The sequence below is a fragment of the Salvelinus fontinalis genome, chromosome 36, assembly GCF_029448725.1.
Source record: "Salvelinus fontinalis isolate EN_2023a chromosome 36, ASM2944872v1, whole genome shotgun sequence".
Classification (NCBI taxonomy): Eukaryota; Metazoa; Chordata; class Actinopteri; order Salmoniformes; family Salmonidae; genus Salvelinus; species Salvelinus fontinalis.
Window position 1 is genome coordinate 7,159,424 of NC_074700.1, and position 288,358 is coordinate 7,447,781.

General features: G+C 43.5%; 10 protein-coding genes across 18 annotated transcripts in view; 3 read left to right on the forward strand and 7 right to left on the reverse strand.

Annotated features, from left to right (window-relative positions):
* The first annotated feature begins 15,070 nt into the window (after positions 1-15,070).
* slc1a1 (solute carrier family 1 member 1) lies at positions 15,071-29,873 on the forward strand. The gene is made up of 12 exons (XM_055900512.1): positions 15,071-15,479; positions 19,701-19,841; positions 20,163-20,255; positions 20,459-20,573; positions 20,728-20,770; positions 20,997-21,107; positions 22,129-22,313; positions 22,746-22,853; positions 23,407-23,529; positions 25,251-25,445; positions 25,786-25,920; positions 26,299-29,873. The coding sequence occupies exons 1-12, from the start codon at positions 15,380-15,382 to the stop codon at positions 26,537-26,539; spliced, it is 1,590 nt and encodes a 529-aa protein (XP_055756487.1). The 5' UTR covers positions 15,071-15,379; the 3' UTR covers positions 26,540-29,873.
* Positions 29,874-33,530: 3,657 nt separating this feature from the next.
* spata6l (spermatogenesis associated 6-like) lies at positions 33,531-38,236 on the reverse strand. Its single transcript, XM_055901569.1, is given in 11 exon segments — positions 33,531-33,897; positions 34,057-34,319; positions 35,046-35,147; positions 35,149-35,265; positions 35,569-35,624; positions 35,627-35,663; positions 35,916-36,040; positions 36,253-36,279; positions 36,386-36,510; positions 36,512-36,600; positions 38,189-38,236. Coding segments are annotated over 11 exon segments (1,176 nt in total). The 3' UTR covers positions 33,531-33,710.
* A 329-nt stretch (positions 38,237-38,565) lies between these two features.
* Positions 38,566-42,450, reverse strand: LOC129835120 (tRNA methyltransferase 10 homolog A-like). 2 transcript variants are annotated; one of them, XM_055900514.1, is made up of 7 exons: positions 41,991-42,450; positions 41,058-41,160; positions 40,692-40,763; positions 40,479-40,553; positions 39,626-39,775; positions 39,306-39,411; positions 38,566-39,127 (listed from the first exon to the last, which is right to left on the reverse strand). In XM_055900514.1, the coding sequence occupies exons 1-7, from the start codon at positions 42,158-42,160 to the stop codon at positions 38,868-38,870; spliced, it is 936 nt and encodes a 311-aa protein (XP_055756489.1). In that variant the 5' UTR covers positions 42,161-42,450; the 3' UTR covers positions 38,566-38,867. The 2 variants fall into 2 exon arrangements, with proteins under 2 accessions (XP_055756489.1, XP_055756488.1); XM_055900513.1 differs by having other exon boundaries at positions 40,992-41,160.
* A 17,939-nt stretch (positions 42,451-60,389) lies between these two features.
* On the reverse strand, positions 60,390-70,043 carry c36h4orf54 (chromosome 36 C4orf54 homolog). Its single transcript, XM_055900515.1, has 2 exons — positions 64,997-70,043; positions 60,390-61,742 (listed from the first exon to the last, which is right to left on the reverse strand). Exon 1 carries the CDS (start codon positions 69,878-69,880, stop codon positions 65,021-65,023), a length of 4,860 nt encoding a protein of 1,619 aa, XP_055756490.1. The 5' UTR covers positions 69,881-70,043; the 3' UTR covers positions 60,390-61,742; positions 64,997-65,020.
* A 27,502-nt stretch (positions 70,044-97,545) lies between these two features.
* On the forward strand, positions 97,546-107,371 carry hacd4 (3-hydroxyacyl-CoA dehydratase 4). 3 transcript variants are annotated; one of them, XM_055900520.1, is made up of 8 exons: positions 97,553-97,795; positions 97,977-98,147; positions 98,710-98,816; positions 99,586-99,713; positions 100,048-100,160; positions 102,672-102,778; positions 103,843-103,974; positions 107,101-107,371. In XM_055900520.1, the coding sequence occupies exons 2-8, from the start codon at positions 98,044-98,046 to the stop codon at positions 107,181-107,183; spliced, it is 774 nt and encodes a 257-aa protein (XP_055756495.1). In that variant the 5' UTR covers positions 97,553-97,795; positions 97,977-98,043; the 3' UTR covers positions 107,184-107,371. The 3 variants fall into 3 exon arrangements, with proteins under 3 accessions (XP_055756496.1, XP_055756495.1, XP_055756494.1); XM_055900519.1 differs by having other exon boundaries at positions 97,553-98,147; XM_055900521.1 differs by lacking the exons at positions 103,843-103,974; positions 107,101-107,371 and adding an exon at positions 103,545-103,836 and having other exon boundaries at positions 97,546-98,147.
* A 928-nt stretch (positions 107,372-108,299) lies between these two features.
* On the reverse strand, positions 108,300-181,249 carry focad (focadhesin). Of its 2 annotated transcripts, none has more exons than XM_055900517.1 (43): positions 181,190-181,249; positions 178,545-178,616; positions 178,354-178,428; positions 177,956-178,110; positions 173,387-173,485; positions 159,910-160,011; positions 159,367-159,610; positions 158,993-159,193; positions 158,311-158,398; positions 157,781-157,974; positions 157,252-157,509; positions 151,732-151,836; positions 151,295-151,396; positions 146,326-146,456; positions 145,742-145,868; positions 139,433-139,567; positions 139,240-139,290; positions 139,070-139,153; positions 138,471-138,615; positions 137,419-137,607; positions 136,940-137,061; positions 130,567-130,659; positions 130,279-130,367; positions 126,697-126,738; positions 126,211-126,319; positions 125,425-125,541; positions 124,978-125,216; positions 124,666-124,755; positions 121,430-121,580; positions 121,086-121,205; positions 119,446-119,568; positions 119,213-119,290; positions 118,394-118,465; positions 118,162-118,264; positions 113,409-113,618; positions 113,100-113,215; positions 112,613-112,873; positions 112,365-112,454; positions 112,043-112,220; positions 111,595-111,692; positions 108,848-109,099; positions 108,585-108,660; positions 108,300-108,388 (listed from the first exon to the last, which is right to left on the reverse strand). In XM_055900517.1, the coding sequence occupies exons 2-43, from the start codon at positions 178,599-178,601 to the stop codon at positions 108,315-108,317; spliced, it is 5,445 nt and encodes a 1,814-aa protein (XP_055756492.1). In that variant the 5' UTR covers positions 178,602-178,616; positions 181,190-181,249; the 3' UTR covers positions 108,300-108,314. The 2 variants fall into 2 exon arrangements, with proteins under 2 accessions (XP_055756492.1, XP_055756491.1); XM_055900516.1 differs by having other exon boundaries at positions 157,252-157,512.
* A 4,900-nt stretch (positions 181,250-186,149) lies between these two features.
* Positions 186,150-228,118, forward strand: mllt3 (MLLT3 super elongation complex subunit). Of its 2 annotated transcripts, none has more exons than XM_055900522.1 (14): positions 186,150-186,319; positions 186,911-187,091; positions 210,736-210,818; positions 211,077-211,220; positions 212,051-212,089; positions 213,174-213,302; positions 215,714-216,307; positions 224,636-224,708; positions 224,854-224,907; positions 225,022-225,166; positions 225,493-225,592; positions 225,959-226,027; positions 226,470-226,541; positions 227,977-228,118. In XM_055900522.1, the coding sequence occupies exons 1-14, from the start codon at positions 186,308-186,310 to the stop codon at positions 228,106-228,108; spliced, it is 1,827 nt and encodes a 608-aa protein (XP_055756497.1). In that variant the 5' UTR covers positions 186,150-186,307; the 3' UTR covers positions 228,109-228,118. The 2 variants fall into 2 exon arrangements, with proteins under 2 accessions (XP_055756497.1, XP_055756498.1); XM_055900523.1 differs by lacking the exon at positions 186,150-186,319 and adding an exon at positions 186,352-186,572.
* Positions 228,119-241,011: 12,893 nt separating this feature from the next.
* Positions 241,012-242,563, reverse strand: LOC129835126 (histone H2A.Z). The gene is made up of 5 exons (XM_055900524.1): positions 242,458-242,563; positions 242,101-242,178; positions 241,703-241,816; positions 241,447-241,576; positions 241,012-241,341 (listed from the first exon to the last, which is right to left on the reverse strand). The coding sequence occupies exons 1-5, from the start codon at positions 242,458-242,460 to the stop codon at positions 241,280-241,282; spliced, it is 387 nt and encodes a 128-aa protein (XP_055756499.1). The 5' UTR covers positions 242,461-242,563; the 3' UTR covers positions 241,012-241,279.
* Positions 242,564-258,111: 15,548 nt separating this feature from the next.
* LOC129835127 (DNA damage-inducible transcript 4-like protein) lies at positions 258,112-261,625 on the reverse strand. Its single transcript, XM_055900525.1, has 4 exons — positions 261,438-261,625; positions 260,599-260,722; positions 258,836-259,345; positions 258,112-258,511 (listed from the first exon to the last, which is right to left on the reverse strand). The coding sequence occupies exons 2-3, from the start codon at positions 260,687-260,689 to the stop codon at positions 258,855-258,857; spliced, it is 582 nt and encodes a 193-aa protein (XP_055756500.1). The 5' UTR covers positions 260,690-260,722; positions 261,438-261,625; the 3' UTR covers positions 258,112-258,511; positions 258,836-258,854.
* A 25,818-nt stretch (positions 261,626-287,443) lies between these two features.
* Positions 287,444-288,358, reverse strand: part of LOC129835128 (uncharacterized) — an 11,181-nt gene continuing 10,266 nt past the window's right edge. For all 4 annotated transcript variants that reach the window (XM_055900529.1, XM_055900527.1, XM_055900526.1 and 1 more), the window contains exon 12: positions 287,444-288,221. In XM_055900529.1, coding sequence (XP_055756504.1) covers positions 288,208-288,221 — 14 coding nt within the window. In that variant the 3' untranslated portion in view covers positions 287,444-288,207. The remainder of the gene's footprint in view (positions 288,222-288,358) is intronic.

The window sequence follows — 288,358 nt, forward strand, 5'->3', positions numbered from 1 at the left end:
ATTTGGAAGACCCATTTGCAACCAAGCGTTAACTTCCTGACTGATCTCTTGAGATATCGCTTCAATTATATCCACATAATTTTCCTGTCTCATGATGCTATCTATTTTGTGAAGTGCACCAGTCCCTCCTGCAGCAAAGCACCCCACAATATGATGCTGCCACCCCCGTGCTTCACGGTTGGGATGGTGTCTTCGGCTTGCAAGCTTCCCCCTTTTTCCTCCAAACACAATGATGGTCATTATGGCCAAACAGTTCTATTTTTGTTTCATCAGACCAGAGAACATTTCTCCAAAAAGTACAATATTTGTCCCCCATGTGCAGTTGCAAACCGAAACCGTTTTTATGGCGGTTTTGGAGCAGTGGCTTCCTCCTTGCTGAGCGGCCTTTCAGGTTATGTCAATATAGGACTCGTTTTACTGTGGATATAGATGCTTTCCTACCTGTTTCCTCCAGCATCTTCACAAGGGCCTTTTGCTGTTGTTCTGGGATTGATTTGCACTTTTCGCACTAAAGTACGTTCATCTCTAGGAGACAGAACGCGTCTCCTTCCTGAGCGGGATGATGGCTGCGTGGTCCCATGGTGTTTCTACTTGCGTACTATTGTTTGTACAGATGGTCTTACAAGGTGGTACCTTCAGGCTTTTGGAAATGGCTCCCAAGGATGAACCAGACTTTTGGGAGGTCTACAAAGAAATGTCTGAAGGTCTTGGCTGATTTCGTCTGATTTTCCCATGTCAAGCAAAGAGGCAGTGAGTTTGATGGTAGACCTTGAAATACATCCACAGGTACACCTCCAATGGACTGAAATTATGTCAATTAGCCTATCTGAAGCTTCTAAAGTCATGACATCATTTAATGGAATTTTCCAAGCTGTTTAAAGGCACAGTCAACTTAGTGTATGTAACTTCTGACCCACTGGAATTGTGATAAAGTGAATTATAAGTGAAATAATCTGTCTGTAAACAATCATTAGAAAAATTACTTGTCATGCACAAAGTAGATGTCCTAACTGACTTGCCACAACTATAGTTTGTTAACAAGACATTTGTGGAGTGGTTGGGAAAACGAGTTTAAATGACTCCAACCTAAGTGTATGTAAACTTCCGACTTCAACTTACCGGTCAAAATAACATCAAATTGATCAGAAATAGGGTAGACATTGTTAATGTTGTAAATGACTATTGTAGCTGGAAACGGCAGACTAAGGGAATATCTACATAGGCGTACAGAGGCCCATTATCAGCAACCATCACTCCTGTGTTCCAATGGCATGTTGTGTTAGCTAATCCAAGTTTATCATTTTAAAAGGCTAATTTATCATTAGAAAACCCTTTCGAAATTGTTTGCACAGCTGAAAATGGTTGTGCTGATTAAAGAAGCATAAAAACTGGCCGCCTTTAGACTAGTTGAGTATCTGGAGCATCAGCATTTGTGGGTTCGATTACAGGCTCAAAATGGCCAGAAACAAATACCTTTCTTCTGAAACTCGTCAGTCTATTCTTGTTCTGAGAAATGAAGGCTATTCCATGCGAGAAATCTCGTACAACGCTGTGTACTACTCCCTTCACAGAACAGCACAAACTGTCTCTAACCAGAATAGAAAGAGGAGTGGGAGGCCCCGGTGCACAACTGAGCAAGAGGACAAGTACATTAGAGTGTCTAGTTTGAGAAACAGATGCATCACCAGTCCTAAACTGGCAGCTTCATTAAATAGTACCCGCAAAACACCAGTCTCAACGTCAACAGTAAAGAGGCGACTCCGGGTTGCTGGCCTTCTAGGCAGAGTTGCAAAGAAAATGCCATATCTCAGACTGGCCAATAAAAAGAAAAGATTAAGATGGGTTAAAGAACACACAATGGACAGAGGAACTCTGCCTTGAAGGCCAGCATCCCGGAATCGACTCTTCACTGTTGACGTTGAGACTGGTGTTTTGCAGGTAGTATTTAATGAAGCTGCCAGAAGAATCTCAAATATAACACCTTTTGGGTTACATGATTCAATATGTGTTATTTCATAGTTTTGATGTCTTCACTATTATTCTACATTGTAGAAAATAGTCAAAATAAACAAAAACCCTTGATTGAGTAGATGCTCTAAAACCTTTGACCGGTAGTGTACATATACACATCTTTTTAGAATATACCTTCCATTATTATTCCCCGCAAACCCTACCACCCCTCCCCCAATTGGAGTAAACGAATAAACAATAACACTTAGGCTATTACTTCCAGCTTATATGTACTAAACACATTTTTACACGGTCTATTTTACAGTAGTTATATTTTGTTTGTTTTTAGTCCTTCCTCTATTTCTGATGTCCATCCAGTTCTATTTGCCACATATTTATAACTCTGCTATTTCACAAAAGTTCTGAAAAAGTACCTTATAAAGTACCTTATACATTTTCCAGATATTGATATTGTATTTTGTATGGATGTGTCCATTCCAGGCCACCAGTATAGCGGTCTCGACCACGGTACACTAAACAGTCTTGTACAGAGAGTTCATCCCGAATGGAAAATTAAGGTACCAGGTCTGGGTTGAAAAGTTCTCGTTTAGGGTAGTAAAGGCCTGATGATCAGTTCGTAGTGTAAAACGTGTACCCCACAGGAACGTTTGCCACCAGGCAAGCGCTTCCTTTTCTACTATGGAGTATTTGCGCCTGGCTGAGGAAAGGGAACGGGATGCAAAAGCCACTGTGCGTTCTGTTCCACCTGGATGGATTTGCGTAAGCACACCAAAGCCATAGTCCTGTGGTCGAATATAGCCAGTGCAGAGCTATTGACAATCAGCTGATTGACTTTCTCGAAGCTCTCCTGGACAGCATCCATCCACGAGAAAGGGTCGTCTGTCCTTAGGCAGGCGTGCATATGCTCGACCTCTGTAGTTGTAGTGGCTTCCTTTCCTCTTTACCATAGCCACTACCCAAACCTGAAGCGGGTTTGTTTCGTACGCATACAGTCCAAACTTAAGGTTTCCAAACGGCCAAACATTCAATGAGATCCAGGGATATGGTGCAACAAAAATGTTTATTCTTCTTATATGTAACAAAAAAATGATTCTCCAATCAACTTAAAGCATAGATTACTTGATATGGAAAATACATAATATGACCTGTCTGTATGTATGTCTGTATGGTCAAAAAACTATACCGCTCCCGCATCTAGCAAGGACTCCCTCCCCCGAAGGCCCAACTTCCTGCCTTTATACTAACACTTTTAGCACAGTACAATGAATGGGCAAGAGGGGGGGCCAAAAACTGAATTACACTAACAACAAATTAATATATCTCAATCAGGTTCATAAATCATAAAGGTACGTACCTAATATTTCATCATATACATTAATATTTAATATATTTACACGAATGTATATGGAGCTCAGTATGTTCAGTCTTTTATACAAATATGTCCAAATCGTCTCTAACAGTAGTTGTAGACGAATTTGGAGTACCACCCAGTTAAGCCACTGAAGGAGTAGTCCTTGTGCAGTGATGGTATGATCTAGAAGGGTGAGGCTCATTTTGTTGAAGTGGCAGTTTAATTTGTTTAGCAGCAGACCGGCGCTCTCCAAGGTGCTGAGAACGGCTTGCAAGTTGCGGTCATGTTTCTCTTACGTTTTTCCATGTATTATGTCATCCAGGTAGGCTTTTCTACCTAGTATGTTCTGCAGTAGGGAGGACATAATCTTTTGAAGACCAGCAGGGACTGAGGCCAAACCGAAGGGGGCCCGACGGAATCTGAAAAGGCCTTTGTGCGTAATGAACGCTGTCAAAACCCAGCTCTCATCGTGAAGGAGGACATGATGGTAGGCACTAGCCAAATCAATGGTTGAGAACACAAAAGTGCTTTGTAGCCCAGCGAATAGATCTTCCATGTGAGGAAGTGGATAACTGTCAATGATCACTGCATTGTTTGGCAAATCCTCACACAAGCAGATATCCCCATTTTTCATTTTGGTAACCACTATGGGTGAAACCCATGGGGAGGCATCGATTTTCTTAATGACATCAGAGGATTAGTATGCGAACCAGGTCAGCAGAGACCCTTTATTTAGTAGACAGTGGATCTGGAAAATGTGAGAGCAGTGGTGGATTGGCCAGAACCCATGTCCAGGGTGCAACAACGGTTTCTGGGGTTTGCAAATTTCTACCGCCCTTTCATTCGGGGCTACAGCACCCTGGCGGCTCCCCTCTCGGCACTCACCTCTCCCAAGGTACCGTTCACATGGTCAGCAGAGGACAGGGCTTTTGTGGATCCGAAGCAGCAATTCACTACTGCCCCCATCCTCATCCATCCGGACCCGACCCGTCAGTTTGTGGTTGAGGTTGACGCTTCCGACGTGGGAGTAGGGCCGTCCTTTCCCAGCGATCCGCCCAGGACCAAAAGCTTCATTCCGGTGCCTTCATGTCCCATCGTCTCAACTCTGCGGAAAGGAACTATGACGTTGGGAACCGGGAACTCCTGAAGGTTAAGATGGCTCTGGAGGAGTGGAGACACTGGCTGGAAGGGGCGGAACGTCCATTTTTGGTGTGGACTGACCATAAGAATTTAGAATAGCTCCGCACTAACAAGCGCCCTAACTCAAGGCAAGCCCGTTGGGCCCTGTTATTCACCAGGTTCAATTTCACCATCTTCTACCACCCAGGGTCCAAAAATGTGAAGCCGGACGCCCTCTCTCGCCTGTACAGTTCTACTGCCACACCCTCTGAATCTGAGACCATCCTCCCTGCCTAATGTCTGGTGGCTTTGGTTGTCTGGGGTATTGAGGCCCTGGTTCGCAAGGCACAATGTTGAGGGGGGGGCCGGTTATCCGGGCCTTTGTTCCTGATTCGGCCCGGCCTCAGGTCCTGGAATGGGCTCACTCCTCTAGGCTTACCTGTCATCCTGGTGCCCGTCGTACCCTGGCTTTCCTCCGACAATGCTTCTGGTGGCCCAACATGGCTCCTAATGTCTCGGCCTTCATCGCCGCATGCATGGTGTGTGCTCAAAATAAGACTTCGCGGCAAGCTCCGTCTGGCCTCCTTCAGCCACTCCCTGTTCGTCATCGCCCTTGGTCCCATATTTCCCTGGATTTTGTCACTGGGCTTCCCCCGTCAGATGGCAACACCACTATCCTGACGGTGGTGGAAAGGTTCTCCAAAGCCGCCCATTTCATACCTCTCCCCAAGTTACCGTCAGCCAAGGAAACGGCCCAGCTCATGGTGCAGCACGTCTTCCGACTCCATGTACTCCCGGTCAACATTGTCTTTGATCGGGGTTCTCAGTTCTCGTCCCGATTCTGGAAGGCGTTCTGCACCCTTATCGGGTCGTCGGCCAGCCTGTCATCCGGGTTTCATCCCCAATCCAACGGCCAGTCGGAGCAAGCCAATCAAGACATGGAAACGACACTTTGGCGTCTCGTCTCTAGTAACCCCACCACCTGGAGCCAGCAACCAGTCTGGGTGGAGTATGCTAGGAACACTACCCTGCTCGGTCAGTGGACTCTTCCCTCTTCGAGTGCTCCATTGGGTGTCAGTCCCCGCTCTTCCCGGAGCAAGAAGTAGAGGTCAACATACCCTCAGCCCAGATGTTCGTCCGCCGCTGTCGGTGTACCTGGAAAAGGGCTCGGTTGTCTCTTCTCAAGATCACCTCCAGGTACCGTCAACAAGCGGACCGCCACCGGACTCTGGCTCTCCGCTATCGTCTCGGGCAGAGGGTATGGTTGTCTACACGGGATCTGCCCCTCTGGGTGGAATCCCGCAAACTTTCTTCCCGTTTCATTGGTCCTTTCCCCATCTCGAGTCCTTAGTCCTACTGTTGTTTGCCTGCTGTTACCCCGTACCCTCCGTATACACCCTACTTTTCATGTGTCCAGGATTAAGCCCTTGTCTCACAGCCTTTTGTCTTCTGTTTCCAGGCCCGCCCCCCCCCAGCCAGCGTACAAGGTGAGATGCCTCCTGAGGGTTCGACCATGGGGCAGGGGGTTCCAGTACGTGATTGACTGGGAGGGTTATGGCCCGGAGGAGAGGTGCTGGGTTCCCGCTAAAGAAATCCTGGACCTGGCCCTCATCGCCGACTTTCACTTCCAGCACCCCGGTCAACCAGGTATGCGCCCAGGTAGGACACCAGGTGGCGCCTCTAGAGGGGGGAGGTACTGTCACGCCCTGATCTGTTTCACCTGTCTTTGTGATTGTCTCCACCCACCTCCAAGTGTCACCCGTTTTCCACATTATTCCCAGGGTATTTATTCCTGTGTTCTCCGTCTGTCTGTTGCCAGTTTGTCTTGTCAAGTCAACCAGTGTGTTTTTCCGTGCTCCTGCTTTTTCCTAGTCTCTGTTTTTCTAGTCCTCCCGGTTCTGTCCTTTGCCTTCCCTGACACTGAGCCTGCCTGCCTGACCATTCAGCCTGCCCTGACCTCGAGCCTGCCTGCCACTCTGTACCTCCTGGACTGACCTGGTTTATGATCTTTTGCCTGTGCACGACCTTTCTCTTGCCTGCCCCTTGTTTTATAATAAATATCAGAGACTCTAACCATCTGCCTCCCGTGTCTGCATCTGGGTCTCGCCCTGTATCGTTATAAGTAAAGGTTGTCTAGTTTTTTCCCCTCTGGTTGCACATGTGACATGCTGGTAGAAATTAGGTTAAACGGATTTAAGTTTTCCTGCATTAATGTCCCCAGCCACTTGGAGCGCCGCTTCTGGATGAGCATTTTCTTATTTGCTTATGGCCTTATACAGCTCGTTGAGTGCGGCTTCGTGCCAGCATCAGTTTATGGTGGTAAATAGACGGCTATGAATAATATAGATAGTGTGGTCTACAGCTTATCATGAAGTATTCTACCTCAGGCGAGCAATACCTCGAGACTTATATTAGACATCGCGCACCAGTAGTTCTTGACAAATAGACGTAGCTGCTGTGTCCTGCCGATGCACGGAGAGTCCAGCCTGCTCTATATTATGTGTCGTCGTTTAGCCACGTCTCGGTGAAACATAAGATATTACAGCTTTTAATGTCCCATTGGTAGGATGGTCTTGATCGTTTTCCAATGATTGCACGTTGGCCAATAATACAGAGGATATTGGCGATTTACCTACTCATCGGAAAATTCTTACAAGGCACCCCACCCCCTTTTTCTCCGTCTTTTCGTTGCGTTGGACTCATTAAAGAAAAAATCTTCGTCCAGTTCGAGGTGAGTAATCGCTGTTCTAATGTCCAGCAGCTATTTTTGGTCATAAGAGACGGTAGCAGCAACATTATGTACAAAATGAGTTACAAACAATGCAAAAAATAAATAACAAATACGACAGTTGGATAGGAGCCCGTAAAACAGCAGCCATCCCCTCTGGCGCCATTATAATATTTGTGTTAGTGCAAGAAAGAAAAGTCTTTGTATATACGTCCCTATATTATCCAACATTTAGTTTTGTGGAGAAATGGAGCATACGATTAGCAGCGTGCATTCGCCATACATTTAAGGAGTCAGGTTACACTGAGATTGTGCCCTTGAATCAAATGGTGCACTTTAACGGTTGTTTCTTTACCAGCTTTTCCTGCTAATCTGGTTTAACTTCTCTGCGCTACGGAACCCTTTTACAGGATCATTTTCCTAAACAACCGCTGAATTGCAGGGCGCAAAATATTACTAAAAATATTTATAATCATGCAATCACAAGTGAAATATACCAAAACACAGCTTAGCTTGTTGTTAATCCAACTATCGTGTAAGATTTTGAAAATATGCTTTACAGAGAAAGAAATCCAAGCTTTTGTGAGTGTATCAATCAATGCTAGAACAGCTAGCCCCAAATTAGCATGGTAACGAAAGTCAGAAAAGCAATAAAATGAATCGCTTACCTTTGATAATCTTCGGATGTTTGCACTCACGAGACTCCCAGTTACACAATAAATGTTATTTTTGTTCGATAAATATTACTTTTATAACAAAAAAACGCCATTTGGTTTGCGCGTTATGTTCAGAAAACTACAGCCGGTCCTGAAAGGCAGAAGAAAATTCCCAAACATATCAGATTCAAAAATATTACTAAAAATATTTATAATCATGCAATCAAGTTTCGCGTTATGTTCAGAAAACCAAAGCCTCGTTCCGTTCGACGAAAATTCAAAAAAGTATCCGTAATGGTCGTAGAAACATGTCAAATGTGTTCCTCAATCCTCATGTTGTATTTAACAAACATAATCGATAATATTTCAACCGGACCGTAACCTATTCAATAAGAGAGAAAAAGAAAATGGAGAGCTACCCTCAAACGCGCAGGAACTAATCAGAGGACACCTGACTAGTTTTGAGAAATCTCGCTCATTTTTCAAAATAAAAGCCTGAAACTATGTCTAAAGCCTGGTCACAGCCTGAGGAAGCCATTGGAAAATGAATCTGGTTGATACCCCTTTAAATGGAAGAAAGACAGGCCAGGAAACAGATTTTTAAATAAAAAAATCACTTCCGGGTTAGATTTTCTCAGGTTTTCGCCTGCAGAATCAGTTTTGTTATACTCACAGAATATTTTGACAGTTCTGGAAACTTTGGAGTGTTTTCTATCCTCATCTGTAAATTATATGCATATTCTACGATCTGGACCTGAGAAATAGTCCGTTTACCTTGGGAACGTTATTTAAAAAATAAATTTAAAAATCTGACCCCTAGCGTCAAGAGGTTTTAAAGGGCTTGTGTCGTCATCCACTCTGTTATCCAATATCAATGCTGTTTTCTAAAGCTTCGAGAAAACATGGTGTGAATTTGAAGCTCTATCACAAGCCTTTTTGTTATGGTGTTTTTCCCCTAAAATATCTCTGCTAATATTTCCATTAACGACATTTTACAAATGTTCTGCTTTCTACTGTGTGTTTTCCTCTTGCTGGATCGTTGCAACATGACCGTCAACATCATTGGAGATCGCTTCTGTACTATCCCCACACCAATGCTGTCTAAGAAGGAACTGCAGAGGATGGATCAGTTGGCGACGAGGGAGGAATTGGAGATGATGTGACCACCGTAGCCAGAGCCCTCAAGGTGATGTAGTTCATTAGGCATGGATTCATTAGGTTCCAAACGGAAGACAACAGATAGAAATATTAATTGACTACCTGGACATAAGAAATAATATATAATTATTATTATTTTATTTTTTTTGCATGCTTTATTGAATACAAACCTGGGGTGACATTGTTTGTCCTCAAAACAGTATTTGCGTGCAAAGAGATTGACAGAGGCAATCACCACATTCTTATCGGCAGACTCAGCAGCCTTGGTTTCTCAAATGACTGCCTCGCCTGGTTCACCAACTACTTCTCAGACAGAGTTCAGTGTGTCAAATCGGAGGGCCTGTTGTCCGGACCTCTGGCAGTCTCTATGGGGGTGTCACAGGGTTAAATTCTCGGACCCGACTCTTTTCTCTGTATACATCAATGATGTCACTCTTGCTGCTGGTGATTCTCTGATCCACCTCTACGCAGACGACACGATTTTGTATACTTCTGGCCCGTCTTTGGACACTGTGTTAACTAACCTCCAGACGAGCTTCAATGCCATACAACTCTCCTTCCGTGGCCTCCAACTGCTCTTAAATGCAAGTAAAACTAAATGCATGCTCTTCAACCGATCGCTGCCCGCACCTGCCCGCCCGTCCAGCATCACTACTCTGGATGGTTCTGACTTACAATATGTGAACAACTACAAATAACTAGGTGTCTGATAAGACTGCAAACTCTCCTTCCAGACTCACATTAAGCATCTCCAATCCAAAATTAAATCTAGAATTGGCTTCCTATTTCGTAACAAAGCATCCTTCACTCATGCTGCCAAACATACCCTAGTAAAACTGACTATCCTACCGATCGTTGGCTTCTGCCATGTCATTTACAAAAAAGCCTCCAACACTCTACTCAGCAAATTGGATGCAGTCTATCACAGTGCCATCCATTTTGTCACCAAAGCCCCATATACTACTCACTACTGCGACCTGTATGCTCTCGTTGGCTGGCCCTCGCTTCACATTCGTCGCCAAACCTACTGGCTCCAGGTCATCTATAAGTCTTTGCTAGGTAAAGTCCGCCTTATCTCAGCTCACTGGTGACCATAGCAGCACCCACCCGTAGCACGCACTCCAGCAGGTATGTTTCACTGGTCACCCCAAAAGCCAATTCCTGCTTTGGCCGCCTTTCCTTACAGTTCTCTGCTGCCAATGACTGGAACGAATTGCAAAAATCACTGAAGCTGGAGACCCATATCTCCCTCAATAACTTTAAGCACCAGCTGTCAGAGCAGCTCACATATCACTGCACCTGAACATAGCCCATCTGTAAATAGCCCATCCAACTACCTCATCCCCATACTGTTATCTCTACTTGCACATTCATCTTTTGCACATCTATCACTCCAGTGTTTAATTGCTAAATTGTAATTATTTCGCCACTATGGCCTATTTATTGCCTACCTCCCTTATCTTACCTCATTTGCACACTCTGTATATAGACTTTCTCTATTGGGTTATTGACTGTATGTTTGTTTATTCCATGTGTAACTCTGTTGTTTGTGTTGCACTGCTTTGCTTTATCTTGACCAGGTCACATTTGTAAATGAGAACTTGTTCTCAACTAGCCTACCTGGTTAAATAAAGGTGAAATAAAATAAAAATAATAAAATAAAAAGTTGGAGCTAGTTATATAATCTGAGAACTAGAGATCCTAATTCTGCATATTCGGACTGTAATAATGTAATGGATATTTTCAATTACCAATAATGAGGAGAGACAAGGTCAATCACCAATCAGGATATTCACTTTATTAAAACATATTGATAATGGAGCTGGTCACACCACCCACAAAGTGAATAGAGTGAGAGCCCACTGAGTGGAGTGAGCCTCTGGGTTATATACTATATAGGTGCAACATTAGAGATGACGTACAATGGTTCCAGACACCAACCCCACACATCCTGTGCCAAATCTTGGCCCCAAATACAAAGATATTGTTTTGATCAGTACTAAGAACTTAAAAGGACATTTGTTATTACTTAGTCTCCACCTTGCTAAAAAGGGAACTAGGGAAGAGAATAATCTCCCCCAAGGTGCAAGGAGGGGGTGACTGATGCACAGACATTGTGATTGGTGATTGGTTCCCCATTACTCACGCCATCCCTTCACATGGTTTGCAATTGGTATAGACACATATTCACATATGGAAACAATGTTCCCTTCTGACCTCCTTTGCCCTATTTTTTCTTTCTGATATTTTGTACAGCAACAGGGATATGTGATAGACAAGCCTGACTTCTCCCCTCTCTGGGCCCCAGGTGACTGAGGCCATATGAGGAAGTGCAGCTGCCAACACCAGAGTCCGAAGGGAAACATTCTAATAACAAGAGTTCAATCATGTAAGCATATTCTGCAGATAAGACATCTTAATTATCTATGTTACTTAGCTAATTCTGATTCTCCTACCACAATATCTCATGATAAAAAAAGATATCTGAGTTCACCCCCAGTCGCCTAACGCCTGCTAAGAAAGTCACCGGATCCTCCCATAGCACCACAGCGAACGCAATAGACTCCACAACAGCCACACTGTCTGACACCCAGGTTTAAGCATTTTAGCAGACCCTTTTATCCAGAGTGAGAGCATACATTTTCCCCCGTGGGAATAGAACCCACAACCCTGGCATTGCAAGCCCCATGCTCTACCAACTGAGCCACAGGCTGCTAAGTAGCCCTGTTGGCACACTTCGTTGTGGGCGAGATATTAATATATGCATATGTCATGTTTTTTCAAATCTATTTTGTGTACAGATTTAACAGCTTATCACTGCCTATCCTCTTCCAGACCTATTAACTGTCATATATATATATATATATATATTGTATTTCTCTGAATTCTGTATAAACTCCGCTAGGGATGGGGTAAAATAGATAAAGTTGAGTATTGCAATATTATTTAAGACGATATATTGATTCTATGACTCCAGGTACCGATTCTTTACAATTATTCAGTTGATTATTTTACGATGATAATAAACATTCTGAATCGAACAAATATTCAGACCCCTTGACTTTTTCCACATTTTGTTACGTTACAGCCTTATTCTAAAATTGATAATATTGTTTTTTTCCCTCATCAATCTACACACAATACCCCATAATGACAAAGCAAAAATAGGTTTTTAGATTTTTTTGCAAATGTATTCATAATGAAAAATTGAAATATTACATTTACATAAGTATTCAGACCCTTTACTCAGTACTTTGTTGAAGCACCTTTGGCAGCGATTACAGCCTAGAGTCTTCTTGGGTATGACGCTACAAGCTTGGCACACCTGTAATTGGGGAGTTTTTCCCATTATTCTTTGCAGATCCTCTCATGCTATGTCAGGTTGGATGGGGGGAGCGTCGCTGCACAGCTATTTTCAGGTCTCTCAAGTGATGTTAGATCAGGTTCAAGTCCAGGCTCTGGCTGGGCCACCCAAGGACATTCAGAGACTTGCCACTCCTGTGTTGTCTTGGCTGTGTGCTTAGGGTCATTGTCCTGTTGGAAGGTGAACCTTTGCCCCAATCTGAGCTCCTGAGCGCTCTGGAGCAGGTTTTCATCAAGGATCTCTCTATACTTTGCTCCATTCATCTATCCCTCTATCCTGACTAGTCTCCCAGTCCCTGCCGCTAAAAAACGTCACCACAGCATAATGCTGCTACCACCATGCTTCACCGTAGGGATGGTGCAAGGTTTCCTCTAGACGTGACGCTTGGCATTGAGGCCAAATAGTTCAATCTTGGTTTCATCAGACCAGAGAATCTTGTTTCTCATGGTCTGAGAGTCTGTTGGTGGCTTTTGGAAAACTCCAAGCAAGCTGTCATGTGCTTTTTACTGAGGAGTGGCTTCCGCCTCGCCACTCTACCATAAAGGCCTGATTGGTGGAGTGCTGCAGAGATGGTTGTCCTTCTGGAAGGTTCTCCCACCTCCACAGAGGAACTCTGGAGCTCTGTCAGAGTGACCATCGGGTTCTTGATCACCTCCCTGACCAAGGCCCTTCTCCCCTGATTGCTCAGTTTGGCCGGTGGACAGCTCTAGGAAGAGTCTTGGTGGTTCCAAACTTCTTCCATGTAATAATGATGGAGGCCATTTTGTTCTTGGGGACCTTCAATGCTGCGGACATATTTTGGTGCCTCCACACAATCCTGTCTTGGAGCTCGACAGACAATTCCTTTGACCTCATGGCTTGATTTTTGCTCTGACATGGACTGTCAACTGTGGGACCTTATATAGACAGGTGTGTGCCTTTTTAAAATATTGTCCAATCAATGGAATGTACCACAGGTAGACTCCAAGTTGTAGAAACATCTCAAGGTTGATCAATGGATGCACATGAGCTCAATTTTGAGTCTCATAGCAAAGTGTCTGAATACTTATCTAAATAATGTTTATTTTTAATAAATGTGCAAAAATGTATAACCTGTTTTCGCTTTGTCATTATGGGGTATTGTGTGTAGATTGATAAGGAATAAGGCTGTAATGTAACAAAATGTGGAAAAAGTCAAGGGGTCTGAATACTTTCCAAATGCGCTGCATACTGAACAATGTTATGAAGAAATAAGGACAGCAGAATGTATGTTTAGAAATGAGATATCTTCTCAATGTTCAATTAGAATGCTATTTCTATCAATGGGCATTTTTAATAAAGGATCTTGTGTTATATATTCTTATACAATGCATTTTGTGTGTTAGTTAGTGTAAAGATTAGGTGCGGGTGTCTAAGGCACAGTAGGTGGTAGTATAGTTAAGGAATGGACACTGTGCGGGGCTGTTGTTGCCAGGCCAAATAGGCGATACGATAAAATCTCAGCTAAGATTTGGTGCCTCCACACAATCCTGTCTTGGAGGGCAGTTTGGAGTCCAAAACAGTTAATTACATTCATCCACAAATTTGACATTTGAACAATTTAATGCACACAAACAAAACTGAATGGAAAGGCATTCCCATGAATCATACGACTCCTATGAACATTGAGTTAATCATTTGATAGTTGTCGCGAGAATTTTCAATCCCAATGATAATAACTGACAATCAATAGCTCTGACCAATCCCCTAGATCTGTAAGACCATGGGTTTAATCATAATTAGTCAGAGACTCATCTTATGCAAAAAGATAGTACAGTTTATTCAGAGAACGTTCTAAAGTCCATTATACAAAGACATCCATTTTATAGCTGCACACATACTTCCACACAAACGGTAGATATCCTACGCATATACATACATACGAACAGTAGGTGAGTTGTATCTACTGTTTATCACTACCAAGCCAGCAGTTCCAATCCCCCGAGATTAGAGAAACCTTGAGAAGTACTCCCTATGCTATCATAAGTTCCTTAAAGGCCTAGCCAGGTCGGTCCAGACACAGTTTTAATTGTTCTTCAGTATTTTCCGAGGCACCCACATCCAAGTTCAAATCCTGAGCTACACCTTGCTCAGACAGTCTGTGTTTTTCCACTATACAGATACATTGTTTAACCTAATTCTGACTAAAACTATACACATCATCAGATTATAATTTTATGATTCTAATCAATTTCATACAGTTATAAGGTTTCAGTGGAATTATTTTATCATTATCTTTCAACATATACATTATTTTATCAATAGTACATGTCAGAAAAGACCCATAATTATCCATACATGTTTTACATGTTTCTTTATGCTTTTAATGATCCATACATGTTTTACAGTTGTGAAACCAAGGATGCCCTTTGAAAAAGGTTTTTCATAGGCCATCTGTATCATCACTGCAAAATCTTTCCAATCCCTCCCAGAAATGGTTAACTGTCTGTGCGCATATGATACAGCAGTCAGCAGCCAGCCAAACAATATTGTGCCATTTCTCCATAACATACTAACTCTGTTAGGATACTACCCATGCAAAGTAGGCTATTGCATTCAGTGACTGTCTCTGGAGAATATATTTTTAATCTCCTAGATGTAATGAAGGAGAAAGACCCCAGACTGAGCAGCTCTCGGGGGTGTGTAGGTGGGTGGGTGTGTGCGTGTAATGGTGGGGGGTTGGAGGTGACCCTATGGATAAAAACCTGGTGATGTATCTCCCCCTCTCATTCTCTCCGTCACACACACTTTCTGCCTCACACAAACACAGAGACACACACAAGAGGCGGTTCTCTCCAGTCTCTCTCCATCAGAAACAACTGACAGCCAGGCAGGCTAGCTGCATCCTCTGGTAGCTATAGCAGCAGCGCAGACAGCTACTAGCCGCCTCTACCGTCTGCTGCATCTGTCAGCTGGCCGCCCGATACGTGGAGCCTTTTGTGTCTCCGGAGAGTCCCGAATCCCATTGTGCTCTCTATTGCGGGGGCTAAAGGAAACAACCAACAGCCACACCAATGGACATGATGGGGAAGAAAGAACGCAGGGGCTGGGACTTCAAAGGCTTGCTGAAGAGGAACTGGCTGCTTATTGCGACCATTGTGTCGGTGCTGTTAGGTAAGTGAAAGCGAAGCCCCCATAATGTCTGCGCTCTGCTTAACGTGAATAAGCCTTGCTTGATGTCACACTTCCGCGAGGCTGCCCGTCGGTCTCCACTCTCCTTGCTCTGTCAGTGGTGGTGCATCCTACCCATTTCCCCTTCCCTCTGTCCTTTTTTTCAGCAATTTATTTTCTCCTGTTTTGCCACATTTGTCATTGCTTTCTCTCCTGATGTATTCCCCTGCTGCAGTCCAGGCTTGGAGTCATCCAGCAGCCTCTCTTGGTCATATAAGGATGCGTAGGGCTGAGGGCTGGTTGATTAGAATAGCAATGTGCACGCATGTGTGTGTTGTGTGCATAATGTCGGCTTTGTGCATGCTGCATACCAACCTGGTCTCAGAGCATTTCGTATGATTCTGTGCGTAAATCCGAGACACTACATTTAGTATATGTTGCGTTTTGTATGTATTAATTTGTGGATGTCCATCACCAATTTCGTATGAAAGATTCCAAATTACAATTTGTGTTATATGTTAAGAATTTACTAAACGTACAATATGTTACACATTTCCAAAACGTACAATATGTTAAAAAATGTCAAAATGTATGATATGTTTATGAGTTAGGTTAAAGGGTTAAAGGGTTAAGGTTAGGGCAAGAGTTAGATAAAAGGGTTAGGGGAAAGGTTAGCTAACATGCTAAGTAGCTGCAAAGTAGCTAAAAAGTAGTAAGTAGTTGAAAAGGTGGAAATTAGCTAAAATGCTAAAGTTGTCCATGATGAGATTCAAACTCACAACCTTTGGGTTGCTAGACGTTTGCGTTTTACGACCAATCACCCTACTTTCGTTTTTGCCTTAAGTAACCATCTGTCTTATGTAAGCAAACCAAACGTAACATACTAATTTGGGTGTTCTGGATTTACGTTTACTATGTTACATCTAGTGTATGAGACCAGGCTGCGCATGCATCTGTGTGTGTGCTTATGCTGTGAGGATGTTCGAAGATGGATGCAAACAGTGTGTGACTGTGGCTGTTCATAATGAGTGTATCTGTGTGTGTTTCTGTGTGTGACTTTTCATTATAGTGTGTGACTGTTCATAATTGTGCACGTGTGTGACTGATCATTATGCGTTCGCAGTTTCTGCTACACCATTCGTTGCCCACTCTCCGACAGAGACAGGGTTCCCTGTGCTGAGCTTTGCTGCCTCCCAGAGCCTGTCTCACAGCCCCAGTCGAACGTGACTAGACTGAAGCGGCACACTCCACTGGCTCCTTCAGTCCAGTCAGTCGGTACAGCTGTTCTGCATGCAAGGTCCTGTCAATGTGATTCGCAAATAGTGTGATTCAGGGGCCATATATGGCTCTGATATGGCCCAGCCCACCACAGCATTTCTGGCTTATGACATTTATTTAATAGATATAAAATACATAAGGGATAATCAACCAGGGGCTGTGGAGTCCTGTGGAAATAACCTACGACACAGTCTCGCCGTGGTATAAACTATAATATGCTCCTTTGTTGTCATTCACAGTGCTAAAATGCAAAGATGAGCTCACAGCAAAAGGCTAATGGTGGTGGTGGACAATTAATCAAAAAAATGCATTGTTAATTATGGAACGTATTACTTTATTATGCAGAGAAGGCTATTATTTATTTAGATTTATTCACAATCCTCCTCTGAAGCTGCCTGCGACCCCTTGTTTTTAGAAAGAATTACACACTGATTTGTATGGCCCCTGTCACCGAATTGTCCTACCCTTGAACAATTTTTGGTGCTTGCTTGGCTTCTTAATGGTTGGACATTTATCATTTTATGAACTAAATGGACTTTGGCTCAGTGGCAGTATTGTGTCTAATCCGTTTTAAAGGCTTTCGACCAATTAAATGATAAATGCTGACTTTGAAGTGTCCTCCACAAGGATTACACCATCTCTGCTTAAGCAGAGTTTTAGAATGTCAACATGAACCTGTGTTGGTCCAAATGCACATGGCAAAATAGATAATCCATTCCTATTTCTATTGATCTTTCTTACGTTCTAGGAGCTACAGTGGAGAGGAGTGGGGGTTAAAAGCCAATTGGAAGCCGGGGACATGGTATATGAGGGTGCAGTGAGATACCTGATGGGTTGGACGATACTTTTCTCATCAATCATCTTGGGAGAAAAAACATAAACTTAACTGGAAATCAACCAATCGTCCATCGTTAACACAATGGAATGGTCAAATGCTTTATTATCTGACTGTTGAAAGTGCGTGGGTGACTGAGAGAAACAAAATGGTGCAATTTGAGGCCATATGGCGGAGTGATGCGGGCGCTAGAGATGAGGGTGGGAGCAGGTGGGTCTGGGCAGGGGTGATGTTGTGGATGTTTGTGTGCATCTGTATGTTGTTTGTATCATATATGTTTTGTGTAGTTCAATAAAATCTTTCAAAAATCTAAATAAGGAAGCTGGGGACTTTTAGGTGGCCATAGTGGTGTCCCATTTGAATTCTGGCCTAGGTTTGAGTGTTCTGATTGAGCCTTCATTTTTCGTGAATTTCATCAGAGAAATGGCACCATACGCCTTTAATTAACACCCCTAATTGAGTGACATGGAATCTTGAGTGACAACAGAGAAGTCAGGACCTCGTTTGGATTACATGCTGAGATGAGCACTCTTGTCAGTCTGTAATTTGGTTGGATGCCATGGAACGCCTTAAACAGAAAAGTAGTTCTGCCATTGGATGACAAAAGTTCACTACTCCACCATGTGGCCCCTGTTGCTGACCACTACTCTTTAATAGCAAGGCAGCCCCTTTCATGCCAGTTCTGTACTTAAGTAATTACATGGGCGGTATTGTTGGCCGTCATCATGTATGTTTCATTCATAAGTAAGTAATTTAGCTTTGCCAATAACTGTCCTGTTGTGGCAGTACGAAAATGTATGCACTCACTACTTACTGTAAGTCGCTCTGGATAAGAGTGTCTGCTAAGTGTCTGCTGCAAGATTTCCATCTCCACATGGCCTGTATTCTCAGAGTAGGAGTGCTGATCTAGGATCAGGTCCCCCCTCTCCATATAATCATATTTATTAGCATCTAAAAGACAACTGATCCTAGCACACATACTCTAAGACGCTTTGTGAATTCCGACCCAGATCTCAAGAGATGTGCCGACTCATCTTTTAAATTAAACCATGAAAACTGATCAGAAAACGTCATGGAGAGTGCGATTCGTCAATTTTTGGAAGCACATTATTTTACAGAAATTACCTGATATTTACATAGAAATTGCATGGCAAAATGCAAATTATAACATAACTTATGAATCACTTGTTTGCTTCAGGAGTATTCGTCTAGGCTTGTGCAATGTCTATTTGGGCGTATTTGGTTCTCAGCATGTCAACATGACCCATCCAGAAGCCCCCACAACAGTTTCTAACCTTACCACCACCATTAACACTAAACCACTACTATACAGTGTATTCATTATGAGAGGTTTTATTTTTCATTAGGAATGATGTAACTTGTTCAGTTACGATTTGCTGTGTCATCACCTTGCACAAGGTTATTTTATGGTGGCCTGTAATGGTTGATAACACACTCAGGGTGGTGGGGCGGGGGGGGTTTGAGAAACTCACTGTATGTGGCATTTATGGGCGAAAACCCCCATAGCGATGCGCAATGAGCCTTATAAAAACGCCAAGACAGCCAGCCCGCTTGGCCAATAAACTAATGCTCTCCAAGGCCGTTGTTGCTGCGCAGGTCAGCAATAGCAATGCTACATAGCTTATGGCTAAAGGAAGTGTTTTCCTCAATGTCACAACCTTGAGCCAGCGTCATGAAACCCAGAGCAAGGCGAAACTTATGCAACACCTTGGCCCGTAAAACTAAAAACAAGAAAATCACATGGGCATAATATTGTGGTAGCTTACATGGCAGCTCTGAAATGATAATGATGTTTCCGTTTTAATTTGACGTGGCAGGCAGGTCAAACATTAATATTGTTCCTTTTTGTCATTATCTCTCCCTCTCTCTGTTCTCCCACTTTAAATTTCCACTGTGAAAATGCATCATACTCAGTGTATGGCTAGTGTGGGACACGGTCTGCAATAATACAGTGTGATGTATTGAACTAGCCACGCATTGAACTAACCTGTGTGAACCAACCTCTTGAATTGGCTGTCTTATTTATCGCTTTCTTTCTCTCGCTCGCTCGCTCTCCCTCCTTTCTCTTCCTCCTTCCTTCTCTCCCTCAGGGATAGGTCTTGGGGTGGTGGTCAGGGAATATGCCTCCCTCTCCCACCTTCATAAGCAGTATTTTGGCTTCCCGGGAGAGATCCTGATGCGGATGCTCAAGCTGGTCATCCTGCCCCTCATCATCTCCAGCATGATAACAGGTAACTTGGGATGAATTGCATTTCAGTCACTCAGCACTATGTTTAATGAAGAGGGCCATCAGAGAAGGTTAAGATATCTTACTTAAGTATTAATCCTCTTAGTTCCTAGAAGAACTTGGGCTGCTTTCTTTGTCTCAGGCCATGGCAAGCGGATCTTCTTGAGTTCTGCGTCTAGACACCTGTGACAGGTCATTGTTGCGCCAGATATCTTAGTCAAGGACAAATGAAATAGCCATTGTCATTGAGAGTACTTGTTGACAGATATGCCTCCTTTGGGTGAACAACAGGTTACTTGTCTTTCTGTCTTGTTTGTGGTCACAGGAGTCGCCGCCCTGGATTCGGAAGTTTCTGGAAAGATAGGTTTGAGGGCTGTGGTGTATTACTTCTCCACCACCATCATCGCAGTCATTCTGGGTGAGTTAACAGGATGACTGGCTTGGTCCCATTCTCTTTCAGCTGCCATCTGTTATGAAGCATGAAGCACTGAACAAAATGTGGAAGGTTTCGGTGCCTCATGCTTCAGATTAAGTGAGTGACATACTAACTATGTAACGTGTTGTTATTTACACGTCACCATTGAAAGCTGAATATTGACTGACGGTTAACATGTGTTCCAGGTATTGTATTGGTGATGACCATCAAACCTGGTGTCTCTCAGGAGGCCGAACATATCGACAGGACAGGGATCACGCCAAACGTCACCACTGTCGACACTCTACTGGATCTTGTCAGGTGACAGCTACGCTTCACACCATCATATAGAAGAATAGTTTTATAGAATTTCTACGAAAGGTCCATTCTCCATCAGTCAGAGGTGCAGTGTGTATAACATTTCCACATTTGTCTCACATTGTTGCAATCTCAACATGTCTTATTCCATCCACAGAAACATGTTTCCTGAAAACCTACTGCAGGCTTGTTTCCAACAGGTAAACGCCATTGTCTGATTTGTACATTAAACCTTTCAGTTACTAGCCTGGTACCAGGTGTGTTTGCGCTGTCTTGCCAATTCCCATAAGAGTTGACAAGACAGCACAAACAGATCTGGGGCCAGGCTATACAATCACTGCACTTTGAGGAGAAAACATGATCCTACAATAAAATGTAACCATGTCAAATGTAACTATTTCAATTCAACCTATTCGATCATTCCAGTACAAGACAAAGCGCAAAGAGCTGGAACCACCTAAAGTGAAGGGGAACACTACAATTACAATGTTCCCTCTTCTCTCTACCGCTGTCATGGCAACCATTTTCCCCCCAGAGGTAGGTGTCACTGTTTCCATGTGTTTATCCATCTGCGTGTCAAAAGCTGTGATTTGATAGGATCAAAGCTGCTAAGCCTGGTTTACTTTTAATCAGATGTGGTTTACTTTCTATACCTGATTAGAGTTAATCAGATGTGGTTTACTTTTTATACCTGATTAGAGTTAATCAGATGTGGTTTACTTTCTATACCTGATTAGAGTTAATCAGATTTGGTTTACTTTTTATACCTGATTAGAGTTAATCAGATGACTATCTGTCCAATCACAATCTTTGTCTTTGTGGGTTGAAAATGTGGGTCTTCAACTTAGCCTTTGTTAATTGACACCTGACCACCCACATCTAATGTGATGGATATGACCACAAATCAACTTACATTATCATGCCACTGTGTAGACGGGTCAATATGTTGTGATCTGAGGAAAAAGGCTCAAGATATGGATGTCAGCCCACTGTAACACAATACTTCACAAGTGGATCTTTAAAAAAAAATGTATACAATTTTTAACCCCTTTTTCTCCACAATTTCGTGATATCCAATTGGTAGTTACATTCTTGTCCAACCGCTGTAACTCCCGTACGAACTCGGGAGAGTCGAAGTTCGAGAGCCATGCGTCCTCCCAAACACGACCCTACCAAGCCGCACTGCTTCTTGACACACTACTCGCTTAACCCGGAAGCCAGCCGCACCAATGTGTTGGAGGAATCACCGTCCAACTGGCGACCGTTTCAGCATGCACTGGAGTTGCTATAGAGCGTGACTCCTGCGGACATCCCGGCCGGCCAAACCCTCCTCTAACCCGGGCAATGCTGGGCCAATTGTGCGCCGCCTCATGGGTCTCCCGGTCGCAGCTGGCTGCGACAAAGCCCTGGATCGAACCCGGATTTGTAGTGACGCCTCTAGCACTGAGATGCAGTGCCTTAGACTGCTGCACCACTTGGGACGCCCCACAAGTGGATCTTTTGACCAAAATCTATTTTGTACTTAAACTACTTTCTTCCTTATTTTTCCCCTCTGCAGAACATCACCAAGGACTATAAGATAGTCGGGTCATATTCTGATGGGATCAACGTGCTGGGCCTCATCGTGTTTTGTGTGGCTTTCGGCCTTGTCATCGGCAAGATGGGCGAAAGGGGACGCATTCTGCTGGAATTCTTTGACGCTTTAAACGAGGCCACCATGAGGCTAGTCCAGATTATCATGTGGTACGTAACAGCCTGTTAGACGACATACATCTCTCACTTACAGTACACAACAGCTGTTTAGGTGAATTCATCCGGTAGCTGTTTTCTATGCTATTATAGATGTAATGCTGCCATTTCTGTGGTGGTGATGATGATGATGATAACAATGGCATTAACACTACATTCTTAGAAAAAAATGTGGGCATCTAGAACCTAAAAGGGTCTTTGGCTGTCCCCATAGGAGAACCCTTTGAATAACCCTTTTAGATTCCAGGTAGAACCCTTTTGGTTCCAGGTAGAACCGTGTTGGGTTTCGTATAGAACCCTTTACACAGAGGGTTCTACCTGGAACCTAAAATGGTTCTACCTGGAACTAAAACGGGTTCTCCTATGGGGACAGTCAAAGAACCCTTTCAGAAACTTTTTTCTAAGAGTGTATTGTTGCAATTACAGCTACATGCCAGTGGGGATACTCTTCCTCATAGCTGCCAAGATCATCGAGGTAGAAGACTGGGAGATCTTCAGAAAGATGGGCCTGTACATGGTGACAGTGCTGAGTGGGTGAGTCTGAGCCAGCCATCTTAGTCCCTCTTTCTCTTTCTGATACTTCGCCACAACAATGCTAGATTTATAGCTGGCATTAGGGTCCAGGTTTCCTGCAAAGATACTGTAAAAGCCCAGCTCTGTCCCGGCACAGATAAGAACCAAGGACATTTAAAACTGCTCAACCTGCAGTTGCGGTAATGAGGCCTTTGGCGAACGCCTGTCCAACCCGTAAATTTACCGGACAGAATGATGCTTCTGGGTGACCAGCAAAAGGAAACTGAGTTTAGTGAGGGGGAACGCAGTCATGTGTGTCCCAAATGGCTATATAGTGCACTACTTTTGACCAGAGGCCTATGAGCCCTGGTCATAAAGTAGTAGACTATAAAGGGAATAGGATGCCATTTGGGACGCAACCCTGGTCATTGTGTTATTATAAGCCGGAGGAGGAGAGTTTTAGTCCCCAGTTAACGCCAGGGGTTAGTCAGCTATTTCTTACAACGAGTCAAAACTTGTTTGATCATCACAATTTTTTTTTCATGGCAATGTAATGTTTTATTTCTCTCCTTAGCCTAGCTATCCACTCCACCATTTGTCTGCCGCTGATCTACTTTGCCATTGTGAGGAAGAACCCGTATACCTTTACCTTAGGGATGGCCCAGGCACTGGTCACTGCTCTTATGATCTCTTCCAGGTAAGCCTCAGTCACTATTCAGGATCATATAGTCGTGGCTAAAAGTTTTGAGAATGACACAAATATTACATTTTCACAAAGTCTGCTGCCTCAGTTTGTATAATGGCAATTTGCATATACTCCAGAATGTTATGAAGAGTGATCAGATGAATTGCAATTAATTGCAAAGTCCCTCTTTTCCATACAAAGGAACTGAATCCAAAAAATACATTTCCACTGCATTTCAGTCCTACCACAAAAGGACCATCTGACATCATGTCAGTGATTCTCTCGTTAACACAGGTGTGAGTGTTGACGAGGACAAGGCTGGAGATCACTCTGTCATGCTGATTGAGTTTGAATATCAGACTGGAAGCTTCAAAAGGAGGGTGGTGCTTGGAATCATTGTTCTTCCTCTGTCAATCATGGTTACCTGCAAGGAAACACATGCCGTCATCATTGCTTTGCACAAAAGGGGCTTCACAGGCAAGGATATTGCTGCCAGTAAGATTGCACCTAAATCAACCATTTTTCCGATCATCAAGAACAAGGAGAGCGGTTCAATGGTTGTGAAGAAGGCTTCAGGGCGCCCAAGAAAGTCCAGCAAGCGCCAGGAGCGTCTCCTAAAGTTGATTCAGATGCGGGATCGGGGCACCACCAGTACAGAGCTTGCTCAAGAATGGCAGCAGGCAGGTGTGAGTGCATCTGCACACACAGTGAGGCGAACACTTTTGGAGGATGGCCTGGTGTCAAGAAGGACAGCAAAGAACCCACTTCTCTCCAGAAAAAACATCAGGGACAGACTGATATTCTGCAAAAAGTACAGGGATTGGACTGCTGAGGACTGGGGTAAAGTAATTTTCTCTGATGAATCCCCTTTCCGATTGTTTGGGGCATCCGTAAAAAAAGCTTGTCCGGAGAAGACAAGGTGAGCGCTACCATCAGTCCTGTGTCATGGCAACAGTAAAGCATCCTGAGACCATTCATGTGTGGGGTTGCTTCTCAGCCAAGGGAGTGGGCTCACTCACAATTTTGCCTAAGAACCCAGCCATGAATAAAGAATGGTACCAACACATTCTCCGAGAACAACTTCTCCCAACATCCAGGAAGAGTTTGGTGACGAACAATGCCTTTTCCAGCATGATGGAGCACCTTGCCATAAGGCAAAAGTGATAACTAAGTGGCTCGGGGAACAAAACATCGATATTTTGGGTCCATGGCCAGGAAACTCCCCAGACCTTAATCCCATTGAGAACTTGTGGTCAATCCTCAAGAGGCGGGTAGACAAACAAAAACCCACAAATTCTGACAAACTCCTAGCATTGATTATGCAAGAATGGGCTGCCATCAGTCAGGATGTGGCCCAGAAGTTAATTGACAGCATGCCAGGGCGGATTGCAGAGGTCTTGAAAAAGAAGGGTAAACACTGCAAATAGTGACTCTTTGCATCAACTTCATGTAATTGTCAATAAAAGCCTTTGACACTTATGAAATGCTTGTAATTATACTTCAGTATTCCATAGTCATTTCTAAAGACACTGACGCAGCAAACTTTGTGAAAATGTATATTTGTGTCATTCTCAACTTTTGGCCATGACTGTACAATCTGTTGTGTATTGCAAAGCATAGATGTAATGGCTGACTTATCTATGTATCCATCCATCTAATCCATCTATCTATACAATCCACCCATCCATCTATCCGTGCATCCATCCTTCATTAAACTTAAAAATGACCTCCAGCTCTGCCACCCTGCCGGTCACCTTCCGCTGTGCCGAAGAGAACCTCCGGATCGACAAGAGGATCACCCGCTTCGTGCTGCCTGTGGGTGCCACTATCAACATGGATGGCACGGCTCTCTACGAGGCGGTTGCTGCCATCTTCATTGCCCAGCTCAACGACTACTCTCTGGATGTGGGTCAGATTGTCACCATCAGGTAAATCACCAACAGCCTACGTTGAAATTAGATTTTATATTCAATGTACATAATTTGAGCAAGTTAACGTGTCTTAGTATACTTGTGATCAGAACCCATAGCCTTTGGTGCCATTGGACTTCAGCTGCTCTGAATGAGTATGCCACTCAGTGATGTAAGAACAAAACATATTTGATCTTGACAAAACTGAAAAAACTAAATTGTAATCAGGTGAAATCTGCTGTCACATCAATTTATAACATCTGTCGTGTCATTATGTTAGTATCATGTGTCAAGCATCTGACCTAATAATATGTCAGGGTAAGGGAATTGTAAAGATTTTAACTTACTCCAATTTCAGTATAACAGCAACAGTAGCCAGCATTGGAGCTGCCGGTGTGCCTAACGCTGGACTTGTCACCATGGTGATTGTGCTGACTGCCGTTGGACTACCTGCAAATGATGTCACTTTAATTGTTGCTGTGGATTGGCTACTGTGAGTAATACCTTGTTGAGCGTAATATTGTCAAGATAAATGATTTATTTTAGTGATGAATACAACAGTGCGACGTGTTAAAGGTAGACTCAGCGATATAACATCACCATACGCAGTGGTGTGACTTCTTAAGAGAAAACAACAGAATTTACATTTGTCAAGACTGCCACTACTTTCTCTTCCCGATTTGTGCCATCCCTTGAGCAATGCCCAAGAGGGCCAGTCTTGGCAGAATACATTTTGTTGTTGTTGATGTCTGTAAGCAGGGAGTTGCCCAGCAATGTATGATGATCTGATATTGCAAAGTCTACAGTATCTTTAACTAACTCATAATCAACAGACAATAGTCACTCACCATACCCCCTCCGGCTGTTTTAGAGACCGCTTCCGCACCATGATCAACGTGCTGGGGGATGCCTACGGAGCTGGCATCGTCCAGAAGCTGTCCAGGCGGGAGCTGGAGAGGATGGACGTCACCTCGGACGTGGACGTGACCAACCCCTTCGTCCTGGAGACTACGCTGGACGATGAGGAGTGTGAGAAGAAGTCTTATGTCAACGGCGGCTTCACCATCGACAAGACCGACGCCATCTCCTTCACCGAGACTTCACAGTTTTAGGAAGGAGGGCGGGGAGCAAAGAAGTGCCATTGCTGCTAGATGTTAGCCTGGTGGTCCCATCCTGTTTGTAGCCTGGTTCTAGATCTGTTTGTGCTGTCTTGCCAACTCATATGGTCATTGGCGTGACAACGACTATTGGAATTGGCGAGACAACACAAACAGACCTGGTACCAGGCTAGTCTGTTTGTGATTTAGCCAACTCCTCTCTATGTTCGTTCATTGCCATGAATACAGTGTAGTACGGCTTGACAAGGATAGAAGAGTTGGCTATAGCCAGGGGTGAAAGTCAATTTAATTTCTTCCCAGTACGGGAACGCCTATGTGTGTACGCACTTCATCATAGAATTGCATATAGAATCCCTATTCATTCATAATGATCTCTGTGGGCTTAGTCGTAAAGATTTGTAATTAAGGCCTCCCGAGTGGCGCAGCGGTCTAAGGCACTGCGGTGCTTGAGGTGTCACTACAGATCTGGGTTCAATCCCGGGCTGTGTCCCAGCCGGCTGCGACCGGGAGACCCGTGAGGCGACGCACAACTGGCCCAGCGTCGTCCAGGCTAGGGGACGGTTAGGCCGGCCGGGATGTCCTTGTCCCATCGCACTCTAGCAACTCCTGTGGTCGGGCCGGGGCGCATGCACGCTGACACGGTCGCCAGTTGGACGGTGTTTCCTCCGACACATTGGTGCGGCTGGCTTCAGGGTTAAGCGAACAGTGTGTCAAGAAGCAGTGCGGCTTGGCAGGGTCATGTTTCCGAAGAAGCACGGCTCTCGACCTTCGCCTCTCCCAAGTCTGTACGGGAGTTGCAGCGATGGGACAAGACTGTAACTACCAATTGGATATCACCAGAAAAAGGGGTATGAAGTTTTAATAAAAGGAAAAAAAAGATTTGTCTTAAACACATGGCATAAACACAACCAATCATGATGTTTAAATCTGATTGTCCAACAATCACGTCAAAAGGGCTTCTTTAGCCTATTAGTCTACTCGTGCACAATCATCCACTCAAAATATATTTCCAGCCTCCAAACAGTGGTGAATGGAAAGAGACACAAAACACCACAAAGTGTAATGACATTTTGACAATTGTCATTAGGCCAGAATTTATGCGCCCACTGCTGTTCGTTAGCGTCTTGGTGTCGGCCATTCATCTCTGCCTTGGCAAAATTTCAGTGTTCTTGTCGAACCACATCGCATTTTTGGAGCGTAGGCTATCCCACCCGTTCGAGTCCATTTGCTCATTTTTCATGCCTCTGACATGCGGTAGCCTATTGATAAATAATGGTGTAATGGTTCTTGACATTTTGTTTTAAATATTATGACAGGCTCATGTTGTTTTACCAGTACGGCGTAACCCCACTATTTATTTTGCTGGGACGCCATACTGGACCGTACCGTCTTACTTTCGTCCCTGGCTATAGCACATACAGTATACGACCAGACTTGGTAGAAATGTGAGAGGGGTTCGAAGCTATTCATAAAACCAGCGCTTGTAAATGGGAGAAAAAAACATGACATGAGACACTTTCAAGCTCGAACGTTAGCAACATTAGCCACCATGTGTTTTCTCTCAATGCTCTTCCCAGCACTGTCCCTAATGATCATCCTGCTTTTTAACCACGAGCGGAAATCCACAGCAGCCCTTAAAATGAGCTGGAAAGTGTCTGAATTGGCAGCCTATTCCCTAAATAAGCCCTGGTCAAAAGTAGTGCACTATGTAGGGAATAATGTGCCCTTTCAGACAGACCCATGCTCTCCTTTACTAAAAGCGCTTCCATCGTTATGTTGACATAATGAACACAGTCACTTTTGAACGAATCAATACTTTTGTTATTGTTTTTACATAAATGGAACTAGGATATGGGGACTACAAGAGGAGTCAGAGCTTTTGAAATGAATACCTCCAGGTATGTGTTCTGGTGGTCGTTTGTCTGTTTGTATTTGTGTCTTTGAGAAAACGTAAATAATATATCGCCGGGCTGAGCTGTGTAAATGTATTGCAAAAAAGAGCATGGAAGAAGAAATACAACTATATTCCAAACGTTCAATATACTGTGTATTGCAAAGATTCAAACAGACTTTCATGAACTACAGTGTTCCGCTTTGTTTGCCCTTCAGAAGACAACTACTCTTTACAAATGTCTTTTCATTTTTGTCAAAATTCTTGTCAATTTTGTGTGTAATGTTAATGTTATTAAGCTTCCTGTGTCCAACTGTAGATTTACAATATGTGCCAAACATCATATTCATTCATTCACTTTGTATCATTCCATGCACATTTTTTCATTGCATGAAGCAATATGGCAAAGAAATACAGTGAAACTTGTAATGAACATAGACTTGCTATACAGTATGTATTTTTCAAGTGACAAATGGCCTTTAGTAAGACAATAGAGTTGATGGCACAATAACGAGGTTCTGGAGTTACGACTTAATTGAATACTGTTAAATATTTGGAAATATTTTCATAATGAATTGCTAAAGAGTTAACGCTTAACCCTCGTTAAGGGGGGCTATATGGATGACTTAAGTATTTAAGGATGGTCTTAGCGACAAAGGCTTTCTGATAGCGAACGCTAACTATAAAAGCTTCATGATAGTTTGTCAGAGAAACAATAAAAAATGGTGGCGCCTCTGAAGCAATGTTTCAGAAGACCCGGCAGTAGAATCCAGGAATTCAATTGAATGCAGTTGGTCCAATTCCAACTTTAACCATGAAACCTTAGTTAAATGAGATTTTAGAAAAACTCAGAATGATGAGCTCCAAACAGCTCATAAAAAGGCATTATGTACGTAATCACTTTGTGTGGTCCAACAAATTAATTATTTTATGTAGCCTTACTTTAGCGATATGACCCTTTCTGAGCCTTCACGTCAGTTGCAATCAAGGTGTTTACATATTTTTTTGTTAAATAATAATCTCCATCAATTTATTTCCATTTTTCATCCCTTGAGGCATGGGATTATTGAAACTGCCACTCAATGTTACAGCTCATTGCAATCCACCCTCTGTGACTTGTTTTTGTTCTACAACAGTGGCATAAGGGCCTAATTTGAGGTAGTAGACAACTTTAATATATAAAATCTCTGAAGCTGGCAAGATTTTGGGTACTGGAAAGCAAATTGAGGGCAATTTGTAACATTTGGTTAATCAGATGTGACTAAAATAAAGCTTGTGAATCAGGTTCTTCTGTACATTTCAAAAGCACATTATGATGATATTAACAACAAATCAATAAATGGCTATAGTGTGTACCATTCACAAATCACCTCAGTATATGAATCAACATGTACTAGATGTATCTAACTGCAAGCTAATAAAGACAAATATAACTTGGGCGTTTCTCTTTTGGAGGGGTTTCAAAAATGGTTGAGAATGGAGTATTACAGAGTTGTGGACATTACTTCTTTCATTTACTTGTTTTTTTCTGTCCAGCATCTGATTATTGAATGTGCATATTTTTCATTTTTCTACTGAGAATGGTTACTGTACACTGTTTTTTTTTCAATTATCTATGAGCAGTGCTTGACTTGGGCAGGAGATCACCTCACATTTTCTACTGCTTGAGCTCCTGTTCCTCTTATAGAATATTATCTCAAAAGTATTGTGGAACTCCTGTACCCAAATATAAACAGTACCGGCACCCAACATGAGTACCGGCACCTATTTCAGTCCAAGTCAAGTACTGTCTATGAGAATGCCTTAGCACAGGGTTTCCCAAACTGTCTTGCTTCGTGACCGAACATACACAGACCAAAGAATAAGTAAAAAATATCATCTTGGCAGGAGACAGAACATTTAGCAGTTTTCAAGGTAGACGGCGAATGACGTTGGCACGAGCAGCACCACAGATATTGAGATGAGCGAGACGCAAGACTTCGCTCTCAAACAGTCACTCACACACGGTATGCGCATGTGCACGGGTTCGCTTCACGCTGTTCATAGCGTGGTAGCCAGGGGACCAAAAGTTAATTAACCAGGGGACCAAAACAGCGGAGAAGTTGAGCCTTGTGCTTGAACGCTATTAGTTGTTGCAGAAATTGACCCACTATGCTGTTTACTTTCAGCATCTACGTCATATCGCTGAGTCTACCTTTAAAGCTAATTTCCTGCAATTCTACATATTTTGCCATGGAGCTGAAAGAAATGTTTGCAGTTTTAAAGCCAATTTCCTGCAATTCTATACATTTTGCCATGGAACTGAGAGTACATTTAGCAGTTTTTAAGCTATTCTACGCATTTTGACATGGCTACTGATGTGTTCAGGGTTGGGAAAGTTACTTTCTAAATGTAATCCGTGAAAATTAATAGTTACCTGTCCAAAATTGTAATTAGTAACTTTTGGATTACCCAAACTCAGTAACATAATCTGATTACTTTCAGGTACTTTTAGATTACGTTCTCCTTAAGAGGCATTAGAAGACAAACATCCAACAAACACATTTGGTGTGTCATCAAAGTGGTCTTTGGCTTGTGTTCAGACTCGCTCTGGTGGAACAAACTTAAACTTGCACCTTTTTTCAATGCTGAATTGAATGTCATTGAGAAAACAGAAAGGTGTCATAATGGCTGTTTGGCAAACATCCTTTCTGAATTCAAAAGTAATGTAGTTTTTCAAAAGTATCTGTAATCTGATTACAATATTCTTGCTGGTAACGTAACTGACAACAGTAAACGTTTTTTTGTAATCAGTTACTCCCCAACCCAGGTTCTTATGCTCAGACATTATAGCAAAATGAACGGGAGCCTGATTATCTAGCTTTTATTTTGTTGATTGTAAATTCTCAAAGATTATAGACCAGGTTACACCTTACGATGTTATAAATGGAATGAAATGCCTTTGTTCTCTCTCTTATCCTGTATCCCGTCCATGGAGGAAGGTTGTATGATCAATCCTAGGCTTCTAGGCCTCTTGCCTAGTAGGCATTCGTATGTTCATGTCTTGTAAGTTAACCTTAGGATCTATATGCTTGGAATAATGCCTTGTAATGCTTGTTAATGCTTTGTAACTTAATCTTTATGCATTGTATGTGAATCCATTAATTTAACAAATAAATTAAATACATTTCTATTTAGAATTCCATTTCTGAGACATTTCTTGATTGCCTATTACCGTAACTCAACTATAGTGTTCTTACATATTGCTATTTATCTTAAGGAGTCAGATAATTCATTTAATGGGCTAATTGCTTAGTCTTATTCAGAGTCGCATGTGATGTAAATATAACATACAAATATCAAATAATAATACCCCACTACAAAGGTACGGTTATGGAATAGAGCTAGATCCCAATGTTCCTGAAGCAGCCAGTCAGTGTATATAATCACCTCGACGGCTATAGAGCTCGCCAGCTTGTAGTCCTAAATAACGGAAATGAGTTACCTCTGGTTCGTTCAGCCATTCCTAATCGGGAAAATGAATGCAGAAAATAAGGTCTTCGGAGATCTTATACGTTTTGTTCTATGAGATAATATCAGTCAGTTAAAATGACCTTAATGAATTATGAAGCTTTTTATGTGCTTTTTTTTTATTTTACAAAATGCTTCAACATTCACAAAAAGTGACCTTAGCTGCAGATGCGTAGGCAGAAATCAGTTGATGGCAGGGCCAGCAACAATCTACGTGTGCCATAATTTGGGCACTCAAATCATTCAATTATCATAAAAGCCTACCCTATACAGCAAATTACCCAGTGATAAATCAACACTGACAGTGTTCAATTTAACACTGGGCCAGTGTCTATACAGGTCCACCCTTTTGAGTGTTAAATTAACATTGTGCTTAGTGCTGACGCTGTTACACTTTGTAAGTGTTAGGGAATGAACACTTTCAGTGTTATGCAATAACACCTCATATAGTATTTTTAACACTAGGAAGTGTATGTAGTTTGCACCAATGGTGTTATGCAATAACACCTCATTTATTTAACCATTACACCAAGACATCCGCATCTCTTGACAAGGTAACTCGATGTTGGGTTCAGGACATTACAATAATATTTACAAGTCTTTCTTGCCACATGCACTTATGTAAGCATTTATAAAGGCTTCAGAATTGGAAGCAGAGTTCCACCCATGACTGTGTTTGTTAGTGACAGAGACATGGTTGTTGAATTTGTTCATTTTCAGTCCTGTGGACTTCACCAAGTGAGTTCCTACTGTAGGAGAATGGTATCATTAAAATTGTAATGTTTATGACAATACATTACATATATCATAAGGCATTGGTCACCAACCGGTCGATCGGCAGTGGTCACCAACACATCAGCACTGAGTTCACACCACATCACTAGCTTAATCCCATATCTGTTTGTGCTATCTTGCCAACACTTGTCATTGTCAATCTTGCCAACACCTATGTCATTGTCAATCTTGCCAACACTTCTCATTGTCAATCTTGCCAACACCTACTGTATGTCGTTGTCAATCTTGCTAACATCTTTGTCATTGTCAATCTTGCTAACACCTTTGTCATTGTCAATCTTGCTAACACCTTTGTCATTGTCAATCTTGCTAACACCTTTGTCATTGTCAATCTTGCTAACACCTTTGTCATTGTCAATCTTGCTAACACCTTTGTCATTGTCAATCTTGCTAACACCTTTGTCATTGTCAATCTTGCTAACACCTTTGTCATTGTCAATCTTTGTACAAAAACAGATCTGCTCTATGACATCACACAACAGCCAGAGAGAAAGAAGAGACAGAGACAGAGACAGATAAAGGGAAAGAGGAGAGAAAATGAAAGGGTGAGGGGTGATTTCTGTCTTTCTGCTGGAGTTCAAGATCCCCCCATGATCAATTCTGCATTTCTATCGGGTGTATCCTCCTGTCCATACCAAACTCTACGGTGGCTAATTGCTAATACTTTTAATAAAATTTGTGTGATGTGATCAGAGGATGAGGCAAGATATGACATTGTCTAAACATTGTCTTTCAAACAAAGTGTAGGGATCAGGCATGACTGCAGACTTGGGTTCAGATACTAGGCTCTATGTTTAGCGTTTGTTCTAGCCTGCCCGGCGTGCCAGATGGGCGGGGTTTGCCGGTTTACAACTATGCTATTGGTTCCATTGCGCCAGGCAAGCTCAATGAACCTGACAGGAAAAAAAGTCGCTTTTAAAGGTTTCAGCTGTTGAGAATGTAACTGGGTCAATTGAAGTTACAATCTTGTCAAGGTATATTTAGGGTCAATTGCTGTTGTGATTTACTGTTATGGATTCCTATCCACCCACTACAGATGATAGTGGTGTGTGTGTTACTCACATGGGAGAGTCTGTGCACTGCTCTTGGGGTGATAGGGAGTGCTCGGACACGGGGATGGACCTCCTCCCACGTGCCCTGGGAACATGGGCGTAACCTGTCCATAGAAATAGAAATAAGAATCAGGACAGGCCTCAACTGGGGCCTTCTGGTAAAAACTTGCCCCGAACCATGTGCCATGGAGGACCTTCGTCAATGGCATACGCTCCTGATAGGAGTCAAGGGCTTACGTCAAGTTAAGTCAAATAGGCTAGACATACCTATATGGCTCAAGCTTTCCATGTAGGCGCGCCAAAGCATGGAAGGGATAGGTGTGGGTGTAGGGGTGGGAGACCCCCCTTTGTTAGCCAGGGAACATTGCTGGCTTGGACCTGGGGGGTAGTCCAGGAGATTGTCTGTGTCAGAGGACGGGGACCGTGGGAGACAAGGAGAGGAGCTGTTGGTCAGGGTGTGTCTGGCCATGACAGGGAAGAGATGAGGTGTGGGGGAGTTGCCAGTACCGAGCCAAGGGTCCCTCTTCTAGGGACAGGAGGAGAACACAGCAAAAACACAAAGTCTAATACAATAAAGTGAGGTAACACGTCACTTGAAGGGGTATACATAAAATGACAGGCATGAACCAAATTGATTGAGTTGGGAGTCCAAAGCCTGAAATAACCCTATCATTTGCCAAACGGAATGTTGTTTTATTTGGAACTGGTGTCCAAAGGTAGACACTAGTCTTTTACATGAACTAATGATGTGCTGCTTTTGCTGTCTCCATATCCTTTGTTGTTATTGTCTAATTATTGTTGTTGTAGTATGTATTGGCTTGTGCAATCAAAATTCATCTTTAGGGGATTGATAAAGTACTATCTAATCTTACCTTATTAGTTGAGTTCAATGTCCTATTTCCTTTATCAACAATGCCATCATCTCAATATAAGGTGTTACACCCAGTACAGGATGTCATTGCTACATGACTGAGCAGGGCTGTGGATAAAAACACATCTGGAAATATTCCTCATCACTACAAATAACAGTGCTGGGTGTATATTGCCACACGCACACACAAACACATAAATGCATGTGCGCACACACACCCACAAGCACACACAAACCGAATAAAAGAACATAAACACGCATCAATATAACTATCACTTGAGCCCACTGACTTGTCGCTGGCTCTCTGGTATGACATAGCAAAAGTCATACTTTCATTTGTCACCATGACAACTCACACCACTAGAAGTTAAATATACTAACATGGCAAGGTCAAAACTCCTCATCTATATCCCAGCTTGAAGCCAAACCGAGCTGTGCCAGTCGACCCATGTTTCCATGACAACCGTCCATCTGGCTGGCTTTGTACGGGGGAGAGGGAGCACAACCTGGGCATTGCTGGTGCACATTGGGCACCGTCCCAATCTCCTCCTCAATACCCATTTTGGGACCTTTTAGTGTGTTCCTTTGGCCCCACCGTCCTCTGTGAACAAATGAACGAAGACAAGAAAAGAGCAAACTATTATGGAAGCCACATGTTTGACTCCATTCCATTTATTCCAGCCATTACAATGACCCTGTCCTCCTACAGCTCATCCCACCAGCCTCCTCTGTGCTCAGTGTTTCAATCTTGGTCCTTGGTCCGATGGGAATAAGTGGTTGAAATGATGTTCTGCACATAGGCATACAGCTCCTACCTTGGGCCAGAGACACCTCGTGCTAGGGTAGGGGACAACAAAGTCTACGGAGAGTGATAGAAGTGCTGATGATGTAGTGAAAACATTACCATTGGAAAACTGAGATGGGTGTTGTTGACCTTGGCGTTCGCAGAGCACTCGCTGATGTTGTTCTGGTGGAGAACTCTAACCTTGGGGCAATACCCTAGGGAAGATGAAAGAGTGGAGGACTTGAATGGATAGTGGCCCGCTCCACTAGTTAGAAGAGCAGCTTAATGCGTCAACATAAATTGTATCCTCTCAGTACTTGTACGCTGTCTCTGTATTTTCCTACTGTGACCTATCAATTAGTGTCCAGTGAAACATACTTATCTCACACATCTCACTGTAGCAGGACTATAGCCTACATCTCCATAGTGATGGTGTAAGCTCTGTGGTGTAAAAAGCTCCTACTTACAGGGAAGCTAATGGGCCATGTCATGAGAATATTTCTGACCAATCCAGAGAAGGAAGGAGGCCGTTTGGGTTCTGGGAATAGCAAGCTTCTGGTGTCATCCTCAAAGCAGGCCAGGGCCTTCTCCACTGCAGCAAAGCATACAGTGGTCAATCATTGTGGTCCTGTGTGGCTCAGTCGTTAGGAACGTGGCGCTCACAATGCAAGGGCCATGGGTTCAATTCTCGCTGGGGTCACACAGTGTACTAAAATGTATGCACTCACTGTAAGTTGCTTGTATATGGCATATGATCAACTTGCTTATTGTCTATAAGGCTACCACGTTTCCATCATGTTGAACACTTAGCCAATTGTTGGACCAAAGTCACTTCTTAACATTTAGAAGATAAATTACAGCAAATCAAGCCTGCTGATGAACAGCTGTTTAGTTAGTATCTACTGTGCAAGAGCTGGGCTGGAACAAAAGCATGCACACCTGATAGCTCTCCAGAAGAGTTGGTTGGCCACCCTTGGTTTAGAATAATCAGGAGGAGACGTGTCACATTGAGCCACCTTCTCTAATCTCATCTTCTCTTGAAACAGGAGTGGGAAGACGGGGGAGACACTCCAACTTGTGGTATTGGCCCATGAAGCACCCACTGAGGTAGATGTCATCCTTGGCTGGCAAATGCACACCAGGGCATGATACCTGAAATGCATCATTATATTTAATAACTGGTTATGGTGTCGTGACATCGGCTTTGCAAACAGTTAGGACGTATGTTCCCCATTGATAATGTAGCAATTGAAAAGGAAGATCCAACCAAATTGGGGCTAATACCATAACTCTCCAATGATGATGACCATCTGTGCCATAAAAGCCCTGGCCTCGTGGCAGCGGCAGTAGTGCCAGTACAGTGCACTCAAGGATACACAATTACTGCAATTCAAAATGATGAAGTCCGGTAAAAACAAACACTGTGGATGGATCCCACAAGTTTATCACCAATGTCATTATTGTTATGCATGTCCTGCATGTGTTGGAACAGAGACAGTTGAGTTTATTTTCCAGGTTGCTCAAGAGAACCCAGTAGCACCCTTAAAAATGTTTTGGATTATGTCAGTAAGATGCCAGTTATTATGTCAGTAAGTCTCTCTCCTCGTCTCAAAAACGCATGAAGTTGCATTATGACAAAAACGGCTGTTGGCCGTTCTTTTGCACCAGGGGTGTTTTAGTTTTGTTGCTCATCTCTGTCGGCACGTTTTTCTGGACCATATCTTGTGGAAATGAAACTCAGTGACACCAATTATGCGATGAAGACCCATTGATAAACCGTTTTCTCAATGTGTTTCAGGACGTTCCAAGTCGCACGTCCATCTTGGAACACGACGTGGATATGGGGAACGCTGCTCCTATACGTCAGCATCCGTACCGGGTTAATGCAAAAAAAAGGGAGGTAATGAAAAGTGGGGTGGCTTATTTATTACAGAATGACATAAGCAGTACAATTTGGCACTTCTGTAAACACAATGTTAACTAGACGCTGAAAAGTAGCAGGTGCATTACACATGCCAAAGGGCATCACAGTGTATTGTACGAAGTTATCAGGCGTAACGAAAGACGAGATGTCTGAAGCTCGAGAGGTCAGAGGCACCTGCCAATAACCTTTTAGCAAATCTAACTTACTAACGTAAGCAGCAGATCCAATTCCATCAATGCAGTAATCTAATCGAGGTAGAGGAAAATAATCAGACTTTGTAACTGCATTTACGCGACGATAGTCTGTACATAAGCGGGACGTACCGTCAGGCTTAGGAACAAGAATACATGGGGAACTCCAGGAGCTGGAGTATTCTTGTTCCTGAGCTTCAGACATCTCGGCTTTCGTTACGCCTGTTAACTTCGTACAATACACTGTGACGCCATTTGGCATGTGTAATGCACCTGCTACTTTTCAGCGTCTAGTTAACATTGTGTTTGCAGAAGTGCCAAATTGTACTGCTTATCTTGACGATGTAGTGATATATTCGTCTACTTGGTCTGATCTTCTCTCCACTTTGAAAAGTGTGTTTCAGCGGTTGGAGAATGCTTCTTTAACCCTCAATTTGGCCAAGTGTGAGTTTGGAAAGGCTACTGTGACTTAGGGAAATAAGTGCTAAATGGACGTGCTAGTTGAATGGGCTAGTTTCCAGGTAGATAACTCTAAATACAACACTGTAAACGACGCTCCTCACAAAGTAAACTACTCGGAAGCAGGTACGTTAGCTAGCTAGTTGAATTAACAAAACGTTCTTACCGCCCTGAGCTGTAATTAAACTACCACTTTCATTGCTTTTCTATTCATTTGATGTTAGCTAGCTGCTAATGTAGTTTATCAGGCCATGTATATATAGCAAACAGAAGCAGCACAGGTCAGCGTCATGTGTTTCCATGGCGTCTGAAACTTCCGGTTTCAACCAGATTATTTTAGGTGTATCATCTTTCCTTGGCCACAAGAGGGCAGTAGGTTAAAATGTATAATACTAGTGCAGTGATTCTCCTGCAGAATTACCCATTACATTTACAGTGCTCCAGTGCTTGGATGAATTACCAGGCAACTTTAATTGCATATTGATGTATGTAGGTTATTTTTCCTACAGAGACCCAATTGTATACCAGTAATATCAGTCTGTGTAAGTCAAAATGTTTTAATTGAATGAAAAGCATTAGACTTGCTACAGAGCACCAATAACAGGTCAAAAGGTATAACATAGATCTGCAAATGTGTGACTTGTTCACTTAATATATGCACTCCAAGTCAAATATCTTCCATAAAAAATGCATAAATCAACAGAAATCTGATAACAAAACAATGACTAAAAATTACTATAATTCTGCAATCAAAAATAACTCAAACTCGCAATTCACTAAATCAACCATTTTGCAACAGATAACAATTCATATTAAGACCCAGAAGAACATGGTAGCATTTGGGGCTATGATGCAGTCTGCTCTTTGGGAGCCTCTTTCAACTGCAGTGTGTCCTGTCCTCCCTGTCCTTTCTCCTGTTGGTCCTGTGTGTTCGTGGTGTTCTGTGTGACTGGCTCTGCTGTGTCTGAGTCTCTGTCAGAATCCTCCTCTTCCGTCGCTGTTCCCTCTTGGCCCAGGGGAATGGCCCCTTTCCTTAGAGGCAGGACGGTGAAGAAGGCCTCCTGCCAATCCCTCTTCTCCAAGTACACCAGCATGATCTCAAACACTGTGGCAGGGAACATGCACACACAAACACAGTTATACATTAAGAATTTAATATTAAAAATCCTTATCACATACCACTCGTTTTTATTCAAATTTCATAGGTCTGTCAATGCTACACACTACGGTAAATGGAGGTGGTTTCCTATCTTGAGGTGTAAATCATTAGGATATTTCCTCACCGTGGTTGACCGCCAGCACCTTGCGGCTGTTCATCTTGACGAAGCTGTTCAGTGGGAGCTGTGCGTGGTCGATCCCCAGCTCTTGAGCCCGCTCAAAGGTGATACCCTACAGGACAGGGTAAAAGGTCAAACACAATGCTCACCAACGACTGACATAAATGGCTCAGACCTAGGTGAAGTGTCTCGGGGCAGGGGGTCGATTTGGAATTGGTTGTCTTGACTTGCTGCTTAACATACCCAACATGTTGAGTTAAAAAAAAAAAACTTAATAGACCATAAATGAATATTCTAAATGTTCTAGGTCATTCTGTAGTCCTGACCTTGTGGTGGTTGTGATCCACCAGGCCTCCGATGACGTAGGCCTTGGTATCGTCCAGCTCCGTCAGAACGTTGGGAGAGTCAGAGGTCAGGTACACCAGCTGCTCCTTGTTCACCACCTCGTGGTACGCCTCTGCTTTCACCGTTATATCCTGCCCAGGACGGACGGACGGACACACACACACAAAAATGTACCAGGTGTTAATGTAAGTCGCCACCTCCTAACCTACATAACACCCACGGCCTAATGACATATTACTCTTCCTTCTTCACTTACAGCCGTCTTGAACCACTCAGATTGCATCCCTAAGTAGTGGGATATTTAATGGGTAATATGGTTGGCAGCTGATGGAAAGTGTTTGGGAGAGGTGTTGACTTGTGAATGTATCCATTTGAACCCAGCTCAAAAAATCTATTTTTTTATTGTATTTAACTAGGCAAGTCAGTTAAGAACAAATTCTTATTTACAATGACGGTCAAACCCTAACGACGCTGGGCCAATTGTGTGTCACCCTATGGGACTCCCAATCACGTCCGGTTGTGATACAACCTGGAATCGAACCAGGGTCTGTAGTGACGCCTCTAGCACTGAGATGCAGTAGCTTAGACTGCTGCACCACTCTTGTTGCACCAGACAAGAGTCTTGCCACCTTTCGCCAGAGCTTTAAATATGGAAACCCCCACGAGACATTACTCCCCATATGTATGCATACCCCTCAAGTCATTTCCTATCTTCTCAAACACAGTGTAAAATAAGCAGTGCGTCTCTGAAAAACACCCCCCTAACTATTTCCATTAGTAATTTCAACATGCATTGGCAGTGCGTATCCAAACTAACAGACAGGGTACACTCACCTTCCAGTTAACCCATCCTTCATCGGTCTTATCCATGTTTTGCTTCAGCTGTCCACCAAGGCTGGTTAGATAAAACTGGGAGATGAAGAGAGAGAAAATACAGCACTAAGATGAATGAGTCTTGAATCACTTGAGTTCAGTGGTGGTTGATGGATGATTCTGCAAACGATGACGATGATGATGCAGGGGGTCCTGTGGGGCAGGTAGACTCACCTGAACAGGGTGCACCGCTCGTCTGTTCACTGCATAGCATCTCTGTATTTGCTTATGGAGCTTCCTAACATCCTTCACAGGGCAAACAATACATAAAGCATGAAACACAGGATTCAATACTGTGCCATCTTCTATGTACACGGAACGTCGCAGTCAGATAGAAATGCCATGAATAGAACTGCCGTGATTCGCTACTCTACATGTCTGAGATGATGGTTTGTTCGACACAATATATTTATATCTGAACATTCCACAACGTTGTGCCCTACTGACCACAGGGGGCCCTGACAGTCTTGCTACCTTAAACATCATGAGGTTGTCGAAGCTGCAGTCTATCACCAGTCTCAGGGGGCTGCTGAGCTTCACCTCTTTCCTCAAGCGCTTCCGGCCAGCCACAAACTCCCCTCCCTCCTCCCCCTGGGTCTTCCTCTCGAGGCTCCTCTTCTGCCTCTTCTCCTTCCGCTTCTGCCTGTGAAGCACACAGTTGGTCATACAGAACTTTAAAAAGGTAAGACAATACACGACATGATCATCGTACACAAAATGGTGCTTTCTGCTTTCGGAATTCAACATTACAATTTGTCACATGGGCATTCTTCAAGGTACAACTTGCCATAAGTCAATAGTGGCAATCTTGATAGATTTGAATTATGTTGTTGTTGTTTGTAAGCAGGAAGTAGTATGATGATGTCATACTGTTGAGTTAATTATTGCCCATTATGCCCATAATCACTAAGAAGTAGCCTAAGTGAATACAGGGGGCAGTTTGAATGTAAAACATCACTTATGTGAAACACAGTATACCTAGCTAGTTAACTAGCTACTTGCCTGGAAACCCGATGTTGAATTGCATTGAATTCTAAATCGGCACAAATGAGTGTTAAGATCAATAAAGTTTCCTCTCTAAACCTCTACAAGCCAGTATGTTGAATTAAATGAAATTTAAAACATACTCTACCAGTTGTTACAACTATTGGTCCTTTTGACAGTAGGAATGTGAGACAATATATCCACAGGAAAGTATAAATAAATCACCTTATCAAAGCGCTGTTAGTGAATTCAGATTTCTATCCACTGAAGCATAAGCAGAACCATGTAAACATGTGCAGGAGCTCAGCAAGTATGCATCACTGAGGTATAAATGCGTGGCGTGAATGCATTTGTATTTTAATCTTGTGTGCATGCTTCCGGAGATAGAAATCTTTGAAAAGTTGATTTAATTGTACAAATTTCTGCCCGACATTGACTTCAATGCAATTCAACGTCGGGTTGCCAGGTAAACAAGCTAACGTTACTTACTTGCGAAGGTTCCTTTCCTCCTCCCATTTCTGGTGCCTCAAAAGCTTCTTCCTCTGGTTTTTTGAGAGAATCTCTGTTCCTCCGTTATTACCAATATGTGCATCCTTATTTTCAGTGGCAACATTGTTCTCCCGGGACGGTGTCAAATCTTTGACAGTGTCGCTGGACATTTGACGTGTATTTTTTTATTCTGTTGTAAACTGAATGCGGAGTGTCTTCGTAACTAGCTAGCTAGTGTTCAAATATACGCACGTACTACGGGAAAGTAAAGCTTACCAACCTCATGCATATAATAATTCACACACACATTAGTTAACTATTGTTTTTAATCGAAAAGTACCATCTAAGAACCTAACAAATTGGCAAAATATTCCCTGTCAGTCTGGCCATTCCACATGTAGCTTTTTCGTTGTCGCACAGTGGGTCGTCATCAGCAAACACCTTATTCTTCTTAGGTGGGGTTTAACGGAGGTTGGCATCCAATTTGTTGCATTACCGCCCCCAACTGGACTATAGTATAAAGCCATTATACTTTGTGATACAAAAGAGGAAAAGGGGAAATTAAAAAAAACACCCTTCCAACTAAGCCTACACTCTATCAAAAACACACTACCTCGTTCCACTACTTTAACAATATCTTCTCCTGCACCATGCCAACGGCCTGGGATGGGACACCACCACTCAACACAGCCAGGAACTTTTTTGAAGTCAAATCTCATACACCCAAGTACTTCTCTGCAGCTGCCACCACAACATCTATTTTCTGTGATTTAAGTTCCATTTCTGCAGTAAAGTTGATAACCATTGCTCTGAATGCTAAGAAGCCAACCTTGCTGATGCATATATCACTCATTGGCCTGTCCCTCTGTGCTGGAACAGATATCCTCCTCTACTTTCCTCACTACCTCAGCATATGACACCTTCTGCATTACTCTGACTCTGGTCACCTAACCTGCCTCTCTCGCACCAGACACTACCGATCCCCAGCAACATGGGCACCCCTACAGTTGACACACACAACTTTTTACAGCCAATCTACACAATCATAAAATTGTGATCATAGAAATTAAAGTGAAAGTTCTTCTTCAACTTATAAAACAAGTTGAACTTGTTTCAGTTGAAATGAGACAGAAGTGATATCTGACATTTCTGAAACATGAACATGCACTTCAGGTATGGTGCAGACATAGATTTAGTTTGTATTGTGGGCTTACGTACGAATACCGGCACACTTACTGTAATGTAACCTGTACTCTTATAGTGTACTCTTATGTGTCTATAGGTACACAGAATTATGGCCCAGTTTATCCTGGTCAGTTTGTGGTCAGGAACAACTTCTGGCCCTACACCGTCTGTGCAAGTGGGCCTGCAGAAGGAGCCGACCCTGCACTGTCAGTTTGCCGTTGACCACAAGGTCCCTCACCTCACAGTGGAGTGGCATCTACAGCGGCACGGTGGGTACCGAACCAATTTGTTCAGCTACTCCAGCAGCTCAGGGCAGACAGAGGGCAGCGGGGTGTCAGTAAAGGGCATTGCCAGGGGTGACGCCTCCCTGACTGTGCCCGTTACCAGTGTGAGCAGTGAGGGGACGTAGGTGTGTTCCATCCGCGTACCCCTACTCAGTGGTAGCCTGGACATTGCCCTGCTTGTCATGGGTGGGACCTCTGGGGGGGTGGGGGGGGTAGCTCACTGTGTTGGGGTCAATTCAGTTTTCAATTCAGTCAAATCAGGAAGTGATTTGAAATGATTTCATAATCATAAATCGAGCTGTACAAAAGAGTACAATACTTTACTTGCGGAAGTATACGTAAAGGTTCACAACTTCACATAATCACGCGACAGACACTATTAAATGATACCTCACTAACCTCTCCATGATATTGCCCGTCTTTCGGGTTTCACCCTCAGAGCCTCCCCGTGTATTCTTGACCAGAGCGGTTTTACCCCCGGGACATGGAGATTGATCTATTCAAGGAGACCAGTAGTGGTCATCGGCCTGAGTAGCTGGAGAATATCACTTACTACAGTCACCATAAAAACAACGATGGTACCTACTCTCTGTCAGCCTTTGTTGTGCTGCGGCCCTCCCCTGAGGAATCAGAGTGCGCATTGTATTCCTGTAGAGCGTCTCCTTGCCGGGCCTGTACATCCACAAGAGCATTATTATAACTCCTACATATGTGTGGCCTGTACCATTTTAAGCCAAAAGTTTTTAGCAGCTTCATGGTTAAGCATGTTAATGCTCTGCAATTTGCTGTTGGTGCATAGGGAAGATTGGAGCTAAATCCAACACGGGTCAATTGTAGGGTAACTTGGGGTAAAACGCAACCCTAGCTCAAAATACGTTTTTGGGAGTGATTTAAAAAATTGTGATGACATTTTTAGTTGAGCAAGAGTAGTGGCAACCAGGGAAAGTTTTGTTTCCAGAGGAAACAATGTGTGTGGTACTATGTTATTTTATAAAAATTAAATAAATGCTTTTATTTAAGAATTTCTGTACTGCTTCTGGATTGTGCATTGTTTAAACAGTTATGCTATACTTGCTTCTGTCTTTGTTAATATGGAAGACATAAATGTATAGCCTATATAGTCTGATGTAGACTATAGATTTTAGCAATAGAAGTAAAATCCATAAAGTCATATCCTTTCCAAACAGGGAGACTGAAGGAAGGGACCTCAGGAGAAGTGAAATGGCCTCTGTCAGTATGTCTGGAATGTGTTGCTGGCCAACTGGGATTAAAGGGTCTCTTCCACATCAATTTGATCCTTCCGAAGTCTGGCCACAACCCTGTCTGTGACCTTCCTCCGCCTGGGATCAGCCACGATATATAAATGCTGCTGGATCAGGTCTGTCAAGGATAAAATGAGATGACAAAAGTCCCTGCTATTAACCTACCATAAAATGGTCTAATTGAACACACTTCAAAGTCCATCTATAGCTTTCATAGACAAGTCATTACAGTGTACTATACTATCTCTGAATATGTCTGTCTTTAAATAGTAATAAAAGAGGCAGGTTTGGTATCACCTGTTTCTTTGATCTTACAATCTTACTTCCTTAGTGAAAGCTGGAATGTTCCGCTTCATAAACAGTCATTGTCGTTAGATGACAGGCATTCCATATCCAGAGTGGCTTGCATACCTTGTTTATTTATTTTCTTTATAGGGCTTATATAGTATGTGGCATTGTGTGCTGGGCTTGTGCCCACTGTTGACTGCCTTTGACCAGTGTGGACAGGTGGACTGTAAACGTTTGATGTTAAAGCTCCATCAATAAAAGGACAGTAGATAAATTACAGGAGTCAGGACCACAACAGGTGGGGCAGTATTTGTGGCCTTTTTGCCTGGATGCATGCCTGGTGAAGGCAATGCTTCAACTGTAGATACAATGCTCTTAGGAAAGCAAAGCAACTCTGGATCATTCATGCTATGGGTTTCAGAATGGAATGGATATGTGATGAAGCAGAAAAATAAATAATTGAAACATTCTATGTAAATAAAGTTAGATTTGGTTTGAATGCTGTCACACGTGTAGAGAGGAGTAGTCAGGAGGCAGTCGCAGGTATAGAACTACTGAGTTTTTAAAGCACTATATAAAAGCGGGACGAAACCAAAAGTGCAAAATAATAAAGTACTCAGGAAATAGTAGGAGAGATTCCTCTCAGGAAAACAAGCAACATTTACAATGACCGACAAAGACAAATGACAGAGGGAGTAAATATGCAGTGATAAAGTGGGTATTGGAACCAGGTGTGTGTATTGATGACGAGACAAGTCCGGGGTTGATGGGTGAAGGGCGTTTGCTTCAGCAGCGGGGTGCCGCCGACCTTGGGGACAACCCCGGAGATGCAGTGCGGGTCGGTCGGGACAACGCCTGGGGATGTCCCGACTGAGAGAACAGTCCAGGACGTCCCGCTCCGGAACCCAGCACCGCTCTTCGGGACCGTACCCCTCCCAGTCGACAAGGTACTGGAGAGACCCCCCACGACGCCGTGAGTCCAACAGGCTGTGGACGGTGTAGGCCTGGGTCCCCTCAACGTCCAAGGGAGGTGGAGGTGCATCATGGGGTCCAGCAGCTGTAATCTGTACGTCACCTCATTGACTCTCCGCAAGACTTTGAATGGCCCCACAAACCGTGAGCTCAGCTTCCGGCTGGTCCTTCGTAGAAAGCCAGACCCTGCCACTGGGGTGAAAGACAGGGGCCACACTGCGGTGACGATCAGCCTGCACCTTCTGCCGAAGGACGACACGCTGGAGACAGGTGTGCGCTGTGTTTCATACCTCCTCGGGGCGCCGGAACCAATCGTCCACCAGGGCATGGACTGGGATAGGGGGTTGTAAAGGGTATAGAGGAATGCGTAATAATAAGGCCACTGACCGGTTTAGGAAATTGCCTGTCCACTAGGGCAGGACTCAGTGGGGGGCCAGGATAGTCCAGGAAGGTGACAGGAAGAAGGACGGGCTGGGTGGACAGAGAGGAGCAAGGCACGTCCACTCCTACATGGGAAGGTACAGGAGCGCTCCTCGGGCCTGTCGCTTCCTCGCCTGGTTCTCCTACTGGGACAGGTGTTCCAGGGGTTGTCCAACTCCCAGCAGTAGGAGCAGAGACCCTGTTGACAGCTGCGTTGACGTTCCTCTGGGGGAAGGTGCATCGTGCCCACCTCCATGGAATCCGTCTTGCTGGAGGTTCCTGGGAGAGACCTGAACCCCCGGGATGGGCGATGACAGGCATGCAGGAGATTATCTAGTTGGATCAATCAATCAGATGTATTTATATAGCGCTTCTTACATCAGCTGATGTCACAAAGTGATGTACAGAAACCCAGCCTAAAACCCCAAACAGCAAGCAATGCAGGTGTAGAAGCACGGTGGCTAGGGAAAACTCCCTAGAAAGGCTGGAACCTAGGAAGAAACCTAGAGAGGAACCAGGCTATGAGGGGTGGCCAGTCCTCTTCTGGCTGTGCTGGGTGGAGATTATAACAGTACATGGCCAAGATGTTCAAATGTTCATAGATGACCAGCAGGGTCAGATAATAATAATCACAGTAGTTGTCGAGGGTGCAACAAGTCAGCATCTCAGGAGTAAATGTCAGTTGGCTTTTCATAGTCGATCATTCAGAGTATCTCTACCGCACCTGCTGTCTCTAGAGAGTTTAAAACAGCAGGTCTGGGACAAGGTAGCACGTCCAGTGAACAGGTAAGGGTTCCATAGCCGCAGGCAGAACAGTTGAAACTGGAGCAGCAGCACAACCAGGTGGACTGGGGACAGCAAGGAGTCATCAGGCCAGGTAGTCCTGAGGCATGGTCCTAGGGCTCAGGTCCTCTGAGAGAAAGAAAGAAAGAGAGAGAGAGAGAGCATACTTAAATTCACACAGGACACAGGATAAGACAGGAAAAATACTCCAGATATAACAGACTGACCCTAGCCCCCCGACACATATACTATTGCAGCATAAATACTGGAGGCTGAGACAGGAGGGGTCGGTAGACACAGTGGCCCCGTCCGACGATACCCCCGGACAGGGCTAAACAGGCAGGATATAACCCCAACCACTTTGCCAAAGCACAGCCCCCACACCACTAGAGGGATAACTTCAACCACCAACTTACTATCCTGAGACAAGGCCGAGTATAGCCCACGAATATCTCCCCGACGGCACGAACCCAAGGGGAGGCGCTAACCCGGACAGGAAGATCAAGTCAGTGACTCAACCCACTCAAGTGACGCACCCCTCCTAGGGACGGCATGGAAGAGCACCAGTAAGCCAGTGACTCAGCCCCGGAAATAGGGTTTGAGGCAGAGAATGCCAGTGGAGAGAGGGGAACCGGCCAGGCAGAGACAGCAAGGGCGGTTCGTTGCTCCAGTGCCTTTCCGTTCACCTTCACACTCCTGGGCCAGACTACACTCAGTCATAGAACTTACTGAAGAGATAAGTCTTCAATGAAGACTTAAAGGTTGAGACCGAGTCTGCGTCTCTCACATGGATAGGCAGACCATTCCATAAAAATGGAGCTCTATATGAGAAAGTCCTGCCTCCAGCTGTTTGTTTAGAAATTATAGGGACAATTAGGAGGCCTGCGTCTTGTGACCGTAGCGTACGTGTAGGTATGTATGGCAGGACCAAATCGGAAAGATAGGTAGGAGCAAGCTCATGTAATGCTTTGTAGGTTAGCAGTAAAACCTTGAAATCAGCCCTTGCCTTAACAGGAAGCCAGTGTAGAGAGGCTAGCACTGGAGTAATATGATAACATTTTTTGGTTCTAGTCAAGATTCTAGCAGCCGTGTTTACCACTAACTGAAGTTTATGTAGTGCTTTATCCGGGTAGCCAGAAAGTAGAGCATTGCAGTAGTCTAACCTAGAAGTGACAAAAGCATGGATACATTTTTCTGCATCATTTTTGGACAGAAAGTTTCTGATTTTTGCAATGTTACGTAGATGGAAAAAAGCTGTGCTTGAAACTGTTATGCTGATGAAGGAGGACCCAAAAGCGACGTAATAGAAACAGAGTCTTTATTCCATTCTTAAACAAACAATGATTCTCCTGGATCTTCTCAAAGGTAATTCCAACACAGGAAACTGAAAACCTCTTGTCAGTAGAGAGGAACGACTGGAGACGCGACCACAGACTGCAGGTCGCTTCAGGAGGACACAGACCGTAGCTGACAGACACCTGCTCACACGCAGCATCTGACAAAGGCAAAAAACACGACAGGGCGCAACAAGGACACAGAACAGCAAACCTCAAACAAGAATCCGACAAAGACAGAAGCAGAAAACAGAGGGAGAAATAGGGACTCTAATCAGAGGGCAAAATAGGGGACAGGTGTGAAAGAGTAAATGAGGTCGTTAGGAGAATGAGAAACAGCTGGGAGCAAGAACGGAACGATAGAGAGAGAGAGCGGGAGAGGGAAAGAGGGAGGAGGAGAGAGAGGAATAGAAAGAGGGAAAGAACCTAATAAGACCAGCAGAGGGAAGCACAGGGACAAGACATGATGATCAAAGACAAAACATGACAGAAACAGTCTTGATATGTTCATCAAAAGAGAGATCATGGTCCAGAGTTATGCCGAGGTCCTTCACAGTTTTATTTGAGACGACTGTACAACCATCAAGATTAATTGTCAGATTCAACAGAAGACCTCTTTGTTTCTTGGGACCTAGAACAAGCATCTCTGTTTTGTCCGAGTTTAAAAGTAGAAGGTTTGCAGCCATCCACTTCCTTATGTCTGAAACACAGGCTTCCAGGGAGGGCAATTTTGGGGCTTCACCATATTTCAATCAAAATGTACAGCTGTGTGTCATCCTCATAGGATTAAAGTTAACATTATGTTTCCAAATGACATCACTAAGAGGTAAAATATATAGTGAAAACAATAGTGGTCCAAAAACGGGGACTTGAGTAACACCGAATTTTACAGTTGATTTGTCAGAGAACAAACCATCCACAGAGACACACTAATATCTTTCCGACAGATAAGATCTAAACCAGGCCAGAACTTGTCCGTGTAGACCAATTTGGGTTTCCAATCTTTCCAGAAGAATGTGGTGATCAATGGTATCAAAAGCAGCACTAAGGTCTAGGAGCTCGAGGACAAATATAGGCCGATAGTTTTTTATATTTTCTGGATCAACGTTTGGCTTTTCAAAAGAGGCTTTATTACTGCCACTTTTAGTGAGTTTGGTACACATCCGGTGGATAGAGAGACTTTTATTATGTTCAACATAGGAGGGCCAAGCACAGGAGGCAGCTATTTCAGTAGTATATAAGAATAGGGTCCAGGTATATACTGGAATAGGGTCCAGTATGCAGCTTGAAGGTTTAGAGGCCATGATTATTTTCATCAATGTGTCAAGAGATATAGTACTAAAAAACTTGAGTGTCTCCCTTGATCCTAGGTCCTGGCAGAGTTGTGCAGACTCAGGACAACTGAGATTTGGAGGAATACACAGATTTAAAGAGGAGTCCGTAATTTGCTTTCTAATGATCATGATCTTTTCCTCAAAGAAGGTCATGAATTTATCACTGTTGAAGTGAAAGCCATCCTCTCTTGGGGAATGCTGCTTTTCAATCACCCGAACTCAACCCAATTGAGATGGTTTGGGATGAGTTGGACCGCAGAGTGAAGGAAAAGCAGTCAACAAGTGCTCAGCATATGTGGGAACTCCTTCAAGACTGTTGGAAAAGCATTGCAGGTGACTACCTCATGAAGCTGGTTGAGAGAATGCCAAGAGTGTGTAAAGCTGTCATCAAGGCAAAGGGTGGCTACTTTGAAGAATCTAAAATCTAAAATATATTTGATTTGTTTAACACTTTTTTGGTTACTACATGATTCCATGTGTGTTATTTCATAGTTTAGATTTTTTTCACTATTATTCTACAATGTAGAAAATAGTAAAAATAAAGAAAAACTTTGAATGAGTAGGTGTGTCCAAACTTTTTACTGGTACTGTAGATTGAGTAAAACCAGCAGTTTTGATTGCGCTGGTTCTACCACATCGATTGCATGATTTTCAAGGAGCAAGGAGATTTCTGAGCAGAGTGTTTGCTTTTGAGTAGGGTTACAACCTGTTTTTTTCAAGACACCCCTGAAAAGTGGGGATCGCTGACAAAATTGGAGTGTGTAGCCTTGAGTTAGAGTGCATAACACCCATTTGTTGGCCATTGACCTTTTCTAGATGGAAAGATAGTGGTCGAGAAAACGGTGTTGTGCTAGAGAGTCGGTCCCATCAGGACCGAGGAAGTGCGTGCTGTGGTGCAGAGGGGATGCGGCCTGCATATGGTGCACCTCTGCCTCTTTGGCGATGCTGCGCTCCACCTCTTCGGTAGGGCTGAGTGTGTCTGTTCCTCCACTCCTGAGCAGGTGCAGCGTGAGTCTAAACCTTGCTTCTTGGCATCTCAATTGGGGCCCTGTATGGGGTGTAATGGTTTGTTGGTTGATGCATTCTAGGCTTTGGAATGAGGCGCTGAAGTTCCATCTGTGCTTCTCTGTCCTCCTTAGACACTTGGAGGTTGGCCGCTGCTGGGCCAAATGTCTGGTCAGGTGATATGGGCACACCTAGTAGTGGAACCTTCTCTTCGTCAGGGAGGATGGACTGCGCTAACCATCAGCTAACCATGAAGGCATTGGATGAGCAGGTCTGTAACTGTAGACAGTTCTTTCATGGGCTCAGCATCATAGTTTGCAGAGAAGCATTCCTGCAGCTCCTTATGACAGAATTGCTGATTTGCTAACAAAGCCTATTGGCTGAAGCAGTGCTGTCATGTGTGCTGCATGGTCGCAGTTGTAAATGAGAACTTGGTCTCAACTGGCCTACCTGGTTAAATAAAGGTGAAATATATATATATATTTATTTTTTTATTTTAAAAAATAGGAAGCGATCAAATGCCTGCATCGTTTGTTAGGCCGCTCTTGGTCTGAACTGTGACAGAGAAGCAGGCAGAATGTCACGATCGTGTGGCGGATTGACGGACCAAAATGCAGCAGTTGGAAAATAAGCCATCTTCTTTTATTTTAAAAGATGACAAACAATAAACACGAAACACTTAAACAAAATAACAAAACGACCGTGAAGCTACAAACGTTGTGCACAAACATACAGGCTACTAACGTTCTTACATAGACAATTACTCACAACCAATGAGAGCCTATGGCTACCCTAAATAAGGCTCCCAATCAGAGACAACCGAAATCAGCTGTCTCTAATTGGGAACTCATTCAGGTAACCATAGACTCCCCTAGACAACTAAACATACATAGACAACGCTAGACATCTACACTCAACACAAACCCATATACTACACCCCATAACCCCTTTACCATATAAACACCCAAAACTAACAAAACATAAACATTCCCCATGTCACACCCTGACCTAACTAAAATAATAAAGAAAAACAAAGAATACTAAGGCCAGGGCGTGACACAGAAGCAAATGATTTGTCCATATAGGCTAAAACCATTCTCAACTGCACCGTGAACTGTAGGGGTTGGGTTTGGTACCGGCAAGGGAAACCTGGCCAGGATGTGCTCCAGGTCAGACTCAATGGTTGCCATATGACTGTCCAGTGACTTAATCTCTTTGCGCATCTCAGTGTTGAGATTTGTGCCCAGGCAATGATGAGTGATGCAGTTTATTGATCATTGATCTGTGTGATAAACTCATCTGATGAGAATCCAGAGGCTCAGCCCCCAAAGTACGCAAGTCGAGATTTCAATGCTTTTGGTTTGTGAATGCAAGAGCTGCTACCCTGTGCAGCCGCTTGAGCATGTTCAGCTCCCAAGCAAAGAACGCAAAGTGTGTGCTCATCTGAGGCTAGAAGTTGTTTTTCACACTGCTGACATGGGGGATTGATAGCAATCTCGTAATGTAAAACACATACATGTGAGCGTGAAGAAAAGACAGTATGTCACGCCACGCCGCCTTTTATATGGAAAGTGTCAAGTTGTATTTGTCAACATTTTAAGGGATGAGTAGAGGGACATAACCTACTGCAATCATTCTGATCGAACACATAAAAATATTTTATGTGACTGTGTGTGTGTGTGTGTGTGTGTGTGTGTGTGTGTGTGTGTGTGTGTGTGTGTGTGTGTGTGTGTGTGTGTGTGTGTGTGTGTGTGTGTGTGTGTGTGTGTGTGTGTGTGTGTGTGTGTGTGTGAGAGAGAGAGGGAGAGGGAGAAGGACCCCTTTGGCATTTACGGTCTGAGTTCATCCTTGGTGAGAATGTCTTTACAAATACGTCTGGTTGTCATCTATGCCAGTGTGTATCATCAGGGTATCAGGAGATAGGAAGCCCACCTGCCAACTCTGCCCCTCCAGCACTGTGACACCATATTTTCTGAATCAGTAAAGCTGTTGCTTGACTCAATATTGTCAAAGCTGCTAGCCATCGGTATAGCTACACTGCATATTGACTTTTTCCTTGCCATGGTCAACTGTAAATTGAGAGGCATATTAGCCAATAACAGTGTTTAATTAGTTCATTGATTTGTCATGTCCAGGTAACACAGTTATTCTTGTCATTAGAATCACTGGTGTTCAAGAAACATGTTACAATTTACACAAAGTGTTGAACTATGTTTCCCGGATAATGGTTTCAAACATACAATTGGCAGTACTTCACTGAAGAGCAATAATTTTTTATTGTAATTCTAATAGCAGAATACTTAATTTTTATACTAGTTTCTGGTAACAGAGTGGCACTCTAAATTTGACTGAACACAGTTTAGCAACAATGGATAATTCCATTCATAGGGCCTTGCTCTGAGCAAGAAGACAAGCACATTAGAGTGTCTCCTTTGAGAAACAGACGCCTCCCAAGTCCTCAACTGGCAGCTTCATTAAATAGTTCCCGCAAAACACCAGTCACAACGTCAACAGTGCAGATTATTGTCAGAAACTCACAGGTCTGCTGTTCAAAGTATGTTGTTTTCACAGTTTTAGAAACAGGAAGTCCTGGTTTGTTTTGTAATGTCTCTCAGGGTAATGAGAGAAGGGTCTGACTTATGTTGTTGATACTTTAAAAATATACCTTCCAGAAAATACTCTCCTTCCATTTGTCCAAAAGTATTTCTCATTCATTGTGTTCGAGCACTGCTCATTCATGTTTTAATTTTGTGTGAAGTAATGATATACAGTCGACTCCTGATAAGTGCACTTTGAATAAGTGCAAACTCTGTGGGGGGTTTTCCAGTCCCTATAATATATGCCATATAGCAGAAGTTTTGGGACTTGAGTGCATACATTTTAGTCCGGCTCTATCTGTTCGGGGGTGCCAAGCGAGGTTTTATTGGGCCCACTCAACCTCACAACTCATGCAACAAGCAGATTTTCATATGGGCCCAAAACATGACTGGCGATTACGTTAGTTCATCTCTATGCTTCATGGCTAGGTCTGTCTGTGAATCCTGTTGATGCACTACAATATTTCAAAATTTCACCTTGTGTTTTCTCAACATTGAGACTGTTTTGTTTGTTTTTCATCAGGGGCCCTATGCATAGTGTGTGGTCTGCATATAGTGCAAAGCGGCCCTTATTTTAGGGTTGCATGTGTGACCCCAGCGGGAATCAAACCCTCAACCCTGACATTGCTAGTGCCACGTTCGTACCAACTGAGCCACATAGGACCACTAGCGTGAACTTGTTAGCTTTAGTGGCCTTTTGAAATGAATCCAGAACGAGTATCATCTTTCTAAATTAACACCTAGATACACAGATTAACATGATGATGGCATAGCTCTTTCACTTAAAGTTCAAGGTCCAACTCATCAGTCACCCATTATTGGATCTTGACTCACTCTCTCGTGAATGGCTTTCCAGAACGCATAAACACATACTGAATAACAGGAACACATACCATTTACTGAGGTCGAAGTATAAAACGTCACCTTTTCCGCCTTCTCTTAAAAGTTCAAAGGGTGCATCTATGGAAGCAGCAGCTTCGTTTGTTTGGGTGATAAAGAGAATACCATTTCTTCAATTTAAAATTGTAATCAATATTCAAATTTTTCTTGAACTCACTACCACACCTGTGTTCGGTTCACTTCATATCAACGAAGAAGTGTTATATAACATACAGTATCAAACAATGTAAAGTAATTAAGTAAAAATACTTCAAAGTACTATTTAAGCTGTTTTTGTTGGGTCTGTACTTTACTTTACTATTTATATTTTTGACAACTTTTACTTTTACTTCACTACATTCTTAAAGAAAATAATGTACTTTTACCTCCATACATTTTCCTCCATTCATTTTCCCTGACAAATGGTCCAATTCACACACTTATGGAGAGAACATCCCTGGTCATCCCTACTGCCTCTCATATGGCGGACTCACTAAACACAAATGCGTAGTTTGTAAATTATGTCTTACGCTTCGAACACACCGACTGCGTCATTGCGTTTCGATACACCAGAAGTACATTAATTTCCAATGGAACGCTGCATTTGCCTTGCAGCATTGCGTTGCAGAGGCAGTTGCAGTGCGTTCTGTGTGGTGCATACTATCGAACGTATGCATCAAATTGTATGAGTGGACTTGACAGAAAGTAGCAAAATATGAATGTAGATCTTTTTTTTGCACACATTCAGTAAACATTTGGGATTACATAAAAACAGTTTGATTGCATAATTTCTTTACATTTTTTATTTATTTATTTGCCAAGTATATTATTTATTCGATGACATCCTCAAATTAATTGTGAGAGCCTATAATATAATTTCCCCCCAATATGCAGTTTTGGAGCGAAATGCAATAATAAATAGTCAAGATAGGCAGAGTAGGCTCTTTCAACAATGAGACCAACGTGGAAGGTGGTATGACTATTTCTTTCACACACACCTCATTGGCTAGGTTAGCAAGCTAGGTTAGCTAGCTAGCTAACGCTAACTAGCCACATCTAGCACAAGCTCACTACTAAACTGACCTGGCAATCCTACTATCGTGGACACTTGTCTCCAAGCAGCATTTTTTGCGTTTATGTCCCTGTAGCTGTCAGCAGTTGTGTCAAAAAGACACGGTTTTGAGGATACTGCGAAAATGATTCTCTCCTCCATGTGTCCAACCGCATGCGACCATTTGCAAAAGGTACATGCATCAGTATAGTTGCCTAGCTGCGCAAAATGTTATGCAGCAGTGATGCAATGACGCAGTCGGTGTGTTCGAAGCAGCCCTTGGTGTCGCAGACGCTCTTTGGCGCGCGCAAGCAGTGTGGGTGCAATAATTGAATAACATGGGTTTCTACATTTATTTTGCGACGCTCGCGCACGCGACGTGTAGGGTCTGGTCAGCATGTCAGCCTGTGCTGCGTGTTTTGTGCGTTGTGTATTACGGGTCTCGTCTGGTGTCATTCTAGAGCAGGGGTGTCAAACATACGGCCCGCGGGCCGGAACCGGCCCCCAAGGAGGTTCGATCAGGCCCGCAGGATAATTTGAAAGTGGAAAAAATGCATAAAAGACATGGAATTAATATTTTTAATTCGCTGCAATTCATGGATTATCCGCTAAGGGGCGCACTCTTTCCATCAGAGTAGAAGACAAGCCGCATCACTGAGACAGACTGAAAACAGCGCCATCTGCTGCTTGTTACGACGTTGTTAATACCTTGGTCTCTACCTCTCCGCTACACCCTCATTAGCCAAAATGTCGTTATCCAAACGGAGAATAGTAGATAAGGAGTGTAGAATTTTCAAAGAAAAATGGACCACGTCCTATTTATTTACAGAGATGCACGGAAAACCTTCGTGCTTGGTGTGTTTGCAACAAGTTTCGGTATTGAAGGAATATAATATTCGACGCCACTACGAGACTCATCACAGCGAAAAATATGACGGCTTGCAAGGACAACTGAGAAGAGATAAGATTAACGAATTGCTGGCGGGTCTGAGGAAACAGCAGTCAACTTTCATCCAGAGCCGAGAAGTCAGTGAAGCAGCGGTAAAAGCCAGCTACCTAATTGCTAGCGAAATAGCATTAGCATCGAAGCCGTATTCCGACGGTGACTTTGTTAAACGATGCATGATGAAGGCGGCTGAACTTCTATGTCCCGAGAAGCGACAAGCTTTTGCCAATATTAGCCTGACGAGGAATACTATAGCAGAGAGGATTTCGGAACTATCGGCAGATTTAGACAGTCAATTGAAACAGAGAGTCAAGTCATTTATTGCATTTTCCGTGGCAATTGACGAGAGCACTGACATCACAGACATGGCCCAACTGGCCATATTTATTCGAGGAGTTGATGAGACATTGACTGTTACTGAAGAGTTTCTTGAGTTGGTGCCAATGATGGACACCACAACAGCCGAGGACATTTTCGGCTCTGTCGTTGCTGCATTGGACAGAGTTGGAGTGGACTGGTCCCGCGCTGTCAGCCTGGCTACAGACGGCGCGCCATCCATGGTCGGAAAGAAAGCAGGTATTTCGACAAAGTTCAAAGACAAAGTACAAGCCCTTAATGGAGGAGATCGTTTCTGGACATTTCACTGTATTTTGCACCAGGAGGCATTGTGTTGCAAGTCGCTGAAAATGGACCACGTCATGGAGGTGGTTGTTCGCACTGTAAATTTCATCCGGTCCAGAGGTCTGAACCATCGTCAGTTTGACAAACTTCTCAGCGACAGCAACATTACCCACAGCCTGCCATACCACACTGAAGTGAGATGGTTAAGCCGAGGCGCTGTGCTGAGGCATTTCTTTGATCTACGAGAGGAAATCGGACAGTTCATGGAGAAAAAAGGAAAACCGGTGTTGGAATTACAATCTCAGGAATGGCTACGGGACCTTGCATTCTTGGTTGATATTACTGAACACTTGAACAATCTGAACAAAATGTTGCAAGGCCGCAAAAAAGTTGTCACACAGTTTTCTGACAACATACATGCATTTAAGTTGAAGCTGACTTTGTGGGAGATGCAACTGGCAAATGGCAACCCTGCTCATTTCCCCTGTCTGAGAGATGTGTGTGTGACCAGACCTGATGCGGACATGAAACGGTACAAAGACAAAATTGCAGGACTACTGCGGGAGTTTGAGAAACGTTTTCAGGTATTTGGTGAACTTGAGACAGAATTTTCAGTTTTTCGCTCACCTTTCACAGTTAAAGCTTCTGATCTGCCGGTCGAAATTCAGCTATAGATAATTGATTTGCAGTGTGATGCAGATTTGAAGGGCAAATTTGCCTCTGTAGGTCTGGACAGATTTTATCAGTATCTACTACCAGGGTACCCCAAATTAACAGCCCTGGCTGCTAAAATTTTGTGCATGTTTGGGACAACCTACCTTTGTGAACAAATTTTCTCAGTGATGAATATCAATAAAACAAAAATGCGTTCAAGGCTCACAAACAAGCACTTAAATGACATTCTGAAAGTGACAGCTAGTCAGGACATGACACCTGGTGTTGATGCACTTGTACAGACCAAAAGATGCCAAGTTTCAGGAACAAATACAAGTCCAGACTAGACTAACACCTTTAAACTGCTGCCTTAGATACTGTTTGCATTGAAAGAATACAGCTCTGTGAAGATGAATCCTTACTGTGGTGATTTAAAAAATGTGCACTTTAATGTTAGTCAGCAGCTTCAAAACAAAAGTTGTGTGATGGAATTCTACTGTTCATACAACTCCATAAATTTTCAGTATGTATTGTATGTGTATGTATGTTTCATGTATGAAGTTTACAGATTTACAGGACAGGCGAACACTTTCTTCATTACACATTTAAAATCACTCTCCTTAGTTTGTAAGGTGTACGCAGGGATTACATTTAGATTTTATATGCGTATGTGTAAGTGGTTTAAAAATTCCTTTCTTTAAAAGTCTCATTTAATCTTAAAGTGCATTACTATATTTTTCAGTACCAATTAAAGTTTTGTGCCTTTGTACAATCAGTGGGATCAGTTGCAATGCATATTTGTGAATGATAAAAGTAAATTGCACATTTGTCTAAGGAAATATGAGGTGTTTCATGAAATGTTTTGTAAAAGGATAGTTCATTAAATTTCAATATTTTCCTAATGTTCTTGTGCTTCTTTACACCAAAACAAAGGAAAGACATGATATTTTGGTTATTTATAGCAGAGTATGGTATAATTTTAATGGTCCGGCCCACTTGACATCTCCCTAGGCCGTATGTGGCCCACGATGCGAAATGAGTTTGACACCCCTGTTCTAGAGGTTTACCCTCGCTCTTTTGTTTGGGTACATCCCAGTGTTTTGTATACATGTTTGTTTTGGGTGTATTAAAAACCCAGATGATGTATTCCTGCTCCTGTCTCCAAATCCTTTATATCAGGTGACATCAATTATGAGAATTGGGTACCTTTTCCACCACTCATATCAAATAAATAAGAAAAGGAGACCAAGTTCTGGAAAAGTATTTCAAATTTATTAAACAAGTCTCAATGTACATTTGCTTGCAAAAACACATTAATTCGCAGTAGCAATATATTTTACACCATAAAGAAGTCTGTGCTTGTTACTTCAACTGCTAGTTTTCTACATTTCCTGTGGCCAGTAGAGGCATATTCAATTCCTTTGCTGTTTCACAAAAAATCTACATTTTCTTTTCCGTTAGGTCCATCCATATTGTGAGGTAAGGAGAGACCTCAATATCTAAAAGACACTCACTTTTTTTCACTCACTTTCTCTTCCTCCCTTCAACCCTTATTTTTAGACTTGCTCATACCCTCACAACATTCTTTAGTCCTTCTGTCCAATATTTAGTATACACCTTTCACAATGACGCCTCAAAGGTTAAACCTTTTTTCTGCAGCAATACTCATCAAATGTAGTGGATTACAAAAATTCCATCCCTAGCCAACCCTGAAACAATCCACTGCTGCAAATATATTTTTCCATGAAGACCTGTGTGATTTATGAAAACAGGTAAAATTATGAAAGTAAATTGTGTAAGTGTATTGTCCTGCATTAAAGTAACTGTCCAGTGTTTCCAGATTATGATGAAATATGACCAATTATTAATTACAATATGAGTGAAATAGATTTCCTTAAAAAAATGGTTACTAAGTATGTTTTTCTGTGTTGGAATGGTGTGGGCGTACCCCAACAACAGAATGGTGTGGTCATATACCGCTCATTAAAAATATTAATGCGAGTAGACCGCAGATTGGCCAGCTCATCCTCCTCGGGAAGGTGACATCATCCTCTGAGGAAATAGCAAGTATTTTTTAAACGGTCTGTTTGAGATACAAGTTTAAAGTGTTTTTTCTTCAATTGCAGCTTTGGCCACAAATACGAGTATTGGATAAGTCAACAACAAAACATAGTCATTAAATTTGATTTTCACTAGACAGTTACTTTAAAGGCCCAGCGCAGGCAAAAATGTGATTTGCCTGTGATTTTCTATATTTCCACACTAGGTTGGAATAATACTGTGAAATTGTGAAAATTATGACCGTGCTCTTTTAGTGTAAGAGATGTTTGAAAAGACCGCCTGAAATGTCAGCCGGTTTTGGTGGGATGGAGTTTTGGCCTGCCTGGTGACATCACCAAGCTGTAAATGAGTTAATAGACAAATAAAAAAGAGAGTTCCAAACCTCTCTGCCAATAACAGCTAGTTTTCAATTATCCCCTCCCCACTCAGACCACTCCCAGACAGTCCTAGCAAAATTATTTGAGAAATTGCTCTTTGCTAAGCAGCTATTATTGTTTATTTTTGGACCTTTAAAAATATCAAACAGCAATCCCAAAACATACTCATGAAGGGAAATGGATGGACTGGCCAGCAGTTCCGAAAGCATGTGGTTTGCTGTACACATCAATATAATACAGCGAAAGCCCCATCAGCTTGTCCAAAACAGACTTCAACTCATAAATGTGAGATTACTGTATCCCTGTTACTGTAAAAACATCAAGAATACTTTCCACACCGCAAATCTTCAGTTGTGTTTTTATGAAATCTTATGAAATGTCTAAACATCCACCTCTTACTCACAGTGCTTGCTACCTGCATTAAGAGCACTTAAATGTGACAGGGCAAAATTGTCAACACTTAATGACATTGCAGTAATAACAATACCCAAGATAAACAGGCAACAACATACCAATTTCAGTAGAAGTATATCAAACCAAACCACATATTGCATAATGTGTATTCAAGACAAGCGCTCATTCATTTTCAATAGTAAAATAATGACACGGTTCAGAAAGAAAATAGAATGTCCACCATAATTGTTTTTAGTGCTAATATTGTTGGCAACATATCATTTTTTTAAACAATTAAACCAATACAAGATTATACTGTACTGAACTGAACTCATCAACAGGGATAAAGCAAACAGCGGGTGGCACCGTAACAGAGAGAAGGGAGGAAGCCAAGTACAGGTTCAGATCAAGGTCAATAAAGATACAAAGAGAGATATAAGCCGTCTTCCATTCTCCTGAGGACTTAGTTCAAGTGTGCTGTTCAAGTGTGCTGTCCAAGTGTGCTGTCATGCCTCATGTACTTGCTAAAGAAATAAATGGGACAAGCTGCACCCTTCCGGAAGTTGTGCATTTTAGAACATAGACCTCTAGTGTGGAGAATGCGACAAAGAAAATGTCCACAACATATTTCCCAATCCGTTCCTAGGAACCTCTCAGTGAGCACTTATTTTTAGCCCAGCACTTGCACACCTGATTTAACTCCTCAACCCTTGATTTGTTGACACAGGTGTGTTAATGCTGGGCTATAACAAAGGGGTAATGCTGGGGGTCCCACATGAATGGATTTGGAGCCTAATCTTATTAATAACCAATGGAGGGTGGGTTTGACAATCATGCTTTTCTTATGTGAAAATACATGATTACTATTATTAATTCAATGTCCAGATGAAATTGATTATCATGACAATGCCTGCGAGAACAATTGCATGAGGTTATTTTGCATTGCATGAGTATTGCAATATGAAATCAAAATGACACAAAATCAAACATGTAAATAAAATATACAGCACATGGTAAAAAACTACATTAACTAGTGGATTATTATTATTATTTTTTTTTACAATTAAACATTTCTGCCAAACTCCCAAATGTAACACAGAGTTGTTAAGAAAATAAAGGGGGATAGAGTGGTAGCCTACTTCAGAAAGGTGAGGCAATAACAATCCTGTCGGTTGAGATGACCAAGAACCCTGATGACCATGACGACCGGCATTGATGACCATGAACCATAAAGTCCAGACGGCAGGGTTAGTGGCACTGGAGGGCCCAGAACACATCAGGACACGTCACTCCTCACACATCACTCCTGTGTTGGAAACAGAACACATCAGGGCATGTCAAAAGTCACTCCTGTGTTGGAAACAGAACACAATATAATGGGAGATTGGGATTAGGAAACTGGAAACTTGTCATGGTTCCTACATAAAACGTTAACACTTTAGTTGAAGAAAAAAAGGTACTATCTAGAACCTAAAAGGGTTCTTCAGCTGTCCCCATAGCAGAACCCTTTGAAGAACCCTTTTTGGTTCCAGGTAGAATCCTTTTGGGTTCCATGTAAAAGCCTTTCCACAGTGGGTTCTACATGGAACCCAAAAGGGTTCTACTTGAAACCAAAAAAGGTTTTACCTGGAACTAAAAAGAGTTCTCCTATCAGGACAGCCGAAGAACCCTTTTACCCTTTTTTAAGAGTGTACCTAAAGAATCATGCTTATTTACTGCTACAAATTAATGTGGCATGTATGGAAATAAATATCCTTCAAATAAAGTATTCCCCCCCAAAAAACAATAAACTGCAGGAATTACAGCATAACATTTTTCTGCAATTAACGTTAATAGTCCTTGTTTTATAACCATAACCAAGGGGTATGTGGACACATGCTCATCGAACATCTAATTCTAAAATCATGGGCATTAATATGAAGATGGTCCCCCCTTCGCTGCAATAACAGCCTCCACTCTGCTGGGAAGGCTTTCCACTAGATGTTGGAACATTGCTGTGGGGACTTGCTTCCATTCAGTTACAATAGAATTAGTGAGGTCGGGCACTGATGTTGGGCGATTAGACCTGGCTCGCAGTCGGCTTTCCAATTCATCACAAAGGTGTTTGGTGGTGTTGAGGTCATGGCTCTGTGCAGGCCAGTCAAGTTGTTCCACACCGATTTCGACAATTTCTGTATGGACCTCACCTCACTGCACGGGGGCATTTCATGCTAAAACAGGAAAGGGCCTTCCCAAAACTGTTGCCACAAAGTTGGAAGCACAGAATCACCTAGAATGTCATTGTATGCTGTAGCGTTAAAATGTCCCTTCACTGGAACTAAGGGGCCTAGCCATAACCATGAAAAACAGCCCCAGACCATTATTCCTCCTCCACAAAACTTTACATTTAGCACTATGCATTGGGACAGGTAGCGCCAAACCCAGGTAGCGCCAAACCCAGATTCGTCTGTCGGACTGCCAGATGATGAAGAGTGATTCATCACACCAGAGAACACGTTTCCACTTCTCCAGAGTCCAATGGCGGCGAGCTTTACACCACGTGTGCCGACACTTGTCATTGCGTATTGTGATCTTAGGCTTGTGTGCGGCTGCTCGGCTGCTCGGCCATGGAAACCCATTTCATGAAGCTCCCGACGAAGAGTTCTTGTGCTGACGTTGCTTCCAGAGGCAGTTTGAAACTCTGTAGTGAGTGTTGCAACCAAGGACAGAGGATTTTTACCTGCTTCAGCATTCGGCAGTCCCATTCTGTGAGCTTGTGTGGCCTACCACTTCGCGGCTGAGCCATTGTTGCTCCTAGAGGTTTCCACTTCACTCCACAAACAGCACTTACAGTTGACTGGGCCAGCTCTAGCGGGGCAGAAATGTGATGAACCGACTTGTTGGAACGGTGGCATCCTATGACGGTGCCACGTTAAAAATCACTGAGCTTTTCAGTACGGGCCATTCTACTGCCAATGTTTGTCTATGGAGATTGCATGGCTGTGTGCTCGATTTTATACACCTGTCAGCAATGGGTGTGGCTGAAATAGCCGAATCCCCTAATATGAAGGGGTGTCCACACACCTTTGGCCATGTAGTGTTCTTGGTATAAAACTTTTTAGTTGGGTAGGGGAAGTCCCAATCTAATTGTCTGCTGTGCTTGCGTCCCTGCTGGTACTGTATGTGCCCATGATTTGTTTATGTAATGGCTGAGTGCCAGAGATGCTGGTCCACTTCTCACTTTTTCCCTTCTGCGTGACTGTGTCCTATAAAAAGGTTGACGCCGTTGCAGCCCTGCGTTGCCACAGCCAAGAGCCTTGATTTCCAGCAGCAGCTGGCCTACCCCTGTATCAGCACAACAAGTGCCTTGCATCGCACTGACCTTTCCCTCCCTCCCCCGGCCCCCTAGCTATGCTGGCCTGGCCACGCCTCTTCCCCTTCCCCAGCAAACACCAACCAATGCCACTCTGGGCCAGCCGAGGTCTCCTATCCCTGATATCATCCTCGATAGCTTTAATATGACACATCATTCTGTTACTGGAAGCAACTAGTATACTTTGAGATGTGGGTAAACAGTGTTTCTTAACTCCGTCCCTTGAACATCCCACTCCCAAGGTTGCACATGTTCCAGCCAAGTTCAAGCACACCTGATTCAACATATAAAGGGCCTGGTGTTGAGTTCAGCGGTTGAATCAGGCATGCTTGAGCAGAACTAGCATACAAATGTGCAACCTAGGACTGGAGTTGAGAAACACTGCAAGAGAGGCATGTCTGCAGGTGGAATGGGCTCGCCTTAGCCGAATAGAACTGTATCCTTCATCCCAAACAGCATGTCTAAAAATAGCAGGTGGTTAATGTCACTTGTTTTAAACAGAGCTGTTTTGATACCAGGTCTGGAAAGAGGTTAAAGTTCAAAAGGTTGTGCATGCTAGAGTTGCGTTACTCAGGAGTGGGTTACCACCTATTCCTTCCCTTTACTGGAATAAATAACTGTTGCAGAATGCCAACAGGCTCATAAACAGGTCACCTGCAACACCTTCTATCCCTGTCTACACACATTAATAGCTGCAGTAATGATATGTTAATTAACTGGTTCAAGGGCTCCCACCTGGGAAAATACTGTACCTCTTGCACTGTAAAGGACGTGTTTACACTGGAACTGGTTTGTACAAGACGTCTCGGCCTAGACACATATTTTTGTAGTTAAGGCGATAGAGTATTTTTGGAGTTAAGAAGATGGAGTATTTTTGTAGTTAAGATGTTCTTCTATTCTATGATCCCGACTTATACATTTGAAACAGCATTATTATGTTTTTGTGACTGGTATGTCACCCATCAATCCTCCCTTAAAATAGCCTAAGACTTGACACCAAAAATCACCTGGAACAATATCCATAGATGTTTTACTCCATTATAGTGTAGGGAAAGATACATTGGTGTGCAAGTGATTAAGATTGTGAATCATACTGTCATAATTAGGATGTAAATTACGCTGATTAGTGAGAAGAAAGAAATATAACAAGGGATGCCTGTCTTAATGCAGCCATACTATATGATAGAGTACTCAAACAATTCACTTACGTATCATGTGACAGGTCCTGCCGTTTACCTGTGCTCCACCACAAAGCTCATGGTGGTCCCATCGAAAGAGGGCGGGGCGATGATGCGTGGTCCCTGCTGGGAGGTGATGCTGATCACTGGCTGCTTCCCGTTGGAGAAGCCCTGGACCCCCGGCCTGCCCTGCTGCTGGACTTGGCCCATACTGGAGCCTCCAGCCAAGGGAGACTTCCCAGACCCTGTGGCCATGTAGTAAGGACTCTCCATGTCCATGTAGTCTGGCTGGGAGGAACCGCCTTTGTCTCCGGAGTCTTCCTGCTCCAACGGCATGGAGAGCTGCGACTGCATTCTAGTGGGGATCAGGGTAGGCGTGCTGGGCATGGCGGGCATGAAGCCTGGGTAGATCATGTAGGTGGGGCCATAGGAGCCGGGACTCAGGGCTAAAGGCGAGATGGGCATGGGCATGGGCATGGGCGGCATTTGGGGCATGGACATGGACATGGGAGACATGGGCTGCTGGGACATGGGCACGTCCACATACTGGCCCGTCTCGGGGTCGAAGAGGCGGCGGGTGGCCTGCTGGACGGGGGTGTCCACCAGGTAGTAGTTCCCTGTGCTGGGGTCAAAGAGCATCTTTCTCTGGGTGCGCTGGTAGTGGTCAATCTGGGGGATGGCTTGTGGGGACATGGTTGGGGAAAAGCAGTACATCTGTGGTTGGGCGGACGCCATGCTCTGAGCCATGGGCATGTGGTAGATGGTGGCAGTTGGCGTGTCCTGGGCTCTCGTCTCCATGACGATGGTGGAGCGTTTCTGTGGGGAAAGTCGTGTCTCTTCCTGCCTCCTGGCGCCGCAATAACCGGGTGGGCTGGCCATCTGGGACTTGGCGCCAGTGGCGGAGAAGTTGTAAACTGCTGTCTTCTCGCATCCACCGCCAGCGGACGCAGCGGCTTGCTTGGCGCTGGTGGCATGAGACTTGACGGGCATGGTGAGGTAGTTTTCGTGCTCGGCTGAGGCTCTGCTGAACTGGAAGGGCATGTCTGCCGTCATACTGTTGGCTGTCTCCCTCTGTCTCTCCCTCTGTCTCTCTCTCTGTCTCTCCTCTGCCTTTCTGAGCTGCTGGGAGATTTTCACTGACACCGGAAGTTTAGGAGACACTTGGCTGAAGCCTTTGCAGTAAGGTGATTGTGATACAGCATGTGGCTGTGATGATGCCTTGTTATTGTTATTTGTGGGGGGGGTTCCTGAAGCCATGGAGCTGACATTAAACACATTATTGGTACCCATTGGTGTTCCACCTAGCTGAGCCAGGGATTTGGGCACATCCCGGCTGATGGGAATGTGAAAAGTCTTCGGGGGCTCTTTCTCCTCTCGTTTGGGTGGTGTCGTTTCGCAGACGGGCAAGGCGGTCGTAGCAGGCAGGGATTTGCCAGAGTTAGGGTATGAGTCCCTCCGGATGAACTTGTCCATGTTAAATGTTGGCACGGCCATGGCATTGGCCACATTCACTCCCTCCTCCTCTGGCCCATGCTCCTCTCTGGATATGAGAGAGAGCACATGACTGTCTGATAATATGGAGTGTGGCTCTGATTTCCTCTTCCACTCATTTCTATCAAAAACATACAACTGCTCCATGGTTTTGACTGCAGCCTGTAATTTCTGGAAGGCACCCAGGTTGGACATTTTACACTCAGGTTTGGTCTTGTCACCGATGTCAGGTGTTTTATCCTGTCTTCTAGAAGCTGTTCTGGTTTCAATTACAAGTCCAATGGGGCCTTCAGACGAATCACCTTTCTGTTGTTTTGCATTGCCTAATGGCTCTCTCCATGTCGGTTGGTGGATGCCGCTTTTGGTGCCCTCTTGCTGGGGTGATGACCTGTCAACTTCAAATGAATCCTCGTTGAGCCTCGGTTTAGAATACCCAATTAAATTTCCAGATAGCTTCCCATTCCCATTTGTATTGGTATTCACAGACTGACACTTTATTACTATGGGGGAAAGCGACGCAGGGTTTCGATAAGACCCCTGTTTGAAAAGCTTTTGATCTGAGTTCAGGTCGCCGGCGGTGGCGTTATTATCCAACGACACAAAGTGATAAGAACTTTTAACCAATTTACGCACGTCTCGAACTTGGTGTATAGGTGTTTGCAACTTTCCCCTGTGGTCTCGTATGTCTCTGACCGTGAAGTGTGGTACTTTTTCGGAGGACTCACCCTTCAACGCTGCGGCGAGCGCTTGACATCTGGACTCGTCGCCTGCCTTTATCAGGTTGACTGAGTTGCAGCCTATATTGGAAGGCACCAGCTTTGCAACGTTGAACGGGTCGCTTTTGTTTTCTTTTACACTCCGTAAACTGATTTTAATTTCCGGTGATTTGGATGTTACCACACTCCTCGGACCAGCGACGTATTGGGTGTTTTTTGCGCGTAATTTCATACCTCCTTCCTCTCCTTGATCCGCGGCCGCGCGGGTCGAATAATTCATAGTCGGCAGCTGTTTTGAAACTTCTCTCTCATTGGACAGTTGTTGGATACTTGGCACAAACAAATGTAACATTTTGGTTAGCTCACTGTTGCCTGAATCGGTGTACAAGTCCGTTTCCCCCTGGTTGCCGTTGGACGAAGACGGTTTCCCCTCCGGAGTTTTATCGTTTATATGTTCCTTTTGAAACTCTAGCTCACCGTCCCTCCAGGATCTGAATGCGCTATTTTGGCTGCGTAGCAGTGTGTTGTTGGCCACTTCGAATGCTCCTTTTTTAGTATCGAATCCTACTTCATTTGTCGACGCTAAATTCGTTTCTGGTGCAAGAGTTAAAATGTCTTGTCTACGACATTCGTCCTTGGCATCGCACGAGCTAGTGTCCACTAAGTCCCCTAGTTCATCGACACAAACAATAGTTAAGTCTGAACTCGCCTCTGAGTATTTCGGGCTTTGCCTTTGGAAATCCTTGGACTCTTTCGGTGTAGCCCTCTCCCTTTCCATGTGCGCAATTTCAGGCTCTTGTTGGAGAAGGCAGTGAGATGGAGCGTGATAGGACTCGCGTATCTCCCCCCTCTCCATTTTGCGCTCCTGCTCAAACTGCATTTTCTTAGAAATTACATTTTTAAGAAGGCTCGAGGCGAATATTGCTTTCTTGTGTGTGCCTTCCATGGTTTCCCCTGCATTACAGGGTTGCTTGCTGGCCTCATTCCTCTGGCCGCTTGGCAAGGTGCTGGTAACTTCATCTGTGGAACGTGATCCTGTTGCGTTTTGTGCAAATTTCGAGCGCCTTTCGCTCCCAGGCAGCCCTGATTTGACATTACAACGAATATTTAATGTTTCTGTGAGCGTGATAACTCCACCGTGTCCCGTCCCAAATTTTCCCATAAGCTCAAGTTTCTTTGCTGCAGAAGATGCGTTATAGGGACCAGAAAGAGCACTATTCAATGCAAAGAGCTTGTTCGGGGGCGGTTTAGTACTAGCCAATGCCAAACCCTTATATCCTTTATTGTCTTTATTCTTAACAATTTCAGAGGATGACGTAGAACTTTTATTAGACCCTGTATTTGGTTCGCGTCCCTGAGACATGTTCATGTTGCCATATTTAAGGTCAACAAAAGTTGACCACCTGTTCAACCCCAGCTCGGAGGCGGAGGACTCGCTGGAGGTACTGAAATTGATGGCATCAAAATATGGGTATGCTAAACTCTTGAACGCTCTGGCAGTCAAGTTGCGCACTTCCTTATCCGCATCGTCAAGTTCACTGACGGCGCTGGAAGCACCGCTGGAATAGTCGTTAACATCTTTCCCTTTTAATTTCTTGCCAAAGTGCAAGCGTCCGGGGGCGGCTATGAAACACTTAGCACTATCACAGACATTCTCCGTATTTGCATCACCAGCTCCTCTAAAAACATAGCGACTCATGTCTCCAGCGTGCTTGGCATGATAAATAATATTTTCATTTTCTTGGACGTTGCTAGGCTCATTTATAGCTCGAGAAGTCGTTTTGATTGACAGATGGATCTGTCCTATAACATTATTTTGGTTCTTTGACAGACTTTCATCTGAGATGGCGCACTTGTCCCTGTCCCCGAGATCACTTTCCAGCTTAGTGCTGACTGCCGGTCCGCTATTAGCCTGACCCTGATTGCTTTTCACCCTCTTCTCTCTTCCTGCCATCGTTCCATCGCCGTCAAAAGCAGCATATTCTACAAAAGAGTAGATCTGGTTATCATCCCACCCCTGTCCGATATCATTATCGACATCGTGATCTGAAAGCTCGGAGAGCTGGATCTCGTGCGTGGTTATGTAATGAGGCTCATCCTCCACGGTACTGCAAGGCACGCAATCTTCACAATCACCGGTCAGCACCAAGCTCACATCATCATCCGATTCACTTTGCCCGCTTAACATGTCAGTGTATTGTAAATCTTCATTGTCAATTGGCATATTTTCTACATCCTCAAATGAGTCCTTTCCCGGTGTCCACTCCGCGGTGACCTCCCTATTACCAACGTATCTAGGGGATTCGGGAGAGTCCATCATGTTTTCATTCATGTTAGAAACCTCAGAGAAGCAGACAGTTCCAAGAAACCCGGATAGATAGCCCTTGGCACACTCCTTTGTGTTAATATCCTCCTTTAATTTGTCGCCGTTGATATGATCAGTCACCTTACTCATCAGGTCTCCGTCTCCAGAAGTTTTATCTTCTGCTCTCGAGCCACCGTTGCCCTCGTCAATCGCCATTTGGCTCCCCTCACCGGTGACAGTGTTCGTGTCGTCTGTATCTATGTCAAGTAAATCATTAAATTCAACGTACTTCGATTCGTCTTGCGTCCCAGTGGTATCCTTACTATCTGGCATGCGCTTTTTTAACACGACGGTGGACTTTGGGTAAGTTCGATTTTTGTCGGACGCGTCCATTGTTTCCATTGCATTATGCACGCCTTTTATGCTGTCTATTTTACATTTGGCATAGGATAGAAAAGAAACAATAGAGGTAGAGGTCCCCAGGATTCCCTACTTCACTCCCTGATGTCCAGAGAATCAACCACAGGATCCTAGTGGAGTTATTGCTGTGCGCGGCGCCTCTGGCCAACAGTGGCACTCCGGACTGTCACTTCGGATGCCATTGGACACGCCGACACTACAGACATTCCATACTGGAAGCATAAAGCATCTAAAATGATTAGCTATTTCTGAACCGGTGCGCGCTTCCACAGGCGTGAACAAAATTAACGCATTAAGCTATAGGCCTACTGTATAATGGATATTTTAAGTTGCTCCAACTCAAAGCCTGAACTTGGGAGATGAACAGAATAGGCATTGTGTGATGGGACGGACCCGTTGCAGCTGGTCTTAACAATACACAAATATAGAAATGGTGACGAAATGTTAAAACGGCTTTTTTTAACTTCGGTTATGTGCAGCGTGTTTTGTTTCACACCGGAGACAAGGCTGTCTCACAGACATACCACCCAAGTGCAAACAACCCACTGGGCACAGACGTCAATTCAACGTCTATTCCACCTTGGTTCAACGTAATTGAAATGACGTGGAAACAACGTTGATTCAACCAGTGTGTGCCCAGTGGGAATGATTGGAAGGGATTTAGAACTTAATGTAAATGCTTGTAAACGCCTAAGTGTATTATCACACTTTTATGCAGGGCATTTTAAGCCACATGATAATTATTTTAAGACTAAAAGTGAGATGCGTGTCACTGGGTGGGAATAGGATAGTCACGTTGTAAGCGTTGCTTGTAGGCATATGCCAATAGGACAGTAATGTTTTGCTGACACGCACAGGCAATGGTGAATATGCACGGTTGCATCTCAATGAATCTACTCAATTGTTCTATTCTCAATGAATAGTTATTTGTGTTGAAAAATAATTACATTGCTTAGGCTAATGACAGTCAATACAGACCATTTATTAAATCATGAAATTAACACTCAATATCGTATTTTCCATAAAAGCACAATTCTAACTGATTTTGTACACAAATAAACAAATGTCTCTTGACATGTAATATGTATCAAATTAAGGCTAGATTTTAAGATAGTGATTTTCAGTATAACAAAAATGTTTTGCTGGTTTCTGCTCAAAAGTGACCGTTTCAGAACCATTTCTGCGCCGGACAGCTCCTTAGGACCGCCTCCGTAAATTCAATTCGCACACAAATGAGCTCGTACACTATTGGTTTAGGCTGCTAAGCATACAGTCACCTGCAAACATATTGGCACCCTTCATAAAGATGAGATGAGCAAAAAAGACTGTATAAAATAAATAATTCAAATACTGAGCTATATTGTATGCAACAAAAAAAAAGGGAAATTATTTAATTTTATACTAGCACAATTGCTCAGAGAAATGTATTTTGTTTAACAAGTAATACAAATAAATACAAAAAAGATAGGTGTCAATATTATTGGCAGCTCTGTTTTCAATACTCTAGCAGCCTCCCCTTGTGAGGATAAAGACAGCCTTTTTCTAAAATGTTTTATGAGATTGGAGAACACATTGGGAGGCATCTTAGACCATTTCTCCAAACTCCACATCCTTGATATCCTTCGTCTGCGCTTATGGACTGACCTCTTCAATTCAAACCACAGGGTTTTCAATGGGGTTCAAGTCCAGAGACTGAGATGGCCATTGCAAAATGTTGATTTTGTGGTCAATTAACCATTTCTTTGTGGATCTGGATGCATGCTTGGAGTTATCGTCTTGCTGGAAGATCCACTTGTGGTCAAGTTTCAGCCTCCTGGCAGAGGCAACCAGGTTTTTGGCAAAAAAGTCCTGGTACTTGGTAAATTTCATGATGCCGTTGACCTTAACAAGGGCCCAAGGACCAGTGGAAGCAAAATAGACAAAGAGCTCTATTTCCATGTCATCTGACTATAGCACTGCCTGGAGTTTGCTAAACAGCATTGGCACTTGGATTGGAACTGGTGCTATGATCAGATGACATGAAAATACAGTTCGCTGGCCACGCACACCAGTGGTGGGTTTGGCGTCAAAAATGGAGGAAAATGCAGAAAAGTACCACATACCTACTGTAAATTATGGTGGTGGATCTGTATATTATTGTTTTTTTTACCCTATTTTCTCCCGAACTTCGTGGTATCCAATTGGTAGTTACAGTCTTGTCTCATCGCTACAACTCACGTATGGACTCGGGAGAGGCGAAGGTCGAGAGCCGTGCGTCCTCCAAAACACAACCCAACCAAGCCACACTGCTTCTTGTCGCAATGCCCACTTAACCCGGAAGCCAGCCGCACCACTGTGTCGGAGGAAACACCGTACACCTGGCGACCATGTCAGCGTGCACTGCGCCCGCCACACCACAGGAGTCACTAGTGCGTGATGGGACAAGGACATCCCTGCCGGCCAAGCCCCCCCCCCGGTCCCGGACGACGCTGGGTCAATTGTGCGCGAGCCCAATGGGGTCTCCCGGTTGCTGCCGGCTGCGACAGAGCCTGGACTTGAACCCAGAATCACTGCGATGCAGTGCCTTAGACCACTGCGCCACTCTGTAGGCCCATGGTGGATCTTTGATGTTATGGGACTATTTTGTTCTCATATAATTTATATTATTATAATCTTTTTTTGTAGTATCATACATAATTGCTGTCACATTTTATTGCAGGCAATGGGATTTAAAAACATTACTAGTACATTGTGTTATTACATTACCTGGAAACATAAAGAGAGCATTTGGGGAATGTTCTGGGGTGGTTGTTACTGATGTTGTGCACACATTTAATTGAACGTTAGGAGAACATTCCAAGGATATTTAAAATATTTTCTAAAAAAATTAACACATTTTGTTGTCAAAAACATTCTTTGAATGTTTGGGATGTTATCATCCTTATGTTAGATAAAACCCCAACTAGAACTTATTGCGAATGTTAGCTAACGTCCTGGGAATGTTCCTGGTTCGCTGGGCAGTTTGCAAGAGTTTTTTTCAGCAAGTGAAATAAAGATAGTAGCAACTGTATTGATGACAAAGACTTTACTGTTCGAATAATGACATATAGTGCATTCGGAAAGTATTCAGTCCCCTTGACTTTTCCACATTCCACAATGAAAAAGCAAAAACAGGTTTTTAGAAATTTTACCAAATTTATTAAACAGAAAAAACATAAATTACACATTTACACAATTATTCAGACACTTTACTCAGTACTTTATTGAAGCATCTTTGGCAGTAATTACAGCCCCGAGTCTTCTTGGGTACAAACTTGACACACCTGTATTTGGGAAGTTTCTCCCATTCTTCTCTGCAGATCTTCTCAAGCTTTGTCAGGTTTTTATTTATTTATTTTATTTATTTTATTTTACCGTTATTTTACCAGGTAAGTTGACTGAGAACACGTTCTCATTTGCAGCAACGACCTGGGGAGTAGTTACAGGGGAGAGGAGGGGGATGAATGAGCCAATTGTAAACTGATGGGGAGTGTCGCTGCACAGCTATTTTCAGGTTTCTCCAGAGATGTTCAATTGGATTCAAATCTGCGCTCTGTCTGGGCCACTCAAGGGCATTCAGAGAGTTGTCCCGAAGCCACTCCTGCATTGACTTGGCTGTGTGCTTAGGGTCGTTGTCCTGTTGGAAGGTGAATCTTCACGCTAGTCTGAGGTCTTGAGCGCTCTGGAGCAGGTTTTCATCAAGGATCTCTCTGTACTTTTCTTCGTTCATCTTTCTCTCGATCCTGACTAGTCTCCCAGTCCCTGCCGCTGAAAAACATCCCCACAGCATAATGCTGCCACTGTTCTTCACAATAGAGATGGTGCCAGGTTTCCTCCAGATGTGACGCTTGGCATTCAGGCCAAAGAGTTCAGGCTTGGTTTCATCAGACCAGAAAATCTTGTTTCTCATGGTCTGAGAGTCATTAGGTGCCTTTTGGCACTCCAAGCAGGATTTTATGTGGTTTTTACTGAGCAGTAGCTTCCGTCTGGCCAATCTACCATAAAGGCCTGATTGGTGGAGTACTCATAGCACAACAGAGGAACTCTGGAGCTCTGTCAAAGTGACCATCGGGTTCTTGGTTACATCCTGACCAAGGCCCTTCTCCCCCGATTGGTCAGTTTGGTTGGGCGGCCAGCTATAGGAAGAGTCTTGGTGCTTCCAAACTACTTCAATTTAAGAATGATGGAGGCCACTGTGTTCTTGGGGACCTTCAATGCTGCAGAATATTTTTGATACCCTTCCCCAGATCTGTGCCTCGACACAATCCTGTCTCGGAGCTCTATGGATAATTCCTTCGACCTCATGGCTTGGTTTTTGCTCTGACATGTACTGTTCACTATTGGGACCTTATATGAACAGGTGTGTGCCTTTCCAAATCATGTCAAATCAATTGAATTTACCACAGGTGGACTCCAATCAAGTTGTAGAAACATCTCAAGGATAATCAATGGATACACCTGAGCTCAATTTCGAGTCCCATAGCAAAGGGTCTGAATACTTATGTAAATAAGGTATTTCTGTTTTTTTTATTTTATAAATTTGCAAAAATGTCTAAAAACCTGTTTCACTTTGACATTATGGGGTATTGTGTGTAGACTGATGAGGATGTTTTATTTATTTAATCAATTTTAGAATAAGGCTGTAACGTAACAAAATGTTGAAAAAGTCATGGCTTCTGAAAACTTTCCGAAGGCACTGTACTTTGTTATTTATGTCTGACAGTCATACGCAAGTCACCATAAGTTGACATCAGCTGTTTATGACATAGGTTATGACAGTATTATGACAGCATTCTTAAGGATTAACTCAAGTGTTATCAATGATACTTCTATATCCCTAAAGATGCCATTTCTCTGGGTGATAGTGTGATTGGTAATGGTGATATCTACAACGTGATGGTCTATAACAGGGGCGGGCAAACTTTTTGGCTCGAGGTCCACATCGGGATTTTGAAATTCAACAGAGGGACGCATTTTTTGGGGGACCAATTGTTTGTTAAAATCAACTTGTGGCGGCCTCCCGAGGGGTGCAGTGGTCTAAAGCACTGCATCGCAGTGCTTGATGCGTCACTACAGACCCGGGTTCGATCCCAGGCTGTGTCACAGCTGGCCGTGACTGGGAGACCCATGAGGCGGCACACAATTGGCCCAGTGTTGTTCGGGTTTCCTTGTCCCGTTGGGCTCTAGCGACTCCTATGGCAGGCCAGGCGCATGCACGCTGACACGGTCGCCAGGTGTACGGTGTTTCCTCCGACACATTAAGTGCGGCTGGCTTCCGGGTTAAGCAAACAGTGTGTCAAGAAGCAGTGCGGCTTGGCAGGGTCGTGTTTCGGAGGACGCACGGCTCTCGACCTTCGCCTCTCCCGAGTCCGTACGGGAGTCGCAGTGATGAGACAAGACTGTAACTTCCAATTGGATACCACGAAATTGGGGAGATAAAAGGGGTTACAAAAAAATATATATTCAATTTTTTCGTGGAACAGTTTAATTTCAATAATTACTTTTTCTGTAAAAAATGGCTAGCTGGAGCTTATCTGAGTGGTCGGCTGTGAATGCCCTCACCTGCTAGTACTTATTGCTGATTGTTAACATTCTGACTTGCTAAAGCCTGTCCGATAAGAACAAGACAGACTTGTCCATATCCAGAGTTGTATTGTCTCTTGGTCACCACCACACATTAGGACACACATACACATAGAAGAAGTGATCTTTGTGATACATAGGAGTGGACTTGTGTTTTTTTATGGATGAGGTCAATCCATAACGCAGACGAAGGACATCAAGGATCTTCTATGTGTGTGTGTCATCTGCCGACAACGATAGCAACTCTGAGATAGTTGGAGTGGCCACAGTTAAAATGTGCATTCGGGCATTCTGATTGGTGGAAACCAGGAGGCTGTGATAGACAGCTGAGAAGGGTAGAAATCCCCCTAACCGGACTGTTGGGAAAGACACATGCACAGGCATGTCCTTTTTTTAAATTTTCGTTCCTCAAAATCATTGTCACGTGGTTTATCATAAAAATCTGAAGTAAGATGATAAAATCTAAAAGTTCAAATTTAACTATGGTGAGAGCACCAGCCTCTGCCATATCGACACATTGATAGACTGTGATCCATTGGTGGCTAAAGAAATTAGAGCATATAACTCAGAGATAGCCTATAGGCCAATGCAGCAGTAGGCCAATAACTTCCATCATCAACTAAGTAAAATACATAGGCCTAAACCCGACAAAATAAAAACAGTATAAAATATCCTTATGAAAATTCTGGTCCTTTCAATAACATTCATCTCTCCACCCTGCCTGCTTGCCTCCCTCCCTTTCCATCTGTCTTGACTTGGCTATTGCTAGTATCAAATCATCACTGGGTCTGGCCAGAAGCTGACACTTGTGAATTTGCAACATTGTATCAACTAGCCTATTCCATGCCCTCAGAGTTTCCTGTGCCAGTAAGCTCGGGACAGACAGCTGTTTTTAAAAAAAAAGACTTTTCCACGGGATATATGGGATAATCAGATCATGATATTTTGCTCTATCACACTGAGGCTCTGTGATTATCGAGCCTGGGAGTGTTGGAATGATTTAACAAATACTGAGGAACTATCAATCGCAATGGGTGTTCAAAAACAGACTTCGTTGACTTGCGTGAGGTTAACAAAAAATGACTGAGAAGCTCAGCTGATGAGTGGTGTACGTGATGAATTAAGACAATCAGAAATCAGACATTGTCAAATGGGCACTTTTCTACATAGGCATGTATTCTGGAAAGAGACGCACCATCTCTTCGCCACACACGCCTCACAATCTTCTTGAAGCAACGTTTTAACTTATACTCAAGTCACACGATCTTCAAAAATGTTTGACACTTTTCACTGACAGCCGCAACTCAATCAGCTAAACCTATTGCCACGCGCACAACCCACGGGCTTCTCAAAGTATAGCATAGGCATAGCAGAGGTCTACATACTTTTGATTTGAAACAATCCCCAGCAATTTCTTTTAAATTAGCTAATGATCCTCTTTGCCTAAGTCATGCTCCCTGGTAAAATATTTAGAATTATTTCATTTAGACAGGAGTAATTATATAATTATGTCGAAAAAACTATTTACTTTAGAGCAATCCAGCATCCTAACAGTGCACTGTGCACCTGCCAACTTTCCTTTCCAATTCGCAAGAGGCTGAAACCAGATCTGTACATAATGAATAGATGCTCATGTCCCCGCCCTTAACAATGGGAGTATGTGGACACCTGCTCATCAAACATCTCATTCCAAAATCATGGGAATTAATATGGAGTTGGTCCCCCCTTTGCTGCTATAACAGCCTCCACTCTTCTGGGAAGGCTTTCCACTAGATGTTGTAACATGGCAGAGGGGACTTGCTTCCATTCAGCCACAAGAGAATTCGGGCACTAAGGTTGGGCACTGATGTTGGGCGATTAGGCCTGGCTCACAGTCAGGGTTCCAATTCATCCCAAAAGTGTTTGATGGGGTTGAGGTAAGGGCTCTATGCAGGCTAGTCAGGTTCTGCCACACTGATCTCAACAAAGGTCATTTCTGTAAGGACCTCGCTTTGTGCACAGGGGCATTGTCATGCTGAAACAGGAAAGGGCCTTCCCCAAACTGTTGCCACAAAGTTGGAAGCACAGAATCATCTAGAATGTGATTGTATGCTGTAGCATTAAGATTTCCCTTCACTATAACTAAGGGGCCCGAACCATGAAAAACAGCCCCAGACCATTATTCCTCCTCCACCAAACGTTACAGCTGGCACAATACATTCAGGCAGGTAGCGTTCTCCTCCTCCTGGCATCCGTCAAACCCAGATTCATCAGATGATGAAGCGTGATTGATCACACCAGAGAACACGTTTCCACTTCTCCAGAGGCCAATGGTGGCGAGCTTTACACCACTCCAGCCGACACTTGTCATTGCGCATGGTGATCTTAGGCTTGTGTGCAGCTGCTCGGCCATGGAAACCCATTTCATGAAGCTCCCAAGAACGGTTATTGTGCTGAAGTTGCTTTCAGAGGCAGCTTGTAACTCTGTAGCAAGTGTTGCAACCGAGGACAGACGATTTTTACCCTTTGCCCTTTACACGCTTTAGCACTCGCCGATCCCGTTCTGTGAGCTTGTGTGGCCTACCACTTCGTGGCTGAGCCATTGTTGCTCCTAGACGTTTCCACTTGACAATAACATCACTTATAGTTGACCGGGGCAGCTCTAGCAGGGCAGAAATCTGATGAATTGACTTGTTGGAAAGGTGGCATCCGATGATGGTGCCACGTTGAAAGTCACTGCGCTCTTTAGTAAGGCCATTCTACTGGCAATGTTTCTCTGTGGAGATTGCATGGCTGTGTGCTCGATTTTATACAACTGTCAGCAACGATTATGGCTGAAATAGCTGAATGCACTAATTTGAAGGGGTGTCCACATACTTTTGTATGTAGTTGAAGTCTGAAGTTTACATACACCTTGGCCAAATACATTTAAACTCAGTTTTTCACAATTCCTGACATTAATCTAAGTAAACATTCCCTGTCTTAGGTCAGTTAGGATCACCACTTTATTTTAAGAATGTGAAATGTCAGAATAATAGTAGAGAGAAAGATTTATTTCAGCTTTTAGTTCTTTCATCACATTCCCAGTGGGTCAGAAGTTTATATACACTCAATTAGTATTTGGTAGCATTGCCTTTAAATGTTTTAACTTGGGTCAAACTTTTCGGGTAGCCTTCCTCAAGCTTCCCACAATAAGTTAGGTGAATTTTGGCACATTCCTCCTGGCAGAGCTGGTGTAACTGAGTCAGGTTTGTAGGCCTCCTTGCTGGCACACGCTTTTTCAGTTCTGCCCACAAATTTTCTATAGGATTGAGGTCAGGGCTTTGTGATGGCCACTCCAATACCTTGACTTTGTTGTCCTTAAGCCATTTTGCCACAACTTTGGAAGTATGCCTGGGGTCATTGTCCATTTGGAAGACCCATTTGCGACCAAGCTTTAACTTCCTGACTGATGTCTTGAGATGTTGCTTCAATATATCCACATAATTTTCCTCCCTCATGATGCCATCTATTTTGTGAAGTGCACCAGTCCCTCCTGCAGCAAAGCACCCCCACAACATGATGCTGCCACACCCGTGCTTCACATTTGGGATGGTGTTCTTCGGCTTGCAAGCGTCCCCCTTTTTCCTCCAAACATAACGATGGTCATTATGGCCAAAAGGTTCTGTTTTTGTTTCATCAGACCAGAGGACATTTCTCCAAAAAGTATGATCTTTGTCCCCATGTTAAGTTGCAAACCATAGTCTGGCTTTTTTTGGTGGTTTTGAAGCAGTGGCCTTTCAGGTTATGTCGATATAGGACTAGTTTTACTGTGGATATGGATCACTTTTGTACCTGTTTACTTCAGCATCTTCACAAGGTCCCTTGCTGTTGTTCTGGGATTGATTTGCACTTTTTGCACCAAAGTACGTTCATGTCTAGGAGACAGAACGTGTCTCCTTCCTGAGCGGTATGACAGCTGCGTGGTCCCATGGTTTCTACTTGCGTACTATTGTTTGTACAGATGAACGTGGTACCTTCAGGCGTTTGGAAATTCTATGATGTCAAGCAAAGAGGCACTCAGTTTGAAGGTAGTCCTTGAAATACATCCACAAGTACACCTCCAATTGACTCAAATGATGTCAATTAGCCTATCAGAAGCATCTAAAGCCATGACATAATTTTCTGTAATTTTCCAAGCTGTTTAAAGGCACAGTCAACTTAGTGTATGTAAACTTCTGACCCACTGGAATTGTGATACAGTGCATTATAAGTGAAATAATCTGTCTGTAAACAATTGTTGGAAAAATGACTCGTGTCATGCACGAAGTAGATGTCCTAACCGACTTGCCAAAACTATAGTTTGTTAACAAGTCATTTGTGGTGTGGTTGAAAAACAAGTTTTAATGACTCCAACCTAAGTGTATGTAAACCTCCGACTTCAACTGTAGTATATATCACAGGAGAAAGCATCCGAGCGAGCGAAACAGCGCCCCTCTATATGTAGCCCATGTATCTGATGCTGTCTGGACAGAAATAGTATGAGATGCCATACTCTTTTGGTCCAGACACATCAGATACATGGTCTACACATACTGAGACAGAATGGCACAGTTTCGTTCGCTCAGATGCCTTACCTGAGATTGATGTGTCTTTCTGTCGGTGAGCCTCGGTCAAATAAATGATCAATATTTCAATATTTTATTTGGACTGACAAGTAGGAGCAGTGCACTATATGACTGTTGTTCCAAGATAGCAGGAAAACATAATGGTGTTGAGTTAGTGCTGCTGACTACAGAACAGTGTTCTCCAACTCCTATCCTGGAGAGCTACTGGATGTGCAGGCATTTGTTCCAGACCATCACTAACACACCTGGTTCAAATAATCAACTAATCATGATCTTCTATCGACACCATGATAGCTGGATCGGGTGTGTTACTGCAGGGCTGAACATCCAGGGGCTTTCCAGGATCAGAGTAGGAGCCCCTGCAGAGTCTGCCCGGTTACGCATGGGGGCATGGGAGATATTGTGTTCAGATGACTATCATAACTGAGAAATGATCCGAGTACGGTGTCCATGTTGCTGAAATAGAGGCTGTCCTACTATGGACACCGTATCTGAGAGCTAGGTAAAGATCTAAACCAAACATGTTCAGATGTAAGAGGTATATTTTCAAAACTCTTAAGTACAAACCTCTAAACTTATAATCGATCAATCAAATGTATTTATAAAGCCCTTTTAACATCAGCAAATGTAACAGATGCCACAAAGTGCTATACAGAAACCCAGCCTAAAACCCCAAACATAACTCTTGTAATACCCCCTATCTTATGTTCAGAACCGTTGATTGTGCATTTGTTGGGATTTCACACATCTTTCACCCATGAGTCATTCATGCAAAATCAATGTTTTCTGTGAAATATGAGCACATTTTGTTTAGTCACCAATACATCAGATAATGATAGGCTCATCATTTAGTCATTTCAACTGCCATTTAAAATACAATATATACATTTCTAAACTGTTCGTTTTGAATGCTGAATAGAAAGAACAGTAGATGGTAAATATAATTTTCCGTACAGTATTTGACTATAACTTCACATGTAATATGGCATGTTGTGAGGATGTTGAGAAATATGTCAGTTTCATTACAGTTTTTTTTATCGCTTTGGTGCAATCTTCACAAGTAGGTGGTACATTTTCACAACTCTTAGTACAAAACTCTAAACAGAATATTAAAAAAGGCAGTTGTTTCAAAACTCCAGTACAACTCACAAAATCATAGTCAATGTCACGTTCCTGACCTGTTGTCTGTTATTTTTGTATGTGTTTAGTTGGTCAGGGCGTGAGTTGGGGTGGGCATTCTATGTTTTGTGTTTCTATGTTTAGGTAATTGGAATTTAGCCTTATATGGTTCTCAATCAGGGACAGGTGTTTGACGTTTACTCTGATTGAGAACCATATAAAGGTAGGCTGTTCACACTGTTTGTTTGTGGGTGGTTGTCTTCCGTGTCTGTGTATGTTGCACCATACGGGACTGTTTCGTTGTCGTTCGTGTATGTAGTCTGTTCCCGTTCGTGAGTTCTTCGTGTATTTATGTAAGTTCCATGTTCAGGTCTGTCTACATCGTTTTGTTATTTTGTAGTTTGTTGAAGTGTTTTCGGTATTCGTCTTTACTTTAATAAACTTCGTTATGTCAAACTATCACGCTGCGCTTTGGTCCAATCCCTACTCCTTCTCTTCTTCTGAAGAGGAGGAGGACGACCGTTACAGTCAATTTATCCCCAAACTTAAATCAGTGTTTTATCGAGAAATAAATGTTTCACATGTTCATATAAAGTAATTTATTTTCACAATGTAATGCTCACATTACTTTAGATATGATTCTCTTCTCTTAAAATCCATTTTACTATACTTAATTGATGATCACTTAAACTTTTAGTAAACCTATACATTTTACATTTAGACTGGTTTGTCTACCACATATTTTGAGAACTACATAATGAAAATATACACTGAGGGCACAAAAAATTAGGAACACCTGCTCTTTCCATGACATAGACTGACCAGGTGAATCAAGGTAAAAAGCTATGATCCCTTATTGATGTCACTTGTTAAATCCACTTACATGAGTGTAGATGAAGGGGAGGAGGCAGGTTAAAGAAGGATTTTTAGGCCTTGAGACAATTGAGACATGGATTGTGTATGTGTGCCATTCATAGAGTGAATGGGCAAGACCAAATATTGAAGTGCCTTTGAACGGGGTATGGTTGTAGGTGCCAGGCGCACCGGTTTGAGTGTGTCAAGGGTTGTTTGGTTTTTCACGCTCAACAGTTTCCCTTGTGTATCAAGAATGGTCCACCACCCAAAGGGCATCCAGCCAACTTGACACAACTGTGGGAAGCATTGGAGTCAACATGGGCCAGCATCTCTGTGGAACGCTTTCGACACCTTGTAGAGTCCATGCCCCGACAAATTGAGGCTGTTCTGAGGGCAAAAGAGGGTGCAACTCAATATTAGGAAGGTGTTCCTAATGTTTTGTACACTCAATGTATGTCTGAAGTAGAAACATAAAAAGTATGATATACACTGAACAAAAATATAAACGCAACATGAAAAGTGTTGGTCCCATTTATCATGAACTGAAACAAAAGATCCCAGAAATGTTCCGTACACACAAAAAGCACATTTGTTTACATTCCTGTTAATGAGCATTTCTCCTTTGCCAAGATAATCCATCCACCTGACAGGTTTGGAATACCAAGAAGTTGATTAAACAGCATGATCATTACACAAGTGTTCCTTGTGCTGGGGACAATAAAGGACCACTCTAAAATGTGCAGTTTTGTTACACAATACAATGCCACAGATATCTCAAGTTTTGAAGGAGCATGCTATTGACATGCTGACTGCAGAAATGTCCACCAGAGCTGTTTCCAGATCATTTATGTTAATTTCTCTACCATAAGCCGCCTCCAATGTTGTTTTAGAGAATTTGGCAGTACGTCCAACTGGCCTCACAACCGCAGACCACGTGTAGCCACGCCAGCCCAGGACCACCACATCCAGCTTCTTCGCACAGCCATTGAAGAGGAGTGGGACAACATTCGAAAGGCCACAATCAACAGCCTGATCAACTCGAGGCGAAGGAGATATGTCGCATTGCATGAGGCAAATTGTGGTCACATCAGATACTGACTGGTTTTCTGATCCACTCCCCTGCCTTTTTTTTAAGGTGTCTGTGACCAACAGATGCATATCTGTATTCCCAGTCATGTGAAATCCATAGATTAGAGCCTAATGAATTTATTTTAATTGACTGATTTCCTTATATGAACTGTAACTCAGTAAAATCTTTGAAATTGTTGCATGTTGCTTTTATATTTATATTTTTGTTCAGTGTATACTTGAATGTACTACTATGATGATGATGACTATTATTTTACTTCACAGTACGTTAAAAAAAAGTCAGATATTGACAAGATCAGAGACGTACTGTATGTTACAAATCAAATTCACACTGCTTTAGTAAAATTGCATTGGCCAATGAAAGCAGACACTTTTATCCAAAGTGACAACTGTCCACACATTTTGGAATGTGACCCCAGTGGGAATCGAACCCACAACTATGGTGTTGCTAGTGCCATGCTCTTGTAAACTGAGCCACATACAGGACCACTACAATACATACTGTAAGTACTATACAATACTGTAAAATACAGTAGACGATTACAATATAGGTGGAAGATGTCTGGTTACCAGACCCATGAGCGTACCATCCTCCTTCAGGTCATGGATGAGGCATGTGATGACATCGTTCCTGACCTACAGTATGTCAGGCTTGATTTCGCCATGCCAAAATGGTTTTCCCCAGGTTCATGAACAATGACGATATTTACTGCGATTTCTATGAGCACCTAAAGTATGTCCAAAGACTCAAGACATACTTGATGCAAACTAGTGCCTGCTAATCGTTATGTTTCTTTCATTTCTTTCATTTGATTACTTTGTGAAAGATGTCTTCAATGATCACACCTTTTTTTATTTGATTTTATTTGACCTTTATTTATACAGGTTTTTCTCATTGACATCTCTTTTCCAAGAGAGACCTGGTCCAATAGCAGCAGGGGGAAACAACGTTTCAGACCAAACAACTTACATACACTAGCACAACATTAAACGGAACTATTAAAACACACATACAGTTCAACAATTACATATTACGTTAAACACACGAAAGTCTTGACTAAAAACAGCTGTCCTAAAGACAATTACACTCTTTTATGATATATACATCAATCAAGTGTTTAAACTCCACCAACAAAACTTGATCATACATGGAATAGAACTTATGGAAATTTGATGTTCAGTCAATTTGAATGGATAGTCCAAGTGTATTGCCTAACGTGAAAACACTGTAATTTACAGTAGCCTTCTGTAGCATACAACATAATGATTGAAATATATTGTTATATACAAGCCAGGTATTTCAGCAATGCAATGTACACTACTCTATAATTCAAAATAGAGTGACTCTTTCCACTTTGTCCTATTGAAGCCCACTGGCTGATGGAGAAGGGTGTAGTATTTACAGCCACATCCATATATGATTTGGTTTTACCTTCCAGCATCCACTACATATACAAAAGTATGTGGACACCCCTTCAAGTGGATTCGTCTATTTCATCCACACCCATTGCAGACAGGTGTTTAAAATCAAGCATACAGCCATGCAATCAGGTCAATGGCCTAACTGAAGAGCTCAGTGACTTTCAATGTGACACCGTCATAAGATGCCACCTTTCCAACAAGTCAGTTCGTCAAATATCTGCCCTGCTAGAGCTTCACCGGTCAACTGTAAGTGCTGTTATTGTGAAGTGGAAATGTCTAGGAGCAACAACGGCTGGACAGTGGTAGGGAACACAAGCTCACAGAACGGGGCCGCCAAGTGCTGAAGCTCGCTACAGAGTTAGAAAACTGCCTCTGGAAGCAACGTCAGCACAATAACTGTTCGTCAGGAACTTCATGAAATGGGTTTCCAAGGCCGAGCAGCCGCACACAAGCCTAAGATCACCATGCGCAACGCCAAGCGTCGGCTGGAGTGGTGTAAAGCTCGCCGCCATTGAACTCTGGAGCAGTGGAAACACGTTCTCTAGAGTGATGAATAACGTTTCACCATCTGGCAGTCCGACGGACAAATCTGGTTTTGCGGGATGCCAGGAGGACGCTAACTGCCCCAATAAATAGTGCCAACTGTAAAGTTGTTCGGGCTTGGCCCCTTAGTTCCAGTGAAGGGAAACATTAGCACTACAGTATACAATGACATTCCAGACGATTCTGTGCTTCCATCTTTGTGGCAAAAGTTGGGGATGGCCCTTTCCTGTTTCAGTATGACAATGCCCCCATGCACAAAGCTAGGTCCATACAGAAATGGTTTGTCGAGATCGTGTGGAAAAACATGACTAGCCTGCACAGAGCCCTGACCTCAACCCCATTGAACACCTTTGAATTGGAACGCCGACTGCGAGCCAGGCCTAATTGCCCAACATCAGTGCACAACGTCACTAATGCTCTTGTGGCTGAATGGATGCATGTCTCAGCAGCAATGTTCCAACATCTAGTGGAAAGGGGGGACCAACTCCATATTAATGCCCATGATTTTGGAATGAGATGTTCGACGAGCAGGTGTCCACATAATTCTGGTCATGTAGTTTATGTTGATGTCAGATTGATACATCTATGTGGTGAAAATATACATATGTACAGTGTTCAGCAGTTATCAAACTATGTATGTGTATTCGGAAAGTATTCAGACCTCTTGTATTTTTTCACATTTTCTTACGTTACAACCTTATTCTAAAATTAATTACATACATTTTTATCTTCATCAATCTACACACAATACCCCATAATGACAAAGCGAAAAAAAGTTTTGAGACATTTTAGCAAATGTATAAAAACAACAGAAATACCTTATTTACATAGGTATTCAAACCCTTTGCTTTGAGACTCGAAATTGAACTCAGGTGCATCCTGTTTCCTTTGATCAACCTTGAGATGTTTCTACAACTTGATTGGAGTCCATCTGTGGTAAATTCAATTGAATGGAAATGATTTGGAAAGGCACACACCTGTCTAGATAAGGTCCCACAGTTGACAGTGCATGTCAGGGCAAAAACCAAGCCATGAGGTCAAAGGAATTGTCCATAGAGCTCCAAGACAGGATTGTGTCGAGGCACAGATCTGGGTGAAGGGTACCAAAATATTTCTGCAGCATTGAAGGTCCCCAAGAGCACAGTGGCCTCCATCATTCTTAAATGGAAGAGGTTTGGAAGCACCAAGACTCTTCCTAGAGCTGGCCGCCCGGCCAAACTGAACAATCTAGGGAGAAGGGCCTTGGTCAAGGAGGTGACCAAGAACCCGATGGTCACTCTGACAGAGCTCCAGAAACCTGGCACCATCCTATGGTGAAACATGGTGGTGGCAGCATCATGCTGTGGGGATGTTTTTCAGCGACAGGGACTGGGAGACTAGTCAGGATCGAGGGAAAGATGAACGGAGCAAAGTACAGAGAGATCCTTGATGAAAACCTGCTCCAGAGCGGGGCGAATATTTACCTTCCAACAGGACAACGACCCTAAACACACAACTAGTGGTGCGGGGGCTGTGCTTTGGCAAAGTGGGTGGGGTTATATCCTTCCTGTTTGGCCCTGTCCGGGGGTATCATCGGATGGGGCCACAGTGTCTCCTGACCCCTCTTGTCTCAGCCTCCAGTATTTATGCTGCAGTAGTTTATGTGTCGCGGGGCTAGGGTCAGTTGGTTATATCTGGAGTACTTCTCCTGTCTTATCCGGTGTCCTGTGTGAATTTAAGTATGCTCTCTCTAATTCTCTCCTTCTCTCTTTCTTTCTTTCTTTCTCTCTCTCTCTCTCTCTCTCTCTCTCTCTCTCTCTCTCTCTCTCTCTCTCTCTCTCTCTCTCTCTCTCTCTCTCTCGGAGGACCTGAGCCCTAGGACCATGCGTCAGGACTACCGGGCATGATGACTCCTTGCTGTCCCCAGTCCACCTGGCCTTGCTGCTGTTCCAGTTTCAACTGTTCTGCCTGCGGCTATGGAACCATCCGGTGACCTGTCCACCGGACATGCTACCTGTCCCAGACCTGCTGTTTTCAACTCTCTAGAGACTGCAGGAGCGGTAGAGATACTCTTAATGATCAGCTATGAAAAGCCAACGGACATTTACTCCTGATTTATTATTTGACCATGCTGGTCATTTATGAACATTTGAACATCTTGGCCATGTTCTGTTATAATCTCCACCCGGCACAGCCAGAAGAGGACTGGCCACCCCTCATAGCCTGGTTCCTCTCTAGGTTTCTTCCTAGGTTTTGGCCTTTCATGGGAGTTTTTCCTAGCCACCGTGCTTCTACACCTGCATTGCTTGCTGTTTGGGGTTTTAGGCTGGGTTTCTGTACAGCACTTCGAGATATTAGCTGATGTACGAAGGGCTATATAAAATAAACTTGATTTGATTTGATCTAACAAAACGCAGGAGTGACTTGGGACAAGTCTCTGAATGTCCTCGAGTGGCCCAGCCAGAGCCAGACTTGAACCCGATTGAACATCTCTGGAGAGACCTGAAAATAGCTGTGCAGCAACACTCCCCATCAAACCTGAGAGAGCTTGAGAGGATCTGCAGAGAAGAATGGGAGAAACTCACCAAATACTGGTGTGCCAAGCTTGTAGCGTCATACCCAAGAAGACTCGAGGCTGTAATCGCTGCCAAAGGTGCTTCAACAAAGTACTGAGTAAAGGGTCTGAATACTTATGTAAATGTGATACTGCAGTTTTTTATTTGTAATACATTTTCAAAAATGTCTAAACCTGTTTTTACTATGTCATTATGGAATATTGTGTGTAGATTGATGAGGGGAAAAAACGATTTAATCAATTTTAGAATAAGGCTGTAACATAACAAAATGTGGATTAAGTCAAGGGGTCTGAATATTTTCCGAACGCACTACATCATTTTGGTTCAGTATCAGTTTTGAGCACTTTGATTAAAAGATAGTTAATTGTATTGTTAAAGTTAATTGTATTGTTAACAAATAACAAGACAATCATATCAAAAGTAAAGCGAATATTGCATTTTGAAAAGCAGATACTTAGATTGAATATGTATCCAAATAGAAAGATTTATTTGAAAAAATTGAAAGTTTTGAGTTTTGAAACATGAGCAATTTGGATTATCTGTTTAGATGTTTGTGCTTAGAGTTGTGAAAATGTACCATATACTTGTGAAAATTGCACCAAAGTGATTGAAAAAACCCTTATTAGACAATAAGCTAATATGATTCATATGGTTTTGAGATAATGTGCCATGTTTGTGACAGGTGACAGAATTCGTTATTTTACAGTAAAATGTATTATTATTTTCTTAAATTATGTAACTCTATAAATTGAACCAGTGGGTCAGTTTGTAGATTTGCTTCATAAATAGTTTGATCACAACACTGGTTTAAATTGAATAGTGCCGTGCGTGTGTGTCAGTGTTGACGACCAGACATAATCAACACTCCATTCCGAGATTCAACAGCTGCATACTCATATTGCGTACTCATCCCTGCCAAGAGTTACAGCACTGGTCATGTCACGGTCAGAGAGTGGCCCTACTCAGTACTACACAGATCTCATTGATCTGGTTTGTATCTCTGATATCTGGATGACAGATTTAATGCCAAATTACTGAAACGCGCACTCCTGGTTGCAAACTCCTGGTTGATCAGAGATAAGCTTAAGGTAAGTAAGGCATAGATGCAATCAGATCAAGCGGCATAACAGATGTTTTGGTGGTGTCGGAGGTGGAACTGCGTTGGAGCTCTCAAATTGTTGAGCAGCTGCTCTTGTGATCATTGTCACGAAGCCACACCCGTCCCACTCGCGTTAGAAATAGTGTAACGTTTACAGAAATAAATCAAATTGAAAATCATTAAACAAAATAATGAGGATTTAATCAGCCTGATCAAGGTGTAGATTACATCCCACAATCCAGTGTTCGAACTCGTAAATAAAGGCTGCATGGGATTTGTCTTAATGCAATGGCAATGTCCGCTTTAGGTATAATGCCAGGAGCCGCTTGTGAATTTGACAGCTCTAAAGCAGTTTCACCTCTGACACCCTCAGCTATGCAGTTGTCGGCTAATGCATATCTGATTGAATTCTAAGCCAGGAAGAAAGGAAGGAAGGAATAAATTGATAAGGCCCACGAGCGATAAGGGCAAAGCTGCCTTTGAGGAGTCAGGGTGGGTATCCAACAAAGAGGTACAGTTGTAGAATCTCCATGGCTCTGCAAGGCAATGGTGGCCAACCGTGTAATGTACACTGGGTATCTAGGTAACCAGAGAGGTACCCAGCCGCCAGGGAAGAGAAGCAAAGTGGGCGAAGCCCCAGTTATGTCAGCTCTGCATCTGAATAACTCCGGCCCCTCTTGCATAATCCAAATGATTTCTACCGTCTGTATATTTCTGTCTGTCTGCCCATCTGCCTGTCTATATATCTGTCACTTGTTTGCTTCGGCTGTCTAGTACCAAGTATATTTACCTGACCGTCTATCTATGCGGACCTCATTCCATTAAAAAACACCATTCCATGCTGTGACCAAGGCTAAACCTTCCTTCCCCCACTGAAACAGGGTAAATTTAGAGCGCTATTTTAGACAGGCGGGCTGGTCAGTGCAAGTCTTGGAGAGTAGATACAGTTACTTTTGGAGTCAGCTTGTTAAAACAGCAGGTGGTAAATCATGTTGGCCGTTAATCGTAAATGGTTCCAAGTCCTCTGCGGGTCGTTAACAAGGAACTGGTACCCTAGAATTCGCACGCACGCACGCACCCACCCACCCACCCACCCACCCACCCACCCACCCACACACACACACACACACACACACACACACACACACACACACACACACACACACACACACACACACACACACACACACGCACACCACACACACACACACACACTCACTCACTCACTCACTCACTAATACACACAGTGCAGACTTTCACTCGATCAGTGATTTGTCATGATTGATAATTTTCTCATTTTTCTCCTCACAAAACCTCTCAAAACACAATATGTCTACATACAAACACTGCTTTAGTGTATTTTAACCGTACAATGGGTCTTCACTGTGTACAGCTTCACTACATACATTTCCAAGGTGATAATTATAGCCATTGCCTAATACCTCAAGGTATTCAACACAGCGCTGTATTCACCCAGTGATTTAGTTAGAGCTCATAGGTCATACTCTGCTATGGGTCAGTACAGGCTCTAAGATGTCTTGTGAAAAGCCCTGTAAAAGCTATCAGCTATCGGGAGGCAAGGCAAGACATCTTCTTTAGCAGCCAATAACGCATCCAGACATGAGGCTTCCTAGATTGGCCATATCTCTCATCTCAATTCATAGGCAAGGCACACATACAGTATATGGGGCTGTATTCAAATCCAAAAAAGCCTGATGGTTCATGATATGCCTGTGGCATATCAGAGAGCGAGACAGACAGATAGAGAAAGTGAAACAGCTGTAAGCTAAAATACAAAAGGCCTAGAACAAAGATAACAACCCAACACACGGGGCAGCGGTCTAAGGCACAGCATCTCAGTGCTAGAGGCGCCACTACAGACCCTGGTTTGATTCCAGGCTGTATCACAACCGGCTGTGATTGGGAGTTCGATAGGGCGGCACACAATTGGCCCAGCGTTGTCCGGGGGCCCAGAGTTCTCCGGATTAGGGTTTGGCCGGGGTAGGCTGTCATTGTAAATAAGAATTTGTTGTTAACTGACTTAGTGGTTTCTATGCGTTTGATGCCGTTCCAGCCATTATTATGAGCCGTCCTACCCTCAGCAGCTTTGACTGATACTGGAGCTTTTCTCTACTGGGTCATGTTAACAGTGGCTGTGGGTTCACACTTCACACACATAGGAGAGAACATAACAGGGATAGGAGTGTTGTACAGGCATGGAGGTGTTGGGTAGCTGACGGATGGCCTCCGAACCCTGTACCTGTAACATCAGAACGGGCCGGTGGGAGCCTGACACCCTGCGAGGCTCCAGAGGAAGCCTGGTGAACAGGCATGATGAGTCCGACCGCTTTACCATCTGTCACTATGCATTTATCAGCTAGTCAGCCAATGGGGTCAAGGCTGGAGCTGGACAGGGGATTTCCAAAGGGAGGGTAGATACTAGGTGTAAAGGTAATCTGATATGGATCCTGGTATGGTTGTATGGGACCTGGTACTGGAGCCTATAATGTGTGGGTGATAAGCGTAATGTTACAAGACATTTGCATGACAATTGCTACTTGTATAGTGTTTGTATAATCATTTTTGTTTACTTGTTTTATTCAAGAAATCAAATCCAACTTTTGTTTGGTTTTTTGTTAGATTTCCCTTTGCCCACCTTACCCTCAAAAAGAACAACAGAACACTCCCCATTTCTCTAATGATAGTTACTTCAATCATCAATTTTGACATGGCACTTCTCCATTCTGGAATTGGAATTTCAATTCACTTCTACCACCAGGCCATCAGACTCCTGAACAGCTAACCCTAGCTGTCTACTTGCTCAGGTGCACACCTGAGACTATTTGCACCTTAAAGGGCAATTCCACCACTTTTCAACCTCATATTCATCATCTCCGGCGCCAAACCAGTGTCTAAATATGTGAAAACGGCGCGTTTCTATGACCTGTTGTTAAAAAAGAAATGAACGGTCCTAAAACATGCTTCCCCGTGGCATCGCAGGCTATGCTTAAAAGTAGAAAACAGTGATTTTCAAAACTTACAATGAGTTTCTATCCAGAGGGAGGGTATTTTCCTGCTCCCCACGCCACCACGAATCTCATAGTGTTTGAAAATCACTGTTTGAAAATGTTTTCACTTTTGAAGATGTCATCGGGTAAAACTTTGTAACTTTATATTTCTTTCTACAAATCTTAGAAATGCGCCGTTTTCACACATGTTTACACTGGTATTGTGCTGGAGATACTGAAAATGAGGTCGAAAAGTGGTGGGGTTGCTCTTTAAAGCTGCCACGTCCGTTTGCCATATCACAACAACAAAGAACTTACTGCAAACAACAAACAAACACACATTATTGCACGCGCGATAGAAGAGAACAATATGTACTGCAATAACAACGATGTGGGGTGGCCAGTGACGCTGTTCCCCCCTACTGCCGATTCCATCTTTAAAGACTATCTACACCTAGAGACTATTTGTACTGACTCTCCCCACATCCAAAACTTACACGCACAACTATGGCAGGTAGCCTAGGGTTAGCAGATGCTAAGCTACAGTAGTGTTTCATCTTCCGCGTAGGTCATCGATTTTATTTTCCAAAGATTGCACGTATAAGGTATGAAAGCAAGACTATTTGCATTGCGAGCGTTGGGCCAGTAACCGAAAGGTTGCTAGTTTGAATCCCTGAGCCGACAAAGTGGAACATCTGTTGATCTGCCCTTGAGCAAGGCACTTAACCATAATTGCTCCAGGGTCGCCGTCAATAATGGCTGATCTCTGGCTATGACCCCACTCTCCAAGGGTGTCTCAGGGGGAGTTGGGATATGAAAAAAAACACATTTCCACCTCTCACTTGTACATGCAGTGAAACAGGACAAATATAAGCACCCCCTATTTGACACACTGATATTCAACGCTGCTTACCTAGTATATACTGTTGATTTAACTGCACTGCCAATACACTACCCACTTTATATTTGTAAATACAGTTATACTTGACATAGCACATTCAGTATCTATTCTGTACATCCTATTATGTACATATCAGTTTATTATTTGCATACTACCTTCTTCTAATTACTTGATATTTTACTTTTTTTAAATTATCGATATTCATTATTGTAATGTAATGTTGAAGGAGATAGCATGCAAACATTTCCCTGCACCTTTTATACATGCTGTAACTGTGACGAATGTCATGAATTGCCTCGGATTGAGCCATTCCACAAAGGCCACATACCTCTAGGTCTAGGATTAAGTTGGGAAGCAATGAAAAACATTGGTAGCGGTTTGGATGGCTGACAAATCTGAGCAGACACACGGCCTCTCTTTAGTCACCTGCCCTGACAACAAGGAGCTCATTGGGTTGTATTTAACCCGGCCTCCTTGGGACACCAGGTCTGTTGAAGGGTTAGCAAACAGGCTCCTTTGGTTGTCTACAGAGAACTATATTAAGGGCTGGTGCCTTGTGGTTGTAATGGGTCCCTGAAAACAGAATATGTTTTCACAGAAACATGATTCTCGCTTGGTCCGTCTAGCAATCCATTTGGATTAGTGTTGTTTTTTTTCTAAGAATATGATGGTTGGGTGACCTTAGACTCTGGAGTCACGTTTTATGGATTTGTGACAACTGCAATACAGGCATGTGTTCATACTGTATGCTGTCTCTGTAAGCTCATAAACTAAACTGCCAGTAGAGATACAGGGTGTTTGCCTAGTATTTATTAAAATACATAATAGTATCCTACTTTGAGGAATTCTAGACAGTTGGTAGCTAAAGGTAGCGGTCCTGCTGCTGGGTTGTTGCTACTACCTAAATATTACTTATTTGAATTAATCACAAACAAACAGAATAGTAAATACTAGATATTTATTGTGTAATAACAATCTTACCTCTTTTCTCAACGTAAACATCAGGTAAATAGTAAAGTGTAAGATAATCAATCACATTGTAGGCAGTCATATTGGCATGAAGCCGTTTGGTTTGGAATTGTGTGGAGAGCGTCCTAACGCCCCCCTTCAACAAGGCATTTCTTCATCCGTGCACTGTGGTAGAGCGGGCAGAGACACAGGCATCTAAAAACTGCAAACTTGGAATGGACTTGAGTACTTCTCCGGTGTCACTTTGACCTTCCTATATGGTGGGAACCTCTACCCAGTCCCAACAGACAGTCTTACTTTCCTAAAGCCCTGTCAATGAGACATTTGTGTGATCTGAAAAACAGAAATTGTTGGGTGCTACTTTTCTGCAGTAATAGAGGGCCTGCATCTTTAAGACATTCAATGCGAGCAAAAGTGAGCTGTCATCAATACTCGTAACCATGCCCGGCATGCAGGGTTGCTCCCTACAAGCTCCATTGTTTATTTTCTACCACACACCATTAACCCGAAACCACACCATCACCACCACTACCCCATCCTGGTGTCTAATAGCTGTCTATTTACAAACCGATGCTGGCACTAAGACCACACTCAATGAGCTGCATAAGGCCATAAGTAAACAGGGAAATGCTCATTCAGAGGTGGCGCTCCTAGGGGACAGTGATTTTATTGCAGGGAAACTGAACTCCGTCTTACCTCATTTCTACCAGCATGTCACCTGTGCAACTAGAGGCGACAAAACTCTAGATGACCTTTACTCCACACACAGAAACGCATACAAAGCTCTCCCTTGCCATCCATCTGGCAAATCTGACCATAACTCTATCCTCTTGATTTCTGCTCACAAGCAAAAACTTAAACAGGAAGTACCAGTGATGCGCTTAATACGGAAGCGGTCCGATGAAGTGGATGGTAAGCTACAAGACTGTTTCGCTAGCACATCCGATGGCATTGCGGAGTTTACCACATCAGTCACCGGCTTCATTAATAAGTGCATCGACGACGCAACCCCCCCCCTCCGCGACCGTTAATACATATCCCAACCAAAAGCCATGGATTACAGGCAACATACACACTGAGCTAACGGCTAGAGCTGCCGCTTTTACAGAGTGGGACACCAGTCCGAACGTTTATAAGAAATCCTGCTATGACCTTCGATGAGCCATCAAACAGGTAAAGTATCAATACAGAACTATGATTGAATCCTACTACGTCGGTCTGATGTTCATCGGATGTGGCAGGGCAAACTATCATGAATTACAAAGAGAAACCCAGACATTAACTGCCCAGTGACACGAGCCTACCAGACGAGCTAAATGCCTTCTATGCTCACTTCGAGGCAAGCAACCCTGAACCATGCATGATAGCACCCGCTGTTCTGGATGACTGTGTGATCATGCTCTCCGTAGCGATGTGAATAAGACCTTTAAACAGGTTAACATTCACAAGGCCGCAGGGCCAGACGGATTACCAGAATGCGTAGTCAGAGCATGCGCTGACCAGCTGGCAAGTGTTTTCACTGACATTTTCAACCTCAACCTCAACCTGACCCAGTCTGTAATACCTACATGTTTCAAGCAGACCACCATAGTTCCTGTGACCAAGAACGCTAAAGTAACCCGTCTAAATGACTATCACCCCATAGCACTCACATCTGTAGCAATGAAATGCTTTGAAAGGCTGGTCATGGCTAACATCAACACCATTATCCCAGACACCCTGGACCCACCCCAATTTGCATACCTCCCCATCAGATCCACAGATGATGCAATCTCCAACCTGCCCTCTCCCACCTGGACAAGAGGAACACCTATGTGAGAATGCTGTTCAATGACTACAGCTCAGCATTCAACATCATAGTGTCCTCCAAGCTCATCACTAAGCAAAAGGACTCTGGGATTGAACACCTCCCTCTACAACTGGATCCTGGACTTCCTGACGGGCCGCCCCCCATGTGGCAACAACAAATCCGCCACGCTGACCCTCAACATGGGTGTCCTCAGGGGTGCCTGCTTAGTCCCCTCCTGTAGTCTCTGTTCACCCACGACTGCTTGACACAACTCCAACACCATCATTAAGTTTGCTGATGACTTGACGGTGGTAGGTCTGATCACTGACAACAATGAGACAGCCTATAAGGAGGTCAGAGGCTGCAAGGCACTACAGAGAGTAGTGTGTACGGCCCATTACATCACTGAGGCCGAGCTTCCTGCCATCCAGGACCTCTATACCAGGCGGTGTCAGAGGGAGGCCCAAATAATTGTCAAAGACTCCAGCCACCCAAGTCATAGACTGTTCTCTCTGCTACCGCATGGCAAGCAGAACCGATGCACCAAGTTTGGAACCAACAGGACCCTGAACAGCTTCTACCCTCAAGCCATAGGACTTTTAAAGAGTTAGTTAAATAGTTAACCAAATAGCTACCTGGACAATCTGCATAAATTTTTTTGACTCATCACATACACTGCAGCTACTGTTTATTATCTATCCTGTTACCTAGTCACTTTATCCCTAGTTATATTTACATATCTACCTAAATTACCTTGTACCCCTGCACATCGACTCGATAATGGTACCCTGTTGACAGTATATAGCCAAGTTATCGTTACTCCCCCTAAAAATTGTCAAAGACCCCAGCCACCCCAGTCATGGACTGTTCTCTCTACTACCGCATGACAAGAGGTACCGGAGTGCCAAGTCTAGGACAAAAAGGCTTCTCAACAGTTTTTACCCCCAAGCTCTAAGACTCCTGAACCGGTAACCAAATGGTTACCCGAACTATTTGCATTGTCCGCCCCCCCGCCCCCCCCCCCCCCCAACCCCTCCTTTATGCTGCTGCTACACTCTGTTTATCTTATATGCATAGTCACTTTAACTATACATTCATGTACATACTACCTCAATTGGCCCGACCAACCAGTGCTCCCGCACATTGGCTAACCGGGCTAACTGCATTGTGTCCCACCACCCGCCAACCCCTATTTTTACGCTACTGCTACTCTCTGTTCATCATATATGCGTAGTCACTTTAACCATACCTACATGTACATACAGCCTCAATAAGCCTGACTAACCGGTGTCTGTATATAGCCTTGCTACTCTTATTTCAAATGTCTTTTTATTGTTGTTTTATTTCTTTACTTACCTACACACACACACACACACACACACACACACACATAACTTTTTTCCCCGCACTATTGGTTAGAGCCTGTAAGTAAGCATTTCACTGTAAGGTCTACATCTGTTGTATTCAGCGCACGTGACAAATAAACTTAGATTTGATCATTGTGTATTTATTATTACGTTTATTATTACGTGTTATTACTTTTCTATTATTTCTCTATTTTCTTTCTCTCTGCATTGTTGGGAAGGACCTGTAAATAAGCATTTTACTGTTAGTCTACAACTGTTGTTTACTAAAGCATGTGACAAATAAAATTAGATTTGATTGGGTTGGACCCTGTGGGTGCTGTTCACACCCGAATCCTGAGGTGTCAGAGTGGCAGGCTGCAGCTATAAGCAAGACCCCGTGGCATGTCACACTGCATGGCTTCTGTTACACCGACATTGGGGAAGCACAACATGTAGGTCACATGGATTCATTCCATACACTATATTAGCCAAAAGTTGACTTTGTGGAAATGTCTGGATTACCTAGTCTTGTAAAAACAAACAAATGACCAAGGTTGTTTAACGTTTTACTTGAAGTACTTTAAATCAAGTTAGATTGGGTTGGTTTACAGGGTATGGTTTAAAAACAGATTATGGAGTAAGGTTGAAAACCAGTGATGTGAAGACCTCAAGGACTGAGTTTGAATTCCCAGTGTTCAAAATCAACCACTAGAGGGCATTAACCCCCATATCTGACAGATGGTCAGAAATCAGCGATTTAAACCACTGGGAAAAGATGCATAACAGGGGTGCCAGGTTCCCTTAGGTAGGCTAGTGCGTTCCCACACCTCAACATTCTCTCAAACCCCTTCATGGGTCTGTCTGCTCACTCTTCGGCCGTGCGGTGTCTTCCCACTTCTGACATCAATGTAGTGAACTGGGCGGTGGTCTGACTCTGCATACAATAATACCACTGTCTGACTCTGAATAGCCGGATTTATGTTTATCCATGCAGCATTGTAACAAAGCACTGCAGGTATGATTGAATTCTAGTATAATTCATATTCATACAACATTTGATCTATTGTTTGTTTTATTTATCATATTTATGGACCTTTGATTTATATAATATTTTAGGTAGAGGAATAGATAACGTAACATATGCAAGCACGCGCCACACTGCGCATACAGAATCAGCATCATCATCATTTTTTTAGGAGGAAAAGGCACCAAGCATGACTGAATATCCGACCAACCTCCTTGACGTCAGATAGTTGCACTTGCATGAGAGAGATGTCGACTTCCTCGAATTTGGGATTTCCAAAAGCACAGAAAACAACTTTAGTACATCATTTACTTTTTCGTCCGTCGTTTCCAGGTGAAATGAGGTAAGGACACAAAGCTTTGTCTAGCCCAATTTCGGAATTAAATACGAATTCGCAGTGTGTGCATTGGCCGCAGAGACCTCTACTTGCAGATACTTTAGGTTATGTTTATTTAGGGAACTTCCCCTTATCACAAAACTGCATAGAAAATCACCAAATGGTTAAAAACACTAGTCGAGTGGCATCATGTGGCTGAACCTTCCGTGACTGTTAACATTCTTTTCAGTAGCCTAAGCCTATTATGCTAATTTATTCCAACAAGCCATTAACCACAACAGGATTTGTCAAGACTTGTTGAGGAGTTTTAGGAAAACATAAGACAAAGTTAAGAATTGAGTCGCGTAGTAGGCTGTATAATGATTTGTTTTATTGCCATACAAATACATATATATGAATCTTAGAATTATTGTATTAAAATAATGATAATTAATTATAATTCATGTTATGTTGTATTGTCATGAGCTATTATTATGTTAAATACTGTAAAAGATGTCTTCCTGTGGAAGGTATGCATATCATCATTTTTTATAAATCTTGTATTAGTGTGTATTCTTTTGTTTTCTAGGCTCAGCATAAGACTTGCTTACCTTTTCCTGTATAACCTGCTTCAGTTCTGTGGGCACACATGGATATTTGCAAACATGACAGCCAGGTTTCTCACATTTGGTGGAGGTAAGTTGTCGAGAACAGAGTCAAAACAGCAGAGCTGGATAGCCTAGACCAGGGATGGGCAACTTCCACTCAACTCATAACGAGGCGCTGCAGGGGTCTGCTACGGGTGTGCTGATCTCGTTACTACTGTTATTCGTACGTTTTATCATGCTTGATACTCGTGATTGGAAAACCCGGAAGCGTGCTTTAAATGTCGGTAGAGCCTATACTTCAAGTAGGCTACGCGTTACTGCACTATTACTCAGATCACATCTTTATGGTCCTTCATTCATTACGCACATGCAGTCAGAGCCGGATTTAGCCTTTTGTCATAATTTTGTTGGTGGGCCCTCCCCCCCACCTTGAGAGCAAAACATTTTCGCAGCCCCCCTCTTGACAGCCGAGAGAAATTGTTTTCGTTTTTGCCATTTTAAAGCAAGTTTGCTGCATTTCTACACATTTTGCCGCGGAGAGAAGATTTTGCAATTTTATAACAAATTTCATGCAACTCTACACATTTTGCCAAAGGGTTCCCCTATGGGGACAAACCGAAGAACCCTATATGGTTCTACTTAGCACCTTTTTTTTTTTATAAGAGTGGAGACTAATCTAAAAATGTTTGGCTGACAGTCAGTGACTTACATAACGAGAAAAACTGCTGTGGGCTGCTAGTAGTTGCCCATCCCTTGTCTAGACTCAAGAGCCTATTCATAAATGCTTTACAAGACTGTATAATGCAGTATGAGTACAGGTAAAGTATGAACCCGAAACGAATGTTCTTGTTTTCCAGACGCGCTTGCTGACACCTTCTATGCTGTGGGGGTTGTGATGAGTCTATGCCAGCTGTTGTCCGTGCTGGAGCTCTTCCACATCGCTGATGGGATCGAGAAGGCGCGCCTTCTGCCACGGTTTGTTCAAGTGTGTGCCACTGCCAAGCTTAACACTGTGTTCTGTCTCTTTGGAGTCTGGGCCCTGTTCAAATACTACAAAGTGTACCCTTCATCCATTAATTGAGAATTTTCACTTTACCGATCAGACAAAATAGGACCTGTTAGAGCAATTCCTCTCTGATTAGTGGTCCTGTTTGGTGTGTACACGACTGTACGTGACTGTGCAAGAAACAAATGGAGATAAGTGATGCATTATGTAATTTTGGAAAGCACAGTATGTCCGCAACGACTTCTGTGGTAGTAGTTCACGCCAATATCAAAGACCTCAAAAGTAGTCTAATGCCAACGTTTCCTTGTTCCAGGTTATGACCAGAAACTTCCTACTGTTTATGGTGATAGTCAGTCAAGAGGAGATCCAGAGTAAACCAGTTGTGTGTGCACAGTTTTACCTGTGGAATATTCTAGATCTGTTAAGGTATGTATATTTTATCGGAACAAAGACATACAAAGGGTTTGGGTTGCACATTTTTGTCCTAACTCAGCACTTACATCTCATTCAACTATTCACCTAGCCCTTGATTAGTTAGGCTGGAACAGGTGTGTTGACCTGGCAGTATGGTGCCGTGGCAACAACATTTCCCTCAACCTCAGTAAAACCAAGGAGATGATCGTGGACTATAGGCACAGTCATGAAGAAGGTGCGACAGTGCCTCAGGGTCGCATGGCGCTACAGGGGGTGGTGCGGACAGCCCAGTGCATCACTGGGACCGCGCTCCCAGCCACCCAGGACCTCTATATGAGGCGGCGTAAAAGGAAGGCCTGCAAAATCGTTAACTCCAGCTACCTAAGCCATAGACTGTTCTCTCTGCTTCCGCATGGCAAGCGGTACCGGTGCATCAAGTCTGACACCAACAGGCTCCTGAACAGCTTCTATCCCCAAGCGATAAGACTTTTAAATAGCTAACAGAATGTCTACACGCTCTGTCTGAGTTGACCCTTGTATTTTATTTTTGCACTGTCTCTATGCACACTCACAAGACTCTACACATTCTCACTCAGTGACACGCGAACACACACATAACATGCACACATTAATACTGACTCTACACACACGCACGCACATATAATCATAATTTACGCTTCTGTTACTCTGTTTATCCTATATCCGTATGCCTAGTCACCGTAGCCGTATATATATACCTCAGTATTCTTCAGAAAGTTCTGAAAGTATTCACACCCCTTGACTTTTTCCACATTTTGTTGTGTGACAAAGTGGGATTCATTTTTTTGTTAACAATCTACACAAAATACTCTGTAATGTCAAAGTGGAATAAAACTTCTAACATTTGTAAAAGATTAATGAAAAATAAAACATGGATATATCTTGGTTAGATAGGTCTTTAACCCCCTAAGTCAATGTGTTAGAATCACCGTTGGTAGTGATTACAGCTGTGAGTCTTTCTGGGTAATATGTCTTTAAGAGCTTTTCACACCTCGATTGTACAACATTTCCATTACTCTTTTCAAAATTCTTCAAGCTCTGTCAAATTGGTTGTTGATCATTGCTGGACAACCATTTTCAGGTCTTGCCATAGATTTTCAAGCAGATTTATGTCAAAACTGTAACTCGGCCACTCAGGAACATTCACTGTCTTCTTGGTAAACAACTCCAGTGTAGATTTGGCCTTGTGTTTTTGGTTATTGTACTGCTGAAAGGTAAATTCATCTCCCAGTGTCTGATGGAAAGCAGACTGAACCAGGTTTTCCTCTAGGATTCTGCCTGTGCTTAGCTCCATTCAGTTTATTTTTTATCCTCAAAACTCCCCAGTCCTTAATGATTACAAGCATATCCATAACATGATGCAGCCACCACTATGCTTGAAAATATAAAGAGTGGTACTCAGTAATGTGTTGGATTGGATTTGCCCCAAACATAACACTTTGTTTTCAGGAAAAAAAGTAAATTGCTTTGCCAATTTTTTTACAGTATAACTTTAGTGCCTTGTTTCAACAAGATGCATGTTTTGGAATATTTGTATTTTGCAAGGTTTACTTCTTTACTGACTTCTTTTCATTTAGGTTAGTATTGTGGAGTAACTAAAATGTTGTTGATCTATCCTCAGTTCTCTCCTATCACAGCCATTAAACTCTAACTGTTTTAAAGTCACCATTGGCCTCATGGTGAAATCCCTGAGCGGTTTCCTTCCTCTCCGGCAACTGAGTTAGGAAGAACGCCTGTATCTTTGTAGTGTCTGGGTGTATTGATACACCATGCAATGTGTGATTAATAACTTCACCATGCTTAAAGGGATATTCAATGTCAGCTTTTTGTTACCCATCTACCAATAGGTGCCCTTCTTTGCAAAGCATTGGAAAACCTCCCTGGTCTTTGTGGTTGAATCTGTGTTTGAATTTCACTGCTCAACTGATAATTGTATGTGTGAGGTAGTCATTCAAAAATCATGTTAAACACTATTATTGCACACAGTGAGTCCATGCAACTTATGTGATTTGTTAAGCACATTTTTACTCCTGAACGTATTTAGTCTTGCTATAACAAAGGGGTTGAATACTTATTGACACAAGACATTTCAGCGTTTCGTTTGTAGTTAATTTGAAACATATAATTCCACTTTGACATTATGGGGTAATGTGTGTAGGCCAGTGACACAAACATTTAATCCATTTTACATTCAGGCTGTAACAGAATGTGGAAAATTTCAAGGGGTGTGAATACTTTCTGAAAGCACTGTAGCTTCTCACTTTCTCTTATTTCTTGTGTGTTTTTGTTCTACCTTATGTAATTTTTAGTGCTACATTGATATTGGTTACTGCATTGTTGGGTTTTGAGCTTGCATGAAAGGCATTTCACTGTTCTTGTGCACGTGACATTAAAAGTTGAAACTAGTGTTAAGATGAAACGAAAATGTGCACCACTCCAATGGTTGCTAATGGGTTGACTTTTGGTTCTGTCTGGCATTTGCAGGTACCCCCATGTTCTCCTGTGTTTGATGGGAACGGATTCCTTTGGCATGCTGTGGGCTCGATACACCCTATCCATCCCCATCTACATAATCTCAGTCATCACAGAAGGTTCATACGTTACTATTATTTTACATAAGGTGCACTCAGTAAGATTTCATTGCCACAGCTCAGGGATTATTTCAAATATTAAAATACACCCCCTGGTTTTTGAAATAGATTCTTGCAGGGATGTGAATATGGTTACAAAAAAGAAAATATCTGAATGAACCTGCTGTTTTTATACAGTGAGGGTTTGAGACCGATGTTTTGACAGTAAACATTAAGCAGTGGTTTTATAGGTTGCTTGGAATGTTATTTTTCTCTCGCAGAATTTAGTTCCTGACTAACAGATTCATTAGACTCTTTATCTACAGACTGAGGGCTCATTGCATCTTACAGAATGCCCCTTTAAAAGGCCAATCTGCAGCCCCTTTAAAAGGCCAATCGGCAGTTGAAACAATAACAAAGCTTCTACTCCATCAGGGAACAAAGCTTCTACCCCGTTTTAGTAAAGAGATGAGGGATAGAGTTAGAGAAATGTAACCACTCTCAAATGTATAGACAGAGCTATGGTTAAAAGGACTGATCATCCATGATATCAAAACCATTTTTGAGGCTATACAGTGTTTGTTTTTACATGTGTGTCGTTTACAAACATTGTAGTACAACAAGATTATATTTTGGGTTCTGATGGGCTACAACAGTTGAACTAAGCTCATGAGGCATTTCTAAGTAATTTTTTTTGAGGGGAGAGAAGATAGAGAAATGTAATAGTACACTTTCACTTGGTTTGTTTTAATCTCCTCTCACAGTGTCTCATTTTATCCTGTTACAGTTGGTGATGATGTGTCAGGCGTTGCATGTTGTGAGGAAACAATATTTCGAACAGACAGGAAGTGAGTTGGCACAGCAGGCTGACCAAGATATTAAAGTCAGGAAATGGGACACATTCCAACTTCTTTAGGCGCCTGTGTGTGTTTTTTTAGACAGTACAGAGTACATGCATTTTGCCTAAACAACTTCTGTGTTTTAACAGTAGACCATAGACATTTTTGCAATTTTGCCTTCCACTTGGTCTATTTTGTGTAACGAAGAGTGTGTGCGAAGAATCTTTCTGCTTTGCTCTTTTCCAGGCATTACCATTCACCAATCACTGCCTTACTTTGAGTCATTGGGAACATACTCATTCCAGCTCAGCCTGCCTGTGTCTGCAGACATTTACTTCCCTATCCTCCTGAAGGCATACTTACCTTTACTGGCTGTTGGTAAGTTAACAGATTTAGCTTCCTTAGCAGAGCCTAAAGGCGCAGGCTGAATGAAACTGGAAGAGCCATTTACAAAAAGGGAATGTTTCTGTAATTAATTCCTTAAATGAGTTCCACTATGTCTGACGGAAACAAAACACTGCATTCCACAGTAAGAACCTCATACCAATGTTTAAGCATGGTGGTGGTAGTGTGATGTTTTGGGTATGCTTTGCTGCCTCAGGACCTGGATGACTTGCCATCATTGAAGGAACCATGAATTCTGCTCTGTATCAGAGAATTCTAAAGGAGAATGTCAGGCCATCTGTCCGTGAGCTGAAGCTGAAGCGCAGATGGGTCATGCAGCAAGACAATCATCCAAAACACACAAGCAAGTCTACATCAGAATAGCACAAAAGCAACACATTCCAAGTTCTGGAATCGCCTAGTCCAGGGGTTCCTAAACTTTTTTGTCCCACGACTCCATTTTGATATCTGAAAATTCTCACAACCATGTGAAAAAAATTCTGTACATAACAGCCAATGTTTACTTTTTAAATTTGGGGCTATGGCGGTCAATTGAAAAACATTCTAACATTATTTCTGATTGTCTTCTCACCATCACATACTTTTAATGTGGGGCTATGTCAGTCAATTGGAAATTAGTCTGACAATGTATCTTATCTCACCACCACTAATGAGATGGGTGTGCTTAATGCATGTCGCGTCGGAGCTTCTCAAAGTCAGGGGGCGTGGTCGACACTGCACTCCTCATCTCTGCTGTCACATCCAACCTGGATCGATATTTGGTTTTAATGCAGATGATTGCGCTGAATACAGCTTCACACAGATATGAGCTGGCGAAGGGTACCATGAGTTTTATGCTGCTTTCAAGACAACTAGGATTCAAGGTCAAATCCTGACATTAGTGATCTTCAAGTTGGGAAGTCGGAGCTCTAAAAAGAGGCCAGAGTTCCCGAGTTGGAATTCCAAGTTGGATGACTGTCAAAAACGATTTTTTTCCTCTCGGAGCTCGTTTTTCCCCCCAGAGTTCCGAGTTGTCTTGAATGCAGTGAAGTCGGATAGCAGAGATTTCTGAGTTCCCAGTTGTCTTGAATGCAGTGAAGTCGGTTAGCAGAGATCTCTGAGTTCCCAGTTGTTTTGAACGGTGATGATTTCTCTATTTTGAAAGTTACAAATCTTGAAAAGTTCATTGCTTACAAGCAAAACATTTTGGAATTATGTCAACAATGAACTAATGAAACAAATACAAAAATAGATTTTGGGTGGAATTTTTCATTAATGCTCAGAGGCCTACCATAGGTCAGGGCTGGCCAACCCTGTTCCTGGAGAGCTACCCTCCTGTAGGTTTTCACTCAAACCCCAGTTGTAACCAACCTGATTCAGCTTTTCAAGCAGCTAATTATTAGAAGCAGGTGTGCTAGATGAGGGATGGAGTGAAAACCTACAGGACAGTAGCTCTCCAGGAACAGGGAGTCAGGAACCAAAACTCGTTCTTAGAGACCTGTGAATGCATTCAGTCACATGACAGCTCGATCAGCTGTTCGATTTTACTTACGGGCACGTCAACTGAGCCAGGACCACAGTGAAACTTCCAAGTGTTGGGAGGTGAGCGGTCATCACTCGCGTGATCCGAGGGAAGGGGGCATGGTTCGCTTTTGAAAGATACATTTTATTTTCATTACACAGAAAGTCGACTAAGTCTTTTTTTTTTTTTACACACATCCATTGTGAATGACAACGGTTCCTCTCAATGCGAAAATCTTTCCAACATTCCCCCTCGATAACCGCCAAGCTTTGGTATGAAATAGATCATTGTTATGCTCGGATCCCATATCGCCACGAACTGCCGTGCGCGCAGTGGATTGCGGTTTGATGTAGTTTACAATCGAAGTTACCTGCTGCAGTACACCTCCGAGTTCTGTTCTCAGGTCTTTTTCCGGCAGTTGCTCTTGGTGTACCATACAATGCGTCCATATGGCAGAATGAGACACATTCAGAACTAGAGTGCAGAGGTCTGCCCACCATGTGCAAAAGCCCACCATTCGAACCCATGGAATCTGTTTTTTTTTAATCAATAGAGGCACGTAGCAAACTAAATATCCCATGTACCCTTTCATGCTCGGGAATCATGAGACGCATCATCATCGCATCTGCCGACAACAAAAGTCAATACATGGGCATCTCGGTTTTGAGTCCAGCTTCAGTTCTCTCTTGATTGCTAGCAATATCATAAATGCTTCATTTAACAGTCTTATATAACAATGGTATGAAGCGAGTTTCTGTGCCTCTGCCTCTCCACACATTGTTTCCACCAAATCAATTGCCTAGCTATTCACCGTGGGAATGACTTATGTGCAATGGTCAAGTACTGCCTTTTCCCACTATTTAAGGTTGCTCTGGGTTCTTTTAGATTTGAATAATTTTCATTTACATTTTTAAGATTAAACACATTACAATGATTTTGAGATAAAAAATAATATAATCTTTGTAAGTATATATTTTTTCTCAGGATTTTGGAAATTCTCCCGTTACCCCATTTTCATATCAGGTGACCCCACATGGGGTTGCGACCCCTAGTTTGGGAACCACTGGCCTAGTCAAAGACCATACCTAAACCCAATTGAGATGTTGTGGCAGGACCTGAAACTAGCAGTTCATGTTCGAAAACCCACAAATATCATTGAGTTAATGCAGTTCTGCATGGAAGTGTGGGCCAAAATTCCTCAACAGGGATTTGAGAGACTGATCAACAACTACAGGAAGTGTTTGGTTGCAGACATTGCAGCTAAAAGTGGCACAACCAGTTATTGAGTGTAAGGGGGCAATTACTTTTTCACACAGGGACATTGGGTGTTGCATAACCTTGTTAATTAAATAAATGAAATAAGCATCAACATTGAGTCATTTGTTCACTCAGGTTCCCTTTATCTAATATTAGGATTTGGTTGAAGATTTGATAACATTCAGTGTCAGAAAATACACACAAAAAAAAATAGAGAACATCAGAAAGTAAGCAAATACTTTATCACAGCACTCTAGCTTCTGTACTGAATATTTTATATTCAACTACTTGCCCTGCCCATGAACAAACCTGCTAACTGTGACAACATTTTGTCTTTCTAGGGGCTTGTGTAACCGTGTGGCATTCGCTGAGTGCGAGGGAACTGCGTCTTGACAAGTGGAATAAGAAGATTAAAAGGAAATGAGGTGGATTTCTTATTGTAGGATATATCACTTCGGGAGTTACTTAAGAAGACATGATAGACATTATTACCCAACAGCAAATGAGAACATCTTCCTAAGAAGCCTTCATTGCACAACATCGCTTCGATGAGGTCACACTTTCGGAATAGTTGGCTAAGCAAAATGTTTATAAACGTGTTCAGTTGAGAAACTTGCTGGTCTTTTCTTCCAAGGCTTGATGTCTAATCTAAGCACTACTTAGTCTAAAAGGAACAAAACATCAGAAAATCAGTTTGTGTTAACATCTCAAGTGTTTTAATGAGGAACTCATGGTTGCACAACAAGTCTTTTTCTCAATGATGTTAGTAAAGCAAACAATTGCACAGTACAAGTGGCAGGAATGATAAGCTTCCACACACACACACACATATATGTACGTACGTACGTCCATACATACATACGTATGTGTATATATATATATATATATATGCTTTGTCCTGGGGAAAATAGATTGTTTCATGGCCAAACCATCCCACAGTGGAAAGCCCACCTTAAAGCCAGGGCAGGCACAGGGGTGTCTAGACTCTCTCCACAAGGCCTTTCCACAGTGCTAGATTCCTTAGTTGCTACATCCATATTTTATATATACCCATTGATTCTTGAAGACTATAACTTGCCTCGTGAGTTTTGTTCAATTGTTGTACTTCATCAGAACCCAAAATATAAGCTTGTTTTACTCCAATGTAAAAAATAAAGTAACCAAACACTGTATAGCCTCAAAACATGGTTCAAACTATAATGTTGATATAATGGATGGTCAGTCCTTGCATCCATAGCTCGGTCTATGAATTTGAGAGTGGTTACATTTCTTCAGGCCCATCCCTCAGCTTTTTACCAAAACAATCAAGGATTCTAGCTTTAAGCAGGACACCTCAGAGTGGGGGAATTCTTCTTCTCCTCCGTCTCAAATTCCATCCCTAACCCCCAAGTCACCTCTGTGGCTGCTACCCTGGGATACCGCCCACAATACACTGCTACAAGCAGACCAAGGCAGTGAGTGTTTAAAGCGTCAAAGCTGAAGAAGGTCAGGCTGGGCCGAATGGCTGTGATGTCACTTCCTGTGAGCCCAGAGGAAAGCAGGAAGTTGGCCCAGGTCACCAACCGTACGCTCGCGTCCACACCGCTTTTTTCTTGAAATCTGTGGAGGACTTCAGAGCCAGCAAGGCAGCTGTACAGAAAGTCGGAGAGAAATATCGGTGGGGTGTGAGAAACCAGTACTTAAAGTCTCGAATGGTCAGTGGTCAAAATCAAAAAGCCCTTTTGCCTTGAAATACTGCATGTACTTCCTATTTTTCCATATAAAAGTGTCTGCTAAATGACCATATTATGAATTGGACATTGAGCTTTGTGGCGCTGTGTCTTACCTTTGGCAGTGTTGATGGAAGTCTCTGACAGACCCGTTTCCGGACCTTCAGTGATGCTGAAAAGCCAATCTATGAACTAAGAACCACAGAAAAATAGTTTTCTTATTGGTAACCGTCTGCTACCAATTCACTGACATTATTCATCTCTTATGTTGTTTAGAGCCGTGCGTAGTAGTGTCTTTTTGTGATCTGTTTCCACATAGTAAACCTCATTTTGTCATCACACAAACAAAATGATCAATGTGTGGAGGTTGGGGACCTACCTTCTGTGACTGTTCCCTCCAGGGCTCTTTAGCCAATAGCTGCCTCAGGCTGTGGGGCAATCCCAACAGGCATAGCGAGACTGACTGCTCGGCCAGCACGGCATCACCGTAGAGAGCGTGAGGTAGACCGGGCGGCTCTGACCCCTGCTGCCATGGAAACCACTGGGTCCTAACGCCCAGAAGGAGGGGCATGGTGTGGTCGCCCCAGGAGATCACCGCCGCAGCGAATACCTGGAGCAGGAAGTCTGTGGCCTGTACAGGATGATAGGGTAATGGAGTCCAGGTTATTCAGCCCAAGTATATGCAACACACAAATAGACTACCTGATTAAAAGACTACACACTGTGCACTTGGCAATTAAACGACTATAAAAGCATACCAATGCTAACAAATAGAAGTCAGAAATCATACCATTCCTTGAAATACCACAGCTCCAACTTCACGAGGGTCGACATTCCAAAGTAATTCCTGAATGATAGCCATTCAACCAGAACCCACCCACTACAGACACACCCACTACAGACCACTACAGCACATACAGTGAGCTCCAAAAGTATTGGGACAGAGCCAAAACAACAAAACGTGTCAATCTACTCCAGCACTTTGGATTTGAAAATATACAATGACAATGAGGTTAACATGCAGACTGTCAGCTTTAATTTGAGGGTATTTTCATCCATATCAGTCCCTGCATTTTAGGGGACCAAAAGTATATACAGTGCATTCAGAAAGTATTCAGACCCCTTAACTTTCCCCACATTGTTACTGTACAGCCTTCTTCTAAAATTTATTAAATTGTTTGACACACAATACCCCATAATGACAAAGCAAAAACTGGTTTTTAGAAATGTTAGAAAATGTATTGAAAATAAAAGACTGAAATATCATATTTACACAAGTGGTCAGTACTTTGTTGAAGCACCTTTGGCAGTGATTACAGCCTTGAGTCTTCTTGGGTATGACTCTACAAGCTTGGCACAACTGTATTTGGGGAGTTTCTCCCATTCTTCTATGCGGATTCTCTCAAGCTCTGTCAGGTTTGATGGGGAGCATTGCTGCACAGCTATTTTCAAGGCTCTCCAGAGATATTAAACCGGGTTCAAGTCCGGGCTCTGTCATGGCCACTCAAGGACATTTGGAGACTTGTCCCGAAGCCACTCCTGCGTTGTCTTGGCTGTGTGCTTAAGGTCGTTGTCCTGTTGGAAGGTGAACCTTCGCACCAGTATGAGGTCCTGAGCACCCTGGAGCAGGTTTTCATCAAGAATCTCTCTGTAATTCGCTCCTTTCATCTTTCCCTTGATCCTGACTAGTTTCCCAGTCCCTGCTGCTGACATCCCACAGCATGATGCTGCCAATACCATGTTTCACCGTAGGGGATTGGTGCCGGATTTCCTCCAGACGTGACGCTTGGCATTCAGGCCAAAGAGTTCAATCTTGGTTTCATCAGACCAGAGAATCTTGTTTCTCATGGTCAGAGTCGATTAGGTTGCTTTTGGCAAACTCCACTGAGGAGTGGCTTCCGTAAGGCCACTACCATAAATGCCTGATTGGTGGAGTGCTGCAGAGATGGTTGTCCTTCTGGAATATTCTCCCATCGCCACAGAGGAACACAGCCTGGAGCTCTGTCAGAGTGACTAATGGGTTCTTGGTCACCTCCCTGACCAAGGCCCTTCTCCCCCGATTGCTTATTTTGGCTGGTCGGCCCGCTCTAGGAAGAGCGTTGGTGGTTCCAAACATCTTCCAATTAAGAATGTTGACGGCCACTGTGTTCTTGGGGACCTTCAATGCTGCAGAAATGTTTTGGTACCCTTCACCAGATCTGTGCCTCGACACAATCCTGTCTCGGAGCTCTACGGACAATTCCTTCAACCTCATGGCTTGGATTTTGCTCTGACATGCACTGTCAACTGTGGGACCTTATATAGACAGGTGTGTGCCTTTCCAAATCATGTCCAACCAATTGAATTTACCACAGGTGGACTCCAATAAAGTTGTAGAAACATCAAGGATGATCAATGGAAACAGGATGCACCTGAGCTCAATTTCAAGTCTCATAGCAAAGGGTCTGAATATTTATGTAAATAAGATATCAGTTTTATATTTTTAATACATTTGCCAAAATATCTAAAAACCTGTTTTCTCATTGTCATTATGGGATAGTGTGTAGATGAGGATTTAAAAAAATGTAATCCATTTTAGAATAAGGCTGTAACGTAACAAAATGTGGAAAAGGGGAAGGGGTCTGAATACTTTCCGAAGGCACCGTATATGTATTAAAGTAGTCAAACATGAAGTGTTTGGTCCCATATTCATAGCACGCAATGACTACATCAAGCTTGTGACTACAAATTTGTTGGATTCATTTGCTGTTTGTTTTGGTTGTGTTTCAGATTAATTATGCCCAATCGAAATAAACGGTAAATAGTGTATTGTGTCTTTTTGGAGTTACTTTTATTGTAAATAAGAATAGAATATATTTCTAAACACTTCTACATTAACGTGAATGCTACCATGATTACGGATAATCCTGAATGAATTGTGGATAATCCTAAATGAACCGTGAATAATGATGAGTGAGAAAGTTACTGCCCCAATACTTTGAACTCACTGTACCAATATCTCACCTGCACTCTAAACATACCAGCTATCCCATGTATCAATTCACACACATGCACACACACACACACAGAAATAACACAGCACCTGTGTATGTGTTTCTGAGAATAGTGTTAAAATACTGTACTGACCTGCTTGGTGTCTCCACACTTGACAGTGGTCACTCCGTAAGCAACATTTCTTATGAGTCCCATCAGCTCCAAAAGCCACTCCATTCGTTTGGACACACCTAGAAAGTGTACTTGTTATAAACCAGGGTTTCCCAAACTCTGGTCCTCCAGTACCCTCAACGTTACATGTTGTTATTCTAAACCTGCACAAGCACACGTGATCCAACTAATTGGAAACCACAAATAATAAAGATAATGGATTCGCCAAGTATTTCAAATCACGTGTGCTTTTGCAGCTAGAACAAAAATACTTTAGGAGTACTTCAATGACCAATAAATGATCAATGCAGTATATTACAAAAACTTTGCAAATACCCCTGACCCCCCTTGGCACTTCTATAGGTCAGATCAGTTCAAGCACAACGTTGAAATCTGCCAGCCCTGAAAGCTGATTGGTTGCTGGGCTGACCTGTGTTGGGGCTGGCGGCCAGACGGCATTGGTAGAAAGTCTGCAGGAGGAGCCAGCCCACCTTGTAGCTGGACCAACCCCGGAGCACGGCAGCGATGACATCGTTGAGGCCCAGGAGTGGCACTCGGCCCTGGGAGGTGAGGTGAGCCAGGATGAAGCTGGTCTTCTCCATCTGTGCCTGTAGAGGAGGCAAGAGAGCAACACATCACTCAAAGAAGGGATGTGATCGATATCGGACAAAATAGAAACGCAGCAGGAAGACAACATTGGTTTTGGGGAAGGTTGGTTTTAATGACGCATGGGGTGAGGCGACAATCAGTACCTCTGTGACTTGGGCGATGCGGTCGATCTCTGTGTCAGCCAACTCGGACAGACATTTGGAGACTCCCACGTACAGGTGCACCTCTTGGTCCTACAATAAACCATGGACATACATCTCAGTGCATGGTCGATATTCAATAATGCTTAGTGATCACTAGTCTTGCACACACAGCCATTTCTTGTCGTGTGATTGACTAAGAAGAAAAACTGACAGGTGTACTTGTCTAAAACAAAGAAAGATTTCCCTGCCTGTATGTGGTTGGGGAGTACGTTGAAGATCTTCTCTATAGTAGTACACAGGACGGCCCAGACGGTGTTGGGCGGGTTGGGGAGGGCCATGGCCTGTGCCAGGCCTCGGAGGAGGGACAAACAGATGGCCAGGCGCTGGGGCCGGACGTCCTGCTGGAACTGCTGCAGACCCAGGGTCTCCACGTAAACCTGAAGCTTGTCCTCTGACACGTGCTTCATCCATACAGAGAGATTGTCGTAGAGGTGACCTCGCGTCCGCATCTAGGGGGAAGACAACCGTGGAGAAAGAATGAATGGAGGGCTCACACTCTTCACTTCGTTCCCAGGGAGGGTTTATTACAAGCTGTAATGTCTGGCCAATTGACCAATTAACTTCCAGGGAGAAAATGAAACCCATAGTACTTTGACCATCCACTGACATTCAGAATTGAAAATCCCTGAATGGCATATTCATAGAGCATTACAAACTGGGTTATGGAGGACTCACACTAAGACTGTGGACCAGGGGAGGGCTCAGCCACACCCCCAGGAAGAGAGATGCACTCTGGGAAGACTGGGCTTGGTTGGATGCCAGCTCTATACATTGGTGTTGGACCACCTCACCTGTTGGGAAAATAACATGTATTTTGCTAATACATGATTGCTAGGCTTTCACTGTGTGTGTGTACATATTTTCATATTTATCCTTTCCTACTGAGATGTACATCTATTTTACAAGGAGGCCATATCATTTATCTGTGTGTTTGTGGACTGTATGACTATGTGGAACAGATAGGTGGCGAGGGTATCACAGTACCAAAGTTGAGCCTCATGAGAGGGGACAGAATGGCGCTCCAGTTGACAGGGGGGTACTGGTAACTCCCTCCCACTGTGGCCAGGGGGCCCAGGGCTGTCTTCACCAAGCTAGGGTGGGCAAACTCTGGACCTTTCTTTCCTGCCTCGGTGAGGAAGTCCACGACAGACCTGATCACACTCTTCTCTGGGAGGTAACTGAAGTCCTGGGGCACTGAGAGAGAGAGAGAGGCGCTTGACTAAGCTTTTTTCCATGCATTGGAAGGGGCAGGATTTACACGTTTAGCACGACTCCATTAGTTGTGTTACACAGGGCAAGCTAAGTCTAGCTAAAGTATTTAAAAGAAAATACTGAGTCATGCGTAGAAGTACATACAGTCGTGGCCAAAAATATTGGCTTCCTTGCACTTTTTTCAAGTAACTCACAATTTTCACAAAAAATAAGTTGAAATTGACCAAAGCGTTTGGTCTCCACAATTTATTTCATTGTTAATATTACAGAATGTTTGTTTTTCCATTCAGAACTTAATATATCTATTTAAATCAGAAAATAAACAAATGGCATTATTGATACCCTAGACTTAATATTTGGTAGCACAGCCTTTAGTCACAATTACTGCAATGAAGCACTTCCTATAGCCATCAATGAGCTTCCTGCACCTTTGTACTGGCAGTTTGGCCCACTCCTCTTCTGAGAACTGCTTCAGTTCTCCCAGATTTGAAGGCTGCCTTCTCCCAACTACTGTTTTCAGATCTCTCCACAAGTTGTCAATGGGATTTAGATCTGGACTCATTGCTGGCCACTTCAGAACAGTCCAGTGTTTTGTCTTGAACCATTCCTGGGTGCTTCTTGAAGTGTGTTTGGGGTCATTGTCCTGCTGGAAAACCCATGACCTTCGACGGAGACCCAGCTTTCTGACACTGGGTCCGACATTGTGCTCCAAAATGCCTTGGTATTCTCCTGATTTCATGATGCCATGCACACGTTCAAGGCACCCAGTGTCAGAGGCAGCAAAGCAACCCCAAAACATCACTGAACCTCCTCCATGTTTGACTGTAGGGAAGGTGTACTTTTCGTTGAAAACTTCCATTTTGTTTTCTGTAAACAGAGAGATGGTGTGCTTGCCCCAAAAAACTCTAATTTGGTCTCATCTGTCCAGAGGACATTCTCCCAGAAGGATCTTGGCATGTTCAGGTATGTTTTGGCAAATTGCAGTCTGGCTTTCTTATGTCTCTCTCGCAGCAGTGGGTTCCTCCTGGGTCTCTTACCATATAACCCCCTTTCAACCATATAACCCCCTTTCATTGAGTTGGCGACGGATGGTGTGAGTTGAAACTGTCATACCTTTGTGTCTGATGGTACGCTTGAGTCTGTGTGGCAGTTGATCGAGGTGCATTCTCCACCATTCAAACAATCCTTCGCTGCAATCTTCCATCAAGTTCTCTTGCGGCCACGTCCAGTGAAGTTGGCTACAGTGGCATGGGCCTTAAACTTCTTGGTAACATTCCGTACGGTGGAAACAGGAACATCAAGGTCTCTGGTGATGTACTTATAGCCTTGAGATTGTCAACGCTTGGCTACAATCTTGTGTCTGACCTCCTCAGCTAATTCTCTGGTTTTCGTTCTTTTCTCCATGCTCATTACGGTACACACAGTGACACATAACAGGAGAATGAGTCCTTTTCTCTATTCAAACTGGTTGAATGAGTGATTTTTATATTGCAGGCACCTGCAACTCACCACAGGTGAGTTCAATTCCAAAGTAAAGGAAAATCACCTGCTTGAAATCTAATTATTTCTAACTACTTAAGCTAACATACAGATTTGTTCAACTGCATACCAAAGACATGCATATGTGGATACCAAAATATTTTTTGATTTCAGCAGAAATTGTGCATTATTTGAAAAAAGTGCAAGGTTGCCAATATTTTTGCCCACAACTGTATAGAACAGTGGTCACCAACCGGTCGTTCGCGATCGACTTGTCAATCTCCAAGGCAGTTCTAGTCGTTCGGCAAACATTTCTGTAAAAAACCCAACGATAAAGCCTTGTGTTCCTATTTTTTTAATATATTTAAAAAAAATGTATTAGTCTCGGGCTGTTGGTGGTAGGTGCAGCCATTTCAGCTGCCCTGCGCGCAAGGTAGGCAAACTGTTGCCATTTCATGTGTCTGAAGGTACAAACTCTGCCTTCCCAGTGGGCCTGGAGAGGAAATCAAGTGCACTATGTTCCCGCTGGCCAATCAGATTGCTCAGATGACCGAGTCTGCAATAATGTAGCAGACCTAACAGAAAGCTACGCCAAAATTGATACTGTGAGATTTCAAAACGTTTAAAACCATGACTAGAGACTGTCAACGAATACAGCAAAGAGCTGCTGTTTTTATGAGTGTTCTTACTCAGCACTGTCAACACTTTGTATTCAACACTTTTATAATCCATAAAATTCCTGTTCTTCCTATTATCACTCAGCGCTACAACAAGCAGTGCAGCAGTAATGAATGAGAAGTGTATCTACAGCCATGGCCAAAAGTTTTTGAGAATGATACAAATATTAATTTCCACAGAGTTTGCTGCTTCAGTGTCTTTAGATATTTTTGTCAGATGTTACTATGGAATACTGAAGTATAATTACAAGCATTTCATAAGTGTCAAAGGCTTTTATTGACAATTACATGAAGTTGATGCAGAGTCAATATTTGCAGTGTTGACCCTTCTTTTTCAAGACCTCTGCAATCCGCCCTGGCATGCTGTCAATTAACTTCTGGGCCACATCCTGACTGATGGCAGCCCATTCTTGCATAATCAATGCTTGGAGTTTGTCAGAAATTGTGGGGTTTTGTTTGTCCACCCGCCTCTTTAGGATTGACCACAAGTTCTCAATGAGATTAAGGTCTGGGGAGTTTCCTGGCCATGGACCCAAAATATCAATGTTTTGTCCCCGAGCCACTTAGTTATCACTTTTGCCTTACGGCAAGGTGCTCCATCATGCTGGAAAAGACATTGTTCGTCACCAAACTGTTCTTGGATGGTTGGGAAAAGTTGCTCTCGGAGGATGTTGGTACCATTCTTTATTCATGGCTGGGTTCTTAGGCAAAATTGTGAGTGAGCCCACTCCCTTGGCTGAGAAGCAACCCCACACATGAATGGTCTCAGGATGCTTTACCGTTGGCATGACACAGGACTGATGGTAGCGTTCAAACTTGTCTTCTCCGGACAAGCTTTTTTCTGGATGCCCCAAACAATCGGAAAGGGGATTCATCAGAGAAAATGACTTTACCCCAGTCCTCAGCAGTCCAATCCCTGTACCTTTTGCAGAATATCAGTCTGTCCCTGATGTTTTTCCTGGAGAGAAGTGGCTTCTTTGCTGCCCTTCTTGACACCAGGCCATCTTCCAAAAGTCTTCGCCTCACTGTGCGTGCAGATGCACTCACACCTGCCTGCTGCCATTCCTGAGCAAGCTCTGTACTGGTGGTGCCCCGATTCCGCAGCTGAATCAACTTTAGGAGACGCTCCTGGCGCTTGCTGGACTTTCTTGGGCGCCCTGAAGCCTTCTTTACAACAATTGAACCGCTCTCCTTGAAGTTCTTGATAATCCGATAAATGGTTGATTTAGGTGCAATCTTACTGGGAGCAATATCCTTGCCTGTGAAGCCCTTTTTGTGCAAAGCAATGATGACGGCACGTGTTTCCTTGCAGGTAACCATGATTGACAGAGGAAGAACAATGATTCCAAGCACCACCCTCCTTTTGAAGCTTCCAGTCTGTTATTCGAACTCAATCAGCATGACAGAGTGATCTCCAGCCTTGTCCTCGTCAACACTCACACCTGTGTTAACGAGAGAATCACTGACATGATGTCAGCTGGTCCTTTTGTGGCAGGGCTGAAATTTAGTCGAAATGTTTTTTGGGGATTCAGTTCATTTGCATGGCAAAGAGGTACTTTTAAATTAATTGCAATTCATCTGATCACTCTTCATAACATTTGGGAGTATATGCAAATTGCCATTATACAAACTGAGGCAGCAGACTTTGTGAAAATGTATATTCGTGTCATTCTCAAAACTTTTGGCCACGACTGTATAGGCTTGCGTTGTTGTCATTATTAGTGACTTGGGTATTTTTTAGTGTCATGGAATATTTCACTTTCTCTGTTTATAGGTGTAACAACATGAATTTGTGCATGAGGCAGAAATAATGCGGTGTGACTCTTTTTGGTCAGTGTCAGTGGAGGAAAGGGAGAGCGGAGGGATATTGAGAGACGGACCCTCAGTCTGCTGCTCTCTCCCTTCGCTGAGACTGACCATCAGATGCAGGCACCAGCCCAGTAAAATAAAAATAGCATTATTTAAATGTAGGCTCACTCAGCTGTGCCTCACAAGTACTACACCAATGGCTCTATTACCGGTGTGATCATATAGCCTACCTCAATTTTTTTATTTATTTAAATGTCCCGAACAACAATGCATTGGCAGGTCAATTCAAGCAAAGCCAGTATGCGGTGATAATGTATTGGGCCTATAGCTTACTGCACAAACCTCATTGCTACAGTACTGTTTTTAATTGGTTAATGTTGCATAGGTTTACATTTTTTAAGTCATGTTAATAAAAAATCAGAGCGGTAGATCTCGGCATGCATTTTGACTCAGAAAAGGTTGGTGACCACTGGTATAGAACCACTGAATTATAGGATCTCTATGAAGCCACAAATCTCTAGGTATGTTAGGTCTGAGGCATGTTGTTGTGTGGTCCTTACCTGCTGTGCGGCTGTGGCTGGTGGACATGTGGGCCAGGTGGAGGTGCCCCACCAGACAGGCACTGTTAGACTGCAGCCCGATGGCCCCTGAGAATGTGATGATCTACAGGTGAAAGACAGGACCAGTGTTAGTTTGTTGCTTGTTTCTTGCTTTATGCATGTCCCTTGTGAGCTGTTAAAACAACATCCTCTTGAAGGACAGTAAACGTCATCAATCAATCAACGTTCTTACCTGTGTGATGGCCCGTATGACCTCGTTCATTCTGCTCTGCTGCTGGGAGGACTGCTCAGATTCATTCTTCAGCTAGAAGGGAGAGAACAGACACACATTGTCACTTATAACAGAGAGGAAGAGTAAGAGAAAGAGAGAGGACCAACTGGCCGTAAAATCAGTCTCCCACCAGCAGGTGACGTTTTTTCGCCAAGCAAGGAGTTTTTGTATGGAGGTCAATGAGTGTGTCGAATTTGGTCCCCAAAAAATGTATGGCTTATTTGCTACGTGAGGTTTACTGGATCTAATAGAAGTCTTGTAATGCTTAAGTTGTTACAAGTGTACTGATATAAGTAGGACACGTGACATCCTGGCAACTTTGAGAAAAAATACTTTATATCGGAGTTGTTTCGAGATGGCCATGCATATTCATGACATGGGGTTAGTAGCATAGCATCTCTCTCCATTGAATACAGGCAGTTGACTTCCAACAACTTTCATTGAATATTCAAAAAAGGATTACAATAATGAGATGTATCCACCAATCCAAAGAAAGGATAGGTGGGAGCTAGACAGCCTGCCGTGCTGCTTTGTGGACGACGACTCCCATTGTTAGGGCCGGAGAGACATCTTGTCAGTATTTCCATTCTCTTTGCTTATATTCACTTAGAACACACTCTACCATTGCACATGTAAAGCCATAAATAGCTGTTTGGCTCTATCTAGGGGGAAGTTTTTGAACTGTTCATTTGGGAGGATTACCTTTTGTATTTGTACAGTACAGCTCTGGACTTTTAAGTTCGATTCCACTAACCCCATCTCAAATGTAGGAAGACTCACCTGAAGGATGCCAGTCTCTGATCCCACCAGAGCCACCAGGCCGTTGACAGCAGCCAGCCTCTGCATGGTGGGACAGCCCTGCAACACAGGGGAGGAGAGCCCACTCAATTAATTACAGCCGGACTCACACTGTTCATTGGCATGAATCACTTGCGATGCCAGGCCCATTGTTTAAAATAGCTTGTTTGGAACATAGGTAAACGTTTGCTCTGCCCTGGTTGTCGCTCCAGTACCTCAGCCAGTAGGATCTTGATCCAGGCATCCAGAAGGCGGGGTTGGATGTCCTCTGCCTTGCCGTGGCCGAAGGACGACAGACCATGAACAACTAGGCCAAGAGCCAATGAGAAACCTGGAGTCTGGACAACACAGGAAAGACGTATAGTTGTAGATTAACTTCTCTAGGGTATGTGGGACGGGAGCGTCCCACCTAACCAACAGTCAGTGAAATTGCAGGGCGCCAAATTCAAAACAACAGAAATTTCATAATTAAAATTCCTCAAACATACAAGCATTATACACCATTTTAAAGACAAACCTCTCGTTAATCCAACCAAATTGTCTGATTTCAAAACGGATTTACGGCGAAAGCACACCTTGCGATTGTGTTAGGTCAGTACATAGCCACAGAAATACACAGCCATTTTTCCAGACAAAGAGAGAAGTAACAAAAAGCAGAAATAGAGTTAAAATTAATCACTAACCTTTGATGATCTTCATCAGATGACACTCATAGGACTTCATGTTACACAATACATGTATGTTTTGTTCGGTAAAGTTCATATTTATATCCAAAAATCTGAGTTTAGGCGGGACGCTACTGTCTCACTTGGCCATAGGCCAGAGAAAATGCAGCGCGCCAAATTCTAATTAATTACTATAAAAATCAAACTTTCATTAAATCATAACATGAAAGATACCAAATTAATGCTACACGTGTTGTGAATCCAGCCAACATGTCAGAATTCAAATAGGCTTTTCTGCGAAAGCATACGATGCTATTATCTGAGCATAGCACCATAGTAAACAAAAGAGAGAAAACATTTCAACCCTGCAGGCGCGACACAAAACGCAGAAATAAAAATATAATCCATGCCTTACCTTTGACGAGCTTCTGTTGTTGGCACTCCAATATGTCCCATAAACATCACAAATGGTCCTTTTGTTTGATTAATTCCGTCAATATATATCCAAAATGTCCATTTATTTGGCGCGTTTGATCCAGAAAAACAACTTGCGCAACGTGACGACAAAATATCTCAAAAGTTACCTGTAAACTTTGCCAAAACATTTCAAACTACTTTTGTAATACAACTTTAGGTATTTTTTAAAGTAAATAATCGATAAAATTGAAGATCTGTGTTTAATACAGGAAGAAAACAAACAAGCATGCTTTCTGGTCTTGCGCCTCTATCAAACAGTACACATGAAGTGACACTTTTTCAAGATGGCCGTACTTCTTCATTACACAAAGGAATAACCTCAACCAATTTCTAAAGACTGGTGACATCCAGTGGAAGCGGTAGGAACGGCAATAAAGTCCCTTAGAAATCTGGATTCCCAATGAAAACTCATTGAAAACAGGGTGACCTCAAAAAAAAGAACATCTGAATGGTTTGTCCTCGGGGTTTCGCCTGCTACATAAGTTCTGTTATACTCACAGATATGATTCAAACAGTTTTAGAAACTTCAGAGTGTTTTCTATCCAAATCTACTACTAATATGCATGTCTTGTCTTCTGAGGATGAGTAGCTGGCAGTTTAATTTGGGCATGCTTTTCATCCAAAATTCCGAATGCTGCCCCCTACCCTAGAGAAGTTAACAACATTACACACACACACAAACCTCGCACACTCATGAAAATGTACCATCTCACCTGCTGGCTCTCCTCTGTCATGCTACGGAGAGCGCTCATGATCTCCTCTGCTTTAAGGGCATCAACTACCCCTCCACTGAAGGCTGCCACCCCCACACCTGCTACAGAGTAGGCCAACACCTTAGGAGGGAGGAAAGGAATGAGGGAAGGAGATAGCATATGGACATTTAAATGATGATTTATAAAAGGTGAGCAGACTTTAAATATTATCTGGTAATAACCTTATAAATTATTTATTTAAGGGAAGACATCGTTATAAACCCTGCTTCAGGTGTCAAATTTGACCCTACACAGTAAAACAGCAGTAAATGAGAAATAAACTAATATGAAGATTTAGGCCATACCTCCTGCAGCATGCGACCCTGACTGCTGCTGTCCCCCTGTAGGGCCTCCAGCAGCTTGTCCAGGGTGAGGCCCACACGGACCCGGTGCTCTGTCTGTCCACTGCCACTAAGGGCCCCCAGCACCAGGCCTAGGCCCAGCACACAGCCCGCACTGGAGAAAGGAGAGGTAGTGAAAAACGGAAGATAGCTTCCCACCTCATACGCACGCATGCGCACATACAGCGCATTCGGAAAATATTCAGACCCCTTGACTTTTTCAACATTTTGTTACGTTACAGCCTTATTCTAAAATGAATTAAATTGTTATTTTTCCTCATTCATTTACACACAATACCCCATAACGACAAAACAAAAACAGGTTTTTAGAAAATTTTGCAAATGTATTACGAATAAAAAACAGAAATATCACATTTACATACAGTACCAGTCAAAAGTTTGGACACCTACTCATTCAAGGGTTTTCCTTTATTTTTACTATTTTCTACATTGTAGAATAATATTAAAGACATTAAAACTATTAAATAACATATATGGAATCATGTAGTAACCAAAAAAGTGTTAAAGAAGCCACCCTTTGATGACAGTTTTACACACTCTTGGCATTCTCTTAACCAGCTTCAACTGGAATGCTTTTCCCACATATACTGAGTACTTGTTGGCTGCTTTTCCTTCACTCTGCAGTCCAACTCATCCCAAACCATCTCAATTGGGTTGAGGTTGGGTGATTGTGGAGGCCAGGTCATCTGACGCAGCACTCCATCACTTTCCTTCTTGGTCAAATAGCTCGTACGCAGCCTGGAGGTCTGTTTTGGGTCATTGTTCTGTTGAAAAACAAACGATAGTCCCACTAAGCGCAAACCAGATGGTGTATCGCTGCAGAATGCTGTGGTAGCCATGCTGGTTAAGTGTGCCATGAATTCTAAATATATCAAGACAGTGTCACCAGCAAAGCACCTCCACAACTCCTCCATGCTTCACGGTGGGAACTACACATGTGGAGATCATCCGTTTACCTACTCTGCGTCTCACAAAGACACAGCGATGGGAACCAAAAATCTCAAATTTGGACTCATCAGAGCAAAATGACAAATGCTCGTGTTTATTGGCCCAAGCAAGTCTCTTCTTCTTATTGGTGTTCTTTAGTAGTGGTTTCTTTGCAGCAATTTGACCATGAAGGCCTGATTCACACAGTCTCCTCTGAACAGTTGATGTTGAGATATGTCTGTTACTTGAACTCTGAAGCATTTATTTGGGCTGCAATTTCTGAGGCTGGTAACTCTAATGAACTTATCCTTTGCAGCAGAGGTAACTCTGGGTCTTCCATGCCTGTGGCGGTCCTCATGAGAGCCAGTTTCATCATAGCACTTGATGGTTTTTGCGAAGGCACTTGAATAAACTTTCAATGTTCTTGACTTTTTCTGGATTGACTGAATTTAATGTCTTAAAGTAATGATGTCCGTTTCTCTTTGCTTATTTGAGCGGTTCTTGCCATAATATGGACTTGGTATTTTACCAAAAAGGGCTACCTTCTGTAAACCACCCCTACCTTATCACAACATAACTGATCGGCTTGAGGAAAGACGCATTGAAGGAAAGAAATTCTACAAATTAACTTTTAACAAAGCACACCTGTTAATTGAAATGCATTGGTTGAGAGAATGCCAAGCGTGTGCAAAGCTGTCATCAAGGCAAAGGGTGGCTATTTGAAGAATCTCAAATATATTTAGATTTGTTCAACACTTTTTTGGTTACTACATGATTCTGTGTGTGTTATTTCATAGTTGTTGTCTTCACTATTATTCTACAATGTAGAAAATAGTAAAAATAAAGAAAAACCCTGGAATGAGTAGGTGTGTCTAACCTTTTGACTGGTACAGTAAATATTCAGAATCTATGGCAGCGATTACAGGCTTGAGTCTTCTTGGGTATGACGCTACAAGCTTGGCACACCTGTATTTGGGGAGTTTCTTCCATTCGTCTCTGCAGATCCTCTCAAGCTCTGTCAGGTTGGATGGGCAACGTCGCTGCAGTTATTTTATGGTCTCTCCAGAGATGTTTGACCGGGTTCAAGTCCGGGCTCTGGCAGGGCCACTCAAGGACATTGAGATTTGTCCCGAAGCCACTCCTGTGTTGTGTGGCTTCAGTCTGAGGTCCTGAGAGCTCTGGGGCAGGTTTTCATCAAGGATCTCTCTGTAATTTGCTCCGTTCATCTTTCCCTTGATTCTGACAAGTCTCCCAGTCCCTGACGCTGAAAAACATCCCTACAGCATGATGCTGCCACCACCATGCTTCACCATAGGGATGGTGCCAGGTTTCCTCCAGACGTGACGCTTGGCATTCAGGCCAATCTTGGTTTCATCAGGTCAGAGAATCTTGTTTCTTATGGTCAGAGTCCTTCAGGTGCCAATTGGAGAACTCCAAGTGGGCTGTCATGTGCTTTTTATTGAGGAATGGCTTCCGTCTGGCCACCCTACCATAAAAGCCTGATTGGTGGAGTGCTGTAGAGATGGTTGTCCTTCTGGAAGGTTCTCCCATCTCCAGAGAGGAACTGAAGCTCTGTCAGAGTGACCATAGGTTCTTGGTTGCCCTTCTCCCCCGATTGCTCTGTTTGTCCGGATGGACAGTTTTAAGAAGAGTCTTGGTTGTTCCAAACTTCCTCCATTTAAGAATGATGGAGGCCGCTGTGTTCTTGAGGACCTTCAATGCTGCAGAAATGTTTTGGTTCCCAAGATCTGTGCCTCGACACAATCCGGTCTCGGAACTCTATGCTCTAATGTGTCAACTGTGGGACCTTTTATTGACAGCTGTGTGCCTTTCCAACTCATGTCCAATCAATTGAATACACCACAGGTGGACTCCAATCAAGTTATAGAAACATCAAGGATTATCAATGGAAACAGGATGCACCTGAGCTCAATTTTGAGTCTCATAGCAGAGTCTGAATACTTATGTAAATAAGGTATTTTTTTATATATTTTTTTATAATTAGCCAAAATTTCTAAAAAACGGTTTTCACTTTGTCATTATGGGGAATTGTTTGTAGATTGATTTTTCTATTTTTATTAATTTAATACATTTTAGAATAAGGCTGTAACGTTAACTAAACGTGGGAAAAAGTCAAGAGGTCTGAATACTTTCCAAATACACTGTATAAGATGGTAGTGCAGTGTCAATCCAGCCATTCTCATATCTTATATTTATTGAATAATTTATAGGTGCAATTCAGACACACTCACTTGTACTCCAGGTTGCTGTCAAAGCAGCAGGCTTCCAGAGTGTCTAGAGAACTCATCAACAGCTCTGTGATCGTCTGACCGGACACGTCACTGAACCAGAGAGATAGAAGGAAGGAAAAGAAAGAATGCTTTGGAAAAACACAATGACATCCAATGTCACAATACACACACACACACACACACACACACACACACACACACACACACACACACACACACACACACACACACACACACACACACACACACACACACACCTCAAGAGTCAATTCTCACACACACACCACCTCTACCCCCATGGCAAATCCCTACCTGAGCCTCTCCTGGTGCAGGCAGGACAGCAGCATGCCCAGGGCCAGGCCAGAGTGAAACTGGACGGCCTGGGAGTCGTCTGCGGTGGGCGAGCCGGGAAGCCCCGCCCTCAGGGTGGCTAGGACCTGTGGCACGCTGTCCTTGTGCCAGGCAACCAGCACGGGTACCACCAGGGACAGGGCCAGGGCAGCACAGGAGCGGGCGATGGCACTGGCCGTGTTCTCTCCCGAGTAGGACCGCTAAGTAGGATCAGTAAGTTGAAGAAAATACTAATTAAAACAATAAAAAAAGATAGGCCTACCCATACTGTTGAATGGTATTGTAGAGACATTCAACAAGTGTACAGGTATCCATTTCATTTTATGATGTAACATCAACATAGCATGATTTAGATGCCAGCATAATTCAGTGATAATTCTAGTTGTTTTGATTGGTTGGTGTACTGACGTGTAGGAACCAGGGGAAGACTTGTCCTCTGGGCTTGTAGCTGCTGCTGACGATGCTGAGGAGAGTGTCCAGGACCATGGCCAGCCAGGTGGATGTGGACAGGATCTCAGGGCCCACCTACAGCATATACCACAACGAACATGGCAGGGGAGAGTTACAGCACCACCCAAATGGGAGACGCTTTAGATGACTGTGGTCCTTTTTCAGTTCATATTTATTAGGACATTATCTGGTAAAACAATGGGATACTTTCAGAGACACTCCTTTCCTATTTTATGGTACATAAATGACCAGCTATTTACTTAAGCAATAAGCCACGAGGGGGTGTGGTAATATGGCCAATATACCCACAGCTAAGGGCTGATCTTAGGGATGACGCAACGCAAAGTGTCTGGATACAGCCCTTAGCTGTGGTATATTGGCCATATACCACAAACCCCCAAGGTGCCTTATTGCTTTTATAAACTGGTTACAAGTGTAACTAGAGCAGTAAAAATAAATGTTATGTCACACCCGTGGCTGATTTAGCATGGCTGTCAGCCAATCAGCATTCAGGGCTCGAACCACCCAGTTTATAATAAGAAATAACATGGTAAAATGGTAATTCCACAGTAACAACCTTAGCATACATTATTTGTTGTTTTCTCTTCAGATTCATTATAACAAACACTACTAGGCACCAGGGTACTAGTATCCCTTGACACCACATAATTTCCTAGTTAATACCAGGTAAGTACCAGTGCTATAAAATACAATGCTCCCATAACGTGTGGAGTCTGCTCTTACCCCAAGTCCTCCCTCCGTGTCAGCGGGCATGTTGCTCTCGTATTTGGCCAGCACCGCAGCCAGACCGCTCAGAGCCAAGATGGAGTTCCCCTGCACCACCGGACTGTCCCTATCGCCACGGAGACACAGGTGTAACACAGGGTTACCATGACAACAGTAGCAGGACTCACCGCCATCGTCAACCAAACAGTGTGGCTACAGGCCAGTGCTCCTCGATCCCGGTGTCGGGGGGCTTTAAGTGCGTACAGGATTTTGTTCCAGTCCAGTACAAACCCACCTGCTTCACGGGTTTGAATGATGGCACTGACCTAGTCTAGAATAGTCCCACTGTTTTGTTGAGACCAAAACTATCAACAGACAAACAATCGTTAAAATCCCTTACCATAATTATAAATGTAATATAATTGCGACAAGTTATATTGTTAATGCATACACTTGACACATTGGGAAATTCAATGTCAATGCAGAGGAGACAAACAGACTTACTTTGCTGCAGATTTGACAACATCAGTCAGCTGGTCCCTGACCCTGTGTAGAGGGAGAGGATAGAGGGAGAGAAGGGGAGAGGAAGACAAGGAGGATGATTTAGATTCTATCGCTGGACGGGGGGGGGGGTGAACGTTTCATCTTCTCATGTCTTGATTTACGATTACACACGCACACAGTCTCTTTTCATCTGAGAGTAGCACGTCACTCACATGGCGGATGTCTGTCCCAGTGAGAGCATGCATTGACACCGATGTTCCCTCTGGTGTGCGTGTGTGTGTGTGGAGATACAGTTGAAGTCGGAAGTTTACAAACACCTTAGCCAAATACATTTAAACTCAGTTTTTAACAATTCCTGACATTTAATCCAAGTAAAAAATTCCCCGTCTTAGGTCAGTTAGGATCACCACTTCATTTTAAGAATGTGAAATGTCAGAATAATAGTAGAGAGAATGATTTATTTCAGCTTTTATTTCTTTCATCACATTCCCAGTGGGTCAGAAGTCTACATACACTCAATTAGTATTTGGTAACATTGCCTTTAAATTGTTTAACTTGGGTGACACGTTTCGGATAGCCTTCCATAAGCTTCCCACAATAAGTTGGGTGAATTATGGCCCATTCCACCTGACAGAGCTGGTGTAACTGAGTCAGGTTTGTAGGCCTCCTTGCTCGCACACGCTTTTTCAGTTCTGCCTACAAATTTTCTATGGGATTGAGGTCAGGACTTTGTTGTCCTTAAGCCATTTTGCCACAACTTTGGAAGTATGCTTGGGGTCATTGTCCATTTGGAAGACCCATTTGCGACCAAGCAAGATGTTGCGTCAATATATCCACATCATTTTCCTTCCTCATGAAGCCATCTATATTGTGAAGTGCACCAGTCCTTGTCACGACTTCCGCCGAAGTTGGTCCCTCTCCTTGTTCGGGCGGCGTTCGGCGGTCGGCGTCACCGGCTTTCTAGTCACCACCGATCCATGTTTCATTTTCGTTTTGTTTTGTCTTTATCATACACACCTGGTTTCCATTCCATTAATTATGTTCCTTATTTAACCCTCTGACTTCCCTCTCTGTTTTGTGCGTTATTGTTGGTCATGTGGGTTCGTGTTGTTAGTGCTCTGGATTATTGTGTTTTTTCCTTGTTGGAACTTAACTTGTATTTTGAGTAAATTTTGGACTATTACTCATATTTGTGTCCTGCGCCTGACTCCTGCAGCAGAGCACCCCCACAACATGATGCTGCCACCTCCGTGCTTCACAGTTGGGATGGTGTCTTCAGCTTGCAAGCCTCCCCCTTTTCCCTCCAAACATAACAATGGTCATTTTGGCCAAACAGTTCTATTTTTGTTTCATCAGACCAGAGGACATTTCTCCAAAAAGCACGATCTTTGTCCCCATGTGCAGTTGCAAACCGTAGTCTGGCTTTTCTATGGCGGTTTTGGAGCAGTGGCTTCTTCCTTGCTGAGCGGCCTTTCAGGTTAGGTCGATATAGGACTCGCTTTACTATGGATATAGATACTTTTGGAGCTGTTTCCTCCGGTGTCTTCACAAGGTCCTTTGTTGTTGTTCTGAGATTGATTTGCACTTTTCGCACCAAAGTACGTTCATCTCTAGGAAACAGAACGCGTCTCCTTCCTGAGCGGTATGACGGCTGCGTGGTCCAATGGTGTTTATACTTGCATACTATTGTTTGTACAGATGAACGTGGTACCTTCAGGCGTTTGGAAATTGCTCCCAAGGATGAACCAGACTTGTGAAGGTCTACAATTTTTTCTCTCCGAGGTCTTGGCTGATTTCTTTTTATTTTCCCATGATGTCAAACAAAGAGGCACTGAGTTTGAAGTTAGGCCTTGAAATTCATCCACAGGTACACCTCCAACTGACTCAAATGATGTCAATTAGCCTATCAGAAGCTTCTAAAGCCATGAGATCATTTTCTGGAATTTTCCACAGTCAAAGGCACAGTCAACTTAGTGTATGTAAACTTCTGACCCACTGGAATTGTGATACAGTGAATTATAAGTGAAATAATCTGTCTGTAAACCATTGTTGGAAAAATTACTTGTGTCATGCACAAAGTTGATGTCCTAACCCACTTGGAAAAACTATAGTATGTTAACAAGAAATTTGTGGAGTTGTTAAAAAAACAATTTTTAAATGACTCCAACCTAAGTGTATGTAAATCTCTGACTTCAACTGTATTTGGCCTGCAATATCTGAGGCTGGTAAGTCTAATGAACTTATCCTCTGCAGCAAAGGTAACTCTAGGTCTTCCATTCCTGTGGCGGTCCTCATGAGAGCCAGTTTCATCATAGCGCTTGATGGTTTTTGCGACTGTGCTTGAAAAAACTTTAAAAGTTGTTGAAATGTACCATATTGATTGACCTTCATGTCTTAAAGCAATGACGGACTGTCGTTTCTCTTTGCTTATTTGAGCTCTTCTTGGCATAATATGGACTTGGTCTTTTACCAAATAGGGCCATCTTCTGTATACCACCCCTACCTTGTCACAACACAACTGATTGGCTCAAATGCATTAAGAAGGAAAGAAATTCTACAAATTAACATTTAAGAAGGCACACCTTAATGCATTCCAGGTGACTACCTCATGAAGGACTGGTATAGTTATCTCTAGGACTGGTATAGTGATCTCTGTTGAGGTAATGGATGGACCAGTTGTTTTAATCCACCTTAGTATGCCTGGAATCTTGGCTTCAGTTAACTTTTTGGAAGAATCGGCTGTGCACATTTCCCCCATATCACTGTCAGCCAATAATAGTAGAAAAATGGTCCAATTTGGCTCAGTTGGTAGAGCATGGCGCTTGAAAAGTCAGGATTGTGGGTTTTGATTCCCACTGGGGCAAACCATAGGAAATATGTATGTGTGCATGACTATTAGTCCCTATGGATAGTGTATGCTAAAGTACATATTTAAAAAAAAAACATTGATACCAGAATATTGCGACGAGGAGAGGAAGCTATTTTAGACTATTCATATGTAGCTCATATTCCTGGCAGATTAGCCTTCAAATGATCCCCTCATTTGAGAAGAGAGCTGTTTTAGGAAGTTAATACATCTAGTTAGTAGTTTCTGTCACTGAGATACACTGGAATGACATTACAAGATTGGCATCCAAATTAGATAGCTAGATTCCCGCGAAGCTATACAAAAACTATTAACACTATTGTCAATCTTGTAATGTAATTCCAATGTAACTCAGTGACAGAAACTAACTAGATTTATTCAGGAATGTTTCCTAATTCTGCGTCTTTTACCCAATGGTAAAGGGCAGAGTAATCTGTGTTAAGAGCTGAGATGTTTTTGATTATAGGGAGAGGGGTCAAAATGACAGGGCTTTATGGTGGATGCCACAGAGGACGTAATTCAGAAAATGACCATCTCCGCAAAGGTCAACTATGTCCTGTTGTTCTATAGTCTTAAATAATGTCATACTGTCGGCTACAGGGACCAATGAAATGTGCTCTGTTAGAAGATGAGCTGGATTATGGTGGAATAGAACGGCATGTTTAAAGACAGATGTGTGTGTGTGTCCGTGTCTACGTGTGGGTGTGTGTTCTCACCAGAGCCAGGCACAGTGCTGTTTGTACTGCAGCTCCTCTGGACTCTCCTTGCCTTGCTTCTGCTGCATCTCCAGCTCTGCCCGACGACCCTAATGACCACAGCAACCATGACCACACAGCAAGCACATACACACAACCACCATACCGGTACAGCAACCATGATCGCAAATCAACCGGCAACCATGACCATAAATGACCATTCATACGGCAACCATGACCATAAATTGACCAGGAAACTCAATAGAGGTAAACAGAGAGACATGCAGAATTCATACGGCACACACACACCTGTAGGACGGCATGGTAAGCTCGGCTCATGAACCCTCGCCAGGCCTGGGGTAGGAGGAGGGCACGATGCCACTCTGATGGCTGAATGTTCACCTGACCACAGAGAAGAGAAACACTGAGTATGTATGTACATTCATACATGTACACTACCGTTCAAAAGTTTAGGGTACTTAGAAATGTCCTTGTTCTTGAAAGAAAAGCCAATTAAAATAACATTAAATTGATCAGAAATACAGTGTAGACATTGTTAGTGTTGTAAATGAATATTGTAGCTGGAAACGGCAGATTTTTTAATGGAATATCTACATAGGTGTACAGAGGCCCATTATCAGCAACCATCACTCCTGTGTTCCAATGGCACGTTGGTTCAGATAATCCAAGTTTATCATTTTAAAAAGGCTAATTGATCATTAGAAAACCCTTTTGCAATTATGTTAGCACAGCTGAAAACTGTTGTCCTGATTAAAGAAGCAATAAAACTGGGCTTATTTACACTAGTTGAGTATCTGGAGCATAAACATTTGTGGGTTCGATTACAGGCTCAAAATGGCCAGAAACAAAGACCTTTCTTCTGAAACTCGTCAGTCTATTCTTGTTCTGAGAAATGAAGACTATTTCATGCGAGAAATTGCCAAGAAACTGAAGATCTCGTACAACGCTGTGTGCTACTCCCTTCACAGAACAGCGCAAACTGTCTCTAACCAGAATGGAAAGAGTGGGAGGCCCCGGTGCACAACTGAGCAAGAGGACAATTACATTAGTGTGTCTAGTTTGAGAAACAGATGCCTGACAAGTCAATCAACTGGCAGCTTCATTAAATAGTACCCGCAAAACACCAGTCTCAACCTCAACAATGAAGATGCGACGCCGGGATGCTGGCCTTCTAGGCATTTTCAGTTTCTTGGCAATTTCTCGCACGAAATAGCCTTAATTTCTCAGAACAAGAATAGACTGACGAGTTTCAGAAGAAAGGTCTTTGTTTCTGGCCATTTTGAGCCTGTAATCGAACCCACAAATGCTGATGCTCCAGGTAATCAACTAGTCTAAAGAAGGCCAGTTTTATTGCTTTTTAAATCAGGACAATCATTTCCAGCTGTGCTAACATAATTGCTAAAGAGTTTTTTAATGATCAATTAGCCTTTTAAAATGATAAACTTGGATTAGCTAACACAACGTGCCATTTCCGGAGACCTTCTCCCTTACCTCACCTCGCTCATCAACTCATCCTTGACCGCTGGCTACGTCCCTTCCGTCTTCAAGAGAGCGAGAGTTGCACCCCTTCTGAAAAAACCTACACTCGATCCCTCCGATGTCAACAACTACAGACCAGTATCCCTTCTTTCTTTTCTCTCCAAAACTCTTGAACGTGCCGTCCTTGGCCAGCTCTCCTGCTATCTCTCTCAGAATGACCTTCTTGATCCAAATCAGTCAGGTTTCAAGACTAGTCATTCAACTGAGACTGCTCTTCTCTGTATCACGGAGGCGCTCCGCACTGCTAAAGCTAACTCTCTCTCCTCTGCTCTCATCCTTCTAGACCTATCGGCTGCCTTCGATACTGTGAACCATCAGATCCTCCTCTCCACCCTCTCCGAGTTGGGCATCTCCGGCGCGGCCCACGCTTGGATTGCGTCCTACCTGACAGGTCGCTCCTACCAGGTGGCGTGGCGAGAATCTGTTTCCTCACCACGCGCTCTCACCACTGGTGTCCCCCAGGGCTCTGTTCTAGGCCCTCTCCTATTCTCGCTATACACCAAGTCACTTGGCTCTGTCATAACCTCACATGGTCTCTCCTATCATTGCTATGCAGACGACACACAATTAATCTTCTCCTTTCCCCCTTCTGATGACCAGGTGGCGAATCGCATCTCTGCATGTCTGGCAGACATATCAGTGTGGATGACGGATCACCACCTCAAGCTGAACCTCGGCAAGACGGAGCTGCTCTTCCTCCCGGGGAAGGACTGCCCGTTCCATGATCCCGCCATCACGGTTGACAACTCCATTGTGTCCTCCTCCCAGAGCGCTAAGAACCTTGGCGTGATCCTGGACAACACCCTGTCGTTCTCAACTAACATCAAGGCGGTGGCCCGTTCCTGTAGGTTCATGCTCTACAACATCCGCAGAGTACGACCCTGCCTCACACAGGAAGCGGCGCAGGTCCTAATCCAGGCACTTGTCATCTCCCGTCTGGATTACTGCAACTCGCTGTTGGCTGGGCTCCCTGACTGTGCCATTAAACCCCTACAACTCATCCAGAACGCCGCAGCCCGTCTGGTGTTCAACCTTCCCAAGTTCTCTCACGTCACCCCGCTCCTCCGCTCTCTCCACTGGCTTCCAGTTGAAGCTCGCATCCGCTACAAGACCATGGTGCTTGCCTACGGAGCTGTGAGGGGAACGGCACCTCAGTACCTTCAGGCTCTGATCAGGCCCTACACCCAAACAAGGGCACTGCGTTCATCCACCTCTGGCCTGCTCGCCTCCCTACCACTGAGGAAGTACAGTTCCCGCTCAGCCCAGTCAAAACTGTTCGCTGCTCTGGCACCCCAATGGTGGAACAAACTCCCTCAGGACAGCGGAGTCAATCACCACCTTCCGGAGACACCTGAAACCCCACCTCTTTAAGGAATACCTAGGATAGGATAAAGCAGTCCTTCTGACCCCCCCCCCCCCCCTTAAAAGATTTAGATGCACTATTGTAAAGTGGCTGTTCCACTGGATGTCATAAGGTGAATGCACCAATTTGTAAGTCGCTCTGGATAAGAGCGTCTGCTAAATGACTTAAATGTAAATGTAAATTGGAACACAGGAGTGATGGTTGCTGATAGTGGGACTCTGTACGCCTATGTAGATATTCCATAAATAAATCAGCCGTTTCCAGCTACAATAGTCATTTACAACATTAACAATGTCTACACTGTATTTCTGACCAATTTAATGTTATTGTAATGGCCAAAAAATGTGCTTTTCTTTCAAATACAAGGACATTTCTAAGTGACCCTAAACTTTTGAACGGTAGTGTATCTGTTTCAGAACAGTATGTGTACAAATAAACTGAAAAATGGTGACGTAGGTCGTCCAGCTTTAAACACGTTCATATAAAAAGTACTGTACATGTTTCCAAAGATCATCACACACCCAAACACACCTTGGTGTGGAGTTTTCATAGAAAGCATTTTGCCTGTCTAGTGGGAGTTAGCCTGTGTGTACACAAACGTATCTAGCAACTCATAAACAAAACACTTGAGAGGGAAGGTTGATGAACGGACTGCTAAAATAAACAGTTTGTGCAGTATGATGAGGACGCTTCAAACTGTTACTGTAGCGTACAACTAGGGCTGTCAGCCGGTGATTGTCAAACAAACAACTGCCGATCTCACGGTAATTGACCGTTAATTAACATAAACACATTTAGCATCTCCTGGCGTCCACACATAGCCTACAAGCCACTGATGCAGACCTTTGGAGCATCTACATTTTAAAAGGTCTAATAAATCCATGTAATATAGCCTACACCAACACAATAAATCCATTACTTATTTTAGACAGATCTAAAGAAACATGATATGAAAAAAAATGTAGTCTATTTCAGAACAGAATAGCATACTCTGAGTTGTCCTTATGTTGGGCCCTGAAATGGCTAAGCCATATGGCAGTGGGTTACACTAGTTTATTTATCAAACAAGATTTGCTTAGAATTCTGTGGCATTACTTTATATTATGAAGAATGCAATCGAACTTAGCTGAATAAAACAGAAAGGATATTTTCTCAATGCATCTTTTCTGTGTTGGGCCATACCTTTATATTTTTAATACATTCTAAGGCTGCATGATGCAACTCTAATGATGATTTGCACAGGCTGTACACACTTCATCAGTCTCTCATTCACAATTTGACAAGCACTTGATAACGCCTCGAATTTCCTGGCTGCATGCCCTTTGTGTGGCCGTAATGCCCCCTAAAAAAATCCATGCCTTTTGCGGCCAGTGGCCTTCGTGCCCTTGGGCTGAATATAACCATTCTAATTCCCTTCTCTCGGCTGTGTGCCGAAGCACCTCTCACTCACATGGTGCTCAGTCACGTGATCGGGTCTTTCTCACAAGCTGAAGACAGACACATTGGTGATGCAAATTGCGCACATACTTTTCCTATTCCAAGGCACATATTGAAGATATTGAAAGAACTGTCTACATTTACTTTTTGTCAGCCAACAAGCTGAGTAGGTCTAATGAACAGCAAAAGCACATGTCAATCTACTATCCACCATAGTACACAAGTTGACCTATTCTATTCTGTGTGAGAAATAAATATTCCAAACATAGTCTGGGACAGTTGTGGGATGTGATAGATCCCAGATTATTACAACCACTAGCGTCAAAAAACCTGTTTTAAGCAATGAGCCTGACGCAACAGATGAGAACATTTAGCTTAAAATGTTGATAAACTATTAGGCAATTTCTTCACATTATAAACGCAGAAATGCGCACACCGCTGTAAGCTTTAAGTGCAAATGTTCCATTAGCAGGAAAACACCATTCTCAAAAGTGACCACAAATGTGATTATGCATGTAATGATTTTATTATAAAGGTGCATTTGTAAGGTGAAAATGATCTTCCCAAACTTGAAACTCCCCCGCTGCATATGTAATGCCAGTTAGGCTTTACACCTGTTGTAAAGCAGATTAATGTGCTTAATTTTAAGAAGTTATTTGGCCACTTTAGTTGTGATACAAACCTTATCAAAACATATAGGCTAGGCTACATGAGGTGTGCGACTATGATTTGAAAAAGTCTCCCCAAAAAAGAATGCGCTGTTTGCCTTAAGCTGGGCATAATTCACAAGTGATAATATATCATTCACAAGTGATAGGCTAATATTGTCACCCATCACACCAATATTGATTTAATCTTGTCTTTACATATACTAAATAATACATGTGTGAAATTTGCTTTGATTTAGAATGGACCATTATCATGCACCTGTCTTGAAACAGGGGCAAACAGGGGCATACGTCATCTATGCACTTCAATAGCGAATGGAGGACGCTTTTCACACGGTTCATTTTCATGCCAGACAGGTAGGATATACTCCTCTTGTAAAGATAAACAATGTGCTTAAAATAATAAAGTTGAGAAATAAATATAGTAGGCCTAGCCTATAGAAAGCTGATAGGATCCTCCTCTTTTTAATAGAAGCCATCACTCTGTTTTCTCGTGCAATTGCATAGCCTATAGAATTGTTGCGCAACATTAGCTCATGGGCTCTCATGAAGTGTTTGATTAGATTTTCAATTACATTTGCATTGATGTCAGAGTGATTAGAGGGACAATAGAGTGCTGAGTACCTAGCAAGTTTAGTAGGCTACTAATGACCTTCAGCAGCGTCAGAGCTTGGAGAAGCCTAATTACTGTGACTAAATAGTCACGTGGAATTTGACTGCCGTCATGACTCATGACCGCCGGTGTGGGGGTAATACGGTCACCCTAACAGCCCTACGTAAAACCAGCTGTCAGTTTGAAACATGGCTGTTGGATGATACACAGTGGCCACCAGATAAAAGAGACAAAGTATAAATGTAGAAATGTTCAGGTTACTTTTCTCAAGTCAACCAGCCAGTGATGATGACGAACGGAGAGAAAGAAAGAGCGAGAGGAGACAATGACAAACAGAAAAGGTAAGGACAACAGAAAAAGAAGAGAATGTGAGTAGATAGAGAGAACATGAACGAAAGAAAGATAAAGCGACCAGAAATATGATGGGATACGGGAGAAATACAAAGGCATCTACAGAGAGAGAGAGAGGAGACACCCCCTTGCCCCTACCAACTCACTCGGAGGGCCCTCCGTTGTCACGTGTTGCTGATGAAACTTTGAGGGTTACTTCCAGAGTGGCGATGGAATCAATAAACCCATCAACTTCGGAACACACTCGTGACTTGAATGATGCAATTCATGTTCCACTTTTAAATAATAAAACTAGCAATTCAGATGAACAATCCCCTGTTGTTTAACAAGATATAAACCTCAGTAACAGTTAAACATTTAATTTTGGAGGTATTTAAGTCTCAAAATCAGGAAAACATGCATGTGGAACATAATTAGGCACACCTCTCCATTCTTTTCTATGAAATTGCACAAACTCCAAACATATCGCAGTGTGTGTCGAGATAGCACTTCGCTCTGAAGCCGGCAGCTTTGCTGGCTCGTCCGAAGTTGCTATCTGAGGGTCTAATTAACCCCTACACCTTCAATAAATGTCACTCCCTCAGCTTTGGGACACTTGTGCAAATGGCGGAGGTGCACGTGAATGCGTAAATGGAGGGCCGAGGGGAAAGGGGTGATTTGGGATTCAGCCAGAGAGATAGGGGAGGTCACCTCGTGAATGAGAGTGGCTAACATCTGCTGGTAGCTCCGTCCCCTGCTGAGGAAGAAGCGGTTGATTGGTCGTCCATCTCGGTCGGTCTGGACGGGCAGGTCAAAGGAGAGAAGGAGGCCGGCTGGAAAACACAAACATTATATCACATAAAACTTACATTTGCGGAAAACCTAGCTAACCTGGTCCTAGTCAAACAAATTCAAAATATTCATTTGAGAAATGTAACCTTTATTTTCATGAACAGTAGACTAAATGCATAGTAACTCATGCAGTCAAGAATTATTCATTTTGCATACCTTTTAACTGACTAGCCAATTCCTGATTTTTATTAATTTATCCTTATATTTCAATACAGGGGATGTCAACAATTTAGCAGACTTATTAAGGCCTTAAATAAAGTAATGTAAGAATTTTTTTAAGGACCTGCGGACTCCCTGTTATTGAATTTTTCTTATTGATGGTGTGTGTTGGTACCTACCTGCCAGGCCAGGTTTGAGACCAGGCTGTTTGCTCTTCTCATAGGTCTTCAGCATGAAGCCTGGGATCCCTGCCACTGTTTTCCCCTGGTCTGACCGGAGGCCCCCCCTTTTCAGGGCAGAGTGGTACACCCCACGGGGCATCTGGCTCATCTCCTGCCTCACCAGTGACGTCAGGAAGAGCTCAAATGCTGAACAGAGGGGGGTGGGGAGAGAAAGAGAAAGAAATTGGAAAAGAAAAGATAGTGGCATATTTGAATTCTGTTGTTGAAGTCTGCAATGGAACAAAATCGAAGTATCAAATGTGCAACGCATCCGGCACTCAGGAAGGCTAAATGAAACACTATTTGAAATAAAAACAAATACTATTTGAATTTGGGCAAACATACTGTATATAATGGATGCCATGATGGATGTCCCCAACCAGTATAAGACCAGAGAAGAGTATTCACAGTTTCACAAACAATGGGCGACTATGGTGTAAACACACAGTTTATTTTTACGAGGCAAAGAAGGAAAAGAATGGCCCGGGGAGTCTGGGAACAAAGCACGTCGACAAAAGGACATTGAGTGTCGGTTTACTTTTCAGAATTTCTCATCGTTTAATATAATTGACACGCTTCATTAAATTACATTGGAGCAGGAAACTGGAGTGGGGTAGAGTTTGGTCGAAAGAGGCTGTCGAGGGATTGGGGCAGAATTTCTGATTTATTCGAGTCAACTGCTCTGTGGTGCTGCGTTTCAGCATGTAGAGACAGTCCTCGGGGGGTATTGCTGAATAGTTTCACACAAAATAATTTAAACGCTGCATTAAATCGAATACACTATTAAATCAAGATCCGAAAACACTTAGTCCCATCCTCAAAGGTTGGCACGGTGCTCAGTACTGACTGTGATTCTAAAGAGCTGTAGTGAGAGAGAGAGAGAGAGAGAGAGCACGTGTGTGTGTTGTGAGTATATGTGTCTAACAGTACAGTAGTTATAAAAAGGACAGAAAAGGAAAGAACCAAGGTAGTTAGAGATGTGGGGTATATTAGATATGAGCAGCGTCTACCTGGCAGGACTGAGAGGGATGTGAGACCTAGGAGCTTCACATAGGATGGACCTGGAATGGACAAATCCTCTTCCTCCTCCTCCTCCTCTTTCTCCTTTACCTGTTCCTCCTCCACACTTTCAGGAAGTTTTGCGACCGGCCTGGCCTATCAGGAAGACAAACCAGCATACCAAAGACATGATTGGCTGACTGATTGCATTACACAACAATGATAAACAACCATTTGATTAATTATGAGTATAATGGATTAAAATCAGATTAAGATAACTTTTTGGGTCGATTGCACATAAGGTCCATACAAATTTTGACTTCCGCTTTCAACCCAACCCCGCCGATACATATACAGGTTTTTGGAGAGGTGCGGGGGGCTACCACACTGGGTGCCCGGGGAGCTGTTGCTGTGGCGGGTTAAGTGTCTTGCTCAAGGGCACAACAGCAGGCAATGTCATCTAGGACTCGAACAGGCAACCCTCCCGTTGCTGACCTGCCTCTCTTACCGCTAGGCTACCTGCCGCTCCAGGGATTAATTACTACTACATAACGTTGCTAGGTGGTTGTAGGAACATTGGGAGAGCGTTGCTATCCAGTGGGACTCTCACCTGCTCGGGGAGGTGAAGGAGCGTGTGCACTGCCTCTGAGAACTCTGACAGAGCCTTGTATCCACAACTGGCCACCTCAGGTTCCTGCAACACCCAAACCCATCAAAACAAAAACATGCAGAGATCTGGGATTTGGCTAGTCTGGGAAGCAGGCTGATTTCTCCACCAACCTTGTTGAGAGCGTAGCCCCAGAGAAAGCTGACCACCTGCTCTTTGAGTTTCTGAAGGAGAACAAGCCATAGTTAAAGGCGAAAGGGCCTCAAATCACATCGGAATGAAATGCTGCACAAAAACAAAAAACACTTGTTAAAATTGCCAGGTGTGTTATGCATAGTCAACAGATTTGGAGGACAGGTGGTGTACCTCGTACTCCTCTGTCTTGACAGTGAGCTGTGGCAGCAGAGCCAGGAGCTCTGCTATGGCCTTGACCACCAGAGGTCTAGAGTCACAGCTCAGCTTAGGGCCCAAGGCTGTCCATGTGGAACCCACATCCACCACCTGGAAAAACATCATCAATGTTTACGACCTGAAGACAACGTTATCTTAGGGGGTTTATTGAATGATGCTTATTGTAACAATCACATACCAAGACAGTATTCATATACAATATTCATATTCAATATTCAGACATCTTAGGACATTTAGTGGCAGTGCGTGTGTGTGTGTGTGTGTGTGTGTGCGTGCGTACGTGTGTGTGTGTCTGTGTGTGCGTCAGGGTTTCCATTAGGCAAATGCGGCGCCGGACAACGCGACGAGAATATCTTAAATTTACGAGCCATTTGAGAAATTTACCGGACAGATATGCTTTAGGGCGTTCACTCACGGTGTTCAGAATCTTAACAAAACATGCAACTCCTGTAATGAAGCAGGCAATAAAACGTCCTTTTCAAACAGTTGCCAAAATGCAATTCACAGGAAAAAAGGGGAAAATAAACACTTAATCAGCACTTGCACTTGCCCCCCCCCCCCCCCCCCCTAACCCCACCAGCGAAACCCCCTTTCTAGCTCTGACAGCTACGTTGAGGAAAAATATACTTTCTATGCCTGTGATATATGGTTGTCCCACCTAGCTATCTTAAAGATGAAGGCACTAACTGAATGTCTCTGGATAAGAGCGTCTGCTAAATGACAAATGTCAAAAGCACACCTGATGCGAGCGATATATGACAGATCTCCATTCGAAAATTAGAAAGAGGGTGAAAGAAAGTTGATCTGAAAACCAATAGAACAGGTATGAAATGGCATATGAGGAAGTCTTTCATAGGCAGCTGTGTGGCAAAAGGCCTAGCTGATTATTGAGCTGCTGCTGTCAGTGAAAAGCATGTAAAGTGTGTGAAGAGAATGCGCCTTGAGTATAATTTCAAACAATGAGACAAGAAGAAGTGGGGTGTGTGGCGAAGATAGCCTGTAGGTGTGTCTCTCTCTCCAAAATGTATCTCTCTCTCCAAAAAGTATGTGCTCAACTCTCCAGAATCCACTCCGCTGTCTCCCACCAATTCTTGCGCATTCATTGTTCTATGTGAATTTATTGCCCTTTGACTGTTTTTATATATATATATATAAAAACAGTATATATATATATATAAAAACAGTATATATATACACTGCTCAAAAAAATAAAGGGAACACTTAAACAATACAATGTAACTCCAAGTCAATCACACTTCTGTGAAATCAAACTGTCCAATTAGGAAGCAACACTGATTGACAATAAATTTCACATGCTGTTGTGCAAATGGAATAGACAAAAGGTGGAAATTATAGGAAATTAGCAAGACACCCCCAAAAAAGGAGTGATTCTGCAGGTGGTGACCACAGACCACTTCTCAGTTCCTATGCTTCCTGGCTGATGTTTTGGTCACTTTTGAATGCTGGCGGTGCTCTCACTCTAGTGGTAGCATGAGACGGAGTCTACAACCCACACAAGTGGCTCAGGTAGTGCAGTTCATCCAGGATGGCACATCAATGCGAGCTGTGGCAAAAAGGTTTGCTGTGTCTGTCAGCGTAGAGTCCAGAGCATGGAGGCGCTACCAGGAGACAGGCCAGTACATCAGGAGACGTGGAGGAGGCCGTAGGAGGGCAACAACCCAGCAGCAGGACCGCTACCTCCGCCTTTGTGCAAGGAGGTGCACTGCCAGAGCCCTGCAAAATGACCTCCAGCAGGCCACAAATGCGCATGTGTCTGCTCAAACGGTCAGAAACAGACTCCATGAGGGTGGTATGAGGGCCCAACGTCCACAGGTGGGGGTTGTGCTTACAGCCCAGCACTGTGCAGGACGTTTGGCATTTGCCAGAGAACACCAAGATTGGCAAATTCGCCACTGGCGCCCTGTGCTCTTCACAGATGAAAGCAGGTTCACACTGAGCACATGAGCACATGTGACAGACGTGACAGAGTCTGGAGACGCCGTGGAGAATGTTCTGCTGCCTGCAACATCCTCCAGCATGACCGGTTTGGCGGTGGGTCAGTCATGGTGTGTGGTGGCATTTTTTTGTGGGGCCGCACAGCCCTCCATGTGCTCGCCAGAGGTAGCCTGACTGCCATTAGGTAACGAGATGAGATCCCCAGACCCCTTGTGAGACCATATGCTGACACATGCACATTTGTGGCCTGCTGGAGGTCATTTTGCAGGGCTCTGGCAGTGCACCTCCTTGCACAAAGGCGGAGGTGGCGGTCCTGCTGCTGGGTTGTTGCCCTCCTACGGCCTCCTCCACGTCTCCTGATGTACTGGCCTGTCTCCTGGTAGCGCCTCCATGCTCTGGACACTACGCTGACAGACACAGCAAACCTTTTTGCCACAGCTTGCATTGAAGTGCCATCCTGGATGAACTGCACTACCTGAGCCACTTGTGTGGGTTGTAGACTCCGTCTCATGCTACCACTAGAGTGAGAGCACCGCCAGCATTCAAAAGTGACCAAAACATCAGCCAGGAAGCATAGGAACTGAGAAGTGGTCTGTGGTCACCACCTGCAGAATCACTCCTTTTTTGGGGGGTGTCTTGCTAATTGCCTATAATTTCCACCTTTTGTCTATTCCATTTGCACAACAGCATGTGAAATTTATTGTCAATCAGTGTTGCTTCCTAAGTGGACAGTTTGATTTCACAGAAGTGTGATTGACTTGGAGTTACATTGTGTTGTTTAAGTGTTCCCTTTATTTTTTTGAGCAGTGTGTATATATATATATATATATATATATATATATATATATATATATATATATATCAATTCCTTATTACATCTGTCACCAGCAGTAAATGTACTGTTAATCCCCGTCATTTGGTTACATTAATTTATGTTAACGCATTTGTATTACTAATTAGGCCTACAGTTATTTTGCATTCTCATTCTCGGAGTGGAACTGTCATTTGCAGAGTTCACAACCTGCTACACTTGTGAGAAACAAGTTTGGTTTTTATTTTATAACTATCATTTACGAGTTGTCCATTTTTTCATTGTCTTTTGTTTGGAGTGCTCCATGTGAGCAATGAGCATGGGTTTGGTCTCTCTGTCTTGTTAATGATAAGGAAGCGCGACCGCCTGCCTGAGCACGCACACAACGAGCGTACCTGGCCTGCTGCGCGCAAATGAGTGCCCATTTGGGGATGTTTGCTTTCTGATTGTCTTAGTCACCACAACCACCACTAATAAATTACTGAGAAGCTCAGCTTAAGTCAACAAAGTCTGTTTTTTTTAACATCCATTGCGAATGATTGCCTAGGAGTTCCTCAAAGTAGGCCTATTTGGAAAATCTTTCCAACAATCTCCCCCTCGGTAATCACCAAGCCTCCACGTGAAAGAGCAAAATACCATAATCGAATCATCCCATATATCCAGTGGAAACTTCATAAAATAGCCTACCTTTCCCTTGTGCAAAAACAGCTGTTTGTCCCGAGCTCACTGGGGGAAACTCTGAGAGCCCAGAATAGGCTAGTTGATACAATGTTGCAAGTTCGCTAGCTACAGCTTTGGGCAGAGAATCCAGTGAGGATTTGATAGAATTTTGCACTTCACTAGCAAAAGTCAAGACAGATAAGGGAGGCAGACAGGCAAAGTAGAGAGATTAATGTGATTGAAGGAACCATCATTTTTAATCAGTAGGCTATATTTTCTACTGTTTTTATTTGTCGGCTTTATCTATTTTGAATTGGTTGACAATGAAAGTTATAGGCCAACGGCTGCATTGGTCATCTCGGAGTTCCATGCGCTCATTTATGATATTTCGCAGCCAATGATTCCGGTAATGTGTCCATATTGCAGAGGCTGGTGCTCTCGCATTAGTTGAATTTAAACTTTTATATTTAAATTATTTGAACTTCTCTAGGGTAGGGGGCAGCATTTTCACGTTTGGATGAAAAGCATACCCAAATTCAACTGCCAGCTACTCATCCCCAGAAGATAAGATATGCATATTGTTAGTAGATTTGGATAGAAAACACTCTGAAGTTTCTAAAACTGTTTGAACCATGTCTGTGAGTATAACAGAACTTATTTAGCAGGCGAAACCCCGAGGACAAACCATTCAGATTATTTTTTTTGAGGTCACTCTCTTTTCAATGGATTTTCATTGGGAATACAGATTTCTAATTTACCTTCTTGCAGTTCCTACCGCTTCCACTGGATGTCAACAGTCTTTAGAAATTAGTTGAGGGTTTTTCCTTTGTGTAATGAAGAAGTACGGCCATCTTGAATCAGGGTCACTTGTTGTGTCCTGTTTGATAGAGGCGCATGACCAGAAGGCTAGCTACAGTTTGTTTTAATCCTGTATTGAACATGAATCATCCCGTCTTCAATTTTATCGATAATTTACGTTAAAAAATACCTAAAGTTGTATTACAAAAGTAGTTTACATTTTTTGGCAAAGTTTACAGGTAACTTTAGAGATATTATGTCGTCACGTTTCACAAGTTGGAACCGGTGTTTTTCTGGATCAAACGCGCCAAATAAATGGACATTTTGGATATATATCGACGGAATTAATCGAACAAAAGGACCATTTGTGATGTTTATGGGACATATTGGAGTGCCAACAACAGAAGCTCGTCAAAGGTAAGGCATGAATTATATTTTTATTTCTGCGTTTTGTGTCGCGCCTGCAGGGTTGAAATATGCTTCTCTCTCTGTTTACTATGGTGCTATCCTCAGATAATAGCATTGTTTGCTTTCGCCGAAAAGCCTATTTGAATTCTGACATGTTGGCTGGATTCACAACCAGTGTAGCTTTAATTTGGTATCTTTCATGTGTGATTTAATGAAAGTTTGATTTTTATAGTAATTTATTTGAATATGGCGCTCTGCATTTTCTCTGGCCTTTGGCCAAGTGAGACAGTAGCGTCCCGCCTAAACTCAGATTTTTGGATATAAATATGAACTTTACCAAACAAAACATACATGTATTGTGTAACATGAAGTCCTATAAGTGTCATCTGATGAAGATCATCAAAGGTTAGTGATACATATTATCTCTATTTATGCTTTTTGTGACTCCTCTCTTTGGCTGGAAAAATGGCTGTGTTTTTCTGTGGCTATGTACTGACCTAACATAATCGTTTGGTGTGCTTTCGCCGTAAATCCTTTTTGAAATCAGACATGTTGGCTGGATTCACAACAAGTGTAGCTTTAATTTGGTGTCTTTCATGTGTGATTTCATGAAAGTTAGATTTTTATAGTAATTTATCTTGAATTTGGCGCTCTGCATTTTTACTGGCTTTTGGCAATATCCCAGAGAAGTTAACTAAGATTTGTATGATTTCCACATGACATTGATTTTGAGAAACAAAAACATTATTGAAATGAACCTGATCCACAAAAACACTTATATGAAAATACTAACAGACAGGCAGATTGGTAGAAATGGTAGGATAAATTGTATGCTTCTCCAAACTTGCAACTCACGCGCCACCTATGAAGTTATGAAATAATTGCCTCCATCTTTCTATGGTCTGATTTTCAAGAACGTGAAGACATGCCTCATAACATGAAGTAAAACATTCAGGTTTCAAACAATTAAGTGTCACGTTCCTGACCTTATTTCTTTTGTCTTGTATTTATTTAGTTGGTCAGGGCGTGAGTTGGGTGGGTTTGTCTATGTGTGATTTCCTATGTTGGGATTTTGTGTTCGGCCTGGTATGATTCTCAATCAGAGGCAGCTGTCAATCGTTGTCCCTGATTGAGAATCATACTAAGACAGCCGGGGTTTCACGTGTGTGTTCCTGTGTCTGTGTCTGTTGCACCACACGGGACTGTTTCGTTTGTTCGTTCGTTCGGCTAGTCTTTCCTGTTCGTGCGTTCTTTGTGTCTATATGTAAGTTCTCAAGTTCAGGTCTGTCTACGTCGTTTGTTGTTTTGTAGTTTGTGTAAGAGTTTTCGTGTTTCATCTTCCTTTAATAAATTCCATTATGTCTGCATACAACGCTGCGTTTTGGTCCGACCCTTACTCCTCCTCCGAGGAGGAGGCATTAGACAGCCGTTACATTAAGTATGTTTTCAAAATGCATACTGCCTCACGCTCACATTGTAAAGTGGTGGGTTGATAGCCTGCGTAACGTTGGTTTTTCTCCTGGTCAATTTGTCAGACCACTATTTTTTTTATTGCCGTTATAAAAAAATATCTGGCCAAAAGCCAGCAATTACCAGCTAACAGAAACCTGGGCGTGCACGTGTACTCTCACCTCGGTGCGGCAGAGCTCGTGTAGACCTTGCAGGGCCAAGGCAGCAGGGGTGGCCTGGTCTGGTCTGGAACACTGGGCCAGAGTGTGTGTGATGGCAGCCAGCATGTCCCCTCCGTGCTGGTAGGGCCTGGGACAGACGAGCCATTAAAACCTCTTTCTAGAAGTGAATTCAAAATCCACCCCTATCCCTTACCTCCAAGGCACTTTTGTAGCTCTGAATCTTTCGTAAGATTGAACAAGTGTATATCTAATATGGATCGAAGGGTGTAGGGTGCAGAAAAAGAGTGGAAGGGACGGTAGAGGGTGTAGGGCAGGGGTGGCCAACCTTCCTCCCGGAGAGCTACTGAGTGAGCAGGCTTTTGCGCCAGCCCCGCTCCAACACAATTTAATCAGCTAATCTAGGTCCCGATGAGCAGCTGGTCAGTTGAATCAGGTATGTTAGAGCAGGGACGGAGCAAAAGCCTGCACAGCCAGTAGCTCCCCAGGGGTAGAGTTGGACACACTTGGTATAGGGAAAGCGAGGGGCTTAGGAAGAACCCTGAGGGGACAGACCGTATAAGTCTCAGAGGAGTGTTGGAGCCCACCTCTCTCTGCAAATGTCTCTGACACAGGCAGCCCTGGCTAGAATCTGTTCCCACTGGGCCTCCTTCCCCAGGAGCACAGAGGACTTCTCGAACTGGGAGATCAGCCTCTGGAGGTCAGGGTACACACGGTCCTACAGCCCAGAGAGAAAGAGACACTTAATCCGAAACCAAGACCGCCAAAGTGTCAACTCCCGCCATCTGGGAAACAATGCATTGCAAAATAAACACCCTTCTGAAAGTGCAGTGTGGACAATCAGCTGGCATCATATATTGTATTGTTATTTGAATGTAAAAAAGTATTGTGTTTTGTTTGTGATCTGAAAAACAAGAAAGCGTAATACAACTTTATATTGAATAGATATACACTTCTATATATCTACACTATCGTTCAAAAGTTTAGGGTCACTTAGACCTTGTTTTGAAAGAAAAGCACATTTTTTGTCCATTAAAATAACATTAAATTGATCAGAAATACAGTGTTGACATTGTTAATGTTGTAAATGATTATTGTAGCTGTACAGAGGCCCATTATCAGCAACCATCACTCCTGTGCTCCAATAGCACGTAGTGTTAGCTAATCTAGGTGTCACGTTCCTGACCTTATTTCCTTTGTTTTGTCTTTATTTAGTTGGTCAGGACGTGAGCTGGGTGGGTATAGTCTATGTTCTAGGTTAGGTTTGTCTTATTGGCCTGATATGGTTCTCAATCAGAGGCAGGTGTTTTACGTTGTCTCTGATTGTGAACCATATTTAGGTTGCCTGTTTTCACTATTGGTTTGTGGGTGATTGTTCCTGTTCGTGCGTTCATGTGTTCTATGTTCACTTGTTCAGGACTGTAGCTTCGTTGGTTTTCGTCTGTTTATTGTGTTTGTTCGTATTGAAAAAGTATTCCAATAAATATGGAAACGTACCACGCTGCGCTTTGGTCCTCCTCTCGTTCCACCGACGAAAGTCATTACACCAGGTTTATAATTTTAAAGGCTAATTGATCATTAGAAAACCCTTTCGCAATTAACCCTTTTGCAATGAAAACTGTTGTTTGGATTAAAGAAGCAATAAAACCGGGCTTCTTTAGTCTAGTTGAGTATCTGGAGCATCAGCATTTGTGAGTTCGATAACAGGCTCAAAATGGCCAGAAACAAAGAACTTTCTTCTGAAACTCGTCAGTCTATTCTTGTTCTGAGACATGAAGGCGAGAAATTGCCAATGAAGTGAAGATCTCATACAACGCTGTGTACTACTTCCTTGACAGAACAGCGCAAACTTGCTCTAACCAGAATAGAAAGAGGAGTGGGAGGCCCCGGTGCACAACTGAGCAAGAGGACAAGTACATTAGAGTGTCTAGTTTGAGAAACAGACGCCTCACAAGTCCTCAACTGGCAGCTTCATTAAATAGTACCCGCAAAACACGTCTCAACGTCAACAGTGAAGAGGTGACTCAGGGATGCTGGCCTTCTAGGCAGAGCTCCTCTGTCCCGTGTCTGTATTCTTTTGTCCATCTTAATCTTTTATTTTTATTGGCCAGTCTGAGATATGGCTTTTCTTTGCAACTCTGCCTAGAAGGCCAGCATCTCGGAGTCGCCTCTTCACTGTTGACATTGAGACTGGTGTTTTGCGAGAACACTCCTGAGTGGCACAGTGGTCTAAGGCACAGCTTTGCAGTGCTAGCTATGCCACTAGAGATCCTGGTTCGAGTCCGGGCTCTGTCACAGCCGGCCGCAACCGGGAGACCCATGAGGCGGCGCACAATCAGCCCAGCGTCGTCCGGGTTAGGAGAGGGTTTGGCCGGCAGGGATGTTCCTGTCCCATCGCGCACTAGCGACTCCTGTGGCGGGCCGGGCGCAATGCACACTGACACGGTCGCCAGGTGTACGGTGCTTCTTCCGGGTTAAGCGGGCGTTGTGTCAAGAAGCAGTGCGGCTTGGCTGGGTTGTGTTTTGGAGGACACACGGCTCTCGACCTTCGCCTCTGCCGAGTCCATACGTGAGTTGCAGCTATGAGACAAGACTGTAACTACCAATTGGATACCACAAAATTGGGGAGAAAAAGGGGGTATACATTTTTTTTTTAACGATCCCACAACTAAAGAAGCCAGATGTGGAGGTCCTGGGCTGGCGTGGTTACATATTGTTTACGGTTGTGAGGCCGGTTGAACGTACTGCCAAATTCTCTAAAATGACGTTGGTGGACATTCCTTCAGTCAGAAAGCTAACTGCACGCTCCCTCAAAATGAGACAAAATTGCACATTTTAGAGTGGCCTTTTATTGTCACCTGGTGCACCTGTGTAATGATCATGCTGTTTAATCATATTCTTGATATGCCACACCTGTCAGGTGGATGGATTGTCTTGGCAAAGGAGAAATGCTCACTTACAGGGATGTAAAAAAAATTGTGCACCAGATTTGAGAGGAATAAGCTTTTGTGCGTATGGAAATTTCCTGGGATCTTTTATTTCAGCTCATAAAACACGGGACCAACTCTTTACATGTTGCGTTTATATTTTTGTTCAGTATATACAGTTAAAGTCGTAAGTTTACATACACTTAGGTTGGAGTCATTAAAACTTGTTTTTCAACTACTCCACAAATTTCTTGTTAACAAACTATAGGTTTTGGCAAGTCGGTTAGGACATCTACTTTATGCATGGCACAAGTCATTTTTCCAACAATTGTTTAGACAGATTATTTAACTTATAATTCACTGTATCACAATTCCAGTGGGACAAAAGTTTCTATACACTAAGTTGACTGCGCCTTTAAACAGCTTGGAAAATTACAGAAAATTATTTCATGGCTTTAGAAGCTTCTGATAGGCTAATTGACATAATTTGACATAATTTGAGTCAATTGGAGGTGTACCTGTGCATGTATTTCAAGGCCTACCTTCAAATTCAGTGCCTCTTTGCTTGACATCATGGGAAAGTCAAAAGAAATCAGCCAAGACCTTATTTATTTTTTATTTTTATTGTAGACCTCCACAAGTCTGGTTCATTCTTGGGAGCAATTTCCAAACACCTGAAGGTACCACGTACAAACAATAGCACGCAAGTATAAACACCATGGCACCACGCAGCCGCCATACCGCTCAGAAGGAGACGCGTTCTGTCTCCTAGAGATGAACGTACTTTGGTGCGAAAAGTGCAAATCAATGCCAGAACAACAGCAAAGGACCTTGTGAAGACGCTGGAGGAAACAGGTACAAAAGTATCTATATCCACAGTAAAACGAGTCGCTCAGAAAGGAAGAAGCCACCACTCCAAAACCGCCATTAAAAAGCCAGACTACGGTTTGCAACTGCAGATGGGGACAAAGATCGTACTTTTTGAAGAAATGTCCTCTGGTCTGATGAAACAAAAACAGAACTGTTTGGCCATAATGACCATCGTTATGTTTCGAGGAAAACGGGGGAGGCTTGCAAGCCGAAGAACACCATCCCAACTGTGAAGCACGGGGTGGCAGCATCATGTTGTGGGGGTGCTTTGCTGCAGGAGGGACTGGTGCACTTCACAAAATAGATGGCATCCCGAGGATGGAAAATTTTGTGGATATATTGAAGCAACATCTCAAGACAGTCAGGAAGTTAAAGCTTGGTCACAAATGGGTCTTCCAAATGGACAATGACCCCAAGCATACTTCCAAAGTTGTGGCAAAATGGCTTCAGGACAACAAAGTCAAGGTATTGGAGTGGCCATCACAAAGCCCTGACCTCAATCCTATAGAACATTTGTGGGCAGAACTGAAAAAGCGTGTGCGAGCAAGGAGGCCTAAAAACCTGACTCAGTTATACCAGCTCTGTCAGGAGGAATGGGCCAAAATTCACACAACTTATTGTGGGAAGCTTGTGGAAGGCTACCCAAAACGTTTGACCTAAGTTAAACAATTTAAAGGCAATGCTACCAAATACTAATTGAGTGTATGTAAACTTCTGACCCACTAGGAATGTGATGAAAGAAATAAAACTGAAATAAATCATTCTCTCTACTATTATTCTGACATTTCACATTCTTAAAATGAAGTAGTGATCCTAACTGACCTAAGACGGGGAATTTTTACTTGGATTAAATGTCAGGAATTGTTAAAAACCCGAGTTTAAATGTATTTGGCTAAGGTGTATGTAAACATCCGACTTCAACTGTGACACACACATAGATATGTACATACAGGCCCCTCGGAAAGTATTCAGACCCCTGACTTCTACCATATTTTGTTACGTTACAGCCTTATTCTAAAATTGATTTAAAAAAAAAATATTCCTCACTAATCTACACACAATATCCGATAATGACAAAGCAAAAACAGGTTTTTGAAAACCTTTGGCAGTGATTACAGCCTCGAGTCTTCTTGGGTATGACGCTACAAGCTTGGCACATCTGTATTTGGGGAGTTTCTCCCATTCTTCTCTGCCGATCCTCTCAGGCTCTGTCAGGTTGGATGGGGAGCGTCGCTGCACAGCTATTTTCTGGTCTCTCTAGAGATTTTTGCTCGGGTTCAAGTCTGGGGCTTGGCTGGACCACTCAAGGACATTCAGAGACTTGTCCAGAAGACACTCCTGCTTTGTCTTGACTGTGTGCTTAGGGTCGTTGTCCTGTTGGAAGGTGAACCTACGCCCCAGGTGTGTGCCTTTCCAAATCATGTCCAATCAATTGAATTTACCACAGGTGGACTTGTAGAAACATCAAGCATGATCAATGGAAAAGATGCACCTGAGCTCAATTTCAAATCTCATAGCAAAGGGTCTGAATACTTACGTAAATAAGGTATTTCTGGTTTTTGCTTTGCCATTATCGGGTCTTGTGTGTAAATTGATGAGGATTTTTTTTTTTTTTTTATGTAATCAATTTTTTGAATAAGGCTTTAATGTAACAAAATGTGGAAAAGGTCAATGGGTCTGAATACTTTCCGAATGCACTGTATGTATATATTCACATAAAAAAAAGTATGAATTAGACTATTGCTCTCCCATCACTAACCTGTTTCTCCCACAGAGCGGTCATGAGGCGCAGTGCCACGGCCCTCAGCTTGGGGGCGCTGCCCAGCATCTGGAGAGTGTGGAGCACCTGGGGAAGACACAACTGACAACCACACAACACAGGTCAGAGAGGGGAAGCCACACACACAGACACACGTCAATATAAAGTATGATGTTAAGTTTGAGCCAATACACTATTCAATGACACTCATGCATAAATTGGTACATAGGAACCTTTCTTGGAAGGCTTTGCGTTAAGTCTATCTTGACCATATTCAATGTGAGGCAATGAGATGCAAACTCTAAAACTGAGCACTCTCCTTTGATGTTGAGACTCCTACTACTAGTTATAGCAGCTAAAGGTATAGCATTTTTCCACTGTTTGGGGATATGACTCAGCCTTTCAAACAGGCCAGCCGTGTGCAGTGCAGTAAGTACCTTGTGGGTCCCAAAGTTTGGCAGCGAGTACAGCACAGCGTGGGACAAGTCTGGGTCACACTCCTTCCCCAGCTTAAACAACAGAACATGAAGAAGGGATGGGACCTGCAGAGAGAGAGAGCGAGGGAGGGAGAGAAAGACAGGGGGAGGGGTGAGAGAGAAAGAAGGATAGGGAGGGAGAGAGAGAAAGAGGGGGGTGGGAAAGAGAGAAAATGAGTGAGTGACAGACAGACAGACAGACAGGACAGGACAGACGGGGGCACACACTAGTTGAAGCATGTTTACTTGAAGCACTTTTCTTCTTGTATAGGGGAGAGTGGGAGTAAAGGGGGGGTAATATTCTACATTCTTGCCCGAGTTCTTCTCACCCACATCATTACAGGCCGCGCTAAGCTGCACACTGTCACAACCGATCCATCTCACCCGCCACCGCCACCCCCGCCGCCACACAGCGCAAGGAAGAGGCAAAGGAATCGTCGGGCTTTGAACTTTGAAAGTCGCGTTCCTGCGCTGGTGTTACCCCCCACTCCCTCCCCCGCTCTCAAGGAGCTCCTCATTCCTTAATTTCTCCCTTTCTTAATAACTTACTTCTGTCTCTCGCTTTTCACTCCCACTCTCTCGCCTTCCTTCTTTCCAACCCCCCACAGCTGACACACTGTTGTACAAAAGCAGAGTCTTGTCCCGGAGGCTTTTGCCATTCCAAGACACCTAAGTACGCTTCCTCTCTCTCCCACAAACCCTGACAAACATATAGAGCCTTGGGGGCAGAACAAACAGACAACCCCAGCCAAATTAGTGTCAGTTCTAGTGGAGGTATCATCATCATCATCCCAGGCCAAGACTAGAGAATATGGAAAGGGAACTGAGGGAAAATGAATCTGTTATTATAGAAAGCAATAAAGACAAATTAGGTAATGCACACACATCCAACATACAGCCAGCCCTCCATACAGTATAGTGAAGGGGTGCCAAACAGCAGGCCCATGGGCCAAATAGAAAACTGTGGCCAGATAGGTACACAGGCAAACATATGCTGCATTTGTTTGCTTGTTTTTGCTATGCAAGTAAGTGGAACAGCCTTGTGTTCTTGTGTTAAGTACATAAGGTATAGATGCAGTGCCTTCAACACATTACTGAGTACCACTCTCCATATTTTCAAGCATAGTGGTGGCTGCATCATGTTAGGGGTATGCTTGTCATCTTTAAGGACTGGGGAGTTTTTCTAGATAAAACATAAATTAAGCTAAGCCCATGCAAAATCCCAGAGATGAAGTTACCTTTCAGCAGGACAATAACCTAAAACACAAGGCCAAATCTACACTGGAGTTGTTTACCAAGAAGACAGTGAATTAATTTCACAGACCTTAAATAATTTTGAAAAAAAAAATATAAAAAAAATGGGCAAATGTTGCACAATCCAGGAGTGGCAAGCTCTTAAAGACATACCCAGAAATACTGACAGCTGTAATCATTGCCAAAGCTGCTTCTAACAAAGTATTGACTCAGGGATGTGAATACCTATACAAATATGATATTTTAGTATTTCAATTTCAATAAATTAGCAAGAAATTCTAAAAACATGTTTTCACTTTGTCATTATGGGGTATTATGTGTAGATGGGTGAGGTTTTACCTTTATTTCCCTTCATTTTGAATTCAGGTTGTAACACTACAAAACATGGAATAAGTAAACAGGTATGACTTCTTTCTGAAGGCACTGTAAGGCTTAATAACAACCTCCGGAATAGGAATGCTCAGTGGTTCCCTCCTAAAATCATATAGCCCCTCCTACCCCCAACAGGGCAAACTGTTCTAACTTCTGAACTGAGACGATGCGGGATTAACTCCCTGTGCCCCCCCAATAACAGGGACGTAGCCTCTGGCCCCTCCCCATGGATAGCAGGCCTCCCTCTCTTGGCCAATATCCATGATCTTATGGACACGATGGTGAGATCAGGAATGTCACTTACCAGTTAGCGCAAACATGGGATGCATTGGATTGATAGAATTCCGCGTCACTGTCAGTGTGCCTACCATTATTTACTTTCATCACCACTATACATGTTTCCATGTCTCCACCTAACTATGTTGGCCCCCTGGTTTGGGTTGAAATTGTGTGCAATTGGTTTCATCCAAAAACGTTAGCTTCAAAGGCCAGGGACTTAAGTTAAGTGCGCCGTGAAAGAGCTATTTTCAGTTCTTATAAAATCCAATTACATTTTGAGGGAATCCTCTGAAATGCCCCAATGGGCGCCCCAAACGGTCGTGTCAGAGCAGAGGTTAAAGCCACTACTCCATGCCTTGCTTCCTTCTTTCCTTCCTTCCTTCCGGGAGTAAAAGAGTGAGAGAAAGGTGTCCTTCTCTGACCCTCAGTCCCCTGTCGGCGACGCCTCTGCCACTGCTATGCCTTCATTAGCATAACGCGCTTATCGCTCCCCGTTCGCCCACACCTTGCCCTGTTGCCTAGCAACCCTAACATCTGCATGGCTTATCATTGGGGAGGGGGGGGGGGGTTCTCTCCCTTGCCGTTTTTTTGTGTGCCTTTGAGGGAACGGCCACCTGTGTTCCCCAATACAATAACTTACCACCTCTGCAATTACATTAAACGCACCGTTGTAAAAATCTGGGGCCATATGGTGTCAAACTACTCAGAGTACGATCAGTTTTGCCTTTCACATTTCAATAAGTAAGATTACTTAAACAGGGGGAACCTGATCCTAGATCAGCACTCCTACTCTGAGAAGCTTGAAACATACAGCCACAGATCTTTACAACAGTGCATTGAGTGTAACTACAGAGTTTAGATGGTGACTGAATGGTTGATTACTGTGTTGGTAATTGTGTTGCCTGTTCATCTTGGTTAAAGACTAGGTCCTTCCTTCCGTTGTTGCACTGCAGTGCCTGAAGACACTACAAGTTAGCATTGTAGTGACAGAGCAGTAAGTAGAAAACATGAATAATACTGTAGATACTAGCCTAGCGTGTTTCTATTTGTGGCTTGTAAATCTCGTGTTTGCAGCACCCTAGTGCCTGCAGGCTACGGCAGCCGCAGTGGTGGTGTTGTGATTTAGCCTCCTGGTTACTGAGAGACATGGAGGTCGGGGGGGGGGGGGGGGGGGGGGGATTAGCCCACAAGCGAATGGTGTAAAGGAGAAATTAATCAGCCCATAAAAACTGTATATGGGGTGTCGACACACACACACACACACACACACACACACACACACACACACACACACACACACTGTAACGACACAAACATGCTTCATACTGTACACACACACACACACACACACACACCCCCACACGGAAATACCATGGGTATAAAAGGCACCAATAACTTACTGCTCCCCACTTAACTAGCAGAACAACAGGCGCTCAGGGAGCAATTACAGAATCAAAAGGTGTGCACTAAGCCATCTAATGAGCGCTGCAAATAAGGGTGATATACAATGTGACATTTCTTTATTGTCTATAGCAGGTGATAGTCCTCCAGGGTCGCAGTGTCTGACGGTTTTAATCCTTTGCCTTTCAACCGGCGGTATATAGTGCATCCGGAATGTATTTGAACCCCTTCACTTTTTCCACATTTTGTTATGTTACAGCCTTATTCTAAAATGGATTCAATACCTCATAATGACAAAGCAAAAACAGGTTTTTAGAAATGTTTGCAAAAGTATTGCAAATAAAAACTGAAATATCGCATTTACATAAGTACTCAGACTCTTTACTCAGTACTTTGTTGAAGCACCTTTGGCAGCGATTACAGCCTCGAGCCTTCTTGGGTATGATGCTACAAGCTTGGCACATCTGTATTTGGGCAGTTTTTCCCATTCCTCTCTGTAGATCCTCTCAAGTTCTGTCTGGTTGGATGGGGAGTGTCGCTGCTATTTTCAGGTCTCTCCAGAGATGTTCGATCAGGTTCAAGTCCAGGGATCTGGCTGGGCCACTCAAGGACATTCAGAGACTTGTCCCGAAGCCACTCCTACGTTGTCTTGGCTGTGTGTTTACGGTCGTTGTCCTGTTGGAAGGTGAACCTCTAGAGCAGGTTTCAATCAAGGATCTCTGTACTTTGTTCCGTTCATCTACCCTCGATCCTGACTAGTATCAGTCCCTGCCGCATGATGCTACCACCACCATGCTTAAGCCGGAGGGATGGTATTGCCAGGTGGTGAGCAGTGCCTGGTTTCCTCTAGACCAGGGGTGTCAAACTCATTCCACTGAGGGCCTAGTGTCTGCAGGTTTTTGGTTTTTCCTTTCAATAAAGCCCTAGACAACCAGGTGTGGGGAGTTCCTAACTAATTAGTGATGTTAATTCATCAATCAAGTACAAGGGAGGAGCGAAAACCCGCAGACACTCGGCCCCCCGTGGAATGAGTTTGACACCTGTGCTCTAGACGTTACGCTTGGCATTCAGGCTAAAGAGTTCATTATTGGTTTCATCAGACCAGAGAATCTTGTTTCTCATGGTTTTAGAGTTCTTTAGGTACCTTTTGGCTAACTCCAAGCGGGCTGTCATGTGCCTTTTAGTGAGGACTGGCTTCCGTCTGGCGACTCTACCATAAAGGCCTGATTGGTGGAGGGCTGCAGAGATGGTCGGGTTCTTGGTCACCTCACTGACCAAGGCCCTTCGCTCCCGGTTGCTCAGTTTGGCTGGGTGGCCAGCTCTAGGAAGAGTGTTGGTGGTTCCAAACGTCTTACATTTAAGAATGATGATGGCCACTCTCTTCTTGGAAACCTTCAATGCTGCAGAAATTGTTCGATACCATTCCCCAGATCTGTTCCTCAACCCAATCCTGTCTCGGAGCTCTACGGACAATTTCTTCGACCTCATGGCTTGGATTTTGCTCTGACATGCACTGTCAACTGTGGGAGCTTATATAGACAGGTGTGTGCCTTCCCAAATCATGTCCAATCAATTGAATTTACCACAGGTCGACTCCAATCAAGTTGTAGAAACATCTCAAGGATAATCAATGGAAACAGGATGCACCTGAGCTCAATTTCAAATCTCATAGCAAAGGGTCTGAATACTTTCCATATGCACTGTAGTGATAGCAACAAACAGGGTTGTGTTCAGTAGGGAGAAAATGTTTGGAAGCAGAGTGAAACAGGGAATAAGAATGCACATTTTTGTTTTCAGTTTCAAAGCGATTTGCTCCAGTTTACCGTTCTGAACAAGACAGGGCAGGCAAAAAAAAATATGCATAACGTTTCTGTATTTTTTGGGGCAGGATTTAACATCATACGAAATGGATGACGGTGTGCACAATTTTCAGGGACTCATTTTGGCTCGTGAGCTCTACTTTCAAAACTACTGCCTGAAATTATACAAAACCTTTTAACGCATCTTTATGTGATTCAATAAAAACTATCGTTCACCCCCAAAAAGTATGACAGTTCTGTGTTTCCTAGAGTTGAACTTTATATAACTTTCAATTATGTATAAATGTGGGTCTTGCATGTGGTCAACAGTAACTTCAATAAAATGTGGCTTCAGCATGCGGTTTCCAGTAGCTACCTGTGTGGGGTCTGCCTGGGCGATGGCAGCTGCGGTTTTCAGGGCCAGTCTGCAGACGTCCTGCTGACCGGTGACCACCAGGTGAGCCACGATAAGGGTGAGGGGAAAGGGGACGCGCTGGCTCAGGGGCAGGGCCGAGGTCACCACAAAGAGCCACTCGCTAGCCGCCACCGGGTCCCCTGTCACCTGGCGTAGGACCTGGGTGGCCACCAGCACCTCACTGGACCACGGGCTGAGGGGTAAGGATAACTGGGACACCTTCTGGTAAGGAGTAGGAAAGAGAGTGGGGATAAGGGGGAGATGAGGTTTGGAGGGGGGTTGGCAGAACTATGGGTATAAAGACCATATGCTAACAAGAATGCAGGGCATCATATTTACAGTATGACACACGTACTGTTAACTTGGCATATTTCATTGCTTGGCATTCATCAATGCTCCTCTCACGCACGTCATAAAAGAGGTAAATCCGCTTCAAGTTTTTTTGTGAGTATGCCTTTATAGAAATTAACTAAGAAGTGCATTTGTTTACCTCAGCAGGCTTGGAGGACTCTCTCTGGGCATTCTGTAGGAGGCTCTGGGCCAGGCTTTGGTTACGTGTGTGTGTGAGGGGGTCCGTCAGGGGCTCCATGAGGGAGGAGCAGGAGAGGACCTGCAGGAGAGGCAGCACCAGCACCGGGGTCCCCCAGGGGGGTCGCTCACACTCTGGGGGGGCCAGACTTAGGGCTGCAGGGGGTAAAGATATCATCATTAAGAGGGTTGGGGTGTAGGTATGGAGAGAGAGGGAGCGATGAGTGTGTGGATAGCCGGAGGCAAGTATAGTGGAGAGAGACAGAGAGAGGTGCATGTAGGGAAGGTAGAGAAAAGAGAGGCGAGTGTGGGGGAGGGAGAGAGCGTGGAAGAGTGAGACAGGTGAGAGTAGTAGAGAAAGAGGCAAAAGGAACGAGTGAGAAAGGTGAGTGAGTGACATAGAGTGAGAGAGGTGAGTTTAAAGGAGAATAGGGAGGGACAAAGAGAGGGACCAGTCTGTGTAAGGAGAGGAAGCTGAGAGAGAGTTGATACCCAGTGTAAGCAGCCCGGTCTGCTGGGACGCTGAGGCCTCGAGAAGGAGCAGAGCCAAGCCCACCATCATGTCCTCCACAGGGAACTCCTGGAAAAACACACACATGCACAGTCACACGCACGCACTTTCGAGGAAGTGAGAATACAAACTGACAACCCTCTCCTACCCCCCCCCAACACAAACACATACACACACATCCCAACCCCGAGGGGTCTTGAAAACGCAGGGATCGTAAGCGCAGCACACTGAGCTCAAAAGATTCCCTCTCAGTCTCCAACCCCCGGAGGAATCTTTGGAGCTGTGTGTGCTCCCCAACCAATGCTTTGAGGAGATTAGGATCGCACAGCGAGGCGGATCTGGATACATTGAGCGGGAGCTGTCGACAGAATCCTAACAAACCTCCACAGCCACAGGCAGACAAACAAGCTAAAGAGCTGCTGTGCTTTGTGTCTGTCTGTGGGGAAACGGTTTGCTGGGGGTTCTTCCTTCTCAGAAATATAACATAACCATAAACAGCGGTGCAACGTCTGAAAGAGCGTGAAGCAAGAGGCTGATCTCATTAGAAGCCACACAAACTGCTTCCTGATCTGTGCAGATGAAGGAGATAAGACAAGGTGAGGAAGCCATTTTAAACTATTGAGATGTAGCCCTGGTCTACTTTGGCTTGCGCGGCTGGCTCACCTTTGTGCGGGTGGAGAGGAGCTGGTGCATTAGTTGGAGTAGTGGTCTGCAGTCTCCGCTAAGCTTCAGACTTAGCTGACAGGCACACAGCAGCTGCAGGGCCAGCCGGGCCCTCTCACTCCCCCAGTCGGCCACCTCCAGGGCCGGGATCATGGCCTCCACGAGGCCCCGCAGCTCCAACACTGCCTCCACACTGTCCACCTGAAGATGGAGACATAACACAGGCCGCGTCAATGATCATACCATACCTGCTATGTTGTGTCTTTCACATGTGCTGTATTTTGCTATGCTATAGTGGGTTCACAGGTTCATGTCTACACTGTAAATGGTGTGTTTCCTCAAAGAAACAAAAAGGAAAATCAATCTCATCTCACCTGCATGTGAGGAACCAGCTCGTAGAGACAGCGAACCAGGCTGTGGCATACCACAGGGCTCTGTCTCGGGTCCTCTTCATTTTCCTGGTCTTTCTTCTTTTCTTGGTTGTGATCCCCCGGCTGGGGGGGCAGTAGGACCCTGAGGAGGCTGTGTCTGAGCAGAGCGTACTCTGGCAGCCGCTGGGGCTCACAGTACAGGTAGCGCAGGAAGGGGGCCAACATGGTCACGTACGCAGACTCACCCCTACACGTGTTATATGCATGCACACACACGCACAGACAGGGGAAATCTACGTTTAACACACACTTGCACGTCCATGTAGTAAAATGTAACTTTAAAGCAGATTTAAAAGTAGATAATATCACGCCTCGAAGAAGAACACAAATCAAACAGGTGAACTAGCTGACAGTCATGTCATGAGTTATGGAGGACGCTCTAGCTGTACGACCAGATGACTTGGACATGTTTGAAGGCCTGAGCAGTTCGGCCTCTCCTCTAGTTGGTTCGCGGGGCTGGCCAGGGAAGAAAACCCTTTAGCTAACCTGTCAGCGGCCCGCTGGATGAAGTCGTCAATCTCCAGCAGCAGAACGGGCCAGCAGTCAGGACGGTTCTCCAAGACGATGATGTATGGATGGGGGCTGCTCCTGTAACATATTAATTTATTTGTTTGGCTTTGCTTTGGGCTACTGGTAGGTATGCAATCTCTATGGATGTGTGAAGTTGAGTTATGTTTGCTCACACACTGTAAATAAATCAGTAAAATTAGGGTGCGTCCCAAAGCGGCAACCTATTCCTTATGTGGTTCACTACTTTTTGACCAGAACACTATGGGCCCTTGTCAAATGAAGTTCACTATGTAGATAATAGGGTGGCATATGGGACGCAACCATAGTGTCTTATAAGCCCATATGTCTAGGCAGCAAAGACACTTAAATAAACAAATCATTCATAATCAATTATCCCACTTGTTTATCTGTCTTCCTTCGTCTCATTTAGCTGACAAGGCCAAAGCAAAGCGATCAAGGTTTCAGGTTTCAAGTCCATGTGAAAAGTGCCGGTCCGCTGGAGTTTAGTTTGAAAGCTAATGCAACACATACGCATGAACATATAAAAAACAGGGGAAAAAAGACATTTGGATATTTGGTTTCATGTATTCTGTTCCCTTATTTAGATATTTCATTATATTACAGGCCAGTGGGTAATAGTGTAGATATTAGGACCACTTCGTTGTGCTCATAGTCTTTCCCTGAATGAGTGTGAGTCTAGCAGAAGCCTGGCCTTGAAGAAGGGTGTGACTGACTGATGCATCTGGGCCTCATCGACTAAGAGTTTCTCAGGCAAATGTTCTTCTGAACAACTTAATGTTGAGGTCAATGGCTGTTTACACAGCCACCCTAAATCAGATTTTCTTTCTATATCTGATATCGCTTTCTGACCCTCCACACACAGTTTTACATGTGACCCCTATCAGAGTTGCGCATTCACACTGACGTAGCATTTGAAGTAGCACGCAGATGCAATGCTCATTTCCCGTCCCTGTTCCTTAAAAAGTGGGTGGTTGTCATGGTAACGGCAGGTTATGTGCAATAAGATACACGTCAGAGCAAAAAAAAAATCTGATATGTGCGTCCTGACAGAGGCCGCATATGGAGGATAGGGTTTGTATCAGAATTGAGATCCACATATGGAAGTGGTATAAATTGGAAGTAAAAAGATCAGATTCCATGTGGGTTTTTGTTGTTGTTAATGTTTACACATTTTAAACAGTTTAGATAGGTATCAGATATGCAAATAATTGCAAGACCTGAATTGGACCGCTGCATAAACACAACTAACATCCTAAAATGACCACAGAACTCTGAATTAGGTCAGATATCAGTCAGCAGCTTAATCTTGTCACAAAATTGTTTCACTGAGACGTGACCTATCCATCAAACAATATATGGTCACATTTAGATGTAGTAATTAACTAAGAATCTGTCTTAGTTGGAAACAAGCCAAATAGTCTTAATATAGGGCTATTACTTTTTAGTCCATCTTAAAACAGATATTTTGTTGTCATGCTGAGCCTTAAAAATGGGCATAACCAGAGGCTTTCAAATTTCTTCGGTCTACAAAGCTCTGTGTAACTTGGCAGAAAAGTTCTTCTTCTGAACTGCCCAAAGTGTACATAGATTCCTCCAGGACAATGGATCCACTTCTGACCACCAAGCTTCAGAAAGGTTGATGTAGGCAAGTCCTATGCCTCAAGCTAAGGCTAATGGAGTTTAGGCCGACAAGAAAGCAGCTCACACAGGAAACCTCTCTACCCAACAAAGTCCCTGGCAATGCCTTTAAATGGCCTGGCTGTCATTGTAACAGGATCTTGCCTTATCTACTGTCAGACTGGACAACAAAAGACAGGGGGCACAAAAACATTACGAGGAGGACTACCAAAGCCAAAGAAGCCTCTTCCGAGGCTAATGCCTGCCCTCGCCCCTCCTCCCAGTCTTCCCCCTGCCACCTGGGGGTTGGGGCAGGGCTGGCGTCAGGCAGACTGTGCCCAGGCTAAGATCTGGCCACCGGCCGACTGGCGAACAGAGGGCCTGTGGTGCTCCTGGTCCCAACAATCCACAATGATGTTCAATTAGGTCAGAAAAGGAGCTCCAGTCCTGATTCTGGCAGAGTAGTTGTAAGAGGGAAATGGTTGACTGTCTTAGTGGTTAAAGAAAAGTAGGTAAACTCTGAACACCAGAGGAGCTGGAGCTGAAGAGGGCAAAGGCTCTTTTATGAAAAGTGATTCATGGATTACAATAACGAGGACATAGCATCCCACTCTTTAGAATCTGAATGAGTAAACCAACCTGAAGTCTACATTTCAAGAGAGATTAGACATGGCCTTTGAACAAGACAAAGGCCCAGGTTAAAACAACACACTTGTGGCAGGGGTACATTGCCTGCAGACAGACAGGCGTGATTCTGACCACTGCCCCACGTCAATCATTGCACGCGCCACTGAGTGCCTCCAACACTGGAGGAAGGACGTCTCTCTCTCTCCCTCTCCCTCCCTCTCTCTCTCGTGTGACTGACCAGCTTGCCTGCCACAGTCTCTTGCGGAACAAAGCATCCCCCTTCCTTTACCTCCCCCTTCCCCTTCCCTCCACGTCCCATGCCGTAATCTGTCTGACTATCTCTCTATCCCTCTCCTCAGGTTCCCCGTGGTTCGTCTCAACCTCCAGTTCAATGCGGCCTATCCATCAGGCCTTCTTTCTCTCCAGACAGGCCAGACAGACCCACCATTACCTGCTTTCACAGCCAGACAATGGAGGGAGCAGGAAGCTGACAAGACTGACCTTGCTACCTTGCCATTGTTGAACTGCAAGTTCATTGGCAGTGGCAGAATAAAGGGCGCTGGGTTGGAGGGTAACAGGGCTTTAAAATCAAAGTTTGTCGTCTTCAGATTTTAAAAGTGGTCTGAAGTCCACATCCCACACCATTGGTTGTGTAGATACACTATACAAGGCTATATGGCTGAAGTTATAATGAATAGAAAGATTTGGAAATTAGATAGTGTTCATCTTTTCCATTCATTTGTGATTGAGGCAAACAGCTGGATCTAGCCCACATAACAGATGGCTTGCAACATGAACACACCTCCCCCATTAGACCAGTTAGGACACGTGTCAAAACTCATTCCACAGAGGGCCGAGTGTCTGCGGGTTTTCACGCCACCCTTGTACTTGATAGATTAATAAAGTCATTAATTAGTAAGGAACTCCCCTGACCAGGTTGTCTATGTCCAAAAACCCGCAGACACTGTCCCTTTACAGCTAGAATCCTTAAATACAGCATTTTATTAATTTTTTGAAACTTAGAAATGAAGGATAAATACCCATTTATTCTTGAAGAATAAATCAAATCAAAGTTTGTCACGTGCGCCAAATACCGAATGATAAGGGTAGCAATTTCACAATGCAAAGTGATTCACAGTGCAAATTTTTCCTCCCCAAGATAAAGTTTCTTTCCAACTTTGTAACCTCAAATCAAATCAAAGTTTATTTGTCACGTGCGCCAAAAACAACAGGTGTAGACCTTACAGTGAAATGCTTACTTACAGGCTCTAACCAACAGTGCAAAAAAGGTATTAGGTGAGCAATAGAAAGAAGAAAAAAAGAAATAAAAAAGAAATAAAGAAATAAAAACAGTAAAAATACAGTGAAAAATAACAGCAGCGAGGCTATATACAGTAGCGAGGCTACATACAGGCACCGGTTAGTTGGGCTGATTGAGGTAGTATGTACATGTAAATATGGTTAAAGTGACTATGCATATATGATGAACAGAGTAGCAGTAGCGTAAAATATACTTGTCTTATGAGTTTAGTTAAACTGCTGTATCCTATCAGAACCCAAAATATAATTTTGTTTGTAAACAAACACTGTATAGCCTCAAAACATGGTTCAAACTATAATGTTGATATAATGGATGGTCAGTCCTTGCATCCATAGCTTTGTCTATGAATTTCAGAGCAGTTACATTTCTCCACCTCCATCTCTTAGTTGTTTTTTACAAAACAGGGATGGGGAGAACACTTTGTTACTGTTATAATTAAGGATTCTAACTTTAACTGCCCAATTAACTTTGAACTGTCCTTTTAAGAACCCACCAGTCTGGCAATGTGTGCAGGTTACGCTGACTCCCAGATGAACTCAGATCACACAAAAGGAGGTGGGGGTTGGGGTGAGGGAGACACGACAGGGCCTCACCGGGAGAAATGTATACAAGCTTTAGTGCCACACCAAGTCGGAATCGGAAATCGTCGGACGCCCAGGAGATGCAGCTGAATTGAAGCCTGTCTGGTTGGGTGGGACCGACAAGGTTATGGGGACAGACAGACAGATACAGGACGTGATCCTGGGAGAATGTCGCTCGTTTTCGCACCGGACCGCCTGAACACCCCCTCCTTCTGGTCCCGCTGGGTAGTTAAGTGGCTTAGTGTCTCTGTGGAAGATTGAGCGGAGCAGCGGCGGGCAGACGGTCAACAATGGGCACCTAGTGGGCATTCTTCATTAATCCCGCAGCATTTACAATCGCCCGGCAGAGCCAGGCGCATCCACCAATGGCGGAGCGGGGCTGTCGGCCCGGCGGCTCCACCCTGCTGCCCCAGGCACATTCATCTTCTCACCAGGGAATGACAGGGAGTGAGACGGAGAAGAGATGTAAAGAAGGGGATAAGGTAACAATAAAATGGAGGGAAATATAGAGGAAGGGGGGAGGTATAGAAAGAGAGATACAGGTATGGTGTGAGAAAACAAGAGGGATGGAGAAAGATAGAGAAAAGATAGGCCTAGCTTGCATCTGTGTCTTTTTACCCACAACTCTGTAACTGATTTCGGGGGCCCCAGGATCTTGGCAGAGGTCCACATCAAAGACTGGGGTAGGGAAAACGAGGACAGGGGAGGGGGAGGATTCTCTCTACAGGCTTTGAGAAAAGCATACATTTCTGCCCTGGATATACAGTAGCTAAGAGTTGTGTACATTTTACAATTACATTTTTGCCATCTAGCAGACGCTGTTATTTAGAGAAACCTACAGTAGTGAGAACATACATTTTCATACTTGTCCCCCATGGGAAGCGAACCCACAACCCTGGTATCGCAAGCGCCATGCTCTACCAACTGAGCTACACGGGACTGTATTGACTTGTCCCCAGAAGGATTCCCCTACCCTTGGTGGTTGACACCCATTCATTCTCAGAACCGGAATAGCCATGTCCGTCTTGGAGAGTTGTGTGCTGGCTAGCTGGCTCAAGGTGCAGCCTACTATATGGCTGCTCAGATCACTATTGAAGCATCTAGTGGCTGTAGACGCTGGCCCTTTTGTTCTCTGACGCCATTCGACCCTACCCCCCCAACTCATGCACCTCATTCCTGACACCTTAAGTGATGGCTGAGGTGTCATGATACATGGTTCATCACTCCACTATGAAATTAGATCAGAGCTGGGCCTTAACAGCCCATCGGTGTAGGTTGATGTTACCCAAATGAGATATTAATCATTATCAGCAGGATGGCTCAGCCAGAGGACAATCCTATGGAAGGGGTCGGTATACTAACTTCCTAGCATTTCTCCACAGGGAAATAATTCTATGCTTCCCAAATTAAACCCTATAGTGCACTACTTTTGACCAGCCCTGGTTAAAAGTGGTGCACTAAGGAATAGGGTGGCATTTGGATCGCAGTCATGATCTACAGCCCCATAATTGCAGTAGAAGGCAAAGTACTCCCATATTACTATGCTATCATCACAGCATTTCTACTGCTGTACAAAAGACTAAGACATACTCCGAGTTGATATTCACGTAATAAGGAATTCCCCTCGACCACAACTTGGGGGAAACAAACATTCTTTCCCATTCACCCCCATGGTAAAATATTTTTGGGTTACACAGAATGAGAGAGAAAAAACATCCCAAACGCTGCTGTGTTGTTCAATGTACATGTAACCAGGTCAAAAATCCTGTGAGAAGAGGCTTCAGGCTATTCGGCGTGGGAGAGTGGGACATGTGGGGACCCTGTGTCCAAGTAGCTATGGGTGTGGAAAACATTTCATCACAGGTAAGACATTTAACTAGTTTAGTATAGCCCATGTGTAACTCCACTCACTACTTGTAACTGTCTAGTCTGTTAGTTTGTGTCGTTGGTTTTGGCTAGCTTAAATGTTCCAGTCGGTAGCTAGCTGGCTTGCACTCACTCATGTGGCTGCTAGCACCTTCATGAAAAGGGAAATGAGGGAAGCCCTACAATATAGTGTTTTTCTAAGTAGTGTGAACTCTCTGGAGCAGGCAACGTTGAAAAGGAATCTTTATACATGTTGTACTTTTCTTAAATGTAGTTTTGTAATTGACTAAAACAAGGAGACAACAAGACAACTGCGTTTGAAAAGGGTCAAGTTTCTACTGTGAGCCAATGGTGTAACCTAGGTAACCACAGGTTGTTTTCCCCACAGGCGTCCTATCTAATACCGACTGGGACTATTACTACTCAGAAACAGTACTATTATGACCTCGTTGTAGCATTTCTATGAAAACCCAATAAGACATTAGGCTACTAATGTACTACATCTGTAGCATTTTCATGACTTCATTAGAATCTCAGATTACTATGATGACATCAATGAAGTATTTCCACAACTAAATAACAACATTGTAGTATTTCCATGACCTTACAGCGGAGTAACTCAGATATTACTACTACAGACGCTATTATGACAATGTTATCATAACCATAGGGGAAAACATAACTACCTCAGATGTTATGACATCACACTATTATGACTATTACAGATGCTATTCTGACAGGGAGAGATGTTATGACATGTTTTATTATGACTACTACAAGTTATGACATGTTATTCTGACTACATTAGATGCTATTATGACCACTACATGTTATTATTACTACAGAAGTCATTCGAACAACGCTATCGTGACTATCCACAGCTGTTATTACAACAGAACGGTATCATTACCACTGCGGAAAAATGTTATGTTATAATAAGCATTATTATTATTCATTTCATTTGTAAAGCGATTTTCTCAACCCAAGGCACACAAAATAATAACAACAACAATCCAAAACACAGCAAACAAATCAACTCTATATACAGCTGTCGCCAGAGCCGGAGAACATGAGAACAGAATTAGCAGAGGTCCTTGAAAGCCTTTCTGAACAGCACGGTCTTGAGCTGTGCCTTAAAGGAGGACAGAGACTCTGCAGCCCTAATAGTGTCGGGAAGTGAGTTCTACAGCCTCGAAGCCGCGCAACTGAGAGCCCTGTCACCCGTAGTTATTAAGTCTGCTGCGGGGCTGAAGGGAAACAGAACCGGAGGAGCGACGTGTGCGTGTGGGGCAGGAGGGTCGAATGAGGTCAGACAGGTACTTGGGTCCAGAGTTGTAGCTTGGTCGGTGTGAACCAGGATTTTGTAGTCGATGCGTGAGCATATGGGGAGCCTGTGGAGGTTGAACAGCACTGGAGTGATGTGCTCGCGGGGGAGGTGTGGGTGAGCACGTGAGGAACAGTTCTGGACATATTGCAGCCTGTTAAGGCACTTGGCAGATGCGCCAACAAAAAGGGAGTTACATGGAAAAATTTGACATTGGTCAAACTCTTGATGTGCGCCTCAAACGAGAGCTGACTGTCAAATATCACACCCAGGTTGCGAACCTGACTGGAGAGGACCTTGACATCATCAATATTGAGGCTGTAGCTGCTGATGTTGGTAATGATAGTGCCAATCAAGACGACCTCTGTCTAGTTGCAGTTTAACTGCAGGAAACTCAACTGCATCCATGTTTTGATGTCCTGCAGGCAGCTGACCAGGAGTGCAGTGCCATTGGTAGTGTTTGTGGAGACATACAGCTGTGTGTGTTGTCAGCATAAAAGTGAAAGCCCAGTTCGTGTTTCCTCAAGATGTTCCCAGTGGCAGAATGTGGATACAAAACCGTAGTGGCCCCAGTACGGAGCCTTGAGGGTCCATGTCGGAGCACAACTCTGTCTGATTTACTGGGATCGATGGCTACAAACTAGTAGCGATCAGTGAGATAGGACCTGAACCAGTCCAAGACAGTGTGTGACAGGCCCTTCTCCATGCAGTCTAGCAGGATGGCATGGCTGACCGTGTTGAATCCTGCACTGAGGTCCAGCAGTCAGAGGATGCTGGCAACCCCAGAGCCAGCATTCACGAGGTCATTAGTGACTCTTACCAGGGCAGTCTCAGTACTGTGTCTAGCTCTGAAACCCAACTGGAAGGGCTCAAGTAGGTGGCTTTGGAGTTGGCTACAAACAGCACGTTTGAGGAGCTTACTCAGGAAGGGCAGGTTGGAAATAGGCCTTTAGTTCTGGAAGTTGTCAGGGTCAGATCCAGGCTTTTAAAGTACTGGTGTGACTGCGGACAGTTTGAGCTGAATGAGGGACACACCCAGTGATGAGGGACTTGTTGATCATTTCTGTGAAGATAAACTCCAGAGCAGGTAAGCAGGTCTTGACAAGGGAGGTGGTGATAGGGTCAAGTAAGCAAGTGGTGGGCCTCTTTGTCCTAACCAGCTTGGTTGCATCAGCTGCAGTGACTGTGGTGAAGGTGGAGAACCTTGACTCAGGGAGCATAGGACTTGGTAGCTCAACTAAAGAGGCTTGGGAGGTCAGGAAGGTGCTATTCATGTTTTAAAGTTTGCTTTGGAAGAAGCACAGGTATTGATTGCACCGTTCTGGGAAGGCTGAGGTAGCACAATTGTTCACAGGTTGGAGGTAGGGCTGTTATGGTGACCGTATTACCGCCACATCGGCGGGCACGAGTCATGATCGCAGTCAATTTCTACGTTACCGTTTAGTCACGGTAATTAGGCTTCTCCAAGCTCTGATGCTGCTGCTGGTCATTAGTAGCCTAGCAAACATGATAACATGCTAACCACCTGGTACCCAGCACTCTATTGTCCCTTTAATCACTCTGACATCAATGCAAATGTAATCGAAAATGTAATCAAACACTTCATGAGAACCCACTAGCTCATGTTACGCAACATTTCTATAGACTATGCAATCTGAAAACATAGCTTTGATGGCTTCTATTTAAAAAGAAAGGAGGATACCATCAGCTTTCTATAGGCTAGGCCTACCATATTTATTTCTCAACTTTCCTAATATTAAGCACTTTGCTTCTCTGTACAACAGGAGTTTAGCCTACCTGGCTGGCATGAAAGGAACCACGGGAAAAGCTTCATCCATTCACTATTTAAGTGCATAGATGACATGTATTTTTTCCCCTGACCCTGTTTTGAGACAGGAGCGTGACAATGGTCCATTCTAAAATCAAATTCACACATATATTATTTAGTATATGTAAAGAGAACATTAAATCAAGAATAGTCTGATGGGTGACAATAATATTCTATCACTTGTGAATATCCTATCACCAGCTTGAATGCAGTAAGGCAAGAAACAGTGCATGCCCCCCCCCCCCCCCCCCCCCCCCACAGTTATGAAAACTTAGGACACTAAAGAAGCCTTTCTACTGACTCTGAAAAACACCAAAAGAAAGATGCCCAGGGTCCCTGCTCATCTGCGTGAACGTGCCTTAGGCATGCTGCAAGGAGGCATGAGGACTGCAGATGTGGCAGCCATAGCCATAGCCAATAAACTGCAATGTCCGTACTGTGAGACTCCTAAGACAACGTAACAGGGAGACAGGACGGACAGCTGATCATCCTCGCAGTGGCAGACCACGTGTAACAACACCTGCACAGGATCGGAGCGTCCGAACATCACATCTGCGGGACAGGTACAGGATAGCAACAACACCTGCTCGAGTTACACCAGGAATGCACAATCCCTCCATCAGTGCTCAGACTGTCCGCAATAGGCTGAGAGAGGCTGGACTGAGGGCTTGTAGGCCTGTTGTAAGGCAGGTCCTCACCAGACATCACAGGAAACAACGTCGCCTATGGGCACAAACCAGACAGGACTGGCAAAAAGTGCTCTTCACTGACAAGTCGCGGTTTTGTCACACTAGGGGTGATGGTCGGATTCGCATTTATCGTCGAAGGAATGAGCGTTACACTGAGGCCTGTACTCTGGAGCGGGATTGATTTGGAGGTGGAGGGTCTGTCATGGTCTGGGGCGGTGTGTCACAGCATCATCGGACTGAGCTTGTTGTCATTGCAGTCAATCTCAACGCTGTGTGTTACAGGGAAGACATCCTCCTCCCTCATGTGGTACCCTTCCTGCAGGCTCATCCTGACATGACCCTCCAGCATGACAATGTCACCAGCCATACTGCTCATTCTGTGCGTGATTTCCTGCAAGACAGGAATGTCAGTGTTCTGCCATGGCCAGCGAAGAGCCCGGATCTCAATCCCATTGAGCACGTCTGGGACCTGTTGGATCGGAGGGTGAGGGCTAGGGCCAATCCCCCCAGAAATGTCCGGGAACTTGCAAATGCCTTGGTGGAAGAGTGGGGTAACATCTCACAGCAAGAACTGGCAAATCTGGTGCAGTCCATGAGGAGGAGATGCACAGCAGTACTTAATGCAGCTGGTGGCCACACCAGATACTGACTGTTTCTTTTGATATTAACCCCCCCTTAGTTCAGGGACACATTATTCTATTTCTGTTAGTCACGTCTGTGGAACTTGTTCAGTTTGTCTCAGTTGTTGAATCTTGTTATGTACATACACATATTAAGTTTGCTGAAAATAAACGCAGTTGACAGTGAGGACGTTTCTTTTTTGCTGCGTTTACATCTGCGCATGTACAGTTAGCCTAGTTTTCTTATACGGTCGTTCTAGACGACGGACAGTTGCTTTGAAAGAGCGTCGCTCTTCAGTGTACCAGGGAGGCGATTTGGAGAAAGACAACATAAAAGGTTTTCAAACGAGCAACTTCATCCAGTATGGAGGCCAAGGCAGTGTTGTATTAAGCCAGAGTCAGTAACTGGCAGGTAGAGATCGATTTAGTAAGCTGGCCAGTGTTAACCGTTTTCAGACTTCTAAACTGAATGGAGCGTTTCTTGGGCCGAATGAGTAGAGGAATAGCTAGGGTGAAGGTGATGAGTTTATGGTCAGACAGCCCTGACACATTTCCTTCCAATTTGGCGAGACGCCTGTGGAGACCAGGTCCAGTTTATGGCCTTTCTTGTGGATAGCAAAGTCCACGTGTTGTTGGTGTCCAAAGTTGTCCAGGACATCTGCCAGGCCGGTAGAGAGACTGCAGTCAGGGGAGTCGACATGTATGTTGAAATCACCAAGCACTAGCATAGCATGGGCTCAGGGGTGTTAGTAGCTCAGATAGTTCAGCAGGAAAGTTAGGGAGGCCAACAAATTAACACAGACAGTACTGATACAGAGCCATTGATCTTGAAAGGCATTCATTCAAAACATGACAGCTGGTACTGCAGTAAAATCACAGTGCTGTCAGTCCTGCAAATTACAGCCAATCCGCCACCCTGTCCGGATGTGCGAGGACAGTCCAGGTAGGTGTAGCCAGATGGAGGGAATTTGTGGAGGGATATGTACTCATTGGGCTGATGCCAAGTCTCAGTGAGAAAGAGAATGTCTAGACCTCTATCAGTGATGATACCATTCAGCCGTAAACCTTTGTTGTTTATGGACCTTGACTTTAAAAGCCCCAGTTGTGCATGATGTACTGCTTGGATTACGAGTGCACACACCAGACTTAAGTTTGTTAATTAGTCTCCTACCGCCCCGTCATCTGCATTTTTTCCGCAAGATCACGTCTTGCTCAGCTCCCTGCACAGGGTTGTTTTAATATGTTAAAATCTTGGGTGTAGTGAGTGATAGTTGCTTCCATTTCTGTATCTTTTGCTCCAGCCTTTGGTCCAGTAGATGGGAGATGAGATAAAAAGAGATGAGGATCAAGGAGGATCTGAGCTGGTACTTTAATCCAAACAATTAGCTAGTTGATTGGAGTAGTCAAATACTTTTGTGTGTGTGTGTGTATATTTATATATATATATATTGTATGTGTGGATTCATCTATTTCAGCCACACCCTTTGCTGACAAGTGTATAAAATGAGCACACAGCCATGCATCTTCATAGCCAAACATTGGCAGTAAAATGGCCTTACTGAAGAATGGAATGGCCTTACTGACTTCCAACGTGGCACCGTCATAGGATGCCACCTTTCCAACAAGTTAGTTCATCAAATTTCTGCCCTGCTAGAGCCACCCCGGTCAACTGGAAGTGCTGTTATTGTGAAGTGCAAACATCTAGGTGCAACAATGGCTCAGCCACGAAGTGGTAGGCCACACAAGCTCACAGAACGGGACCGCCGAGTGCTGAAGCGTGTAAAAAAAAGTCTGTCCTCAGTTGTAACACTCACTACCGAGTTCTAACTGCCTCTGGAAGCAACGTCAGCACCAGAACTGTTCGCCAGGAGCTTCATGAAATGGATTTTCATGGCCGACCAGCTTCACACAAGCCTAAGATGCACAATGCCAAATGTCGGCTGGAGTGGTGTAAAGCTTGCCGCCGTTGGACTCTGGAGCAGGGGAAAAGTGTTTTCTGGAGTGGTGAATCACGCTTCTGGGTTAGGCGGGATACCAGGAGAATGTTACCTGCCCCAATGCATAGTGCCAACTGTAAAGTTAGGTGGAGGAGGAATAATGGTCAGGGGCTGTTTTTCATGGTTTGGGCTAGGCCCCTTAGTTCCAGTGAAGTGAAATCTTAATGCTACAGCATACAATGACATTCAAGACGATTCTGTGCCTCCAACTTTGTGGCAAGAGGTTGGAAAAGGCACTTTCCTGTTTCAGCATGACAATGTCCCTGAGCACAAAACGAGGTCCATACAGAAATGGTTTGTCGAGATCGGTGTGGAATCTCATCGAACACCTTTGAGATGAATTGGAACACCGACTGCAAGCCAGGCCTAATCGCCCAACATCAGTGTCTGACCTCAATAATGCTTGTGGCTGAATGGAAGCAAGTCCCCGCAACAATGTTCCAACATCTAGTGGAAAGGCTTCCCAGAAGAGTGGAGGATATTATAGCAGCAAGGGGCTAGGGGGGGGGGCAACTTAGATGTTCGATGAGCAGGTGTCCACATACACTACATGACCAAAAGTATGTTAACTAATTTAACGTTGTTGGTAACATTTTTAGTTCTGTTCAATACTTGATCAGCTAAAAGTTGATAAAACATTGCACATAGAAAACACTTACAAATAACTAAGGATACATTTGCAGGAGTAAACTACCAAGGTTGCCACTATGCGCCATGGCAAGCATTAAATTACCTGAAAGAGTAGTGATAAGTGATGTGGACTCAAAGACCCGCACTCCACTCCAATCAATACTCTCACACTCAGAACCTAACTTGATGTTATGAATCAAAAGTAGCCTAGACATCTTTCCTCATGTGGTCACAGTAAAGTTGAGAAATAGAGCGATGTGTATGGTCCTATATGGCGGGGACAAGTGAAGTGGAATAACCTGATGGACTAGCGACAAGTGAAGTGGACTAACCTGATAGAGTAGGGACAAGTGAAGGGCGTTCCTTTGTCTCGCTGGTCCGCTTGCACCTGGAGAAGCCTTCCTATCACTTTTATCAACCCCTGCACATTCCTGTTCATAAGAAACAAAAAAAAATGAATAAGGCCAGGAGTATAACTAGCAGTTTACAGAAAACCCAGATAGATTAGGGCTATACTGTGCAGAGGACCTTACAGGGATACTTTGGGATGTTGACAATGACGCAATGTATCTACTTCCCCAGAGTCAGATGAACTTGTGGATACCATTTTTATGTCTGCGTACAATATGAAGGAAGTTAGAGGTAGTTTCGTGAGCCAATGCTAACTAGCGTTAGTTAGCATTGGCTCGCAAAACTTTCTCTAACTTCCTTCATACTGGACAAACTTTGCTGTGGGGTCGTGGAAGCTGTAGTCAGAGATTTAAGCTATCCGATTGGCCAGCGCAGTAGGAGCACTTGATTTAGCTCTCCTGGTCCGCCGGATAGGCAGTTTGTTTATTCAGACAAATAAAATAGTTCAAAATGGGAACACTTTGCCTATCCAGCGTAGGGCTTCTGAATCAAGTGCACCTACCGACAACAGTAGAAGACTAATAAAAAAAGACTGGAGTTCAAGGCTTTATCATTGGCTTTTCTACAGAAATGTTTGGTGATAGACTATGAATGCCTTGAAGATTGACTAGTTGATCAGGATCGACCGGTTGGTGACCACTGCAGTAAGAGAAGCACACTGTACACTTGTACAATGATATTAGATGGCGCATGCGATAATATCAGAGATGGGAAAGGACACAAGCTGTTTGGCGTTCCATTTCCTGCTGCGCTGGCCATTACCTCAGCACGATCAATAGCTCAAAGTCAGCAGTAGCAGCAGCCTGGCGAGTGCCAAAGACAGCATGTCCCCTCCTCAGTGAAATTACTTTGTTACCATCTTATTACAGTGAGAGCAGAGGGCCCAAGGTGTTATGAACAACGCAATGCCAACAGGGCAGAGCGTTCAGATTCCAATGCACCACCATCATTCAATGTGTTTACCATTGTAACAGACCTGAATGATTTTGGTTAACAACAAAAAAGAAATTAAAAAAATAACATACTCAATGTCATACAGTGAATGATAGTGGCCATGGTTATCATACTGCACGGATATGATCTCTAGGCCTATACGTGGAGTGCAGTGTATTTTCAATGCTACAGAACTACTATCGAAAGAGTTCCATGACTTTTAATATAGCACGATCAACTGCTCTACAGTTTGGTGTGACAATACCGTGTAACAGGATGTCCTGATAAGTGTTCAACCACAGAGAGATAGGGGAGGGGCTCATGTCTGACAGTATGGCTAAGCTCTGTTAAGACCTCAACAGCGCGCAGGAGGCTGTCGTAGAAGAAGAGTCTAAGAGTCTGAGTCTGACTCTAATCAAGTCTGTCTGAACTCTCTGAGCACGTGTAATAAAAGGCTGTAATATACACCGAGACATATTTTCTGAATTGTGTGTGCGCGCGTGCCAGGGTTTCCGTTAGCTGGTAACAGCCGGCTTTTGGCTTATAAAAAAATTGAAAAAGATAAATAAAACTGGCTCTGGCTAGTTGTCTGGGAGAATAAGAAAAACATCCCATTGCAAATAAAGCTTTTTAGCCTATTCATTGATGGAAATACCAGTCAATGTTAATACATTTGACTGGTCATGCTTAGCGGTCGATAGGTTAATTTGCAGAATTAAATTGGCACGTGTACAGTATATTCGGTATGCATCTTATTTATCACACGCGTACAGCATACAGATACTTTGTGGGAAATCTGCTGCTGCTACAGCCTCTCAAACTGCATGCATAGGCAATGGACGGCAGGCTTCATCAGCGCATCACACACCACTTTGCAATGAGCTGGAGGCAGTATGCATTTTGAAAACATATGCTTAATTGTTTGAAACCTGAACGTTTTACTACATATTATGAGGCATGTCTTACCGTGCCAAAATATCCGTGGAGGCAATTATTTTATATCAACTTTCTTTCGTTGTCCAGTAGCCAAAGGCACAATCCTATTAGATCTCCCCTCTTTCTAATGGATATTTCCATCTCTGTCACATGAAACCGATCGCATGTGCAGTGCTCTTTGACAACAGTGTTTTCCTCCGTAAATTGCATTATGGAACAAACACTTGAGCGTAGCCTAGTGCTTGTGCATATTGCTGCGCTTATAATGTGATGAAATAATAGCTGATCAACATTTTAAGCTAAAATGTTCTGATCTGCTGCATCAGACTCAGTGCTTTTTAACTTTTTTTTTTAAATGTAGCCCAGGCCTACTGGTTGTATGAATTTGGGATCTATCGTCCCACAACTGTCCCAGAGCCTGTTTGGAATAGGCTATTTCTTACTCGACAAGCGGACTATAAAATAGGTCAACTTTCTACTATGGGGGATAGTAGACTGACAGAGGCTAGTGATTTTGCTGTTCGTTACTCGTCTTGCTGGCTGAGGAAAAGTAAATGTGGACAGTTCTTCTAACATCTTCAAAAAGCACATCAGAATTCAAGAATGACCACACATCATTGCATCCTCGACTTGCATGTTCTGTTAATATGAATTACCATCATCTAAATGTGATTTCTGTAATTCTGAGCACCGTGGGTGGACGCCCTAATCAGGTCACGTACCCAATGCATATGGGTTAGAGGTCGACCGACTATGATTTTTCAACGCCGATACCGATTATTGGAGGGCAAAAAAAGCCGATACCGATTTTTTTACATTTATTTGTAATAATGACAATTACAATAATACTGCATGAACACTTATTTTTAACTTAATATAATACATCAATAAAATCAATTTAGCCTCAAATAAATAATGAAACATGTTGAATTTGGTTTAAATAATGCAAAAACAAAGTGTTGGAGAAGAACGTAAAAGTGCAATATGTGCCATGTAAGAAAGCTAACGTTTAAGTTCCTTGCTCAGAACATGAGAACATATGAAAGCTGGTGGTTCCTTTTAACATGAGTCTTCAATATTCCCAGGTAAGAAGTTTTAGTTATTATAGGAATTATAGGACAATTTCTCTATACGATTTGTATTTCATATACCTTTGACTATTGTATGTTCTTATAGGCACTTTAGTATTGCCAGTGTAACAGTATAGCTTCCATCCCTCTACTCGCCGCTACCTGGGCTCGAACCAGGAACACATCGACAACAGCCACCCTCGAAGCAGCGTTACCCATGCAGAGCAAGGGGAACAACTACTCCAAGTCTCAGAGCGAGTGATGTTTGAAACGCTATTAGCGTGCACCCCACTAACTAGCTAGCCATTTCACATCGGTTACACCAGCTTAATCTCAGGAGTTGATAGGCTTGAAGTCATAAACAGCGCAATGTTTGAAGCATTGCGAAGAGCTGCTGGCAAAACGCACAAAATGCTGTTTGAATGAATGCTTACGAGCCTGCTGCTGCCTACCACCGCTCAGTCAGACTGCTCTATCAAATCATAGACTTAATTATAACATAATAACACACAGAAATACGAGCCTTAGGTCATTAATATGGTCGAATCCGGAAACTATCATCTCGAAAACAAAACGTGTATTCTTTCAGTGAAATACGGAACCGTTCCGTATTTCATCTAACGGGTGGCATCCATAAGTCAAAATATTCCTGTTACATTGCACAACCTTCAATGTTATGTCATAATTACGTAAAATTCTGGCAAATTAGTTCGCAATGAGCCAGGCGGCCCAAACTGTTGCCTATACCCTGACTCTGCGTGCAATGAACGCAAGAGAAGTGACACAATTTCACCTGGTTAATATTGCCTGCTAACCTGGATTTATTTTAGCTAGATATGCAGGTTTAAAAATATATACTTCTGTATATTGTTTTTAAGAAAGGCATTGATGTTTATGGTTAGGTACACGTTGGAGCAACAAGTCCTTTTTCGCAAATGTGCACTGCATCGATTATATCCAACGCAAGACACGCTAGATAAACTAGTAATATCATCAACCATGTGTAGTTATAACTAGTGATTATGATTGATTGATTGATAGTTTTTTATAAGATAAGTTTAATGCTAGCTAGCAACTTACCTTGGCTTCTTACTGCATTTGCGTAACAGGTGGGCTCCTCGTGAGGCAGGTGGTTAGAGCATTGGACTAGTTAAACGTAAGGTTGCAAGATTGAATCCCTGGGCTGACAAGGTAAAAATCTGTCGTTCTGCCCCTGAACAAGCCAGTTAACCCACCATTCCTAGGCCGTCATTGAAAATAAGAATGTGTTCTTAACTGACTTGCCTAGTTAAATAAAGGTCTTAAAAATAAATAAAACATTTAAAATCGGCGTCCAAAATTACCGATTTTCGATTGTTATGAAAACTTGAAATCGGCCCTAATTAAATCGGCCATTCCGATTAATCGGTCGACCTCTAATATGGGTCAGGTAAATTTCTCAAATGTCCAGTAAATTAAAAAAATGCTTCCGGTCAAATGTCCGGCGCTACATTTTTTGGCGGAAACCCTGGTGCGTGCGTGTGTGAGTGGACAAGCGTGTGTGTGTAATACCTGGCGGAGGGCAGGAGGTTGAGGACGCTGTTGAGTATGTAGTGCAGGTCGGCGTGGGCCTGCTCTACCAGGAGCACCACAGCGTCACAGCAGGCTGAGCGCACAGCAGCACAGTCACTGCAGCACTGCTCCCACAGGGTCTCCATAGCTGGGCCCTGCAACACAGTCAGACACAGTCAAAGACACAGGAGAGGCAGAGGCACAGCCACTACGGCACTGCTCCTACAGGGCCTCCACACCCGGGAGTCAGACACAGTCAGAGACACATGATATGGTCATAAACAAATTGCATCAATCGAAAACACAGCGGGTCAGTCAGAAACAAATGTTACAGCCTGAGGCACAGCTTCACACTCAAACATGATACTCAGACACAAATTTGAAAGCCAGACACCTACCTGGGTGGAGGACTGGCTGATCCTCTCATTCTGGCCCTTCTCTTTCAGCACAGCCGCAACCAGACTCCTCACCGTCTGCAGACATAGACAACAGGCTTACTACGGAGTTAGATCCTGGCTCACAACAACCTGAACAGTATGACCCCCATTGCATCCCCAATCCAGAGACAATCTCTCAGTCAGCACTTTACCTGGGCCTGTATGAGCGGGCTGGGAAAGTCAAATCTCTTTTTCAAATTCTCACTCATCTTCTCTGGTCATGCCTGCGAGTGAGGGAGAAATACCAAAAGATTATTCTTAGGATTGAGAGCACAGAAACTGGAATATTTCCAAATAAGTTAAAACTTAAATAGAACGGAGCTCTCCTTGTTGAAAACAAAAGTACACAACAAAACTAAGGTTATTGACGAGGATACCTGGAAAATAAAACTTTCTGGCCATGTTTCAGAGACATTTTACATTACATTTTTAGTCCTAGCTCCCAGGGGACTGACATGACAACCTACGAAACGAGCTGAACTGCCCAAAGACAGAGTGATTCCCCAAACTCCAGCCATCTGCTGTGTCATATAGGCTACAACTAGCCTAATGCACTGTGTACCTACATTGAAGAACAGCCCCCAAGCAGGTACCTGTATCCCTTTGAAAGACGACCCCCGCAGTGTGAACTAAAGCTCTGACAGGTGGCATTGGCCACTGACATAATTTTGCATGAATTGAATGCATTATTCACGAGACACTTTCCCGAATACAGACAGATGACTGGCCCCCGAGCAGTTTGCTAGTCGCTACATTGAATACATTGAAACTTGGACCATCTCAGGTTGTTGTTCCATTAACGAATGACAATGAGGCAGAGAGGACAGACAAGTGGACTGACTACCAGATGGTTATTGTCAGGGCCCTGGCTGCCTGGCTGGCTGATAGCCAGGGAGATCTGTATGTGCTGTGTGAGACTCTGAACAGAGGGGGAATATGGGAGACAATGTAGGCCCCCCCTACCGCACCGCACTCCAGCCCCACCCGTTCCCCCTCTATTATAGAGCTGATAAGTGACAGGCCAACAGTGTGCAACAGCCCATTCACAGCCCCTGACGCAGCTATAACATTCACTCTCAACGACGTAATACAGCATCCACAGAAACAGCCACACTACTGCAGCCCAAACGTATAGCGAGGTAAGGCTCTCATATTCAATGCTAAAAGTAGACTTCTGACAACTGTCTTCTACAAGTTGGTGTTTATGGTTGAAACTTATCGTAGGCCTTTGTGACGTGACTGACTAGGATTAAAGGATAAAATCCACCTGTCAATGCTGGTTGGGTGATATTACACTGCACAAGGTGCTTGGTTCCATAAAATTACATTTTGTTGTGAAGGGATTGAAATGTGGCCTAAATTGTGCCGTGTTATTAAATGTGTATAAAAGACAGTAGAGGGAATAAACTAACATTCATATTCTTTGAGAGTGTAAAAACAAAGTTACTGTTGTTGAATTAGGCATAAGCAAGATGGTATAAAATCGTTTATGGATTGACATGACTATGTTCAAACATATTCAACTTGCTCTATAGTCTGACTATGCTGAGGTTTGACACCCAGATATAGTCTTTTAAAAAATAGATGTTATTTCACTGTGCTGCATGGCACATTTTCCAAACTCAGAGGGACAATAGTCAGTGAAACATGTCAATTAAACTATTCAGGGGTTTCTAGACTGCCTTTAACTTGCTCACTAACAATGTAAACAGGCCTGTACTGCTGGCTCAGCATTGTTAGTGTAAACAATGTGACATTGTTTAAAATGCTCATTCCTGTGCCTTTGAAAGTGATAGTCCTAATGCTTGTGGATAGCAGAATTGACTATGGCTTGTTGCTTGCCCTCCAAAACGATTTAGTTACTGGTTAAGGCAGGCAGGCAGAACAGATAGCACATTATGTTTACATTGTGAATGCAATGGGATACATTTGGTAAATTACCATAAACTCTACCAACAGCGTGGCTGCCTAGTTGCTGGTGTACCTGGGGTTACTAATAGTAGAGACAGAAGACATATCAATACTATCATGATGAGTTTCCTGGAAATGAGTTGCAAGCGCCAAGTTCCCTGACGCTTGCAAAAGTTAAACAAATGTACTGTAGCTAGCTAAAACAGCATCTGTGCATTAGAGACGTCTCCAACGCCCAGAAAGCTCCGATTCACCACGAACAGGTCGGAAGCCCACAATAGCTCAACACACATTTGGAAGTGCCGAATAGCCTTTCTTTGAAAATGTAGAATTTTTTTGTTAGTACATACCAGCCGAAACGTGAGTAAATGAAGATAGTTACTCAGCGAAACTGCATATTTGGTAATCAATTAACGTATTTTTTACATTATAACGCTTGCAGAGCTGGTGAATGGGAGTTTGAGTCGGAGCTTTCAAATATACCGGTTCAGTAGCTAGCTAGATATCAAGCTACAGCTAACTTTACTGTACATCTAAGCCACTTTCACCTTCAGTTAGGTTAATCATTTTGAGGGCTTGATAACTTGCAAATAACACACACAGTTACAGTTGGCAGTAAGTTAGATACAAACTAAAAGAACGTCTGTTGAAATTATACCTAGCTAGCTTGCACAGTTTAATGAATTTGGTGAGCTAGCTCCTAAACTGGCCACTGCACTGAATAGCCAATAACGTTAGATTGCAGCGCGCAAAATCTTATTCCACATAAGACATGCAGTATTTTAAACGTCTACACATTTACATTACTGACCATAATACAGACCTAAACTTTCTAACTTAAAATGATCAACCAATATCTGTAATTGCAATACACTTCAAACTGTACCTCTGGTCCAGAACTGGCAAAAACACATGGGAGTACGGTGTGCAGTAAGCGTCAAACAAGTATGGAAAACTCAATTGAATAATTCCATAACGTACATGTCATTCAAACTTATTTGAATAAACAATGATGTCATATTTGAATAAATAAGAATCCTATTTTTCTTGAATTGATTATTATTGCATACATATATTTAAACTTGCATTAATCTGGATATAGCCTACTGATGATGATGATGAGGAGGAGGAATCACTGGACACAGGTCTTGTGCATCCTATAAAACACCAAATTGCCAAAAGAAACCTACTGTAATGTTAGATCAACATTTCACTAGCAAGTTTTTTTATGGTTGTTTCCTTCATTTCACCATGCAAGATCATAACTGAAATGGTCTTTTAGCTGTAAATTGCTGTTATCATTTTAAAAAATGATTTTTTTTCAAATAACATTGTTGGGACTGGGACTTAGTTTTCCAGGGAATTGTCAAGTGTGAAGAAATGTTTCTATTCTATTAAATGAACTGTGCTGTGACCTTGAACAACGTAGGATGATTGCCTTGAGTTTCTGACACCTCAAGTGAAATTTCTCTGTGAATGTGCTGGATTTCTTGATTTCTTTTTTAAATTATTATTATTATTTGTGTACTTGTTTGACATTTTACTGCATTGTTGGGAGCAAGTAACATAAACATTTTGCTGCACCCACTATAACATCTGCTAAACTGTGTACACGACCAATAAACTTTGATTTGATGAGTGGCATGGCCAAACCAGTCCTCATGATGGTGTTGATGAGTATGTGGGCTCAACAGGTGGAACCAGTGATAATTGGTCCTAGTGTTACATTAAATGTCAAGGACACGACATAATACCCAAATTAAATTGAATCATAATGAATCATAGCCACTGTCATCCCAGGTTTGCTTGCTTGCTCGATCACATCGACAGCGTCATTGCATTTTGGTACACCAGAAGTACATTCCTTTCCAATGGAACCCTGGGTTCGCATTGCAGCATTCCGTTGCAGAGGCAGTTGCAGTACTTTCTGTGTGGTGCATACGTTGGATTTATGCTTCAAACTGTATGCGTAGACGGCTTGACAGAAATGGTAGCAGAAGGTGAATGTTGAACTTTTGTTGCACACATCCATATGATGCTGCGTACTATTTTGCGCAATGATGCTATCGGTGTGATCAAGGCTATAGCGTTTCTTCAGCAAACATTCTGTGTGCAATACAAATATTTAATTTTACTTGATGTGATTTGGATTGGTCTATTGTGTAAGTGACTATGGCCAAAGGTGGCTTGGTTAGGTTTTTCTCTGGACTTCCTGTTTTAACGGACCGATGAGGAAATCGATACTAATCCATCCTGTCATGGCGCTTTGGTTTGGCACTGCATGCATCACCACCTCTGCAATAGGTCATCTTTTTGTGCTTGCCTCCATTATACCGATATTAAGAGCTGTCAGATTAGGACACCACTTGACCTGATCCTCAATAAAATCATGATTACCTTTGTAACAATAATCCATGTGTTCAAGCGGATGTAATCTCTAGTGGGCAGACTAACTAAATGGTACAGTAGATCTTCCTTTAAACTATTGGCACCGATAGCTAATGAGCAGCAATAGTTCCGGTGCATGGGTTTTTCGTCACTGGTTATTTGGACAAATCACAATTTCGCAGGTGCGCATCTTTCGAATTTTGCAAGGGGAGGGTACATCCAACCCATACGCTACGTTCGTAACCAAGGGGGAAGGGGTAATTTACCACATACCACTGGGAAAAATCCACTTTACCGCCCCTCCAACTGGTAATTACTAGTGGAAACGCATCCATCATCCTGAGCTCCCACATGCTGACCTCTGACATCACCTACTAAGGAAATGACCACAAATCACAAGGCCAAATCTACACTGGAGTTGCTTACCAAGAAGACATTGAATGTTCCTGAGTTTTGACTTAAATCGGCTTGAAATCTATGGCAAGGTTTGAAAATTGCTGTCTAGCAATGATCAACAATCAACTTGGCAGCGCTTGAAGGATATTTTTTTTTATAATTGTCAAATATTGTACAGTTCAGGTGTGCAAAGCTCAAGGGTGTTTATTTATTAATTCATTTATAGAGCCCCACAGTGGAGGTGTCAAAATACCCATAAAACCTAGTGATCAAACAGGGAAATGGTTCCAATCCTTTTTCCAACATTCATTTTTCCCATGGGGAATTTTAGAAACACCTAAAATAACTGTCAGTTTAAAGAAACGTAGCCAATTTATTCGTTACTAAATGTAGAGAACATTAGACAGTTAATCCAGAGATTCTTACTTTTGCCTCGATTTGTCAGTCTCATCCAAATCATCATGGCATTTGTAGTTCTTTATGACAGCCACACTAGCAGCTAATTAGCATTTCATTTTTTTTTTTGTGTGGGGGGATAAATACAGGTGAACGTATTGATGAAAGTCACCTTGTCCTAAAAAGATTTACATGGTTAGCGAAATGTCACGCCAGGGCAGGCCTACACAAAAAAAGGCCTTATTTTAAAGTATATCTAAAATCCCCTATGGGAAAAATGAAAGGTGGAAAAACAATTGGAACCAATTCCTTGTTTGACCGCTAGATTTTATGGGTATTATGACACCTCCACTGTGGGGCTCTATTTGTCAGGGACCATGTACAACATGCCATTGCACCAGATTTAGCTAGTTTGCTAATTGTCATTTGTAGTGCCTGGGCTTAACACCTATGGACACAAAACGTATGCTGCTTTCGTAACCAGGTTGGTGTTGGGAATTTGCCAGTTGTGAAGCCGTAAATACCAGTTGGAGGGCCATTAAAGTGGATTTTTACCAGTCTTATGTGGTAAATTCCCACTTGGTTACCAACTCAACATTAATCGAGCAGCTGACCAATTACGTGAGACTTTAGTTCTGGGCTAACCGAGATTAACGTAGAAGCAACATCAAGGTGCAACAAAGGTGATTGTAAAAACAATTACATTTTTCAATGGGGAATGATGAACAATCGGTTAGTTGTCAAATCCAACACTTGTTAAGTCCATATTGTTAGGTCCTCTTTCTTGTGAAACTGACACAACTTAAGAATAAAGACTTAGCCCACTGATGGAAATTGGAAACTGAGCCCTTGCATTGATATCTCAATCAGAAACTGTATTGAGCTCATTCACGTCATACTGGATGTATGTAGACATGATCAGAATTGGTATTCGGAGTTAGCCTATAGTTAAAATTCAAGATGTTTAAAGCTGATTTATGGTCATTCCATAATATGCATTGGCTGTACAGCATTTACTGCTATGCGGCCTCTGCAGAAGTCAGTCCATTCATGCTTCGTGGAGCAGCGCTGTTGTGAAGGAAGTTGTCAAGGAATTTAGTTTTTGTTTATACATGACCTCTCACCCGCTCCTACATTCAACCAATCACATCAATGCGGAGCTATACAGAGCCCCTGCATTGTTAAAGCCAATTTATGCTTGATCCAATTATGTGGTTGGATGATGTTGCAGTTGGAGGCTTCGTATTGAGGGTGTGATGTATTTTCGGAGGGTGTGATGCATTTGCGGAGCCTTCGGGGCACAGCAATTGCGTCATACCCTTAGTTTTTTAGCTCCCGGATCGCATTGACAGAGCAAGCATAAATTGGCATTTAGGTTTATGTGTGTTTTAACATACATATTTCTTACAATGGCTGAAGATGTAACATAAGTTTCCAAAAACACCACACAGGGAGAATGTTTGTTTAAAAAAATGTGTATTTGACGCATGTGAATCGAAAGAAAAGGAAGCACTGGATCTTGGATCAGTGTTCTCCCTTTCCAATATATTCCAATTGGCAAATGTGTATTTGTAGTCACCTGTTCCTTTCGTTACGGGCGGTCCAAAAAAGACAGGTAAAAATCTTGATTTTGTGTTTAGCAGAGATCGGCTGTGTATAAAGTAACGAGGAAGGTCAAAAAAGCTTCTAACGACGTATTTAGCTGTTCTATGAGTGGTCTGAGGCAGTCGTTAATAACGAGCGTTTTCAAGAGAAACTTCAGTAACGATGGTTTTGGGAAACAGTTGGGAGATTTAACGACTGCTCCTATGAAAGATGTAATGATGAACGTGCTTTTGGGAAACCGAGGCCATAGCTGTTGTGAAGGAAGTTGTCAAGAAAGTGTGTTCGTGTTCATACAGGACATACCGCCCCCACCAGTTATATGCCGCTATACCGAGCCCTCCACATTGTTACAAAAGTTGGGAGGCGCAGCGATGTGGTATGGCGCTTGATTTGGCCTCCGCAAGCCAACCGAGGCTCCGCAAGTGCATCACACCCGCTATGTGGAGCCTCTGGAACACATTACCAGATCAAGCATACTTGGGTGTCATTATGGGCTGGCTATGTTCAAGGAACATGAGATGTTGGACAAAAAAAAAAACATATGAATAGTTATCTATTTTGGGCCTCATAATATGTTGTTTGTTTTGATATGGATGGTGTATGAATGATTATGTTGATTCAATGACCATTTGCGGAAAGTATATTTTTGAGTATATTGTTTGAGTATATTGACATACAATTGTAGGCTAATAGAGGATTAAAAAAATATCTAATAGCAGAGTGTAGGCTGTGTTTGATATTGTAATGAAACAGGCAGTGAAGCATGCTCGAGCGGCAGAGTCGATTTCCGCGCTTATAAACCCAGGGTCGTTACAATATATTGGATAATGTTATGTTACAGTATCAAGTGCTCCAGTCAACGCTGTTGTAAGAGAGCAAATTTATGTTTTGACTGTTCATGCTGGGTCACTATGTGTACACATCAATGGTTTGAAAGCCACTTGCCTGTGTGGGTAAATTGTGAGGTGGATTTACTATAGCCCATGCATTGGTTGTCTGCGCGTGTGCGCTGTCTCATTGGTTCGCTTTCCCGCTGCTCGTCTGCGGCTCTTGTCAGTGCACAAAACAGCGCATGCGTCTTATTTTGCTCCTCAGCCTTTGAAACTCGGGGTTGAGTTCAATTAGGAGAGACCATGTCCGCCATCAGCCATATGCACTTCTCTATCTTCTCATTTAAAACAAATTCTCCATGAAATAGCGGTAGAACGCGGCCTCGAGAATGGCCACATCGGTGAGTACACTGCTTGCGACCATGCTTAGCAAGGGTGTGTTGCACGGTATTGTTTTCTTTGCTAGAAGAAGGCGGAATTGCCCGGCGCGTCTGAGCAGAAGATTTCCAGCCATATTTCTATCGAAGTACAGTAAAAACACAGATAGCTCTTGGCTAGAACTAGTTGAGCTGGGAAGCGCATATAGAATGCCGCATATCTCGTGTATAGGAGCGAAAGTGATGGATAGTAAAATAATGAAAAAAGTCTACCCTGGTAAATTAGACTTTTAATAGTTTTTCGGCGTTGTTCAAAATGACTTGCAGTTTGTAGCGTATAGACTACGGTAGCCAAAGCTACTTAATGAACATCAATATAGGGCAGGCTATGCTTTCTAGACCCGATGCTTTCTTTGCTGAAATACTATGCCAGATAGTGTGTATGGGATTTTGAGTAGGGCTATATCAAATCGAAATGTGTTATTCTGCAACGTGAGTGTTTTAATTGATTTATTCCACGCATTGCGTGTGTGCCTATTGAGACCATCGTTTTGCCATGGTGCCAGTCCAGCCTTCGATTGGCAACAATATGTGATATGATATTGGATGTTACAGGGTGCTGTTCAGGTGAAACTAGAACTTGGACATCGTGCCCAGGTCAGAAAGAAACCCACGGTGGAAGGCTTTACGCACGACTGGATGGTGTTTGTCCGAGGACCAGAGCACAGCAACATTCAGCACTTTGTGGAAAAAGTAGTTTTTCACCTGCACGAAAGCTTCCCAAGACCAAAAAGAGGTAGGATTATAATTTACCCAAATTTTTATTGGATTGTTTTGGATAGTTTTACTGTCATAGAAGAATAGACTGCTTGATTGCAAAGCAAACCCTACAACTCCGGACAAAGACTATATGGATTGATTTGTGTGCACGAACTTTCTTGGTAGAAAAAAAACCCACGCTGTTTTGTTAGCCTTCACTTTGCAGAGTTTGTCATTTGAAAATCTGGGAATTTCTATTCCCGAAACTTGCTTAATTCATTTGAACATGCCCACCTATAGCGCATACGTACTTTATTGGATGCGCAGTTGGAGAATTGAATACCAACATATTGATTCATTTTAGAGTTTAAAACAACCTGAGGTTAGATGAAAGCAATATGATTTTTTTATTAGAAGAGGCAAATTCCGCCCCACCTGCTGCAGGCTATGAATGATTGGGCAACCCAAAATAATGTGAGCATTCTGCAAACCATAACGTGTCTAGGTGGCTTTGTTTTTAATAGCTGATCCATGGAGGGTGACTTGGGTTTAAACGCCCCCCTTGTGGGAATTCTCAGAAACGACTTTGTCGCCAATTTCTTTCCCCCCAACACTTTCCCTGGAAAAGTTTCCCTAAAAATGGAATCTGTCGTCAACTTTTTTAAATCACTCCAACAAAATGATTTTGAGGTACATTGGTCAAATATTGGGTCATTTACAAAAATATACAGTACCAGGCAAAAGTTTGGACACACCTACTCACTCTAGGGTTTTTCTTTTCTTTTTACTATTTTCTACATTGCAGAATAAGAGTGAAGACCTCACAACTATGAAATAACACATATGGAATCTTGTAGTAACCAAAAAAGTGTTAAATAAATCCAAATATGTTTTATATTAAACATTCTTAAAACTAGCCCCCCTTTGACTTGATGACCGCTTTGCACACTTTTGGCATTCTCTCAACCAGCTTCATGAGGTAGTCACTTGAAATGCGTTTCAATTAACAGGTGTGCCTTGTTCATTAGTAAAAGTCCGAGTCCATATTATGGCAAGAACAACTCAACTATGCAAAGAGAAACGACAGTCCGTTACTTTCAGACGTGAAGGTCAGTCAATCCAGAAAATATCAAGAACTTTAAAGTTTCTTTAAGTGCAGATGCAAAAACCATCAAGCGCTATGATTAAACTGGCTCTCGTGAGGACCGCCACAGGAAAGGAAGACCCAGAGTTACCTCTGCTGCAGAGGATAAATTCATTAGTTAACTGCACCTCAGATTGCAGCCCAAATAAATGCTTCACAGTTCAAGTAACAGACACATCTCAACATTGACTGTTCAGAGGAGACTGTGAATCAGGCCTTCATGGTTGAATTGCTGCAAAGAAACCACTACCAAAGGACACCAATAAGAAGAGACTTGCTTGGGCCAAAAAAACACTAGCAATGGACATTAGACCGGTGGAAATCTGTCTGATGAGTCCAAATTTGAGATTCATATTTCCAGTCGCTGTGTCTTTGTGAGATGCAGAGTAGGTGAACGGATGATCTCTGCATGTGTGGTTCCCACCGTGAAGCATGGAGGAGGTGTGATGGTGTAAGGGGGTGCTTTGCTGATGACACTGTCTGTGATTTATTTAGAATTCAAGGCACTCTTAACCTTTATGGCTACCACAGCATTCTGCAGCGACACGCCATCCCATCTTGTTTGTGCTTAGTGGGACTATAATTTGTTTTTCAACAGGACAATGACTCATCGCACTTCCAGACTGTGTAAGGGCTATTTGACCAAGGAGAGTGATGGAGTGCTCAGCATATGTGGAAACTCCTTCAAGACTATTGGGAAAAGAATTCCTCATGAAGCTGGTTGAGAGACTGCCAAGGGTGTGTCAAGCTGTCATTAAGGCAAAGGGTGGCTACTTTGAAGAACCTAAAATATATATTTTGAATTGTTTAACACTTCAGAACTTACTACACGATTCCATATGTGTTATTTTATAGTTTTGATGTCTTCACTATTCTACAGAAAATGTAGAAATAGTAAAAATAAAGAAACTCTTGAATGAGTAGGTCTGTCAACTTTTGACTGGTACCTATTTATTGAACAAAAATAAAGGCAACAATTTCAAAGATTTTACGGAGTTAGAGTTCATATAAGGAAATCAGTCCATTTAAATAAATTAGGCCATAATTTATGGATTTCACATATGCATCTGTTGGTCACAGACGCTTAAAAAAAAAGGGTGTGGATCAGAAAACCAGTCCGTATCTGGCATGACCACCGTCGGTCTCATGCAGCGCAACACATCTACTTCACATAGAGTTGATCAGGCTGTTGAATGTGGAATGTTGTCCCACTCCTCTTCAATGGCTGTGCGAGGAAGCCGGATGTGGAGGTCCTGGGCTGGCATGGTTACATGTGGTCTGCGGTTGTGAGGCAGGTTGGACGTACTGCCAAATTCTCTAAAATGATGTTGGTGGCTTATGGTAGAGCAATGAACATTCAATTCACTGGCAACTGCTCTGGTGGACATTCCTGCAGTCAGCATGCCAATAGCACCCTCCCTTAACTTGAGACATGTGGCATTATGTTGTGACAACTGCACATTTTAGTGGCCATTTGTCCTAGCACAACGTACACTTGTGTAGTGATCATGCTGTTGAATCATCTTGATATGCCACACATGTCAGGTGGCTCTTGGCAAAGGCAAAATGCTAACTAACAGGATTGTTCAGAAATGTGTGCACAAAATTTGAGTGAAATAAGCTTTTTTTCATATTGAAAATTTCAGACATCTTTTTTTAAATTTTAGCTCATGGGACCAACACCTGACATGTTGCTTTTAACATTTTTGTTCAGTGTCTGTATCTCACACACACAATTTACCATTAGGGGAGCCTAAAGATAAATAATCCAGTTCAGATTTTATTTAACACGTTTTTAATAAAGTAGTACAATTACTTAATGGTCGATTTGGCCAAAATGCCCCCAGGGCAATCCAAATCATCTGTAAATTACACAATTGTATTTATTTATTGAATAACCCCACCCCTTCAAAATGTATTTGCCTAAGGATGGCCAGTATGCACATATCTAAATCTTACCAAAAATGTGCTTTTCTTTCCTTAGAAAATATACATTTCCCATAAGGCGGACGGTTTCCCCCAAGTTAACCTAAACTAGAAAGGCAAAATGTGACCGCTACCCAGTGTATTTGGCGATGGTAAACAGAAGAAGGTTTGTTCAAACAGTGGAGAGCATAGTGGTTGTTTAAGTGTCTGGCACGGCTGGAAGGGATCAATTATAATATTTGTTGGTTTGGGATTTTTACCCCCCCTTTCCTGCTGGTGTGTTTGAGTGTTCTTCGGCATGACAAGTGCTGGGAAACGTGCCAAAGTCGGTGCCTTGGAGAGACCCTGTCATATTGTAATTACACGCGACTCAGATTGCCGGGGAACAGTCGTCGTTTATTGGGAACAGTTGTAAGATCATGCTGTAGTTCAACCAACAACAAAAAAAGTATTTACTCTCCTTTAACACTAATACCCGGTCTCCTCTCAACAGTATGCTTATGAAGAACAGTCATTGCATCAAGAAAAATATGCATTAGGCAAAGTACAGAATGGGTCTTATAGAATAAATGTGCTTATAGGGTTCTGTTGCACCTCAGTAGGCTTTTTTACTATGTAAATTCTTTGTTGAAGTTCTGATACTTTGGCGCTTACACCTCTTTTTATAATACAAATATTCTGGTTTGTTGGGTATTACTGACTTGACTGTGGCCATTTGTATGTTAAATATGACCTGCCAGTGTTTTCTGGTTTCACACACAGTGGAAACTTGTTGCATGGGCAGTTGGACTAGACAGCCTTCTGATACACCTCACATGCTTATTACTTTGTCCAGGGTGTTAGCACAATTCACAACATGGTCATTGTGCATTTACCAACATCACCTGTAAGTGTTCAAATATTTCCATTGACAGCAGGTAATTGTGTGCTTTCATGTTACCAATACCTATAGTAGAAGCCTACAGTGCTCTTATTGTGACTCCTATTCCTAAAATTCAAAAATGGCACTAGTATTCTCACAGTTTTGACTGAATGAATGACAACAGCCTATTACGATATTCATTAAAATGCTGGTAGACTTGAACACAAGACAGCCATAGAACCAGTCAGCCACCATAAGGATGTTTTCATTGGTGTTGCATATGCTTGGTCCCTGTTCACTGGTGCAGGTAGGCTACAGTCTGTCCTACATGGTTGATTGTAAAACCCCCCCCCCCCCCCTGCAATCCACCAAAGGCTGCTTTTGAGTCTGCTCTTTGTGTTGCAAAGAGACAAAACAGCCTGCTAGACTAGAGCCAGGGATTGAGGTTGAGATCAGTTCAAGAGAAAAGCTTTCTCTTTTACTGAGAGAATACTGTCTCTGAATGCTGGATTACGGGTGCAAATGTTATAACCTGACTCAGTGGATTGGATGTTGTAAATCATCACAACTCAAGTAGCCTCTTGGTCTTGCAAGAAAAAATGCATAAACAATGATTTGTAAGTTGCCTTGTACTTCAGTTTTGAATAAAATGTATAAAAAAAAAAAAAAAAATACAGTTGCTGTTAAACGTAAAGTTATTTCTTTATTCATTACACCAATGTTATGTACTGTTTGATTTGTTAAATTGAGCAATATCTGAGCTAGAGAGCTTCATTTGAACATGGTGGCGAGTATTCAAGTGGGTGAAATAGAAGAGGATGTGTAGTGCACTGCATAGTATGATGTATTTGGTTATGAATCTACCTTGTCCATCAGTTTACTGCTAAGTCATTGAGCAAATCAGTCTTCTTTCAATAAACTGGAAAATCTGTGTGTTTACATGCGCGTCAACAAGAAGCCATTTCAACAAGCATAAATCTATATTGTGTTAGGCAAATGGAGGAGAGGTGGTCAAGGCAAGTGCTATTATACAAAGTATCGCTTGTACTTGACATTCCAAAGTGCTGCTCGCATGTTTTCAATGCGTGCAGGGAATTCTTGGGGCATTTGAAACGGATCTCTTCATTCGTGGGAACACCTGACTCAGAGTTTGATGTGGTTAGCAAAAGTACATTTATCACCCAGTATTCCTGATTCATTGCATAAATGACAGACTTAAAGATGTGCTCATGAGAACAGCTGAGGTGTGTGTGCCTGTCTGTCTGACAGTGTGGTGAAATCCTCCCCCACCATGTTTATTTCCCCATAGCATTAAACATAAATAAAACTAGCGTTCCTGATTTGGACACAGAGCTGCTTGAGATGTACGCTAAAAGTATGTGGACACCATCAAATTTAATGGATTTGGCTATTTCAGCCACATCCGTTGCTGATAGGTGTATTAAATCGAGCATACAGCCATGCAATAAATAGAATGGCCCATACTGAAGAGCGACTTTCAACGTGGCACCGTTATAGGATACCACTTTTCCAACAAGTCAGTTGGTCAAATTTCTGCCCTGCTAGAGCAACTGTAAGTGCTGTTATTTTGAAGAGGAAAAGTCTAGGATCAACAGCTCAGTCATGAAGTGGTAAGCCACACAAGCTCGCAGAATGGGATCGCCGAGTGCTGAAGCACATAGCTTGTAAGAGTCGTCTGTCCTCGGTTGCAACACTTGCTACCAAGTTTCAAACTGCCTCTGGAAGCAACGTCAGAACTGTTCGTCGGGAGCTTCATTAATTGGGTTTCCATGAACGAGCAGCCACACTCAAGCCTAAGATAACCATGTGTTGGCTGGAGTGGACTCTGGAGTGCGGAATCATGCATCACCATCTGGTAGTCCGACAGACAAATCTGGGTTTGGCGGATGCCAGGAGAACGCTACCTGCCCCAATGCATAGTGCCAACTGTAAAGTTTGGTGGAGGAGAAATAATGGTCAGGGGCTGTTTTTTCATGGTTCGGGCTAGGCCCCTTGGCTCCAGTGAAGGGAAATCTTAATGCTACAGCATACGATGACATTCTAGACGATTCTGTGCTTCCAACTTTGTGACAACAGTTTGGGGAAGGCCCTTTTCTGTTTCAGTATGACAATGCCCCCGTGCACAAAGTGAGGTCGAAACAGAAATGGTTTGTCGAACGGTGTGGAAGAACTTGACTGTCCTGCTCCGAGCCCTGACCTCAAACCTACCCCATTTTGGGATGAATTGGAACATAGACATGGGTCGCAGTCAAATTGCCCAACATCAGTGCCCGACCTCACTAATGCGCTTGTGGCTGAATGGAAGCTTGTCCCTGCAGCGATATTCCAACATCTAGTGGAAAGCCTTCCCAGAAGAGTGGAGACTGTTATTGCAGCAAAGGGGGGACAAACTCCATATTAATGCCCATGATTTTGGAATGAGATGTTTGAGCAGGTGACCTCGTACTTCTGGCCATGTAGTGTATGTTCTGAAGAAGCCCTTTGACAAGCGGTGAGTAAAATTAGGGTTCGCTCTAGTCCCCCCCTGCCCTTTATTGATAAATGATGTGCTTGGCTAGATGTTCCAAAAACCCAGCAGGAAGATACTTCCTTTTTAAATCCCCTGATATGACACATGCCATGAGATCTTACCCCAGTCCCTAGGAGGTGATGGTAGTATGCAATGTTCCCTCTAATTCCGGTGTGTGTTTACTGTGAACACTGAGGGTCTACTTGATTTGGCTTAGTTTTAACATCAAGTATGATGGTGGAAATACATCCCCATAATATTTTAACATGGTAATAGCTGTTCTATCATTCAGTCTACAGTATCAGCCAATGTGTGGTGTTCAACGCCTACGTTCCATGAGACTTAAAAAAACAAACATGCAGGGTTTGACATTAACCTGTTTATCCACTGGTCCTTCAGACGAGGCGGCTGACAATGTTTGCAAGTAACCACTTTACAAAATAAAATTCATTATTAGTATAAAATTATTAGAGACAATCAGACAAATTATGCTATGCTCTGTCTGTTGGTTACTTAGCTTATTCAAGACCGTCTTAAAATACAACACTGCCCCTTTAAGGCATAAAAGGCATACCTGACTCGCTTTTCAAAGATGGCTAGAAGTGCACACATCTTGTGCTCTTGTAAGACGCAATCTCCCCTCGTCCCCATTGTTGACTAGAAATTAGCTATAACTGGGCTGATAACTCAGACTAGCAAAGAATATGAACAAATGTGCAAACGTTGCTACATGCAGCTCTCGCTTTGATCTCAAAGCAAGTGCATCTACTCGAGGCCGCTGTAGCCTAAACACAGTCCAGTTCAAAGTGAATGGCACAGATCCATATATGGCAGTGGTCTATTTGCATATAGGCCTACTGCAGCTCTGATTGGTTATGGGCCACCAGTCTGTGTAGAGTACTGGCCTGAGTCATGCCTGTCAATGCAATAGAATCCTACTCCAATATACTCTGCCTGTAAGAAAATATCTTGCACAGTTTTGCATACTAAATCGTGGTCCTTGCGCAAAAGTCCCGTGTGGCTCAGTTGGTAGAGCATGGCGCTTGCAACGCCAGGGTTGTGGGTTCAATTCCCACGGGGGGACCAGGATGAATATGTATGAACTTTCCAATTTGTAAGTCGCTCTGGATAAGAGCGTCTGCTAAATGACTTAAATGTTAAATGTAAATGTAAATCTTGCATAGTTTATTTTGTTTCGGTATATTACATTGAAAGTGGCTAATATTGTGTTGATTCGATCACAATTCCCACAGTAGAGGTACATGTCGATAGTGTTACCTAAATGGGGGAACTGAACTTCACTCAACTTTCTACAATCTCGCACAGGCTCATATTTCTTTTGCGCAAGGGCCACGCACACGCGCAGCTTAGAGGGAACATCGGTAGTATGGTACTTCAGTGTTTTCACAGGGTAACAAATTGCCAGCCTAAGTACTTCCTGAGCTCGAAGTGTTTTGTATAAAATGTATGCACAATAAATTGGGTGAAATTAAATATTTTTTTTAGGTATTTGAAATTGTTTTGGGGTGGGCAGTGTTGCCACCTTTTTGGGTATGGTGGTTCGTTAATAGGTTACCCTCGTGAGAGAGTGCGCTGACATCAAAACGTGGTGTTGCCAACAGTGACATTGGGTTCTCTTTTTAGGCAAGGTCATGGGTTCTCTTTTTAGGCAAGGTCATGGTTTTCAGGCTAGGCAATGGCTTTTAAATGCTTTCAGCCTTGGATCCTGTTTGCAAGGATGATGTATTTGCAGCTTATCACTCAATTTGACCAATTGGGCACTCTCCTCTTAGCCTGAAACCTTCCTTAGCAAGTTCAAGCTGTATCCTGGTTTGCAATCTACTGCCTCACATGTTTTTATTCTAAAACTCTGTGTTGGCTCCTCTAACGGGTAAATGACTGGTGTTCTGATGGTACACCTAAAATAAACAGTAAAAAGGTAGGCTACATTTTACTCTTCAGGAGCAGTGTGACATCAACGCGCTGTCTGTGCTCTTCTGTTGGGTACAAAAGCCCTCCACAACCAGTCTTCAGCTTGGCTGAAATGTATGATGCCGTTGTCAGATAAACAATCAGGCTTATTATTTTGTATCACGGGAGGTTACCCCTACCCCTCTCTGGTACCTTTGATCAGCGTTGGGTCTCTGATGGGCGACACCAAAGAAGTTGAGGGCAAACCTAGCATAGACAAGCATGTTTGACAGTTTTAATACTGGTCTTGTAAGGGCACAGCTAGCCCCCTGCAGAGAGGGAGAGGGATGTGTGCACACACACACACCTTCCAAGGATGTGTAGCTCTGAAGGTCCCACTTACACTCTTTCTCACTTCCCTCTTTTCTTGTGAGGCGGCTAAACGCCGGCTTTACTGTTTTAATAAAGCCGTCCTGCAGCTGTTGTGGATCACACCGGTGCCCTCTCCTCACTTGACAGGGAAGTTTCACTCACTTTGCTTAGAAAAATATCTTGTGGATGGTTTACATTTTTTATCCATCCTAAATGTTTACAAATCTAGAATAAAGCAGGCTATATATGAATTATGAAGACCATAAAATGACGATGACATTTGTCACGAGAGTAGTGGTCAGTTGCCGTCCCCATTCTTCACTATTCTGCTCTGTCTTGATTTTAAAGCTTCCGATTTTGTAGTTTTATGGCCAGCAAGACACTTAAAGACCTGAAGAAAATGGCTATGATTGGCTGCCATGCTGTGTAGCCTTGGAAACCTGATATTTAGTCCTGTGAGGAGGACTGGAGGGAAAGGGGGGGGGGGGGGTGAGACCGACCCCCATCCCAAAATAAATGGACTGGAACATGGTTTAGTCGGCCATTTTTACTTTGGGCTTCACCTGTCAAAGCATAACCAATACACCCCTCTTATTTAAAACATTTTTTTTTAGGGGGGCTGACTTGATTCCGTCATCGTATTGTTCTCTGAGCAAGATTTCCCTATTTTACAGACGTGTTAGTAACGTAGCCTATTATGACTCCCTATTCAATACACATTTTTCTTTTTTTGCCTGTCATTTCAGGTTATGAAATGAGCACTTGCTCATCATATGCAGTGTATGCTCTGTGCTGTAAGGATGCTCTCACACCTGCCTTGAAGCCAGTGGGAATAGCTGGCCTGTTCCCTTGACTCCACAGTCATAATCGTAATTCAAAACCTCAGTGAACATTTAAGGCCTGATCGTAATAAATCATGACCATTGGCTCTATGGGAAGTTTGAAGCTATTGATTTTACGGAGCTGAGCAGATCACATTTGTGTCACATGCAAAATATATTTCCCTGTAAAAAGATGCTGACGACCGGTAAACTGATAGTTCACACTGGCAGAGACGTTAACAAGGTATTGGGCAAAACGGGCTCAGAGCGTTGTTTAAAATCTTAAATCTAATCCTCTATTCCTATTTATGTTTAACAGTGCTTCTCATTCTCTAATTGTTTGGGGGGTTTCAACTACCCTTACTCCATGTTGCTTTAACTTACCTGGCCACCGTATATCTCTTTTCAAAAGCGATAGAGAAAATGTTGTGGGGCATAGGAAGTGAACTGGAGACTTAGCGGTAACTCTGCTCTTGCGTTCCCCCACAGCTGCACTGATTTCCAGTTTCAGTCCAGGAGGGGAAGCTGCTTCTCCTCGACACATTAAAATTAATGATGCAACAGTCTGTAAAGTCACAGGGCCGCCTCATTATAGGCAGCAGTTAGGCCCTGGCGTTCAGGTGTTGCCGTGGCGACGGCCACTGCCGAATGGCATCGCTGTCGTCTCGGTGGAGCGCACCAACCCTGAAGAAGTTAGCTCTGGACTGGAACCGAGAATGGGCTATTTTTTGCAATCAGCTTCGATGGCACATGCTGCTTTGTGGCGTTAAGCACCCCATTTGGCGTGTTTTAATCTGGTTTTGAGATGGTACCTCTTAGGATGTGTGGGTAATATTTCATGAAAAGCGTGTCCCTTTAATGGGAGGGCATTTCGTCATTACGGGGGTAGAATGGGGGAGTTGAGAAGCGTTACTGGATCTTTGTCGAGACACAGTGAAGGCCTATTTTTCTGTAAGAAGCTCTCCGATAACCAGTTTAAATAAGGTGTGTGTGTGTGTGTGTGTGTGTGTGTGCACGCGCCTGCCTGCCGCTATTCCCTCCATAGCGGTGGTTTAGCTTAATGATTGGCTCAGTATGTTGGCCCCTGGGTCTTGCCTGGGCTCCTGGAGTTGTAGCATGAAGGCTTTTTTTTTTTTTTTTTAACTTTCCCCATCCTCGCTCTGCCTTTCCTAATCATTATTTTTGTGGCTGTGCACATACCACAAGTCAAGTCACTGGAGTACCCATACACGAGATCTCCTCAGGCTTAAACATGTCTTAGATGTAGTGTGCCGTTCCTCTCCTCCCTTTGCTGTGGTTTCGCTAATGTGATCTCGTCTTGCTCTGATATTGATGGCAATATTGTCTTTGTCTGCAATGTAGTACGTTCTGATGCAGTTAGGGGAGTGCGGGTTTGGTGTTGTGCTAGCCTAGATGTGCATGGTTCCGTTTGCAGTCAAAAGTAAATGTTGAGACGTTTGTCTGGATATTGGGAGTGAAGGTGCGTGTGTGCGTGACCCTGCCAGTGTTTACTAGCAGTTGTACAAGCTTCACTTGAACGCTATTATTTATTTATTGTATTTGTATCCTCCTCATTGTTATCGTTAATTATTAATTGGTGGGTATGATAAATGTTGTAAGCGCGAAGTCGATTTCCAGCAATGAGTTTGATTGTAGACCCAGAATAGACTCCTGCTTGCGGACACCAGATCCGCACACACCTCTGCTGAGATAATTGTGTCTCCAGCCCTGGGGCTTGACATGTCATCCCTGCCTTCAAACTGATTATTGCCCATTGGAGATGTGCAGAGTGACTCATTCCTCTCCCCTGATTTCCCCCTCATGATTTGGGAGGTCTGTCGGAAACACTCCTCTGCCAGAAGCTCATTTTGGTTTGGTTTCCCCCACTTCTCCTCCTGCTGCCCTCTGACTGCTGCTTTACCTCAGTGTCACCCCAAGACAGTCATGCCAGCATTACATCCATTCTTCCCTCCTGCCAGCCGGATATTGGCCTTTTTTTGACATTCAACCCCTTTTTTTTACTTTTTAAAGAGGTTGTATACATTTTTATAATTTAAGAAAGTTTCGTAGTTGAGGCGTTATTCTTATCAGGGAGAGACAGGGGGTCGGTCAATGGTACAGGGCGTTTAGAGATTAGCAGTTGCTAGCCACTAGTTATGCCGTGTGTGTGCGCACCTTGGGTCCTTCAGTTCATTTTACTGTATCCTAAAGACCACTGTCACAAAGCTCCAGTGTTCCTTGATGTTCCCAGCACTGGACAAAGCCCCCCTCTGCTTCTACTTCCCTGTGCCCCCCCCCCCCCCCCCCCCTCCTTACTGGAGAGCAGAGGTACCATCAGCCACTGGATGTGCCCCCCCCCCCCCCCCCCCCCAGCTTCTGGCCAGAAATCAAAGAGCTGTAGGAATTTGCCAGTAATTGTTTTACGACTCGGCAGAAATCATACCTACTTGTATAGGTGGAGCACAAAGGGCCTGGGCCGTGAAACGGCAGGCTGCCTGCCGCCGCTGCTGCTGGCATGAAAGGAGTGGGAAAGAGGTAGAGATGGAAGGGGGGGAGCAGCCGCTGAAAAACAGGAACTGAGCCGTAAATGCTCACTCTCCCCTAGTTTTGTCAATGAAAGGAGGGCGGAGGAAGTGCTTTATTGATGAATTGTCTATAAGGGCTGTCTGTTGGCAGGTCTTTCTCTCCTGATCCCCCACTCACGCTCACCATAAAACATTTTAGTATTTATTTTTGTTATCTTTTTTTTTTACTTTACAGCATCTAACTGAAGCTGGAACATTTTAGTCAAGACTTGCTGCACTGTGTGAGGGCCTCATTAATGAGCCAAATGGCAAGGTGTTTGGCTTTGTTGAACTGGAATTTGAGTACTGAGTAATTGTCATCCGCTTGAGGTTTACACACCCCTGCCATACTCTGTCATGCCTATTAGTTATTCTTGGGCACTGTCTTGATGTACTAAACTGATTCTGTGTTCATGAAAGTTAAATGTGGCTTCACGATATGAAAACTATTTTGTCTCCTTTTCGTTTCGCGCCTCCTGGTTTCCATCAGATTCCAATTGTTTTACTTTGTTGCATTTAGGCCATGTCAGATTGTCTAAAATATTTTAACCAGGTTAGGCTCGTTGAGAATCAATTTTTCAACAGAGACTTTGACCAAGACGGTAGGATCAACACATCGGTTTCAGACAAACGGGCAGATGAACTCAAGCAGACGAAGATGCCTCTTACGTCACTCCAAATAATTTCACGTGTCTAAATGCTTGCTATAGATGGATATCTGTAAGGGGGGTGAGGGATGTGGTGAGCACAGTAAGGAATCGGGGCAGAAATACATTTATTTTAGTTTAGGCCAAGGAACAGGTTAATCTTATTGTTTGTAATCGGTCACTTTTTCAAAGACTGCCCCGTTACTGCTTTTAAAAAAGGATTTAATAAAAAATATTATTCTTTTCTTTTTCTTTTGGCAGTCCTTATCTGTAACTTAAGTAGAAGTAATATTTTGTCGTTCAAATATCTGATTCAGAATGGTTGGAAATACTTTTAAAATATGACCGAAGCAACTTGTCAATTTCTCATAAGTGCTTTCACACAGCAACATTGTGCCTAATCTATAAAGCAATTTGTGAATTATGAGTGGACCCTTAATCTCAAGGTAGACTTTCTCTAAAAAGGTGTCTACAAAAGGGCTATTGGGAAGATTTGACCATATATTTTATGCATTGTTCGACTAGGTCTATTGTGAGCATGACACCCTTGCAGTTTGTCTAAATGAACCGTCCCATCTACCATATGTATGACTTGTGCAGTGCTCATCTTCCCCACCTGCAGCACAAGGAGTTAAAGCAGAGTGGGAAATACTTTCTGGTACAGAGGAGCTTGGGGGTAATCCGACGGCATGGAGGCAGTGATGACAAACGGGTGATGCAACACCAGCTTTGTTCTGTTTCACGCGCTCTGTTCCTGGGTGGGCGAGGTGGTTGGCAGTGATGGCAACTGCCTGCGTTTCCTGATAGCTTTGTTGTCCTTCCATGTAATGCATCCTTAACTGCAATGCCAGTTTTTCTTTAAAAAAAAGCCAGTAGAGAAATTTGTAGAAGTACTGGATGACTATATTCTATTAGAGGACATTGTTCGTTTCAAAAGCACAGATTTTATAAGAAATGGTTTAATAATAAAAAATATACAGTACCAGGCAAGTTTGGACACAGCAACTCATTCCAGGATTTTTCTTTTATTACTATTTTCTACATTGTAGAATAATAGTGAAGACATCAAAACTGTGAAATAATACTATGAAAAAAAAACAAAAAAACAACCTTGAATGAGTAGGTGTTCTCAAACTTTTGACTGGTACTGTATATTTGTCATCTCCCATCATGCCTCCAGTATTAGTGGCACTACACAGGACAAAGAATCAAATGAAAACCTGGTGCGGCGCTGGTCTGGGAGTGCTTTTGAAGGCTGGGGGAGCAGCTTGAACATCGGGAGTGATAGAGGGACCACCAATAGCCTTGTTGACCGATGGCTAGCCGCTGTGCTGACAGCAAGGCTCCCTGGGTAAAATATGGTGGGGGGGGGGGGGGGGGGGGATTTGGCGTTCTTAAGCCTTTTACAAGCCAGGGAGTTCAAGGTATGCTGAAAACTATACTGTACAGGAAATTAAATCGCATTGCGAGGGAGTGAAATTGGTCGCCGCAGCCACCATTAATGGCCTTTTAATTAGAACCCTAATGGAATTCTACCCGGCAACCGATCACCCTGGTATGGTGCCAATTACGGCGTGTGAGCGCCCTGTTTTCTAGTAAACCTTGTGCCCTCGTTCGTTGATTGGAGAGGGGGGGTGTGGTGAGCTGGTGTGGGGTTTTGGGCTAAAGGAATGTATCCCCTTACCATCTTGGCCCCTAATGGTCAATTACAGGGGATAGCTGGCATCAGGGAGACACTACAAATCTAAGAGGGGACTGGGTGGGAAAACTATACCGAGTTCAGTCAAGGTCCCATGCAGACTGACCTAACCCAATCGGTTTGGCCGGTATCATGCCATTGTTCGCATAACGACTTAATGCTGTTGAGAGCGTCCTGGTGTCTTTTTTTGCTCACTATAAATGCTTTGTCTTGCGTTGAATGACTTTCTAATTAATGATCTTCGTAATTAAAAACGAAGTCTTGTTATGAGTAGTGTTTTCTAAGACTATAAAAAGAATGCTCTCGTTTGGGGTTTACTTTGAGGTCCGCCATGGACTGTTAAGCTTGGTGTTTAGTGTTTTTCCCTCTGTGCTCAGCTGTGGTTGGTGAATGAGGATATTGCCTACACGTGTTCACTGTTCACCCCTTTTATATCAGCGTCGGCCTGGCCGCTGAATCATCATTCAGTACGCTCACATTCAGCTGTTTTGGATCAGTAGCGTAAAGGGGTGTATGGGACGGGAAGTTGCACCCTCAAGATCTAGGCGAGAGTTCTGTGGTTGTCTATTTCTGAACAAGAGGGTGTGGGGTATATGTGTAGGAACCATGGGGAAACCGAAAGGCACTAGAGGGAACTTTCATTTATTTTTTTATGCTGTAGTCATGGAGTAGGCCATACTATTCTCATGAGATCCAACCATCATGCCCTTAAAAGACTAGTTTCCCACACTGATAGTGCCTGTACTATAATCAGGTAGAATAGTAAGCGTGACTTGTGTGACATCGTAAGGGAAGCTTGAGGAAGTGGTCCACTGTATCCGAGTGACAGATGTTTATGATTTGGTTACGAGGTTGGTATTGTTCATGTACTCCCCCTGAGGTCTCCCATCTCTCTCTCTCAGGACCAGTGTCAGTCTAGGAGAAATCCCACTGAGTGTTTTGTGTATGTCTGAGCGCTGCTACCATGACACCCTGTAGCTTCAGTGACACAACCCCCTCCCTGTCTTTGGTGTCTTCCAATATGGTAGGTGAGGAATCACACCTTTTTTGTGTGTTTTGAGATGTTGTCTTCCCACCCCCAAATGGCAAGATGTGCTTTGGGGAAGCGCTTTCATCCCTGGTTCTCCCTGTCTTTTCTCGTTTTCCTTTTGTCGTTGCATGGTTGTTTTTGTCTGAGCATTGGACCGTCTCTCTCCACTAATTCAAACTTCCACTCGGCATTGGCAAAAGGGAGCAAATTGCCTATATGAACAAGAGCTGGGCCCTGGCAGGAAACAGGCTGTATGTCTTTGATTAGCGCATGAGTTGCCAGGGCAGGTTGGTCCCTGCTGCTACAGTAGTGGTCAAAACTACACTAAAGTCTTCAACTATAAGGAACGTTTTGGTGCTGATGACTTTCAGGTGTTTGTGTAGCAGTCTGCTTGAGGAATTAGCCTTGTTTGATACAATGATAGAGAATGAGGATAAATGAACTCCCCATAGCCATAGATTGTTAGTGGCGGTTCTCTTCAGATCACAGTTGTGACATTCTACTTCCTTCCCCTTTTTGATTGGACAGACTGACACCCATGTTGTGGCATTGAGTTAGGTCCTAATGAAAATGCTTAGATTAGCATTTTTCTGTAATCAGTCTAGGGCTGAGGGCTGCTCATGGGCTTGTACATCAGTCTGCAGCCAGTCATATAGGTCAACAGTGCAGAAGAAAAAAGCTAGAGGGAGAGGTAAATGGGGAGCGGAGAGCGTCGCGCCTGTGGTAATTAAGCCCATGCCTGGGACCAATTATCGTCAAACCAATTTTAATTTTGCAAATGGTTTGTTATTTCAGGTCGGCCGCTGCTTGGCCAAGTGAATGAGCAGATTTGATGAAGGCCACAGCATGGTCTACACTCCACCCCCCTTTACATGAGCATTGTGCAATACTGTCTAGAACTCTTCAGTCAACTCTTTTAAGGCCATAACCTGCAGCCTTCCATAGTTTAGCACTTGCTTGACCAGGGGATATCCTGGGTGACACCTTTTTTTGTGGCATTGGCTTTTTCCTACGAGCTTAGCAACTGGCCCCCTGCGTCTTAAGTCCCTTGCTAACTCGATTAGTCCAAAGGGGAGCAGGTGACCTCTCCTTGGTTGTACACTGGCCTGTGTGGAGCATGGTAACCACAGTGGTTTGGGGGAGGGTGAGGGAAGATGTTCAGCAGCGGACTGAGGACTCGCCTCTGCGGAGCATCTAATCATTACTCTCCATAGATTGAGCAGCTCATGCCACTATTAAATAGTCTCGATGTGCAGAAGTTTGTTTCAGGATAATTATTGTTCCTTATCACAACTTCATTTGATTCTGTAGAGCTTTTGTCAACAGTTGTAATTCTTTTAAAGTTGGACGTTAAAATGGACTTGAAAGCACCTCTTAATATCTTCTGTGCTATCCTTTCCCGTTGGGAAGACGCTTGACCTTTCTGCACGGCCTGTCATTCAAGACCTCACAGCTGGGACGTTCGATTAAAAATGGAAGTGATTCACTGTGGCTTGATGGCCTTAGACACTAGAATCTCTAGATGTTCCAGTTAAATGATGCAACACAGCTAGTGCACCGTCTGCCTATGGAACAACAGGAACGGTAAGGCTGCAGTTCCATGAATAATGGTGTTTCAGCTGAGTCATGGACCAAATGTCAACCAGTAGAAATAGTCAGACTAAAGACTAGCTTTCAAATTACTTGGGTTTTTAAACTGCAAGTGTGAGCGCTGTTGAATAGAGCTTGAAATATAACTAATTTGTATAGGTGTCAATATTTGACTAGTTACCAGTATGTACCTGTTCCATCAATGTTTCTGTTGTTCCATATGCAGACGGAGGCCCATATGAGTTACAATATGGAGTATGACAGCATGTCCTCTACGAAAGCTTTTTATTCAGCCGCTTTGACGGATCAACTTGACAGATGTATTTATTTTCTCTTGAAAGTGCCTTAGGGTAAAGTTTCGCAAAGTGCAAGTGGATAATCTGTATTCTAACAGTTACTTTACAGACGTTAAGTGCATCTGTTAGGGAAGAGAAAGCATTCCGTAATTAAACCTATGGCACTAATCCTAAGCACAATGCAGTAAAGGCATGTTAAAAATGCCTGTAACTCAGAACCTGAAGCAAGGTTTGAAAGGAAACACTTTGAAGTTTGTGGAAATGTGAAATTAATGTAGGAGACTAACACATTAGATCTAGTAAAAGATAATACAAAGAAAAAAACATGCTTTTTATTTTTGTCTTTGAAATGCCACAATGTAGTATTGCAGTTTAGGTGCAATTTAGATTTGTGCCACTAGATGGCTGCAGTGTGTGCAAAGTTTTAGACTGATCCAATGAATCATTGCATTACTGTTCAAAATGTTGTGTCAAGTCTGCCCAAATGTCCCCTAATTGGTTTATCGATACATGTTCAAGTATATAACTGTGCACTCTCCTCAAACAATAGCATGGTATTATTTCACTGTAATAGCAACTGTAAATTGGACAGTGCCGTTAGATTAACCTCTCTGGGGTAGGTGGGACGCAATCGTCCCACCTGGCCAATAGCCAGGGAAAATAGAGCGCCATATTCAAATAAAATTATATAAAAATCAAACTTTCATTAAATCACACATGTAAGATACCAAATTAAAGCTACACTCGTTGTGAATCCAGCCAACATGTCAGATTTCAAAAAGGCTTTTCGGCGAAAGCATAAGATGCTATTATCTGATGATAGCACAACAAAGAGTAGCATATTTTAACACTGCAGGCACGACACAAAACGCTGAAATAAAAATATAATTCATGCCTTACCTTTGACGAAATTATTTTGTTGGCACTCCAATATGTCCCATAAACATCACAGATGGTCCTTTTGTTCGATTAATTCCGTCGATATATATCCAAAATGTCAATTTATTTGGCGCATTTCATCCAGAAACACAGCTTCTAACTTGCGCAACGTCACTACAAAATATATCAAAAGTTACATGTAAACTTTACCAAAACATTTCAAACTACTTTTGTAATACAACGTTAGGTATTTTTAAACGTTAATAATCGATCAATTTGAAGACGGGATGATCTGTGTTCAATACAAAAAGAAAACAAACTGACGCAACTTTTTTGGTAATGTTCCTCTCTCAAACAATTTACTTCAAGTGACCCTCCTTTACGATGGCCATACTTCTTCATTACACAAAGGAATAACCTCAACCAATTTCCAAAGACTGGTGACATCCAGTGGAAGCGGTAGGAACTGCAAACAAGTCCCTTAATCTGGTGTCCCAATGAACTCATTGAAAAGACGGTGACCTCAAAAAATAAAAATTCTGAATGGTTTGTCCTCGGGGTTTTGCCTGCTACATAAGTTCTGTTATGCTTACAGACATGATTCAAACAGTTTTAGTAACTTCAGAGTGTTTTCTATCAATCTACTAATAATATGCATATCTTATATTCTGGCGATGAGTAAAAAGTTGAAATTGGGCACGCTATTTATCCAGAAGTGGAAATGCTGCCCCCTACCCCGAAGAAGTTAACAAGAATTTAAGCTTTCTGGCAATATCTGATATGTCTGTCCTGGGAAATGTGTTACTTAAAACGTCATGCTAATCACATCAGTGCACCGTTAGCTCAACCGTCCCGGGGGGGGGAGGGCACCGATCCCGTAGAGGTTAAGTTAAACACTCGCCATTTGAGATGAGGGGGTGCAAATAGGGGGAGGGGAAGAGGGAACATCTGATTTCATGAGCGGAAGGAGCTGTTGGTGAAGTAGCTGCAAGATGTCTTCAACTTTTTTTTATTGTACTGTTCAGTTCTATGTCCAACGTTTGGCTCATTACAAACCAGTCTCTGGGGAAAGGGAAAATGCATTGTGACTGGCATTGTTCTATGATTGACATCTCGGCTTGATCCACGGGGAGAAAAAGTGAGTACCTCGGCCTGCTCAATAAATAGGCTGGCCCTCTGTCTCCCTTCCAAACTTTGCTCTAATCGTTGGCAAAGTTCCTGTTACAGGTCAATGAGTGTATTGTGTACCTTGCTCTTCCAGTTGCATGTTGTTTATTGGGATGAGTCTTGTCCTGTAGGCAGAACATTCTGCTAGATGTGCCTGTTGCAAAGTCAAAATTGTCATAAACAAAAATTTGAATTTGTCTTTGAAGGTCAAGGTTTGGCATTAGGTTTATCAGTGTGGTTAGGTTTAAAATCAGATTTTATAACTTTTAGGCTGTGCCAATTAGTGACTACTCTGCAGAGCTTCCTCCAGAACAAGATTCATTACAAAAAACGCTAACCTGCCTTCCAGTTGCTCCTTCACATGTACACCTTTTCAATTTCGACTAGGGAACCATAGCCAAGATGGTACTGCCAAGCCAAACTCCTCCCACAGCTCAAAGCTCAGTCCTTTAATTTGCTTTCCTTCTTCACCTTTCCTTTCTGTGACGCACACAGAGATGGTAACATAGCCAATGTGTTGGCTTGGTAAATCTTTTCTCATCAATTTAATGAGTTCCATTCTAGGGTCACTTGTTGCTATGTGTAGATTAAAAGCAGTGTGCTTCTAATGGTGATCTACTCTTCACTGGTTGCTTATCCAGTTTTGTTGCCACATGAGATTTACCATGCAGCAGGGATCCTACATTTTTGACGAATCCCAAAAATGTACATTACAGCCCCTAATGACTTTGGGGGCTATCAAGACTATGGTGTTTTTTTTTTTTTTTGTCAAAAGTCCGTCCTCTCCCCTCCGTGACCCGGGAACTGATAAGTGTCTTCCTTAGTAGGCAAGCGGAAGACTGTCCTCCTTGAGTTGAACAAATCTAAATGAGAAAAGGCCTATAAGGTCATGTGGTGAATGGGTTGTTGAGCTTTGCTGTGTTAAATGATAGGGGTGCTCTTTCCTGGGCAACAAGTAGGAGACACAGTGGGAGACCAGGTGTTGATGCTAGCTAACCCTCAGGAAACACCTTCCAGACAGTCTCTTAGGTCGACAAACCTGCTTCTCCACGTCACCGCCACATGGGGGGGAAAATGTCGGAGGCTTATATATGTGAAAGAGAACTGCTCAGACAGAGCCCAGACTATCCCACACTATGTTTCTGTGTGGTGCAACTCATCTCATCCTCAACTCATATTTTCCAGGTTCTACATAAATAAGTTCGGCAGGCTACGGTGAATGGAACCTTTTAGCCACATGTAATTGAACCTGACCCGACCACGCAATTAATCACGACCCACAATATTTGCTCAGCGTTATTGGGTTCTGGGGCAGCGTGTACCCCAGCAGTGAGGTTGACTCTGGTCTAGCCATCAGTCAACCCGAAGGTGGTGGCGCTTAGAGCTGGTGTAATGTGAACAACTGACTTCCTGTCTGACGTTGCAGTTTGGCTCCTTGGATTTTTCTCTCTTTGTACTAGGTTACTGCCAGCCAGGACTCTGTAGGGGACGAGTACTTTTTTTTGACCATTTCAACACTTTTTTTTTTTTGACGTTTCGAGAACCGTTTCTCAATTTGTCAGATTTGGCTAGTTTGAACGGTTGGCATACACTGGTGGAGAACGCAGTCATTTAAAAACCCATTTTTCTCTGAATGTATTGTTTATGCCTGTTGGTTGTCTGTCATGCTGTGCCCTGCCATTCCCTGCTTTTACTGCCTTTTTAAAAGACTGTCTGACCTTGACAGAGTTATAATGACTGAATTTATACTATACCACTCCTCCAAATGAGCTAAGGAGCCCATTGTATATTAGCGCCTTATCAATGTACAAACTGTAATACTATGGTTATGCTGCACATGCTACTCCGTAAAGATGAACAAAAGCTAAAAGATGTTGAAAGGGGGCTAGTAGATTCTCTTAAATTTGCCTTTCTATCAGTAAATACACACACTGACTGAACATGCAGACTAATTGGCAGTCTTGCTGCAAAGCCCCCAGGGACGTGGGGAATGACAAACAGGTGTGTCCGAGGGGGGTCATCTGACCTGAAGCGCAGGTTGTTTGTCCTGAAGAGCTTGATGGGAACCAAGCGTTTCATGTCGTGGGCTGCCAGGATTTGAGATGTATTTATATCTAATATTAGCCCAGAGTTTCTGGTATCCGTGTTGCATCAGATTGGTGGCGGAAATGGTCTTCATGTTTATAATGAGATCCCAGTAGAGGGAGCGCTTTCAGGTAGTACCTTGGCAGTGTGAAGCTGTGAGCAAGTATGGCTGGCAGCAAGAGACATTCCAATTCCCATTAGTGCCAATGTCTCATACACACAGTAAGGGCTTTGTGTTTGTAATCTGAAAGTAACCTTGATGACAATGTAGGTTAATACTTTAAAAAAATATATAATAATGTTAAGAGGAATATACACTGCTCAAAAAAATAAAGGGAACACTTAAACAACACAATGTAACTCCAAGTCAATCACACTTCTGTGAAATCAAACTGTCCACTTAGGAAGCAACACTGATTGACAATAAATTTCACACGGTGTTGTACAAATGGAATAGACAAAAGGTGGAAATTATAGGCAATTAGCAAGACACCCCCAAAAAAGGAGTGGTTCTGCAGGTGGTGACCACAGACCACTTCTCAGTTCCTATGCTTCCTGGCTGATGTTTTGGTCACTTTTGAATGCTGGCGGTGCTTTCACTCTAGTGGTAGCATGAGACGGAGTCTACAACCCACACAAGTGGCTCAGGTAGTGCAGTTCATCCAGGATGGCACATCAATGCGAGCTGTGGCAAAAAGGTTTGCTGTGTCTGTCAGCGTAGTGTCCAGAGCATGGAGGCGCTACCAGGAGACAGGACAGTACATCAGGAGACGTGGAGGAGGGCAACAACCCAGCAGCAGGACCGCATCCTCCGCCTTTGTGCAAGGAGGTGCACTGCCAGAGCCCTGCAAAATGACCTCCAGCAGGCCACAAATGTGCATGTGTCTGCTCAAACGGTCAGAAACAGACTCCATGAGGGTGGTATGAGGGCCCGACGTCCACAGGTGGGGGTTGCGCTTACAGCCCAGCACCGTGCAGGACGTTTGTCATTTGCCAGAGAACACCAAGATTGGCAAATTCGCCACTGGCGCCCTGTGCTCTTCACAGATGAAAGCAGGTTCACACTGAGCACATGAGCACATGTGACAGACGTGACAGAGTCTGGAGACGCCGTGGAGAACGTTCTGCTGCCTGCAACATCCTCCAGCGTGACCGGTTTGGCGATGGGTCAGTCATGGTGTGGGGTGGCATTTCTTTGTGGGGCCGCACAGCCCTCCATGTGCTCGCCAGAGGTAGCCTGACTGCCATTAGGTACCGAGATGAGATCCTCAGACCCCTTGTGAGACCATATGCTGACACATGCACATTTGTGGCCTGCTGGAGGTCATTTTGCAGGGCTCTGGCAGTGTACCTCCTTGCACAAAGGCGGAGGTAGCGGTCCTGCTGCTGGGTTGTTGCCCTCCTACGGCCTCATCCACATCTCCTGATGTACTGGCCTGTCTCCTGGTAGCGCCTCCATGCTCTGGACACTACGCTGACACACACAGCAAACCTTTTTGCCACAGCTCGCATTGATGTGCCATCCTGGATGAACTGCACTACCTGAACCACTTGTGTGGGTTGTAGACTCCGTCTCATGCTACCACTAGAGTGAGAGCACCGCCAGCATTCAAAAGTGACCAAAACATCAGCCAGGAAGCATAGGAACTGAGAAGTGGTCTGTGGTCACCACCTGCAGAATCACTCCTTTATTGGGGGTGTCTTGCTAATTGCCTGTAATTTCCACCTTTTGTCTATTCCATTTGTACAACACCATGTGAAATTTATTGTCAATCAGTGTTGCTTCCTAAGTGGACAGTTTGATTTCATAGAAGTGTGATTGACTTGGAGTTACATTGTGTTGTTTAAGTGTTCCCTTTATTTTTTTGAGCAGTGTAATTGGTACCTTGAGACTTTGCTGTTGCTTGTGGTTGGAATTAGATTTGTTTTCTAATCACGTTCACTTTTTCTAAGGAGCTTGTCGGAGCTCGCCCACTTATTTTTTTATTTTCTTAAGGCTTTAGTGACCGACACATTAGAAACACTGAGTGGTGACCGACACAGAGAGCACACGGGATTCATGTCATTGTTTCAGAGGACTAAGGATAACGTATTTACAAGTGAACACACAGCATTGACTGAAAAGCACTTTTTTTTACTCCCTCTCTCTATATTTCAGTGTGCAAGGATCCACCCTATAAAGTGGAAGAGTCTGGATACGCAGGCTTCATCTTGCCCATTGAAGTTTACTTCAGAAATAAGGTACATTTAACAAGGTTTTGACCTGCGTTGCTTACTAAAGATTCCAACCCTTAAACATTTGGCTTAGCCTGATATATAAGAGACCATGATCATCCCACATTGGGACCTTTAATAATCTAAAAGTAGCATTTGAATTGTGGGTAATGGCAAAAAAATATATATCTCTCTATCAATATACATTTTACCATTTGGACTTTGGTACCCAACTGACTTCTCTCCTTTCTTTTGTTCCTACGGATGTCCCACTGCACCTCTCAGGAAGAACCTAAGAAAGTGCGCTTCGACTACGACCTGTTTCTACACTTGGACGGCCACCCGCCAGTCAATCACCTGCGCTGCGAGAAGCTCACCTTCAACAATCCCACGGAGGAGTTCCGCAGGAAGCTGCTTAAAGCCGGCGGGGTACAAGATGACAGGACTGGGGGGTGGGAGATGGAAATTGACTAGGGGTGCATCTCAATAGCTGGTGTGTATCTTAATAGCCATAAGGTGGCCATACTGGATGGGTAGGCTTTTGCTCCAGCCTTCCTTGAACACCTGATTCAGCTGTGAGAGCAGGGCTTGAGAATAGGCCTTCATATCCAGTATGGCCAACCCCTGGAGAGGTATTATTAAATGACAAATCAGAAGTTGAAGGGAATGTAACGCAATGAATAACACTTTTAAAACATCCAGATGACATAAGAACTTTGACCTTGCTGGCCACGAGATATGAACCATGTCGGTTGCATATCAGGCCAGCCATTGGTAGGCAAATGGGCTTATCAGGCCAGCCATTGGTAAGCAAATGGGCTTATCAGGCCAGCCATTGGTAGGCAAACGGTCTTGTGCTTTTTATTTTATTTTCTTCCCACTGCCCTCCCGAAAACCTTGTGTGCCCACATAGGAATGTCCCAAAACATTTTTGTGGACAATCGCTTCAGGAACATATGTAATTTGTAAGGTCTTGAGTGTTTTTATTTTTTTATTTTTAGCAGGCCACTCTCCATGCTCATTCCAGTAACACACCAATGCTTTTTGGTTTTGCGCATGACATCATACACCTTAATGTCTACAGGCCTTTTCAGAGGAAACAAATACGATTGGAAAAAGACGCGCTGACTGACATGGTTTAATTAAGAAAGGACTGGTTTGCCATAGCCACATTTATTCAGCTTTCTCTGGATGTTTTGAGGCTTTCTCCAATAGTGGTGTGTGAGTGCACTAACATGCTTTATGTGTGTCCTTCACAGCAACGGGATCCTCACAAAAGAAGTTTGGACGACTCTCAAGTAAGACTTATGTGAACTGCAACATTCTTCCAATTGAGATATTTACACACAAGAATGTGTTGATACTGAAGCTTCAATGCTATTGGTCCACTCACGATGACATTAACAACGATTGGCTTTGACAATATAGACTTGTATCCAAGACCTGTATCCAATATGCACAGTTGGGCAAGCTTCTATTATTTCTGAGACTTTCCCCATGTTGTTGACCCAGTGTTCCCCCTACCATTGTAAAGGCAGAACCCACCCCGCCTAGCTCTGTTATCCCCCTCCTAAAAGAGTTTGACATCTGTTGGTTTCATTTGGAGAGAGGGTAATGGAAAGACTGAAAGGTAGGGATAGTTGTATCAAAGGAAATGCTTACTAAGTAGTTTTGGTGCTGACTCACAGCAGATAATTTCAACCTCAGAGAAACGGGCCTCATGTTCCCAGTGAAGTGTTAACCCTTTGTTTAGATCTTGCTGCTAGGCAAGACATGAAATGTGTTTATTCTTCCCTCGGCTGCTATGTTGAAGTGACACCACAAACAAACGCACCCTCAAATTTAGACACACAGGGAAGCAGCTGTGTTGTCTTTTCTTTGCTCGCGTGTGCTCACTGTCATTCCATACAAAGTAATGACTGTCTGTGAGCAGTTCCAGGAATAACGTGCCGTGTTAAGTGGACAAGTTTATTTTTTTGAGGAGGTTTGCTGCTCTTGGCATCGACAAGAACGCTACAATAATCTGCTAGCCTCCCTAAAAAAATTGTTTAAATATCCAAACACAAGCAGTCTTTAGTTTTACACACAAGCAGCTATAATAAGCAGGAGTTATGAAACAGTCCAATTCATGCTGTACTTGATATTCAAATAGATTGGTTAAGCTCTTCACTCCCAGACCATGTGGGCACAAAATACAATAGAATAGAAAACTGTTTTCCACATCAGGACAATATCATTCTGTTAATTTCTCTGCCCTTTTTACTGCAGTGTATTATTACTATATTATTTTTCTGTTGTAGATTTGATTCCCACAGGCTACATTATATATTAAATATGTCACTGGATAAAGGCGTTGGCTAAATGACCCCGTTTTACTTCCAGGTGATGGTAATGCAGGAGGGTTCCACATCTCTGTTCGGCCAGCACCTCAAGCTGCCCACCCTCCCCAGCAACTCCCTGACATTGACCTTCTCAGACGCTAAGAAAAGCAAGGCCTTCCCAGGGTCGAAGGTCAGTAGCGGTCTCCAGGTACAGACCAGGGCTAGACCGACTCCCCCTCTTCTCAAACTCTTCCCAAAGAACTCCCACTTCAAAGCCCCCCCCCCCCCCCCCCAAAAAAAATAATAATAATAATCGCAGTATACTTGGCTGGGTTCAAAGGTGTTTAGAATATTTAAACTCATACTTGGCTAGGTTCAAAGATGTTGAGGGTATTTAAATTCTGTGGATTTCCAAAAGACGTTCAACTCTGCATTTCTTGGCTGCTGCGAGACCACATGGTCCTGTTCCCAATAACTTTCAGACACACTGAAGTCCTATGCTACCAATGACGGTTATAGCACCGGCCATAATGTATCAATTAGGCAGTATATAAAAGTCACTTTAGTTTTAAAGCCTGTTGAAGCTTGGTACGTATCAGTGTTTCATTGTGATGCAATTGTTCTCTAGCGGTCTCAGAAAGCCAACTTTTTTAGATGCATATGTGGTATTATCCGTCATGGCTGTAAATCATACATGTCAATAAACTGGCATGTTGCTTCCATTTACTTGTTATTTTTAGGCCCTTTAAATGGTATCATTTACCGTGGCCTGGCAGAGCCCACTCTGGCAGGACTGGGTTACGAGAGGCCCAGTGCACATGGAAACGGTTTCCAATCCAAACAGACTGTGCGTGTGTGATGGATTACTGATGGCACAGAGGGGTCACACACGCACAGTAGTTCTACCATTATCTTCCACTAACGTCCAATGGCAATACACCTACTGTTGTCTCCTCTCCCTCCAGTTCACTTGTACCCAACTTTTTTTTTTAAGTGTTACTGATTGCTATGGGCAGTCTGCCAAGTTTTACTTGACTATAAGTGCATTTTTATAGACTAAATGACCAAAACTCAATTGTTGCACATAACTACAAAACAGCACAATGCGTAAAGAACCGTTTCTCAGTTGCCTTGACAGTTATAAGGTGCATAAGCAGCTTTGAAAGTAATATTCTCTGTACATAGTACTGAGTAGCAGGTGATTGTAACAAGTAGACTGCAGTAAAGTAGATGATGCACACATCCATATACTCTGGAGTGGCAAGTACCAGTGGGAGGGATTGGGTGCTGTTTTTGTGGCCAGTTAATGTATTGGGGCTGTTATTGGCGAAGCGCATCACTTTCAGACCAGTAAAACTTTGCTATAAATGGCCTTTAAAGTTTGTTGGTGGGAGTAGTTTTGTGAGTGGGTTAGCAGCTTTACGTCCAAAAGGTCCCAGGGTCAGGAGCAAAATAAAAGGGTTTTGGAGGTAGTTTGGGCAGGTCGTAACCCCCCCCCCCCCCCCCCCCCCCTGTCGTCTAGACATGCTTAATGGCTTCATGGCATTGATGAAATATTGACGGGGGGCCAGCAGGCGTGACCCCGGGACAAACAGCCTGTGTCGTTTAGTTAGTGAAAAGAGAATGCACTGGCTTTAGTCGCTTCCATTTCCAGGTTTGCTCACCGGCCGACTAAGGTCGCACTTACAGCTGTTGAGTCTTCCCTCCCTTCCCCCACATTCTGGACAAAACAAGTTCCCAGCTCTTTTCTCAAGTAAATCCTTTTTCTTTTCTTTTTTCTAGAATAGACGTGCTCTTTATTGAGCGAGCAGTACTGAACCCCAGGGTGGCACAAGGGCTTTCTCAAAATGAACACAAAGTATTAAGACTCCTTTTAAAATGCCATGACCAGACCAAACCTTTTCTGTGCTCATTTATTTGTCTGGGGCGCATTGATTTGAGCATTGTAATCAAGCCTTCAGCGCTGGAAGCCAAGTAAATAATTCCCTGTAGTGTTTAAAAAATATATATTGACCCCAACAAATCTCACTGAAGTGGCAAACCTCAAATTGCATCATCCCTAACCATTTCCCTGGATATCTAGTCAACAGTTGAGGAAGACTAATTTCAGTGGTGTATATAGAAAAGCCCTTGATCAAAAATGTACTTTTAGGCCCATACCGTCCGCTATGGATCAAGGGAGTTATTAGCTGAGCTCATTGACATGCTGACGATTAGCAACAAAGTGGGTCAAACAAACTAATTAGGTGTTTGCCCCATCGTGTCCACTGACCCTGAGACGGGATTTCTCCATCTTCCCTCTTGCCAGTGTGCAATCGTCTGAGTGTTAGTTAGGGCTGAACTAAACTTTTTCATTATGTACGTAGCTTGTGCGGGCTGTATTTAATCCAAATGGTAGAACTTGTTATTCAGATAATCACTTAGTTAGTGAATCATATCAATAAACTGTTCAACTATCCATTAAACCTAAAGGTAGCTCAAATCCCAACGTAACCGTAGAAGTTGTTGTTGCACATGAGTTAAAGTTGATAGCTTGATCGACCATCCTATAGGAGACCATCCAAATAAATTGAGACCTAATCTATGTGCTTTTCGCTGCAGGACGGCTTCAAAGGATCTGACTCTCTCCTCACCACAACCACCACCAGCTCATCCAAGCTCCACAAACCCTCCAAGGACTACAAGGACAAGCCTTTGAAAGAGCCCAAAAGTGCCTTCAGAGACTGTAGCAGGGAACCAAGCAAAGCCTCCAAAGATACATCCAAGAAACCCAAAGAGAACCAGCCTCTTCGGGACAACCCCCCCATCCCCAAGATGGGCTTCAAGGAGCCCAAAGCCATGTCCAAGGAGCACCGGCAGGATGGGGGCTACTCGCACGGGGCTGGGAATGGGACAGGGACTAACAAGCGACTGTCCATCACCGACAGCGAGGACCACCTGACCAAAAAGCGCAAGAAGGGCTTCTCGGAGTTGACGTTAAAGCCACCGGGGGGCTCGTTGCTGCCGTACCCCCAGTCCCACTACTCGGATAAGAAACTGCTGAAGGACAAATCCCAGGTGCGGCCCGCTAAACTGCGGGTGGACGGCGGTGAGGCGCTGGGGGAGCGCAGGAAGGCGCCGACGCTACCTCCGTTCTCGGAGTTGACGGACGCCAACGACTCCGACATGGAGGACAATATGTCCACCAAATCAGATGTGAGTGGAGCCTATATGTATTTTGTGTTTGTAGGTTTGTGCCGTCTGCCTTGACCACATTGGAAGAGTTGAATTATACTTTCATGTCTTCTGGGCTCTACTCTGTAGCTGTAAAAAGAGGTAAATTTTATTTTTTATAATTGCTTTAGGGATGAGCAATTCTGGTCCTCGTGGCCAGTGTCTGCTTGTTTTTGTCCCTTCAAATCAGTGAGTAGTGAAACCAGGTGTACTTTTGAAGCAATAAAGTGTGTCCATTTTGTTTGTACTGTTACGGCTTCACATTCAGGATCAACCGATAGGAATCAATCTTTCTATTTAGCATTTTTGCACATTACCATATGAGTATGCCCATGGAGCCTACTGGACTTTTTTAGTATTAGGTAGCAGAGTGGAGTTTCTGCCTGGTGCGGTAAGAAGGTTATTGAATCCTCTGGTTTTAAAAGTGGGTCTGTTCTGTTGGTCAGTCTCATCCTCCGCATGACCAGGCAATAAACATCTAATGACCGAGTCCAAGGGGGTGGCTCATAAACATGGTTGTTGTGCAGCTGCAGAGGGGCTGCTTTTGTTTGGAAGGAAACAGGAAATGGATACCTCCTAAACAACCACCCCACCTTCATGAATTTACCTCCCAGTGCCTCATTTTGACATATCCAAAAAAGCTGCCCATGCAAAGCGACTAATGTTTGCAGGTTTAGAATGTTCTGCTAAATCCAGGTTGCATGGTCAACTGTTGCGTTCTGAATTCTTTTTTAGTTGACAATTTGGTTAAATTTGATACTCTGTGCAAAGGATTAGAGATCTGGGAAATTATTTTTACATACCACAGTCTAGTTCCTTTTGTAAGTGTTAAGATGAGAATAACAGTCATATTTAGACCTTGAGAGAAATCAGTAGGCCTTTCAGTGTGTTGCCAGCTCCTCACACATTCAGTAAAGGATCTTAACAAAGTGGGGACTGTTATTAGCAAAGGCAAGCTGGGAGATGTATGTTTTTACGGCACCCAAGGAGAATGCAGAAGGACGCCAGGAATAGCCAAGAGCTCCTCTTCAATCTTTTGCCTTTTAGAAAAGAGGAAAAAGGGGGCAAACATTCTGCATTTGTCAGTAAGCACCCCATTGTCTTTCTCTGTTTGCTTTCAAATTTTCTTTCATGCCCATGGTGTGTTCACCAGTCCCGCTACAAATACATTACACACACACACAGGTGCTAATCTCCCTTAACCATTTCCCCGTCAGAACCAGCAGAGCCATTGCAGCCCAAAGCCAAATGTGTGGTGTTGGTGGGGGGATGGAGGAATTTGCCCTACAGGAATGGTCATAAATGGGAAGTGGGGTGGGTGCAGGGCGAGTGGAGACAAATGCCAGGTGGTCAGTCCTCCACAAGCTGCCTTGACGACTCTGGTGGCCCAGTCCTGGCTATCCCTGCTTACGCCTAACGCGAACCTTCATTTGATCTGTGCTTCTGCCACGCTATGTAGGCCTGGGGGAAACCACCAAAGGGGAGGGAGAAAGTAACAAGAAGAAAGTCTAATGAAGGCCCCACAACTACACATGGGTAGATCATATGAACAGCTTGTATTTTAGGTTAACTTCTTTCATGTAATGGAAACACAGGCTGTTTCATGAATTTGTACTCCGGTATAAGCATTGGCCTACTATTGCGCAATAGTACACACAAGTTGGTCCCTCATCAATACAAAATGTGTAGGCTGTGCACACTGCACATGTTGCATGCCTTCCTGACTCTTTCTCAGCGCAATAGTGTGGTTTGTGGTTGGTTTTATGTTAGTGGAGTGCTACATGTCCATGAGTTAAACAGTCACTTTTGTTAGGTTGACCTACTACATGACCAAACAAAGCGCATGGTACCTTAATTCACATCGAAACGACCTTGTTTGATCAACCTCCCACTGAATTGAGAGTGAATTAACTGACGTTTTTGCCAAGTCCAGCAATGTTCATCTTGTACTTGTATCTCACTTCAAATAAAATTGTATTTGTCACATGTACAAAAATTTGCACAAAAATGAAATGGTAACACAATATAATAACAAGGCTATATACAAGGAGTACAGGTACCGAGTCAATGTGCAGGGGCACGAGGTAGGGTAATATGTACATGTAGGTAGGGGTAAAGTGACCTGGCAATTAGGATATATAATAAACAGATTAGCAGCAGCATGTTTGAAACGTGTGAAAGTGTCTGTAGCGTCAATACACATGTTTGTGGTGTGTTGGAGCGTTAGTGTAATATGTGTGGGTAGAGTCCAGTGAGTGCATAGAACCGGTGCAAGAGTCGGTGCAAATAACTGGTGGCTTCGGGAGACTGAAAGAGAGGAGACGGCAGATTGATGGGGGCAACCTAATACTAAAGTCCTGTTTATTGTCCTATAAGAGGTCTGCTTTGGTGGCTTTGAGCAAGGCAAGACAAAAGCCCCTAAAGCAGAATGGCTGTGAGATTTACGATGTACTGAAGAAGCCCGGGCCCATAAACCAGTAGACCAGCTGCATGTTTGTTGTCGGAGGTGACGACTATTGAAGTTTCCCTACCTTTTGTCCTCACTTCTCGCTCGCGCTCTCTCGCGAAAAGAATGGTGGATGTTTCTTTGGGGCCTTCTACTGTCTATTGGGAAGAGAAGTTGTTTATCCTTGTTACAGTTGGGCTGATTGAAAGTTTCCCTGCAGCACAGGTAAAGAAAAAATATGCTGCAATGGGGATATAACTGCACTACTAGGGACATATTGTATTTTCCTGATTTTAATTTATTGTTAGTTGACTACAAACAAACTTGCCGCCACCATGCGAGAGTTTGTCATATTTAACGATGTTCCTTTGCTGCAGCTTTTGCACTTTGAAAAGTAACATTTAAACCAAGACATCTGTAGGTTTCCTGGTTTAGGTGCAAATCAAATGTCTGCAAAAAAAGTATTAAAAATAGGCTAATGGCCTTACGTGCTATGAAAATGGACATCTAAGATGTGGGTTTCTTACTCGGACCACGTGAGGTCCATTTGCTCGGTTTCTGTCGGTGTTTTTGACTCCAGCACACTAGAAGACCTCATAATTATGAATGAAGGCTAATCTTTGGCCCTCTTAATTGACTAAGTCTTTGGATCTGAGAAGTTCATAAACTGTAACAAGGGTATACGGTTTCAGAGACCGGGGTTAGAGAGGGCTCTATTTGGCAGCCCGGGCCCGTAGATTAAGAGGCTGTATCCCCATAGCCAGGGAGGCGATTTGTGGCTGCTCGCACGCCTCTAGAATTTGAATGGAATTCCATCTCGTATTCCCCTTGCTCTCCTGTGTAGTACAACGAATTACAGAGAAGGCTTTCCCCAGGGCTGAACCGTACTAGGCAAGCAAGTCAGTCGCTTTGGTTCGAGTTGCTGTCTAGGGTTAGGCCTTAGCCTCTACAGTCAGCAGACATAGACACACACATCCTGGAAGTTGCATGTCATAGCGGGGGAAGGAGTAGATTTATCTTTACTTTGTGTGGTGTCTCAGGGCCACAGATCAAACAAGAAAATGATCTGTCATTTAGCTTCAAAGTGCCTTTCCCCTCAGTCTTCCACTTGGATGAGGTTTAAAGCTCCCAGGCACACAACCATGTGGTCACACTCACGCACTTGGATGCATTGTCTGTCATTGCCTATTTCGTCTGCTGGATACTGTATTGTTTTTCTCGTGGTATTTTGTAGTCTTTAGCCCAGGGATGCACTCCTACTAGTTTCCATTTCTCCCTGGCTCATACTTAATCAACAAATGCTACTGATTGGCTGGAGAGGACACAGTACTACAGTACAGACCTCTGCTGGAGAATTGGAAGAAATCAGTTTTGGCCTTTAATCATCAGCTCTGTTTCTCCCTACAAATCAGTTTTGGTATCTTCTGTGAAAAAACTATTTTAGCTGGGTGTGACATGTATATGTCAAAATACAATTGATTTGTTCCCCCCCCTTTCTCCCCAACTTCTACCTTGTCTCATTGCTGCAACTCCCTTAAAGGGCTCGGGAGATGCGAAAGTGAAGTCACGCGTCCTCCGACCGATATTAGCATTTTTCGCGCATCGTGTTCAAATCGTTTGATTTTGCTGAGCTTCACAATCAATGCTGTATACTTTCGGATTATATGGACATGATGCGGGAAAAAGGCTTCTCGGTCTCATAGTCCCAGTCGGTATTAGATAGAATGACGCGGCCCTGCCCGCCTGTGGGGGAAAACAACCTTTGGTTACCCCATTGGCTCACAGCAGAAACGTTTTGAAACGCAATTTTCTTTTCTGCTTATTTTAGTCAATTACAAAACTATATTTGGTAAGAAAAGTACAACATGTCTAAAAATTACTTTTCAACATTGCCTGCTCCAGAGCATTCTCACTACTTATAACGGTGCTAGCAGCCATATGCTAGCTACCGACCGGAACGTTAAACTTGCCAAAACCAAAGACGCAAACTAAGAGACTAACGTTATACAGCTACAAGTAGTGAGTTGAGTTACAAATGCACTATACTAAACAAGTTAAATGTTTTACCTGTGATAAAAGGTTTTCCACACAACTACGTGTAGCCTACTTTGACACCGGGTCCCCACATTTCCCTCTCCCACACCTAATAGCTTGAGGTAACAGGACTCTTCTCACAGGCTTTATTTCCCTACGTGGGAGCATTACGAACCGTAGGTTGGGATTTTTACCTGGTTACATGTACATTGAACAACACGGCATGTTTGTCAATATTTTGTTATACAGAATTACATAAAGTTGTCTCTCTTACAACAGTGGTGAATGGGAAATAATGTTTTCCTCAATTTGTGTGCGTGGTCGAGGGGAATATCGACTCGGTATGACTTGAATGAGATTTGTTCCACATTCTAAAACATTAGCATGTGTAAACAGTGACAGGAAAACTAAACCAAAGCATGGATTGCCGTCATACCGTGTCCATGGACTACTTATATGGTAAGGAAACCAATTTGTCATTGTGTAATTTGTCTAAACTATCCCTTTTAATTATTTTTTCTGTCGGTCTTCCCTGCTTATTTACATAAAAAATGTTGAGGGGTTGAGTTGTGGCTGATTTCTTGCGATATGGAGGACGAAACCAATGATGACTTAGTCACGTTTGGTTTAACCCACACAGTGCTTCAAGAGCCAGCTAAAATATAACACTGACAAATAATACTCTTCCTTATTTTATGGGCATGTAGTTGACTTTAGTAGTATGTCTGTGCTGTTTCACTTAACTATTTTTACAATGGTAGTGGGAATTTTAAGCAGTTTGGCTATTTTGTTCTGTGTTTCATGTTTAGCTAGTGGCTGGTTCTTGCATCTTGTCAGCTGTTGCACCACATTTGCTGTCTGTCAGTTTTGATTGAAGTAACTTTTTCATTAGCTTTAAAAAAGTAATGTACTGTACCGTTACAGCTTTGCTATTAATCAAGGCAAGGTGAAGGGTAAGGGATAGGCCTTGGTAATCTCCAGCTCTCTCCTTCACTCGCTCTCTTTCTCTCTCTGTCTGGGACACAGCACAAATGCCAGACCAGATGATTTTAACGTGGCTCTCTCCACAAGCTCTGAAATGCCCTTTATTATTTTTTACAAGTTTCTCGTTTTTGGCTGGACAACCAAAGACGGCGAAAAGCCTCTTGATTTACAACCAAGGCCTCTGACCATGCATTTGATGTCAGCGAGACACCCAGACAGACAAACAGGCTGTAAAATGCTCCAAAAAGAAAGGGAGAGAACATCAAAGATTCCCTCATGACTCTGTGGGACCCCACAGGGGGGCTTGGTTTTAATGGGCTTACCCCTACACTTGCCAGCCAGACACTTGGCAGCATCAATACTCAGCCCAGATCTTGGTAGAAGTGAGGGGAGGAGGAGTTTTTTGTGTGTGGTAATGGAAGTTTGTTGACTCTTCCCCAATTTGGAATGGAAATTGTACACAGCCTTGCAGCACACCTCACAGGCCAGACAGGAAACCGAAGCCCCGCCATATCAGACATAGATCCATCACCTGGAAATTCTCCAATTCAATTAATTCTATTTGTTGCCTCAGGAAAATATCTTGTCCTCTCCATTCAGGCTCTCTTCGATTTTTAAATCCACCGTTTCTTTGTTGCAGCAGGTGTATTCATAAGACGGCCATATCAAGCGTTTTATAAGCTGAAAACATTTTGTATCAGCCCTGTCCTGGCTGTAAATCACTGCTTTGTGCTGCCTTGGCTGGAGGGCCAGAACACTTCTGTGAGTTGGATATTGTTCAGGAGACCTAGGCCTGGTTTCCAAGGGGTCATCTGAGAGGAATGTAAACAAATGAATTCAGATTAACTTTAATGGCTTCTTCAGATTTCCTTTTGTGCAGCCTTCTAAGGAGGAATAACTTAATGGTAACTTGCAGATTTTCATATCTTTCTCTACCGAAAGGAACTATCACCCCCTTTGCACTAACTTAAAATAAAGTGGAAAAATGTACAACTTTTTGTTAGACTGACATGGATATGAAAGTTGGTGTAATAGGTAACACAGAACTTCTGGTGTCATTTGGAGCAAAGTAGATCGGTACATCTAGGCACTCATCTTCCTCCCTGGTACTATGAGTGTCATGATATGATGTCCTCCTATAGAGTCTCTATATTCATATACCCCTCCCCTTTTTGTTCACTCAAATTGTCTCGGTTAACATACTGCCATCAATCAGTACCATTTTCAATTAGTGATTAGCCCATACATGAAGGAAGGAGGCATTTTCAAAGTATTGGAACCAAGCCATTGCTCACCCACACATGTTAGCGTTTCTACAGTGACGGGAGAGGGAATGTTGTGCATGTGCGTTGTAAATACAGGAGCCCCTGGGAGCCCAGCCAGTAAACCTGTCACAGTCTCCTTATTGGCCTATGCCAGGGATTTCATCACTGCCACTCACGCCACCGGGGTGCCAAGCCTGCCTACAGAGCCCTGTCTTCCTAAGATTTAATGCACTTAATAGGCTTTTTGGACTCCTATTAGCTATTATAGCAGCCTATAACCATAAGCCCAATAGGAAGTGTACTAAGGAGAAATTGAATGGTTGGGAGAGCCACATCCAGTAGAGAAGTTGCGGATGCCTCCTGCAGTGCTAGAGGCATCACTACAGACCCGGGTTTGATCCCGGGCCGTATCGCAACCGGCTGTGATCTGGAGTCCCACAGGGCGGCACACAATTGGTCCAGCGTCGTCCGGTTTAGGGGAGGGTTTGTCCGGGGACCTTTACTTGGCTCATCACGCTCTAGCAACTCCTTGTGGAGGGCTGGGTGCCTGCAGGCTGACCTCAGTCATCAGGTGAACGGTGTTTCCTCCAACACATTGGTGCAGGCGGGTGTTAAGAAACGTGGTTTGGTGGGTCGTGTTAATTTACTTTTTGTCAATCTCTGACTTGAAATGTATTTGTTAAAATTATATTTGATACTGTACATGCACACGACTTGCAAGAATTGGGAAGTATTTGATTCTTCTACACCTGCATTGCTTGCTGTTTGGGGTTTTAGGCTGGGTTTCTGTACAGCACTTTATGACATCCGCTGATGTAAGAAGGGCTTCATAAATTGCTGGTTTTATTTAACCAGGAAGTTCCATTGAGGTTAGACTTCTTTCCCAGTCGAGACCAGTGATCAATATGTTTTTCACTGTTTTTCTCATTAGAATTGGTTTGTATGAAACTTAGGCAGCATGATGGCTCTGAATAGGACCAAATTCACCCCAGACCGCTTGAGTTGATATGGGTGTGCAGCCGTGTGAATGTAATATGTGGATGGGTATGCGGGAACTTTAATTTGGATTTTCTGGCTTGCTCCAGAAATGTTGTCTTTTGTATGTGGTAATTGAACCAAATTCCCTTTTTTATATTGACATGCTGCAGTCTACCTTTCAATTGTTGCCTTCCTGCCCAACTGTCTGTTTCGTGTGTGTTGAGGGGGGGGGGGATACTGCTTTCAACCTTGTGAAGCATTGTAAGTCTACCATGTTTGGGTTTGACAAGCCCAGATTTACGGTGGAAGCAAGCACTGTTATGCCTTTTAGGATGGAAGATGGTAGATAATTGGGACTAACTTTCTTCTGATCTCCAATCCCCTCGAATTTCTATGACACACACACTACCATGGCCCTCTGTGGAAATGTTATGCTGGACTTGAAGCGTGGGCTGCGGACTCAGTGTTTTGTGTCCAGTGTTTGCACCCTACCCAAGGGGCTTTGTACTCTCTGTGAGCACCGACGTTTGTTCATTTGCCATGTAGTAGATCTCTGATAGTGTATTGGTCACTGATCTCTCTTTCCCCTTCTCCTCTTCCCAGTCGGAGCAGCCCAGTCCAGCCAGTTCAAGCTCTAGTTCCAGTTCAGGATTTGCAGCCAGCCACAAACGCCAAGGTAACACCAGAACCTATGCATACACACTTTTCTCCAGATCACCTGGAAATGACAATCTTTTTTTATTGGCCACCCCAAATGGGATATAACATGTTGCATCTCTTCCCCTTCACTCCCATGCGGTGTTTTTGTTCCATGGACACAGTGGCCGAATTCGTCCGCAGGAAGGTAGGGGCCGTCCCTGCCACAGCCCACACAGGTAACCTCACACCTGACTACACAATCCATGGATGGAATCACAAGACTGGGCATGATTAGTCACTATCAAATTGTTTCCTCTTCACGAATGTTCGCTTTCTCTCTCTACACACAGTGTTGGGTCCCCTTCGTTCAATAATTCACGACCTGCACTCCGACGACAACGAGGATGATTCGGAGGAGGAGGACAACGATGACAACGACATGGACTCTGACCTGGAGCGACCGATGCACACGCACATGACACACCGCCACCGCCGGTAGGTAGTGCCTGGCCGTTGTCATGGCAACATAGCCCTTTGGGGGGGGGCCCCCCAGGGTCGTTTTTAATGGGGCTTTAATGAACTGGCAACTTAAAAGTTAGTATTATCATATGCCATCTCAGGTACTACCTCTACCGTTGTTCCCTTAAGGAAGGCTCTAAATCTCAAAATAGCTTCAGGGATGCTGCTCTGACCTTGTGCTGTGTGTGGTTCGATTGGATGGAAATACAACCACAAAATACATTTTCCATTTTGAATAATGTTCCATTATCAGTAATAATGTTGTATAGTATTCCAATGGTTGTCATCCTCCTTTTCTGCAGGGTCAGCTTGAGTGACGGCACTGAGAGTGAAAACAGCTCAGCGCCCTCTCCCCACTCTCGCCACGAGCCCCCGCCTTTAATAAACACCAGTAATAACCAGGTAAGACCAATAAAATTATAAACATTATGAAATTGAACACAGCTGTTATTGGTTTTAGACACTGCTTGTATGGAAACATCAGTCTTATTAGCATCCTATAATTCCCAGGATGCATTTCCCTCGTGCGCCAGCCACAATGCTACTCGTAAATAATGACCTTTGTGTAAAGTTTAAACAAAGCAGCGGTTTTCCAGTGGGTACATATGATAATCCCTTATCTGGTTCATATTCACTTAGGACGAAATGAAAGGAAATGGGTCAAAACTGGGAGGGACCTACCTGAACTTGTCTAAGAAACGCTTGTTTTCCGTTGCCAAACTTATTGCTACGTTGTGTACTGATGAATACAACCCTGATGTCTCGCAGATACTGGAGGTGAAGAGCCCCATTAAGCAAACGAAGCAGGATAAGAATAAAAACATTGACTGTGACAAGGTGAGTAGCTTCCTTGTGGTTGGGTTTTACAGAGATAAGGTCACATCAGTGTAATTGAATGGCGTTGTAGCCAGGACATTTGTTGTAGCCAGGACATTTGCAGTCCTAAACTGAAGTCTCTGCGGTCACCAAGGCTCTTGCAAATGGACAGGAGACAGTCTTCCTGATAATCATAACTTGGCCCGGTTACTCTCCTTGTCATAGTCCCAGATGGTGTAAATAGGTAACAGACCTGGTTCAAATACACACTTGAAAATTTGAGGTTTGCTTGAGTTTGCACTTTTGCGACAACGCAGTTGGCACCGTTGTCGTCACAGGCAAATTTTAAATCAAACCACGGCTCGCGTACATGAAATTCGGATTTGACCCAGTTAAAAAAAAAAAAAAGGTCTTGTTTAGTTAAACTCCCCCATGCTGATGGGCCGTGCTTTCCGTCTCTCAGGCTTACCTGGATGAGCTGGTGGAGCTACACAGACGACTGATGACACTGAGAGAGAGGCACATACTCCAACAGGTGAGGTCCAATAGTGTTTGTTTGTGTGAGTTTGCTGTACTAATACATGTGTTCTCGGAGGACGAACCCGTACGTTTGCCGGTTCATGTTTGCATGGAAGATGTCGCTTGCTCGGGTCGTGTTTGGGCTTCATGCTGTATCTGTTACGCAGCACATTATAATTGAGGACTTCGTATAGGTGTCTGGCAATTATTAATGATTTGGTTAACTTTTTTTTCCCTCCACTCCATCTAAAAGCACACGTCCTCTTGCTTATGTTCACAAGGCCTATCATATGACCGCATTAATGGAGATTCCCAGCCGCCGTTGCCAAGGAGCGGGCTCGCTCTCCTAATGAGATGTTTGGCTCCGAGCATTGGTGGAAAAACTCCTGCCCACACAACATCAGCGACCCGAGCGCTAACTCACGGCATAATCAAGCTAATCATCAGAGCGCTTGGAGACTTCAGTGACATAGCAGTGTTTCACATCCTCTGAATATGAGACATGTGAATGATTATCTTTCCAACCTCCCAATGCTATTTTGCCTCTTTTTGGAAAAACTGCAATGGAGTCATTTCATTTATTTTTTGAAGAAGAAGAAGAAGAATCAAGAAAATGTGGCCACTTTATTTTCAATAGAAATGAATATTTAGTATCTGCCAAAGTGCTGTCCTACCTGACCAAAACCAGGTCCGGTAATCTTGGTGTGGTTCCTTCTCCCCGGATACGGGGGGAGGGGTGTGTGTTGCGACTCGGCTTGCAAGCATCTGAATTCTATCTTCCATGTCATAACAATTGGCCGAGTCTCCCTGCACTCCTGGTCCGGCCGGCGCTCAGGGAGGGAGGAGGAGAAATGCGTTCCACATGGAGGCCCAACCGGTGCTTTGTAGTATGAAACGGATCAGGCTAGGGTCACCCATTACGTTACAACACCGCCACGGCTTCAGACACCGGAGTTCCAGTAATCACTGCAAGATAGACGCATACACACGCACACACTTCCCTATCGGAGGAGAGCTGGAACCAATAAGACACCAGCCAAAAAAAAAGCATATTACTTATTAGGGCCTCTCCCTCTCTTATAGAGTTCACATGCAAGGAGAGCAGTGGGGGGAATTAGGGGGGTCCCCATTCCAAATTCAGTGTAGTAAAAACCGACACTAGCCCACCCACCGTTCAATGACGCTTCCCACAAATTTGTTTTGAATTGGTCTATATTATAGTGTGCGGTTCAACATTTGTCTGAGTAGGCTGCTCCCTGAGACTGTATAGGGTGGCAACTCTGCTGCTGGTCAATATACCAAACATTAGGGCAACTTCCTAATTATGTTGAATGTGGATGATTTAACAAAGGAAATGTGTACAATTCCTCTGTTCTTGGTAGGATTAGGGTTTACAGACTGTAGTCTAAGGGTTTGTTCACTTTCTATCTGTGCCTTCTTTCCCCTCACAGATAGTGAACCTCATCGAGGAGACTGGACACTTCCACATCACAAACACCACGTTTGACTTTGACCTCTGCTCCCTGGACAAAACTACAGTGCGGAAGCTCCAGAGTTACCTGGAAACGTCTGGAACGTCATGAGGTCTGGGAGCTGCTGCAAGGAGCAATGTTGGAAGAACTTAGGAATCTTCCTCTTTTGTTCTCCCCCCCCACCCCACCCCCCAAAATGTACTTTTCACTGCAACGCAAAAAGACGACCTGTCACGGCCGGGCCCTGCCCCGGGTCTTAGTGCCTGGCCTTCTGGTCGCTCCACAATGCTCATTGGATCCTGTCTCTCCACGCGACCAGGGTAGCCCGTAAGCACAGACCGGAACGATGTGTCGTGTCACCCTGGAGATTAGTCCTGTCGACCAGGAATATCACCCAGAAAGCCTTGACAAATTCCACAGTTGACAAAAAAACGTGGTGAAGAAACAGAGACCTTGCTTTTAAAACTAATGTGCATATTATTACCATGTATTGAATTTTTGGGCGTTCTTTGTGATGAATGGTGCATGTTCAACACTGCCTTACCACGTTTGTCGGTCTTTATTTATTGAGTTTCGTGTGTGTGTGTGTGTGTGTGTGTGTGTGTGAGAGAGAGAATAGCAACACTGAGTTAGTCTTGTGCAAGCACTTCACAACATGCATCTCTCTGGCTCTGGCAGGACGGTGGAGCAGCGCGTTGTCATCACAACGTTAAGATTTAAACGATCTTACGTGACGGATGACTTGAATGGCAATCAAACGTCCCGCTATATGAAGACGGCAACTCGACCCTCTCCGAAACAATAATTGTTATCAGTGCCCACCGGTACGAGCTGAAGACAAATCATGGACTCAAAATGTTGGAATTAACACAATTGTATATTCCATTCTTGGTACCAAAACTTTAATTGATGTATTGGACAATGACGAGGCAAATTTCCAAAGTGTGCTGCATGTTGGTTTTACAAGCTCTCCACTTGTATTCGCTGCTCAAGTTGAAACCAAGCCTAGTGTTTGATCAATCTATTCTGCCCTACCAAGCAAGAAGGCAGTAACTGCTCATAGCGTGGAACTGATAGAAATGGCTTTTATTTACCTTGTTTTCACAGTAACTTGATGCAGTTACTGCTAACATGACCCCCATTTTCTCCTAAATACAATAGAGGCAGGATACTTGTTCACATGATTAAGCATGTATATAATGTTGCAAAAATGACTAACTCATTTTCAACCAAATGAGCAGTTACAGCCTTTTTTGCTTGGTTGGGCAGTATTGTAAGCAGGCCTGTGCTAAATAGGAACTATTTTGAATCCTGAAATTTAAGGGGGTCAAATGTACTCTTACATATGTAAGACATTGAATCTTATTTATTTCACGGTGACCTCCGTTGCCTGAACTTAGTTTTTTTTTTTTTTTTTGAATTTTGTCCTTTTTGCTAGCTTGGAGTTGAAGTTAATTTTGGTATTCCTGTTGAGGCATCGCTCTCAGCAGACAGTGGTTGTAGCTGCTCACAGGGCCACGCAAAGGCAGAACATGTTGCATTTTTTCTTGACCAATGTCAGTCTTATGAGTTTGTGTATTCTTAGGACATACAATAAAAATGCTGTGTTTTGTACAGATGAGGACATGTGCAACCTGTGGTAAAAATAGTTAGTCACTGTAAATGTAAACATTATTTGTTTGTTTTGACTTTGTTGCAATGACATTTTGTAATTTCTCTTTTTTTTTTATTTATTTTTTTATGTCTAAGCCCAAAGATGTTTGTTTTGGTTGGGATATCATGATCTATTGTTTATTTGTATATAAACGTTGTGATTAGTAATGTCATCTTTCATTTCTTGGAAGGTTGGAAAAAATATAACATTTGGTATTTTAAACTATGGTAGCTTACAATCATGTGTTTTAGTCAAAGCTATAACTGGCTTCTGGTGGATCCACAACATGCAGCAATTTTGGGGGGGTTAATTTCATCACTATACTTGACTTTCTTCTATTTAGTTATACAATTCAAATGGCAGACTAAATGACCACACTACTCCCCCCCCCCCCCCCCCATGTTTCTAATTTGGGAGGGCAACACGATTACTTCCTGTATACACGGAGTGTACAAAACATTAGGAACAACTTCCTAATATTGAGTTGCACCCACTTTTGCCCTCAACAGCTTCAATTCGTCAGGGCATGGATTCTACAAGGTGTCAAGCGTTCCATAGGGATGCTGGCCCGTGTTGACTTAAACCGGTGCGCCTGGCACCTACTACCATACCCCATTCAAACACAATAAATATTTTGTCTTAACAATTCTCCCTCTGAATGGAACACACACAATCCATGTCTCAAGGCTTAAAAATCCTTTAACTTGTCTCCTCCCCTTTATCTACATGAATTGAAGTGACATTAATAAGGGAACATAGTATTCACCTGATCAGTCTGTCATGGAAAGAGCAGGTGTTCTTAATGTTTTATAAACTTGGTGTATATGAATGCTTCTATTTGGAGACAAGTGAGTGCTGGGAATAGGTATACAATACCAACCTTTTTCAAAGGGACGTCTAATGCTCGGGTCTGTTCAGGATGGCGCAACGTTACAGAACAATAGGCATAGGCAGTAATTTCAGCTCTATGCTTTGCATTTCTATCTGCAACATTCTGAACATTTCGCTCTATTGAATACACCCCCTTGGTTATCCTCATCTGAATATCTAGCACTAGCAGTCATCTCAATCTCCTGTCTCTTACCTATTGAGATGTAGGGGGAGACATGAGGTTGCAATGTAGTGCAGTTTTGTGTTGGGTTGAATGTGGAACTTATTGTCTCAGTCTCTGCTGTCAGTTCTACCAGATTTGACTCATTTACTGTGTGTTTTCAACTTGCAGACTATTTCCTATAAAATGCACAGTTGCAATTCCTTTCTGTGAGGACATTGGTTTTGTGTGATTCAAGGTTTCACGTTCAAGGTTTCATTCATGTCACTGAATTCCAATGACAACTTGATCATTTGATTACCCTAGTTTTCTTCAACTAGCCACTAAGTACTGTATAAACGCCACTATTCCTTTTGAACAAAGTGTTTATTTCTCAGTGGATCTTCGAATGCCCAGTGTTTCAGGATGTTTTGAATGCTGAATCGTCGAGACAAAGTAAATGGGTAGCCTTTTCCGGGCCTTGGGGGAGGAGCCCACAGTATGAACCGTTTCTGTAGCATGAGAAGTACACTCCCTGAACAGGACCCTAGTTTATCGCTGAGACATAAAAGCAACTGTAAAAGGGGAAAAGTCCATGAACCATTTAAAAAAAAAAATACATAACACAGGTCTCAGGTCAGAATGTTGATCCCCTCTTTTAATTAGCTGACACGATTTGTGTAGCAAGTGGTTTTTAGGTTTGTCAATGTAGGTGGTCGGACAAACGTTTGGAAGGCATCCAGACTCCCCATTTTGTGAAGGGGATGGGGAAGTATCATGCTCAAGCCTTTTATCAGGGAAATAACCTCTTCTTTTAAAATATTCTTTAAAAATTGCTCGCCAATTGAAATCCTCTCAGATTCGTTCAGAGCTCGCTGCCAAGGTTAGCTGTTCTGGGCCCTGTCCAGGAGTGTGTGCAGATTATAAATGTGTTGTCTCAACCGGATATGATTTTTCTGTCATGTAGAATATGGAATTATGTCTGCTCTTCATTACATTTCTATCTACAACACACTGAATATACTCCTCGATCCGTGTGGTTGAGAGAAGTAGGGAGAGGATGCCATTTTAGACTATTGAGATGTACCCCCTACAACCTGCACGGTAAGGACCTTCCTGTCTGTAAGGAAAACTCGCTGTGTCCCAAATTACACCCTATTAATGACGTAGTGGCACTACCTTTGACCCGAGGCCTATGGTCCCTGGTCAAAAGTAGTGCACTATAATGGGAATAGGGTGCCATTTGCGATGCGACCAGGGAGTAGCTGGTATAGTGTTGGACATGTGAAGGCCATGGCCACTAACGGACATGCTAAGCCAGCCAACACATTTTGAGCAGCTGTTTAAAGAATTGGAACAGCTGGACGATGGTGGTGCCAAGGTATTTTGAGAATGTGATACACTTCTAATCGCATTAACACGGCGCCATCATACTCCTTACTCTGCCATTCCACCTCGCGTAAGAGCCAGAGGCTGCTCCAGTTGTCCATTGATCGTTTTCGCACTGTATTTGCAGCGGCGGGAAAGAGTCATCCCAACGGAAGTCTTAAGGAGACATTATCATTCTAGAAGTAATTTACAAATGTCACTATTGTTGCAAAAAAAAATGATCAGTTCTTATATGCAGGTTTTTTTGCCTCTTGGGAAGTTACTTAATGAGATTGAAATGGCTTAAATAATCATTTAAAATAATTTAGTTTTTGCAGGTGTCCCTTTTTTAAAGACAATTCCACAAGCTGTTGTGTCTGTCATTCTGGTAACAGCTTGGATATACTTGTTTTGCTTGCAGATCTGTTTGTCAGTGATTTAAGAGAGGGTATACTGCGATCATATCACACCATTTAAGAAGAGAGTCTTGTTTGGTTGTGGTCTGAGCATCAATTCAAAGATATCTGCCTTTCACTTAAACCAGACCATTGAAAAGCAGCTTAAGTATACAGTATGTATACATATACATGGCGGTGCAGGCTGCAAGGCAACAGGCCTGAGCCTCAGAGCTTGTCCAGCTGCTTTTTGTCACGCGATGATAGTTATGGATTGGAAATGGCTGGATCCTTCAATCGTTTTCCCACTCCTTTCCTCAGTGTGTTTTAGATTGTCCACTTCGTTTTCTTTTGAGCCATGGTTTCTTAAGCTCTTCTCTTGAACTCTACACTCATTGTGATTCGCTGCAGCTGACACCATACCCTGTGTATATAGCCAAGTTATCGTTACTCATTGTGCATTTATTCCTTATCTATTATTTCAAAAAATTTCTCTGCATTGTTGGGAAGGGCCCGTAAGTAAGCATTTCACTGTTTTACAAAGCATGTGACAAAATTTGTTTTGGAATTAGTAGCAGGGCTATTGCATATCCCCCTCAATGTTCCAGAATAGGGTGAAAATGGCAGCCATATTGGTCAGGGAGAAATTCAAACCAGTCTATTTGGAATGAATGGCAGTAGAGGCATAATCCTGTTTGTATTTGTGCAGGAAAATAAAAGTAAGTCAGGTGATGTATGTAATATATTTATTGTAAACCCTTTCGTTTTCTTGTAAAGCTGTGTGTGGTATTATGATACAATATCAGTACTTGTTGTATTTACAACTTATCTATACTGAGCAAAAATGTAAACGCAACATGTAAAGTGTTGGTCCCATGTTTCCTGAGCTTAAATAAAAGAGCCACGAATTTTCCATTTGCACAAAACTATTATTTCTCTAAAATGTTGTGTACACATTTGTTTACATCCCTGTTAGTGGGCACTTCTCCTTTGCCAAGATAATCCATCCCCCTGACAGGTGTGGCATATCAAGAAGCTGATTAAACAGCATGATCATTACACAGGTGCACCTTGTGCTGGGGACAATAAAAAGGCACTCTAAAATGCACAGTGTTGTCACACAACACAATGCCACAGATGCCTCAAGTTCTGCAGGAGCGTGCAGTTAGCATGCTGACTGCAGGAATGTCCAGAGCTGTTGCCGGAGAATGTCATTTAAATTTCTTTACCATAAGCCACCTCCATCATTTTAGAGAATTTGGCAGTATGTCTACCCGGCCTCACAACCACAAACCCTATAAATAATGCATTTTATTTTGTAAAGTAGTTAATTGCATCAAACACATTTTCAGTCACCTTATCTGACGGACAAGTGGATAAACAGGTTAACGTCAAGCTCTGCATGTTTTTTTTTCAATGTAGGCCTACATTGAGCACCACACATTGCCTGCTATTGTAGGCTGAATGATAAAACTGCTATTTCCATATTACAAATGTTATGGGATGCATTTTTCTCCATTTGTTTTTGATTGTAGGCCACTCTGGTAGACCTACATTATTGTCAAATAGCCTACTTGGCCACTGTTAAAACGAACTTAAAGCGGGTACAGCCTCAGTGTTCACAGTAAACGTGCGCTGGAAGTTGCACAGAATTTTCACAACTTTCAGGTTTGCGCTCGGCAGACATGAAATTTGCTCAGTGTCTGAAGGCTCATTGTCGTGCCATTCATCCACCGCCATCACCTCAGGTTTCAGCATGAAAATACACAGCCCTGTGTCGCAAGGATCTGTACACAATTCCTGGAAGCCCAATTCTTCCATGGCCTGCATACTCACCAGACATGTCACCCATTGAGCATGTTTGGGATGCTCTGGATCACTGCGTACAACAGTATGTTCCAGTTCCCACCAATATCCAGCAACTTTACACAGCTATTCAAGAGGAGTGGGACAACATTCCACAGGCCACAATCTACAGCCTGATCAACTCTATGCAAAGGAGATGTGTCGTGCTACATGAGGCAAATGGTGGTCACACCAGATACTGACAGGTTTTCTGATCCTCTCCCCCACTTTTTTTAAGGTATCTGTGACCAACAGTTGCATATGTGTTCGCAGTCATGTGTAATCCATAGATTAGGGACTGATTTATTTACTTCAATTGACTGATTTCCTTTATATGAACTGTAACTCTGTAAAATCTTTAAAATTGTTGCATTTATATTTTTGTTTAGTAAAAATCCTATCAACTGATTTCAGCCAGTGTATGGCTGTGGATTTACTGCCTTGTTTGAATAGAATGTTGGTATATTGGCAGTTAATTTGAATAATTCCATACATTTTTCTAAAACTGGCTGACTAGCAAAAAAATAAACCGTGCAGAAAAATTCTTCAAATTAATTATGTCTAATTTATTATTAATTGTGTTAATTATGTCACTAATTTATCACAGCACTGGCAAGCCATGGTTGACCATCTCCATGACCAAAATGGCTGATCTTTAACACATCTGAAAGTTCATGTCTAGTATTCTAATTCTATGTCAGAAACACCATTGCGTCGTCCGCGGCAACGACACCATCCGGCGACTAGATGATAATCCTGCGAGAGGGAGTGAGACGGAGACGAGAGGAGGATGAAGAGAAGCATTACTCATTTGTGTCTGATTTCACTGGGATTATAAAGGAGCGAGAGAAAGAGGGGAGAGGAGGGGGGGGAGGTCTGCTTTGGGGATCCTGGATTAATTTAAGCCATTTCACAATGTCCAGCAACAGAAGAGAGAGGACGGAGGGATGAGGAAGCGAGGGATGGGTGAGGCGGAGGGGGGTTGAAACAGTTCAGTCAGGGCCAGCAACGGGACATCCTGTTGTAGCTTCCAAATACCATTTCCTCCAATAAAAAAAGAGAGGAAGGGTGAGGGGGGGCAGTGGGGGAGAGACCTCTGAAATAATCTCCCACAGTAGACACACAGAGACATTGATTGTCATCTTGGCATGAGGCCAAGTCTGGAGAGAAAGCTCCCTCCCTCCCGCTGCCCCTCTGGAAGGCAGTCAAAAAGCACCTAAAGGAAGTCATTAAAGCTGAAGGTTGATGAAAAGTCTCACCCCCCCCTCCCTCTGTCGTCCTTCCCTCCGTCTCAGCCCCCCCGCCTTCCCTCCCTCTCTCCCCAAAGGCATGCTCCAGACTGTTCTCGACAAAGGACCCCTAAATGCTGACATCACAAAGAAAATTGTTCCTTTGCATCCACATGTTTACACTGGCTCTAGAGTTGCGTTCGGTGTGACAAGAAATGACTAACCATTTTTAGGATGATTACCTGTAGGTGTCCAATGAGAAGGCTCATTTGTGTTTTCTGTTTTACAAAGTGACTTACAATTGGTTATTTGAGTTATGCATTGTGTGCTTTGGGCATGAAATCCATTTTTATGGCTTGCATGACACATTTAAGAGTTGGACATGATATGAAAACAAAAACAAAAAAATAGTTGAACCTAAGGAGCCACGTCAAAGGTAATTCCAGTATACACTTTTTATTTTCTGGGAGGAAATTTATAGTGAATGGCGACCACCGAAGCATCCCCGCCTCCCATTTACCAAGAGATTTCATCCACCCAGACTAATCTGCCATTGTCATCAAATTTGCCCCCAGTGACAATAATTCAAAAGCATTTATCATATGCTTTAGCTTAGTTGTGTCCCGTCTCTTTTTCTCTGTGTGGCCAATCTTGTTGACCTTGCTGTCAGCTCTCCTGTAGAATTCTGGGTGGCAGCTCTGTCGCCCCGAAAGCGGCATACAAATTAGCTTTTCAAAAATCAGATCAAGTTATGTAAAGAACAAAAGCAAGCAGACATCAAAGAGGATGGGGAGAAGAGGGGAGCACAGCAGGGGGTAGGGGGGATCCCCCTAGGTCTCCATACAGACGGGGACCAAGCGAGGGCCGCATAAAGGGTTCCCAAACGTCTGGGTCCCCAGACGCCCTGGGTTTGATTGTTGTTTTTATTCCCCCCCTCCCCTCCTGGCACCTCCCACCTTCTTCCAACCCCAGACCTTGCTCCATCCCTTCAAATGAGTCCAGCTTTTTTGGAACGAGTCCCAATCCTAGACCTGGTCTTTGATTTCGGTGGGGCTTGGCACTGTCTCTCTTTCTCTCTCTAGGAGGACCAGTGAGCCGTGACCCCTGGCAGCCCACCCCAGTCTGTGTGAGCCCGCAGACACTCTCCCTCACAAACACACATGTACACACACACACACACACACACACAATGCCCTGCCACAAAACCCCACAGGAAAGGAGGGAGAGACACACACAAGGGAAAAAACTAGACAAATCTATTGAACTCCAACTTTTCAATGGAATCGTATCCTCTGAAAACAGATTACAGATCTGCTCTCTAATACTGCTGTATGTCTGTTCTGGTGAGTTGGATTTAGTGTGTAGTCTGCTGGTGGTACCAGGGAGACTGAAACCAGTAGAACCTGACCTGCTCAGCATTCAAATGCTACCAGCCAGCCACCTGCCACCAAACAGACCAAAGTGTTGAACATGAAAGAGGAAGAGAAAAACAAATCTTGAATTCAGTATGCCTGTTGACCGTCTTTCCCAACTGTTGTCAAACGACACATAGCTTTTTACTAACCGGTAAGCATAGCTCCCTCAAGATGTGTTGTGGAAGGAGATTTTATAATATGGTATTTATGCAGGCAAAAAAAAATCATGTGGAGAGTAAATATATTCAGCTTATGTGGCATTATTTTGTCAGTTATAAAATATGAACAATGAGCTTTAACACCAGGATAAGTAGTCACAAAACTGTAATGGCATAAGGAAGTTTAAACATTAACGGCCTAACATACAGTACATGTAAAAAATAAAATGAAAAAGGTTATTCAGCTCTAAAGCAAGTCTACTTAACCTATTCAATTACTGCTGTTTAAAAAATGTATAATATGTTGTATATACTATATAAATACATTCTATTTAACATATAGTATAATTTAATATCAGTTCTTAAATACTGGATTGAAAGGTTCATAAGAGTTAAAAGGAAATCACATTGTCTTGCACAGCAACATTTTCCTCCATTGTCAGTAGTAAATTCCCATCATCTCGTGATGACATGCTGATATGTTCCATTAAAGCGTCATGAACCTGAAATACTCCCTGTCCCTCTCTGAAGGCCCAAGATGTGGGGGGATAGTTTCCAGCAGGGCGTAGGGAAACATAATGGGTGTGTCCCAAATGGCACCCTATTCCATATTTGGTGCACAATTTCTTATCAGAGTCCTATGGACCCTGGTGGAATGTAGTGCACCATATAGGGAATACAGTGCCATTTGGGAGGCAACCCAACTCTACAGCCTCAAGGTGTGCACTACTTATTTTCTGCAAACTAATTGAAAACAAATGAACGCAGAGACCCCTTTCTTTCTCATCTTAATTGACTTAATGGTTCAGTACTGCGGTGTTGGCCCGGTTCTCGGTTTGTGAACTGTGTGGACTGGAATGGTCTTGATCGGGGAAAAGACTCATTAGCCAACAAGTTTTCATCACAGATACAAAATAAACAATCAATAGGCCAATCAGACAACAATTGAGGATTAGCTATTTAAAATAGTACATATACTTTAATGTTCTTATAGCGGTCTAACGTTAACTTCTTACTCAGTGTAGGTGTAGTATGGGACTTGGTCTTTACTGACCCAGTGAGATTGTGAACTAACCTTTTGATCTGGCCATTCTATTCAACAGCAAATACGTAAAGCCAATCAGCCTGTCCTTCCTATTTCTGCCTCTACCAGCCTCCACTAGTAAGACTAGACAATCAACACCTCATCTATACCCTCACCAATCTCACCAGGCTGAATCATGGGGCCAACAGGCCATGCTGTCATGCCCACAGGCTGACAGACAGCTCTCCAACTCATACTCTTCTTATTTCTGCCTTGACAGAAGAAAATATATGATCATATCACTAGTGATCCCGGCAGTTTCCAGGCTGTCTGGCTTGCCCTTAAAGAAATGAGGGTGCCTGTCTGTGCTCATTGCTGTTAATGAATCAGTTGAAACTCTGGGACCTGGAGGATTGTAGGCAATCCTTCCTGAAGTGCAGGGTGCTGGAGGGCACACTGATGCGGCTATGAGAGGAGCTGCCATGCCATCAATGGCCCAGCAGGCAGGGTTGGGGAGTTTTTTTGTAATCTGATTTAAAAAAAACTAGAACTGTAATAATATTGTAATTAGATTACAGATACCTTTGAAAAAATTGATCATCACTTCTAGGATTACTTTTAAATTCAGAAAGGCGAAAAAATACATTGACACCTTTCTGTTTTCTCAATGACATTAAAGTCAGCATCGAAAAAGGTTTTGTTTGTTCCAGCTGAGCGAGTCTGACCACAAGTCAGAGACTACTAATGATGACACACCAAATGTGTTTGATGGATCCTTTTTGTCTTCATTTACTGCCTCTTAAGGGGAAAGTAATCCGAAAGTAATCCGATTAAGTTACTAAGTTTGTGTAAACCAAAAGTTACATTACATTTGACAGGTGACTAGTAACTAACTGATTACATTTAGAAAGTAACCTTACCAACCCTGCCAACAGGTGCAATGAGATGGACCCTACAAATGATCTCCTTGTTTGAGCATGTTCAAGTAAACCAAGTTTCTTATCAATCAAGAACAAAAAGAATGCCAATGGACATTGCTTTAGCCACTCTCAAATTAGCCGGGTTTATTCATTAGTCAATATCGTAGCAACGAAAAACAAGTTTCTATTGGACAAATCCAGGTAGGTCCCTCCCTGTTTCATTCAATTTGCTTCTGTTTGGTTCCTAGTAAATACAATCCAGGTTGGTGAAAGAGGTATGTGGTCAATATGATTTAGTTTATATAGTTCTTGACATAGTTAGTGTATGGCAAGGTGCCACCATATATCTACAAACTGTATAATCCATTATGAAAAAGTCAAATTGGAACTTGAAATTGTGCATGTTTATAACCAATCTTTAACAATTATTAATAACCGTATTCCCTTCTGCCAACATATGTCCAAACAGTATCTCCTCAGGCGAGTAACTTGGTGAGAAATGTCGTCGGCACTCAAGCCAAAGCCTGCCTTTGTCATACCGCACACCTGTCTAGTTACCTCACTCCCGTCCCTGTCATAACCCACTGAAAATATATTGTCATGAATAAAGTGTTACTCCTCAAAAAAGGATTTCTACTGACACCCCCCTCAACTTGGGTGCCTTTGACTGAAAAGATACACAGATAGGCCTACAGAACATTCAGGTGTTGGTAGATTCCATTTAACTTCATCAGCAATTCAAGAAGTGATCTCTTTTTTTTCAAACAAGTGTTCATTAATTAAATGCAAAACACTCATCTGTGGGTAACTGCTATTGCAGGTTTCCCCAACTAGCAGCCCGGATTTATTTATCATTTTAACTGGACATAAAAGACCAGGAAATTAGCTCAAAGTTGTTTTTATTTTGGAAATCTGTTCCCACGCATAATAGACAAGTGATCGTAAATGTAACAAGGTTTGAAATGTCAAATTTATCTGTTTGGGCTTCTTGCGGTCAATTTAAAATCTACAGATTATTTGTAATTATGTTCCGTCCCCCGACATTTCGCTCAAGAAAATAAAAATCGTCCCGAGGTTGAATGTTGGTAGGACTGTCACATACTCCATGGTGCAAGTGACCCCTTGTGGACAAAATAGAAGACAGAGCTGAATTTACCTGAACCTATTCACTTAAACATTTACAATTAGATACACATCCACTGAGAAAACATGTAGATGTCGTTTGAAGCAATGTTTCAAACTCAGAACAAAAGTGGTCAATGTAGACAGTGGCACAAACGTGCTGTCATTTTATTAGGGAGTCATGTTCAAAATAACTGAAAGACTAAAATCCCACTGACAAGTTTAATATTCACAGTGAAAACTTATTTTATGCATTTCACTCAAAGCAGCAATATTTCTGCAGTGTGAAGGCTCACCAAGTCTTTCCCGCATAGGTAGCTTCCTGAGTATCTCTGATGCAGTGACAGGCTCCAACTGCCTGAAGCATGTCAATCACACACCCATACAATTTCTCCCAGAACACCTGGACAGAGGCTACATCAGGGTGAGAATAATGTCAGCTCGAGGGCCACGTAAGGTTTAAAAATTCAGTGAAGGGCTGCACAGACGGACCGATGTGCCAAAAGCAATTTGCAGGCCAGAAACAGAAGTTCAGAAACAAAGTATTTCTAATTGATAATGGTCCCATCGAGATTTAGACCTTGATGTGTGGCATGGGCTCAGATCCAAGCAGCCCATTGCTCACCAATGGGCTATGAAACGTTTACCTCAGGGAGGTGCACTTGAGCAAAAAACATGGCATTTGATGTCATTCTAGGTTGTGCCAGCACACAAAAGAGCTGGAAAAGTTAACATCCATGAAGTAAACATGCTTTGTTTTTTAAATTATAGTATTTCCCTCGTTGCAAGTCAGGGACATGTAGACTATACCAGATTTATAGGGCACAAATGTTCACTAAAAGACAAGGAACAGATTCACAATACCACGGCGCTTTATTCAAATACAACTTCAAACATGGAAATGCCACTGGTATGCCAAAATGTACACAATAAAAACAGCACACAACTGCAGTTGTATCAACAAAGCCAAAAATCAAAACCAGCTTCTCTGAAGCCACTTTTCCCCAGATGAGTAGATGCAAGTTCATACATTTAAAAAGTCCTAAAGTTCTACCAAGCAAAACATTGTTGAACCATTGAAGCAGAATGTCCTGAGATGACCCCATGCCACTGTTTGCAGGGTTATACAGTCTTCTGCTGTCCCTTCTTTCCAATCAGTGACTTATGGATATGAGGGATGACACCTGAAAGTGGGGGAAAAAAACAATCAGTGGATTCAAACATGAAATATAACAGGGAAATGGTACAATAGCAATACCAGTGGGAAACAATACAACTGCTGCACTTACCACCACCAGCAATGGTTGCTTTGATGAGAGAGTCCAACTCCTCATCGCCTCTAATGGCCAGTTGCAAGTGACGTGGAGTGATACGCTTGACCTTCAGATCCTTTGATGCGTTTCCTGCCAGCTCCAGAACCTGAAGTTCAAAAGCTTGAAGGTAAATATCACTGACTCGAGTGAAGTGCGATTGCATACATGGTACTGCATGGTTTTGTGCCATAAACCGCAACAAAATGAAGTGAGTGTTTTGAACATGCGTTACCTCAGCAGTTAGGTATTCAAGAATAGCCGCGCTGTAGACAGCTGCAGTCGCGCCAACTCGACCATGGCTCGTTGTTCTGGATTTCAGATGTCTGTGAATACGACCCACGGGGAACTGAAAAACAGGGCGGGAAACGTTAAATGCATTTATTTACCCAACTAGCCATCAGTAAGTTGCGAGCAAGTTACTGGTTTGCGCGACTCCCCACCCTACTTGGCAGTTTGTTAGCAGGTTACGAACATTTTGTAATCTTTAGAAAATGGCGTAGTTTTGAATGGTTAGATTCACCGCCACAATATAAGTTAGATGGTTAAATCGTTCGCAAATTAACATATTTAGCCTACATTACCACGTTTATCATTGGCGCTAGCAAACAAGCAATGAATGAATGCACTCACCTGCAAACCCGCCCTCTGTGAGCGCGAAATGGCCTTTGTCTTAGTCTTCCCGGAGTCTTTTCCTGCCTTCCCACCAGCCTGAAATATACAGTTTTATGGTATGGGTTATTTTATGTATTAAACCATTGCTGAAAGACAGCAGTGTGTGTAATTAGCCTGTTTATTCTACAGTGCGTGTTGGGGTTTTGATTATAACCAGCCAATGCCAAGGGATTCAAATTGCTAATGTCAGCTAACTAGCCAACGTTAGCTAAATAATATTACCTTTGCTAGCTAACACAAATACGTGCTAATTCTCACGGTAAACCCGTTGAATAAAGTGATGGATTTAGTATCGAAGAGTAAAAAAATATATACCATTTTATATGATGTCCTGGCTATTTGCAGCTGCACAGATCCTCGGCGAGCAGTCTAGTTTGAACAACTAGTTCCGCATCAGATTGCCATGCATTTATGAAGGGGAGCTTGATCCGGGACTTTGCATGAGGAAGTCAGCCAATCAACTCTCGAATTCATTTTTTTGGCATAGCGTTTAACCAATCACAATGCAAAAGTGCTCACTGTGCGGGAAAATGTGACACGTCATTTCTAACTGGACGTTGGATAATGTCGTTTCTATTTTATTCTCAATTTATGTTATTATAATAATCATAATAATTTCATGAGCAAAAAACAAACAGGCAATAGATCATGACAGGTCAACCAATAAAGGCCAAGTCTTTGAAAGTTACAGCTTGTTCTTCTTCTTCGGTGAGGTTTTATCGCGGTTGGCATCCAATATGTTGCATTATCGCCCCCAACTGAACTATAGTATACATCCATTACAGTTTGTGATACAAAACGGGAATAGGGGAAAATGTAATAAAAATACAAATATTACCCTACCAACTAACCCTACACTCAATAAAACCCACCACCTTATTCCACTACTTTAACCCTATCAGATCCTGCCCCCTGCCAACACAGGACACTACCCCTCAACACACCATGTAATTCTTCTGAATTCAAATCTTGTACACTCAAGTACTTCTCTGCAGGTGCCACCACAACATCTATTTTCTGTGACATACATTCTGTCTCTGTAGTACAGTTAAAATACCATTGCTATGAACGCTAAGAAGCTAACCTTACTGAAACATATATCACTTATTGGCCTATCCCTCTGTTCTGGCACAGATCTACTATTCACAGGGATCCTCTCAGAATCCCTCACTCATGATCCACCCTCCTCTGCTTTCTTCACTGCCTCAGCGTACGACTTCTTCTGCACTACTCTGACCATGGCCACCTCAAGCTGCCTCACTCGCACCGGACACCTCTGATCCCCAACAACATGGGCACCACTACAGATGACACACACACATTTGTCCACCAAAACTACACATTCCTCTGTCCTATGTCCTCCTGCACACTTTCCACGATTTGGATTCTCCCTGCTACACACTGCTGCAACATGCCCATAAACGTGGCACCTATAACACCGCAGTGTATTCGGCACAAAAGCACTAACAGCATAACTCATACAGTGGGCTCCAAAATTACAGGCACACCTGACTGGCAATGCACAAACTATACTTAAAAAAATATCAACCATATAATTATAGAGATAAACTCAAAATACCAACATGTGAAAAATACTGTACTTTGTTAATGTTGAAAATCAATGTCCTCCAAATCAAGGTTTCACAATTAATGGCACCCTTAAATATTATTGTAAATAACATCTACCAAAATTAAACCAGGAATTAAATGCCACTTATTTAAGTTTATCTAAGTGTTAAGGAACTATATTGAGCCATTACATCACTTCCTTTTTCACTAGGGTATAAAAATTAGGTAACACGCATGCAATATCCCTTTGTCATCCAACACCATGAAGAAAAGAAAAGAACTGGCAGTTCAAAAGGGACAGATGGTCGTAGACCTTCATAAATCTGGTAATGGCTACAAGAAGATCCACAAACGATTGAATATACCATTGAGCACTGTCAGGGCAATTATTTAAAAAAATTCAAAAGATATGGAACAGTTGAAAACTTCACGGGTAGAGGACACAAATTCATTTTGCTCCCCAGGATAGGGAGGAGGATCGTGAGAGAAGCAACAAAACCCCAAAGAATCACTGTGAAAGAATTGCAGGCCTTGGTGGCGTCTTGGGGTCACCAGGTTTAAAAAAAGCACCATCAGACGCCACCTCCACAACCACAGTCTCTTTGGATGGGTTGCCAGAAGAAAGCCCTTAATGACCCCAAGACACAGCTTGGAGTGCTTGGAGTGCTTGGAGTTTGCCAAACGTCATTTAAATTATGATTGGAAGAAGGTGCTCTGGTCAGATGAGACCAAAATTGAACATTTTGGTCAGATACAGCATCGGCATGATTGGCGTTGTAACGTAGATGCATACAAGGAGAGGCACCTCATACTCACGGGGAAATATGGTGGTGGGTCAGTGATGTTTTGGGGCTGTTTTAATTCCAGAGGTCCATAGGCACTGGTTAAGATTGATGGCATAATGAATTCCACCAAGTACCAGGCAATTTTGGCTGACAATCTGGTTGCCTCTGCCAGAAGGCTGGCACTTGGCCGTATGTGGACTTTCCAACAAAACAATGACCCAAAACATACCTCAAGATCCACACAGAAATGGTTCTGGGACAACAAAATCGATGTTCTGCCATGGCCATCTCAGTCGCCGGTCCTCAATCCAATCGAAAACCTGTGGGCTGAGTTGAAGAGGACAGTTGATAAGCACAAACCCAATAATGTGAAGGATCTTGAAATGATCTGCATAGAAGAATGGTCCAAAATCCCTCCGAATGTGTTTCTTAACCTTGTCAAACATTACAGGAAAATAGCATGCTGTTATCCTTGCCAGAGGTGGTGGCACTAAGTACTAAATGAAGAGTGCCAATAATTATGAAACCTTGATTTTGGTGAAATGTATTTTGTATTAAATAATTGTATAATTTTGGTGGGTTCCATAATTAAAGTATTGTTTGTGCATTGCCAGTCAGGAGTGCCAATAATTTTCAAAGCTCAAAAGAACAGACAGTGTCACCTCTGTTTTAAAAGCGGCATCCTCCGAAAATGGAGAGGTTAATTTGAAATTAGCAAACTTTATAGAGATTTACATAACATTTGTTTCTTCTGTGTGTGGACCTCACAATTTTATTGAAATTAAATAGCTACAAGTGTTTTGTTCATAATTAACCAAATATCTGCATGTTCAAGTTTCTTCAAATGAACGTAATGTGAAAAATGGCATTATGAAACAAAAATGGGATTATGATTCCGTGATATTCAATTGATTCCTTGAGGGAAAAAAGCACGATTAATTACCATACAGACAGTCAACTGAAATAGGGCAACTGAGAGGATAACGGTCTACAGAGGGCTACATGATATCCATTTAAATACCAATTTCTCAATAATGCATATCTCAAATAAAGGGAATGTTTATGGCAAAAGATCCCCTCCTTTCTATGAACAACTAGACCATTGGCAAGTTGAATGTAGGGTTTGGGGTTAAAATTGTGTTAGTAGCTAAGCCTAAAATAGGTTAAGCTGATTTACTAGATCTTTTTGCTGATATCTACTTTACTGAGGAAAAATGTACTTACTATGACTGTGAAATGTGGTTAGCCCACCTAGCTATCTTAAGATGAATACACAAACTGTAAGTCGCTCTGGATAAGAGCATCTGCGAAATGACTAAAATGTAATGTAAATGAAGTTATGGTATACTAATAGAGATACCTAAAGTTTCTCATGCACTCTCCAACGATCAAGCATTCAACCATTCCTCTGACCATTGTAATGCAGTAATGCACCAATGTCCTAGGCGCATACACTTCAAATAAGCCCCTGGTTGTGACAGACAGGGGAGGGGGTTGGGACTATTGAGAACTGCCTGCACACCTCTGAACAGGGTTTGAATAGCTACCCATTGTGTACCCTAACCACATAATGGCTCTGATGCCAATTGCTGCCATCGTTAGGTAAGGAAGGTATTGTGTAGCAATGGCCAAACCCATCCGTTCAACCATCAGCCTGTTTATTTCTGTTAGGCAAAAGCTCTCTGACCCGGCTCCATTGGGTCTGTGCAGCAAAGTGCCCCCGCACACTGAGTTCCCTCTGGAAGGAAGGAAAGTGGACCCACTCCTTCCATGAAGCCAGTCTTGCCAACATTGGTAAAATGCATAAACTTAAGACATGGTGGAATACATGTTTTGGTGAAATAAGCAATCTTGAAACATTGTAAAAAAAAACTGGCACAGCAACGTTGTTTATAAAGGAACACAAATGACTTTCCATGTAACAATCAGTTAATATATCAGGGGGAATAGGTTTTGTCGTGCCCTCTTCACGTCGGTCTTGGTGTGCTTGGACCGTGTTAGTTTGTTGGACACCAAGGGAACTCGAAGCTCTCAACCTGCTCCACTACAGCCCCGTCGATGAGCATGGGGGGCGTGCTCGGTCCTCCTTTTCCTGTAGTCCACAATCATCTCCTTTGTCTTGATCACGTTGAGGGAGAGGTTGTTGTCCTTGCGCCACACGGTCAGGTCTCTGACCTCCTCGCTATAGGCTGTCTCATCGTTGTCTGTGATCAGGCCTACCACTGTTGTGTCATCAGCTAACTTAATGATGATGTTGGAGTCGTGCCTGGCCGTGCAGTCATGAGTGAACAGGAAGTACAGGAGGGGACTGAGCAGGCACCCCTGAGGGGCCCACATGTTGAGGATCATCGTGGCAGGTGTGTTGTTACCTACCCTTACAACCTGGGGGTGGCCCGTCAGGAAGTCCAGGATCCAGTTGCAGAGGTGTTTAGACCCAGGGTCCTTAGCTTAGTGATGAGCTTTGAGGGCACTATGGTTTTGAACGCTGAGCTGTAGTCAATGAATAGCATTCTCACATAGGTGTTCCTTTTGTTCAGGTGGGAAAGGGCAGTGTGGAGTGCAATATAGATTGCATCATCTGTGGATCTGTTGCAAATTGGAGTGGGTCTAGGGTTTCTGGGATAATGGTGTTGATGTGAGACATGGCCAGCATTTCAAAGCATTTCATGGCTACAAATGTGAGTGCTACGGGTCTGTAGTCATTTAGTCATTTAGTGTTCTTGGGCACAGGGACTATGGCGGTCTGCTTGAAACATGTTGGTATACTGACTCAGATAGGGAGAGGTTTAAAATGTCAGTGAAGATACTTGCCAGTTGGTCAGCGCATGCTTGGAGTACACTTCTTGATAGTCTGTCTGGCCCAGTGGCCTTGTGAATGTTGACCTGTTTAAAGGTCTTACTCACATCAGCTGCAGAAAGCGTGATCACACAGTCGTCCGGAACAGCTGATGCTCTCATGCATGTTTCAGTGTTACTTGCCTCGAAGCGAGCATAGAAGTTATTTAGCTCATCTGGTAGACTCGTGTCACTGGGCAGCTCTCGGCTGTGCTTCCCTTTGTAGTCTGTAATAGTTTGTCAGCCCTGCCACATCCGACGAGTGTCGGAGCCGGTGTAATACGATTCAATCTTAGTCCTGTATTGACAATTTTCCTGTTTGATGATTCGTCGGAGGGCATAGCGGGATTTCTTATAAGCTTCCCGGTTAGAGTCCCGCTCCTTGAAAGCGGCAGCTCTACCCTTTAGCTCAGTGCGAATGTTGCCTGCAATCCATGGCTTCTGGTTGGGTTTGTACGTACAGTCTCTGTGGGCACGACGTCCTCGATGCACTTATTGATGAAGCCAGTGTCTGATGTGGTGTACTCCACCAATGACATCGGAAGAATCCCGGAACATATTCCAGTCTGTGATAGCAAAACAGTCCTGTAGTTAAGCATCTGCTTCATCTGACCACTTTTTTTTCTTCACTTTTTTAACCAACAGTGCAGATCAAGAAAGAGTTAAGAAAATATTTTACAAATAAACTAAAGTAAAAAATTATAAAAAGTAACAGAATAAAATAACAATAATGAGGCTATATACAGGGGATACTGGTACCAAGTCTATGTGTGGGGGTACAGGTTAGTCGAGGTAATTTGTACATGTAGGTAGGGGCGAAGTGACTATGCATAGATTTCAACTGCTGATTGCTGCTTTAAGCATTTGCTTTCATTTTTACAGATATTGGTCCAGATATTTTGTGTGTATTTCATTGTGTATTGCTTGTTAGGGTAACATTTTGTATTTCAGGCATGTCATTTCCCCCATTCAATTGAATAGTAATATTGCCATTCCCCCACAAGATGGCAGTATGAATAACATTTTATTTTCCTGTCAAATCGCCAATTGGCAACCCATCCCTTATGGGATTAATTGACACATAGACCAACATTACAATAATTCACTATGGTAATTAAATGATCATTATTCAGTATGTTAATAGTGCTTCCTGCATTGGTGAGAAGGACCTTTACTCTTTGTCATTACTGTCAATGGGAGGAGAATGCTTTGGGCGCCCTCATATAGTTTGCCTTTACTATCAGTAAGAAGAGAATGCTTTGGGCGCCCTCATAATGTTTATGGCCCTTACAGCTACACAGAAAAAAGAAATGCAACTTGCAACCATTTCAAAGATTTTACAGTTACATATAAGGAAATTAGTCAATTTAAATGAATAAATTAAGCCCTAATTTATGGATTTTACACGCCTGGGAATACAGATATGCATCTGTTGATCACAGGTACCTAAAAAAAAAAGGTAGAGGCGTGGATCAGAAAATCAGTCAGTATCTGGTGTGACCACCAGTTTCCTCATGCAGCGTGACACATCTATTTCGCATAGAGTTGATCTGCCCAGTACAGTTGAAACCGGGATTCATCCATGAAGAGCACTCTTCTCCAGCGTGCCAGTGGCCATCGAAGGTGAGAATTTGCCCACTGAAGTCGGTTATGACACAGAACGGTGGTCAGGTCAAGACCTTGGTGAGGACAACGAGCACACAGATGAGCTTGCCTGAGATGGTTTCTTACAGTGTGTGCAGAAATCTTTGGTTGTGCAAACCCACAGTTTCATCAGCTGTCTGGGTGGCTGATCTCAGACAACCCCGCAGGTGAAAAAGCCTGATGTGGAGGTCCTGGACTGGTGTGGTTACACGTGGTCTGCAGTTGTGAGGCGGGTTGGATGTACTGCCAAATTCTCTATAAAGAAATTAACATTTGATTCTTTGGCAACAGTTCTGGTGGACATTCATGCAGTCCACATGCCAATTGCACGCTCCCTCAAAACTTGAGAAATCTGTGGCATTGTGTAGTTTGACAAAACTGCATATTTTAGAGTGGCCATATTTTAGAGTCCCTAGCACAAGGTGCACCTGTGTAATGATAATCTTGTTTAATCAGCTTCTTGATATGATTCACCTGTCAGGTGGATGGATTATCTTGGCCAAGGAGAAATGCTCACTAACAGGGGTGTAAACAAATTTGTTCTCAGAATTTGGGAGAAATAAGCTTTTTGTGCGTATGGAAAATATCTGGGATTTTTTACTTTAACTCATGAAACATGGGACCAACACTTTACATGTTGCGTTTATATTTTGGTTCAATGTAGTTTCTGTTCCAGTACAGCACTTATAGTTGAAATGCTTTTAGTTGAAAGGTATAGTTGACATGCTTTGTTGCAAACCCAATTCTGGATTTGAGATTTTTTTTTTCTTCAATTATGGCTTCCTTCTTGCCTCTCTGTCACGTATGCAGTTCTGTAGTGACTGGGATATTGTTGACCCATGGACAGTTTCCTCCCATCCAAACCTTTGACCTTTCAAAACATCCTGACCCATCTACCCACTTGTTTTGTAGTTTTCAGGTTGTACATTTTTTTTTGCAGACATAGAGCAATGATTAAACATTATTTTTTATATGGCACTAATGCAGTATGGGGTCAGGAAGACCTAGATTCAGTGCCCCATTTTTGCAACACAGAAAAGTAGCATCAGTGTCAAAAGAGGCCGTATTACTCAAAATGTTACATTTATCAAAAGACCTTCGATGGTGTCCAAGAGAGGCTGATGATTGAAAATGAAACAGTGCAGATACAGAGTATTTTAAGTCCATTTTGACAAAGCACAGCTTTTTTGGCACTGTCAAAATGTATACCATAGTCAGCTCGCATCATCTTCAAGACCCTGGTGCTTGTCTATGGAGCAGCCAGGTGAATTGCACCTCCTTACCTTCAGGCTGTGCATAAACAACATCCCAAACTGAGCACTTCGTTCCGCCATCTCTGGTCTCTTGGCCCTCCCACCCCTACGGGAGGGTAGCTCCCGCTCAGCCCAGTCAAAGTTTTTCTCTGTCCTGGTGTAACAGTATAGCTTCCGTCCAACTCCTTGCCCCAACCTGGGCTCGAACCAGGGACCCTCTGCACACATCAACCACAGTCACTCACGAAGCATCGTTACCCATCGCGCCACAAAAGCCGCGGCCCTTGCAGAGCAAAGGGAACCACTACTTCAAGGTCTCAGAGCAAGTGACGTCACCGATTGAAAGGCTATTAGCGCGCACCACCGCTAACGAGCTAGCCATTTCACATCCGATACACTCACCCCCCTTTCGACCTCCTCCTTTTCCGCAGCAACCAGTGAGCCGGGTCAACAGCATCAATGTAACAGTTTAACTTTACGTTCGTCCCCTCGCGCGAACCAGGGACCCTCTGCACACATCAACATCAGTCACCCACGAAGCATCGTTACCCATTGCTCCACAAAAGCCGCGGCTCTTGCAGAGCAAGGGGAACCACTACTTCAATGTCTCAGAGCAAGAGCAAGGCTATTAGCGCGCACCACCGCTAACTAGCTAGCCATTTCCCATCCGTTACACTGGCACCCGAGTGGTGGAACAAGCTTATCCCTAAAGTCCCCACTGTCCATCTTTCGAAAATGTCTGAAATGTACTTGATACGATTGTGATGTGTTATTGTTTCACCTAGCTATCATAAGACAAATGCAGTAATTGTAAGTCGCTCTGGATAAGAGCGTCTGCTAAAAGACAAAAATGTACACTACATGACCAAAAGTATGTGGAGACCTGCTCGTCGCACATCTCATTCCAAAATCATGGGCATTAAAATGGAGTTGGTCCCCCCTTTGCTGCTATTACAGCCTCCACTCATCTGGGAAGGCTTTCCACTAGATGTTGGAACATTGCTGAGGAGACTTGGTTACATTCAGCCACAAGAGCATTAGTGAGGCTGGGCACTGATGTTGGGCGATTAGGCCTGGCTCACAGTCAGGGTTCCAATTCATCCCAAAGGTGTTCGATGGAGTTGAGGTCAGGGCCCTGTTCAGGCCAGTCAAGTTCTTCCACACCAACCTCGACAAACAATTTCTGTATGGACCTCGCTTTGTGCAAGGGGGAATTGTCATGCTGAATCAGGAAAGGGCCTTCCCCAAACTGTTGCCACAAAGTTGGAACCATAGAATCATCTAGAATGTCATTGTATACTGTAGCGTTAAGATTTACAAACTTTACAGTTGGGGCAGGTAGCGTTCTTCTGGAATCCACCAAATGTAGATTTGTCCGTCGGACTGCCGGATGGTGAAGTCATCACTCCAGAGAACGCATTTCCACTGCTCCAGAGTCCAATGGCGGCACCACTCCAGCCGAAGCTTGGCATTGCGCATGGAAACCCATTTCATGAAGCTCCCGACGAATAATTATTGTGCTGACGTTGCTTCCAGAGGCAGTTTGGAACTGAGTAGTGAGTGTTGCAACTGAGGACAGACTATTTTTACGCGCTACGTGCTTCAGCGGTTTCGTTCTGTGAGCTGTGTGGCCTACCACTTTGCGGCTGAGCCGTTGTTGCTCCTCGATGTTTCCACTTCACAATAACAGCACGTACAGATGACCGGGGCAGTTCTAGCAGGGCAGAAATTTGACGAACTGACTTGTTGGAAAGGTGGCATCCTATGACGGTTCCACGTTGAAAGTTACTGAGCTCTTCAGTAAGCCCATTCTACTGCCAATGTTTGTCAATGGAGTTTGCATAGCTGTGTGCTTGATTTTATATACAGTTGAAGTCGGAAGTTTACATACACTTAGGTTGGAGTCATTAAAACTCGTTTTTCAATCACTTCACAAATTTCTTGTTAACAAACTATAGTTTTGGCAAGTCGGTTAGGACATCTACTTTGTGCATGACACAATTAATTTTTCCAACAATTGTTTACAGACAGATTATTTCACTTATAATTCACTGTATCACAATTCCAGTAGGTCAGAAAATTATGTAATGGCTTTAGAAGTTTCTGATAGGCTAATTGATATCATTTGAGTCAATTGGAGGTGTACCTGTGGATGTATTTCAAGGCCTGCTTTCAAACTCAGTGCCTCTTTGCTTGGCATCATGGGGAAATCAAAAGAAATCCGCCAAGACCTCAGAAAAAAAAATTGTAGACCTCCACAAGTCTGGTTCATCCTTGGGAGCAATTTCCAAGCACCTGAAGGAACCACGTTCATCTGTACAAACAATAGTACACAAGTATAAACACCATGGGACCACGCAGCCATCATACCGCTCAGGAAGGAGACGCGTTCTGTCTCCTAGAGATGAACGTACTTTGGTGCGAAAAGTGCAGGTCAATCCTAGAACAACAGCAAAGGATCTTGTGAAGATGCTGGAGGAAACAGGTACAAAAGTATCTATATTCACAGTAAAACGAGTCCTACATAACCTGAAAGACTGCTCAGCAAGGAAGAAGCCACTGCTCTAAAACCGGCATAAAAAAGCCAGACAACTGTACATGGGGACAAAGATTGTACTTTTTGGAGAAATGTCCTCTGGTCTGATGAAACAAAAATAGAACTGTTTGGCCATAATGCCCATTGTTATGTTTGGAGTAAAAAAGGGGGAGGCTTGCAAGCCAAAGAACACCATCCCAACCGTGAAGCACGGGGGTGGCAGCATCATGTCGTGGGGATGCTATGCTGCAGGAGGGACTGGTGCACTTCACAAAGTAAATGGTATCATGAGGATGGAAAATTATGTGGATATATTGAAGCAACATCTCAAGACATCAGTCAGGAAGTTAAAGCTTGGTCGCAAATGGGTCTTCCAAATGGACAATGACCCCAAGCATACTTCCAAAGTTGTGGCAAAATGGCTTAAGGACAACAACGTCAAGATATTGAATTGGCCATCACAAAGCCCTGACCTCAATCCCATAGAAAATTTGTGGGCGGAACTGAAAAAGTGTGCGCGAGCAAGGAGGCCTACAAACTTGACCCAGTTACACCAGCTCTGTCAGGAGGAATGGGACAAAATTTACCCAACTTATTGTGGGAAGCTTGTGGAAGGCTACCTGAAACGTTTGACCAAAGTTAAGCAATTTAAAGGTAATGCTACCAAATAATAAATTGAGTGTGTGTACACTTCTGACCCACTGGGAATGTGATGAAAGAAATAAAAGCTGAAAGAAATCATTCTCTGTGCTATTATTCTGACATTTCACATTCTTAATGGTGATCCTAACTGACCAAAGACAGGGAATTTTTACTAGGATTAAATTTCAGGAATTGGGAAAAACTGAGTTTAAATGTATTTGGCTGAGGTGTGTGTAAACTTCCGTCTTCAACTGTACCTGACTGCAACGGGTGTGGCTGAAATAGCCGAATCCACTAATTTGAAGGGTTGTCCACATACTTATATATATTTAGTGCAAATGTAAAATGTCTTCTCTTGCTGCTTAGTGACAATAATGCCTTTAAAGCAACCAATATACATCAGCACTCAGTTACTTCGGAATGGTGGACTTGGAGATACATTTTGCTCTATAATTGACCTTGTGGCCTCCAAGCGCAGGGATTTCAGGAAAGTTATAAGTTCAGAGGCAGAGGCGTTATGCAGTGCATGTCATGCAAAACATTTTTGAACTCATGGTCAAATCTGATATCTTTAAATACAATATCTTTCTAAATGAGGACCTTACAAATCGATAAAACTTAGGGAGCCTGTGTAGTTGCAATGGGCATGACCCAGTTCAGAGGCACTTACGCAACTAACATCTTCAATCGAAAGAGCAAATCAATAGAACAGAGAAAGAGAACTAGTGCCTAAGTGCACTCTCATTCTATCACCAGTCTCTTGATAACGGGCCCAATTGAATGGCTTCCCAGCAGGGAGATGTGACTTTGAACACGTACCAAGCTCTTAATCTATTTTGGTGCTTTTGGAAAATGTTAAACTGTCTGAAGGTTACAAAGACCAGATTTAGAAAATGTGTGATAAATAGCAGTCTAGCATTAAGAAGAATTGGAAGGTGTGCCTGCACAAGAGGGTTAAAATGTTCTACTATCCAGAATATGAGGAAATGCATTCAAGTAATGCAGTCAAGGATATGCAGGTGTCCTTTACAGGGTAAAATCTTGGTGTTAGTTGTATCATGCCTCTAACAAGGCAACTATCCCTATATTGCGTTACCACTTGAATCTCATATATGTGGTATATCGGGCTTTCCTGAAGGGAAGTCAACATGTATCTGTTGAAAGCTCAAAGGTAATCATCATGTTCACTTAGTAGACACTTTGTAGAATACTTAGAAACATTCTACATAATGGAAATGTACAAGGACACATTGCTAATGTTTTGTATGAATGTGCGTAGGAGTTTGGTTATTTTTAGATGCAACTTATTTGATGCACTTGGGTCTTGGCAGCAGTGGCATACAGTGGCGCTGCGTTGGCAGGGATCATCCTCGCCGAGGTGACTTTGGGTCGAAGGGCGGCCTACTTTCAGCATTCCAGAAAAGGTCAACAGAGAGACAACGCCCCCCTTGGGATGTGCCAGAAAAACGAATGGTCACAAAGGCAACGGCTTATTGTAGGGATGGATTAATTAGGTTAACTCGTACATATTCGGATCAGTACTTTCTGCAAAAGGTCAGCGATTGGCCAATACAGGCTACATAACCAGGTGTCAATGTCCAAGCCAAGACCCCCCCCTCTCTCTCCCCAATGAAGAACGATCAACATCACCAGATGTAATTCCAATTTAGTTGGCAAGTGCACCTATTGGCCTATTGGGGGAAGTAACATTTAGAAGGGTGAGTAGGCATACTGTATAGTCAATGTTGTTTAGCCAAGGCCTCAGAAGTGGGAAGAGTACCTAAAATATTGGTTTATTAATACTTGGTCGTCAAAACTTTTTTTTGTGCTATGGAGAATGCATTATCTGAAGAAAAAAAAAAAGTCCAAATCCACCCAGACTAATACAAACAAATCTCTCTTAGGCACTGATCTCAGATGTTTGAAATATAATTCAGCCTCTGCTTACGTTGTAAACATGTAGCTCCTCTAATTACTGTACTTGAAACATAATATGTCTGACATTGTGTGTTGTTTAAAGGCTTAGGTTCCCTTATATTGGTGGTGTGGTATGTTGAAGAACTGACAGTAAACTTTACTGTCTAGAAAGTACATGCCATTCATTAGATTGAGTAAGAGTTACGAAGTATTTACATTTACATATGGCACATAAACATAAAACTAGATAGTTTGCAGTCTAGTCGGTGCATTTCTGTCATATCGAATTAAGCAGCTGTTTAGGAATAACTTTACAACTCTGTACAATTTCAGACAGTAGCACATACCAGCGAAATAGGCAATTGTTTACCTCCATATTCTATCATTAATCTAGAGAGGCGTTATTCTGAACTGCTTTGAAGCTGAGGTGTTGTAGGGTGTTAGGGGTTGTGTGTTGTGAGCTGTGTATAGTGTTTGGGGCTGTTCCTCTTTGCTTGACATCATGGGGAAATCAAAAGAAATCAGCCAAGACCTTAAAAAAAAATTGTAGACCTCCACAAGTCTGGTTCATCCTTGGGAGCAATTTCCAAACGCCTGAAGGTACCACGTTCATCTGTACTAACAATAGTATGCAAGTATAAACACCGTGGGACCATGCAGCCGTCATACCGCTCAGGAAGGAGACGTGTTCTGTCTCCTAGAGATGAACATATTTGGTTCGAAAAGTGCAAATCGATCCCAGAACAGCAAAAGACCTTGTGAAGACGCTGGAGGAAACAGGTACAAAAGTATCTATATCCACAGTAAAATGAGTCCTATATCGACATTTTTTTTAACCTTTATTTAACTAGGCAAGTCAGTTAAGAATAAATTCTTATTTTCAATGACGGCCGAGGAACAGTGGGTTAACTGCCTTGTTCAGGGGCAGAACGACAGATTTTTACCTTGTCAGCTCGGGGAATCAATCTTGCAACCTTTCGGTTACTTGTCCAACGCTCTAACCACTAGGCTACCTGCCGCCCCACATAACCTGAAAGGCCGCACAGCAAGGAAGAAGCCACTGCTCCAAAACCGCCATTAAAAAAAGCTAGACTATGGTTTGCAACTGAACATGGGGACAAAGATTGTACTTTTTGGAGAAATGTCCTCTGGTCTGATGAAACAAAAATAGAACTGTTTGGCCATAATGACCATCGTTATGTTTGGAGGAAAAAGGGGAAGACGCTTGCAAGCCAAAGAACACCATCCCAACCGTGAAGAACGGACGTGGCAGAATCATGTTTTGGGGGTGCTTTGCTGCAGGAGGGACTGGTGCACTTCACAAAATAGATGGCATCATGGAGGAAAATGTGGATATATTGAAGACAGTCAGGAAGTTAAAGCTTGGTTGCAAATGGGTCTTCCAAATGGACAATGACCCCGAGCATACTTCCAAAGTTGTGGCAAAATGGCATAAGGACAAAAAAGTCAAGGTATTGGAGTGGCCATCACGAAGCCCTGACCTCAATCCTATAGAAAATGTGTGGGCAGAACTGAAAGCTTGTGCGAGCAAGGAGGCTTACAAACCTGTTACACCAGTTCTGTCAGGAGGAATGGGCCAAAATTCACCCAACTTGTGGGAAGTTTGTGGAAGGCTACCCAAAATATTTGACCCAAGTTAAACAATTTAAAGGTAATGCTACCAAATACTAATTGAGTGTATGTAAACTTCTGGGAATTTTTACGAGGATTAAATGTCAGGAATTGTTAAAAACTGAGTTTAAATGTATTTGGCAAAGGTGTATGTAAACATCCGACTTCAACTGTATATACAGGATTTGGCCCTGATAGCTGAAGTTTCATCTAGGAAATTGAAATCTATAGATGTTTGCACCACTGTAGTGGCTGATTCTGTACAATATAGGCTCATGTAGATACTTACAGCTGATGATTCCTTTTGACAAGAGGGAATCACACATTTAACATGTTCCTTATACAACACGTAGTGTAACATTCAGTAAACGAATTGAGTCACTCATCCAAGCACTCACTAGCTGACATACAAAAGTCATGACACAAGCATGTGAAGGACAGTTAGTAGCCAGGAACTACTGTATGGGTTAATTATCCCATAGACACATTGCAAGTGTCACCCTAATGCTTTTGCGTTGTGTGCTCACTTTCATTGTATTTAGTGGAAGGCCTGATGCATGGTGTAAGGGGGTGCTCATTTATCGAATACTCTGGGGGGGGGGGGGGAACTGTTTGCAATGCATGGCACTAAAAATGTAGATTTAATTTTTTTTTATAAAGCTTTTGATGACAAGATTTCTACTTCGAACCAAGTTCCGTAGGTTGGGATTATGTTAGAGGTGCATGTTGCCCAATGTATATTATGATCAAATTCTTATTGGTGACCTGTAATGTGACACAAGATATTCCAACTGCTATAACTTTGCAATAGGTTTATTACTGTAGTGGGGAAATTAGGACATACTGAAAATAAATATAAATGCCACATGTAAGGTTTTGGCACCATGTCTCATGAGCGATCACAAATGTTCTACACACATTTTATATCTCTCAACTGTTGAGCACAAATTTGTTTACATCCTTGTTAGTAAGCACTACCCCAGTCTCATTCTTGGCACCAGAACATGCAGCACAGCTGGCTTGGTGACAGATTATCCAACATCCTGTACAAAAGTTACAATTGAATTATTTCTTTGGAAATTTAAAATGGCAACCAACTTCAGGAGTTTAGGGCATGAACAGATTGAACACATTAAATAACACAAGTGACTCAAGGTAGGTTTAAAATGTTTAATTGTCAAAAAGACATTGCCACTGCCTTTAACAGGAATCTCAACAAAACAAATCTTAAGTTACTTACAGCCATCAATTGAGAAAGGTATAAAAAGAACAAGCCCTGAAGAACCCCCGTGGAGCTAGGATCTAACAAGTGCAAGATTTTTTTTTTCGATTTTTCTTCAACATTAACTAAGTGGCAGTTTATGGCATCCGTCGAGGTTGGAGCCCCGTCAATGAGCAGCATGTTCACAAGGACAAACATTCAATGGCTCGCTAACAAACACTTACATACCCCCAATTCAGCATTGAACACCTACATTATGGCCCCCAGAACTTTTCCAAGTCCTCTTCCTATAGCCTCTAGGTGGGTTTACTTTGCTGCACAGCAGTGGACAAATCTGGAAACAAACGGATTGCCAAAGTTTGTTCAAATATTGCTAAGTAAAAAAATATATAATTATGCTAATCTTGTTCAGGCATTAGACAATCCATTACAGTAACCAAGACTTGTCAGTCCATTTTGAATAATCAGTTGTAGAAACCTGGACATTGGAACAGACAGGCTGGACAACAGTAACCTTTGTACAAGACACAAACTGTATTTATACAAAAACATGTAGAAAATAAGACCCTCCAGGAGAGATCTTAACATTGATATTCAAGTGTAGAAAAGCATTGTACATGCCACCCCAAGGACATCTGACTGAACCATGGTGTCCCACCTTCCTCAATTCCCCCTTCTCAGTACTCTTCTACCACGGTACCAGCCAAGGAGGAGTAGAGCTTCTTCTTGATGAGCCGGAAGCCAGGGCTGAGTTTGAGCGCATGCCTGAAGCCTGGAGTGAAACAGGCACCAATGTGCAGGAAGTCCCTGAGACTGGGCCAGGCACTACAGTCCTGCTTGAACACCAGCGTCAGCTCGAAGGTGGGCACCACGTCTGCATTGTACACGATGCGCTCCAGCTGCTTACAGCACTGTTCCTGCTCCAGGTGCACGTAGAGTACACAGCCGCGTAGGCCGCACGGCTCACCCGACGACAGGCGCAGTACATCGCGTGCTATCCTCAGAGTCAGCTTCTCAGGGACCAGCACCTTAGAGCAACGCATCGTGGTCTTCTTGGCCCGTGACAGGCAGTTCTCAAACATCTTGGCCAACTGCTGACACATCCTGTCCTCAGACACCTCCACGTTCAGGTGAGGCTCAGCCAAACAGTGTTCCCAGGAATCCAGCTCTGACAGAAGACAAAGACAATAGTCGAGTGATGTTTTAAAGACAAAGCAAAAGTGCAGACTATGGGCCTCAGTCAAATACAAGAACATTTGATAAAGTCAGGCGTGTAACTTAAGGGGGAGACATGGACCCCCCCAGTATTAGAGACTGGACAATTTGACCCAGTCAATAATATACCATGAGGAATTTGATGATTGAAAATTCCCACCGTGACATTGCACAGCAGTAGGCTGGTTTCTTTCTCCTTTATACATCAATATGGACGTGAAACCAGGTACTGGTGTCTATACGGTTTCTTGAGTAAGTGGTGTTCTTATATCATATTTGTGCAACAGTAGCAGTTTGTTCAATTGGCTAAGGGGCATAGACTGTTTCCCCATGACTGAAAGTTTGGGACAGCGATAGGTAATATTTAACACAAATAGAGATGGGCAACCCCATGAGTCTGACCATTTATTTATAACCACAATGCTGAATCAGTTGGGCTACCGCTAATCATTCTTATTGCTAACACACCAGCCTGATGTGGACCAATTTGTCAGGCTCATTTGAGGGGGAAATTATATTTTAATGGTGTCACCATTTGATATCCATACATTGGAGTCACCAGGGCCGCATTCACTATGAAAAGACAAACAAAATAATGCAACAAAACACCTGCTTAGACATTGCCAGGAACACCAGGATTGGGTCAAATGCCATCAGCTAACCACATTGTGTAGCAATCGGTCAGTCGATGGCAGTCTTGTGGCACAAAGGCCTCCCAAAGTGTCATGTCCTCTTCACTGCCAGAATTCACTGGATAGCCTAACCACCATAATGCTTATTGGCTTTCACCCATCCAGTCCTCTCAGGTCAGTGAGAAGGAAATGAGACTTGAGCCAGAGTCACAGTGCATGGACTTGTCAACACATTGTCTGCACGCAATCTTTATAATTGTCAGGTGAGGTATGTGACAATTGGATTTCAATGTTTCATAGAAGTTAAAATTTTAACTACAGTACAACAGCCAGAGTCATTATGCAGTCTGTGCATTCAAATCTCACATTGATACATGACAACAACATTATTTGAAGAAACGGAGTCCTGTTGGCCAGCATATGATAAAAGATGAAGTCATATTTTGACGTCACCATCCCCTTCCATTCTTTCCTGCAACTACGCACCAATACTGGAGTAAACAAGCGCTGAATGAGTGGATTGGAGAATTTAGAAATGCCACACATACATTGAAGAAAAGCTCAAAACGCTTACCATTTTCAATACAAGTCAAGTCGTATCTACGGTCAATCAATTCTGATATGCATTCCGGGTTTTTACTCTTAAGTTTGCTTGTAGCAACCATGGCGCCCAACCCGTTAGTTCCTTTTTAAAAGTGCTGTAAAAAATAAGGTACATGTTATTACAATTTAGCAATAATTCACAAGCCAACTTCGCATAGCCTACACAAGCGCTGAATGAGTGGATTGGAGAATTTAGAAATGCCACACATACATTGGAGAAATTTAACATTTATCAACACAAAGCATAAAAATGTTCAAAGTAGGCCAGTTTGCATCTAGTTACTGTTGCTAGGGATGTTCGTAAATTCAATCTGGAGTGCCAGAGTGTGCTCCCTGGGCGTTCGTAAATTCAGAGCGTTTCGCTTCGGAGGGCTCTCAGCTTTTCATGGCTCTCAGAGCGTGCCGAGGAGTAAGGTTGATCCGAGCGTTCTGACCTCAACAGCAGTCAAGCACCCAAGCTGACTGGCTAACATCGGCTAGCTACTTCCAGACAAATGAGAGAACACATCCCGCTGACCATTTCAGTCGCCCTAGCAGAGCTGGTTATGCTGTTCATGTTATCCAGAGCGTTGGTGACTAATTACGCTTGTTTTGCAGAGGAGTTCGTAAATTCTTCAATTATTCTGCGCTCTGGCACACTGTCAAGAGTGCTCTGAAATCGGAGTAGATAAGTGAATTTATGTAGGCGCTCTAAATATATGTTTCGAAAACTTCTGTATAACATTTTTGGCTAGTCCTAATAATGACGCAAAACATTCGCTTGCAGCATCAGAACACTCAACAAGTATTGAATAAAATAAACTAGCTTACCTTGATATAGCTATGTTGGTTCAAAATAAATTATAAAGGCTCTCTTATAAATACTTTCCCCACATAGGCTACAAACACACACCCCACAAACATTAACACTGCCTACAGCTAGAGCAACGCCTTGGGGTTACTTATACTCTTCTTCTCACAGCTCACGCTGCTTTGTCCAATCGGAATCAGTTTATCGTTCTGGAAATTGCTGAAGTTAACCACGCGTGCAAGCAACACACCTTGCGCTTTTCAGGGCTCTCAGAGAACGTCTGCTCCGAGGCACATGATTGGCCACGGAAGAAATTGCGTCAACCAATAATCAATTAACATTAATTTGTTTCTACCTGAATTTTTCAATCACTCACGTGCGACAATTCTTCTGTCAAAAAGTGCTAGTAATCAAACTACCATATTCAACAGGAAGTAGTCCTAAACGTATGGCTGTCTTGTACTCATCTTTCTTTTTCCCAACGCGCTGAAGCCAAAACCACGCGCCGTTATTCAGAGGAGCGTTCTACTACGCTCCCATTGGGTAGCTAGCGTTGTCTCAATCACAGGCGATCAGTGCAGAGACAGTGACCTTCCAAGGTAAGGATGGAAAGTGTAATTTAACAATTAGCTGCCTACCATAATGCAGGCCTATTATTATTATGTTTGTTAACATTTGCCCATGTATTTATTTTCAGAGTTTCAATGAGTTGCAAAAATTTCTCAGATAACTCTGCTTAATTCCCTAAATTGAAGGTCAGCTAAGTTAACCTAGTGTACTTAACGTTACTAGCTCGGTATTTGAAGTTGTTATATTGTTATTAGTAGTCTATTATCAGGTATAAGCATATGCTTATCATTCATAATTTCTCAAATATTCATTAGCTAATCATTCAGTCGAATATGCTATGCTACAGCCATTGAACCCATCTTTGAGCGTTAAGGGACGTTAATGGCTAGCTCGGTCCACAACATTGTTATTATATTTTTCAATCTTGAAATACAAGGGCAAATGTTATTAATCAGTGACTGAAATTTTGCGCAATGTGACATTCACTTCCGGACTTGGAGAGAGCTCAAAGAGTTGTAGAACGCCCCTCTGAATAACGGGGCGTGGCTTTGGCTTAACTGCGTTGGGAAAAAGAAAGACGCTTCTTGTACTTCATTCAGAATTTAATGAGATGCGTGCATATCCTAGAGGATGAACGAGGCCTCTAGTGGCCAAAAGGCCATTTTCGCATGGGCAGCACCCTAGCGCCCCACAGTAGAGGCACAGATAGAACAATAAGACAGCTATTTCACTGGATGTATAAATGTGAAGCATCCGGTTGGCATTTCCACTCACTACCAAATATGTTAGTGAGAGGAAGCCCACTGGCGCGCAATGGGAGAAGATGGAAAGAGATGGATTTTGGCCTATATGCTGCACATTTTCTCATCAAATAAACATTTGAGCTCAATAATTTTCTGTTGCCAAAACTAGAATTTATTATGAACAGAGTGGACTAACTTTTGTAGACTTTACCCGTTCCAAATGTTTAAAAAAAATCACCCTGTTTATGTAACGGATGTGAAATGGCTAGCTAGTTAGCGGGTACGCGCTAGTAGCATTTCAATCAGTTACGTCACTTGCTCTGAGACTTTAAGTAGGGTTGCCCCTTGCTTTGCAAGGGCCGCGGCCTTTGTGTAGCGATGGGTAACGATGCTTCGTGGGCAACCGTTGTTGATGTGTGCAGAGGGTCCCTGGTTCGCGCCCGTGTCGGGGCGAGGGAACGACGTAAAGTTATACTGTTACATTGATGCTGTTGACCCGGATCACTGGTTGCTGCGGAAAAGGAGGAGGTTGAAAGGGGGGTGAGTGTAACGGATGTGAAATGGCTAGCTAGTTAGCGGGTACGCGCTAGTAGCATTTCAATCAGTTACGTCACTTGCTCTGAGACTTTAAGTAGGGTTGCCCCTTGCTTTGCAAGGGCCGCGGCTTTTGTGGAGCAATGGGTAACGACGCTTCGTGGTTGACTGTTGTTGATGTGTGCAGAGGGTCCCTGGTTCGCGCCCGTGTCGGGGCGAGGGGACGGTTTAAAGTTATACTGTTACATTTAGAAGGAGCGCAAAAGCAAATTGAGTTATTGCACATGCGCACTTCACAGAGTAGGCGTTCCGTAACGGAAATATGCAGATTCATACTAAAACGCCCCAATAGGATTTCTCCAGCGCATGCTTGGCTCTGTCCACCTCCTTGCTTGTTCTGCCCACTATGACTAATTTGTATCTTGGTTTAGTTATAAAAATCTTTGTTGGAGGTGTACCCATAAAACCTAATCATTTTTCCACCATAAATATTTCCCATAGCTCTGTCAAGTTGGATGGGGAGTGTCGCAGCACAGCTAATTTCAGGTCTCTCAAGAGTTGTTCGATCTGGTTCAAGTACGGGCTTTGGCTGGGCCACTCAAGGACATTCAGAGACTTGTCCCGAAGCCACTCCTGCTTTGTCTTGGCTGTGTGCTTAGGGTCATTGTCCTGTTGGAAGGTGAACCTTCACCCCAGTATGAGGTGTATAAGAATGATGGAGGCCACTGTGTTCTTTAGGACTTTTAATGCTGCAGAATGTTTTTGGTACCCTTCCCCAGACCTCGACACAATCCTGTCTCAGAGCTCTACGGACAATTCCTTCGACCTCATGGCTTGGTTTTTTGCTCTGACATGCACTGTCAACTGTGGGACCTTATATAGACAGGTGTGTGCCTTTCCAAATCATGTCTAATCAATTGAATGTACCACAGGTGGACTCCATTCAACGTGTAGAAACATTTCAAGGATGATCAATGGAAACAGGATCCACCTTGATCCTGACTAGTCTCACCAGTCCCTGCCACTGAAAAGCATCCCCACAGCATGATGCTGGCACAACCATGCTTCACCGTAGGAATGGTGCCAGGTTTCCTCCAGACGTGACGCTTGGCATTTAGGCCAAAGAGTTCAATCTTGGTTTCATCAGACAAAATAATCTTGTTTCTCATGATCTGAGAGTCTTTAGGTGCCTTTTGGCAAACTCCAAGCAGCCTGTCATGTGCCTTTTACTGAGGAGTGGCTTCCGTCTGGCCACTCTACCATAAAGGCCTGATTGGTGGAATGCTGCAGAGATGGCTGTTCTTCTGGAAGGTTCTCCCATCTCCACAGAGGAACTCTAGAGCTCTGTCAAAGTGAGCATCGGGTTTTTGGTCATCTCCCTGACCAAGGCCTTTCTCCCCCGGTTGCTCAGTTTGGCTGGGTGGCCAGCTCTAGGAAGAGTCTTGGTGGTTCCAAACTTCATCCATTTAAGAATGATGTATGCCACTGTGGTATTTTGGTACCCTTACTCATATCTGTGCCTCGACACAATCCTGTCTCGGAGCTCTACGGACAATTCCTTCGACCTCATGGCTTGGTTTTTGCTATGACATGCACTGTCAACTGTGGGACCTTATATAGACAGGTGTGCCTTTCCAACTCATGTCCAATCAATTGAATTTACCATAGGTGGACTCCAATCAAGTTGTAGAAACATCTCAAGGATGATCAATGGAAACAGGATGCACCTGAGCTCAATTTCAAGTCTTATAGCAAAAGGTCTGAATACTTATGTAAATAAGGTATATCTGTTTTTTATTCTTAATATATTTGCAAAAATTACTAAAAACCTGTTTTTGTTTTTTCATTATGGGGTATTGTGTGTAGATTTCTGAGGAAAAAAATAGAATAAGGCTGTAACGTAACAAAATGTGGAAAAAGTCAAGGGGTTTGAATGCTTTCCGAAGGCACTGTACTTGATATACAGTCTAATAATAGCAATGCAAAATCGTCAGATGTTTTCCTTACAGCAAATGTATGAGAAATGCATGACCGGATGGATTGAAAATTCATTTTTCACTTGGGGTAGGCCTACTTTCATGCTTGGAGCTCTCCTAAATGTCATTTTGAAAACTGAGCATAACATTTTGCTATTGCCAACACATCTACTTGTGTATTATTTTTTCATCAGACCTCCTTTATTGTGGCTTAAACTAACCAGATTATACAAAAAAACAGTTCCATATTCAATTATCTTTTGTACTAATTGATCAAAGACAATATTCAATGTTCTCCAAACATGGCCATCCTGATCATCCTGAATGGTGAGAGTTGCTTCCAGATGCCTCTGGAAACGCTATCTGGGGAGCCTCACTGAGCAGCTGCCCACCGAAGTCATGGTGAAATTGGTCAAAGGAGTAATAGAAGCAATCAGGGGCCTCCTCCAACGTGAGTAAGTAAGGTAAGTGCATATCATAGTTTTTTTTGTATGTTGTGTGGGCCTATGTGATCGACTGGGTTCGAACTATGTTAGCCCACTGAGCTAGCCTGGTGTTACTTTGGGGAACTTATACTAGTCTTCATGTCTCAGGCACCAGCACGGTTAACTCATCATGTGAGCATGACTCACCAAACCACCTCAGTTACATTTCACCCCCCTTTGCCATCCTCCTTCTCAGAGACCCATTCAGGTCACGGAACCAATGTGACAGACTGGGCTTGAACCTGGGTGTTCCCGCACGGCACAAGGTTAGCCCACTGAGCTAAAGCCTCGGCTCAGGGGGCAATCACCAGTCTTAAGTTCTCAGGCAAAGTTACTCATCACAAACTTGTGGTTCCCTGAACCATGTACAGGAATTTTCTGGAAATGCACTGGAAGATGTGTGTGCATTGTTTAATAACAAGGTAGAACACTGATGTTTAACAATGTAGCTGCATTTAGTGCTGAGCGATTAACCAACATTTTGGTTATTCTTCATTTTTTAAACAACTAATTGATCAGCTTCGTTTCTATTATTTGAATTCCATTCATCTTTATTTTTCTGTGAGCTTAATGCTCAGTTTCACTAGAGATAAATCAGATCAAGCCCAAACTGTGTGATGTAGTAGGGAGTTGTACTTTCCAATATTCTTCATAGTTTAGAGGAGAAAACGCGGTAATTAACTACAATGATCATAATCCATTGCGCGCCTTCTTGTCCACTCTGTATGGTGCAGAAACTTAGAGGGAAAGAAGAGACAGAAAAACAAGCAATCGAGAGGGATAGAGAGCAGTTGCTTCGTGAGGTATCTCTACCTGAAAATACATGATCTTCTAAGTGATCGATAGTTGGTATTCAGCAGTTACTTTGAAGTACTAAAATAGTTATTTTGTCAGACAGTATAGGTAACAGTTCTATAGAGATGAGGACTTAGAATGAAATAATAAAAATGTAATAATAAAAATAATAAATAATAAAGTAAACAAATAAAACAAATGTAATATACACAACTGAAATATTTTTATAAAGTAATGTGAATAAATTATCGTTAATAAGTGATAAGCAGTATTGGGTAGTCTCTATCATCACGGGACTTTTATTAATTGTTTTATTCTGTGTTTTTACAACATTCAATCTGCATAATGCATAGTGCATTTTAATGTAATAATAATCATAACCGAAATCGAAAATGTGATTTTCTTAAAAAAATAATCGAACCGATCTCAAAAAGCACTAATTGCTCAGCTCTAGCTGTAGCAAACAGCCACACTCAGGGAACCCATTATCATTCCCTCTCAACAGGCATTTGATTTCTCCCATGTAATCTGACTCGGCAGGCATGGCCCTCCCTACATACAGCTGAGGGTAATGGAATCCAGCTCACCAGGGAGCTCTCTGCTTTGCTCCCACTGTCACATGGATAGAACAAGATACCCATAAGAAAACAGTCACGTGTGTTTGCCAGTGCAGCCGACTATTGCCCATCTACCAGCTGCAAACTAGAACAACACCTGACAACCGCATTTCCCTGAAGTGTTGTGTTGTGAGGAGAATTCATCACAAACAACCTTTTCATGTTGCATTAGCTTCAAGTCAATAGTATGTTGAGAAAATGCAAAAAAACACACAAAAAAAACAACATCACAGTGTTATTATCAAAAGCATCTTGAAAAGTTAAGTTGTTAATATTTGTGACCGACCGCCTTGATTCGATCTTATGTAGCAACATTTGAAATTGTGTTTTTTACATTTCATAAAAGCAGAGACACAGAGCTACGAAATGGTATATCATACACTGCATTTGAGGAACAATAGGAAAGTAATTCTGCTTTGAAAGTTGATAAACTTGGAACCCCACTTTTGAGAAAATGGCCCTGGAATGTTTTGGTGCACCTACTAGAGAGCTCTTCTTTGTCTACACCCATTCAGCATCGTTCACCCCCTCTTAAGCCAGCCCCACCAGTCTCTTTAAGGATTCACATGTGAGGTCATGTGCTAAACAGTGAGTAGTGTAGTAAAGATTAAGACTAAAAGTGGTAAAAGTAGTAGCCTACAATAAGGAAAAATTCCATGTATACGGGAAGTGTCCAGATAAAAATATTTAATAAATATTAGATGATGCTTACCCAGACACGCTTGTCTAAATTGATGGGTCATGTGAAATAAATGCTATAACCCCCAGCCAAATCTTGCTAAGTGGATGGGTCTTTACAGAAGGTGTAAACGGTACAGCGAAATGGTTACTTGCATAGTAGCAATATCAAAAAGAGAGAGTGCCAATATAAAGAAAAAAAAACAAGTGTCAATGCCAGTAGAGAAAGAACAAAATAATATACAGTATGTACAAGAACAATATCAATAACGATATCAGTGATATTAGTGATCGATGAGATAGTTATATGCATACAATCAGGGGTAAAGTGGCTGAGCAGCAGGATAAAAGAAATTGTAGCAGCAACATATGGCATGTGTATTAGGAGAGAGTCATGTGAATAGAGGCACTGCAGATAGTGCTGATGACTGGGAACTCGCCCCCAGTGATGAACTGGTCCACCCAGACCACGAATGAACAAGGGAATCTATATTCGGAGAGCTTGTTTCTGTCCTGCCCTTGACTTTGGTGCAGGGCATGTGATGTCCATAGCCTCTTCGTCGCAAAACTCCCTGATTTTCTCAAAGTCTAGCTGTGTCCAGTCCAGATGGTGCTTGTACAGGCAAACCATCTATGGGAGGAAGGATGTCAGTGTTGAGCAGCAGCTGAATCCTGGTCCCGACTGAGTCCGGACGCTCCTTGGCGACAACAACACCAGGCTCCAGAGCATCGAAGCTGTAAAACAGGGAATAACAAACAAATGGAGAAGATATTACAACCTTGAATAACATTTATTCACCTCCCAAGTTTAGATAAGAAGAATAACCTCATACAATGCAATGGAAATGATATTCACCTGAAGTGCTGGTACTGCTTGATCTGTGGCAGCGGACTGAAGTACGGAGTCAGGTGTTGTTGCCAGCTATGGCTTTCCACCAGCACCGTACCATCGTCTAGTCCAACCAGCTGTGGGATGTTGACCCCTGTCACAGTGCTGTCCTTCACAACACCAGCAATCTCGGAAAAAGTGTTCACTCTGGTGTTTTTGAAGCGCTGCTTGATGAGGCTGAAGCACCAGTCGGGGGCAAACTTGGTGTGGCCTGCGATCAGGAAGTGGTTCAGACTGTGGTGGAGCTTGTGCAAGGTCCGCCAGGCACAATACCAGAGCACAAACTTGTTTGACCACTGCAGTAATCACAATTCAGGTCCACACGGGTTTTCCCAACTCCGTAGTTGGTGAAGAAATAGTGCATGTAGTTGATGACTGCGCTACTGCCTTTGCTGGATGACATGCCTTCATCAATCAAGTAGTTGACTTGTTGTGGTATTCCTTCACAGCAGACAAAAAAACAAGCCACCTTGCGAGAAGTTAAAAAGCAGATGTGACCTGGCTGCATAGGGTCTGAAGGATAGTTCACCTTCAAACAACAACAAAATAACATTTAAGAAATTAAAATGAATTGTCTCACCCCTGTCAGTTTGTCTTTACACAGCTCAGTGAAAGGCATTTGCCTGCTTCCCATATATATATATATAGATATATACACACAAAAAACGTATATATATATATATATTAGGAGGAAATGTTGCTTAATTGTTGAGCAAACTCAAAGCTGTAATGCATCCATGCTTGCTGGTTCAGTAGGGCCCCCCAGAGACAACTGCAGGTCTTGACAGGTGGTCTTGCAGTCAGCAACCATCTTCTGGTAAACAGAACGCTTACTCTGAACAAGCAGGAGATGGGTCTCTTGGTTCTTCAGCTTGGCTGACTTAACAGCTTCTGGCAGATTGGCAGATCTGAAGACCTGATAGTTGTTCCTCTGGCACTGCCAGCACAGGTCTGTCCTGGGCTTAGTGCTTGAGATGTGGGGCAGCTTGCTTGGCCCGTTGTTTCAAGTCAATCTGGTTCACACTGACCTAGCGATAGCGCCTGATAAATTCAGGCAGAAAAGTGATTGAGAGCAGTAGCAACACATTTGCAGTTCTCCATGGCTAACGTTGTATTTGTCGGAAGAAAAAAAACGACAGTAGAAAGGATTACCGAAGATGCTACAAGATGCTACACGGCAGACCAATCTGAAACTCATGTCTCGGCATGTCCAGCCCATTCATTATCTCAGCCAATCATGGCTAGCAGAAAGGTTCCTGTCTTATTCTTTGGCTAAACCAACTAGGCTTGTAATTTAACAACTTTATTCGTATTTACAGATGACATATAGGTTTGTTATTAAGGCACATGAAAATTCAAATGTTCCAGAAGGCATTTCTGCCAAAAACGCATTTAGATCAGAAATATAATTAACGTTGGTGTTATTTTCTCATGTGGCACACAGTTCATATCATTCCATAAATGTTGCAGGCCATAAAACTATGTTTTGCCCGCAATTGACCCATTGCCAAGTCCCGCCCTCATTAGTTACTGTTTGCGAGGTTGGACACTTTTCCCCATGCAAATAATATTATTATAATTATTATTATCTGTGCACGTGTACAGATGCTCCTCACACTGCTACAATGGTGATAGTTATGGGACCAAAGCAGCTGAGATCTGTATCTCTCTGCAGGCATACTCAGGCAAATCCTCTACATCTCTCTTATCAAGCCCTTTTGTTCTTGCGACCTCCTTTCTTCTCCTCCATCTCAGCCTTCCCCATGGCCACCAACTCTCTTTTCTCCTCCACTGGTCACTGGAGCCATGGCAATGGTCATTGGTCCATCACCTCTCCCTAGTGCTGCAGTATGGTTGTAGGTCTGTGGACTGGTGTTGACCAGAGTTAGAACAGCACATTTTCCCACCTCTTCTCTATTTCTTCCTTTGTGCTATCCACTCAACATGTTTTGCTTCATTTCCATTTTCTTCGTATAGATCTTTTTTGGAACTTCTCAAGGAGCTCCCACAACATAGCCTGGGTGTCTCCCTTTATCTCTCTGCAGGCATACTCAGGCACACCCTCTCCATCTCCCTCCTCTAGCCCTCTTGTTCTTGCAACTTCCTCATTGTTTACATTTGAGTAATTTAATAATTTAGCAGATTTATCCAGAGCGACTTAGTTAGTGCCTTCATCTGTAGATAGCTAGGTGAGACAACCACATATCACAGTCGTAGTAAGTACATTTTTTTCCCTCAAAGTAGTTATCAGCAAAGTCAGTGTTCGTAGGAAAATAAAAGTGCATCTGTGCCTTCACCCTGGCCACCTCTTTCTCTTTTTGTCCTTCATCTGGGCCTTCACCCTGGCCACCTCTTTCTCTCCTCCATCTCAGCCTTCACCCTGGCCATCTCTCTTTTCTCCTTCATCTGGGCCTTCACCCTGGCCATCTCTCTTTTCTCCTCCATCTGGGCCTTCACCCTGGCCACCTCTTTCTCTCTTTTCTCCTCCATCTGGGCCTTCACCCTGGCCACCTCTTTCTCTCTTTTCTCTTCCATCTGGGCGTTCACCCTGGCCACCTCTTTCTCTCGTTTCTCCTCCATCTGGGCCTTCACTCTGGCCACCTTTCTCTTGTTTCTCCTCCATCTGGGCCTTCACCCTGGCCACCTCTTTCTCTCTTTTCTCCTCCATCTGGGCCTTCACCCTGGCCACCTCTTTCTCTCTTTTCTCTTCCATCTGGGCGTTCACCCTGGCCACCTCTTTCTCTCGTTTCTCCTCCATCTGGGCCTTCACTCTGGCCACCTCTTTCTCTTGTTTCTCCTCCATCTGGGCCTTCACCCTGGCCACCTCTTTCTCTCGTTTGTCCTCCATCTGGGCCTTCACCCTGGCCACCTCTTTCTCTCGTTTCTCCTCCATCTGGGCCTTCACCCTGGCCACCTCTTTCTCTATTTCTTTCCTCCATTGGGGCCTTCACCCTGGCCGTCTCTTTCTCTATTTCTTTCCTCCATTGGGGCCTTCACCCTGGCCGTCTCTTTCTCTATTTCTTTCCTCCATTGGGGCCTTCACCCTGGCCACCTCTTTCTCTATTTCTTTCCTCCATTGGGGCCTTCACCTTGGCCAACTCTTTCTATCTTTTCTCCTCCATGAGTTGTCCATGATGTGATTCGAACACGCAATGTTTGAGTTGCTATACCTTCGTGTTAAACGCCCACCTATCCTACCCGACCAACCTCCCTCCTTCCTATCGTTTCTATCTTAAGTAACCTACTGTCTTCATTTGTGATTGAAATTAACTATATATACAAAATCGTGTGCCTGTCATGAATTTCCAATAAGTAATTTATGTCTATTTCACAATCATTTGTGATACTGGGTTGTGTGTTGCAGTATGGTTCTAGGTTTGGGGACGCGGGTTGACCAGAGTAAGAAAAGCACATGTTCACATCTCTTCTCTACATCCACTCAACTTTCTTTCATTAATTTCCACCTTCTCTTTCTGTATATTTTCAAGCAGCTCCCACAGCATAGCCCGGGTCTCTCACTGTAGGCACACTCAAGGACACCCTCTTAATCTCTCTCATACAGCCCTCCTGCTCAATTTGGGGATTTTTAAAACTGGAAACCTCCTTCTCTCTTTTCTCCTCCATCTCATCCTTCATCCTGATGAGCAGTTCTTAAGAGGCATTGCGGTTACGACATGAACTGCAGAAATACGGCAAAATAACAATGTTTATCTCTGCGGTTGAATCACAAAGCAGAGTGGGTTTGGGTGTACTCTGCACTTTCTCATTCAAACAAATGACTAGCAACGTTTTAAATTCCAAACCCCATGTTGTGTTAGAGCTAACATTGTGGATGGCAGTTTTCAGGTTACATGTCACATGTCACAAAATAGTTTTAAAACAACTTCCAGTGGCTTAATCCAAAGCATAAATTGGAAAATTCATCTTTAGAGGCAGGCCTGGATGAATCCAAAATGTTTAGGAAATCTAACTTTTTAATGGACATAAAGGTCACAATGGACTTTCAATGACATTGAAATGGCTGTAATGAGGGCAATAGTCTTCAGGTACTCCGTCTGCCTGTGACCTTCAGTTTAAAGGGGAGCACTACCAAACTCTGCCTGTGAAATATTCCCATCTGTCGAATCAGCTTCCCTGAATGAAGCAAAAATATGACTGGTTGAGCTTCACATTACTAATCCAGTGCAATGGAGGCGGATCCTCTGTCCTGTCCAAGGCGCCTGGAATGCTGGCACCCATAGCCTCTCAGCAATGCATGCCTCATATTGCATCCCCTGACCTTCCTGTGGATTCTAAATCGGGTTGCATTTCTCTTCCACAGAATCCCCAGCTACATAGTAGTTGTCACTAGTTCACTATAATAGGCAGGTCATGTCTAAGAGGCAATTTGTTACCTGAATTGTTGAATCGAATCACCGGTTTCCTGTTTTAAAATTGGAAACGTTGAAAGCAGTGTTGCAGATGGTGGATTTCATGATCAAACTGAAGGAAGGCACCACCAATGAAACTAAACCCACATCACATCTTAAATGGGGTCATACATGTTTACAGTTGGCACTGTGCCCACCACTTTACTGTCTCTTCAATGTAAATGTGCCGGAAATCTAACCGCGACTCCCTCTCGCCTTTCAAATGCCACCTGCTCATTAATCAACTGAAAAATTGAGGTGACCCAGTGCCATGTTGAAGTGAGAAGGCAATGAGAAGCTAAGCTCCATGGGGAGGGAGAAATGGTAACTGATGAGGTCTCCTCTGAAGTGTTGGTCTGGCTGGCCTATCATAGTGTTCTTAGTCAGAATTCTTGGGGAGAACTGGAGTGCATCTGAGTAGTTGCTTATGTTCAAATATATATATTTTTATTGGTCACATACACATGGTTAGCAGATGTTAATGCGAGTGTAGCGAAATGCTTGTGCTTCTAGTTCCGACCATGCAGTAATATCGAACAAGTAATCTAACGATTTCACAACAACTACCTTATATACACAAGTGTAAAGGAATGAATAAGAATATGTACATATAAATATATGGATGAGCGATGGCCGAACGGCATAGGCAAGATGCAGTAGATGGTATAGAGTACAATATATACATATGAGATGAGTAATGTAGGGTATGTAAATATTATATAAAGTGGCATTGTTTAAAGTGACTAGTGATACATTTATTACATCCAATTTTTTATTATTAAGTGGCTAGAGATTTGAGTCAGTATGTTGGCAGCAGCCACTCAATGTTAGTGATGGCTGTTTTAACAGTCTGATGGCCTTGAGATAGAAGCTGTTTTTCAGTCTCTCGGTCCCAGCTTTGATGCACCTGTGCTGACCTCGCCTTCTGGATGATAGCGGGGTGAACAGGCCGTGGCTCGGGTGGTTGTTGTCCTTGATGATCTTTTTGGCCTTCCTGTGACATCGGGTAGTGTAGGTGTCCTGGAGGGCAGGTAGTTTGCCCCCTGTGATGCGTTATGCAGACCTCACTACCCTCTGGAGAGCCTTATGGTTGTGGGCGGAGCAGTTGCCGTACCAGGCGGTGATACAGCCCGACAGATTGTGCATCTGTAAAAGTTTGTGATTGTTTTTGGTGACAAGCCAAATTTCTTCAGCCTCCTGAGTGCTGTTGCGCCTTCTTCACCACGCTGTCTGTGTGGGTGGAGTATTTCAGTTGCCCGTGATGTGTACGCCGAGGAACTGAAAACTTTCCACCTTCTCCACTACTGTCCCGTCAATGTGGATAGGGGGGTGCTCCCTCTGCTGTTTCCTGAAGCCCATGATCATCTCAGCCTAAAACCCCAAACCACAAGCAATGCAGGTGTAGAAGCACGGTGGCTTGGAAGAACTCCCCTGAAAGGCCAAAACCTAGGAAGAAACCTAGAGAGGAACCAGGCTATGAGGGGTGGCCAGTCCTCTTCTGGCAGTGCCGGGTGGAGATTATAACAGAACATGGCCAAGATGTTCAAATGTTCGTAAATGACCAGCATGGTCAAATAATAATAATCACAGTAGTTGTCGAGGGTGCAACAAGTCAGCACCTCAGGAGTAAATGTCAGTTGGCTTTTCATAGCTGATCATTAAGAGTATCTCTACCGCTCCTGCTGTCTCTAGAGAGTTGAAAACAGCAGGTCTGGGACAGGTAGCACGTCCAGTGAACAGGTCAGGGTTCCATAGCCGCAGGCAGAACAGTTGAAACTGGAGCAGCAGCATGGCCAGGTGGACTGGGGACAGCAAGGAGTCATCATGCCAGGTAGTCCTGAGGCATGGTCCTAGGGTTTAGGTCCTCCTCCGAGAGAGAGAGAAGGAGAGAATTAGAGAGCATACTTAAATTCACACAGGACACCGGATAAGACAGGAGAAGTACTCCAGATATAACAGACTGACCCTATCCCCCCGACACAAACTACTGCAGCATAAATACTGGAGGCTGAGACAGGAGGCGTCAGGAGACACTGTGGCCCCATTCACTGATACCCCCATACAGGGCCAAACAGGCAGGATATAACCCCACCCACTTTTCCAAAGCACAGCCCCCACACCACTAGAGGGATATCTTCAACCACCAACTTACCATCCTGAGACAAGGCCGAGTATAGCCCACAAAGATCTCCGCCACGGCACAACCCAAGGGGGGGCGCCAACCCAAAGCACTTCATGATGACGGAAGTGAGTGCTACGGGGCGATAGTCGTTTAGCTCAGTTACCTTAGCTTTCTTGGGAACAAGAACAATGGTGGCCCTCTTGAAGCATGTGGGAACAGCAGACTGGGATAGGGATCGATTGAATATGTCCGTAAACACATCAGCCGACTGGTCTGCGCATGCAATGAGGACGCGGCTAGGGATGCCGTCTGGGCCGGCAGCCTTGCGAGGTTTAACACGTTTACATTTTTTACCTGCTGTCACGATTGTCTTCGTGAGAGAGAGTGGACCAAGGCGCAGCGTGTGGAAAATACATCTTCTTTTATTGAGAAGAGAGAGAAAACACGAAACGAACACTATACATAAACTGAAACAAAACAACAAACGACCGTGAAGCTACAAACGTTAGTGCACACACAAGCTACAAACGTTCAACATAGACAATTACCCACATAAACCTAGTGCCTATGGCTGTCTTAAATAGGGCTCCCAATCAGAGACAATTAATGACATCTGTCTCTGATTGAGAACCATTCAGGCAACCATAGACACAGCTAGACACCTACACTAAACACTAACCCATCTACTCTACTTAACCCCCTAAACCATACAACCACCCTAGACAATACAAAAAACACATACCTTCCCCATGTCACACCCTGACCTAACTAAAATAATAAATAATAAATAACAAAGAATACTAAGACCAGGGCGTGACAGTATCCCCCCTCAAAGATGCGGACTCCGGCCGCAGAACCTGAAACAGAAGGGGAGGGTCCGGGGTGGCCCCCCATCATGGCGGCGGCTCGGGCGCAGGACGAGGCCCCCACTCCACCATTGTCAATACCCGCTTTGGTGGCGCCTCTGGAGCGGCGGCCCTTGTAGAAAGTCCCGGACTGAAAACCATCCCAGAGGGCGCCACCGGACGGATGGGTAGCTCCGGACTGAGAGGTAGCTGCGGACTGAGGGGTAGCTGCGGACTGAGGGGTAGCTCCGGACTGAGGGGGGTAGCTCCGGACTGAGTGACTGCAGCTCCGGACTGAGGGACTGCAGTTCATGGCTGGCTGACAGATCTGGCTGCTCATGGTTGGCTGACGGATCTGGCTGCTCATGGCTGGCTGATGGATCTGGCTGCTCATGGCTGGCTGACGGATCTGGCTGCTCATGGCTGGCTGACGGATCTGGCTGCTCATGGCTGGCTGACGGATCTGGCTGCTCATGGCTGGCGGAAGGCTCTGGCTGATCCTGTCTGGCGGAAGGCTCTGGCTGATCCTGTCTGGCGGAAGGCTCTGGCGGCTCCTGTCTGGCGGAAGGCTCTGGCGGCTCCTGTCTGGCGGACGGCTCTGGCGGCTCCTGTCTGGCGGACGGCTCTGCAGGCTCAGTACAGACGGGTGGCTTTGAAGACTCAGTACAGACGGGCAGTTCATATGGCGCTTGGCAGACGGACAGTTCAGACAGCGTTGGGCAGACGGGCAGTTCAGGCGCCGTTGGGCAGACGGGCAGTTCAGGCGCCGTTGGGCAGACGGGCAGTTCAGGCGCCGTTGGGCAGACGGGCAGTTCAGGCGCCGTTGGGCAGACGGCAGACTCTGGCCGGCTGAGACGCACTGTAGGCCTGGTGCGTGGTGCCGGAACTGGAGGTACCGGGCTAAAGACATGCACCTTCAGGCTAGTTCGGGGAGAAGGAACAGGGCATGCTGGACCCTGGGGATGCACATTAGGCCTAGTGCGTGGTGCCGGAACTGGTGGTACCGGACTGGGGACACGCATCTCTGGGCTAGTGCGGGGAGCAGCAACAGGACGCACATTAGGCCTAGTGCGTGGTGCCGGAACTGGTGGTACCGGGCTGGGGACACGCATCTCAGGGCTAGTGCGGGGAGCAGCAACAGGACGCACAAGACTCTGGGGACACACAGGAGGCTTGGTGCGTGGTGTAGGCACTGGTGGTAAAGGGCTGGAGACACGCACCATAGGGCTAGTGCGTGGAGGAGGCACTGGTGGTACTGGGCTGGAGACACGCACCATAGAGCTAGTGCGTGGAGGAGGCACAGGGCTCTGAAGACGCACAGGAAGCCTGGTGCGTGGTGTAGGCACTGGTGGTACTGGGTTGGGGCGGGGAGGTGGCGCCGGAAATACCGGACCGTGCAGGCGTACTGGCTCCCTTGAGCACTGAGCCTGCCCAACCTTACCTGGTTGTATGCTCCCCGTCGCCCGACCAGTGCGGGGAGGTGGAATAACCCACACCGGGCTATGTAGGCGAACCGGGGACACCGGGGACTCCTTGCACAAAGGCGGAGGTAGCGGTCCTGCTGCTGGGTTGTTGCCCTCCTACGCCCTCCCCCACGTCTCCTGATGTACTGGCCTGTCTCCTGGTAGCGCCTCCATGCTCTGGACACTACGCTGACAGACACAGCAAACCTTCTTGCCACAGCTCGCATTGATGTGCCATCCTGGATGAGCTGCACTACCTGAGCCACTTGTGTGGGTTGTAGACTCCGTCTCATGCTACCACTAGAGTGAGATCACCGCCAGCATTCAAAAGTGACCAAAACATCAGCCAGGAAGCATAGGAACTGAGAAGTGGTCTGTGGTCACCACCTGCAGAATCACTCCTTTATTGGGGGTGTCTTGCTAATTGCCTATAATTTCCACCTTTTGTCTATTCCATTTGCACAACAGCATGTGAAATTTATTGTCAATCAGTGTTGCTTCCTAAGTGGACAGTTTGATTTCACAGAAGTGTGATTGATTTGGAGTTACATTGTGTTGTTTAAGTGTTCCCTTTTATTTTTTTGAGTAGTGTATATAGAATATTGGCCTGTTGGAAACGACATTTCCCTACGACATCGCACAGTTCAGGCTGGATCTGATTTATCTCCAGAGAAACTGGACGATGTGCGTATTGAGCTCACAGGGAAAAAAACGAATGAAATGGAATTCAAATAATTGAACTGATATCGGTCAATTAGTTGTTTTTAAAAGTGAAAAATAACCAACAGTTCGGTTCATTGCTCAGCACTACAAGAGAGGAAGGAAACGATTCAGGGGTTTCAGCATGAGGCCAATGGTGATTTTAAAACAGTTACAGAGTTTAATGGTTGTGATATAAGAACACTGAAGATGGATCAACAACCCTGTAGTTACTCAACAAAAGTGAAAAGAAGGAAGCCTGTACAGAATACAAATATTCCAAAACATGCATCTTGTTTGCAACAAGGCACTTAAGTAATACTGCAAAAAATGTGGCAAAGAAGCAACCTTTTTCTCCTGAATACAAAGCGCCATGTTTGGGGCAAATCCAACACATCACATCACTGAGAACCACTCTTCATATTTTCAAGTATGTGGTGGCTGTATCATGTTATGGGTATAGTTGTCATCAGAAAGGACTAGGGAGTTTTTTAGGGTGAAAATAAATGGAATACAGACATAAGCACAGGCAAAATCTTAGTTGCAGAAACTGGGAGACAAATTCACCTTTCAGCAGGACAATAACCTAAAACACAAGGTCAAATCTACACTGGAGTTGCTTGCCAAGAAGTCATTGAATGTTTCTGCCTGAGTGGCCTAGTTACAGTTTTGACTTAAATCTGCTTGAAAATCTATGGCAAGACTTGAAAACAGTTGTCTAGCAATGATCAACAATCAACTTGACAGAGCTTGAAGAATTTTTAAACGAATAACGGGCAAATATTGTACAATCCAGGTGTGCAAAGCTCTTAGAGACTTACCCAAAAAGTCTCACAGCTGTAATGGCCGCCAAAGGTGCTTCTACAATGTATTGACTCAGGCGTGTGAATACTTACAGTACCAGTCAAACGTTTGGACACACCTACTCATTCAAGTTTTTTAATAAAAAAAAAACTATTTTCTGCATTGTACAATAATAGTGAAGACATCAAACTATGAAATAACACATATGGAATCATGTAGTAACCAAAAAAGTGTTAAACAAATCAAAATATATTTCATATGTGAGATTCTTCAAAGTAGCCACCCTTTGCCTTGATGACAGCTTTGCACAATCACCCAGTGAAGCATGGTGGTGGCAGTATCATGCTGTGGAGATGTTTTTTCAGCGGCAGGGACTGGGAGACTAGTCAGGATCGAGGGAAAGATGAACAGAGCAAAGTACAGAGAGATCCTTGATGAAAACCTGCTCCTGAGTGCTCAGGACCTTAGACTGGGACGAAGGTTCACCTTCCAACGTGACAACGACCCTAAGCACACAGCCAAGACAACGCAGGAGTGGCTTCGAGACAAGTCTCTGAATGTCCTTGAATGGCCCAGCCAGAGCCCGGACTAGAATTTGATCGAACATCTCTGGAGAGACCTGAAAATAGCTGTGCAGCGACGCTCCCCATCCAACCTGACAGAGCTTGAGATGATATGCAGAGAAGAATGGGAGAAACTCCCCAAATACAGGTATGTCAAGCTTGTGTCGTCATACCCAAGAAGACTCAATGCTTGAAGCCAAAGGTGCTTCAACAAAGTACTGAGTAAAGGGTCTGAAAACGTACGTAAATGTGATATTTCCGTTTTTTTTTTTAAAACAACTGTTTTTGCTTTGTCATTATGGAATATTATGTGTAGAATGATAAGAGGAAAAAACAATGTAATCAATTTTAGAATAAAGCTGTAATGTAACAAAATGTGGAAAAAGTAAAGGGGTCTGAATACTTTCCGAAGGCACTGTATTTCATTAGGCTCTGTTGGCTATGGGCTCTCCAACCATGTTCCAGGGGTCTTGGACCTATAGGCTACATTTGGGCTTCGAATTCAGGATACCCTCCAAGTGTAGAGCGCAGTCTTAACGGAGTGAATCTCTCTCTTTCCCAAACTCCTCAGAATTGCGGTGCTGCAAGGGGGTTGAAGTGGAAGGCAATCTTCTGTTTTGCAAGCTGTTCTTGCAGGATGGGAGACAAGTCAGCGAAGGCCTCACGCAGCTCCTTCTCTCCTCCCCGGAAGTTGGTTCCCTGGTCGGAGCACAGCTCAGCAGGCCTCTCTCTGTGGGCGATGAATCTTCTAAGGGCCATCAGGAGGTCTAAGTGTACACCCCTCGTGGTGAGACACTTGAAGATTATCCCCTATCTCTTCTCGATGCACCATCCCATTTTGACCTGGAAGGGCCTGAAGCGTTCCATACCCGCTTGAAGAGGTGCAGGCGTGCAGCTGGCAGGTCAGCCATTTTGAGGACAGCAGGTCTGTATTTCCATTGACAGCCTTCTTTGTAAGTGTGCTGGAGGTGACGGATAACTTCCCGCTTCCCCCGATGATCCAAAAAGTGCGGCGGATCTCTGCGAACGTCCTCTCAGGGCCAGAATCTGTGCCACGTAACCCCCTGCATGGAGATCTGTTAGCTCTTGAATCTCGAGCCTCCTTGGTGCCTACAAAAACTTTGAAGTGACAAGCCACATCAGCATGGTTGTAGAATCTGTTCACAGGATGGTCTGGTCGATCTTCAAGGTAAGCTCTTCCTCTAGTAGCTTGGCAAGCTGCACTCCAGTCTTGGCATGGAATGTAGTTGCTTATGAGCAACTCTGAACGGGTAGGTCTTGCCGTGACCATCTTCTGTTCACAGGTACGCAACGGACACTTAGGCTTTCTCAGATGTGTGGCAGAATACATGGACATCTCTGGTGACACTCGACTGGTCGACATCTGCAGTTACGTAGCACCTAGACAGGGTGATGTATGGCAGGATCTGTAGCTCTTCTTCCCAATCATTCCAAGCCTGAAGTAGATCTTGAGGGAGAAGAAGGTCATCCCATTGTTTACCCCAGAGGTGCTGGACCAACACTTTGACTGAAGGGTGTACTGCAGAATGAACCCAAGGTGGACGTACTGGCTGGCGAAAACCTTGTACACATTCCGCGTGGTCGGCACTTTGTAGTCCACGGCTCGATCCTTGTACTCCAAGGTTTCCAACTGGCAATGCCAGCTGAAGTCTAGGGTAGACTCAGGTAAATCTTCTTCCTCCTCTGGGGCAGGCCAAAGCTCAAGGCTGTCTAATCTGCACACCCAAGAATGGTCCAAGCAGCAGGGACTCGTTCAGGTTGAGACCCTGGAACTGGGAGGAACAGTTGAATACGATGCGATTTCTTGCCGCTGTGTCTCACCATGTGGTGGGGGATGTACCACGATTCTCCTTCTTGAGTATGTCAGGGCTTAAACTTCTTACCTGGGCTTGCCTGCATCAGCTTCTGTATCTCGGCACTGGAAGCTGCAGCTCTTTCTGGGTCCTTAGCAAGCCGTCTCTCCGTGCTTCTAAAGCTTGGCATCACCACTTCCTTTGGGACTTGGAAGCAGGGCGTGTCTCTCTTGCACATTAGCAGGGTGACATAGAGAAGCACTACCTCCACGTGTGCAGTCTTGGGCTTCGAGCAGGTCGACGGCTTCCTGATCCTGCCTCGGCTGGGTCACATCTTCCTCATTCTGGAACGGTAGGGTGTCAATCTGCCAGAGCTTCTTGACATTCCTGAACAGCACAGAAGTTGGGGGAATGATGGATGTCAGTAGGCACTTCTGTGGCCAGAGGTGTTGCTCCACAACCCTTGCCGGACCCTGAAGCGTCCATCCAAATCTCGTCCAGACGGCCGCTGGCCCGCCCGGAGGACCCAACATCACTGGTTCGATGGCGGTGATGAAATTGGGATAATCGGCACCGATGAGGACAATAGGCCTGGCGTTGACGAATGGCTGTATGAGGAAACCAACCACGTACTTGTACTTCTTCTGAAGGCAGGTCACTGGATAGGAATGGTCTGCTACTCCAAGATGAGTCACTGTGAAGGCCCCATTGATCTGGAAACTGGTCTTGGGTTGCGAGGTTGGAGAGATGCTTAAGGTCACTGATGCACCACAGAGGGTCTGCACCAGAGAGGGTCTGAAAGACTAGTTCTTCGGGGGTCCCCTGTAATTCAAGCTTCCATGCAGCGTCTGTAGGAAGCATGGTACGCTCGGACCCATCGTCCAGATTGGTGTAGGTGTCCAGGGTACGGTCTCCATGGAGTAGGAGCACTCTGATCACCTTCAGCAGGACACAATTGCAGTCAGCTGGTCTGTCCAGGTAAAGCACGTCTGTGGCTGTGCTTACCAGGCAGCTTTCCACTTTTGGTGCCTCTTTGGTGGAGTCTGGCATTGACCTTGTGAAGGACTTGTAGATGCGTTACCCGGCAGAGACCACAGGGCTTCTTGAGGGTGCACTGGGACACCTGATGGTCCCTTCCACAATGCAAGCACGTCTTTCTGATCCACTCTATTACTTGTTCCTTGGTGAGCGTCTGGATGGCTGAACACTGGTTGAGATAGTGCTAAGAATTGTTGCAATAAGGACAGTATGGCTTCACCTTGCTTTTCTTCTTGCCAGCAGCCGAGCTGTTGGATGCTGTGGCAGCGGCTCCACTTTCCGGGTTGTCTTTAGCTCCATGAAGGATGGAAGCTGCACTTTTCCCATGGCGCCCTTCTGACTTCTGCCCAAGCCTGTCCTTATGCCCTTTGCCTGATGACTGGCCATTGTTGTCTAGACACCATGAATCATACTGTAACCACTCTGAGAACTCGAGTAAGGTCTATGTGGTACCTGTCTGGTGAAGAAGCATGTGACGGTGGGTGTCACAGGTGATAGCTTGCTGAAAAGGCATTCTACATGAGACTCACACATCAGCTCTATGTTGCCATATGGACCCAGTGTCCGGAGCATTCTCGCTAAGAACTGGACCTGTATTGTAAACTTGTTGAAGGCAGCTGTATCTCCACGGTGTACATCGGGAGAGTCCATGACACTGGCTATCTTCTTTAGGGCGACATGGTGTGGCTGTCCAAACTTCTCGTTTAGGACCGCCATGGTGTCTGAGTAAGGCGTGGGGGAGTTGAGGTAGGAATCTGTCACTAGGCAGACTTCTTTTAGCTTTAAGTGATACACCAGGATCTGATCCTTGAAGAGCTTGTTCCCACCAGCTGGCAGGGGGTTCTCTAGTGCGATCTTTAGGTGAGCGAACACACTTGGGTCTCGGCTCCTGAAGTTAGGGATGGTTGGCTTAGACCCTCTGTAGGTCCTGCACTGCTGTGGCGGCGAAGCCTCTAGGGGGCGGCAGATGGGGTTGAGGGTCTGGCCTAGGTAGCCATGGAACCTGGCGGGTCATAAGCTGCTGCATGAGGGTGAGCCCTATGAGGGAGAGACTTCTGGGTCACTGCACCAACTTAGCACTGTGAAAGTGCAGCACTGGCCTGGTGAGGATTTTGGCGATAGTCCCCATCAGGGTGCTAGCTTGACTCTCTGGGACAGTGCAAATGTGTAGCCTCTCTTGGATGGTGGCCTGGAGGCAGCAGCGGATGTTGCCTGATCCCTCATGACTTTGAGCTCACTCATCATCTTGTCCAGGAAGTCTACTGCTTGTTCTTTCTCTGTCTGCTCTGGTTCTTCCTCTGTAGGCAATGGTGGTGGATAAGGTCACTCACCATCGCCAAATTCCTCTTTGTTGTCATCGCACTCCTCGCTGTACTCCTCACTGAACTCTTCTTCTATCTCAGGTGGGTGAATGAGGTGGACTGGAAGGACTGACCTGAGACGTACAGTGGGGCCAGACTAGAGGTCAACCGATTAATCGGAATGGCCGATTAATTAGGGCCGATTTCAAGTTTTCATAACAATCGGAATTCTGTATCTTTTTTTACACCTTTATTTAATCTTTATTTAACTAGGCAAGTCAGTTAAGAACACATTCTTATTTTCAATGATGGCCTAGGAACGGTGGGTTAACTGCCTCATTCAGGGGCAGAACGACAGATTTTTACCTTGTCAGCTCGGGGGATTCAATCTTGCAACCTTACAGTTAACTAGTCCAACGCTCTAACCACCTGATTACATTGCACTCCATGAGGAGTATGCCTGTTACGCGAATGCAGTAAGCCAAGGTAAGTTGCTAGCTAGCATTAAACTTATCTTATAAAAAACAATCAATCAATCATAATCACTAGTTAACTACACATGGTTGATGATATTCCTAGTTCATCTAGCGTGTCTTGCTTTGCATATAATCGATGCGGTGCGTATCGTTGCTCCAATGTGTACCTACCCATAAACATCAATGCCTTTCTTAAAATCAATACACAGAAGTATATATTTTTAAACCTGCATATTTAGCTAAAAGAAATCCAGGTTAGCAGGCAATATTAACCAGGTGAAATTGTGTCACTTCTCTTGCGTTCATTGCACGCAGAGTCAGTGTATATGCAACAGTTTGGGCCGCCTAATTTGCCAGAATTTTACGTAATTATGAAATAACATTGAAGGTTGTGCACTGTAACAGGAATATTTAGACTTATGGATGCCCCGTTAGATAAAATACGGAACGGTTCCGTATTTCACTGAAAGAATAAACGTCTTGTTTTCGAGATGATAGTTTCCGGATTCTACCATATTAATGACCTAAGGCTCGTATTTCTGAGTGTTATTATGTTATAACTAAGTCTATGATTTGATAGAGCAGTCTGACTGAGCGGTGGTAGGCAGCAGCAGGCTCGTAAGCATTCATTCAAACAGCACTTTTGTGAGTTTTGCCAGCAGCTCTTCGTTGTGCTTCAAGCATTGCGCTGTTTATTACTTCAAGCCTATCAACTCCCGAGATTAGGCTGGTGTAACTGATGTGAAATGGCTAGCTAGTTAGCGGGGTGCGCGCTAATAGCGTTTCAAACGTCACTCGCTCTGAGACTTGGAGTGGTTGTTCCCCTTGCTCTGCATGGATAACGCTGCTTTGAGGGTGGCTGTTGTTGATGTGTTCCTGGTTCGAGCCCAGGTAGGAGCGAGGAGAGGGACGGAAGCTATACTGTTACACTGGCAATACTAAAGTGCCTATAAGAACATCCAATGGTCAAAGGTTAATGAAATACAAATGGTATAGAGAGAAATAGTCCTATAATTCCTATAATATCTACAACCTAAAACTTCTTACCTGGGAATATTGAAGACTCATGTTAAAAGGAACCACCAGCTTTCATATGTTCTCATGTTCTGAGCAAGGAACTTAAACGTTAGCTTTCTTACATGGCACATATTGCACTTTTACTTTCTTCTCCAACACTTTGTTTTTGCATTATTTAAACCAAATTGAACATGTTTCATTATTTATTTGAGTCTAAATTGATTTTATTTATGTATTATATTAAGTTAAAATAAGTGTTCATTCAGTATTGTTGTAATTGTCATTATTACAAATACATTTTTAAAAATCGGCCGATTTAATCGGTATCGGCTTTTTTGGGTCCTCCAATAATCGGTATCGGCGTTGAAAAATCATAATCGGTCGACCTCTAGGCCAGACGGTTGTTGAGTAGACTTTGTGGGGGTGTAGCTGGAGCTGGGTCAAGGGGTGGCTGGAGACTGCAGACCTTTTCCTCAAGTTTCCTCATTTACTGTTTAACTTCGTCAAGCTCGGCGAATTCTCTCTGTACAGCTAGTTCAGACATATGCAGCTTCTCGTTCTCTTTATGGATCTCCTCTAGCTCTGCTTGGTAGACCTTTTGGCAGCTTCCTGTGTTCCCAGTAAACGTAGGGTGTGGAGGGTTAGTATTTAGTATTTGATTAGGATCCCCAATTAGCCAAGGCAGTGGCTACTCTTCCTGGGCTCCAAACCTCTTCCTGGGGTCTGCTTTCCTCTGTGCTCTTTTCCTCTGCCAGCTGTAGGGTAGCTGGGGTTATGAACCATACCCTTTGTAGTGATGGCTCTGATGGTCCCACTTTTGGGCAGCATCTCATTGAACCCGGTGATTGGATGAGGTTGCATGTGAAGAGGTGAAGGGGGTCATATTGGCTTCTCCTTCTTGATGAGAATGCCACTCCTCTTCTTGCTCATGTACATCCTATAGTGCTGTGCCATGGTGTGGTGAAGCGTGCTGTCTTTGGCTCACATAGCCTACCTTGTAATTTTGTAGATGCTGTGGTAGCTGTGTCTGACGCTTCGGACAAACTGATGGCTACTACTCACGTAGTAGTCTTGCATCTTGCTCTGGAAGAAAGCACTGAAGATCTGTCTCGAATGGACCAAAATTAAGTGGAGGACCTGTTGGACTATATATTCTTAGGGTTTTCTTAGCACTTAATATGTTCTCTCCCAGGTACTTGTAAGGGCACAGATGACAGACAGGTAGGATTCCAGTTGAGGTGGTTTAATAACGCTGATTCACATAGAACAGGAACGGCACAGCACAGTGTATGGGCTAAGGCACTTTAAGGTATGGCTTGACAATTGTTTTAACCAAGAGTGTGTGTGGTTATGAAAGTAAACGGGGAATGTAAATACAATAGTAAATGGCAGGTATAAGCTTAATAATACATCCTCCAATTACATTGGTAATAAACAATAATATGACTTCAATAGGTTATGTGCTGCACAGGACAAAACAGCCTAACAACATGGCTGTGACTTCACTAATTAAAGATCAGAAGGGTGTAGCCACCCAGCACTACAAAGCATCATCCTCACATAACTGCATGAACTTGAATGCATGCATGTCTACACAATCGACAATAAAACCAAATAAACTATACTTCACACATACAGTATTTATAGTTACAGGGCATATTAACAAGGCACTGGGGAACATTATACTATACAAATCACAAATGTCCGAAATGAGATGACAAAAACAACCGAGCTAGCAAGCTTGCATTTGCTAGCTTGTGGCAAAAACGCGAATTAGCATAACAAAGATAAACTACATAATTGTCAGCGAGTACGTCCACAACATTAACACATGAAGAGTAAGAAATATGTACTCATATATCTGAAGGATACACACTGGCCTTGGTAAAACAAATAATGCTAACTAAAGGAAAAAACAATAGATGGCTTGAACTAATCACTTGACTTTTCTCTAGTTACTTCCTTATCCACAGAGCTGGAGATCGCCCAGCATGCTCTGCTCCACTTAACCGGTGGGCGGAGCTACAGCTCTCCTATACTGAATAGTTTATTCTCCATAGCCTTTCATATGGTTGCGTTATATAATTCAGCACATTAAAGATACGGTGTGTATCCAGATGAAATCAACATCAACTTTCGTGAGCACGTACAGGTGCAAAACAACACATATTCAACCAATGCCGATCCGTCAAATAACGTTCTTCTTTATTTTAGAAATTCAAATCATCTTTGACCAGTGGGAAGTCTTGTTTGCTCTAACATACACAATAACTGGTTGAAAAGCAGGAAACATACCGGCAAAATAGCTAATCTTTACAATCCTGGCATTTACACTGAAAGCTAAATAATGTATTACAACAGATTTAAAGCATACAAACACTTAATAATGTGTACTGGTCACTAACTGGTTTGAATCAAGGAATTGTGTGCTGAATTCAGGTTCACTGCATTTGGATTTCATACATGTTTGTGTGATATAAAATCAAAACCAGTATCTTAAATACAGGGATGAGACAAACAATCCTCTTGCACCCAGACAATGAGCTTTTGGGTTAATTTATTCACATATATTCAAAATCTAGCATTCTTTTCCTGAATGAAATGTCTGGATGTTAGTCTTGATTAAATTGAGATCACAGTTCCTCCTTGGCTAAATTACCATCAAAATAAGAATACAGAAAATAGTGAAGTACATCTTTTTTTTCATGAAATACAGTATCTTAGTGAATATTTTTTAACAAACACATGTTCAGTTAAGAGTCCCATATCCTACAATACTCCACACCAATCTTCTTTCCACACTATACAGTATAAGAATGCGCCCACTTAGCTTCTGGAATTCTTATACGCCATATTTGATTGTCCAGCATTTTTAGATAGTTGAAGGTCTTGACCATTTTTTGGGTTGTGAGAGCTATTGGTCATATACTGTAGAATGGGATGCCCTCCCTTTTATCTTGCACCAGCTGAAAGGGAGAGTTCAAAATTAACAAACTGGTTATGTATTATAAAACCCCAACTCAGGATCATACAGTATTTGAGAGGTGTGGTTATATAAATGAGACTGCTCCTTATAACATCCCTCCCATTACAACAGGAATTT

Excerpts from the sequence above, each read along its gene's own strand:
- slc1a1 (XM_055900512.1), top strand. The coding sequence starts at position 15,380 with ATGGACATGATGGGGAAGAAAGAACGCAGGGGCTGGGACTTCAAAGGC. Across the intron at positions 21,108-22,128 it reads CAACCATTTTCCCCCCAGAG|AACATCACCAAGGACTATAA; the intron begins GTAGGTGTCACT and ends TCCCCTCTGCAG. Across the intron at positions 25,921-26,298 it reads GTTGCTGTGGATTGGCTACT|AGACCGCTTCCGCACCATGA; the intron begins GTGAGTAATACC and ends CGGCTGTTTTAG.
- LOC129835120 (XM_055900513.1), bottom strand. The coding sequence starts at position 42,160 with ATGTCCAGCGACACTGTCAAAGATTTGACACCGTCCCGGGAGAACAAT. Across the intron at positions 40,554-40,691 it reads GAGCGGTGCACCCTGTTCAG|TTTTATCTAACCAGCCTTGG; the intron begins GTGAGTCTACCT and ends TTCATCTCCCAG. Across the intron at positions 39,128-39,305 it reads GGTGCTGGCGGTCAACCACG|TGTTTGAGATCATGCTGGTG; the intron begins GTGAGGAAATAT and ends TCCCTGCCACAG.
- c36h4orf54 (XM_055900515.1), bottom strand. The coding sequence starts at position 69,880 with ATGGAAACAATGGACGCGTCCGACAAAAATCGAACTTACCCAAAGTCC.
- hacd4 (XM_055900519.1), top strand. The coding sequence starts at position 98,044 with ATGAGAGAGATGTCGACTTCCTCGAATTTGGGATTTCCAAAAGCACAG. Across the intron at positions 100,161-102,671 it reads AATATTCTAGATCTGTTAAG|GTACCCCCATGTTCTCCTGT; the intron begins GTATGTATATTT and ends TGGCATTTGCAG. Across the intron at positions 102,779-103,842 it reads AATCTCAGTCATCACAGAAG|GCATTACCATTCACCAATCA; the intron begins GTTCATACGTTA and ends GCTCTTTTCCAG.
- focad (XM_055900516.1), bottom strand. The coding sequence starts at position 178,601 with ATGAGTGAGAATTTGAAAAAGAGATTTGACTTTCCCAGCCCGCTCATA. Across the intron at positions 159,194-159,366 it reads AGCTGGTTCCTCACATGCAG|GTGGACAGTGTGGAGGCAGT; the intron begins GTGAGATGAGAT and ends CTCCATCTTCAG. Across the intron at positions 109,100-111,594 it reads AGTGTGGAGACACCAAGCAG|GCCACAGACTTCCTGCTCCA; the intron begins GTCAGTACAGTA and ends CATCCTGTACAG.
- mllt3 (XM_055900522.1), top strand. Across the intron at positions 225,167-225,492 it reads ATGACACACCGCCACCGCCG|GGTCAGCTTGAGTGACGGCA; the intron begins GTAGGTAGTGCC and ends CCTTTTCTGCAG. Across the intron at positions 226,028-226,469 it reads AAAACATTGACTGTGACAAG|GCTTACCTGGATGAGCTGGT; the intron begins GTGAGTAGCTTC and ends TCCGTCTCTCAG.
- LOC129835126 (XM_055900524.1), bottom strand. Across the intron at positions 241,817-242,100 it reads CACAGAGGGCGGGTTTGCAG|TTCCCCGTGGGTCGTATTCA; the intron begins GTGAGTGCATTC and ends CCTGTTTTTCAG. Across the intron at positions 241,577-241,702 it reads TTGAATACCTAACTGCTGAG|GTTCTGGAGCTGGCAGGAAA; the intron begins GTAACGCATGTT and ends TTTGAACTTCAG.
- LOC129835127 (XM_055900525.1), bottom strand. The coding sequence starts at position 260,689 with ATGGTTGCTACAAGCAAACTTAAGAGTAAAAACCCGGAATGCATATCA. Across the intron at positions 259,346-260,598 it reads CTTGACTTGTATTGAAAATG|AGCTGGATTCCTGGGAACAC; the intron begins GTAAGCGTTTTG and ends GTCTTCTGTCAG.